Source organism: Nomascus leucogenys, chromosome 12 (assembly GCF_006542625.1).
Source record: "Nomascus leucogenys isolate Asia chromosome 12, Asia_NLE_v1, whole genome shotgun sequence".
NCBI classification, from domain to species: Eukaryota; Metazoa; Chordata; class Mammalia; order Primates; family Hylobatidae; genus Nomascus; species Nomascus leucogenys.
In genome coordinates this window covers 19,730,479-19,974,271 of record NC_044392.1, presented here as the reverse complement: position 1 = coordinate 19,974,271, position 243,793 = coordinate 19,730,479, and the positions used below count along the sequence as shown (strand labels likewise).

The 243,793-nt window shown below is 42.2% G+C and overlaps 2 protein-coding genes, 2 long non-coding RNA genes, 1 other non-coding gene and 1 pseudogene across 10 annotated transcripts; 3 read left to right on the top strand and 3 right to left on the bottom strand.

Annotated features, from left to right (window-relative positions):
* The first annotated feature begins 2,973 nt into the window (after window positions 1-2,973).
* EPS15 (epidermal growth factor receptor pathway substrate 15) lies at window positions 2,974-168,138 on the top strand. Its single transcript, XM_003258990.3, has 25 exons — window positions 2,974-3,124; window positions 44,950-44,991; window positions 53,230-53,319; window positions 54,445-54,492; window positions 58,239-58,334; window positions 62,104-62,169; window positions 63,619-63,744; window positions 64,339-64,398; window positions 77,312-77,401; window positions 78,346-78,491; window positions 80,397-80,553; window positions 84,982-85,067; window positions 104,141-104,213; window positions 116,627-116,788; window positions 117,998-118,195; window positions 120,217-120,420; window positions 123,073-123,186; window positions 124,067-124,157; window positions 125,947-125,982; window positions 127,725-127,858; window positions 132,469-132,535; window positions 156,541-156,617; window positions 158,553-158,715; window positions 161,231-161,415; window positions 165,712-168,138. The coding sequence occupies exons 1-25, from the start codon at window positions 3,092-3,094 to the stop codon at window positions 165,856-165,858; spliced, it is 2,691 nt and encodes an 896-aa protein (XP_003259038.2). The 5' UTR covers window positions 2,974-3,091; the 3' UTR covers window positions 165,859-168,138.
* Window positions 21,489-44,113, top strand: LOC115837596. The gene is made up of 3 exons (XR_004032592.1): window positions 21,489-21,508; window positions 32,148-32,151; window positions 44,029-44,113. It is a non-coding gene; the product is annotated as an uncharacterized LOC115837596 (long non-coding RNA).
* LOC115837718 lies at window positions 139,723-139,829 on the bottom strand. The gene has a single exon (XR_004032777.1). It is a non-coding gene; the product is annotated as a U6 spliceosomal RNA (small nuclear RNA).
* LOC105740558 lies at window positions 148,683-149,895 on the bottom strand (annotated as a pseudogene).
* A 9,335-nt stretch (window positions 168,139-177,473) lies between the features above and the next one.
* On the top strand, window positions 177,474-236,960 carry TTC39A (tetratricopeptide repeat domain 39A). Of its 6 annotated transcripts, none has more exons than XM_030823890.1 (18): window positions 177,474-177,602; window positions 201,400-201,504; window positions 210,720-210,851; window positions 211,467-211,543; window positions 212,366-212,433; window positions 214,349-214,413; window positions 218,214-218,313; window positions 219,147-219,212; window positions 221,039-221,147; window positions 221,672-221,739; window positions 221,830-221,889; window positions 222,509-222,670; window positions 228,077-228,168; window positions 229,724-229,844; window positions 233,609-233,720; window positions 234,115-234,229; window positions 235,265-235,381; window positions 235,940-236,960. In XM_030823890.1, exons 1-18 carry the CDS (start codon window positions 177,550-177,552, stop codon window positions 236,061-236,063), a joined length of 1,746 nt encoding a protein of 581 aa, XP_030679750.1. In that variant the 5' UTR covers window positions 177,474-177,549; the 3' UTR covers window positions 236,064-236,960. The 6 variants fall into 6 exon arrangements, with proteins under 6 accessions (XP_030679750.1, XP_030679752.1, XP_030679753.1 ...); XM_030823892.1 differs by lacking the exon at window positions 177,474-177,602 and adding an exon at window positions 192,333-192,454; XM_030823893.1 differs by lacking the exon at window positions 177,474-177,602 and adding an exon at window positions 192,688-192,851.
* LOC105740635 lies at window positions 191,610-193,236 on the bottom strand. The gene is made up of 3 exons (XR_001116710.1): window positions 193,081-193,236; window positions 192,677-192,760; window positions 191,610-192,019 (listed from the first exon to the last, which is right to left on the bottom strand). It is a non-coding gene; the product is annotated as an uncharacterized LOC105740635 (long non-coding RNA).
* Window positions 236,961-243,793: the final 6,833 nt, after the last annotated feature.

Below are 243,793 nucleotides of genomic sequence, written 5' to 3'. Positions count from 1 at the left end.
GGGGCAATTCCCATATAAAGATTTTAAGCAAGTCTTCCCTTGCTGGGGCATCTGATTCTTTTTATTTTTTGTTAACCAAGACCCAAGCCTGCTGTCAATGGCTCTTACTTATAGAAACTATTTATAAAATAAATTTATAAAATATTTGTTCCTTGATTTTCTTATGGGGATAAAGTGAAGATCCAAATAACAATTATATATGAGATTGTATTCAGTTCAATTCAACAAACTTTTATAATGTACTTACTGAACATTAGAAGTTGTGCTTCTAAACATTTGGCCGGGCGTGGTAGCTCACGCCTGTAATCCCAGCACTTTGGGAAGCCGAGGCAGGCAGATCACTTGAGGTCAGGAGTTCGAGACCAGCCTGGCCAAATGGTGAAACCCTGTCTCTACTAGAAAAAAAAACAATTAGCTGGTGTGGTGGCGGGTGCCTGTAATCCTAGCTACTCAGGAGGCTGAGGCACAAGAATTGCTTGAACCCAGGAGGCAGAGGTTGCAGTGAGCCGAGATTGCACCGTTGCACTCCAGCCTGGGTGACAAAGTGAGACCTTGTCCCAAAAAAATAAAAATAAAATAAAAACATTTATAAACTGTGAAAAGCAATACTGTATACATACAAGGTGTTATTTATTTATTAGAGATGGGGTCTCTCTATGTTGCCCAGGCTGAATTCATGCTCTGTGCAACTGCCTCAGTCTCCTGTGTAGCTGGGACTATAGGCATGTGCCACCATGCCTGGCTAAGGTGTGACTTTTGACTTAATATAAATCATAGAAAAGTTATAACAGTAATAATTCCTTACTTTTCCTGTATGAGAAACTGAAGCTCAGAGAGGTTAAATGGTTTGCCTGCGGTCACACTCTGATTCTTAATATTCTCTTTGTTACTCTGCACTGCCTTTCCTGGAAACTATACGGCAGGGTTTCCACCTTATTCATCTGAGAGGAATATCTTACATCTCATATAGTTTGGAGGAGTCCCCTTAAATAGCAAGTGAAATTATACTCCCCAAAGCGATTTGCTCCATGATTTTCAGATTTCATAATTTGTGTAGCTACAAGTTTAGGCTCTTTTGTATATGTTATCTCATTCATCCTCACAACAACCCTAAGGGCATACAACTAGTGAATGGGAGAGCCAGGACTGGAACCTGGATATTCCTAATGTCCGAGTCCTATTTATTTCACTATACTATGCTGCTTTGGCTATCAGTTGTATAACCCTGGGCAAATCACTTAGCCTCTGTGACCCTGCATTACCTCATTTGTAAAGTGAGTATGATGATTACTTCCTTTTAGAGTTGTGAAGCTCAAATGTGCTATAAAGTAGAAAACACCAGTAGAAACACTGGTTGTGGTTATGGCTGATAAATGTACCAAAGTGAAGTAATGTAAAACAGTATCTCTTATTCTCTCTTCAGTTAAAGAGATTAACAGCAAAAAAGAAGCCAACGAAGATGCTCTTGAATAAGTGGTTACTCACCATACCTATATGGCTTGCTCTTGTTAGCTGGCCTTTGCCAGAAGGAGTCTGAGTAGAATTAGGAGTTCCTGGGGAAATTTCTGGAATGGTTTGCTTGTGGCGGCAATAGTCTAAAAACTTAGGTGGGGCTAACTCCATCCTGGGTCTCATTCAGTTGTCCCTCCTACCATGGGGACTGCTATGATAATGGTAATGGTTGTAGGCCTGATAGAGTTGTGGTTTGTTGTCATGGGAAGCCACCGTGACTAAGAAATTCAGACCAATTCGGGCAAATACATTTATTGAGGCCTCTGTGGTAGGCTAAACTATGAGGGAGATAAAGCAGTGAGTCAGCCCCTTGTCCTCAAGGATTTTACAGTGCAGTGAGGTGGAGACAAGCCCTCAACTAATGCTTACAGATAAGGCAGAGTATAAAAATGGTCATATCAGAACAACTTAGAGGTGGGGTGTGGAGTTCCTAGAAGGCTTCTTGAAGTAGGTGGTATATACTCTGAGACTTTGAAGATGAATTTCAAGTAACTGGGTATTCCAACTGAAGGTTGGCAGCATCAGAAGGTGTAGGATGTGTTATGTTTAATATAGGCAGGAACGAAGGCCTTTACTGAGCATGCACTGTAATGCTAGGGTCCGACGATATAGAAATATATTGAAAACAGTTCTTGCCATTGAGGAGCTCTTAATCTAGAGGGATAGATAGGTGTAAACTGTCATTAGGGTGATGACTTCAGAAGGTAGAGAAGAAAGGTTATAAAGGAGAGTGTGTAACTCTGACATGAGGAGGAGAAAAAGATACTTTGCAAAGGAGGTAATACTTGAATTATGTACTGAGAAAGAAGGAGGAGTTTGCTAAGTGGACAATGGGAGAAGCTAGGAGTGCTACAGGTACCAGCGTTCCCTTGTTAAACAATCTAAGGGTGACAGGCACCAGGCAAATATATTTTTGCTTCCCCCTTCCAAATGGATTTTGGCTGTGGGAGGGAATGACTTAATGTCTTCTTTTCCAATATACTAGCAGATGGTTAAAGTTTTTACAGTCAGACTTGGATTCTAATTCAGCTATATAATTAGCTGTATGACCTTAGTAAGACATTTATTTGTGTTTCAGTTCCTTCATTCATACAATTCAAAAAATAAGAGTCTAGTACAGAGCCTGGCATATATAAAGTTCCATTATTATTTTCTATCATTATCTCATTTAGTCCTTGTAAGCAACTTGGCCTCTGGTTATAATTTTCCCCATTTTTCAGAAGCAGGAGCTCAGCGTAGGTAGGTGGCCTGTCTGAAGTTCACAGGCCAATCTGGAGTCGCCTCCGCAGCCCGTCCGCTTTAATTTTATGTCCGCGCCGGGTTTTCCCAGGCGGCCCCGGGGGCAGGCTCTGGTCCGGCGGCTGAGACTCCGGCGCCAGGGTTTGGGCGGCGCCGCGGCCTGCTCCGGCGGGCGGGGCCAGGCGGGGCGGGGCGGGCGTGAGGAGGGAAGTTGTGGAAGTTAGGGGAGCGCCCGCCCGCCCTCCCCGGCCTCGCCTGCGGCCGCTCCCTCCGCCTCCTCCCCGCCCTGAGCCCCAGTCAGCCCGTCCTTCCTTACCCTCCATTGCATGATGGAAACACCATGGCTGCGGCGGCCCAGCTCTCTCTGACACAGGTAACGCCACACGCCCGTCCGCTGGGCTTGGCCGGCCGGTGCCCCCTCCCCCACCGCCCTCAGCTTCGCCGACCCGGGCGGCTTCTTGGCTCGTGGGCCGGGCGGCCGGTGTGTGTGAGGGAAAGCGGGTGCGACTGCGGGAGGGCGCCCTCCGGAGCCGGAGCCCGAGCCCCGCTGCGGCCGCCGCAACCTCGCCCAGGGTCGTCGGGCGCCGCCTGCCCCGCCCCACGCCGCCCCGCGCGGCCACCGCCGCCCTCCGCACCGCTGCCGAGCGGACTGTGACCCGGCGGCGCTCTGCCGGTGCCGGGCCGGCTCGCGCGGGGCAGCTTTCACCCACCCAGGAAGTTTCCTCCCACAGGGCCGCACGCACCCCAGGTGAGCTCCTGTTGCGCTCGCGCGGGCCGGCCGCACCCCCGGGCCGCACGAGGCTCGCCCGCTAGGCCGGCTGCGCGCCGCCCTCAGTAGGAGTTACCTTCCAGAGCAGGACGCGCAGGCCCCCCAAGCCAGTCTTTCCTCTCCAGACCTGCCTTTCTCCCAGAGTCCGACGGAAGCCCTCCCTTCAGCCTCGCGTCCGAAGAAGTCTCATCCTTCTCAGCTACCCACTCAGCCGGCCCCTTCCTCCGTTCAGCCTCTCCCCCTCCTGATCGGGTTTCATTCTGGGTCGGACCCCCAGTGCAGCCTTTTCCCACCCACGTCTGCTTCCACTTCCACTTCCCCTCGGGGGGCTCACGTCTGATCGCTGTCCAGGTGGATCCCTTTAACGGGTGTGGTGGCTCTGCCAGTCTTAGTGCCAGGAACGGCCGCCCAGGGAGCACTTTTCCTGGAGGGAATCCTCAGGAAAACCTGTTCTCGAGCTTCCCTCTTGCCTGGTTGCTTCCTGTCAAAGTCCAGTCCTTGTGCTTCTCAGAAAACCTCTAAACATCACTCACACTGGGAATCTGGTCCCTCCTTCTCTGTAAATAAGCCAATTACAATGTAAACATGGTGTCCGGGATGATAAGGTGACAGACACCTGCCAGTTCCTTCCTGCTCCTCTGACCCAAACTCGCCCCCATGTCTCCTCCGACGGTTCTCTCCAGAGCTGGTGGCGCGTGCTTCCCGATTGGGGCCCACCCCGTCTTCCTTGCCTGCATTGTGGTATCTCCCTGCCATCTTGTACTCCTTGGCCTAGATTCGTCGGTGCTTCTAAGGCTTTAGCGCTGGGATAGGGCAAATATTTCGGCAGTGGAGTTTTCTGTGTTTAAAATAAAGAGGCTTTGGGGTGCTTTGCCTAGCACTGTAGGATAGAGAGAAAAAAAATATTTTTTCAGAAACCGGGAGTCACTAGCATGCTTCATGTAAAATAACTAACTCGTGTTTGCAGGAATTCTAAGTTTCATAAGGGAAGTCTATTTCCCAGTTTTTTTTTTGGTAGTGGTGGTGGTTGTCCTGTTATGACAAGCAGATAACAGGGGGGAAGAACCCTTTAACATGGAATGTGGTGGTTTAGTCTTGGTTATGTATGTTTGGAAGGGTCCTCCCAAAACTGAAATTTGAACAACGACAGCACTGACTTTTAGGTATTCACTGAGTCTAGTTAGTGACTTGGATTAAACAAGATCCCTGTTGGCAGGCTGTTTTCTGGCTCTGTTGGCCAATTCTGGCAGGAGTTTTCCCTTCTTGAAGATTTTGTGCTCTTGAAGACTTCAGTAAAATTGCTTCTCAGTTGTGTGCATACTTTATTCTCTCCCTGGGTAATACCATGTTTTTAGCTTCTATTTACTATCATTCATCTCTGGAGAATTGCTTCAGGCTCTGTCACTTTTATAGCCATTTAAAAATTTTACATATGTTCTTCTTCTTTTTTTTTTTTTTGAGACGGAGTCTCTCGCTCTTTCACCCAGGCTGGAGTGCAGTGGCGCGATCTCGGCTCACTGCAGGCTCCGCCCCCAGGGGTTCACGCCATTCTCCTGCCTCAGCCTCCCGCGTAGCTGGGACTACAGGCGCCCGCCACCTCGCCCGGCTAATTTTTTGTATTTTTAGTGGAGACGGGGTTTCACCGTGTTAGCCAGGATGGTCTCGATCTCCTGACCTCGTGATCCGTCCGCCTCGGCCTCCCAAAGTGCTGGGATTACAGGCGTGAGCCACCGCGCCCGGCCATGTTCTTGGGTTATATATTTAGGTATTAATGTGTACACAGTAAGTACGGAATCAGTAGTAGCTATTATCCTTCAGTGCCTCACATATAAGAGAATATACATTGGTGGTTAATTTTTATTGATAATTCAAATAAGTAAATTCAGAATATTCTGATTTTAAAACATGAAGAGGTAATAAGAGGGATTACGAAGGCACAGGAAAAAATAACATTTCCAATTGCTAGTATACCCTAATGTGCCTCCTTGTTACTTCAAAACTTTGCAGATTTGTGGTTTTTAAATTTAATTTTATTTTTTTGTAACTGCCTGAGCCCAATACACTAAGATAACAATGCAGCCTGGTTTCACATTCATTATTGACCCGTTTGTCATCCTCTGTTCCCCCCACCCTGCCCACCCTCCCAGCACACACATTTAGACATAGGCATACTCAAGTGAGAGCTCATTCAGGGCAGGAACATCTTTTAATCCATCTTTCTCCCATAGTACCTATCTGGAAGAAAGTAATTAATAACTGTTGGAGGAATGACTGAAAGCTCTAAAGGGTTCTGTAACAGTTATGGAGATTAAACATGCTGAAGTTAATTTCTGCTTCTGTTCATATGATGATGATTTTCATTCAGCAAATATTTTTATAGTACCTATTATGTACTAGACACTGTACCAGGATTATCTTGTTTATAATTTATTGCCTTTACCGATTAAGCAAAACTGAGTTTGGGGAAAAAATGTGAAAAATGTTTTAGCTTATGCCTTCCTTCCTTTTTCCAAGCTTGCCAACCAACCCTTCAACTCCCCAGCCACCAAAATAAATTATCTAAATTATTATATTCTAGCTTCTAGAGATGATAGAATGCTAGAGTACCAAAATGTTCCAGTTCTGCTTTGGCCACAGCTAACTGTATGGGTTTGGGTTAAATATCCAGGCCTCAGTTTTCTTAACTTTAAAAGAGACTCAACAAATATTTGCTGAGCATTCACTATGTGCTAGAATTTACTCTAGGTACTGAGGATATATATACTCATGAACAAAAATAGTTAACAATTCTTTGACCTTGGAGACAAAACCTGGAACTTATTTCTACTAGAGGAGTTTGAATTAGCTGATCTAAGGACCTTTCCAACTCTTAAGATCCTGTTTTATAGACAGTGTTCTATGATTTATAGACCTAGTGGACTTTCTCTGGGTTCTTTAGTGCTTTACAGCCTTAAATGTTTTCTAATTCAGTTGTCTTTACTAGATGTTCTGTTTACTTCTTGTCAATGAGAAGTAAAACCTGAGGGAGAAAGATCTTGATTTTTGCTTCTGTTGGTAGATTAGAAAAAAAGCATGTAATACTTAAAAAAAAAAAAGTTTCCAATAGTCAATTTTACTCCCTAATGCCCATATCCCTAATAATAATAATACTGTTAACTTCCCTTTGGGTATTACTATATGCCAGGAATTTTACTACACTTAGAATCTAATGATGTTTTACAAATTAGAGAAGCTAGTAAGTAAGCTAGTAAGTGGTGAATCTACGATTTGAACCAAGGTCTGTAGGACCTCAAAAGCTGTCTGTTTCACTGTACTTCTCTATATACTAGATGCTTGGCATATCCAACGCTCCCTTATATTTTTTATTTTTATTTTTTCGGCATATGCCATTGTCTTAAATAGTAAGCCTCTTGAGGCTATAAGCCATGGTTTTTGCCTCTGAATCTCTAGTGCCTTTGATAGTATCTTGATGATACAATTGTGTGTTCAAAGTTAGTGCTATTGATGATAAAGGTTTTATTTTACTGAGATAGGATTTGAATATTTAAAGTAGTTTTTTAGCAATTCAGCTTTATACTGGTTTTCTTGCTTTAGTTTAGCAAGAATTTTTTTGTTTTGTTTTGTTTTGAGACAGGATCACACTCTTGTCACCCAGGTTGGAGTACAGTGGCATGATCAGGCTCACTGCATCCTCAACCTTGTGGGCTCAAGGGATCCTCCCATTTCAGCCTCCTGAGTAGCTGGGACTACAAGCGTGCATCGCCATGCCCAGCTAATTTTTAAAATTTTTTTGTAGAGACAGGGACTCACTATGTTGTCAGATTCTTTTTTTTTTAAGTAATAAAAAAGCCCTTAAGTAGGGACTTAATTTTAAAAATCTTAATATATAAATGGTACAACAACAGTTCTAATGCTTTTTTTGTTAAATTACAAGAGTGATATAACTGTATTACAGAAAACTTGGAAATTAGAGGAAAACATCTCCCATAATTTCACAGTTTGTAGTGTTTATTTTCAGTCTCATTTTTTAAACAAGTACACAGTACAAGTGCTAATAAACATACCATCTTAGTAGTCTGGTTTAACAATTATGACAGTAAATACAGGTTAGTTTGAAAATGACAACATGTTCTCAGAAGCAGAAAAGTGATATTGTTCTCAACATGACAGATATTTGAGTTCCTACAATGGGAAAGGCACATTAATGATGTTTTTCTTTTTTGCCTGTAATTATGGTTCGAGATACTCAGGAAATCTCTTGGGAGAGATATCTAACCCTTCTCAAAGATGGCTTGAAATGTTCAGCACTTGGGAGAGGTTGTCATAGTTAAAATTAATTAGGAACAGGTTCATCCAATAGTGAGTCTCTCAGGAATAATCTAAGAGTGCATTCCTTTGTTTTCACTCTATTTGCAGACAGAATGCTAGTAACAGACTAACGTGTAATAGAAAAAGATTGAGTATCATTAGCAAAGAATCATAGTTCAGAATCTCTGCAATCTCTAATAGTGTGATTTTAAAGGTCCAATCTAAGGTATTTTACTTGTTCTTTAGGGAATTACGAAAAGCACTTTATACACTTGTTTGTGAGTTTGGGGCTTAATAAAATTGGGAGCAGAAAAGATAACTATTGGGTACTGGGCTTAATACCTATGACACAAGTCCACTGATGTAACAAACCTTCACATGTACCTTGAACCTAAAATAAAAGTTAAAAAAAAAAATCAGAACTCTTGGCCGGGCGCGGTGGCTCACGCTTGTAATCCCAGCACTTTGGGAGGCTGAGGCGGGCGGATCACGAGGTCAGGAGATCGACACCACGGTGAAACCCGGTCTCTACTAAAAATACAAAAAAATTAGCCAGGCGTGGTGGCGGGCGCCTGTAGTCCCAGCTACTTGGAGAGGCTGAGGCAGGAGAATGGCGTGAACCCGGGAGGCGGAGCTTGCAGTGAGCCGAGATTGCGCCACTGCACTCCAGCCTGGGCGACAGAGCGAGACTCCGTCTCAAAAAAAAAAAAAAAAAAAAAAAATCAGAACTCTGGAAACCAAAACCAAGTAAATGGCCTGAGAGACATCTGGTTAGTTGGAGAATTGGTAGAAATAATAAATGAAAAGTTAATCCAGGCAGAGTTCATTAGGCAAACTCATATGCTGGAGTTTCATTTTTAAAGCAGTTGAATCAACAAGGTATGCCTTCATTAAAAATTATATTTATTAGACGTTTTTAATAATCTGAGGAATCTTGTAAATTGAGTGCTGTATTACAGTAAAGTGAACATTTTTTGTTTAGACAAATGATCTAACCCAGTTAAGCATGCGTAGAAAAAAGACTGGAAGAAAAAAACACTAAAATTTTATAATAGCATGGTTGTAGTTTTTATCTACCTTGTTTTCAACAGTGAGGATGTATTCCTTCTGTAATCAACTGATTTAGCTTTTCTGTACGGCATTTTTGAAAATTTATTCATTTAATTGAATACACAATAACTACATGTAGAGTAAAGCTTTGTGTTCTAAGATTGCGTCTACACTTAGTTTTCATCCTAAACATTTAGAGAAATTGATCAGAGGAATGATAATAATTATATTAATTGATTTAGACAATTCAGTTAGAGGACTAATTTATAATTTTTTGTGCTGCTTTATAATTTACAAAGCATAACCTATGAACTAAGCTATTATCATCATCATTTCAAATTGGAGGATACTGAGGCTCAGAATTTGGGACTTAGGTTTTATAGTTAGTAAATTAAAAAGCCAGTATAAATTCATGTTTAAAAAAATTCATACAATGCTAGTGAAGTCTCCTTTCTGCTTTAGGGTCTCATTTGCTTTCCCAGAGGCAGCCATTCTTGCCAGTTTCTTGTGTGAATTTCCAGTAATAGTCTGTGTATATGCGAATAAATATATATGTATACTGTATATGTATATTCTTTTGTGTAAGCTGTTTATTGTTTTACAATTTGTTGTTATGTTATTTTTAGCTTAACTGATTTAGGATATTGCTCTATATCATCACATGTGGATCTCCCTTATTTTCAAAACCTCTGGGTATTGCTATATGTGAACTTACTGTTATTTATTTTACTAGCCACCGAATGCTGGACATTTATTTTGTTTTCAATCTTTTGTTACAATTATGCTGCAGTGAATACTCTTTTACATGTTTTTTTCTGCACATGTGTGAGCATATGGATTAATTTCTAGTAGGTGTAATTTTTGGGCCAGAGGATACTTTTAATCTGCATAGATACTGCTAATTTGGAGTAGGCATAGTGTCTCAGGCCTATAATTCCAGTGCTTTGGGAGGCTGAGGCGGAAGGATTGATCGAAGCCAAGAGTTCAAGGCCTGGGTAACATAGTGAGAGCCATCTGGGACAAAAAAAATTTTTTTTAATTAGCTGGGCATGGTGGTGTGCGCCTGTAATCCTAACAGGCTACAGGTGAGCTATGATTAGCAGGTTACAGGGAGCTATGATTGCACCACTGCACTCCAGCCTAGGTGACAGAGCTAAGACCCTATCTCCAAAAAAAAAAAAAAAAGATATTGCTCATTTACATTCAGAAACACTGTAGCAGCACACGTTTGAGAGTGTCATTTCCTCCTCAGCTTGATCAACATGTATATTATTGTCAGTCCAGTGATCAGAAAGATTTCAAACAATTGCATTGTTTTAGTTAGTTTTTTTTTTTTTTTGAGACGGAGTCTCGCTCTTTCACCCAGGCTGGAGTGCAGTGGCGCGATCTCGGCTCACTGCAGGCTCCGCCCCCCGGGGTTCACGCCATTCTCCTGCCTCAGCCTCCCGCGTAGCTGGGACTACAGGCGCCTGCCACCTCGCCCAGCTAATTTTTTGTATTTTTAGTAGAGACGGGGTTTCACCGTGTTAGCCAGGATGGTCTCAATCTCCTGACCTCGTGATCCGCCCGCCTCGGCCTCCCGAAGTATTGGGATTACAGGCGTGAGCCACCGCGCCCGGCCAGTTTGTTATTTCTTTATGGGTAAGGCTGAACTTATTTTTTTTTTCTTTGAAACCATTTGTATTTCTTTTGTTATAAACTGCTTTAGTCTTTTACCTGTTCTCTTGATGGGCTGTTTGTCTTCTTTCTCACTGATTTGTAAGAACTCTTCTTATATTTAGGAAGTTTGCCCTTCTTTGCAAAATTCTTTGCAAAATTTTTTTTCTCTGAAATTTTTTTTGTTTTTGGCATTTTTTGATTATGTAGAAATATTTGTTTTATATGTTTAATTTGTCAGTCTTTTCTCTTAGAGCTTCTGCAAAATCTAGATTTTTAAACTTCAGGAGCAGAGGCAGAATAATATAACTGCAAGAGCACACCTGTTCTGCCCCGAGTAGTTCTGTGATCTTGGGCAAATTACTTAACCTCTTAAATGCACTCATTTGCATATTAGAAGTAAACTACTGAGACTTCTTGGGTATTATTGAGACCTCTTAAGCATGTTGTGATTACAAAATGAACTGGTGACTTATTTTCTTTAGCTACTCCTGTAGTTTCCCAATTTGTTAAAAGCTGGCCTTGTACCCTGCCTCATATACTGTGCTTTCCTATGACATAAATGTGAACTTCTGAGTATTTTGTGCAAAAGTAAGATAGAAGTGAGGTAGAAGAAACTCACTTTTGTGATATAAATAATGCTTTCAAATGAATCAGAGGTGCAATTAAAAAATAAAAGTTGGGCTCTTTTTAAAACTTGTTTTTATGTGGTAAAAATATACAAAGAAAAGTAAGCCTCACTTCCTCCCCCCTTTAAACTGGGGATTATTATAATGGGAATATAATAGTACCAGGAGTTTTTCATCTGAAATAATCAAACTGCTTATTCCTTACTAAATCTGCAATAAGAATACAAATTTGACCAAGAATGCTAGGATAAGAACATATTTTTTGGAGGAAGACGTTTATATTACAGTACTTTATAGTTTTTTAGATCATGGTTTCTCAGCCTTGGCACTTTGAGATTTGGGGCTGGAGAATTTCTTGTTGTGGGAGGCTGTTCTGTGCATTGTAGGGTGTTTTGCAGCATCCTTATCCATTAGACGTAACACCTTCACCAGTTGCAACAATCAGAACTATCTCCAGACACTGACAAATATTTCCTAGAGGATTAAATTGCCTCTGATTGAGAGTCACTGATTTATTTATTTATTTTTATTTTAAAGTTTTAGTACTTTTGAGAGAGAGTCTCGCTCTGTCGTCTGGGCTAGAGTGCAGTGGTGTGATCTTGGCTCACTGCAGCCTCCACCCCTGGGTTCAAGCAATTCTCATGCCTCAGCCTCCCGAGTAGCTGGGATTACAGGCGTGCATCACCACGCCTGGCTAATTTTTTTTGTATTTTCAGTACAGATGGATTTCACCATGTTTTCCAGGCTGGTCTCTGTCTCCCGACCTCAAGTGATCCTCCCGCCTTGGCCTCCCAAAGTGTTGGGATTACAGCGTGAGCCACTGCGCCCGGCCAAATCACTGGTTTAGATATATACTTATTTATTTATTTATTTATTTATTATTGTTATTATTATTAGTTTTTTTTTTTGAGACAGAGTCTCGCTGTCACCCAGGCTGGAGTGCAGTGGCGTGATCTCGGCTCACTGCAGGCTCCACCCCCTGGGGTTCACGCCATTCTCCTGCCTCAGCCTCCCGCGTAGCTGGGACTACAGGCGCCCGCCACCTCGCCCGGCTAATTTTTTGTGTTTTTAGTAGAGACGGGGTTTCACTATGTTAGCCAGGATGGTCTCGATCTCCTGACCTCGTGATCCGCCCGCCGCGGCCTCCCAAAGTGCTGGGATTACAGGCGTGAGCCACGGCGCCCGGCCTATTTATTATTATTTTTTGAGGCGGAGGTCTGGCTCTGTCGCTCAGGCTGGAGTGCAGTGGCGTGATCTCGGCTCACTCTAACCTCTGCCTCCCGAGTTCAAATGATTCTCCTGCCTCAGCCTCCCAAGTAGCTGGGATTATAGGCGCCCGCCGCCACACCTGGCTAATTTTTGTATTTTTAGTAGAGATGGGATTTCACCATGTTGGCCAGGCTAGTCTCGAACTCCTGACCTCAGGTGATCCTCCCTCCTCAGCCGCCCAAATTGCTTGGGATTACAGGCATGAGCCATCGTGCCTGGCCTAGATACATACTTTTTGTGGTCCATTAGGACATATAAGATACACTTTGTAGGGGTGAGGACAGGGGAAAGAGTTTATCTTCATATTTTTATTCTTAAGCCTGCTATGAGCCATGACTGACTCCTTGTGCATAAATATTGAGCTTAAAAAACTTAAATGAGAAGGCAGCCTGAAATCGTGAACTTAATTTTATGTGTGATTTTTCTGCCTTTTTTAGTGTGATCACCTCCCTCCCCCGGCTCCACTGTAGTTTGGAAACTTAGTGTGGTCTTCTTTTAGTTGTGGAACAGTTCTATCTAGTGGGCTAAGTATCAATACAGAGATCCTGGAAGGAAAACATTCTTATGCCACTGTTGAGAAGGAAGAGGACTGATGCTTCTAGAACACCTAATAAATACTAAATATTTTTAGATGATCTACATGCATTATTTCACTTAATCTTCATAGCCTTTCTACAAGTAGGCATTAATCTTCTGTATTACTTGCTCACGGTTGGAGAGTTGAGACTTGAACCCAGGCACATCTGTTCTCCAAGTACATTTGCTATGCTGCTTCCTATAGTCATTGATGTTATTTCAGTCAAATTTTGGGATGAAAATGAACATTCATGTGATCTTACGTTCCTCTATTGTTATGTAAAAGAAATTATTCAGTGGTGTGTGTGTATGCGTGTGTTTGTGTGTATGGGGGGGAGGGAGGTCAGTAGTGGGATAATAACAGTAATACTTACTGAGCACACTTACGTGTCATGTGCTATTTTCAATAATTTTTACAACCTGATGAACCTTTCAGTATTCTTTACAACTTGGTAATCCTTATATCCCTGTTTTACAAAAACAAAACAAAACAAAACTGGGACACAGAGGTGAAGTAATTTGTTCAAGGTCAAACTGCTGCTAAGTGGTAGAGCCAGAATTGTAACCCAGTAGTCTAAGCAATTCAGGTATTAATTGAATGAGTCTGCATTTTTAAGGGCAAAATGGCTCTGACAGAGCTGACTAATTGTGGTACCATTCCTTGGTTATAGCTGAACATATGTTGTAGGCTACTACATCTTCCTATGTGAAAATCAACTTATCATTGCATACACCACATCTCTAGAAAATGATTGTTGCATGAAGTTATAGTGGAGAGTTTTTGTAGACATAGTAGAAGGTAGTTTTTCATTTTGCAACCTCCAGATTTATTGCTCATGAAAATCTAAGCTTGTCTAGGTTAGTGTACATCATACCAATATTTACTTTTAAGCCAACATTCTTTCAGACATGGTTATTTGGACTTGGAGTTTCTACAGTATTGTATTGCTTAAAGATAAAATGTGTCAGAGACTCCCTAAAAAACAAACTGTTTTATTGAATAAAACCTGGAACCATTAGCTGTAATGATTTCTGATCCTCAGATGAACATTTTTGAGAACTAGCATAAAATAATGAGAGAGATCTTGGGCTCTGAAGTCAGAATGTCTTAGGTCAATTGATAGATTTTAGTTATATGAGCTGTTAATTTTTTTTTTTTTTTTTTTTTGAGACGGAGTCTTGCTCTGTTGCCCAGGCTGGAGTGCAGTGGCGTGATCTTGGCCCACTGCAAGCTCCGCCTCCCGGGTTCACGCCATTCTCCTGCCTCAGCCTCTCCAGGTAGCTGGGACTACAGGCGCCCACCACCACGCCTGGCTAACTTTTTGTACTTTTAGTAGAGACGGGGTTTCACCGTGGTCTTGATCTCCTGACTTTGTGGTCCGCCCGCCTCGGCCTCCCAAAGTGCTGGGATTACAAGCATGAGCCACCGCGCCCGGCCTGAGCTGTTAATTTTTATGGAATGTTGCACTTAATTAGAATTTTGATGGATCATTTATACTAAGGATTATTGATAACTTCATTTCATCTTTTGTTCTGTAGGTACAACATAGATATAGCATTATGCATGTATTAAAAATATGAAATTATATGCATTAAAGGTGCTTCCAGTATTGATGGTTGATCCTCTGTTTCAGAAAACATTTACTAGATGCCTCCTGTGTGTCACTACTCTAGTAAGCCTTGGTCATACAGAATAAGACCATGACATTTGCTCTGAAGTAGCTTTTAGTTTTTTAGGGAGATAAACACTGACTTTCTTGTGTGACAAGTACTGTGATAAAGGATGATAGAAGTAAGGCAAGGGGGTGCCATGGGAGAATCCTGTGATTATGATGAAACTTTTGGTGGTAATGTAGTTTTAAATTATTTAATGGTTTTATAGGATCCAGCGTTGTTACTGTAGAGGATATTTAAACTGTACTTGAAAGGATAACATACATTTATAGGAACATTTGATTCAAGTTAAATTGTATTTTGGTGCATAGAGTCCATATTGTGGGATATAACATCAATTTTCTTATGAGATTCCTTGTTTTATCTTTTCTTTGTAATAAAGGAAGAATTTTTAACTTTGACCATAGGGCATAGGAAGGGGATTCAAGGATAGACTTCAAAAGATCTGTGATCTACTCCAAAACAGTAGGTAAAATATTTTGTGTATATATTTTAACAGAGTATCAAGATTCTCATCCCAGGGACACTGAGAGAAGTTTTAGGTAGTGGGAAGAACACTGGATATAGTACAAGACAAACCTGGATTGAATTGTAGCTCTGCCATTTGTGACATCTCTGAGTGATCATGGCAAATTACTTAAACTCTTTCATTTGCTTATGTATGACGTATACACATTGTTGAGATAAAGGAGACATTTGGTAAATAGAATTGCTTGTATTATTATTAATACTTAACCTGCAGAATTTATATGTATTTGTTTAAATGTTCTTTCTTTTTCTTTCTTTCTGTCTTTCTTTCTCTCTCTCCTTTTTTTTTTTTTTTTTTGTGACAGAGTCTTGCTCTGTTGCCAGGCTGGAGTGCAGTGGTGCGATCTCGGCTCACTGCAACCTCCACCTCTTGGGTTCAAGCGATTCCCCTGCCTCAGCCTCCTGAGTAGCTGGGACTACATGTGCGCGCCACCATGCCCAGCCAATTTTTGTATTTTGTATTTTTAGTAGAGACGGGTTTTGTATTTTTAGTAGAGAGGGGTTTCACCATGTTGGCCAGCATGGTCTCGACCTTCTGACCTCGTGATCCGCCTGCCTCGGCCTCCCAAAGTGCTGGAATTACAGGTGTGAGCCACTGCGTCGGGCCTAAATGTTTGTTCATTTCCAGTATTCTTCACTCACTAAAGAAAACTTGGAACATACATATCGAAAAATAGAAGATAGATCACCATCCACACCATTTTTAAATTTGTCTTTTACATTGTTTCTTTTTTTTTCAATCGTAGTTATTATCTCTCTTTCATACACATACATATATATATATATATATATATATGTATTTAACATTTTTTATTTTGTTCTCTTTTTTTTTTCTGAGACGGAGTCTTCCTCTGTCACCCAGACTGGAGTACAGTGACGTGATCTCGGCTCACTGCAACTTCCATCTCCCGGGTTCAAGCAGTTCTCTTGCCTCAGTATCCCAAGTAGCTGGGATTACAGGCACGTGTCACCACACACCTGCCCAATTTTTGTATTTTTAGTTGAGATGGGGTTTCACCATGTTGGCCAGGCTAGTCTCGAACTCCTGACCTCGTGATCTACCCGCCTCAGCCTCCCAAAGTGCTGGGATTACAGGTGTGAGCCACTGCACCTGGCCTATTCTGTTTTCTTTAAGTATTTTCCTATGTGGTCTTCATTAAAAAGATGCTTAGCATATTAATTGATTGTGTGCTTTATAGTTTAAGCCCTAATGTGTACAGATATTTTATATATGTCCACTATAATTTATGCTGTTGCAAATAACCTTTGCTCTACCATTTGATAAATTCTTTTCTGTAGAGTTACATGTGGTACTTATTATATTATTGAATTATTTTTCTATGTATACATTTGAGTTTTGAAATCAAACGAGTGAATTTTTAGTTTATATTTTAAGATCTTGAATGGTAAAGCAGACAGCATCAAGGGTTAACTTGAGCAGTAATCTGAAAAATGCTATTCTGAAGGGATTAAACTGAGCATATTTAATTTGGTTGCAAGGGCCATTTATAGTTTGTCAGAGTTCACTTAGCATAGGAAATTCGCATTAAAAGTTGTGAGCTTGAAGAAGATTGAAATATTTCAGTTTGTATATACAGTTTTTTTCACCCTTCTCTGAAGTCTGTATTGCTTTCATTCTTGGTTTGTTCTCTACATTCTTAGTTTGTTCTCTATATTCTGTTTTTTTTTTTTTTGTTTTTTTTCTGGCACACTTTTATGCGGCGCCTTGTAAGATCTGGGGGTGGATTCTGGACCATCTGGCACTTCAGAATAGCTCAAAACCTTAACTCTCTTGACTCTACTTTGAGCCATACTTGCTTGAAATGTCCTAGTTTGTCTCTCTGCTTGGCAGAGTTTTCTGCTTTATACCCTCAGAGCTTTTTATGACTAATTTCTTCCTTAGGACAGGAATTTTAAGAGTACCAGTATTCATAAATTAAAGTGGACAAGACTTATTTCACTGTAAAATTCACCAAAAAAACCCTCATAAACTTTGCAGTCTGTTTTTAAATGTATAATTGACATGAACACTTATGTCTGTTTGATAAGTATTTAAAATATTCAAAGATGGAATTTTTTTAGGTACTGCTTATAGCTTTTCTTTGATTATGAGGCCAATTAGAGAGGAAAGTGTAATTCTGCAAATTGTAAATTTACTGAGTTGATTTCTAGTCCTAGCTTTAAAATATTTCATATGTCCAAATTAATAATAAGTTAAAAAGATATACCTGCATTTAAAAATATGAGCTATCTACCAATTCCAAAAAGCTGTGGAGGTAGTTAACGTATAAAATATTTAAACATTGTTGGCTGGGCGTGGTGGCTTGCGCCTGTAATCCCAGCACTTTTGGAGGCTGAGGTGGGAGGATCACCTGAGGTCAGGAGTTCGAGACCAGCCTGGCCAAAGTGGTGAAACTCCGCCTCTGCTAAAAATACAAAAATCAGCTGGGTGTGGTGGCAGGCACCTGTAATTCTAGCTACTCGGGAGGCCAAGGCAGGAGAACTGCTTGAACTCGGGAGGTGGAGGTTGTAGTGAGCCGAGATTGTGCCATTGTACCCCAGCCTGGGTGACAGAGCAAGACTCCATTTCAAAACAAACCAACTAATAAATAAATAAATAAATAAATAAATAAATAAATAAATTGTAGCGAGCCAAGATTGCACCATTGCACTCCAGCCTGGATGACAGAGTGAGACTCCATCTCAAAAAAATAAAATAAAAATAAAATAAAATATTTAAACATTGTTTACTTTTATTAAGAGACTTTTTTTTAGCTTTCTGCTCCATTGTTCTTTTGTAAAATTTTTATTTTTTACTTTTTAAGCAGTTTAATTGAGATGTAATTCACATACCATACAACTTAACCCTATAAAGTGTACGATTCAGTGGTTTTTAGTCTCTTCACAGATACGTGCAAACATCAATTTTAGAACAGTTTTATCACCTCAGAAAGAAACTTGTACCCCTCAGCTATCACCCTCCCGTATTGCATGCTTCCCCCAGCCTAAGCAACTATTTCTACTTTCTGTCTCTATAGAGTTTCTTATTTTGGACTTTGTATGAATGGAATAATATAATACATATACTCTTATGACTGCCTTCTATCACTTTTTGTGGTTTATCTATGTTGCAGCAAGTATCACTAATTCATTCCTTTTTTTGGTTGAAAAATATTCCATCGTATGGTTATACCACATTTTGTTTGTCCATTTGTTCATTGGTGGATATTTGGGTGGTTTCCACCTTTCGGCTGTTATGAATAATGCTTTTATAAGCATTCATATTCAAGGTTTTATGTAAATACATGTTTTCACTTCTCCTGGGTACATATCTGGTCATGTGGAAATTCTGTGTTTAATCATTTGAAGAACTGCTGATTTTTTTTTTTTTTTGAGACACAGTCTCACTCTGTCACCCAGGCTGGAGCGCAGCGGTGCAATCATGGCTCACTGCAACCTCCGCCTCCTTGGTTAAGCAATTCTCCTGCCTCATCCTCCCAAGTAGCTGGGACTACAGGTATGTACCACCACACCCGGCTAATTTTTGTATTTTTAGTAGAGACGGGGTTTCACCATGTTGTCTGGGCTGGTCTCAAACTCTTGGCCTCAAGTGATCCACCCACTTCGGCCTCCCAAAGCACTGGGATTACAGGTGTGAGCCACCACGCCCGGCTGCTGACTGTTTTAGAGCAGCTGCACCATTTATATTTGTACCAGCAGTGTACGGGGATGAGGATTTCTCCACATCCTCTCCAGTAATTGTTATTAGCTGACTTTTTGATTTTGGCCTACTTTTTTTAGTATCTCATTGTGTTTTCGATTTTCATTTCTCTGATGATTAATGATGTCAAGCATCTTTTTATGTGCTTATTAGCCATTTGTATATCTTCTTTAGAGAAATGTCTATTTATATTCTTTGCCTGCTTTAAAATTGAGTTGTCTTTTTATTATTGAGTTGTAAGAATTCTTTATGTATTCTAGATAGAAGTCCTTATTAGATACATGGTTTGCATATATTTTCTCCCATTCCATGGATTATTTTCTTGATGGTGTTCTTTGAAGTACTTTGAAGTTAATTTAATTTAATTTTAATTTATTTTGTTTTCAGACAGGGTCTTGCTCTGTTGCCTAGGCTGGAGTGCAGTGGTACAATCACAGTTCATTGCAACCTCAACCTCCAGGGCTCAAGTGATCCTCCCACCTCAACCTCCCCAGTAGCTGGGACTACAAGTGCACGCCACCTTGCCCAGCTAATTGTTTTTATATTTTTTGTAGAGATGGGGTTTCACCATGTTGCCCAGGCTGGTCTTGAACTCCTGGGCAACATGCTCGCTTTGGCCTCCCAAAGTGCTGGGATTACAGGCTGACATAAGCCACCTTGCCTGGCCTGATGTTTATAATTTTGATAAAGTCTAATTTATATATATTTTTCTTTTGTTGCTTCTGCTTTTGGTGACATAGCCGAGACTTTTGGCAAATCTAAGGTCATGAAGATTTATCCCTCTGTTTTCTTTTAAGAGTTTTGTAGTTTTGTAGTTTAGCTATTATATCTAGGTCCTTGATCTATTTCAAGTTAATTTTTATATATGGTGTGAGGTAAAGGTCCAACTTCATTTTTTCGCTAGTAGATATCTTTTGCTTGTGACGTGGTATTCCATCACCACTTGTTGAAAAGACTGTTCTTTCCACATTGAATGATCTTGGCATTCTTGTCAATAATCAGTTAGCCATAGACATATGATTTAGTTCTGACTTAATTCTGTTCCATTGATCTATATGTCCTGTGCAGTACAACACTGTCTTGAGTATTGTTGTTTTGTAATACATTTTGAAATTGGGATGTGTTAGTCCTCTAACTTTGCTTTTTTATTTTTAATTTTTTGTTGTTGAGACAGAGTTTCACTTCTGTTGCCCAGGCTGGAGTGCTGTGGTGCAAACTCGGCTCATTGCAACCTCTGCCTCCTGGGTTCAAGTGATTCTCCTGCCTCAGCCTCCTGAGTAGCTGGGATTACAGGCGCATGCCACCACGCCCGGTTAATTTTTGTATTTTTAGTAGAGATGGGGTTTCACCATATTGGCTAGGCTGGTCTCAAACTCCTGACCTTAGGTAATCCACCCGCCTCAGCCTCCCAAAGTGCTGGGATTACAGGCGTGAGCCACCGCGCCCAGCCTACTTTGCTTTTTTCTTTCAAGATTGTTTTGGCTATTCCAGATTCCTTGCAATTCTATCTGAATTTCAGAATCAGCTTGCCAGTTTCTACAAAACAGTCAGTTGGAATTCTCATATAAATTGCATTGAATCTATAGATTAGTTTGGGGAGTATTATCTTAACAAGGTCTTCTGATTTATGAACGTGGGATGTTTTCCCATTTTAACTTCTTTAATTTTGTTCAGTGTCTTGTAGTTTTTAGAGTATAACAAGTCTTGTACTTTTGTTAAAGCTATAACAAATAAATTGACAATAAAACTATTTGATGCTATTGTGAATAGAATTCTTTTTTTTTTTTTTTTGAGACAGAGTCACTCTGTCACCCAGGCTGGAGTTCAGTGGCGTGGATCTTGGCTCACTGCAACCTCTGCCTGCCAGATTCAAGTGATTCTGCTGCGTCAGCCTCCCGAGTAGTTGGAATTACAGGCAAGCCCCCACCACGCCCAGCTAATTTTTGTATTTTTAGTAGAGATGCGGTTTCACCGTGTTGGCCAGGATGCTCTCGGACTCCTGACCTCAGGTGATCCACCCAACTTAGCCTCCCAAAGTGCTGTGATTACAGGCGTGAGCCACCGTGCCCGGCCTGTAATTGATTTCGTAATTTCATTTACAGATTCTTCGTTGGAAGTGTATAAAAACAAAATTTTTTTATACTGATCTTGTATCCTGTAACCATCTGAACATATTTATTACCTTTAGTAGTTTTTAGTGGATTCCTTAGGATTTTCTAGATATAAGTTCATGTCATCCGCAAATACAGATTTACTTCCTCTCCCAATCTAGATGCTATTTCTTATTCTTGTCTGATTTCCCTGGCTAGAACCTCCAGTATAATAATGATTAGAAGTGGCAAGAGTGGACATCCTTTTCTTGTACCTGAAGCATACGTATGTATAATCAGTACCTTGAAAGTGCCTAGTTGAGCCATGAAATAAAACTTAGTGTTATTTGAAAGGGTTTTTTTTTTTAAGTATTTATTTATTTTTATTTGCCACTAATGAGGAAGAAGGGGTTTCTAAATTTTGTTATTTATTTATTTGTTTGAGACAAGGTCTTTGTTGCTCAGGCTGGAGTGCAGTGGTGAGATCGTGGCTTACTGCAGCCTTGACCTCCTGGGCTGAAGTAATTCTGCCTCAGCCTCCAAAGTAACTGGGGCAACAGGCATACACTACCACATCTGGCTAATTTGTTTGCTTTTTGTAAAGATGGAGTCTCACTATGTTGCCCAGGGTGGTCTCAAACTCCTAACGTGCAAGTGATTCTCACATCCTTCGCCTCCCAGAGTGCTGGGAGTACAGGCATGAGCCACCTCACTTGGCCAGAGGGTTTTTTAAAATTCACATTTTAATTATGTTGCTTCAGAGGGGTTCTTGAGGGTGGTCCTTATACTATCAGCACCTGAAAACTTGTTTGAGATGTAGGTTATTGTTAGACTCTCCCCCGCAACTCTGGAAAGAACCAGGGGGTGGGAAGTTCACTTAGCTTTTTGCATGGTAAATGTAGTTTATCTTAAAATTAATAATGTGGCAAGGTGCAGCCGCTCTCGCCTGTAATCCCAGCATTTTGGGAGGCCGAGGAGGGTGGATCACCTGAGATCAGGAGTTTGAGAGCAGCCTGGCCAACGAGACGAAACCCCATCTCTACTAAAAATACAAAAATTAGCTGGGAGTGGTAGCAAACGCCTGTAATCCCAGCTACTCACTAGGCTGAGGCAGGAGAATCGCTTGAACCCGGGAGGCGAGGTTGCAGTGAGCTTAGATTGCACCAGTGCACTCCAGCCTGGGCAACAGAACAAGACTCGTTTCAAGAAAACCACAAGAAACCCCCCAAAAACTAATAATAGTACCAATGAGTAACACATACAGGGTTTTTTTTTTTTTTTTTTTTTTTTAAGACAGAGTTGGAGTTTCGCTCTTGTTACGCAGGCTGGCAATGGTGCCATCTCGGCTCACTGCAACCTCCACCTCCCGGGTTCAAGCAATTCTCCTTCCTCAGCCTCCTGGGTAGCTGGGATTACAGGGGCCTGCCACCATGCCTGGCTAATTTTTTGTATTTTTAGTGGAGACGGGTTTCGCCATGTTGGCCAGGCTGGTCTTCCACTCCTGACTTCAGGTGATCTGCCCGCCTCGGGCTCTCAAAGTGCTGGGATTACAGGCATAGCCACCACACCCAGCCAATACAGGGTTTTACATTTATGGAACCTGTAATTTTCACAAAGACTATTTATAGTACGTTTTTTCTTTCTTTTGTGTTTTTTAATATATGAGGAAACAACCCAGAGAGATTGTCAATTTTTTTTCTTTTTTTTTTTTTTTTGAGATTGAGTTTTACTCTTGTTGCCCAGGCTGGAGTACAGTGGCTCGATCTTGGCTCACTGCAGCCTCCACCTCCCGGGTTCAAGCGATTCTCCTCCCTCAGCCTCCCGAGTAGCTGGGATTACAGGTGTGCGCCACCATGCCCTGCTAATATTTGTGTTTTTAGTAGAGATACGGTTTCACCATGTTGGTCAGGCTGGTTCTGAAACTCCTGACCTCGTGATACTCCCACCTCAGCCTCCCAAAGTGCTGGGATTACAGGTGTGAGCCACTGCACCCGACCTACAGATTTTCTTTTAAAAATTAGCTGGGTGTGATGGTGCACACCTTTAGGTGCAGCTACTTGGGACGCTGAGGCAGGAGGATTGCTTGAGCTTGGGAGGTCGAGGCTGCAGTGAGCTGTGATTATGCCACTGCTCTCTAGAGTTGAGAAAGGCAAGACCCTTTCTCAAAAAACAAAACAAACAAAAACCACAATGAAATACCACTTCATACCCATTAGGGATGGCTATGATAAAAAAACCAGTAACTAGCAAATATTGATGAAGACTTGGAGAGATGTACTGCTGATGAGATTATAAAATAGTGCAGCCACTGTAGAAAACAGTATGGCAATTCCTCAAAATATTAAACATAGAATTACTGCATAATCACCGTATAATCCAGCAATTTCATGTCTGAGTATATATCCAAAAGAACTGAAAGCAGTGACTTGAACACATTTGTATACCAGTGTTTATAGCAGCATTATCCACAGTGGCCAAAAGGTACAAATAACCCAAGTATCCATTGACAGATGACTGGGTAAACAAAATATGGTATCTACATGCAACGGAGTATTTTTGACTGTTAAGAAGGGATGAAATTCTGATATATGCTACAACAAGGAAAAATCTTAAAGACATTATGCTAAATGAAATAAGCCAAATGCAGAAAGACAAATATTATATGATTGCATGTATATGTGGTACCTAGAATAGTCAAATTCATAGAGACAGAAAGTAGAGTAATTGGTAACGAGAGGTTGAAGGGGAGTTAAGTGTTTAACGTACAGATTTCCAGTTTGGGATGATGAAAAAGTTGTGGAAATGGATAGTGGAAATAGTTGCACAACAATGTGAATATACTTGGTGCCACTGAATTGTGTACTTGAAAATGTACAATTTTATGTTATGTGTATTTTGCCATAATAAAAAAGTAGAACAAAAATGAGAGAAGGACTTGAATAGAGATTTCTCTAAAGAAGATATGCAAAGTGCCAGTAAGCTCACAAGAAAATTTTCAACATCATTAGTCATTAGGGAAATGCAAATTATAATCACAATGAGAAGCCATTTCATACCCATTAGGGTGGCTTTTATCAAAGAAAAAGAAGGAATTTGGAGATACTGGAACCCTTGTGCATGGCTCGTGGGAATGTAAAATGAGCTGATGGAAAACAGCATGGCAGTTCCTGAAAAAAATTCAAAATAAATAGTTCAGCAATTCCACTCCCAGCTGTCTACTCAGAAGAATTGAAAGCAAGGATCCAAACACATACTTCTACAGTAGTGTTTATAGCAGCATTATTCACAAGAATTAAAAGGTAGAAATAACCCAAGTGTCCATCAAGAGCTGAATGAATTAAAAAAATGTGGTGCATGCATAAAATAAAAGGATTAAAATTATGATACATGCCACAACATGAAGAAACCTTGAAGACTTGAAATGAAATAAGCCAAACACAAAGGGACAAATATTATGTTTCTTTTTATATGTGTCTTAGTCTGTTTTTGCTGCTATAACAAAATACCAAAAACTGGGCAATTTAGAAAGAACAGAAATTTATTTCTTCCAGTTCTGGAGGCCAGGAAGTCTAGGATCAAGGTGCTAGCAGATTCAGTGTCTGATGTGGACTGCTTTCTCCTTCCAAGATGATGATGCTTGCTGCATCCTCATGTGGTAGAAGGGCGAAAAAGGGATGAATGCTGTGCCTCACATGGCAGAAGAGAAGGAAGGGCAAAAAAAGGCAAGTGTTGTGAGGACTCTTTGATAAGTACCTAATTTGCATTCACAAGGGAGGAGCCCTTATGACTTTATCACCCCTTAATGGCCCCACCTCTTAATACTATTGCATTGGAGATTAAGTCTCAACATGAATATTTTGGGGACACAAACATTCAAACCATCGCAATAAGGTATTCAAAACAGGCAAATTCATAAAGACAGAAATAGAAATGTGTTTACCAGGTGACCGGGGGAGAGAGGAGTGAGAAGCTTTTGTATAATGAGTACAAAGATGAAAAAAATCTGGAAATAAATACAGATGCTTTTCAACTTAACAATAGGGTCGCATCCTGATAAACCCGTAGTAAGTGGAAAATATCATATGTCAGAAATGTATTCAACATGCCTAACTTACCAAACATCATAGCTTAGTCTAGCCTACCCTAAACATGCTTAGAACACTTACATTAGCCTACAATTGGGCAAAATCATCTAACACAAAGCATGTTTTATAATAAAATTTTGAACATCTCATGTAATTTATTGAATACTGAAAGTGAAAAACAGTGGTTGTATGGGTACTTGAAGTATGGCTTCTACTGAGTGCTTACTGCTTTTGTACTGTTGTAAAGTTAAAAAATTGTTAAGTTGAACCATTGTAAATTGGGGGCCAACTGGTGATGGTTACACAACATTGATACCACTGAGCACCGTACCTAAGATCATATCATCAATGAAAATTTATGAACCATTTGAAATATATGGGTATGTGGGTGTTTCTTTAGGTCTCTTTGTTCCATTGTACCTTTTATGAGTTGGATAAGTGAATTTATCAATGGTCAGGCAGAATTTTTTGAGGATAAAAGCATAAAATACAAATATAGAGAAGTGACATTGTTATCTTATTGACCAGTTGGAAAAGGGGTTTAAGTTTTTTTTCCTAATTATAAATCTGTATGTCATTATTTGAATCTCTATCACCTTTATACTTCACAATACACACTAATTTTTTTTTTTTTTTTGAGGCAGGGTCTTGCTCTGTTGCCAGGCTGGAGTGCAGTGGCACGATCTCGCCTCACTGCAACCTCCGCCTCCTCTGTTCAAGCGATTCTCCTGTCTCAGCCTCCCAAGTAGCTGGGACTACAGGCGTGCACCACCATGCCCAGTGAATTTTTGTATTTTTAGTAGAGATGGTGTTTCACCATGTTGGCCAGGATGGTCTCCATCTGTTGACCTCATGATCCACCCGCCTTGACCTCCCAAAGTGCTGGAATTATAGGCGTGAGCCACGGTGCCTCACACTAAAATTTTAAGTGGCTGATTTAAGTGATATTTTTCGCTGCTGCCAGAGGACTGTTGCAAAGATACGTGTGATTTAACGAATATTTATATATCATGATACTTCTAAGATGCATGAATTGGGTGTGGGTCTATTCAAGCTGCCTTGCTTGGCTGATTGAGTATCTCTCACTCTTTGTTGTAGGCTCATAAATGAAATGTGCATCATATTCACCATATTGATGTATCATTTTGAGGGCATTAGGTCATATTGAGCTTTTTCTTTGCATTTGGCATGATTAACTTTTTTGCGACTTTGGACAAGTTATCTTTTTCTTTGTAAGTTTTTTTTTTTTTTTTTTTTTTTTGAGACGGAGTCTCGTCTCTCTCTGTCGCCCAGGCTGGAGTGCAGTGGTGCGATCTCGGCTCACTGCAAGCTCCGCCTCCTGGGTTCACGCCATTCTCCTGCCTCAGCCTCCCGAGTAGCTGGGACTACAGGTGTCCACCACCATGCCCGGCTAATTTTTTGTATCTTTAGTAGAGATGGGGTTTCACCATGTTAGCCAGGATGGTTTCAATCTCCTGACCTCGTGATCCGCCTGCTTCTGCCTCCCAAAGTGCTGGGATTACAGGCGTGAGCCACTGTGCCTGGCCTTTTTTTTGTATTTTTAGTAGAGACGGGGTTTCACTGTGTTAGGCAGGATGGTCTCGATCTCCCGACCTCGTGATCCGCCCGCCTTGGCCTCCCAAAGTGCTGGGATTATAGGCGTGAGCCACCGCGCCCGGCCCGTTCCTTGTAAGTTTATCTCATCTGAAAAAGGGATTTTCCCCTCAATTTTCCCGTTTTATTTTTCTGCTTCTTAAAATGGATGACAATGACAAAAGAAATTTGCTAGCTGACTGGTTAAAGAGTTGTGATGGCAGTCATCATTGCTCTGTATGTGTGTACTTGGTAGTACATAGAAATATTCATCAAATGATTACTTCAATTGAGTTGCATTTGTAGAACTACATGAAGTTGAATTTTAACTTAAATTTGAACTCCTAAGTGTCTTCTAAAAAATATTCTATATGTAACATTGAATAGCTTTTTTTCTGTATGCAGAATGCAGAAGATTTCTTGTTATTCAGTTACTCATTTCATTCTTTCATTTTTGTTCACTTATAAAATATTTATTCTATGTGTCAAGCACCATTCAGGGTACAGGGCACTGAAAAAAAATTCTAGAACTCAGAATCGAAGTGTCCACTGTCATGTGTCACATAGTAGACGTTAGATAGTAGTAATTGTTAAACTCTTGGAGAACATTATAGAATTTTAAAAGCTAAATGAGAAGTTGATATGTTATCACGTGACTGTTACTCAAGTTCTGACTTTAATGGAGTGAATTTTAAAAACAGTTTAAAAAAATAGAAAAAAGGAAATATAACAGAAAACTGCAGTATTTTAAAATATTTCTTTATACTGAAGAGATAGTGTTAGAAGTGAGGCCTAAATTATATGAAGCAGCAAGTCTTGTCTGATTCTGGGCATAATTGCCAAAAGCAATTCAGAAGAATCTTCAGATTTTGAATGTGAAGAAAGCTTTGACTTAATGTTTGATTATGATACTAGGGGAAAATGGTGAATAAATGTATGCAATTGTAGGTGAATAAAAAGTATTCTTTTAAATTATCTGTTCATTTTGGTAATGCTTTTGTTAAATGGAAGGTGGCACTTACAACTAAAGGTTTCTTAGAATTGGGGAAATATGGTATACTTCTCTGAGTGTTATCAAGTTCAAATGTCACAATTCATGTGAAAGAGCTTAGTACGAAAATGGGGAAAATAATAATAACATTGATTATAAAGGCAACAAACTTAATGATTAAGAGTGAAAGTCCTGGAATCAGACTTCTTGGATTTGAATCCTGTTACCAACACTTAACTAGGTGTGTAACTTTAAGTCAGTTACTCAGTTAATGTCTTACTTTCCTCATTTGTTAAATGGGTATAATAGTATGTGCCTCAGGTTAAATGGGCTTAATGTGTAAGTGCTGACTAGTACTTGGAGTATAGGAAATGCTTAATGAGATTCAATATATGTTATTTGTTATGAAGCTGTGAAACACTGTGTATATGATTTTAAAATGTGCTATTTAAATTCATACTTTACAGTTTAACTTGGCATTTTAAAAAGTAACATTTGATTACTGATTGAAAAAATTTTTTGGTCTCATTTGTGCAGAGCTTATTTTTTCTCCTTGCATAAGCTGCTCTTCATTTATTTGTGTAAATATTGGCATGTTTATTTACCTTTGACTAGTCCATGTCACCTTTTACTAATCAAAGCTGTTATTTCTGGGTTATTAATCATCCCACCCAATTGGGTGGCAGCAGTAAACCCTGAGGGCTTGTCATCTCTCCCACTTTGTAAGTTATTACTGTCATTATGGTTTAATTAAGGAGAGTTTTTTTTTTTTTTTTTTTGCCAAATTCTTTGCTATTTGGAAATAAGGAATGGACCAAGTAATAAATATGCTGAAAATGTATGCCTTCTTAGTTCACTTTAAGAAATTGATTTATTTAGGAAATGGTGTTTATTTTAAATTACACTTGATTTTTTTGAAAAATACATTTGTATGGGCATATTTCTTAAAATGTTAGGTCTATAGTATAAAAAGAATTAAAATACCAAAGATTTCTATTGATTTATATTCTTTGGTTATTCTTTTATATTTCTTGACTGGTATTCTATATGGTTCCCAAAACCAGTCAAGAACTGTAAAACTGTTACTCTACATACTTGCCAGCAAAAAAAAAAAAAAAAAGAAATATAAAGCTCACTTTGTCAGTTTTATCCATTCTCATATCAGAACCTTTTTGTTTGCATGTGATAGGAAACATCAATTCTAACAGTCTTAAGCAGAAAACATTAGTTTATATAAATGGTAGGTCCATTAGTAGACCTGGCTTCTGGTGTGTTAGGGTCACAGTGATGTCACTACTTAGTTTTTCCTTCTTTGTACCTTGGCTCCATTCTAAGGCAAATTGTTCTGTTGTAGAACTAAGATGATTATAAAGCTTCAGGCTTGCATGCTTTATAATTACAAGTCCAGTGGAAAACAGCACCTCCTTTCTAATAGGTCCCACTAAGGTTACATTTCTGCCCTGACATAGTTGCTGTGGAGAATGAGTTTAAAAGTAGGTTTGCCAGAAAGAATTGAGGTTACTGATTGAGTTGAATTGTGTCCCTTCAAAATTTGCCAGTACTGGAGAATGTGACTTTACTTGGATATAACATTGTTGCAGATATAATTAGCTAAGGTTATATGGAGTGGGGCACAGATCCAGTATGACTGGCATCCTTATAAAAAGGGAAATTTGAACGCAGACATACACACAGGGAGAATGGCATGGGAAGATTGGAGGTAGGCTGCCACAAGCCAAGGAACTACCAAGAGTAGGAGAGAGGCCTGGAACAGATCCTTCCCTAATGCCTTCTGGCTTCCAGATTGTGAGACAGTAAGTTTCTGTTCTGAGCCATCTAGTTTGTGGTACTTTGTTATGGCCCTTGGGAACTGTTACAGTGATCATGAATTTATAATAGTGGTCTACCTTGTTGAGTGACTTTCTTAGCTGCAGCATCAAAGAAAAGTTTTTAGATGGTTTCATTCAGGTTTGGGATTTTGCTATATTGGTGTCTAAGATGAATCGTAGAATCTAAAGTGAATAAGGTGGAAGGGAAAGTAAAATAGAGAGGGCCTGAGGGATCAAAGTCTATTGGGCCCATGGATAAGAGGTTTTATAGAGGTCAAAGGATTATAATCTGGAAGAAGAGGTTGTGGTTGGAGGACAAGGTGCTTGAAATAGTGATTAAGGAGGTGGAGCACTTTTGGTTGAAGATAGAAGGGCAAGGAAGGATTTTACTATGGGATAAGGAGCGTGACTGGGACATAATATATGTGTTCACTGTTTTTTTTTTTTTTTTTTTCGAGTTGGAGTCTTGCTCTGTTGCCCAGGCTGGAGTGCAGTGGCACGGTCTCGGCTCACTGCAAGCTCTGCTTTCCGGGTTCATGCCATTCTCCTGCCTCAGCCTCCCGAGTAGCTGGGACTACAGGCGCCCGCCACCACGCCTGGCTAATTTTTTTTGTATTTTTAGTAGAGACGGGGTTTCACCGTGTTAGCCAGGATGGTCTTGATCTCCTGACCTCATGATCCGCCTGCCTCGGCCTCCCAAAGTGCTGGGATTACAGGCGTGAGCCACTGTGCCCGGCCTTTTTTTTGTATTTTTAGTAGAGACGGGGTTTCACTGTGTTAGGCAGGATGGTCTCGAACTCCTGATCTTGTGATCCGCCCGCCTTGGCCTCCCAAAGTGCTGGAATTACAGGCGTGAGCCAACGCGCCCGGCCGTTGTTTTTGTTTTTTGAAACAAGAAGTTAAATAGTGTAACGTGGACAAGCTGCTGGTGAGCAAAGAGGAGTTTATTCACATTTCTAATACCTGAGATAGGCAGGTTGTTAAAACCTGACAGCTGCCATTTCAGGGGGCTACAAAGGAGGTGAGAGGATTTTTATAAATTCGTGTATTAGTCATTCATGCTTAAAGATCATTCTGCTTCCTCTGATGTCTTGTTTTTTGTTTTTTTTTTTTGGCCTACCTAGAGTGATATATATAGGGCTCACTAAGTCTTCTGATGAAAGACCCAAGCTATACTTTGTTTTCATTCTGTCTCTGTGTCACCTAGATTTTTGATCAAATTGAATTGTATTCAATTAAAAACTGGCCCATTACCAGTTTGAGTTGGTGATATGGTCTTTACATCCATTGTTTTTCAGTAGTATTTTCTGTACTATCTTTTTGAAATTCTTTTGTCTATTCTAAAGTCCCTTTCTTCTTTCATTTTTGAAAGAAATGAATCTCCAAAGCAAATATATTCTTTTATCTGGATTTTGAAAACTTTCTTTAGAATACTGTACTTACAGTATTCCTAGGTCTTTGCCTGCTAAGTCAATTTGTAATGTTTTGATATGGAACAAACATGAGATGTTAGCATGTTTGCAGAAGGTAGCATTGTAATTTTTACTAGAATTTAAGCTCTTGAGGGCAGGAGCCCTATCTGATTATTTTAACTCCAGACACCTTAACCTATTGTCTTGTACCTAGAAAGCATCTAGTTTATGTTTATTAAATTATTAAATGAGGGCCAGGCACGGTGGCTCATGCCTGTAATCTCAGCACTTTGGGAGGCCGAGGCAGGTGGATCACTTGAATCCAGGAGTTTGAGACCAGCCTAGGCAACATGGCGAAAACCCATCTCTACAAAAAATACAAAAATTAGCTGGGTGTGGTCCCATCTACTTAGGAGGCTGAGGGAAGAATCACTTGAGCCCCGGAGGTGGAGGCTGTGGTGAGTGGAGATTGTGCCACTGCACTCCAGCCTGGGCAACAGACTGGGCGACACTCTGTCTCAAAAAAAAAAAAAAAAAAATTAAATGAGTTGGGAATTACAGAGCTGAGGAATACTGTGCATTCTGTAAGGGAACTGCTCAAATGGCTGCTTGTGTTTCCTTGACTCCCCACCCTCTCCAGCTCTAAAGGTGAGGACTGCCCAGATGATTTGCCTTTCTCTGCCCCACCACGCCCTCCACCCTAGCTCTAGAGTTGTTCTCCTTTCTCAAATTTCTCTTATTACTGGCTTCTGTAATAAGCAAACAGCTTCTGGTTTCTATTTTCCTTGTCAGTTTGGATTACTGTTAATCACTATTGCTCCTTACTATTTTTCATTCTGTTTACTCTTAGTTTTCATCCTGTTTTCTTTTACATTGTAAAATATACAAGCCTTTTCTAGATATTGATAGCCTATCAGAAGCTTCTAAATATTCTGTCTTGCAAACTATAAACTTATGTGTATAAAAACATAGACTCTTCTTGGTGTATTCATTTAGTACTTTGGCCTTAGGAATTGCTATTCTATCCTTAAAGGCTGGTGGTGGTTGAGGTGGGAGTTGAAAGGCTGTGGTGGCTAGTCCCCATTCTGATTTCTCAGCCCTCTTGAAAATGGAGTAATATTCATGTCCTTCGCCCACTTTTTGATGGGGTTGTTTGTTTTTTTCTTGTAAATTTGTTTGAGTTCATTGTAGATTCTGGATATTAGCCCTTTGTCAGATGAGTAGGTTGCAAAAATTTTCTCCCATTCTGTAGGTTGCCTGTTCACTCTGATGGTAGTTTCTTTTGCTGTGCAGAAGCTCTTTAGTTTAATTAGATCCCATTTGTCAATTTTGGCTTTTGCTGCCATTGCTTTTGGTGTTTTAGACATGAAGTCCTTGCCCATGCCTATGTCCTGAATGGTAATGCCTAGGTTTTCTTCCAGGGTTTTTATGGTTTTAGGTCTAACATGTAAGTCTTTAATCCATCTTGAATTAATTTTTTGTATAAGGTGTAAGGAAGGGATCCAGTTTCAGCTTTCTACATATGGCTAGCCAGTTTCCCCCGCACCATTTATTAAATAGGGAATGCTTTCCCCATTGCTTGTTTTTGTCAGGTTTGTCAAAGATCAGATAGTTGTAGATATGTGGCGTTATTTCTTAGGGCTCTGTTCTGTTCCATTGATTTATATCTCTGTTTTGGTACCAGTACCATGCTGTTTTGGTTACTGTAGCCTTGTAGTATAGTTTGAAGTCAGGTAGCGTGATACCTCCAGCTTTGTTCTTTTGGGTTAGGATTGGCTTGGCAATGCGGGCTCTTTTTTGGTTCCATATGAACTTCAAAGTAGTTTTTTTCCAATTCTGTGAAGAAAGTCATTGGTAGCTTGATGGGGATGGCATTGAATCTATAAATTACCTTTGGCAGTATGGCCATTTTCACGATATTGATTCTTCCAACCCATGAGCATGGAATGTTCTTCCATTTGTTTGTATCCTCTTTTATTTCATTGAGCAGTGGTTTGTAGTTCTCCTTGAAGAGGTCCTTCATGTCCCTTGTAAGTTGGATTCCTAGATATTTTATTCTCTTTGAAGCAATTGTGAATGGTAGTTCACTCATTATTTGGCTCTGTTTGTCTGTTATTGGTATATAAGAATGCTTGTGAGTTTTGTACATTGATTTTGTATCCTGAGACTTTGCTGAAGTTGCTTATCAGCTTAAGGAGATTTTGGGCTGAGACAATGGGGTTTTCTAGATATACAATCATGTCATCTGCAAACAGGGACAATTTAACTTCCTCTTTTCCTAATTGAATACTCTTTATTTCCTTCTCCTGCCTAATTGCCCTGGCCAGAACTTCCAACACTGTGTTGAATAGGAGTGGTGAGAGAGGGCATCCCTGTCTTGTGCCAGTTTTCAAAGGGAATGCTTCCAGTTTTTGCCCATTCAGTATGATATAGGCTGTGGGTTTGTCATAAATAGCTCTTATTATTTTCAGATACGTCCCATCAATACCTAATTTATTGAGAGTTTTTAGCATGAAGCGCTGTTGAATTTTGTCAAAGGCGTTTTTTGCATCTATTGAGATAATCATGTGGTTTTTGTCTTTGGTTCTGTTTATATGCTGGATTACATTTATTGATTTGCATATGTTGAACCAGCCTTGCATCCCAGGGATGAAGCCCCCTTGATCATGGTGGATAAGCTTTTTGATGTGCTGCTGGGTTTGGTTTGCCAGTATTTTATTGAGGATTTTTGCATCAATGTTCATCAAGGATATTGGTCTAAAATTCTCTTTTTTGGTCGTGTCTCTGCCCGGCCTTGGTATCAGGATGATACTGGCCTCATAAAATGAGTTAGGGAGGATTCCCTCTTTTTCTGTTGATTGGAATAGTTTCAGAAGGAATGGTACCAGTTCCTCCTTGTACCTCTGGTAGAATTCGGCTGTGAATCCATCAGGTCCTGGACTCTTTTTGGTTGGTAAGCTATTGATTATTGCCTCAATTTCAGAGCCTGTTATTGGTCTATTCAGAGATTCAGCTTCTTCCTGGTTTAGTCTTGGTAGGGTGTATGTGTCGAGGAATTTATCGCAGCCAAAAAACACATGAAAAAATGCTCATCATCACTGGCCATCAGAGAAATGCAAATCAAAACCACAATGAGATACCATCTCACACCAGTTAGAATGGCCATCATTAAAAAGTCAGGAAACAACAGGTGCTGGAGAGGATGTGGAGAAATGGAACACTTTTACACTGTTGGTGGGACTGTAAACCAGTTCAACCATTGTGGAAGTCAGTGTGGTGATTCCTCAGGGATCTAGAACTAGAAATACCATTTGACCCAGCCATCCCATTACTGGGTATATACCCAAAGGACTAAATCATGCTGCTATAAAGACACATGCACATGCACACGTATGTTTATTGCGGCACTATTCACAATAGCAAAGACTTGGAACCAACCCAAATGTCCAACAACGATAGACTGGATTAAGAAAATGTGGCACATATACACCATGGAATACTATGCAGCCATAAAAAATGATGAGTTCATGTCCTTTGTAGGGACATGGATGAAACTGGAAAACATCATTCTCAGTAAACTATCGCAAGGACAAAAGGCCAAACACCGCATGTTCTCACTCGTGGGTGGGAATTGAACAATGGGAACACATGGACACAGGAAGGGGAACATCACATACTTGGGCCTGTTGTGGGGTGGGGGGAGGGGGGAGGGATAGCATTAGGAGATACACCTAATGCTAAATGATGAGTTAATGGGTGCAGCACACCAACATGGCACATGGATACATATGTAACAAAACTGCACATTGTGCACATGTACCCTAAAACTTAAAGTACAATAAAAAAAAAGAAAAAGAAAGAAAATGGAGTAATAGAAGATGGAATTCTAAGTAGTTGAATTTTTATGTGTTAATATGTCAGAAATAATTTCATGGCAAATTACAGAAAATTGTGTGCATTAAGATACTAATTTAAAAAAATTTTTAAAGAGCAAAACTAAAAAGAGTGGTTTATTTGAAGGAATAAAATCTATTCCATTGTCTTCCTTTTACTACCTGGCCCTGATTTGCCATCGCACAATGTTCTTACTTCCTGATTTGTCACCTTCTCTCTACTTCACATTGGTGTTCAATACTGCCTTTTCATGGGAAGTTGCAAAAAGTAGTACCGAGAGGCTCTATGCACCCTTCATCCAGTTTTCCCTAATTGTAACATCTTATATAACTATAGCAATAGCTAAAACAGGAAATTGACATTGGTATAACCCACAGACCTTATTTAAATTTTGCCGGTTTTTTAGATACTCATTAGTGTGTTTGCATATATAGTTCTATCCATATGCAGTTTTATTATGTGTGGATTCATGTAACTGTAAACGTAATCAAAATAAAGACTTGCTCTGTCACAAAGATTCTTTGTGTTACCCCTCTATAATCATATCCACTCCCCTCTCCATTTTATTAATTTATTTACTGACGACTCCCTTGTTTCTGACCTTGTGATTAACTGAGAAAAGATTGGCATTATGTTTTAGAGGTTGTCTTTTTATTTTACTTTCACTTCTTTTTTTTTTTTTTTTTTTTGTGATGGAGTCTCGCACTGTTGCCCAGGCTGGAGTGCAATGGCACGATCTTGGCTCACTGCAACCTCTGCCTCCCGGGTTCAAGTGATTCTCCTGCCTCAGCCTCCCGAGTAGCTGGGATTACAGGCACCCGCCACCACGCCAGCTAATTTTTTGTATTTTTAGTAGAGATGGGGTTTCACCATGTTGGTCAGGCTGGTCTCGAACTCCTGACCTTGTGATTTGCCCGCTTTGGCCTCCCAGAGTGCTGGGATTATAGGTGTGAGCCACCATGCCTGGCCTTCCACATTGTACTGTAACCATTTATAATAAGACTAAATCATTTAAAATTTTAGTTTATTTTGTGTGTTGGAGAATCTTGTACTCTCAAAGTCATGTACTCTAACATCTCCTCCCACATAACCCTCCCCTAAAAATGGCACCAGAAATTCCATATGAGACAATTCTTGACATTTAATTATTAACCTATAAATTTCCTTAGTAACTGGGATCTTTTTTATTACTACTTGATACACTTTGGTGTTGGTTTACTTATGTGTTAACATTTGCTAGATTATGCTGCACTAAGAAACAAGCCAAAATATGAGTAGCTTACAATAAGAAAGGTTTATTTGTTGTTCACATTATAGGTTTCCTAGGAATCAGCTATGGTTCTGCTCTGTGATTCTTTCGCATTTGAGGATCCAGGCTGGAGGAGCAGTCCCTGTTTGTGACATATTGTTCTCTTGGTAAAGAGAAAACAGTAAGACCTGTCAGAAACACACAATAACTGTTGAAGCTTCTACTTGGAACTGGAACTTTCTCCCAGATTCAATGGCCAAAACAAGTTATATGGCCAAACCCACCCTTGGAACACCCATGGAGAGACACCACAAGTCACATGGCAACAGGCAGGGATATTAATACTACTCTTAAAGAGAGAGGCTGTATACTCTGTGTATACAAGAGGGAAATAGATGACTGGGAATTATAATACCACCTAAACACCTTAAGATGCTGTACTAGTCACCTGAGGCCAGGAGTTTGAGACCAGCCTGCAAAACATGGTGAAACCCCGTCTCTACTAAAAATAAAATAGTCCGGCGTGGTGGTGTGCACCTGTAGTCCCAGCTACTCGGGAGGCTAAGGCTGGAGAATTGCTCGAACCTGGGAGGTGGAGATTGCAGTGAGCCGAGATCACGCCATTGCACTCCAACCTGGGTGACAGAGGGAGATGCCATCTCAAAAAAAAAAAAAAAAAAAAAAATATATATATACACACACACACACACACACACACGGTATACTAGGCTATACTTCTGTAAAAATTTTTTTCTTAGTAAAGTTTATTTACATTTCTATAGCTATACATGTAATTATAACAACACATTTTTTATTAACAAAATACATATTTTTTATTAACAAAAATAGCAGTTCCTTCTTTTGTTTTGTTTTGTTTTTTTTTTTACATTAGTTAGAATATTGGTTTAAACCAAAATCACAAATCTCAAGTAACAATCCAAATGGGGTAAGTGGTGTAGAGTGCTGTAGGAGCTTCATGATGGTGTCAGGGACTCAGGCTTTTTTTCTCGTGTTGTTGTGTTTTTCTCAACCATGTTTTCCATCTCAATCCAAGATAGCTTATCTAGATTCTGTCACTATATCTGTATTCTAGCCAGCTACAAGAAGGGTTAGGAGTCAGAAGACATTTCCTTTCTCTTTAGATGCACATCCTCGGAGTTGGACACATTTCTTTTATCATTCCATTGATGAATAACTGAAATTGCAAGAGAGGTTGGGAAATGTAGGTTTTAGCTAGGTGTCTGTATGTAAAGCTTAGGGGTACTATTACTAAAGAACGAAGAGGAGAGGCTGGGTGTAGTGGCTCATGCCTGTAATTCCAGCTACTTGGGAAGATTGCTTAAGCTCAGAGGTTTGAGGCAGCAGTGTGATTGTATCACTGCACTTCAGCCAGGACTGAGTGGGATCCTGTCTCAAAACCAACCAGATCAGCAAACAGGCTTTTCAAGGAGGTAAAATAAGCTACTAAAGATCATATACCTAAGAAGTAGTAGAATGGGCTTTGAATATACGCCTATCTGATACCAAAGTATGAGTTGTTGTTTTTTTTTTTTTTTTTTAACAAAACTTTATTGGCTTTCTAGCATCTCTTGTTTACAGGTACTTTGCATTTTTCAGACTAGTAAGAAATAGCAATGGACTCTTTCAAAAGAATTCTGATATTTATGAATATTTAACTTTGTGACAGCTGGTAAGAATTTATGATATAGGTAATGAATATATAATTGCTTTTAAATTGTAACAACAGAATTGTAAAAGGTCAGATTTTGATTTTGACAGTTGGAGTTAAAGTTTTCCTTTAGAAATTAATTTGATTGTTAAAAATTCACGTGCAGTTTTGTATACTGATCACATTTGGGGATTTTTATATTTTTTTCCAGATTGAAAATAGCCTTATTGTTTCATTCTTATTATATAATTAGGATGTGTTTCTTCTCAAAGAGTTTCCAGAGACTGCAGAGTAGTATGAAGAAGAATGTAAAAATCATTTATGATCTTGTTATCCAGAGATAATCATTGTTACCATTTAATAAGCTATGCCTTTCTGTTTTTTTCCTCTGTTCATTCATTACATGTGATTTTTTTTTCCCTGCCTAAAAAGTGGTCATGTTCATAGTCAGACAATAACAACAAAAGCCAGTTTTACTGAGACACACCAGAAACACTCTTTGGTCATCTTGCTTGATGAGTGACTTGGCACTTTGGATGGCTTTTTCCATTCTCACTTAGCTGTATCACATTAGTGTAGTTATCAGCACAGGGTGTACTTTAGAACACTTCGGTGAGCTAATCTCTTCTCCTGTGTGTTTAGGTAGTAACCAATGAACCTGTGATGTGAGGATTATTAAGGCACAGTTTGGAGACCAGGATTTCTTACTGTGTATGAGGTTTTTTTTTTTCCTGTATTCGAAAAATCCAATTAAAATTAACTTTTTATTATTGAGGGAACATATTTAATTTGCTGTCTTTAGCAAAGTATACTGTTGTCATAACTAAGTAGATGACTATATAATTTTTCATTCAAACTGGTACGTTTTTGAGAATGAAGGGGTAATACAAATATTTAAAATTCTATATATTTTTGGAATATTTACTTTTTTCAACCATTAAAATAGTTTTTATTGCATTAGTAGATCAATAAAATAGTTCCATTTAAAGTCTTTTTTCAAAAACAATTTCTAAAACATTTCGTTGTACATTATAACAAAGTTTTTACATGGACTTCATTTGAATATTTAAAAACAAACTTTTTGGTAATAACTATATTTTTATCAGTTTCTCGGTCATATCTGTCACTAATATTGTGTCACTGATACTTTTCTGAATCATATGATTTTCCATCTGGTTTTACTGGTTTCAATTTTTTCATAAAATTGCAGTATTTTGCAGAGTTACATTTTATACTTGTGGTTGTTAACTTCTACAGTTGATGCTTCACTATAACTAATAATGTTTTTAGTTGCTAATGTACTTTATATGTGCTGCTGTACCCAGTTAGCTCAGGAAACATTTTTCTAGATGGTAAATATTCTTAATTCTAATTTTTTTCTTATTGAAAATTATAGGCTGGGCGCAGTGGCTCATGCCTGTAATCCCAGCACTTTCGGAGGCCGAGGCAGGTGGATCACCTGAGGTCAGGAGTTCGAGACTAGCCTGGCCAACGTGATGAAGCCCCCATCTCTACTAAAAATACAAAAAAAAAAAAAAAAAAAAACATTAGCCAGGCGTGGTGGCGGGTGCCTGTAATCCCAGCTACTCGGGAGACTGAGGGAGGAGAATCACTTGAACCCGGGAGGCAGAGGTTGCAGTGAGTGGAGATGATGCCACTGTACTCCAGCCTGGGTAACAAGAGCAAAACACTGTCTCAAAAAAGAAAAAAAAGAAAAGAAAATTATAAATATATCAGTCCCAGTATTTTCACAGGCAATGTCCTTTTGCCTGTATTAAAGGTAATCTCTGTTTTTACTTTTCATTTTTTATAGAGACAGGATCTCGCTATATTGTCCAATCTAGTCACAAGGTACTCTCTTTGATACAAATAAGTTGTCCCTATTTATGATTATTTTACATGTTCCACCAGATTTAAGTGTTGCAAAATTGTAGGCCTACTCTAATTTTCTTTCTTTCTTTTTTTTTTTTTTTTTTTTTGAGATGCAGTCTCGCTCTTATAGCCCAGGCTGGAGTGCATGGCGTAGTCTCAGCTCACTGCAACCTCTGCCTACTGGCTTAAAGCAATTCTCGTGCCTCATCTTCCCTAGTAGCTGGGATTACAGGTGCCCGCCACCATGTCCAGGTATTTTTTTTGTATTTTTAGTAGAGACGAGGTGTTGCCATATTGGCCAGGCTGGTCTCGAACTCCTGACCTCAGGTGATCTACCCGCCTTGGCCTCCCAAAGTGTTGAGATTACAGGCGTGAGCCACTGTGCCCGGCCTGTAATTTTCTTTCATCTACTTAAAAATAGAAAGACTTGGCTTCACACGATGGCTCACACCTGTAATCCTAGCACTTTGAGAGGCTGACGCAGGTGGATCACCTGAGGTCAGGAGTTCAAGACCAGCCTGGCCAACATGGTGAAACCCCATCTCTACTAAAACTACAAAAAAATTAGCTGGGCGTGGGGCGCCTGTAATCCCAGCTACTTGGGAGGCTGAGGCATGAGAATCGTTTGAACCTGGGAGGCAGAGGTTGCAGTGGGCTGAGATAGCACCATTGTACTCCAGCCTGGGCAACAAGAGCGAACTCCATCTCAAAAAAAAAGACTCTCAATGGAACTTCTAAAATTCATTCCAAAATATAATGATAAAATTTCAAAATGAAATCTTGTGTATTATTTGAACTCTCATTTAATTTGTTTGGTTCTTCCTTGCTTTTGAAGGATATATTTCAGTGTCTTGGCAAACTTTGTTGATAATAATTGGTATTTGCTAAAAGCTTCAAAAGCTGAAGGTTTTCTGGAGCTTTATTCATTAAACTTGTTTTTGTTTGTTTGTTTGTTTGTTTTAAGGAGATGATGTCTAACTGTGTTGCCCAGGTTGGTCATGAATTCTTGGGCTTAAGTGATACTCCCATCCCAGCCTCCCAAATAGCTGGGACTACAAGTGTGCGCCACCATGCCCAGCTCACTAAACTTTAATTTTGATTAAAGATTTCCAACTGATTTTGAACAGTATGCAACCAATTTCTAGAGGACTTATTTTTAAAAAGACTCACTATTGAGACATTGATTGGATTTATCAAGTAGTTTTTTGAAAGTACTAGCCTCAGAAGTCCGATGACAGGTTGCAAGGAGAACACACATATTGCTCTGTTGCACTATTTTGTTGTATTCAGTGTCAGCCTTATCCTTAAAAATTTAACAGTGGAAATATGAAAACATTTGTAAATATTGACGTTTGAAGCTGACTCATTAATAGTGATGTCACTAGAGCTCCATGATAAATAGAAACTGCCTCAGTGGCTTTCTGCAAATTGTCTGCCCATCTATTTTCTGGAGAAATGAAAATTTAGAGCTTAGTTTTTATTGGATACAGTGATGTCTTGATAGCTCATTGCTCCTGAAAAGGCTTATGAAATAATAAAATGGTTACCAAACAACAAAATAAATAAACAGTTGCAGACTTATACAATACATTAAATGACAAAACTGTCTAAGAGTTTTCAGACTATTGACTTTTTGCACATACTTCATTTGCACCCAACCTGCAATTTCCCACTGACTTAGCCAGCTGGTGGCCTAGTGTGTCTTGTGGTCACTGTACATGCCACTGCACTGCCTGGCATACCAGATAACCAACAGGAGCACCAGTGTCGAATATTTCTCCTAATATTTTGCAAGACCATACAGAGTTAATTGCTCATGGTTGCTTAAGTCTGAGGATACTTTTCAGTAAGTCTATACACTCCCCTTGCAAAGAAGTTGTTCTGTTGAATCTGTAAAGAATCAGAACAAGAAAGATGGAATTATCACTAGTTCTCTTTCAGATTTCATCACTTGTTTATGTGGTGAAAGCACTTACACACTACTAGCTGATAACTTGGCCAGAACCTAGATATATACAGTAGAGATACAAAGTCCATTCTGGTTTTAGTGTATTTTGATACAATGATTGATAATAGTTTTTTTTAATTTAAAATTTTATTTAATTTTTTATTTAAAAAATTTTTAAAAATGGAGACAAGATCTCGCTATGTTGCCTAGATTGGTCTCAAACTCCTGGTTTCAAGCAGTCCTCCTGCCTCGGCCTCCCAAAGTGCTGAGATTACAGGTGCGAGCGACTACACCTGGCCCAATAATAGTTTCTTTTTAAAAATGGGAAATTGGAGGCACATGTTAAGCTGAATGGGATGCTGGGACAATGATGGTAAATCAAGATTTTCCTGGGCATACCAGGGCACATGGGAAGCAACACAGAGCTGGGAGTGGGACACGTAAGTCCTGACTCTGACTTTTTTGTTAAGAGACAGGGTCTCACTCTGTTACCCAGGCTAGAGTGCAGTGGCACAATCACAGGTCACTGTAGCTTTGACCTCTGTGGCTCAAGCAATCCTCCTGCCTCAGCCTCCTCAGTAGCTGGGACTATAGACGCGTGCCACCATGCCTGGCTAATTTTTGCATTTTTGGTGGAGATGGTGTTTCTCTACATTGCCCGGGCTGATCTCAAGCTCCTAGATTGAAGCAATCCTCCCCCAGTAGCTTCCCAAATCCCCTCCTGGGATTACAGGCATGAACCACCACATCCATCCAACTCTGCCTTTTTTTTAGATGGAGTCTTGCTCTTTTGCTAGGCTGGAGTGCAGTGGCGTGATCTCAGCTCACTGCAACCTCCACCTCCCAGGTTCAAGCAATTCCCCTGCCTCAGCCTTCCACATAGCTGGGATTATAGGCACGCACCACCATGTCCGGCTAATTTTTTGTATTTTAGTAGAGACGGGGTTTCACCATGTTGGCCAGGATGGTCTCGATCGCCTGACCTTGTGATCCGCCCGCCTTGGTCTCCCAAAGTGCTGGGATTACAGGCACACGCCACCGTGCCTGGCTGACTCTGCCTTTTAAAAGCCTGGACAGGTAACCTCTCTGAGACTGTATGTATTAGGGTTCTCTAGAAAAACTGAACCAGTAGGAGACACACACACACACACGTTGCAGTCTTGAGTTCGAATATATATATATATATATATATCTGTGTGTATGTCATACTTGTGATAAAGTTTAATTTATAAATTAGGCACAGTAAGATTAACAACAATAACTAATAGTGAAATAGTACAGTTATAACAATATGCTGTAATAAAAGTTATGTGAATGTGGTTTCTCTCTCTCTCAACATACCTTATTGTACTATGCTCATCCTTTTTGTGATCTGTCAGCCTGATAACTGAGTCGGCTACTCAGGGACTAATGGGCAGGTACCATATACAGAGTAGATGCCCTGGACACAGGGATTCACGTCCTGGGTGGGATGGCATGAGATTTCCTCATGCTACTTGGAATGGTGTACAATTTAAAAGCTATGAAATGTTTATTTCTGGAATTTTTCATTTAGTACTTTCTGACGGCAATTGACTGAGGGTAACTAAAACTGTGGAAAGTGAAACTGTGGACAAGGGGAAACTACTGTCTGTGTGTGTGTGTGTGTGTGTGTGTACACATTTTATATATTTTTAAAATTATGCTTTCCTTCCCCCTCACCCACTTAATAAGTCCTGTCAAATCTATGTTACAAACTGTTTTTCAAGCCATACCCTTCTCTTCTGCCATTGTCAATGTTCAGCTCCTCAACCAGACCATTAAAATTACTTCCTAAGGCTGGGTGTGGTGGCTCATGCTTGTAATCCCAGCAGTTTGGGAAGCCACAGCGGGTGGATCACTTGAGATCAGGAGTTCGAGACCAGCCTAGACAACATGGCGAAACCCCATCTCTACTAAAAATACAAAAATTAGCCAGGCGTGGTGGTGCACGCCTGTAATGCCAGCTACTTGGGAGGCTGAGGCAGGAGAATCACTTGAACCTGGGAGGCGGAGGTTGCAGTGAGCCTAGATCGTGCCATGCCACTGTACTCCAGCCTGGGTGACTTCATTTTTTTTTACTCTGCGATGGCAGATGAAACCCTTCAGAAGTTGTCTTCTACAAAACTTTATAATCTTATCTCCCTATCCCTCTTATCATTCAGAACTTCTTGCTGTTCTTTTTAGACATAACTGAGTTTTCTGTTGATCGCATGCCTTTGTGCATACTGCTATCTCTGTGTAGAATCACCCTCTCCCCACCTTCTCCATACCTCAAGTTCCTGCTCTGATGTCACTCCATGAAGCCTTCCTGGATTCCCATCCTGATCCCAGAACACTTTTACACATTCTTGTGGAGGCAAACCTGATCCTTCAAATTTTTTTTTCTTTTTTGAGACGGGGTCTCAGTCTGTCACCCAGACTCGAGTACAGTCGCGTAGTCACAGCTAACCGCAGCCTCAACTGCCTGGGCTGAGGCAATTGTCCCACCTCAGCCTCCCAAGTAGCTGGGACTACAGGCATGTGCCACCACACCTGGCCAATTTTTAAATTATTTGTAAAGACGAGGTCTCACTGTGATGCCCAGGCTGGTCTCAAACTCTTGGGTTCAAGCAATCCTCCTGCCTCAGCCTCCCAAAGTGCTGGGATTACTGGTGTGAGCCACTGCGCCCAGTCAATCCTTCAAACATTGAATTTCAGATGAGTTTGTTCATAAGCTGACCAAGGAACTCTTTGAACTGTAGTGTGAATTTAATGGAACTGCCTTTCTGCAAGCAGTTTATATCTGATGACATCACTATCTTTTTTTTTTTATTAATATTATACTTTAGGTTTTAGGGTACATGTGCACAATGTGCAGGTTTGTTACATATGTATACATGTGCCATGTTGATTTCCTGCACCCATTAATGACATCACTATCTTTCTGTACATCAGTTTGTATATTCATTTAATTGTTTTATTGAAGTGGTTTTTGAAATGTATTCGTAGGTACTTTGGGTACTTGGGTAGAGGATGAATTCTAGGGGATTTGGGCCTCTGACAACTGGCTTTATCGAAAGCATTTCATTCTTAATTTGTTACACATTGGGTTTCTGGGTAAAATATTAGATGAAGAGAAGTTTTGATGTCAAAAACAAAATTTAAGATTCTTGTTTCATTTCTTGTCTACCTGATTCTTAGTAACCCATGTGACTATCTTTATCTATTCTCTGTCTCACGCTCCCCAAGGAGAAACAAAACCTAACCCCTGAAATCAAGGATATTTTATCTTATTCATCTTTGTTTCTCAAATATCTGTTGAATGAATGCCAAATATGTTAATAGAAGTTAATGAATAGCATCTAATTTTTATTAATTTATTTCAGTTATCAAGTGGGAATCCTGTATATGAAAAATACTATAGACAGGTAAGATTTTTGTTTCATTGTTTGCCTGGATTGAACATCAAATGTACTGTCAACTCTTGATTGTATGCCTGTAGATTACCAGCTAGCTCGATAAATTTGGTGTGTCTTGTTTTCAATTTCTTGTTTATAGCCTCCTACTTTGAGTACTTAATGCATGTGACAATCCCAGAGAAATGAAGGAAGATAATTAAGTCCAAGTACTTAGTTGTCTTAAATATCTGTTGAAAATTTATACATTTGATAGATTTATTCAGATATAAATATTCCAAATTCTTAAGACAAGTACAAATAACTTCTGTGTTGTTTTTAAGACTTATTAAAGTATAATTTTCACAAAGTGAAAACCTGACTTTTATACAAATACATAATGAGCATGTATCACAGATTTTATTCAACTCATTAATTACTGGTTAATTAGTACAGATATACAGCCTCTGGTCAGATATAAAAATGGGAATATGGCCGGGTGCGGTGGCTCACACCTGTAATCCCAGCACTTTGGGAGGCTGAGGTGGGCAGATTACCTGAGGTCAGGAGTTCAATACCAGGCTGGCCAACATGGTGAAACCCTGTCTCTACTAAAATACAAGATTAACTGGGTTTGGTGGTGCATGCCGATAATCCCACCTACTTGGGAGGCTAAGGCAGGAGAATCACTTGAACCTGGAGGCGAGATTACAGTGAGCCGAGATCGTGCCATTGCACTCCAGCCTGTGCAAAAAGAGTGAAACTCCATCTGAAAAAAAAAAAAAAAGGGAATATGAGTTATAGAGATTTACATACTTCACCAGACAATATTCATTTGTGTTGGTATGGACAGGAGTCACTTGCATTGCTATCAGTTTCTATTAACCTCTACCTCTACGAGTATAAAGTAGTCTAGACAGAAGAAAGTCATCAAGGGTGCATACCATAGATCAGACGATAATTTCTTGAAGGTATAGACTATCTTATTTGCTCATTTTCAAGTGTCAGATTATTTTTTCTAACAGTCTCCCTACCTTATGATTATGATCACAGAAAAGGCTGGTTTCATTATATTTGGCCTGGCTATTTACATAGTTGCAGCAAATATTAATTAAACATTACAGGCCTCTTTGGTTTTGACTTGCAAATCAGGAGCTATAAATTATTTTGCAACTTTTAAGGTCAGAGAAAAATTTCTGCCTGAAAAATATCAAGAATCTCAGACTGTACTTTTTAATTCCCCTGTTATATTTGTTCTTCTATCTTAAGGCTGTGCTACAAACCTTATAAATTCTCTCCACCATATTTCACCTTCAGTACATATAAATATGAGTGAATTTATCTCATCTTGAGGTTTCCCAGATTTGGTAAGGTTCCTAGCCTGCTGGTAAGTGACCTTACTTTACTACCTGTGAGGCTGGGGTCTTGTAAACCAGGTAGCAGCCCAGTTTTCTTGGGAGATCTTTGTGATGTTGGTGCCACATAAAGTCAGTACTTGTTCTTTAATCTTTGTTTTGTTTGAATAAAAGAAGTCATTCTCAAATAATGGCCTTGTTTTACACAATTGGCTTATCCAGTTACATCCTGATAAGAAGAAAAACAAATTGCTATTGAACCCATGTAATAACTATATTGCTATAAAGAGTAAAAACATTCCATACAAGTATTTGTTTTTGAATTCTGAGGAGTCAGTGAGAATCAGCTACTATTGACGGGGAGAAACCAGAGCAGAAAAGCTGAAAATTCTAAAAATCAGAGCGCCTCTTCTCCTCCAAAGTAACACAGCTCCTCGCCAGCAATGGGACAAAGCTGGATGGAGAATGACTTTGACAAGTTGACAGAAGTAGGCTTCAGACGATCAGTAATAACAAACTTCTCCGAGCTAAAGGAGGATGTTCGAACCCATTGCAAAGAAGCTAAAAACCTGGAAAAAGGTTAGACGAATGGCTAATTAGAATAAACAGCGTAGAGAAGACCTTAAACGACCTGATGGAGCTGAAGACCATGGCACGAGAACTACGTGACGCATGCACAAGCTTCAGTAGCCAATTCGATCAAGTGAAAGAAAGGGTATCAGTGGTTGAAGCTCAAATGAATGAAATGAAGTGAGAAGAGAAGTTTAGAGAAAAAAGAGTAAAAAGAAACAAAAAAAGCCTCCAAGAAATACGGGACTATGTAAAAAGACCAAATCTACATCTGATTGGTGTACCTGAAAGTGATGGGGAGAATGGAACCAAGTTGGAAAACCCTCTTCAGGATATTATCCAGGAGAACTTACCCAACCTAGCAAGGCAGGCCAACATTCAAATTCAGGAAATACAGAGAATGCCACAAAGATACTCCTCGAGAAGAGCAATTCCAAGACACATAATTGTCAGATTCACCAAAGTTGAAATGAAGGAAAAAATGTTAAGAGCAGCCAGAGAGAAAGGTCGCATTACCCACAAAGGGAAGCCCATCAGACTAATAGCAGATCTCTTGGCAGAAACTCTACCAGCCAGAAGAGAGTGGGGGCCAATGTTCAACATTCTTAAAGAAAAGAATTTTCAACCCAGAATTTCATATCCAGCCAAACTAAGCTTCATAAGTGAAGAAGAAATAAAATCCTTTACAGACAAGCAAATGCTGAGAGATTTTGTCACCACCAGGCCTGCCTTACAAGAGCTCCTGAAGGAAGCACTAAACATGGAAAGAAACAACCAGTACCAGCCACTGGAAAAACATGCCAAATTGTAAAGACCATCGATGCTAGGAAGAAAGTGCATCAACTAACAAGCAAAATAACCAGCAAACATCATGATGACAGGATCAAATTCATATATAACAATATTAACCTTAAATGTAGAGGCTAAATGCTCCAATTAAAAGACACAGACTGGCAAATTGGGTAAAGAGTCAAGACCTATCAGTGTGCTGTATTCAGGAAACCCATCTCATGTGCAGAGACACACATAGGCTGAAAATAAACGGATGGAGGAAGATCTACCAAGCAAATGGAAAACAAAAAAAGGGCAAGGGTTGCAGTCCTAGTCTCTGATAAAACAGACTTTAAACGAACAAAGATCAAAAGAGACAAAGAAGGCCATTACATAATGGTAAAGGGATCAATTCAACAAGAAGAGCTAACTATCCTAAAAATATATGCACCCAATACAGGAGCACCCAGATTCATAAAGCAAGTCCTTAGAGACCTACAAAGAGACTTAGACTCCCACACAATAATAGTGGGAGACTTTAACACCCCACTGTTAACAAGGTTATCCGGGACTTGAACTCAGCTCTGCACCAAGCGGACCTAACAGACATCTACAGAACTCACCACCCCAAATCAACAGAATATACATTATTTTCAGCACCGCACCACACCTATTCATCAAAATTGACCACATAGTTAGAAGTAAAGCACTCCTCAGCAAATGTAAAAGAACAGAAATTATAACAAACTGTCTCTCAGACCACAGTGCAATCAAACCAGAACTCAGGATTAAGAAACTCACTCAAAACCGCTCAACTACATGGAAACTGAACAACCTGCTCCTGAATGAGTACTGGGTACATAACGAAATGAAGGCAGAAATAAAGATGTTCTTTGAAACCAACGAGAACAAAGACACAACATACCAGAATCTCTGGGACACATTCAAAGCAGTGTGTAGAGGGAAATTTATAGCACTAAATGCCCACAAGAGAAAGCAGAAAAGATCTAAAATTGACACCCTAACATCACAATTAAAAGAACTAGAGAAGCAAGAGCAAACACATTCAAAAACTAGCAGAAGGCAAGAAATAACTAAGATCAGAGCAGAACTGAAGGAAATAGACACACAAAAAACCCTTCAAAAAATCAGTGAATCCAGGAGCTGGTTTTTTGAAAAGATCAACAAAATTGATAGACCGCTAGCAAGACTAATAAAGAAGAAAAGAGAGAAGAATCAAATAGACACAATAGAAAATGATAAAGGGGATATCACCACCGATCCCACAGAAATACAAACTACCATCAGAGACTACTATAAACACCTCTACGCAAATAAACTAGAAAATCTAGAAGAAATGGATAAATTCCTGGACACATACACCCTCCCAAGACTAAACCAGGAAGAAGTTGAATCTCTGAATAGAGCAATAACAGGCTCTGAAATTGGGGCAATAATTAATAGCTTACCAACCAAAAAAAGTCCAGGACCAGATAGATTGACAGCCGAATTGTACCAGAGGTACAAGGAGGAGCTGGTACCATTCCTTCTGAAACTATTCCAGTCAATAGAAAAAGAGGGAATCCTCCGTAACTCATGAGGCCGGCATCATCCTGATACCAAAGCCTGGCAGAGACACAACAAAAAAAGAGAATTTTAGACCAATATCCCTGGTGAACATCGATGCAAAAATCCTCAATAAAGTACTGGCAAACCAAATCCAGCAGCACATCAAAAAGCTTATCCACCATGATCAAATGGGCTTCATCCCTGGGATGCCAGGCTGGTTCAACATATGCAGTCAATAAACGTAATCCAGCATATAAACAGAACCAACGAGAAATAACTAAGATCAGAGCAGAACTGAAGGAAATAGAGACACAAAAAACCCTTCAAAACATCAATGAATCCAGGAGCTGGTTTTTTGAAAAGATCAACAAAATTGATAGACCGCTAGCAAGACTAATAAAGAAGAAAAGAGAGAAGAATCAAATAGATGGAATAAAAAATGATAAAGAGGATATCACCACCGATCCCACAGAAATACAAAATACCGTCAGAGAATACTATAAACATCTCTACACAAATAAACTAGAAAATCCAGAAGAAATGGATAAATTCCTTGACACATACACCCTCCCAAAAGGGTGAAGGACCTCTTCAAGGAGAACTATAAGCCACTGCTCAGCGAAATAAAAGAGGACACAAACAAATAGAAGAACATTCCATACTCATGGATAGGAAGAATCAATATCATGAAAATGGCCATACTGCCCAAGGTAATTTAGATTCAGTGCCATCCCCATGAAGCTACCAATGACTTTCTTCACAGAATTGGAAAAAAACTACTTTAAAGTTCATATGGAACCAAAAAAGAGCCCACATTGCCAAGACAATCCTAAGCAAAAAGAACAAAGCTGGAGGCATCACACTACCTGACTTCAAACTATACTACAAGGCTACAGTAACTAAAACAGCATGGTACTGGTACCAAAACAGAGATATAGACCAATGGAACAGAACAGAACCCTCAGAAATAATACCACACATCTACAATCATCTGATCTTTGACAAACCTGACAAAAACAAGAAATGTGGAAAGGATTCCCTATGTAATAAATGGTGCTGGGAAAACGGGCTAGCCATATGTAGAAAGCTGAAACTGGATCCCTTCCTTACACTTTATACACAAATTAATTCAAGATGGATTAAAGACTTAAATGTTAGACCTAAAACCATAAAAACCCTAGACGAAAACCTAGGCAATACCATTCAGGCCATAAGCATGGGCAAGAACTTCATGACTAAAACACCAAAAGCAATGGCAACAAAAGTCAAAATTGACAAATGGGATCTAATTAAACTAAAGAGCTTCTGCACAGCAAAAGAAACTACCATCAGAGTGAACAGGCAACCTACAGAGTGGGAGAAAATTTTTACAATGTACCCATCTGACAAAGGGCTAATATCCAGAATCTACAAAGAACTTAAACAAATTTACAAGAAAAAATCAAAACAACCCCATCAAAAAGTAGGTGAAGGATATGAACAGACATTTCTCAAAAGAAGATATTTATGCAGCCAACAGACACATGAAAAAATGCTTATCATCACTGGTCATCAGAGAAATGCAAATCAAAACCACAGTGAGATACCATCTCACACCAGTTAGAATGGTGATCATTAAAAAGTCAGGAAACAGATGCTGGAGAGGATGTGGAGAAATAGGAACACTTTTACACTGTTGGTGGGAGTGTAAACTAGTTCAACCATTGTGGAATACAGTGTGGCAATTCCTCAAGGATCTAGAACTAGAAATAGCATTTGACCCAGCCATCCCATTACTGGGTATATACCCAAAGGATTATAAATCATGCTGCTATAAAGACACATGCACACGTATGTCTATTGTGGCACTATTCACAGTAGCAAAGACTTGGAACCAACCCAAATGCCCATCAATGATAGACTGGATTAAGAAAATGTGGCACATGTACAACGTGGAATACTGTGCAGCCATAAAAAAGGATGAGTTCATGTCCTTTGCAAGGATGTGGATGAAGCTGGAAACCATCGTTCTGAGCAAACTATCGCAAGGACAAAAAACCAAACATCACATGTTCTCACTCATAGGTGGGAATTGAACAATGAGAACACTTGGACACAGGGTGGGGAACATTACACACCGGGGCCTTTCGTGGGTTGGGGGAAGGGGGGAGGGATAGCATTAGGAGATGAATACCTAATGTAAATGACAAGTTAGTGGGTGCAGCACACCAACATGGCACATATATACATATGTAACAAACCTGCATGTTGTGCACATGGACCCTAGAACTTAGAATATAATAATAATTAAAAAAAGAAAACTATTTCATTTGGTTTACAAAAGCAGAGGCTACTAAGTTGAGGGTCTCAGAAAGGGCTTATGCACATAGCTATTAGAAAATAGAACATTAAAATAATGCCAACAGTATTCCAAGTAAATAACTATAATTAAATTTTCCTCAACAGTTCATTCAGTGCTGTGTAATTCTTGTTCAGCTGAATTTTGGATTAGAAGTCTGCTTTTATGAAGTACATCTTCTTTTAGACTGAAAAGAGTCCTGGAAATCCTGACTTCATCCACCAATATGGTCTGAAAGTAGTGTGATGTCAGCTGAGGAGTCTTTATCCAAAAATCCACTTTTTGAAATGTTAATAATTCAGACTATGTATGTCTTATAGATACAGACTATATCAAAAGTATAGTCATTTTCATGAGGCTCTAAGACTCTTTGTTGAAGATATATCAGCTTCTGGCCTATAGCTTCTGGCCTTGCCTATGGCAGAGCCTTTAGGCAAGCATCAGAATACCTCAGAAACTGCCTGTAGATGACAAAGACTAAATGTTTATATTATTAGGGTAACCAAAAGAATGGAAGATAGTAAAATTCTTAATTGGGATACAATACATAATGATTTCATAAGAGTTTGATCAATGTTTCCCCTGAATGCTTCCATATTTAGTAGGTTATGTTGGGTATGGATATTTGTTTTCTATGCTGATCAGGAAGTAGGCAAAGAAAAGGAGTTCTGGAGAATTCTACAGGCAGGTTTCCCAATCCTTATACTTCCTCTTATTCCAAATTTGAAGGATTAGGCCATGTTTTTCTTTTTTGCTGAGCGCGTGATTTTTCCCGTGTTGTACCACTTTAAAGAAAGGTTTTCCCTTTTGCTTCTTTGCTAGGATTGGGCTGTCTAGAATGCTTTGTACAGTATATGTTTACAGTAAACTTAACCTTTTAACTAAACTGGAAAAACAGATATCTCACAAATATACTAGTATCCTGTTACCTTTCCCATGACTTTTTAAAATGTACTTTTCATTTTTACAAATGGAACTTTAGGAAATCTTTACAAAAATGAGTCTTTTTTTCCTATTTTTTTTTTTTTGTTGTTGTTGTTGTTTGTTTGTTTTTTCTGTTCTTGTGACCTCATTCTGTCTTAAAGGAAAGTCCCTGGTCAGTTAAAATCATATGTTCCCTAATGAGTTTTAGGAACTTAAAGCTTTAAAAAGGTTTCTTCAAGTTTATTATGGAATCACTGCTGGTTTTAGAGCTGCTATTGCTTTGATTTGTTTTAAAGTGCTGCAGTTCCTAAGAGTAGGTATAAAAGCGAAAGTTGATGATTGAAAGAAGTTTGAAGACGCACATAACATGTGCAACTATTCCCATTTGTCAAAAGACCTCTGTAGGAAATGCTGCCCCTTTCTTCCTAGTGCCATTTAATTGGAATTTAAATGACAGCTATAGAAGATATGTGTTGATGTTACAACCCCACGAATTTGCTTTGACATCCTCTGAGCTTCACTTTCCTCATTTGTATGGTAGGGCATGATAAAAAAAAAACACTTTGTAAATTGCCAGTGCTGTCTAGATAGTACTACTCATATTCTTTGGCCCATGGTAGTCAAAGGATTCTCATTCCTTTCTTGCAAAAGCCAGGTCCCAAATCACAGGGATGGAAGGCAAGTAAATGGTGATAATTTTGCCTTTGTATTTTGTTGTCAACTTCTGGATTTGTATCTTTTCAGGTTGATACAGGCAATACTGGAAGGGTGTTGGCTTCTGATGCTGCTGCTTTCCTGAAAAAATCAGGGCTTCCAGACTTGATACTTGGAAAGGTAGTATTCGTTCATTATAACTAGATTATGAGTTTGTAAGGAATATGTACTATAGATGAACTGGATGCAAATTTAGAAAGATGCCATCAAGAAATTTAGAAGTTAGAACCGAGTCATAGAAGCCATTTTAATAGTAGGATGAAGGGAATTTGTAGCGTAGTGATTTACCCTCTTGAAAAGTAAGGTGTTTTTCAGATTTTTAGAAACAAACTACTTTTTAATAGGATAAAATGAGGAAGTAGTAAGTACATTTGGTGGGGAGAAACAGTGAAGACTGGGAATCTTCCCACACACTCAAAGACTTGGCTCTATCCCTACTTCCTCTGTTATAACTGTCTCTGTTTAACGTGTGGTGAATAGACTGGGGGATGAGAGGCTTTCTAAAAAGAGCACAAAGAGGTGGAAAGCCCCTCCCCTGTCTACTCCTTATACGTGATATTGATATATATTCAAAATCCTGAAAAATAATCACTATTAATAATTTAATTATTCACAAATAAACATTAATCATCTCAACTTGCACATAGAAAAGAATAAGGATCCAAAATCAAGAATAGTATGTACGTTCTAGTAGAAAGAGCATTGGTCTCAGAGTTAGAACTTGGATTAGTGAAAAAGGCATGTGACTGGAAGTTAGAACTTAGGCTTCACTTCTTTCCCTGGTGCCTTGAATGTTCTTGAGCTAAGTCACTTACCCTCATTGGGCCTTAGTATCTTTGTGAAGCGTTGCACTAAATCAGGGGTGCCCAATCTTTTGGCTTCCCTGGGCCACATTGAAAGAAGAAGAATTATCTTGGGCCACACATATAAAATACATTAACACTAATGATAGCTGATGAGCAAAAAAAAAAAAAAAAAATCGTGAAAGAACCCTCATAATTTCTTAAAGTTTATGGATTTGTGTTGGGCCACGTTCAAAGCCGTCCTGGGCTGCATGTGGCCTGTGGGCTGCAAGTTGGACAAGCTTGCACTAAATGATCTTTAAGGGTTCTTTCCGCTCTTAATTCTGTGATTCTTAGATCTGATTATCAGAGAGCATGAGGCTGTAGATAGCAGAGATTTAATTTATCATTCAGATGACTTTTGTTTAAAATATACATTGATATTTTTCCCCCTAAATTTCAGATTTGGGATTTAGCCGACACAGATGGCAAAGGTATCCTGAACAAACAAGTAAGTTTCAGATATTCATATGAATTTTTTTTTGAGTGATTCAAAATAAAAAATAGCCAACAGGATTTTTTTTGTACTTTGAAGCCAAGAATTGGTTTTTACCAACATTAGAGTTTTGCCTAGGGCAAGTGTATAACAATGAAAGTATTTTCAATCACTAGATGTTAATGTAAGTCTTTTTTTTTTTTTTTTTGTTTGAGACGGAGTCTTGCTCTTTCGCCCAGGCCAGAGTGCAGTGGCGCCATCTTGGCTCACTGCAAGCTCCGCCTCCTGGGTTCATGCCATTCTCCTGCCTCAGCCTCCCGAGTAGCTGGGACTACAGGTGCCCGCCACCGCGCCTGGCTAATTTTTTGTATTTTTAGTAGAGACAGGGTTTCACCGTGTTAGCCAGGATGGTCTCAATCTCCTGACCTTGTGATCTGCCCACCTTGGCCTCCCAAAGTGCTGGGATTACAGGCGTGAGCCACCGCGCCCGGCTGTAAGTCTTAACAGTTAGTGTGAGTTTGGTGACATTGTTGCCCTGGAGTTTATTTTTTTGTCTTTCAGACAGACTTTGCTCTTTAATTTTCCTACTTACATAGGGTTGTAAGTAAAAGTGAATGTTATTAAGTAAGTGTTAAGATATAGTATTGTCTAGTAGATTTGAAGATTTGAAAGGAAACTCTTGGTTAATCACATGTGAGATGTGAGTATTCTGGTCTATATCTTACTCCTGATATATAAACCAAAAAATGGTTTACAAACCAGAAGTAAATTCTTGAACAGAATACATAAAAGTGGTTATGGCCAAGGGTGTTGAACACCATCAGTGTACTCTGAAGTTCTGATTGTTGGGGATGGATTTCAGAGTTGTATAAGGATTGAATTCCAAGTTTGCTGAGTGCCACTACTCAAAGTTAGGCTTCCTTCCCACCCCCGGCATAGCTGAAGCAGGATCAAAGCCAGATATTGGAGAAAATTGATGAGAGGGTCAGAATATCCAGTCTTTTAATTAAGATTTCAGGGCTAGATTGTAGTCCCTGTTCAAGTCTCTGGGTAGAAGGGCTACTTTGGTGTATTGGAGGCATAGGAAAACGAAATTCATATGGGCCCACCTAGGTGCCAGGTACTCAGTCAGCAAATATTTGTTGAGTACCTATGATGAGCTAGGCTTTAGGAATACAGAGGTTAACATGATAGATGTGGTCACTGTCTTAAGGTTTTACGGTGTAATAAATTTTTTATTTATAATTCTTAGATTTTGGATATTGAGTTTGAGTTGCCTTATTACTTCCAGGTGGCTGGATTTATGAGTCTGCAGTTAAACTTTGAAGTTCCCATTGGAAGCATAGATTTTTTTTTTTTTTTTTTTTTGAGACAGAGCAAAGCTCTGTCTCCCAGGCTGGAGTATGGTGGCGTGATCTTGGCTCACTGCAACCTCTGCCTCTGGGATTCAAGCAATTCTCCCATCTCAGCCTCTGGAGTAGCTGGGATTACAGGCGTATGCCTCTGCACCTGGCTAGTTTTTTTGTATTTTTAGTAGAGATGGGGTTTCACTATATTGGCCAGGCTGGTCTTCAACTCCTGACCTCGAGTGATCCACTCACCTTGGCCTCCCAAAGTGTTGGGATTACAGGCGTGAGCCACCGTGCCTGGCCCAGATTTTTGAGTTAGCATATGAATGAAAGAAAAGAAACCAATACTTAATGAATTTCCATGTAACAAAAATGACACTAGGCACTTTCCTCCTGCAGCATGGTTTTTATTTTGTTGCTCATAATACATTGCAAGGTAGGTATTAGCCCCCCTTTTATGGAAGGGTTTTAACTTGCCCATGGCCTCACAACTATAAGTAGCAGAACTAGAATTTAATGCAGAATTATTTCACTTCATAGCCCATCCATACTGTGGTAATAGACTTGATTACCTAAGAGTAATTGAATCTCAAATAGAGTGAGAAAAGAAAGAGGGTCATGTTAGAATGCTTAGAATACTAGCAGTTAGGGAAGACATTGACTCCAACAGAAGAGACTTAAAAGGTCAGAAGAGAACTAGGAGGGTTTTGTGAAGCTGTTTGGTGGAGGAGAGCTTCCAGGAAGATACTTTCCCAGGCTGCAAAAAGAATAAGCAGTATGAGGCTTTTTTTTTTTTTTTTTTTAAGCCTATTCTGTTTGGTAGCTGGGAGATTATTTGTGACATAGGTGGTAGTTTTTCTAGCTAATCATGGGTGTTGAAGTCAGATTGCACAGAAGGTTGTGGAATGAATGAGAAGAAAATGGGATATCTTGAAATAGCATTTTTTCTTTTTTTTTTTTTTTGAGATGGAGTCTCGCTTTTTCACCCAGGCTGGAGTGTAGTGGCTCAATCTCGGCTCACTGCAAGCTCCGCCTCCCGAGTTCATGCCATTCTCCTGCCTCAGCTTCTCTGAGTAACTGGAACTACAGGTGCCCACCACCACGCCCGGCTAATTTTTTTGTATTTTTTAAGTAGAGACAGGGTTTCACCGTGGTCTCCATCTCCTGACCTCGTGATCCACCCGCCTCGGCCTCCCAAAGTGCTGGGATTACAAGCGTGAGCCACCGCACCTGGCCTGAAATAGCATTTTTTCAAGAAATGAGTGAAGGCAAGGGATTGTGTAAAGCAGACAATCCGCAAGGTGATGAGAATGGGTTATGAATTGGGTATGAAGGGTATGGGGAGAATACGGGATTTCAGAGAAGTAGTGAAGGGTTGATTACATCAGCGACTATACTAGGGTATTGACAGGTTGGACAAATTGTAACTGGAGTAAAGGCTTTTGTTATCATGGCTATGACACTAACTCAAAACAGCTGAAAACCAGTTGCTTCAGCTTCTTTGCATTTATTTATTAAGTTTTAGACTAAGACTTCAACTGCTAAAAATCCAAGGACTTTTGTGGGAGAGTTATAATTATTTTGAAGTTAAACTGTTACATAGTTTTTTTTGATGTTGCACAGTTATTTTCTGTAGTTTTTCTGGAATCGCAGTCATTAAGTCATTTGAATTACTGTTCCAGTTTCAACATTTATAATCTCACAATCCAGAGATGACTTTTCATAACATTTTAGGTATTATTTTCTTCTGGTATTTTTCTCTAATTCTTTTTTTCTCATTTAAATGATAAAATACATCTCTTAATATCATTAAATATTATTTGTTTTTTTTTTTGGTTTGTCTGTTTATTTGAGACAGAGTCTCGCTCTGTCACCCAGGCTGGAGCGCAGTGGCGCGATCTCGGCTCACTGCAACCTCTGCCTTCCATGTTCAAGTGATTCTCCTGCCTCAGCCTCCTGAGTAGGTGGGACTACAGGTGCATGCCACCACACCTGGCTAATTTTTGTGTTTTTAGTAGAGAGACGGGGTTTCTCCATGTTGGCCAGACTGGTCTCATACTCCTGACCTCAAGTGATCTGCCCGTGTCGGCCTCCCAAAGTGCTGAGCTTACAGGTGTGAGCCACTGTGCCTGGCCCTAAGTATTATTTTAAACATGAGTATTCTGTATGATTTCCACTATCTGTATGTATTTTCCCATTTATATTATTATTAGCGATTCATAAATATTAGGAACATCTTTGTACATAGGATTTTTCTGCAAGATGTTTTTGAAGCAAATATGCTACTTGTTGCTACATAAGACCTCTGTAGTAATTATGAATTGTTATATATTTTTAGATTGTAAGTATTTGTGCAGGTAGGTAAGTAGGTAGAGGGAGAATGCTCTTAACATTCATACTTTTCTTTCTTAGGAATTCTTTGTTGCTTTGCGTCTTGTGGCATGTGCCCAGAATGGATTGGAAGTTTCACTAAATAGTTTGAACCTGGCTGTTCCTCCACCAAGATTTGTAAGAAATGCTTTTAGATTTAAATTGTATTTAATTTTTTAAAAGTGACACCACGTTATTTGAAAATTAAAAGTAATATATTAAAAGGAATTCTCCGTTTGGCCCTTTCACTCACTACTTGGCTTTTCTCCCCTACTGGCTACTGCTGTTTTTAGTTAATTTCTTGTGTATCCTTCCAGAGTGATTATATATGTATATGTAAAAAACTACAGGCTGGGCGAGGTGGCTCACGCCTGTAATCCCAACACTTTGGGAGGCAGAAGTGGGAGGATCACTTGAGCCCAGGAGTTCAAGACTAGCTGGGAAACAAAGCGAGACCCCCATCTCTACAAAAAAATCTAAAATTTAGCCGAGTGTGTTGGTGTGCACGTCTGGTCTCAGCTACTTGGGAGGCTGAGATGGGAGGATCATTTGAGCCTGGGAGCTCAAGGCTGCAATGAGCCGTGATCACACCGTCGCTCTCCAGCTTGGTTGATGGTTTAAGACCCTGTCTTAAAAAAAAAAAAAAGAAATATAAATACTTATTTTCTTATTTTACTTTAATTGTAGCATGCTATATATTAACGGTCCCCAACCTTTCTGGCACCAGGGACCGGTTTCATGGAAGACAATTTTTCCATGGACCTGGGAGGGATGGATGGTTTCAGAATGAAACTGTTCCACATCATCAGGCATTAGATTCTTATAAGTAGCATGCAACCTAGATCCCTCACATGCGCAGTTCACAATAAGGTTTGTGCTCCTATGAGAATCTAATGCCGCCGCTGATCTGACAGGAGTTGGAGCTCAGGCCATAATGCTTGCCTGCCAGCTACTCACCTCCTGCTATACAGCTCAGTTCCTAACAGGCCATGGACGGGTACCAGTTTGTGGCCCAGGGATTGGGGACTCCTGCTATACACATAATTCTGTACCTTTTATAAGTAGCTTTTTAAGTTTTAGAGGTATTTATATATCATTACATAGAAGCTTCCACTTTGTTTTTTATAGCCGTGTAGTATTTCTTTGCTTTTGTTTATGATAATTAACTTTCTACTGATAGGCTTTTAGTTTATTTTGAATCTTTCATTATAAAAAAATGCTACAATAAATAATAACCTTGGACATATGTTATTTTGCATGTGCACAAATGTATTTATATGTGCTAATTTCCAAAAGTAGAAATGCTGTTCAAAAGTTTTTGCCTTTGTAATTTCTATGTATTTTGTCAACTTGCTTTCCATAGTGGTTGTACTAGTTCACCCTCCCTCCAGCAATTGTTTGAGTGCGTTTCTATACACTTTGGCTAGCATACTTTGGTTAAACTTTTAGATCTTTTGTCGGTTTGTTAGGTGACAGATAGTATGTAATTTTAAATTTATCCTTTTGGTTTTATGGAGTGAGGTTGAATAGCTTTTCTTGTGCTAATAAGAATAGCTTTCTTATAAGCTTTTCTTATGTTTACATTGCCTTTATGTGAATGTCTGTTTATAGCTTTTGCCCATTTTTCTTGGTTGTTGCCCTTTTACTTACTGAATTCTGGGGCCTCTTTAATTATTAGGACATTAACTCTTTGTCTATATGAGTTGCAAGTCTTTTTTTCCTATTTTGTCATTTGTCTTATTTTTTTTGAAGAGACAGGATCTTACCATGTTGCCCAGGCTAGCCTTGAATTCCTGGGCACAAGTGATACTTCTGCCTTAGCCTCCCAAATAGCTGGGACAATTGGCATGTACTACTGAGCCTGGCTTATTATTGTCTTTTGTGTAAATAAATTGTCAGGTTAAAAATTTTTATTTTTTATTTTTTACACTTAAGTTAGTATTGATCTAGGATGTGAGTATAGATTCTATTTTTTTTTTTTTTTTGAAAGAGAGTTTCACTCTTGTCAACCAGGCTGGACTGTAGTGGTGCAATCTCAGCTGTCTGCAACCTCCACCTCCTGGGTTCAAGCGATTCTCCTGCCTTAGCCTCCTGAGTAGCTGGGATTACAGGCACCCGCCACCACATCCAGCTAATTTTTTTTGGGGGGCGGGTAGAGAGGGTTTTTCACCATGTTGGTCAGGCTGGTCTCGAACTCCTCAGGTGATCTGCCCACCTTGGCCTCCCAAAGTTCTGGGATTACAGACATGAGCCACCACACCTAGCCTAGATTCAACTTTATATTTTTTCAAGATGGCTACCCTACAGAAAGTATAGTCAATAGAGTTTATTAAATAATCCATCCTTCAGTTTCTGTCTCTTCATTCCCTTTGAAATGCCACCTCAATTGTGTGCCAAATTCTCTTATGTATTTTGATTGCTTACTGGATATTTTTATTTTTACCTATTGATCTATTTATCCATACCATATGCTGATGTTACATTGTTTTTTGTTTGTTTGTTTTTGTTTTTTTTTTTTTTTGGAGACGGAATCTCGCTCTGTGGCCCAGGCTGGAGTGCAGTGGCGCAATCTCGGCTCACTGCAAGCTCCGCCTCCCAGGTTCACGCCATTCTCTTGCCTCAGCTTCTCCGAGTAGCTGGGACTACAGGCGCCCGCCACCACACCCGGCTAATTTTTTGTATTTTTAGTAGAGACGGGGTTTCATCATGGTCTCGATCTCCTGACCTCATGATCCGCCCGCCTTGGCCTCCCAAAGTGCTGGGATTACAAGCGTGAGCCACTGCGCCCGGCCCGATGTTACATTGTTTTAATTATCATATTTAGTGACATGTTTTTTAAATCTAGTATGCCTAGTTCTCCCCACCTCACTCCTTTTTTTCCCCAGATATTTTATGGCTCCTCTTGTTTTTTTTTTAAATTTTAAGAGATGGCTTCATTCTGTTGCCCAGGCTGGAATACAGTGCTGCGATCATAGCTCACTGTCACCTTGAACTGGGCTGAAGTGATCCTTCCCAGTAACTAGTTGCTTGTTTTTAAACTCAACATTTTAGAAGCTTTTGGTCTGCATACTAAGAATTTAATTTCTTAAGTTTAGAGAATTTCTGCACTTTTATGTTTAGGCATGTAGTCAGAAGGTCAATGTAGGGATTTGTTGCCTACCTGCATTACAGCCATGCATTGCTTAACAACAGGGATACATTCTGAGAAATGGATCATTAGGCAGTTTCATCATTGTGCAAACATCAGAGTGTACAAACCTAGATAGTATAGCCTACAGCATACCTGGGCTGCATGGTACATAGCCTGCTGCTCCTAGCCTAGAAACTTACACAGCACTGAATACCATACTGTACTGAATACTGTAGGCAATTGTAACATGATGGTATTTGTGTATTTAAACAGAAAAGGGGCTGGGCGTGGTGGCTCACACCTGTAATCTCAGCACTTTGGGAGGCTGAGGCAGGTGGATCACCTGAGGTCAGGAGTTCAAGACCAGCCTGGCCAACGTGGTGAAATCCCATCTCAACTAAAAATATAAAAATTAGTCGGGTGTGGTGGTGCATTCCTGTAATCCCAGCTACTTGGGGGCTGAGGCAAGAGAATCGCTTGAACCCGGGAGATGGAGGTTGCAGTGAGCCGAAATTGCGCCACTGCACTCCAGCCTGGGCAACAGAGCAAGACTCCATCTCAGAAACAAAATAAAAACCAGAAAAGGTACAGTAAAAATATGGTATTATAGTCACTTTGTTTTATTGTTACTTAGATGGTCTAGTAAATGTAAAATAGTGTCCTGTGTGCATTGAGATCCAGCATTTTGTATGAATATATTTAAATCCAAAAACCATTTTTTCTTCATTGCTTCTTGATGTGAGAATTTCAGCTCTTGTGCTTTACTTTCCTCTGTAGCATGATACCAGTAGTCCTTTGCTAATCAGTGGAACCTCTGCAGCTGAGCTCCCATGGGCTGTAAAAGTAAGTAAACTTTGTAACTATTCTCTCACCCCTTCATTGCTTCCTATCCACTGTCTCTCTACCTCTGAAATATATTGTTATCTTCATTAGACTTTCATATATGTTTAAGGAAAGGTAGGGGAGAAGCTATTACTGGTGTTTCTGAGGGATCTTTCGGCTCTGTCAGTTTTGTGACAGTATTGGTCTACTCGTATATCTGTTATAATGTAAAGAAAAATGGTGATGTCATAATCTTGTATTAACTAAAGTATTTGATTAAAAGATAGTTTACCCCACTGGTATTATTTCTTACTTGAAAATTCTGGTTAACTATGTATTTTCTAGATGACTCTAAAACAATTCTTTATGAAATCTTTTTAGAAATAGGTATTTTGCATTATAGTTTTTCAGAGCCAAATCATATCGTACTATAAAACTTATAATTTAAAAATGCTTAGACTGTAGCAGATCAAATGAGCTTTGATAAATGTGTACATTTTTTTGAAAACCATTTTTATTTGTATGTCTTTGTATGCTGTGGACTGGGCACTAAATTTTAAAAATGTGGGAATATGGCCTTGACTGGGCAAATAATGAACAATAGTTTTTCATGTTACACAAATAACTTTTAAAATTTTAGGAGATATCTTGTTATTGACAAGAAAAAGAAATATTGCTTTGGGAAAAATGGAGAAATCTTGATGTTTATTCCTGTAGTAATTATTTTATTTTTAAAAATTTATTTGTGGCTCATACCTGTAATCCCAGCCCTTTGGGAGGGTGAGGCGGGCAGATCATGAGGTCAGGAGTTTGAGACCAGCCTGGCCAACATAGTGAAACCCCGTCTCTACTAAAAGTACAAGAAAATTAGCTGGGCATGGTGGCAGGTGCCTGTAATCCCAGCTACTCGGGAGGCTGAGGCAGGAGAATCGCTTGAACCCGGGAGGTGGAGGCTACAGTGAGCCGAGATTGTGCCACTGCACTCCAGCCTGGGCGACAGTGCAAGACTCTGTCTCAAAAAAAAAAAAAAATTTATTTATTTGAACTGTACCTCATACCATCTTTAGAGAGTCATGGAATGTCACTAATTAGCTGTGTGTTCTTATAAAAGTTACTTTTTTGCTCTGGGTCTATTTAAGTGAGAGGGTTGGACTAGATGTTCTTCAAAGCCCTTCTACCTCTGAAATATTTTGATTCTAACCCAGTAGTTGGAAAATAAAGATGGTGTTCCAGCTGCAAAAAGAATGGGCAACACCAGACTCTTGGGTAAAGTCACTTTGAAATTATTTCCTATGTATTTTTTTCTTGCATATCTTTACAATGAATATTATATTTTGATGAAAGTGAAAAATGTTTTTTAAATGATAGTTTAAAAACATATGTAGTCTATTCTTTAAGGACTTGATTTTTATAACTGCAGTTAAATCATTTTCTCTATTGTTTAACTTGTGATTTTGTTTTTTATTGTAGCCTGAAGATAAGGCCAAATATGATGCAATATTTGATAGTTTAAGCCCAGTGAATGGATTTCTATCTGGTGATAAAGTGAAACCAGTGTTGCTCAACTCTAAGTTACCTGTGGATATCCTTGGAAGAGTAAGATATTATTTACTCCTAAATGTAATTTTTATGTATTTTAATTTTATATCTGTTATACCAGGAGCATGTATAACTCTTTGTTAAAAATATACAAATCTTATTTTAAAGTTGTATCATTATAGGATTTTTTTGTTTTCTGACTTAATGTATAAAATTATTGCCAACTTGTTTCTGCATTTGGTTATTCCCTGTAAAAATGAGTGGTTGAAATTAATTACATATGTAAGCCCCTTAAGTAGGTCCTTTTTTAGTTTGTGCTGTACACCCTTGACCTCCTGTTTGCTTGAGTTAATTTCTAGAGACCATCAGTATTTTATGTCTGCCACTTACTCTGTGGCTGTATCATGGTGTCTTGTTGTAAGGAATAGTTTTATCTCTGAAATCATAAAGTAGTAAAGGGATCTCGTTATGTTTCCTAGGCTGTCTCAAACTCCTGGGCTCAAGTGGTCCTCCTGCCTTGGCCTCCCAAAGTGCTGGGAGGCCATATGGGCATGAGCCACCATTCCTAGCTCATATACTTTCTTTCCTTGCCCTCAAGTAGAACATGAACTGAAAGCACATTAATCTTTTTTCAATTCTTCTCTTTTTAAGGTTTGGGAGTTGAGTGATATTGACCACGATGGAATGCTTGACAGAGATGAGTTTGCAGTTGTAAGTAATCTAATGCTCTTAACATCTTCATTATCTTAATGATTTTCTCATGTGCAAATATCTTGTTTTAGTTCATCCTTAGAGGAAAACTATATTCCCATCAGATTATTGGGTGGACTTTTTTTTTTTTTTTTTTTTTTTGAGACAGAGTCTTACTCTGTCACCCAGGCTGGAGTGCAGTGGCACGATCTTGGCTCACCACAACCTCTACCTCCCAGGTTCAAGTAATTCTCGTGCCTCAGCCTCCCAAGTATCTGGGATTACAGGCACATGCCACCACGCCCGGCTAATTTTGGTATCCTTTGAAGAGATGGGGTCTTGCCATACTGGCCAGGCTGGTCTCGAACTCCTGACCTCAAGTGATCTGCCCACCTCAGCCTCCCAAAGTGCTGGGATTACAGGCACGAACCACTGTGCCTGGCTGGTTGAACATTCCTATATAGAATTTATATTTATTTTCTAAACAAATGGATAACAGAAAATGTGTGTTTTGCCATCTTCATTTTATCTGGCTTTAAGGTACACAGGAACGTATACTTTGTATAATTACTGTAAAGATAGTATCTTTTGTATCACAACCTGACCAGGTATCTTAGTACCTGCTTCTAATATGGAATAATTTTGCTTCAAATGTATCCCCCAAATTCCACATTTCCTTTTATTTCATTAAAAGGCAACATGAATAACACTTGAGTTTCACTTCATTTATGAAGGCAGAAAAGTCTTGACATTTTATCTGAAGACATGTCATCTTAGTAATTGAATAGTTAATTCCAAATGTGGTTGTATTCACCTCTTCCTTAAAGGTTTGATAAAACTTTGCTGTGAATTCATCAGTGGTAAATTTCTAATTTCCCTTTTACTCTCAAATTTTCTCTTTTTATTTTGGTAAGGAATTATTAATTTCTTTTACTCTTTCATGGTTGTTCTCTTTACTCACTCCAAGTCTTGGGAATACTCCCACTTGTATTTTTACTTAATCTGATTTTGTCTAGTTTGTTGATCTGTTAGAAGAACCATCTTTTGAATTTACTTATCCTTTCTATTATGTTTTGACTTTTAATTTAATGATGTTTAACATTTACTTCCCTGTTATATTTTCTTATTCTTTTTATTTTAAATTTCTTGGAGATGAGTATTATGTTTCTTCACTTCTCTTTATCTTTAATGTTGAAATCATTTAAAGGATGTATTCACCCTTGAATACAGGTTTAGCGGGATTCCATAGATACTGGTACAAAGTTTTCTCCTTTATACAGCTTTTTAGATAATTTTTAGTTTTATTATCTGGTTAGGAATATGTTTCCTAATTTTAAAGTGGTTAAGTTTGGTTGGTTTTTGTTACTTTGATGTATACTTTCAACTTGATTGGATTATAACTAGAAAAATGTAGTCTATAAAATGTCTAATTAAAAAAATTAGTTAAGGCTTTCTTTGTTCCCAAGTTTATGACCTATTTTACATATATTCCATGGATATGGCAATATTTCTGTTTGGAGGATATTAGAGTTTTATAAATTCATTATATCAAATTTATTTTATTTTATTTTATTATTTTTATTTTTGAGACAGAGTCTTGCTCTGTCACCCAGGATGGAGTGCAGTGGCACAATCTTGGCTCACTGCAACCAGCGCCTCCCAGGTTCAAGCGATTCTCCCGCCTCAGCCTCCCAAGTAGCTGGGATTACAGAAGTGCACCACCACATCTGGCTAATTTTTGTATTTTTAGTAGAGACAGGATTTCACCATGTTGGCCAGGCTGGTCTTGAACTCCTGACCTCAGGTGATCCTCCCGCCTCAGCCTCCCAAAGTGCTGGGATTACAGGCGTGAGCCATCACACCCAGCCTCAAATGTACTGATTATTTAGTTTCTCTTTGTCCTTATTTTTCTTTTGTTTTTGGCCCTTCCTTAAATTTTCCTCGTTTTCCACAAGAGCCAAATGAAATAGGCAGAATACATATTACCACATTTAAAAAATGCAGAAAGAGAGACTTAAAGTGACTTGAATTCATGTTCACAGGTCCCTAATCTTTTTAATTTTAATTTGGATAATAGTTGGGAAATGGTAAAGGATACTCCCTCGCGGTGTGACAAAAGTTATCTCAGTCGCATTTCAGGGGTTGAGCCATTGTTTTGGGAATGGGGCCATATTGAAGAGATTTCAGTGATGATATACATTGAAACATCGTCAAACCCTAGACATAAACTTCTCATAAATGGTTTTTGTGGTAAGAATATTGGTGCAAAATCTTTGCAGTGGTACGATGTAATGAGGGATTTTTTTTCTCCTAAAGACAAAATTTTTTTTTTTTAGACGGAGTCTTACTCTGTCTCTCAGGCTGGAGTGCAGTGGTGGGATCTCGGCTCACTGCAGCCTCGGCCTCCTGGGTTCAAGTGATTCTTCCACCTCAGCCTCCTGAGGAGCTGGGATTACAGGCATGCACCACCACCCCCGGCTGATTTTTATATTTTTAGTAGAGACAGGGTTTCGCCATGTTTGCGAGACTGGTCTTGAGCTCCTGATAATAGGTGATCCACTCTCCTCGGCCTCCCAAAGTGCTGGGATTACAGGCATGAGCCACCTCTTCTGGCCCAAGGCAAAAATATAGTTAGAATAGATGGGGAATAGTAGTGTCATCATTTGATAAACAGTAGTGTATGCTAAGGTAAATGAATAAACACGGTTTATCTTATATGCCTGGAGCCTATTCCCAGGTAACTGGACTTTTTTTTTTTTTTTTAATAAAAACCTTTATTAAAAGAATACTTTTTGAATAATAAATACATTTGTAGGAAATTACTACCTTGAATTTTGTTTTGAATAGTAGACACCCCTTTATCTTCTCCTAGATTTACTTGTTAACCATTTTGTCACGTTTGCTTTCTCCCTGTATCCATGTTCTTCAGAATTTTTTCCTAGTTTTAAACTCTAGCTTGTGTGATTTTAATACTGCTTCTCCTGTTCCCTCTTTTTTTGAATTACCTGATATTTCTTATGTTTGTTGTGTATGTCTCTTGAAAATGGCAGATTTCTATATTTTAATGCTTTACCTAATTGGATAGTTTTTAAGATAATAGCACTTATATTGATTTGATTTTCCCTTCTTTACCTATTTATTTTACATTTTTATTTTCTCTGTTTCTTACTGTTGCTTATTATCAAGTTGTGATTCATTCCCTTACCCCGCCTCCCAGTTAATGTGGAAATTTTGTTATAATGTCTTGTTTCATTAATAGTTAATACAGGTTGAGCATCCCTAATCTGAAAATCCGAAATTTGAAATGCTTCAAAATCTGAAACTTTTGAGTACTGACATGACCCACAAAGTGGAAAATTCCACTCCTGGTCTCATGTGATAAGTTGCAGTCAAAATTTTTGCTTCATGCACAAAATTATTAAAAAGATTGTATAAAATTATCTTAGATTATGTATACAAAGCTTATATGAAACATAAATGAATTTCGTGTTTAGACTTGGGTCCCATCCCCAAAATATAATATTCCAAAATCTAAAAAAAAAAAGATAATATTCCAAAATCCGAAAAAATCCAAAACACTTCTGGTCCCAAGCATTTTGGTTAGGGGATTCTCACCCTGTGCCCCTTTTCCTGTACTTGTACTTATTTCTCCTATATTGAAAACAAGATTTTCAGCCCTTACTCTAGCAAAATTAGTCCTTTAGATTATTTTTACTTATTTTCTTCCCCCTCATGTTCTTTATTTTTATTTTTTTTGAGATGGAGTCTCGCTTTGTCCCCCAGGCTGGAGTGCAGTGGCGCCATCTCGGCTCACTGCAAGCTCCGCCTCCCAGGTTCATGCCATTCTCCTACCTCAGCCTCCTGAGTAGCTGGGACTACAGGCGCCTGCCACCAAGCCCGGCTAATTTTTTTTGTATTTTTAGTAGAGACAGGGTTTCACCATGTTTGCCAGGATGGTCTTGATCTCCTGACCTAGTGATCTGCCCGCCTCGGCCTCCGAAAGTGCTGGGATTACAGGCGTGAGCCACCGTGCCTGGCCTCTACTCATGTTCTAATTCCAGAAGACCTTAGAACATTTTTTGTGACTCAAATTCTAGATTTTGCTCAGTTAATTTAGTTCTTTTGGTTTTGGTATTTTTCTTCCAGTTTTGTTCAATATTAATAACTAGTATTCTTTTGGTTAGAATTTGTCTGATAAATCTTTTTTTATCCTTTTACTTTAATAAATAGAGCAACATAATCTGTACTCTTTTTAAAAATTATAATTACTGCACGATAGCTAGTGTAACTACAACTGCAAGTCATTGATTTGTTTTTATTTATTTACAAGCATCAATATTTTACAAAACTGAATTTTGAGAGCTGGTATCATTCTCTTGAAAATTGTAGTAATTTTAAAAATACTTTTGCAGTAGTGACATAGCTAAGATCTGAACATTTTAAATTATCCTCCTAAATAATAAAATATAATGTACTTATTTATATGATCAGTCCTTTTGGCCTAATGGCAGTTGATACTCTGCCAGGATTTTCGTTTGTTGAAGTATAATACAAGTTTAGGTCTTATTTTACTAGATAATCAAAACTGACTTGAACACAGGAATCTTTTTGTTCAAGACTTACCTTTAAAATTCTTGCCCATTTCCCCTTGGGTTAAATGCTTTTTGTTTGTTTGTTTTAAAGACCCCGTGTCTGCTTTGTGTTTATTTTTTTTGAATGGGAAGAAATGAAAATGAAGTTAAAGAGAGACTCTAAATTGGTGTGTTGAATTTCAGTATAGATTTTTTTAAGAGTAACTTATTTCAGTAATTAACCAAAACTTGATTGAACTTGAGTATTTATGTTTAGACTTACTTTTAAAATTCTTAACCTGTTTCTTTTATTTTATAGCATAAATGGGATTTTTGGTTGGTTTATCTTTTTAATTAGAATAAATGAAGTTAAAGATTCTAACCTGTGTAACTTCTGTTGCCATGTGAACCTTTGATGAATGGCCCTTGTTTCTTTTCAAATGTAAATGCTTGTTCATATTCTCAGAAACCCAGTAGTTTAATTAAAAATCCAGAATCTAGAATATCCTTTAGTTTTTTGGTTTTTTTTTTTAAAGTAAATTTGTAAAAGTTAGGCCTTGGCATGGCCGTGGGTATTCTGGCCACAACTAAAATGACTTCAGAGAGTTTTGTGTACGTGGAATGTATAATGTATATGTGTATGTACATACACAAAAATAGATGTAAAAAATCATATCTACCCCCTTGAATCTGGATTTTTAAAATATCTATGATTGTGTATCAGTATTCTGTTTACTCATTGTTGAATTATCTGACTAGATTGTAAGGATATTGGAAATATATTTCTGAGTTTAACTTCTGGCCCGTTTGGCTTTGTAGAAAGTCTCTGATGGAGCATTAAGGTGACATTTTGTAAAAGGAGCAAATTTTTCTTTTTCTTTTTTTTTTTTTTTTTGAGAGTCTGTCACCCAGGCTGGAGTATGGTGGCGTGATTTCGGCTCACTGCAACCTCCACCTCCCAGGTTCAATCTATTCTTGTGCCTCAGTCTCCTGAGTAACTGGGATTACAGGTGCCCGCCACTACGTCTGGCTAATTTTTGTATTTTTTGTAGAGGTGGGGTTTCGCCATGTTGGCCAGGCTGGTCTCAAACTCCTGACCTCAGGTAATCCACCTCCCTTGGCCTCCCAAAGTGCTGGGATTACAGACGTGAGCCACCGTGCCCAGTCAAAGGGCCAAATTTTTCTGTTATGATTTGAAAACTAGAAATCTATCTAAAATTATGCTACTGCCAGTGAATCAAGGGAAGTGACTGATAATTATGTTAAAGTTTATTCTCTTTATGGGGTAAATTCTGCAAGTGTATAGTCCTATTTTGTGAAATAGTTCTTTGTTTTATTAGGGCTGAAACTACTGCTTTTTATTTTAAAGAAAAGGCCCGTAAATCTAGGAATCTAGTATTTGGTGAATGAGCCTATGCTCATGTTTTTTTGTAGATTTAGAGTTTGACAAGATCCTGTAATTTAGCTTCTTGAAGCACAGCAGTTACTGGCTTACAACCCAGGCTAACCTGAGCCTTCTAGAGTCATGCTCTTTTTTTTTTTTTTTTTTTTTTTTCTAATGAACTTTAAATTTTGGAGTGATTTTAGATTTGTAGAAAAGTTGCAGAGAGCACAGTTTTCCATTCCCCTTCGCTGTTTTCTCTTATTAACATATTACATTAACCATGGTACATCTGTCAAAACTAAAAAAAAAACATTGGTGCATTATTAACTCCAGACTTTATTTGGGTTTCACCAGCTTTTCCTTTCTGTCACAGGATCCAATCTAGGGTATCACATTGCATTTAGTTGTCATGTTTTCAATCTCTCTGGTATATGAGTTTGTCAGTCTTGCCTTGCTTTTTATGACCTTGACATCTTTGAGGAATACTGGCTAGATATCCTGCAGAATGTCTCCCAACTTAGGTTTGTCTGATGCTATTCTCATGACTAGACTGGACAAATGAGTTTTTGCAAAGAATAACATGGAGGTGTAATGCTTTTGTCATCACATTATATTGGGGGTACATGATACCCATGTGACATCACTGTTGATGTTAACCTTCACTTAAGTGTTTGCCAGATTTCGCCACCGTAAAGTTACTTTTTCCCTTTTCCTACTCTATTCTCTGGAAGTGTAGACTCATGTCCTTTTTACTTTGCCGTTTGTCTGCGTATCTATCTATTGGTTTTTACATTCTTACTAAGCCTTAAATTTTTCTGTCAGGTAAGTTCTTAGACTGAAAGTGGCTTAAGCTTTTGTCAGTAATATTTGTTTGGGTCTTCATTATGTGAAGAGTTTTTGGCACTTAGAGATGTATAGAGGAGCTGTTTTTGTGTGTATTAGTGTGTATCACATTGTATCCTCCTACTATTAGGTTGTAAAACTGAGCGATCTTTTCACTTTTTTTTTTTTTTTTGAAACAAAGTCTCACTCTGTCACCCAGACTGGAGTGCAGTGGTGAGACCTTGACTCACTGCAACCCCCACCTGCTAGGTTCAAACAATTCTCCTGCCTCAGCCTCCAGAGTAGCTGGGATTATAGGCACCTGCCACCATGCCCAGCTAATTTTTGTATTTTTAGTAGAGACGGGGTTTCACCAAAGTTTTGGGCTTTGCCCAAGAATTAAAAGCCGTCCAGGTGATTCTCATGGTGACTAAAATTTGAGAAATACTGCCTAAAAGCATGGAAAATGAAAAAATATCAGAGAAAGTGGGCAGCTGTTAGTAACTGATTGCAACAGTAAAATTAAATCCCCTCTTTCCCTCCTGTCTCAGGAATTTGATACTTTTGTTATTCTTATTAATAAAATTGTTTATACTTTTACTTTGAAATAAAAAGACATTCTAAATGCTTCTTCCTTAAGTGTCTCTTTCTGTGTAAATGCACTTGCTAGTATGTTTCAGTTTCACAACTAGTTACTAGCCCGATTTTTTTGGTGTGTGTGAATATGGTGCATTTGGTTTAATTGCTTTTGTTTCAGTGGCATACTTTTAATAGGAATAAGTACAATATAATAAGAAAACAAAATCACAACCCAGCAGTATTAAAAGTATTCTGTTCACTTTTGCTCTTTTATTTGGCGGTATAATTTTTGGCTTTAGTTTTGCCAGGGAAACTATTTTCAAGGCAACATGAAATTACTAATATATATTTTTAACTTACATAAAAATGTGTCTATTGGCAGCAGATGGCTAACGTTGCTTTTTCGCTTCTAGTGTCCACTTTTCCAGGAAATGACTCCCATCTGCAGTAAGAGAAGTGCTGACTGTTAATGTGTACACTAGGCACTTCTCTTAGCTCAGTGCCATTCTGACAATTTCACAGTACATATATTGTGAATTTGCTTGGAAGTGTATGTTAGCCAGATTGTTTTCTTTCTGGAGTTTCAGGCTTTTGGAAATAGAAAGTTTGTTTGTTTCTAAAACTGAAATTGAATTCTTCCAGGTTGGCTAGTGAAAAGGGAGAGGAGAATTATTGGTTAAGTGTAGTTCCTGGACAAACCGCATCAGCATCATTTGGGAACTTGTTAAAAATGCAAATTCTCAGGCCCAACCTTGCTGGTTAGAAAATTCTGAGTGCAGGGGCCAGAAATCTGTGCTTTATCATGCTGTCCAAGTAATTCTGATGCCTGCTAAAATTTGGGTACCAATGGGTTAAGTTTAGTTTTATCAGTTGTAAAGGACAGCGTGGTATTGTAAGATTACATATGTGTTGCTAATAAAGCTGGTCAAATTTGGAAAAAACAAGAGCTTTGTAGCCAGAAGATCTTGGTTTGAACCCCACTGTATCACTTCTTAAAAATATTATATTGGGCAAGTTACTTAGCATCTTAGCTTCAGTGTCTTCATTTGTAAAATGAGATTAGTAATCCTGGAAATCAGTGATGAGTGTTGTTGCATTGAGTGCTCAATAAATACTGATTTGAGGGGCTGGGTGTGGTGTCTTACTTGATCCCAGAAGTTTGATACCAACCTGAGCAACATAGTAAGACCCCCATCTCTGCAAAACATAAAAAAATTAGCCAGGCATGGTGACGTACGCATGTAGTCACAGCTACTTGGGAAGCTGAGGTGAGAGACTCACTTGAGCCTGGGAGGTTGAGGCTGCAGCAAGCTGTGTTCTCGCCACTGCATTCCAGCCTGGGCAACAGAGTGAGCCTTTGTCAATAAATTAATAAATAAACAAATTAAATAAATATATAAATAGATGTGAAAGCCCCACAAAACTTAATATATGATTATATGCAAATTTTCTCTTGGGGAAAATTGTAATTTTCACTGGAAGAAAAAATTTAGCAAGAGACTGTGCGCAGTGGCTCACACCTGTAATCCCAGCATTTTGGGAGGCTGGGGTGGGTGGATCGCTTGAGCTCAGAAGTTGGAGACCAACCAGCCTGGGCAACATGGCTAATCCTCATCTCTTTAAAAAAAAAAAAAAAAAAATTAGCTGGATTTGGTGGCATTTACCTGTAGACCCAGCTACTTGGGAGGCTGAGGTGGGAGGAAGGCTTGAGCCCAGGTGACAGAGGTTGTAGTGAGCCAAGATTGCATCACTGTGCTGGGCAAAAAACAAACCAACCAAAAAAAAGAAAGAAAGAAAAATTTAAGAAACATGCAAGCTTTCTTTTCGTGGTTGCTGGACTCTTTCTAGAGGTTCCAGGTTAGTTTGAGTAATTTCATATGCTAAAAGATAGTTATGGAAAACTTTCATGCTCTGAAAGGCTTGAAGGTACCTTGAATGCTTTAAAATGAAGAGGATATATTCTGGGACAGTCTGTATGCAAATTTTTCCCATTTTGTGCAAGTGCTTTATATATTAAAAATACTTGTCATGGTTCAAGAATCGATATAAGAAGATATGCAGTGAAAAAAATCTCAGTTCCACCCCTGCTGTCAGTTGCTCCATTTATCCCTATTCTATGACTAATTTTCTTAATTTCTTATTTATCTTAGAATTTCTTTTTTTTTTCTTTTTCTTTTTTTTTTTTTTTTTTGAGATGGAGTCTCTCTCTGTTGCCCAGGCTGGAGTGCAGTGGCACAATCTCAGGTCACTGCAGTCTCCACCTCCCAAGGTCAAGCAATTCTCCTGCCGCAGCCTCCCAAGTGGCTGGGATTACAGGCATGTGCCACCATGCCTAGTAATTTTTTTGTATTTTTAGTAGAGATGGAGTTTTATCATGTTGGCCAGGCTGGTTTCGAACTCCTGACCTCAGGTGATCCACCCACCTCAGCCTCCCAAAGTGCTAGGATTACAGGCATGAGCCACCACACCCAGCCTATCTTAGAATTTCTTAATGCAAATATAAACAAATATAACTAATTATTTCCTCCTTACCACAAAAGATAACCCACTAAACTGACTGTTCAACACTATACTTTTTCATAGTTAACAGTTTTTCTTGGATATCTTTTCACTGTGAGAGCTCCATGATTCTTTTTTTCCTGGTTAGCATTATTCAAGGCTACCCACAACAAACTGCATCCAATTTAAGTATATAATTTGATGAGTTTTGGCAATTATATACCTGAAGGCACCACCACAGTTAAGACACACAATGTTCTTTATGAGTTTTTTAATGCTTTATAGTATTTCATTATATGGATATACCATTTTTTAAAATAATTTTTTTACCTTAACTTCCCAGTGTAGAGTATACCATAATTTTTTAAACCAGGTTTTGTAGATGGGCATTTGGGTGCTGATACAAACAGTGCTGCAATTAATAATCTTTTTCATACAGCATTTCATATGGATAGATTCCCAGGTGTGGGTTTGCAGAGCCGAAGGGGAAATACATTTGCAATTTGGTAGATGTTGCCAGTTTGCCCTTCATAGGGGTGATATCAATTTGAGTATGTTAGGGGAAGAAAAATAATTTTTCCTATACCCTTTTAAGTTCTTGGCTGAGAACCCTGTAACAAAAGAGAAAAACAGAAGTTTATTAACATGTATATTTCATATATACATGGAAGAAACTCAGGAAAAGAGTAACTGTCAAATAGGTGGCTTACAACTCAGGTTTGCTCTTGCTCCTGCTCTTGCCATGTGACATGTCTGCACCCCTTTGCCTTCTGCCATGATTGGATGCTCCCTGAAGCCTCATAAGAGGCAGATGCTGGAGCCATCTTGGTACACCCTGCAGAACTGTGAGCCAGTTAAGCCTGTTTTCTTTATAAATTACCCAGCCTTAGGTATTTATTTATAGCAATACAAAAACGGACTAAAATACAGCCCGCCAGTGTGGCCTTTCCATCCTAGGAGCTGCCCAGGAGTGCCCTGGCTCCTGCAGGGCAGCAGTTGGGAGCCTTATGTCCCACGTTGTGCCCAATCCTCCCACCACCACAGCTAGCTGAAGCCCCAAAATACCAGAACACATCCTCTCCAAACTCTGAGCTATTAGGAATACTTCCTTGGCCATCTCTTGAGTGATCCAGGGAGAAAGAGAAAAAGAGCAGCTTCTGACATCCAGCCACGGGCCAGGCACTCACAGCGAGGTCATGTAATTTTCCTACTGAATCTTCAATGGAGCCTCCCTTATGCCTTTTCTACACCCTGGAATCAAGACAAGCTGCCCTGCACTTGGAGTTTTTTGCATGTCTGACAACCATGGCTCCCTCCTGGACTTGTTCCTGTGGTCCCACCCAGAAGCCATTCAATGCACAGGAGGACCATTTCCCATACCCCATGATTGCACCCTCAACCAGTCAGCAGCAAGCACCCATTGCCTAGCCACCCCCACCCCTTCCCCAAACTGTCTGAAAAGCCCTAGCCCCCAAATTCTTGGGGAGATTGATTTGAGTAATAACTCTATCTTCTGTGTGGTGTGGCCAGTTTTGCATCAATTAAACTCTTTACTGCAAAAGAAAAGAGCTTAGCCTAATATAGCGTCTTTAACAAAGAACAATGAATTTTTTTAACTCTTATTTTAGGTTCAGGGGTACATGTACAGGTTTGTTATATAGGTAAATTGCATGTCACGGGGTTTGGTGTGCAGATTATTTTGTCATTCAATTAATAAATGATAGGTAGTTTTTTGAACCTCTTCCTCCCTCCACCCTCACATTGGCCCCATGTCTGTTGTTCCCTTCTTTGTGACCACATTTACTCCATGTTTAGCTCCCACTTAGAAGCAAGAACATATGGTATTTGTTTTTCTGTTCCTGTGTTAGTTTGCTTAGGATAATGGCCTCCAGCTGTATCCATTTTGCTGCAAAGGACATGATCTTGTTGTTTTTTATGGCTGTGTAGTATTCCATGGTGTATATGTACCACATTTTTTTAATCCAGTCTACCATCGATGGGCATTTAGGTTGATTCCATGTCTTTGCTATTGTGAATAGTGCTGTGATGAACATATGTGTGCATATGTCTTTATGATAAACAATTTATATTCCTTTGGGTATATACCCAGTAATAGGATTGCTGAGTCATTGGTAATTCTGCTTCGAGTTCTTTGAGAAATCACTGAACTTTTCTACAATGGCTGAACTACTTTGCATTCCCACGAGCAGCGTAAAGTTTGTTATATAATTCTTCTGGCGACACCTCTAGGCTGATAAGGGTCTGAAGTCATTTTGGGCAGGAACGGTTATCCTTCCCTGTAGAGAGGGCAAGAGGGACACCTTTGTAAATTTATATCCTGCTTTTAGGCATATAGAAGGAGGGCAGAGAGCTTTTTTTTTTTTTTTTTTTTTTTTTTTTTTGATGCTACTACTTCTCAGTTGCTTTCAGTTCCAAATAATCCTTATGCCAAAGTGGAATGTTTTGGGGTAGCATAGTCTGCTACCCCTCAGCTCCCACCAGCAGTGTAAGAGAATTTCCCCACAGTTTAGCTAGCAAAGTATATTATGAAACTTTGAGTTTTTGCCAGTTAGGTAGAAAATGGTATTTCAGTATAGTTTTAACTTATAGTTTTCATCTGAGATTGGGCATTTTTTTTATGTTAAAGAATGGACCATTTAAGGGATTTGCTTGTCTGTAAAATATCTCTTCAAACTCTTTTTCCATTTTTCTGTTAGACTTTTTTTTTCTGTTAATTTTTAGGAGCTCTTTATATATTAGGGAGAGTAATTCTTTCTTTGCAGACGTTGTCTTCTCAAATTGTTGTTTACCTTTGACATTGCAAGAACTTTAGTTGAAGGGTACATCTCTAAATTTTTACTAAGGATATCTTCCTAAAAATTTCTTAGTTTTTATTTCTTTCTTTTTCTCCATCCTTTTTTTCATCCCTCCCTCATTTTCCTCTTCTTTCCCTCCCAGCCCAATTTCTTAAAAAAGGATTTGAGAGCCCAAAGATGATTTATCATTGAACAGTAATCAGTTTAGTGGGTGAATGTTAAGTGCTTTTAATATATATGACCCTGGTTCATTTATTTTGAAGGCCATGTTTTTGGTATACTGTGCACTGGAGAAAGAACCTGTGCCAATGTCCTTGCCTCCAGCCTTGGTGCCACCATCTAAGAGAAAAACGGTCAGTATATCAGGCTCTGTGTGGTTGATCCCCTCTTCAGCATCAGCCAAGGAATCTTACCACTCCTTACCATCTGTAGGCATTTTACCTACCAAAGCACCATTAAGACAGGTATAGATTTATCAGTGTTAAAGGATTTTTTTTTTAACAAAGTGCATGGCATTTAACAGTTGACTATTTGACAAAGATAGAGCAATTAAAAGGATAAAAATGTTAGAGCACCATCTGGTTGAACCTGTATAATGTGATACTCCAGAGAAGACAGATATTCCTTCTACATTAGGCCTTGGGTCATATGGATGTTTTGTTGGCTTTATTTTGATCTCCCTGGAATTAAAGTTAGAAATGGAAGATGCTCCATGCTAACATGGCATGTTTGCCCTGGCATAATTAATAGTTGTTTTTATTTTTGTTTAATATCTAGTTAACTCTTGATTCTTTGGGATCAAATTATCGAATTCTGGGTTGTCCAAGGCTTTTTTTTTCTGCCCCCAGCCTGCCTCTTGTCAGATTGAGTAAAGGAAGATAATGACAGGATATGCAAATCAGCCAGTTTGGCTATGGTTAACACTGCTGGGTCAAACTATAAAAAATAAAGATTGAGAATTATCTGAGTATTTTGTTTATACAGACTTTCAGTTACCTATATTAATGTGGGCATTAATAAGTCAAGAGTTAACTATGTTTGAATTTACTCATTTCTTAAAAAAAAGTAAAAATGTGCACCTGTGGATAAGTCCTAACTGACCTGTATTTTCTTCTGTTATTTTCTCTTCACCACAGCATTTTGATTGAGATGTCGTGTGGAAGTGATACATTGTTGCTCTGAGTTAGTAGGGTAGAATTGTTCAGAATTTGTGATGGATATTGTAATGGATTGAAAGAGTGACACTTCAAAGTTTGTTTCATTTTGGCAGAAATACTGTTTTTTTCCCCCCCTGTAGTGGGTTGTATCCCCTGCAGAAAAAGCTAAATATGATGAAATCTTCCTGAAAACCGATAAAGATATGGACGGATTTGTGTCTGGATTGGAAGTCCGTGAAATATTCTTGAAAACAGGTTTACCTTCTACCTTACTAGCCCATATATGGTAAGACTTTATTTGAATTGATTTTTTAAAAATATGGTTTTGTATCAATTCCAGTTTCTGCATTTTGATTTTTAGTCATTTGTAAATAGGACAGTTTTTGTTTCAGAATTTTTTATAGAGAAAATCAGAATCTGAAGAATTCTTCTGGCTAATGGACAAAAGCTTGAGAATGGGTTACCTGATGCTTTATAAGATTGACAGCATCGGCTGGGCATGGTGGCTCACGCCTGTAATCCCAGCACTTTGGGAGGCCGAGGTGGGTGGATCACCTGAGGTCAGGAGTTTGAGATCAGCTTGGCCAACATGGTGAAAAGCTGTCTCTACTAAAAATACAAAAAATTAGCCAGACATGGTGGAGCGCGCCTGTAGTTCCAGCTACTCGGGAGGGTGAGGCAGGAGAATTGCTTGAACCTGGGAGGTGCAGGTTGCAGTGAGCTGAGATCACGCCATTGCACTCCAGCCTGGGCAACAAGAGTGAAACTCCATCTCAAAAAAAAAAAAAGAATGACAGTGTCAGTTAATTGTTATTAGAATGTTAAAAATCCAGCTTCTGTTTATATCAATTAAACTTAAATTTTTCAGAGAGAATCCAGATATCTGAAATTCAAACAATGTAAAAAACAGTATCTTCAAGGCATACCTGTATAATTTTATAGTGTATATGTATACTTTCATACCTTCACATAGGAATAACATACTTGGTCCTTGAAAAGGCAAACCCTAGTGTCTTTAATGAATTTCACAGAAAATGAGATAATGTATATGAAAATGCTTTATAGTGTGTCTGCTGTCAATCCACCTAACGATACCAGAGGTTATCTTCAGGTTTTCAAGAGGCAGAAACCTCACAAGTGGGACCACATAGTTGTAAAGAGAAACTTAGAAAAGAACGGAGGCAGACAGTAAGTGGATCTGCCTTAAAAGAAACAAGAACCCAAGACTGGGAAAGATTAAATATGCATAACTAGTAGTAGCTGCCACTATTGAGTGCCTAGGGTAGGCACTATACTCAATAAATGGCAGTTGTCACGGGCTTGATGTTATGCCTAAACTTTTTATATATCCTGTCTTTAATTCTCATAGTAATTTTGCAAGATGGGTGTTATCATCTCCACTTTATAGATGAGGAAACTAAGGTTTGGAGAGGTTAAAAAACTTAGCCAAGGTTACAAGAAGAAATAAGTAGAAAAGCTGGAATTTAAGATCTATGTGACACATAGTCTTTTTACTTATGTAGTCTTTTCGTCAGGCCCTACTGGCCTTCAGTGAATTAAACGGATCAGGATTTCAGAAAGCTGAACTTTTTTCTTTTTTGATCACAGAAAAAGAAAGTAGAGTAAAACCTTTGCAGTTTCTCTTCAAGTGATTGTGTAAAGCTTTCCAGATTGCTGCCTTTTCCTCACATGTGATTTCCATTTGCAGCTGTTCATTCTGCTTTGGCTTGGTCATCCTTGTATCCTCCTACTCCAAGAGTTGCAGGAGGCATAGCAATATCAAAATTGTGCTTGTTTTAGAATCCTTCTAATGCCACCAGTGAATCAAATTTGTTGAGACTTAGGTTTTATCTTTAATATCTTTTAATGTTAAAAATGTTGGGTGTAAGGAATGTTAGGATTCTTTGGCCCACCACAACTTTTACTGTATAGTGGTTCTGAAAATTGGTAAGAAAACACAAAGTGTAAACCCAGATTAGAGGCTCCTGCTCAGCACCAGGGTGAACATTCTCTTTTTACCATCTTAGCTGATCTACCTCTTTGAACAGTTGAGTGAGTTTTTAATAACCTGCAAGTTGGTGTGACTGTCTTTTAAATTCACCTCATTATTTTTAAAAAGCTGCATAGTGGTACTTTTTCTCTGGACTTTTTGCAGTTGTGGCACTTATATACCATTTGTTTATTTGTGCAGGTCATTATGTGACACAAAGGACTGTGGGAAGCTTTCAAAGGATCAGTTTGCCTTGGCTTTTCACTTAATCAGTCAGAAGTTAATCAAGGGCATTGATCCTCCTCACGTTCTTACTCCTGAAATGATTCCACCATCAGACAGGGCCAGTTTACAAAAGGTAAGAAAGCTTAAAAGGAAACCTGAATGCATTAATTTCAAAGGAACAATACTATGTCAAATTACAGATTCAATTTGGATGAAATAGAAGAGAAAATGTATCTGGCTAAGAGCAGAACAGTATACTGTTTGTGGTTTAGTTTGTGCCTAGAAATATGCTGGAGTGCCTTGTGTAACATCCTTGTCCAGTAGCTTGTTTACCCCATTCATTAAACATGACAACTATATTTCCAGACTTAAAATTGGAAAAATGTGGGCTTATTTTTCCTTTCCTGGATTTGTGAATTAAGTTTTATGAATAGATTATAAAAGGAAAGCTATAAAAATTAAATTATTGTGTTTCACTTGATGATTCACTCTTACATAAAATGATACAGAGTTGAAAACAGAATCTTGCATATGATGGTTGCTTGGTGTCAATTTTACATCAAAAAAGCCTCCAAGGAAAACATTATGTTGAGGATATATCTGTGCAGTTTTTGCCATAGGTGACCTTTTGTTCCTGAGTATACCACTGAACTTCATATTTGAACAGCTAAAAGTGGGTTGTACCTAGTTTTGGTTTCTGGACAGCAGTGAGAATTTTCAAAACTTCATTGTTTTAGTCATGCCTTGATATTTCTCTCCTCATGTAGAAACCCTTCCTAGTATGGTGCATTTACAATATCTTGGCCTTTAATAGACCTTTGAAAGGACTTGCATACCATAGTGGCTATTTGCCTTTAAAAATAAATACTTTGTATTTTTAAATCTCTTATGGCCTATAAAGTAACCATGGCTGTGGCGATTTTTCAGGGTTGTTACATAGTAATACGAGTTGTCAAATGTGTGGTATGAGGAGAGCTCTTTAAAATATCATAGAATATTTTGGGTTTTGCATAAATTTTGTCACATGGTTCTTAAAAATCCCATTTTAAAAAGCTTAATAAAAATAAAATTGGGACCGAGCACAGTGGCTCACACCTGTAATCCCAGTATTTTGTGAGTCCGAGGTGGGAGGATCACTTGAGGCCAGGAGTTCTGGACGACATAGCAAGACCCTGTCTCTACAAAACAAAAACAAACAAATTAGCCAAGTGCGTTGGCGTGTACCTGTAGTTCTAGCTACTCGGGAGGCTGAGGCAGGAGGATCACTTGAACCCAGGAGTTTGAGGTTGCAGTAAGTACCAGCTGCTGCACTCCAGCCTCGGCAACAGAGCAAGACCATGTCTCTTAAAAAAAAAAAAAAAGAAATAAAACTGGATTTTTTTAGTAAGCCAAATTGAATTTGTAGCTACCAGGTATGGAGAGTTACTTATAGAAGTTTTTGTCCTTATTTGTAGTAAAATAAATATTTTATTATCTGCTTTGTGAGTTATTGGGGGGGCATTTTGTGAATTTTTTGATTCCTTATGATGTATGACATGAGTCCCTTAAGTTGTGGAAAAGGCTGAAATTGATGCCACCCAGAAGGATAAAGTTTACTGAATATGCATTTTTGCTCTTTGCTATATTACTGTACCTCAGTTATGGAATACTGTGTTGTTTCATGCGTTCTTTCACCTATGCAGACTGTTTTTTTTTTCTGCCTTCTTCATTTTATAACCTATTCAGTTGCCTACCAACACAAATTATAGATATGACAGAAATTTCTGAAGCAAATTAAAAGTTTGAAGTCTATGTTAGTAGATGCTTGAAGTTGCATGAGGTATAGTAGAGTTTTAAATTTAGTAGATTTGTCTGAAGTTCATTCACTAGATCATAGATACGTTTGTCTGTTTATGTCAGATACCAGTATTATTCATTGAAACGGGAATTTATCACTGCTCTCTTATCTATTAACCCAAAATTTTAACTTTAAAAATGAAAACTTGCATTGTTTTATCTTTCGAATAACCTCTTTTCTCTTTAATCTGTTTTTTTTTAGTACTGCATTTTTTGTAGCTTTGACTAATCCTTTTTTGAATGTTGCTTTCCTTTCTGTGTTTTTTCTAGTTTGGACTATTTTTTCCGTTCTGCAGCACTCTGCTTTTCGCCTTTCTTGTACTGTCAGTTTCTTAACTCTACTCTCTCTCAAGGTTAGAGCTTTACTTTATGCCTTTTTTAGCTTTGTGGTTTTTGGTTTACAAGATACATTTTGAAATGAGAGGTTTTTTATTCAGCAAAAAAGAGAAAATTCCTAAACAGCATGCTTTTGTCACATGTCACTTGGTCCTTGTGTGCATTTTAGTCTGCCTTCCCTAGGCTCTCTGATCCACTTAACATCACCAAAGTGGAATTTTTGTGTAATGCACAAGATAGGGTGAGAGAAAACATTTTGAAAGAAGGGGACATGCTACATATTTTTCTCATAATGCCCTTCAAATGCTACATAAAATATTAACTATTTTCATTATCTGGGATGTCACTTTCTAACTTGTTTGAGGTTAAACTAATTTGTCTCACTTTGTCTTCTTATTTGATGATATTTTTACAGGCAAGACTATAAAATGTGTCACCTTTTTTTGAGTTAGAGTGACAGAGGAGATGTGGTAGTCACAAGTTCTTTGGTACATTTGCACCTCTGATAGCAAATTTCTCATAGCATTTAAGTGAAGTAATTTACTCTTGCTGATAAAAGTGAGACCAAGTGCTAATGTTTCATTTTGTTTAGCTGTCTGGCCAGGCCTAGCTCATAGGTCAAGTTTAGACAGAGTTAAAATACTAGTGAATAATTGTCACATTCAGAAATCCACTTTAAAATATCTAATTTAATTTAACATCAATAAGTTTCTGTATATCAGTGGAACACAGAAAATAGGAGGTATATTTCATACAAAGCTGTAATTAATATAAAATTGAGATTAGTATTAAACCTCGTAGATGAGTTTTGGTACTGATAGTCAAAACAGCTCAGTACTAAAAGTGCAGTGTGGCATAAAGAAATATAGAAGGAATTACTTGCCACATTTTATTGATGTACCTGTTTTATCAAATTTACTTTTAGAGTAATAATTTCATTTACCTAAATGATCTTGATATGCAAGTGCCACGGGGGGCATTGTGTGAAATAGCACTTAAATCAGAAGACTCTTGATTAAACTACGTATTGGCTGGGTTCAACTTTGAGCAAGTCATTTAATCTGTTTCCTCAGTTCTAAGATGGGGTTAATAACAATATCTTCCCTGCCTACTACCCACTTTTCAGATTAGTTTTGAGAATTAACTAGTGGAATTTAAAGTGCTTAGTGAATTATAAATGAGTATATAAATGTGAGGAGATGGGATATTGTGCGCTTTTGGGTTTCTTCTGTTGTGCAAGTTGTTGACGTAAATTAACTGTACAACAACATAAGTATTAACACTAAGTCTTATGTTCTGTTATATAAAGTCAGCAGTATATCTTAGTTTTTACATGTTCAGACCTCAGTTTTAACATTTCCAGATGGTAATTATCCTGTTATTTGTTAATCTGGTTGTAGCATTGGGTGTAGATGAAATGTTTGAGGAAGCATTTGTCTTTTTGCTCTGACTTCAGCCAGCTATCTGGGGCATCAGTGATAGTTTACAGAGGACATTGAGCCAAGGTAGAAACAACTCAATGGGAGGCCACATCTTTTAAGAGCATATTCTATTGAAGAGTTAATTATAACAATAGCTTACATTTATAAAATATCACAGTTTGTAGACTGATGTCACATCACATTATTTCATTTAACTTGTAAAGTGGGCAAGGCAGAGATTATTTCCCTATTTTACAGGTGATGATAATGCAGTTAGTAAAATAGCAGGACCCAGAATAAACCCAGCTAGATTTTCTGAATACAAGGACCATTCAGAGACCAATTTTATAACCTTCATTGTTGAAAGAAAACTGTATGTACAGGATGTCATATATGAAGACAGTTTCATATGTGATGGTATTAATATTTATTATGGAACGTGCCTGAGCAGTTGGTTTTACTTTAAATAAAATAGACACAGTATGTAACAAAAGTAAAAATTCCTTGAATTAAATAAAAACCACTACTATAGTTTTGAGTCAACAAAAATTTATGTGTTTAGTCTCAGCCAGTTTATACAAATACAAATAAATCATCATCAATTTCTCTAAGAAATTTACACTTCAGTGGAGGAATTAGTTTATGAATCTGGCATCTCTTTTACTGCAAGGTTCTGAACAGGCTAGGATCAAGTGACAAAGACATTCGGATCGGAGGTGGGGATGGGGTACATAGTATGGAAAAACAGTTTTCAGAGAATTTAAGGGAAATGTAAATGTCTTACTATATAATTAAGTATAAAATTATATATAATTGTACTAGATATGATTTTCTTAATTAAAAGTGTCAGTAATACAGTAAAATATGCAATACCTTTTATATCTGGGTAGAGCTTTAATATTTTTAGTGTTTTGTCATATATTACATAATTTTATAGTAATGTATAATTGTGAACTTTTTGTTTTTAGAACATCATAGGATCAAGTCCTGTTGCAGATTTCTCTGCTATTAAGGAACTAGATACTCTTAACAATGAAATAGTTGACCTACAGAGGTATGTAAAGCAAAATTACAGCCTACTCATAACACACACACACACACACACACACAGAGTACATGTATATATGTATACAACCTCCTCCCTACACACACCTTTCTGTTTCTAATGTGTATTTTGATAAATGCTACCCAATATTTGGTTAAGTACCACAGTTCTGTTTAAACGGAGTCAGTGTACTTCATCATATATGAGGCAACCTTTAATTGCAGGATACACTATTTACTTATGTACCACTGAAAAGTCACTGCCAAATAAACAGTGACATGCCATTAACTATAAGATACTGTTTGATTTCATTTAGAGAAAAATGCGAAAAAACGTATATCCTAGAAAGAGTGAAAAATAGTTTTTCTCCAACCTTAGATATTTGAATAACATATTAGAAAAACATTATCATTTAATAGATGGAATGTTAAATTCAGACACCATGCCAAGAGCTTTCATAATTGTTATTTGACCCTCACACAAACCTTGTGATTTGAGATAGGTGGTGGTGTTTCTGTTTTACAGGTAAGAAACTTAAGATGCTTAGATATTTTGCCCAAAATGATACAAGCTTGTCAGCTGCAGAGCTGATACCTGATCCCAGGACTACTTTATTCTAAGTTGAATCTTCTTTCTTATACATAGGTACTATGTAGAACAGACTCAAATACAATTAGATTTGAATCTAAGTGTAGCAGATATTATTGTTACTTCCTTAATTTCCGTGTTCCCTGGAAACTTTATAGTAATACTGATTGTAAAAATGACTATAAAATTACTTTTTAAAAGTGAGATAATTTTTCTGTCTACAGGGCACTGTATCTAAATATTCACACCAGTCTTTTTCTTTTTTTAACCCTCACAACACTTTGAAGCAGATAATGGGTGATATACTTTATTTTACTGACAGTATTGAGACATAAGGAGATTAAATGAGTTAACTGCCTTATATGGCAAGAATTTGGCAATGATCTTAACCTTATCTGTGAGACTATGTTGAGATTTCTGTAGAAAAACCGGTTGTTAGAATTTTTCAGTTGTAAGAAAGAACTAAACCCAAACTAAGAGTGAAATTTATTGACTTGTGAAATTGAAACCTTTCCGAGGTAGGGCTGGCTTAAAGCATTCCTTGATATTGAGGCTCAGATGATATAATCAGGTCCCTTGCTCTCCATTTCTTGTTTCCATTTCCACTGGGTTGATTCCATTCTCAGATAGACTTTCTCTTTATTTTGGCAAGAGGGTTATAGTACATCTAGCTACATGTAGTTATAATTTCAAATTTGGTGAAGAGCGCCTCTCTTCTGGCATTTCCTGGAAAAGACCTGAAATTCAGTCTGATTGGATTGGCTTATTGGCCCTTTCCTATGACATAAAACTTTTTTTTTTTTTTTTGAGACGGAGTCTCGCTGTGTCACCCAGGCTGGAGTGCAGTGGCACGATCTCGGCTCACTGCAAGCTCCGCCTCCCGGGTTCACACCATTCTCCTGCCTCAGCCTCTCTGAGTAGCTGGGACTACAGGTGCCCGCCACCACGCCCGGCTAATTTTTTGTATTTTTAGTAGAGACGGGGTTTCGCCGTGGTCTCGATCTCCTGACCTCGTGATCCGCCCGCCTCGGCCTCCCAAAGTGCTGGGATTACAAGTGTGAGCCACCGCGCCCGGCTGACATAAAACTTCTAATATTGAAATCCGACCAGGGCTAAAAACCCTTCATGGTGATTGTATAGTTTGATTTTGTCCTTACTCATGGAAAAAAAAAATCAAATCCAAAGTCACACATCACGTTAAGAGACAGTATTGGTATCAAAACCAGGTTGTATAAGTTCAGCATTCTTTCTGTTGTACAATTCTGCCACTCATTAGGATTTTTAAATTTTTGACTTTGTTTCAAAATAGAAGTAGTAAACAATTACTGAATCTATAATGGTGTTTAGACTTTTCATTTTCATATGGTCCATAAACATTTTTGCTTTCCTTATATATGTAATATACATGTTATAGTAGGTAGATTTGAAAATATTTATCATCTGGGCCTCTTAAGCCTATGAAAATGGATACATACACCAGTGTTCTAGGACTTGCTTGATTTGACTTCAAGTGTACTTGTTTAATGTATAAAATATTTCTATAATGAATTTTAATGGGAATTAGAGCATCAAAGGTAAAATGCTCTTACTGTTGAAAACATTATTTGTTACATTTTGGTCAACTAATCTTTCAATAACTTTTAGTAACTATAATGTTAAGTTGTACCAGTGGCAGTCTTATATAGTAAATGACAGCTGACAGCATGAAAATAACATACTTAATATTTCGTGACTGTCTTATTATGAAAATCAGAATTTCAAAACCTTGTTAGTTTTTAGGGTATAGTCACATTTTATAAATGTGTGGTATATTTATACATGATTTGACATTTGTGAAAATATTTTCCCTAGACTTTTATTTTAGGTGAGATCTACAGTGTAGGCAAACTTACATAATCTGTCAACTTCATTAGTGTCATAGTCAGACTCATCCCCATGCTAAAATTATAGTTGTTAAAATACGCTTTTGTAAGTAGTTGTATTAGGTCATTATCACCAAGTCTTCAAGGTATTACATTATGAAAACCTTGGTTTTTATTCTTGTGAATAACCGTTTTTTCGATGCAAAGTTAAAATTCTTCAGCCTTTAATTTTTTTATTAATATATAAGGATGTGATGAGTATGACTACAAAACAGGAAAAAATAATTTAAACAGATTTTGTTTGTGGCTTTTACTGAATTGTTACCTGACAAAATCTTAGCCAGTTCTTCATTTTGGTTTTGAGGTGAAGATACTTAGTTTTAGTCCAGGGGCTGGGCGCGGTAGCTGATGCCTGTAATCCCAGTACTTTGTGGGGCCGAGGCAGGTGGATCACTTGAGGTCAGGAGTTCCAGACCAGCCTGCCCAACATGGTGAAACCTTGTCTCTACTAAAAATACAAAAATTAGACAGGCGTGGTGGCACACATCTGTAATTCCAGCTACTCAGGAGGCTGAGACAGGAAAATCGCTTGAACCCAGGAGACAGAGGTTGCAGTGAGCCATTGCACTCCAGCCTGGGCAACAGAGTGAGACTCTTGTCTCAAAAAAAAAAAAAAAATTTTTTTTTTTTTTAGTCCAGGGATCAAACCTCTAAGTAAACATCATGTATGATGTGAAATTGTAAGTACTGTATAATGAATGTAGTACTTTATAATACTTTTTTCTTAATGATAGTTATAATACATATTCATTGTAAAATTCAGGAAATAGATAAATGCATAATGAAAAAAGGAATATATTTCTTAGAATCATATTTTGTTTTGAGCATTGCAAACCAATGGAAATATTGAAAGCTATATATAAACTTGAGTTAGTTGGGTAAAGAATGTTCTCTGTTATTGGTCAGAAAATGAGATTTCATTGTCTTTGTTTTCATCTTTAGTTCACCAAATTGTGGTAGAAAATATAAGACATTGGGAGCTTGAGGCACGAGATACCATTTGTTATATTTTAAAATTTTTTTCTGTGATTTGCTGTTAATTAAATGATTTAATTATGCCAATTAGATTAAATTAGTATGATATTTTTAACTTAAGGAAAAGCAATACAGGTGGTTGTAATATAACACTCATCAAACACCTGAATATCTTACTTGAGCTCAAGACCTGTATTTTTCGTTACCTACTAGTGTTTTCATCTGAATGTCTAGTAGGATATGAATTCCCTAATTGTCCCCTCACCTCTGTTTTGTATCTCCCTTCTCAGTGACATCACCATTCACCTAGTCACTCAAGCTAGAAACCTGAGATTTTTCTTCTTCTCATCTTTAGTCTTCTACCTTTGAAATGTCTGTTGAATTCATTCCTGCCTTCCCATCTCTTTTGTCTAATCAACTTCTCACTCTTCAAATCTCGTCTTAGACATCATTTCCTCTGGGAGAGGAAGCCTTCCTTGACTTCACCTCCCAACCTCCATACTCTCTTCAAGTCTTATTTAAGAGCCTATTTTATGTAGTCTTTATGTTTACAGCTGTTGTAACACTTATCATTCTTTGTTATAATTCTGTGTTTTTTTAATCTCCCACTAGATTATGTGCTTCTTAAACATAGGGGCTGCTTGTATCCCTAGTGTTTAGCTCATAATAGATGACAAAATAATTTTTTCAATATTGTTGAAATCTGTCTTCTCTGTTCTATGTTTCTTTCTTAGTTTTAGCCTTTATCTTCTATCTGTATCATGGCTGTAACCTCCTCATTGGCTCCCTGCTTTGAGTCTTTTCCTCCTTTGGACCATCCTACTTCCAACTGATATATAAAATACAACTCAGATCCCTCAGTGACTTCCCATCTCCAACTGAATCCAGTTCACTTCTTTGAACATGGTGTAAAGGCTCTTCCTTCATGGTGTTCTCTTGGCATCCTGACCATTCTTCTGTCTTAGCCACCTCTCACAGTATGCTGCCCTATGGTACTGTAAAGCTATTTGAGAACAGATACAGTGTGTTTCCTCTTTGTACTCTGAGTGCTCAGTACAGTACTCGAATCTGCTATTTCAGCTTTATCCCCTTTCTCCAGTCGTATGATAGATGGGTTTATTACCTCTTACTTCAACATACCACCACTTTTATTCTTCTATGCCTCTGATCCTACTGTTCCCCTTTGCCTGGAGCATACCTTTTGCCTTATAAAGTTTTGTTCATGTTCAAGACCCATCTTAAATATTGTCTCTTCTGTCAAGCCTTCCATGAAATCTTCAGATTACTAGTTATTCTTTCCTCTTCTTCCAGAGGCTTTATTCCTTTATTGTAGTATTTCTACTGTTTAACTATGGTAATTTATATTGCTTTCTTGGTAAATTTTTAATTCCTAAGGGCAAGAGCTATGTCTTGTTCATTTTGATAGGCCTATCACACACATTACTTGACACCAAGGAATAGGCTAGTTGGTTGAATGAATGACACAAAGTATGTTATAAATATTAGAATATTTCCAAGACTTACTTCCTGCAAAGTTTATGGCAGAATAGAAGCCATGTGTTAAACATTGAACTAAGGCAAAGACCTTCTGAATAATAGCTTATTTTGAAGACTATAGGAAAGGATTTTAGGCCGGACACAGTGGCTCACACCTGTAATCCCAGCACTTTGGGAGGCTGCGGCGTGTGGATCACCTGAGGTCAGGAGTTTGAGACCAGCCTGGCCAACATGGTGAAACCCCATCTGTACTAAAAATAAAAAAATTAGCCGGGTGTGGTGGCGCATGCCTATAATCCCAGCTACTCAGGAGGCTGAGACACGAGAATCTCTTGAACCCAGGTGGCAGAGGTTGCAGTGAGCCGAGATCATGCCACTGCACTCCAGCTTAGGCAACAGAGTGAGACTCAGTCTCAAAAAAATAAAAAAGAAAAAAGAAAAAGAAAAGGATTTTATATATAGGTTTTTAAATCCTCACAGGAACGTTAAGGTTAGTGGGCTGAATTTTGTTTTTTTTTTAGTATTCTGCAGACTTAGTTTTTTTTTTTTTCACACTTTTAAAAATTGTGATAAAATACACATAACATAGTAATTTATCATCTTAACCATTTTTAAACATACAATTCAGTGGTATGAAATATATTCACATGGCCAGGCTCAGTGGCTCATGCCTGTAATCCCATCACTTTGGGAGGCTGAGATGGGCACATCACCTGAGGTCAGGAGTTCGAGACCAGCCTGCCCAACATGACGAAACCCCATCTCTACTAAAAATACAAAAATTAGCTGGGCGTGGTGGCAGGCGCCTGGAATCCCAGTTACTCAGGAGGCTGAGGCAGGAGAATCGCTTGAACCTGGGTGGTGGAGGTTACGGTGAGCCGAGATTACGCCACTGCACTCCAGCCTGGGCGACAAGTGCAAGACTCCGTCTCAAAAAAATAAAAAGAAATATATTCACAGTGTTGTGCAACCATCATCACCATTCATTTCCAAGACTCTTTTCATCTTACAAAACTGAAACCCCATACCCATTAAACAATAACTCCCCATACTCCACTCCCTCCCATTTTCTCCGCCCTTCCCCATAGCAGCCACTATTCTACTTTCTATCTCTATGATTTTGACTACTGTAACTATCTCATATAAGCAGAATCATGAGATATTTGTCCTTTTATGACTATCTTATTTCACTTAGCATAATATCCTCAGGGTTCATCTGTGTTGTGGCATATGTCAGAATTTCCTTCCTTTTACAGGCTGAATAATAATTCCATTGTACTTACATACCACATTTTGTTTACCTGTTCATCTATTGATGGACATTTGGGTTGCTCCCACATTTTAGCTATTATGAATAACGCTGCTGTGAACTTGAACGTACAAATACCATTTCAAGACCCTGCTGTGAGTTCTTTGGAGTATATTTGCAAAAGTGGAATTGCTGAATCATATGGTAATTGCAGACCTGTTTTTGTGTCAAGGATTTCCTTTGAAAATCTGATGAAGACTGTTATACCCTGCCCACAGAAAAAAAGAACATGTATATCTGTGATACTATTTTGTATTTATTTCAGGAGTTGCCAGACACTTAAAAACTATCTGTGGACCCATTCTTGAGAGCTGTTGCTGTGAAAGTAAAATGCCTCAGTTAGAGAAGTTCTTGGCAGTGGAAAAGATGAAACATACTAAGAGAGTGCTTCAGTCACTTGGATAATGTGGTAGTGGTAAATTATGCTGAGGCAGGAGTTAATATTTTGTCATCTACTAGCTTCCATTTCCTTCCTGTCTCTGTCCTTTTAGCAAGAACATCAGGAAGTTAAAGCCACATCCTGTCAGGCCTGTTTGTTATCCTGGTCTTGGGCCAGTAAACAGGATAGATAATTAGAATAATAGTTATCAGGCATTGTACTATGCATTCTTTATATAAGTTCACTTGTTGAGCTCTTGTAACATCCCTGAAGGGCAATAACTTTATTTCAGTTTTTCAGATGAAGAAATGAACAAGTCTTCATTTCCAAGAAGCTTTCTCTGATTATCTCCCTCAGCTCAGAGAGCATTCAGTTTCCTTCTCTCCCAGTAGATTCTCGACTCTGTGTGATGACACAGGCCAACTCTTTCTTCTAATGAGGCAATATAGTGTAGTATTTCAGAGCTTGGACTTTTTAACCAGATTTCCAGATTGCCTGACATGACCTGGATATACTTAACTATCTGTATCTCAGTTTCTGTATCTGCAAAATGGAAATATGAATAACCATGTACAATGCTTAATGCAATGCTTGGAACATAATAAGTTCTCAATACATGTTAGTATTTATCATCATCATCCCCAACACCAAGTTCGGCACTTAGAGTACAGGATTTACTCAATAGCTGTTCACTAAATGTTGGTTGGAGTAGCTGAATGAACTTTCTTTCTCTAGTTGAAGAGTGAATGGAAGTATGTAGCCAGGTAGCCAGATTCTGTGTTCCTAAATATATAGACCTCTACTTCAGTCATATTCAAGAACCGATTTTTTAAAATTTCTAAATCCTAGCATGTGATTCGAATTTTTTAAAATTTTATGTTTTTGTTTTAGTTCAGTTCAAATATCATTAGAAACCATTATGTCTGGAGAGTTCATTGCTTATATTATCGAATCTGGAGCTCTTTTGCTTATGATCCAACTTGATGTGTTTGTAGCCCTCTAAAGATCTGTGACACTGACACTAAAAGGTCTCTTTTGTGACTCTGCCTTAAGAATGGTATTACTGGTTAAATAATTGAAGCTCTAAGTTGTGGTGTGCATTTCTTTGATAGTAAGGAGGCAGCCTCATTCATTTTCACATAAAGTGTATAGATCATCATTAAAACCTCTGTTTTGGGAGACTCTTCTTACTTGAAAACCTCCTTGCTAAAGTCTGAACCTGTGCTGTCCAGTATAGTAGCCACGAGCTGTGTGGTGATTGAGCACTTGAAATATGGCTAGTCCAATTTAAGATGTGTTGTTAGTATAAAATATACTGGATTTCAAAGATTTAGAATGAAAAAAAAGAATGTAAAATATCTTAATATTTTTCATCTTTATTACGTTTTGAAATATTACATTAAAATAAATTTCACTCATTTCTTTTTACTTTTTAATGTGTGCCTGTTAGATCATTTAAAAATTACATAGGCTGGGCATGATGGCTCACTCTGTAATCCCAGCACTTCGGGAGGCCAAGGCAAAAGGATTGCTGAGGCCAGGAGTTGAGATCACCCTGGGCAACAAAGCAAGTCTCTATTAAATACATACATACATACATAATCTATGTGGCTTCTGTTGTACCTGTTCTGAGTTAGAATTATTATACATTTCATTTGCTTGTACTGTTTTGTGGCTCTGGTAGCTTACTAAGGGGCACTTACCTCTTTTAATACAGAATAATTATTGAGATGTATTATAGTCTGTCTTTGGAAAGCAAAAACATCTACCAAGAAATTTCAACTCCTGGAGGATTTAAGAGTCACAGTCTCTGCCGACATACTGGAGGCCTGATTGCCATCACTCCAGGTGCTTTATTACAGCTTTCAAAAAGCCAGTAAATGTATTTTTATACTAGTAAACAATGTAATGGTAATAATAATAATAGCTGAAATTTATTTAGCACTTACTACATGCCAGGCATTGCTCTGGAGTCTTTCTAGATGTAGCATAAATTAATCCTGCCCATCAACTTTATTATCCCTATTTTGTAATTCAGAAAGTTAAGGTTTTGTTTTATATTTCTTTTCTGTTAGTTTCTTTTAATCTCATTTTGTCCCGCTAGATAAGTAGAATAAATTATTATGGATTTGCAAAATAAATTTATATTTTCTGGCTGGGCGCGGTAGCTCAAGCCTATAATCCCAGCACTTTGGGAGGCCGAGGTGGGAGGATCACCTGAGGGTCAGGAGTTTGAAACCAGCCTGGCCAATAAGGTGAAACCCCATCTCTACTAAAAATACAAAAATTAGCTGGACGTGGTGGTGCACACCTGTAATCCCAGCTTCTCTGAAGGCTGAGACAGGAGAATTGCTTGAACCTGGGAGGCAGAGGTTGTAGTGAGCCAAGATTGCCCCACTGCATTCTCGCCTGGGTGACAGAGTGAGACTCTGTCTCCAAAAAAAAAAGAAAGGAAAAGAAAAGAAATTATTTTTCCTTTGAAAAATGAACCATCTAATTTTGGGGCCTGCCACTAAGGGGGTGTGCTTTGTCATATAAGCCACACCCCAAAGTTTGTGTTTTTTTCTGATTCTAGTTAGGCTCTCTTTTCAGTTACTTACACCCATAAATATATTCTCTTATTTTTTAAAATAAAACCCGCCGGGCGCGGTGGCTCACGCTTGTAATCCCAGCACTTTGGGAGGCCAAGGCGGGCGGATCACGAGGTCAAGAGATCGAGACCACAGTGAAACCCCGTCTCTACTAAAAATACAAAAAATTAGCCGGGCGTGGTGGCAGGCGCCTGTAGTCCCACCTACTCAGAGAGGCTGAGGCAGGAGAATGGCGTGAACCTGGGAGGCGGAGCGTGCAGTGAGCCGAGATTGCGCCACTGCACTCCAGCCTGGGCGACAGAGCGAGACTCCGTCTCAAAAAAATAGATAAAAAAATAAAAATAAAAAAATAAAAATAAAAATAAAACCCATTAAAAACAGCCAGTCTCTCAGAACTAAGTAAGAACATTAGTTATTCCCATAGTACCATCATACTTTCACAGAATTTATCTTAAATTTTTATAATTAATGGCTATTAGTTTTCCCCAGCAAACTATCAAACTATAGAGGCCCAACTACAATCTCGTTTGGAATATAGTAGACATTTAATAAATATTCCTTGAAAGAATGAAATAATATCACATAAAGATTATATAATTAAGGCAAGTTTTATTTATGTGTGTGTGTGTGTGTGTGTGTGTGTGTGTGTGTATGTATGTATGTATGTAAGTATGTATTTTTGAGATAGGGTCAGGCTCTGTTGCCCAGGCTGGAGAGCAGTGGCGTGATCATGGGTCACTTTAGCCTTGACCTCCCAGGCTTAAGCAATCCTCCCACCTTAGCCTCCTGAGTAGCTGGGACTACAGGCATGTGCCATCATGCCCAGCTAATTAAAAAAAAAATTTTTTTATAGAGATGTGGGTGTCACTATGTTGCTCAGCATGGTCTCAAACTCTTGGCTTAAGTGGTCCTCCCACTTCAGCCTCCCAAAGTGTTCGGATTACAGTTGTGAACCACTGTGCCTGGCAAAAGCAACTTTTAGAGTAATTTAAAACTTATGATAAGAGTAAATGTCTTTGTCCTCAAACTTTAACCTAAGCTTTTATGAACTACGAACTCTTGTTTGTTTTCTTTTTGTTTGGTTTTTTTTTGTTTTTTTTTTTGTTTTGTTTTGTTTTTGAGACGAAGTCTTGCTCTGTCACCCAGGCAGGAGTGCAGTGACACGTTCTTGGCTCACTGCAACCTCCACCTTTCAGGTTCAAGTGATTCTCCTGCCTCAGTCTCTCAGGTAGCTGGGATTACAGGCATGCACCACCACACCCAGCTAATTTTTGTATTTTTAGTAGAGATGGGGTTTCACCAAGTTGGCCAGGCTTGTCTCGAACTCCTGACCTCCAGTGATCTGCCCACTTCGGCCTCCCAAAGTGCTGGGATTAAAAACATGAGCCACCGCACCCGGCCATGAACTGTGAATTCTTAGAATGAAAGGTCATGTAACTTTCAAATTGTTTAAATTAAAAACGAAGACTTTCTCATCAGCTTTCTATAGTTATTACTGTAATCTAGCTCAAGACTTCTGACAGTTCCTAAGATAAGCAGAGTCAGGGTGTTGTATTGCCTTTCTAGCAATTGTCATCAGCTTTCTGAGCAGTAAGAGCCTCTGCTTCCTCTCTTCCCCCACCAGCCAGACAGGAAAGAAGAGCTGTGTTGCTAAATAATGCCATTCGGCGTTCAAAGAAGCATGCCTCAGAAACATCTAAGGGACTCACCGTTTCCTGTGTATTAAAAGTCTGTCTTGGCTGGGCACGATGGCTCACGCCTGTAATCCCAGCACTTTGGGAGGCTGAGGTGGGTGGATCACCTGAGGTCAGGAGTTCAAGACCAGCCTGCCCAATAAGGTGAAACCCGATCTCTACTAAAAATACAAAAATTAGCCAGGCATGGTGGCGGATGCCTGTAATCCCAGCTACTCGGAAGGCTGAGGCAGGAGAATCACTTGAACCCGGGAGGCAGAGGTTGCAGTGAGCCGAGATCACGCCACTGCACTCCAACCTGGGCTTCAAAGTGAGACTTCGTCTCAAAAAAAAAGAAAAAAAAAAAAACAAACCAACAACAACAGTAAAAGCCTGTCTTTACCTAGTACAGAAGTTCTTTATAATCTTTTTCTGATTTACCATTTCAGCTTTATTTAACCACACATGAACCTTCCATTCTAGGTAAGTTAGTCTGTCTAGAATTTTCTCATCTCTCTACTTTCTTTTTCGTTAATTTTTTATTGTCATAAAACATACATAACATAAAATTTACTACTTTAAATTTTTAACTACTTAAAGTGTACAATTCAGTGTCATTAATTGTACACTTAAAGTGGTTAAAATTTTAAAGTGGTAATTTTTTTTTTTGAGACAGAGTTTCGCTCTTTTGTTGTCATTTTTAAATGTACTTAATGTCATTAAATACATTCACAGTAATTGTGTAGTTATCACCACTATGAATCTCCAGAACTTTATCATCGCAAACTGAACAATCTAATTGGAATTGATATCAACTTACTTTAGTCCCATACAAAACTGCTCCTGGCCAGGCGTGGTGGCTCACGCCTGTAATCCCAGGAATATGGAAGTCAAGATGGGAGGATTGCTTGAGGTCAGGGCAACATAGTGAGACCTTGTCTCTACAGAAAATAAAATTAGTTGGCTGTGGTGGTGCATACCTGTAGTCCTAGCTACTCTAGAGGCTGAGGCGGGAGGACTGCCTGAGGCCAGGAGTTCGAGGCCGCAGTGAGCTATGATCACACCAGTGCACTCTGGCCTGGGAAACAGAGAGAATCTGTCTTTAAAGACACAGATAAAATTCTGGTCCTGTACAGCTCCATTCTCTCCTCTGCCCTTACCCCCACTTTTTTTTTTTTTTTTTTTGAGATGGAGTCTTGCTCTGTCATCTAAGCTGGAGTGCAGCAGTGCAATCTCGGCTCACTGCAACCTCTGCCTCCTGGGTTCAAGTGATTCTCCTGCCTCAGCCTCCCAAGTAGCTGAGATTACAGGCGCATGCCACCACACCCAGCTAATTTTTGTATTTTTAGTAGAGACGGGGTTTCACTATGTTGGCCAGGCTGGTCTCGAACTCCTGACCTCAGGTGATCCATCTGCCTCAGCCTCCCAAAGTGCTGGGATTACAGTAGTGGGCCACCGCACCTGGCCCATTCTCACCCTGTTATGTTATTGATGTCACAAACTGTATCAAAACTCCCCCTGTTAATGTTATTGATGTCACAAACTCTATCTTTATACATTGTGTATCTACTAACAGATTCATAAATTCTTTTTTATGCGTTTGTCTCTTAAATTCTATAGAAAGTATAAAGTGGAGCTGTAAACAAAAATTACAGTAATACTGGTTTTTATATTTGCCCATGTATTTACCTTTACTGGAGATCTTTTTATCTTCGTATGGCTTTCAGTTACTATCTAGCATCCTTTCATTTTAACCTGAAGGACTCCCTTTAGCATTTATTGTAGGGTAGATCTAGAAGTAATGAACTCCCTCAGCCTTTGTCTGTCTGGGAATATTTTAATTTCTCCCTCATTTTTTTGAAGCACAGTTTTGTCAGGTATAGAATTCTCAGTTGACAGGTTTTTTTCTTCCAGCATTTTAAATATATCATTTCATTGCCTTCTGACCTTTAAGTTTCTGCTGAGAAATCCATTGATAATCTTATTAAGGATTGATTATATGTCACAAATTGACAAGTTGCTTTCCTTCTTGCTTGCTATTTTAAAGATTCTTTCAGCAGTTTGATTATAATGTGTCTCAGTGTGAGTCTCTTTGTGTTTATCCTACTTGGAGTTCATTCAGCTTTTTAGATCTGTAGATGCAGATATTTTATCAAATTTGAGTTTTCTTCTTAGTCTGCTTCTTACTGCTGTTTTGCCAACATCTTCTGTGCTTTCTTATATAAGCTCTATCTCTAGTAAAAATACCATTTTCTTACCTGACATTTTCTCTTTCCTTCAAGGCTTAGCTGAAGTCTCTCACCTCCTTCACACAGTATTCTCAGACCGGAGTAATTTATATTGTAAACATGACATTATTATCTGCACAGCTCACTTTGCAATTAATCATCCTGCCTTCAGTGATACCAAGGAGGCCCTTTCTGACCTCCTTCAGGGAGAGTCAAGTTCCCATTCTCTGTGTTCCAATAGCACCTTACCTGTCCCACAGTGCTTACCTGTTGTAGCACCTAGTACACTGCATTGTAATTATCTCTTTATATTCTTATCCCCAACCCCTCACACCAGGTGTGTGTTCACATACACTGAATTAAGAGCTTCTTAATGGCAGGTGCCTATCTCACTGGTTTTATGTACCCGCTAAGTATAGCATAGTGACAAGTATGTAATAGGATTCAATGTGTTATTGAGTAAGTAGATAAGTTGCATAGTGGTATATTAGGTTTTATTGTGTATTTTCTCTATCACTCTTCATAGCAATCCCATATATGGTTTGTAAAGTAGATATTCATTTTATACCTGCAGAAACTAGAGCTTATAAAGAGTTTGTTGGTGTTTAACTTTTTATTTAGCATCTACTGTGTAAACTGGGTGTGCGGGCATAAATTATGTAATCCTGTATGCAGTTGTGAGATACAGATTTTATTATCCCTCTTTGAAGAGAAGAAAGCAGAGGCTTAAAAAAGATGAAATGACCTACCTAACTGGAGCTGGTTTAGGCAAAAAGAAGAATTTGATGACCCCCATATAATTGGAAGAGTCAAGGTATATGTGGGCTGGAAGGAGGGTTAGAAAGAGAACAAATAGGATGTGTATATATATGTATGTGTATATATGTATGTATATATATGTATGTGTATATATGTGTGTATATGTGTGTATATATATATATGTAGAGAGAGAGGGAGACAGAGATTTATTTTAAGAAATTTTTAAGGTTGTGGGAGCTGGCAAGTCTGACATCTATAGGACAGGCTGGCAGGCTGGAGACCCAGTGAAGGGTTTATGTTGCATCTCAAGTTTAAAGGCAATCTGAGATAGAATTCCTTATTCCTTGGGGGACCTCATCTTTTCTTAATGCCTTCAAGTGATTGGATGTGGTCTACCTACATTATTGAGGGCAGTCTGCTTTACTCAAGCCTACCGATTTAAATGTTAATCTCACCTAAAAAACACCTTCACAGTAACACCTAGAGTCGTGTTTGTCCAAATATCTGGGTACTGTGGCCTAGCCAAATTAGCCCATAAAATTAAGTATGACAGGAGGTGGCAGGAGCCAGGGCTTGCTACCTAGAATGCTAGCTTTTTATCAGTTCCGAATAAAGGCATCCTAGATAAAGATTCTGACTGCTTTGGCATTGGTCACAGGCTCATTCTTGAATTAATCTCTGTGATTGTGTGGTGGGGTACTTTGACTGGCTAAGCTTCGACCAGGAGCCAATTTCTGGCCAGTCATTGCCCAGAGAGATGGCATCTTCTGTTTGAACTATATGAGTAGAAAGAAATTAGAAGAGGCGGAAAGTGGAGCAGTCTCCTAAAAGTATTGCTGAACCCTAGAAGGAGAGAGGGTCGGTCAGAACAAATAGCTTACATCACCACTACAGTGATGTAAGGTGACTTGTGATAGAATTTGTATTTAGTATTTAGTAACCTATTTTTCTCCAAATCTTATGGTTTCAAAACCATATAATGAGTTTCTGAAAGCAGAGAGTAGATAGGTTATTTTGAATGATATTCAGATAAGATTTTGGGGGCAGAAATTTTAGTGTTTATTTATCCTATAACTATATTAGATCAGTGTTTTCTAACCTTTTTTACAACCCATAATTCCTTTTAACAAATTTAAAAACTACTTCACTATTGTTTAAAATTCTAAGTAATGTTAATATTTAAGCTCAATATTAATTACTTGACATCTTACATATTTTGCCTTGCAAATCCTAAGATGATAGAGATATTAGCATCCACATATGAAAAATAAGACTAGGGCTCTGAAAGGTTAAGTGACCTGATCAGAGTGAGAAAAACTATTTCTCAGAAGAGCTAGATTTTTCTCTGTTTGCTTGTGAGAGAGATTGGCAGTTAAGCTACTTAGTGATACCATTTTTATGGTTAAATGTACTCCAGGAGAATTTTTATAAATAAGTTTCAGGATTGAAAAATACAGCTTTGTGAGTTTTCACAACTTTGTAGTTTCTAATAGTTTCTAGTTTTTAATGTTTTCTGGTTATGAAATAGTGGATGCTGATGTTTAGGAAAAAAGACATAAAACTGTGTATCTGGGAAGGACTTTGAAGATGATTTTATCTTGTCTTTGATAATATTGGAATTGCATCAAAAACTAAGACAGATGGCTTACACCGTTCTCCCTGTACATAGAGTCTAGGAAAATGGAAGTGGATTGCATAGACTCAAGGTCCCTCAGCCTAACAGTCCTTGTGAATAACTTGACCATTTCATATTAGATTTATGTATTTATCAACCTTAGGCTTCTGAAAGCCTAGCTTGGGATTTGCTTTTCTTGATGGTTCAAATTCACCGCTCCATGGAATCAGAACTGTGAGCCTTTGGAATACCAGGGAGCTTTATTCTTGGCTTGTTCTTTATAGCTTTGGTACTTGTGGATTCCTCAGGATGCGTAAGCATCTTAAGAATGAAAAGAACCAGAAATATAGTCTAAAATAGAGGATGAGTAGGATCATTTCATTTCCCTTTTCTGGAAATTACTAAGGTGAAGGTAATAGCTTTTCCTGTCATGACATCCAAGATGAGTGGTGGTTCGGGCAAAATGCTCACACACCTTTTTTTATTTTATTTTATTTTATTTTGAGACAGAGTCTGACTCTGTGGCCCAGGTTGGAGTGCAGTGGCCCAGTAGCTGCTCACTGCAGCCTCTGCCTTCTGAGTTCAAGTGATCCTCCTGCCTCAGCCTCCTCAGTAGCTGGGAGTACAGGTTTGCAAGACCACACCCAGCTAATTTTTGTATTTTTAGTAGAGACAGGGTTTTACCACAGTGGCCAGGCTGGTCTTGAACTCCTGACCTCAAGTGATCCACCCACCTCAGCCTCCCAAAGTGCTGGAATTACAGGTGTGAGCTACCACACCCGGCCTCACGCACCTATTTTTGAAATAATGTCTTATATCTATCTTATCTACCTATATTGGTGGGCTCCTTGAGAAGTTGCATATAAATATTACTTCTTATTGTGGCACAGATCCTTAAAGATAATTGTTTTTAAATTACTAGTGTTAAAAATAATGCTTGTATTGATTATGTGTCCATCAACCGTAGAAAAATATACACGTTGTTCAAAAGTAGGGAGAATGTAAGAAATATGGGCAAGTATCCTAAGTGCACCTAAAGATATGTTTAGATATTTTTATTTGCCTGAAATGAGAAGAATAGTTATAAAGGTTAAGAATCATTGCAAGACAACAGAATAACCTTTGAACATCTCTGAAACTGTAAACTAGGTCAAAAAAATTACTTGATTTTCAGTCCGATTTACAGGACAGGTTTTCAGTCATAATTTTTTTAATAGAAAGTGATATAATTGAACATTTAATTCTTTTTAAGTTTTCTGTTTAGCAATGTATGTTATACTTTGGTTGTGCTAATAAAAGGAATATTGTAAGACCAGAATTTTATTAGATAAACATGAATCAAAAGTTAAATTTAATTGATCTTCGTACTAAGAGGAATTAATGCCTAAAGATCTCCATATTTTTTTCTTTAGTTGGGAATGGTCTTCAGGATATGTTTAGAGATAACACCATCCTTTACTCCCCTTCCCCTTCCTCCCCCATAGACCCCAAATTATGAAGAGAAATTTGTACTCCTCAAGCTTCCTCCATTTTACCCAAACATAGACTGTGTTTGCTGTTTAGAGCTGAGTCCTTTGTAATCTGTTTTGGATTTTCACCAAGTGAGCTTCCTTCCTTTGCTCTCCCATCCTTCTGTCTTGGCTGCTTTGAGTCAGCTCACTGCCTTCTTGTAGCCCTGTTTTCCTGCATGCACACTTGATCTGAGCAGACACTGTCAGTGACAGCAGTTAGCAGCAGAGCAGAATGAATTCAGTACAAACGTGTGCACTGCTGATCTGTGACACTGTAATGTTTTCTATTTTTGTTATTATCTACTTTCAGAAACCGGGAGCTGAGTTGATACTGACCTTGTGTGGAATGCCTCTGAGGATTTGGGATGGGGGGAGGGTGCTAGATTTCATGTGACTTATCTCTAACATGCTGCAACAAGACTGAAAACATTCATCTGCTCACATAAGGAGGAAAGAAAATTTCCAAGATTGAGCTTGCAGAATTTGTTGGGTATTTTCAGAAAATTTTCCCCCTGTGTTTTTGTATTTCTTGAATTTGCTTAATTTATATAAGGGTTGGAGGTGGGGGATGGCCTTTGCATAATAAATAGATTGAGGTATGGAAGGATCGGGCTGCAACATGATTCGCATGGTAAGGGACTGTTTAAAATCACGACATCGCGACCCACATTGCGACCCATCTGACAAACAGTTAGTGAGCTCCTTGGCCATCTCAAATGTTTACAAGTAACAGTGCACAAATAGCTTTATTTGTATACTTTCTTCCATACACATCTTAAGAACATTGTGCCTACATATCCAAAACAGTTGATTTTTGTCTACATTTAAAATCTCACCTCAAGAAGGTGAGAAATATAAATGAAGCATGCAGTTGTCCCTTAAGTATCTGCTTTGGTATAATTTTCTCACTTTCCTTTATGCTGGAGCTAAGTGGAGCCTGAGCTTACATTTTGGGTTATGTCTGAGATGGAAACTGAAATGTAGTCTTGAAGCTCGAAGGAGAAACTTGGCTATACTAATCTGGAGGACTTGTTAAATGCTGTCTTCCCTTCTCCATGTTGCCGCCTTTTACCTTTCCCCTCAACCCCAGAAATGTACTGCTGCAGAATTCTTTGAGCTTTTTCTCTCATTTTGTAGAAAAGAAAGTGAAGGGAGGTGTGTGTGTTTGTATGTGCGTGTGCACGCATGATTTCAGTACAACTACAAATGGGCAGTTAAATTGTTACATCAAAAGTAACAGCTTTATTTTGCAATTCTGAATGTAAGGTTGCTTGGGATTTGTTCATAGCCACTCAGGCCTGATTAAAGCATATAAGAATTTAGGTAACGATGTTTCAAAGTAAAAGCGGAGCCCAGCATGTTTGATTTGAAGAGTAGAAGAGATAAATGCTGCTGTGGTTCTTTTTTTACTTTATATATACTGTTTGATCAATTGGATTTGATATATGGTCCTAAAATAGCTTTTTTTGAGATGTAATTTTTGATAGAGCAAATTGCCTGTGTATTAATAATCTTTACCATTTTCTCTGTTGTTTCATTCTAAAATTGATGCACACCAGTGATTTAAGGGGAAATTAACACTTCAGTAAATGTCTTTTTCCTTAGTATTGTTGACTGTTTCTATTAGCCATTTTCATTTAATTTGACAGTGGTACCTAAGGGTTAACCTTACAGAGCTGATGCAACCCCTCCTTTTCTTTACCAGCAATTTTCATTGGACACTATTTCCATAGCAACAGTGACATCAGTGAAACCTGAGTGTTTCATTGATTATTTTTCTCCTCTTCTTTTTTTAATCTATCCTCTTTTCACCACATTTTAGTGAGAAAGCAGTTTTTTTTTTTTTTACAAACGGAGCTTATATTGATTTTTATTCCATAAATAATTAAAAGAGGGTAGAAAAATCTGCCCTTCATTTAAAAATTGAATGTTTCACTATGTATTTAAAAAGCGATTCAGGATTAGGAGGATGGATAACCATACCAGCTGTAGCTGATGTTCTAAAATATTCTTGCATTGTTTGCTGGTCTTCTAGGGAAAAGAATAATGTGGAACAGGACCTTAAGGAGAAGGAAGATACTATTAAACAGAGGACAAGTGAGGTTCAGGTAAGTGACCATAAAATTTAGTGTTCCACTTCTGATTTAGGACTATTCATTTTAAATTTATATGGTTATTTACTATTTGCTGGATGTAGTATTAGGTCAAGGGAATGCCTAATGTTTATATTATATAATGTTTATCTTTTCCAAGATGATTATTCTTGCTTGGAATTCTGGCCTGCAAAGATTATACTGCAATGAGAAAGCAGTGTTTTTCAGCATAGATTTCTAGTTTCGAAAGTATTTTTTAAATGGTACTTACCTGCATATTATATCATTAAAGGTGTAAGTTTGCATGACTTACAATGTTAATATTTTTGCACCAGTAAAATTAGAGTGAGACCATCATCTCACCATCATCATCATCATCATCATCATCATCATCATCAAAAACCAAAATGCTTTTTCATGCATGTGAGGTTTTTGTTAGCTAGGAGACCTGGTATGTTAAAGGACTGTTTCTCATAATACTGGTAGGGTGGGAGATGATACAGAACAATTTAAAGTAGCATTTTATGAGTAGCTTAGTAACCAGCATATCTTAAACTTTGGCATAAAGAGCTTTAATTCATTTTCATTAGGTGTTGTGTTAAATAGTTTCATTTTACAAAGAGAAAGGATGACAAAAACCTCAGCTTTTGTTTGGGAAATGATAAAAATAAGGGGGTAGCAGTGTTTCTAACGTTAGAAATAGAGAAAACTGGGCAGTGCCTCACTTAGAGCAGTAAGCAATGCATGTGGCCATGTTATTGGGGTACTGTTTCCTGAGTGCTGCACTGGCACATAGAGGAGATTGGATATAGAAGCACTGGGAGCAGTTGCTAGTAAGAACTCTTGGATGGGCATTTCTTGATGTGTTGCTTGTATGTTGGATTTTCCTGCTTTTCCTAATAGTTTTAAGTAGGGAAAAACTCTAAATTGTGTTAGGCCCATTGTTTTGTTTTGATGCAGGACATTCATTAGAGATTGTCTGTCTGGTGGACTGTGCTAGAGTCGGGAGAATGATTTACTGAAGAATTGAGGAAGAAGCCAGAGAGACTTCTTGTTGGAAGTTGATTCTCTGATTGGGTGACTACATTTGTTATATTTACTTGAATTTTCCTAAAGGCAGTGCAAGTTAAGAGATCATCATCAATATAATTCTCTTTCTGGCAGTGAGGTTAGGTGGGTGTAAGAGGGTAAGTTATCTGAATTATATTATTTTGTGTAGTTTTTGAGCTTCTTAGGAAATGCAGAAGAGCCACACATTTTAAGCAGTGATTACTAAAAATAGTTTAAAATGGAAGATAAAATAATCTACACAAGTTTTCATAATTTGAAGAAATAGATGTAGCTACTGGTACAATTTTGGACAGCTTCTAAATTTAGCCAGTTACTGCTTTAAAGTACATAGGTTCTTGTGATAGACAGTATTTTGTTGAGTATATCTACCTGTTGGTTTTTCCCTACTGCATTTTTTTAGGATGTGAATTTAAATACCCAGTTTAGAAGAGTGCTGAAATTTACATTGTTTCCTTCAGTTTAAATAGGCTATCCCTGAATATTTGATGTCTTATAATTATAGAAGTTTTGTTGTCCATCAGAATTTCTCTGTGATTTGCTTGCCCTTCTTACTTAGTGGCAATGGTAAGGTGTATGTCTAACCTTAAGCTTTGCAAAATCCAAAATGTGTGATTGGCACAGGAAGTCGAAATGGTTGAGTTTTTCCGCATAGAGTGCTCTAAGTATAAGTAAGCCATCTTGGGCCATGGCAAGTAAAGACCAAGTAGTAATCATTGAAAACAAATTCATTGAAAAAAATAGTGGATTAAAGATTTGGGTTAGTAGATTCATTATTTATTCATTATACACTACAGTTATCTATGTTATGCATGGTAATGAGGCACTAGACTAAGAATGATGTGGATAATTGACATCTACCAGTAATTAAAACTCTTCATATTAGTGATCATTTTCAATTTTCTGAAGCAAAACTTACCATAGGTGGTAATAAGTATATTTCATTACCTATTTTGAGATAACTCTGATTTACCCATTGGTACTGAGGTGTAGACTGGAAATAATATGGATAATTAAAGTCTGTAAATAACTCCAACTCTCAATACTTACTTTCTAATTTCCCTGGCAAAAGGCAACTCACTGGAGCTATTAATAAATGGCAGAATCAAAGAGAGTGTATTTCACTGCTTCTTTCTGATCCTACTTTCTAATGGCGGTGCTAATGAGAAATGCCAAAATGAAGACATCGAGGAGGAGAAGTAAGGGAATTTTGACCTATCAGTACCTGCCACACTTGGCTTTTTGAGTGTTCTTGCTTTTCTCCATATTAATAAAGTCACAGTGATAATATGAGCTCATATCTTAAACACAGAAATCAAACTTTTAAAGCCAAAAGCTTTCATTTTTTTTTTGTTTTGTGTTTATGTAGTCTCTCTAATCCAGTTAGAGTAGAAAGTCTGCTATGTAATTAATTTCTGAATTTTTGTTTCCTGTCTGTATTTCTGTTAATTACTGCCTTGAAAACTTTCAGTTTAGGATTTTTTCTTGAAGATGACTTCACATTTTATTTCATGAAGTGATCACTGTTAGCTTGTATGAGATATATACCAGTTTATCAAGTTCTATGGACAAATTAGGCCCAAAGTGATCCAATTCCAAGGGGGAAACGTTGTGAAAAGCCAAAACTCAAATGTCTAAGGTTTGGATGTGTATTTTTTGTTTTGTTTTTCATAAGGGGAGAAGGTAGACTCATATTCTTCCTACCTTAAAGAATTGCCTATGTATGATCTTATTAAAATTTTTTTTCTTCTGAGTGTCAACAAATATTTTAGAAATTCACTCTCATATGCCTCGTTTTTTCAGTTTTGAGTAGAACTTTATAGCAACAATTTGATGTCAAACAAACTTGAACTCAGTTCCTAGCTCTGCCACTTCCTAGGTTTGTGATCTTAAGTAATTTAACCATTCTATACTTTAGTTTCCTCTTCTGTAACATGGGATAATAAAAATAACAAACACTTAAGAGCTGATGTAAGAATAAAATGAGATAATGCAGTAAAGTGCCTCACAGAGTGATTGGCACCTGGTAAGTGTTCAGTAAATGTTCTTACTAGCTGTGTTATTCCGCACCCTACAATCATCTCTTTATTATCTTCTCTTCATCTTTAAGCTCTTTCTTCTCTAATACCCATCTTCACATAGGCCTCTTGGACATAGGACTCTTCAATTTGAAAATACCCCTTTCTTGGCTATTGCTGCCACTTTAACTACCAACTTATTTTTCTCTACTTTTATTGCTTTGTGTGGCCGTTTTCCCCCCACCTTCCTATCTTTGTAGCAACCCTATACAGTCTGCTGCTTGCCCATACCACACTGTGCATTTTCTCCCCAGGGCCAAGAATAATCTTAAGGCCAAATCTGTTGGTCCTTCTTGTATTAGGTACTGCTTTCTTGGGTTGTATTCTCCTGGATATCTTCCTACCTCTCTGAACCTTTGCTTCTGTTGACTTTGCCAGGGACAGATGGACAGACAGATTCTCTGTGTTTATGTGTGTCCTTTCTTTCCTTCTCCATAACCCCTGTCATCCATATGCTGATAACACCCAAATGTTTATCAAGCTCTCAACTCTCCTGAGTGCCAGTCCCACATCTCCAGTTAACCATTTTGATGTTTATCATTTGAAAATCCATGTGTCTAAAATGAATCTTATTGAAAAAACTTGGCTTCTGGTTTGAACTTTCCTATTTTTCTTTCTCACTGCTGCCACCTGTATTGCCTAATATCTAAAATCTTAAAGTCATATCAGAAGTGCTCACTCCATTTGCTCTTGGCTTTCCTCCTAAACCAATTTAGTATCATGACTCTCAGATGTGGGAATCTTTACTGTTGCCCACTGCCACCATTAATGACGGGAGGCTGTCACACCTCAGAGGTTATTGGAGACAGAGAAGAAGATGAAATACAAACCCTCCTCTTTTTTTGACTGTCTGACTCTGTACTCTGTGTCATATATATTCTCCTTCTTATTCCCATTTTTATACTTTTTGTTGTTACATCTGGAATGTTCTCTACTTCCCTGCTTATGTGAATTCCACCCATGCCTTAAAGCCCAGCTCATATCCCACCGCTTGTCTTAGACTTTCCCTTCTCTATCTCTTGGTCCACACCAGTCTTTCCTGTGCTGGAACTCCCAGAGGAATATATGTCCACTTATATATGGCATGAACCATATGTTACCTGGTAGTGTTAGCTTGGTGTGATGTGTATAGCTTCCAATATCTTCCTTCCTATATGTTGTGAGCTCCTTGGGCTTAGAAATTGTGCCTTGGATCATATTTTTCATTATATTTGGCAATATATTGTTAGATGGAGGTAAATTTAAGGAAGCTGTTCACAACAGAAGTGAATAAACTTTGGTTTTGTGTATACAATTTAAAATAAGACAATATAACTGGAACCCATAGGTAGAAAAGATTGAGAGCATAGTAGTTATCATGAAAAGTCAGACTTCTTCATATTGTTCATATTACCCTCATGTAAAAGAAGCTCCCTATATGTATGTTTCATCATAAGTAAAGATTCAGTAATTCAGAGTACTTGTCCATGTTTTTTATTTTAATTCACTTAGTTTTTTTCTTAGATGAAGAGGGATGACTTATCTTAGATAGAAATAAAATTAGATACATGAGCTCAGCATTCTTTTTCTGGCCATAATGCTCTTTAGAACATACTGGGAAGCATATGATTGAGAAATAAAGGCAGTCTGTTAATGGGGTTTTCTAACACCCACCCTAGTTTATTAGGCTTCCTTTCTGTTCATTGACTTAAACATCTTGTTCTATAGTTGATACATTTTTAATGTTAAGAATAGTCCTAAAACGTCCATCAGATAAAATAGTGTATCTGATTATTTCTACTTGTATGTTAGTTTATAGAGGTTTTCTTTTAAAATAAATAACTATAATTATGTGTAATATATAAAATACTGATATCTATTAACATGACATGTTTGCATCTGTTTCATATAAAATACAGAGTTAAAAGGTTTAACTTTTCAAATAACTTTTAAAGTAACTTCATCAGTTGTACATCTGACTTCAGTTGCTAAAATGAAAGTTTTATTTTTTCATATGTCTAAAATTCTTAGGTATTTGTTTAAATTTTATTTCCACTACCCCATAGCACTTCATGGGGATAGAGGGATAGCAGATAATTTGCCATTTTCAGTAACTTCAGTGATTTCTAGAAAACAGGACATTTTCCTTGAAATTTCTTTTTAAGTAAAGCCAAGATTGCCAGCTCAAATATCCTTTAATTTCTAGATGAGTAACCTTGGATATGGCTTGCTTTGGTATTTTTCTAAAATAAACCTTGGCACTATATTGCTCTAGTTTTGTTCACTTCATCCTTGCCATGCTCCAACTGCTGCTATCTTCCTTTCTTTTGCTCTTGATGGCACTAGTAGGCAAGTAGACCATGATCAGGGGAATAGAGCAGAACTAGGAAAGCATCTGCAAATGTCTTCTGTCATTCACTGGAGGGAATGGCATTTGATAGTGCTGAGTCTGTGCACAGACCCAGGAAAGGATGTTCCCAAGGGCCACATTTGGGAAAGAGAAAATGACTCAAGTTCAGCAGAAGACACTGTTAGGAGAACCTTCCACTGCTCTAGTTAAGGGCATGGCGGGGGAGGAGAGAGCAGGAAGAGAGAGAGAGAGAGAGGTACATCTGTTGCCTTAATTTAGTCTCAGGATAAGCAATCTGTACCAAAATAAAGTTGCTAAGTATATCTAGATGCTGATATTGATACTGAAATTGCATTGCGATGGTGGTAGCCTTACAAATAATTTTCCAGTGAAACTTGTTATTAGCATGTATATTTGCGTAAGTTCATTTTGATTTTGTGCAGTTTAATAATTTTAATTCTGTATACTGGAAAGGAAGACCTTTTTGTATGTAGTTTAGTATTGGAATTTTTTTTTTTTTTTTTTTTTGAGACGGAGTTTCGCTCTTGTTGCCCAGGCTGGAGTGCAATGGCACGATCTCGACTCACTGCAACCTCTGCCTCCCAAGTTTAAGCGATTCTCCTGCCTCAGCCTCCCAAGTAGCTGGGATTACAGGCATCTGCCACCACGCCTGGCTAATTTTTTATTTTTAGTAGAGACGGGGTTTTTCCATGTTGGCCAGGCTGGTCTCGAACTTCTGACCTCAGGTGACATTCCCGCCTCAGACTCCCAAAGTGCTGAGATTACAGGCGTGAGCCATCGCGCCTGGCCCGGAATTTTTATAGACCTTTTTTCGTATTTAGAAATAGACATAGGGAGACATTAATTATAAAGAATTTTAATATGGACATCTATCCAGCTTGAAGTTTCTCACTAATGTTAGGTATTTCCTCAGTAACCTTTCCTTTAGGTCCTATAGTTTTGTATTACTATGTGGATTTTTACTGAAGCTAAGAAATGAAAAAAGGCAGTGAGGCTGGGAAATTTGAATCAATGTGTTTGCTCTTTGGGAGAGAAAGGGCAGGAAGAAGTAAATATTATATTGGTTTGTTTATTTGCCTTCCTCTTACATAAGCCTGTCTTTTGAGGTTGTGTTTAAGTGGCTCACTAAAAATATTATTTTTGAAAAATAGTTCAGTTTATTAAAGGAAACCAGCATTGATTCTATTATTGGTAGTTCTTACATAAAAATTTAGTCACATCAGAATATTTTTATATTGGTATTTTTATATTTTATATTGATAGCAATGTGATACTTAAAAAAACAGCAAACTTGACATTTTCGGATTATAAAAGTAACATGGGTTCATGGTAAATTTGTAAAATGAAGAAAAGTATGAAAAAGATGTAAAAAGCCTTTCTAGAGAGAACTATTGTTAACATTTTGCTGTATTTTCTACAAATATATATAAATTTCTTTATATTAATTCGTGATTATACTGTATATGCCTCTGTATTCAGCTTTTAAAACTTAGTATCATGTCCTAGACATTTTCTCATATTATGTGACCCTTTTAAGGTAAATTGTATTTTTTGTCCCTGGATTTACAATAAAAGGCATCAAAATTACATCTGGCTTTAAAAGATATTATTAGAGACATGAAATAGATAAAGAAGATTTTTCTTTGGGGTATGAGGGAGGGTGGTGAATATGACTAGAGTATTTACTAATGGGGATAGATAACATATATTTTTCCTATTCCCACTCTTGAACATTTTTAGTTAAAAGGGAAAGAGAAAAAACTTTTTTCCCTCTAGGATTTAAAACATGCTTTTGGGACCAACATATTGTTATATAAACCTATATAATAATTTTATGAACAAAGTAAGGAATTCATAATAGATTATATTTTCTTTTTTTTTTTTTTTTTTTTTGAGATGGAGTTTCACTCTTGTTGCCCAGGCTGGAGTGCAGTGGCGCCATCTTGGCTCACTGCTGCAACTTCTGCCTCCCGGGTTCAAATGATTCTCTTGCCTCAGTCTCCCTAGTAGCGGGAATTACAGGCAGCCACTAGCACGCCCAGCTGATTTTTTGTATTTTTAGTAGAGATGGGGTTTTACTATGTTGGCCAGGCTGGTCTCGAACTCCTGACCTCAGGTCATCCACCCATCTCAGCCTCCGAAAGTGCTGGGATTACAGGCATGAGCCACTTTGCCGGCTCAATAGATTGTATTTTCAAACTAACAAAATTACTTTAGATCTGCAGGTAACATTCTTTTAAAATATTTTATAGCTGAACTAGACCAAGCACTGTGGCTTATGTTTGTAATCCCAGCATTTTGGGAGGCCGAGGCGGGCAGATCATTTGAGCCTAGGAGTTTGAGACCACCCTGGGCAACATGGTAAAACGCCATCTCTACGAAAAAATGAAAAAATTAGCCAGGTGTGGTGGCACATGCCTGTAGCCTCAGCTACTTGGGAGGCTGAGGTGGGAAGATTGCTTGAGCCCAGGAGGTTGAAGCTACAGTGAGCCGTGATTATACCACTGCATTCTAGCCTGGGTGACAGAGCAAGATCCTGTCTTAAAAAAATAAAGGTATATGCCACAGTGACATGTTAAAGCAGTAATGATTATTTCCAAATAATGAAAGTTTTAAATGTCAGATCAGCCTTGGTCTATAGATTATAAAAATACTGAATCGGTTTAGAAATGTAGGTATTATTTTAAAAAGTTTAAAAAGCATTTGTCATAGGTCAGTTTGGGGTATTAATAAATAGCTATAGTTTAAATGCATAGTGAAGTGTTTCACATTATGTAAAAAGAATGTAAGTCTTTTCTTTCTGTCAGTCTCATGCATGTTTCCCATTAGTTTCTCCCACATACTAAAATCCTATGATAGTTACAGTCATTGCTTAATTAAGCCCCTGGAATGTGCTAGGCATTGTACAAGATTTTGGATAATCAAAGAAAGATGAAGCATGGACACTGTCCTTTAGAAGTTTGTAATTTAGAGGTTAGCTATGATTACAGTGTATTAAGTGTGACAGTAGAGGTTAGGAACAAACAGTAGAGTTTGAGCATAGGTGAAGGAAGCCCAAGATGAGTCGGAGGAGATTAAATTTGGCTGGATTCTGAAGAATCAATATTGGGTTTCCAGGTACCTATGGTGTGGAAGGACATTGAAGACAGAGGTTATGGCTTGTGGAAAGGCATAGGGTCATTGAAATATGTTGTCTATTGGAGAAAGAATAGGGTCTTCTGAGGCTGGGTCACAGGTGAATATGAGAGGAAAAGAAGGTAGAACCCAGAACTGAAGGTTTTAATGTGTCTTGCAGCAAGTTTTACTTAATCCTGTAGATAAGAGGGAACAACACATATTTTAAAAATAACAGTGACTAGAGAAATCTCCTTTGCAGTGAGTTATTTTTTAAGCAAGTTGGACATTTGGAATAGGAAGAAACAAAGGGAGAAAACCCAGTTGTATGTCAAAGAAGGAACGATGAAAACTAAAATAATTTGGTAAACAGCTTAAAGAGAGATTTTAAGGTAGAACCTATAGGACATGTATGAATGGAGAAAATCAAAGATGAATCTGAAGTTACTAGACTGGGTGATACAGAAATTGAAGTCATTTTTCTCCTTTGGCATGGGTTTATTCAGAGCCAATGCCATGTGCATATCTAAAGTCATATCTCTATATGGTATGGATTAGTTAACAGTGTAGGCAAGGTTAAAAATTTAGACATGAAAAAAATTAGGCATGCTGGTAAATTAATGATAAAGTACTAAAGGAGTTCACCAGTTTGAAACTGATCACACAGACTCACGGAATGTTAGCACTGGAAAGTCTTTCATGATCATCTATTGTGTTGGCATTTTTAAAGGAATTTTAAAAATAAATTATAGTAAATTATAAACATTTTTGTCAAAGGAATCAGAAAGAGAACATCTAATTCTTTTTATTATTATTATACTTGAAGTTCTGGGATGCATGTGTGGAACGTACAGGTTTGTTACATAGGTATACATGTGCCATGGTGGTTGGCTACACCCATCAACCCATCATCTAGGTTTTAAGCCCTGCATATATTAGGTATTTGTCCTAATGCTCTGCCTCCCCTTGTCCCCCACCTCCTGACAGGCCCCGGTGTGTGATGTTCCCCTCCCTTTGTCCATGCGTTCTCATTGTTCAGCTACCACTTATGAGTGAGAACATGCAGTGTTTGGTTTTCTGTTCCTGTGGTAGTTTGCTGAGAATGATGGTTTCCAGCTTCATCCATGTCCTTGAAAAGGACATAAGCTCATTCTTTTTTATGGCTGCATAGTATTCCATGGGATGTATGTGCCACATTTTCTTTATCTAGTCTATCATTGATGGGCATTTGGGTTGGTTCCAAGTCTTTGCTATTGTGAATAGTGCTGCAATAAACATATGTGTGCATGTGTCTTTATGGTAGAATGATTTATAATCCTTTGGGTATATACCCAGTAATGGGATTGCTGGGTCAAATGGTATTTCTGGTTCTAGATCCTTGAGGAATCGCCACATTGTCTTCCACAACGGTTGAACTAATTTGCACTCGCACTAACAGTGTAAAAGCATTCCTATTTCTCCACATCCTCTCCAGCATCTGTTGTTTCCTGACGAGTTAATGAGAGAACATCTGATTCTTAAGAAACCTAGGCAAATCAAAAATCTATATAATACAATAAAGAAAAATTCAATTTAGAAGAGGCATAAGCATATTTAACTAAGATTTAAAATGTACTTATTTCCTCATTTAAAATTTCTTCTCCTTCAATATTATAATTTCAGGTCTCTTAAAATAAGGACTGAATTAAAATACAGAAATTGTTTTTCTTCCAGAAATCAAGTGTCCCTGCATCTTAAATTTTCTGTACAGTTCCATTTATCAGTCCTTTGTGCAAGAGTTAGCAATTCGTGGCACAAGGGTCACTTTTTGCCTTTCTTTGCAGAGTTGATGATACTCATCAAACATCGTCCGAATTCCTCAAGTATCATTGAGGAATTCAAAGGCTACTGCCTTTGAGTTTCCCTTCTTGTCTGCCTGCTCTGCCTGGGCTTTAAAGGAATTTTTTAAAGAAAGCAACATGATATTTTTAGACTAACCAGTTGGTTAAGAAAATATAAGATAAAAAGCAATTACTGAAAGCATTGTTCAGTGTTCTATTTAATCACAGAAACATCTGCATATATTTGAAAAATAGTGATACACATGTGAGACATTTAGTCTGCAGATAGTATATCATATGGTGATTAAGAGCTCAGGCTATGGAGTCAGAACCCACTTTGAATCCATAGCTTACTATTTTTAACTTTGGACACGTTACCTACATATCAGTGCTTCAGTTTTCTCATCTGTAAAATATGAAATGATATCAGTACGTAACTCGTAGATCTGTCATATAGACTATAAATAAGTTAGTCTATTTGAAGAGCCTAGAACAGAACCTAGCACATTTTAAGTAACATTGAAAGTGTTGGCTATTATCATGATGGTGCTATCTTGTGTAACCTATGCAGTAATTCAGAGACCTTTTACTTGTAAGTTTCTCGTCTGTTCTTTTTTTTTTTTTTGAGACGGAGTCTCGCTCTGTCACCCAGGCTGGAGTGCAATGGCATGATCTCGGCTCATTGCAAGCTCTGCCTCCTGGGTTCACGCCATTCTCCTGCCTCACCCTCCCAAGTAGCTGGGACTACAGGCGTCCGTCACTGCGCCTGGCTAATTTTTTGTATTTTCAGTAGAGACAGGGTTTCACCGTGGTCTCAATTTCCTGACCTCATGATCCACCCACCTTGGCCTCCCAAAGTGCTGGGATTACAGGCGTGAGCCACTGCGCCCAGCCTCTCTTCTGTTCTTAGATTCTTATTCTGGTGAATGACTGTTGGGACCTTTGAATAGATATTATTTTTAGAAATTTGTGTTCAGTTTTACCTCACCCACTTTGAAATCTTTGCCCACCTCCTGCTGACACATACTTTGGAGTTATTAATCCCTGAGCCACTGCGCCTGGCTTTTTAAAAATTTCTGTAGTTCTTGTTATTAAGCATGAGGTCTGATATGTACATGGATGAATAAATAACATCTTCAAAATGGTTCATCTTTTTTGTTTTAATAAATCTTTTCCTACACTGAGATCTGCATTTCTTCTACACATTTTAAAGTTAGCCTTTTACATTCAGGTCCATAATTTATCTAGAATTAATTTTTCCTTTTTTTTTTTTTTTTTTTTTTGGGGAGACAGTGTCTCATTGTGTTGCCCAGTCCGGGCATGCTGTGGCATGATCACAGCTCACTGCAGCCTTGACCTCCTGGGCTCAAGAGATCCTTCCATCTCAGCCTCCCGAGTAACTGGGACCACAGGCACATACTACCACGTCCAGCTAATTTTTTTTTTTTTTTTTTTTTTTGAGATGGAGTTTCGCTCTTGTTGCCCAGGCTGGAGTGCAATGCACGATCTTGGCTCACTGCAACCTCCACCTCCCGGGTTCAAGCGATTCTCCTGCCTCAGCCTCCCGAGTAGCTGGGATTACAGGCATGCGCCACCATGCCTGGCTAATTTTTTTTTTTTTTTTTTTTTTTTGCATTTCTATTAGAGACAGGGTTTCTCCATGTGGGGTTTTTTTTGACCAGAGAATCTGAGAGGGGAAAAGATTGAGCTTAAAACAGATTTGTGGGGAAATTCCAGGAGTTCTATTTTCAACATGTTAGCAAAGCCCATCACATGTCCAAGGACAGATTTGAGTTAGCAAATTGAATATCTAAATATTGGATTCTAGGAAAGATGTCCTCAAGTAAAGATTGTATTTAAAGCTGTTAAGTACCCTAGTCTCATCAACACAATATACTCAGTAAGACTTTATTCTTTCTTAAGGTAGATTTAAAATTACTAACTTAACCCTCCCCTGCCCGCAAAGAAAATAAATATATTAATTTTCTTGGATTTTAGGATCTTCAAGATGAAGTTCAAAGGGAGAATACTAATCTGCAAAAACTACAGGCCCAGAAACAGCAGGTACAGGAACTCCTTGATGAACTGGATGAGCAGAAAGCCCAGCTGGAGGAGCAACTCAAGGAAGTCAGAAGGAAATGTGCTGAGGAGGCCCAACTGGTAATGTCTGGCTGTTTCCTGCTGCCTGCACCTAATACATTAGTTGCTTTTCCTGGCTTAAGATGAAAACATTCTCTACTTTTTGTTATTGATGGTGGTGGTTGGCAATCTAGTCAGCATTTGGGTTCATGGAGGCGATGGAGCAAGGTTCATCCAGAAATTACAGGCCTTCTTTAGAGGAAATAGAAGGGCAGTTAATGAACTGTTTTTCCAAATTTTTGTTGGAAATATGGTGCCTATACCTTCAACTCTCCTATCCCTCCCCCAGTTACCCTTCTCTACGAAAACCATACATCAAAAAACATCATAATTGGCCGGGCACAGTGGCTCACACGTGTAATCCCAGCACTTTGGGAGTCTGGGGCGGGGGAATTGCTGGAGCCCAGGAGTTGGAAACCAGCCTGGGAAACATGGAGAAATCCCATCTCTACAAAAAATATGAAAGCCGGCTGGGCGCAGTGGCTCACGCCTGTAACCCCAGCACTTTGGGAGGCCAAGGCAGGCGGATCACGAGGTCAGGAGATCGAGACCACAGTGAAACCCCATCTCTACTAAAAATACAAAAACTTAGCCAGGGCGGTGGTGGGTGCCTGTAGTCCCAGCTACTCGGCAGGCTGAGCCAGAAGAATGGTGTGAACCCGGGAGGTGGAGCTTTCAGTGAGCCGAAATCACGCCACTGCACTCCAGCCTGGGCGACAGAGCGAGACTCCGTCTCAAAAAAAAAAAAAAAATTTGAAAGCCAGGCATGGTGGCCTACATCTGTAATCCCACCTACTCGAGAGGCTGAGGTGAGAGGATCACCTGAGCCTTGGAAAGTTGAGCCTGAAGTCTGAAGTGAGCTGTGATCATGCCGCTGCACTCCAGCCTGGGTGACAGAGTGAGACTGTCTCAAAGAAATAAAACATCAACAACAACAACAACAAAAACTCCATAATAGGGCCAGGTATGGCTGGGCATGCTCCTATAGTCCCAGCTACTCAGGAGGATCACTTGAGCCCAGGAGTTTGAATCCAGCCTGGGCAACATAGCAAGACTCTCTCTCTCAAAAATTAAATTAAATTAATTATTTGCTATTGCTGTCAAAAAAAAAAAAAAAAAAAACACCACCAAAATAGTAAACTAAACAAATAAATGTATTGCATTTTGGAACATTTTAATGACATCTCTTCTTTTAATCCCCATTTCTTCTCGTTCACTTTCACATTATAGATCTCTTCTCTGAAAGCTGAATTAACTAGTCAGGAATCACAGATCTCCACTTATGAAGAAGAATTGGCAAAAGCTAGAGAAGAGCTGAGCCGTCTACAGCAAGAAACAGCAGAATTGGAGGAGAGTGTAGAGTCAGGGAAGGCTCAGTTGGAACCTCTTCAGCAGCATCTACAAGATTCACAACAGGAAATTAGTTCAGTAAGTCTTTGTAAAGCAAGAAATATATTCAAATGGATCCTCTGTGTCCTTTAGTCGGTTATACTTTCCAACCTCTGTTCCTTCAACCTCTTGCCTAGTTCACTGTTCATTTTTCAGTCATTTTATACAATAGGTTTTTTTTGTCACCTGTTATATATTGAAACTATCATACATCTTGTATATCTATCTGATGATTATCATTGGAGCAGTGATTAAGAGCGTGGGCTTTGTGGCTAGATGGTCTAGGTTTAAGTACTGGTCTGCCACTTACTATCTAAATCACCTTAGTATCAGATTCTTCATCTTCAAAATTGGAGGATTAATAAATACCCTACCCCTTAGGGCCACTGTGAGGATTAATGAGGCAAAACCTGTAAGACATTTTAGCATGGTGCTTGGTACATAAATGCTCAATAAGTGTTGCTTATTTTATAAAGAATAACCTAGGTTCTTCTGTTTTGTGATTCTAATTTTGAATTCACATTTGCTAATTTGGAAACTTTTTTCTTAAGGAAATTGTTCCTTCTGTAGATAAATATGCAGTGTTATAGTTGGTCTTATGTATAGATCCTTTGCTTTATTTCCAGGTTTCCCTACATGAAGATTAATGTTTTAATGAATGATAAGATAGTTAGGGCTCGGCATGGTGGTGGCCCATACCTGTAATCCCAGCACTTTGGGGGGCTGAGGCAGTGGATCACTTGAGGCCGGGAGTTCGAGACCAGCCCTGCCAACATGGCCAAACTCTGTTTCTACTAAAAGATACAAAAATTAGCTGGGCATGGTGGTACCTGCCTATAATCCCAGCTACTTGGGAGGCTGAGGCATGAGAATCACTTGAGCCTGGGAGGCAGAGGTTGCAGTGAGCTCAGATCACACCACTGCACTCCACCCTAGGCAACAGAGTGAGAATCTGTCTCAAAAAATAAAAACTAAAAAAAAAAAGGATAGAAACACAGAGATCATGGAGTTGATTTCTTTCATTCTGAATTATAACAAACTAAAGCCAAGGAAGTTCAAGTAACTTTCTCATGGTTACATATCCTTGAAAAGAGCTACATCTGAAAATCCAGTTCTTCTAAAACCCAGGCCAGTGTGCTCAGTTATTACGTATAACGAAGTCCTTCACTTTTGCGCTTCCTTACCCCGTTATCTGGCAGCTGAGTACCTACCTACTCATTCATCATGCAAGATATACCTTAAATTCTTATTTCTTTATGGTATTTTCTGCACTCTGCTTTTGTTGGACTTCATGTTATAGCAATAATAAGATTTTTCCCTGCATATTTGCTTATGTGTCTATCTCCCCTAGCAGACTCATGGTTTTGGTCCAGGAACTTACACATTTTTAAAAATCCCTATCATTTAGCACAGTTCTTGTCCCAGTGTAGGTACTCAATAAACAGGTAACCTGAAAGAGTTGTTGTAGTGAGAATGCTACCAGATGAATGGGTATTCCTTAAAGTATTTTCTTTTTTTGAATCTCTTTAAAAAAAAAATCCATGCATACTAAAATTTCAAGAGAGAAATACGTATTGTCAGAAATTACCAAATCTTTCCTCTAAGTCATGTGGCATTCCCAGAGGATTCTTCTTAAAGGAAGCAGATGTATCCTAGACCAAGTCTACAGGTATAGCCATTTTTATTTTATTCATTTTTTTGAGACAGGGTCTCATTCTGTCACTTGAGTGCAATGGTGTGATCATGGCTCACTGCAGCCTTGACCTCTGGGCTCAAGTGATCCTCCCATCTCAGCCTCCTGAGTAGCTGAGACTACAGGTGCACTCCAGTGTGCCCAGCTAATTTTTATATTTCTTGTAGAAATAAGGTTTCACCATGTTGCTCAGGCTGGTCTTGAACTCCTGGGCTGAAGCAGGCCTCCTGCCTCAGTTTCACAAAGTGTTGAAATTATAGGCATGAGCTACCACACCTAGCCCATCAGGAAGTGGAGGAGGGCATTTTTATGTTACATGTCTTTCTAGTAATAAATTCTGTTCTATATTTCTTCTTTGTGTTGGCAGATGCAAATGAAATTGATGGAAATGAAAGATTTGGAAAATCATAATAATCAGTTAAATTGGTGCAGTAGCCCACACAGCATTCTTGTAAATGGAGCTACAGATTATTGCAGCCTCAGCACCAGCAGCAGTGAAACAGCCAACCTTAATGAACACGCTGAAGGCCAGAGCAACCTAGAGTCTGAGCCCATACACCAGGAATCTCCAGTGAGTCTAATACTTTCATAACCTTCGTAATCAACCTCCTTGTGCAGATACAAGTTTCATTGACATTATATCTAATATAAATACATGGCCTTGCCTCATCTGAGGATAATTGAGATTTCCTTTTTAGAAGCAGAGAGTGAGTCCTAATCCAAACAATTGTACGTTTTAACTAGTATAAAAAGATAACTTTAGCTAATTTTTTTTTTTTTTTTTGGAGTTGGAGTTTTGCTCTTGTTGCCCAGGCTGGAGTGCAGTGGCGCGATCTTGGCTTACTGCAACCTCAGCCTCCCGGGTTCAAGCAATTCTCCTACCTCAGCCTCCTGAGTAGCTGGGATCACATTCGCGCACCACCACACTCAGCTCATTTTTTGTATTTTTAGTAGAGATGGGGTTTCATCATGTTGGCCAGGCTGGTTTCGAACTCCTGACCTCAAGCGACCCACCTGCCTCGGCCTCCCAAAGTGCAGGGATTACAGGCGTGAGCCACCATGCCCAGCCAGCTAATTTATTTTTTATAGAGCCTGTTTTTAAAAGGTGGTTCTGTAGAGTAAAACTTTTTTTTTAAGTACCCTCACCCAAAGCTAAAATAATTTTTATTACATATTGTGAAGGGCATTCATTTACCAATTATTTGGCGAGTACCAACTATGTGCAAGAGTGCTGTATTACATAATATAAGAGCTACAGGGACAAGAGACCTCAATCTTTCCTTCAGGCAGCCTACAGTGTAGTAGTGTAACACTGTGTTAAAGGGCTGTGCTAAAGGAAGTGCAGAATTTTCAGTTAGGACAGTTTGGAGGGGGTTCATAAAGATTTTGTTGGGGAAAGCTTTGCAAGTGAGTTTAGACAAGTGAGAAGGGGTTAAGCATGGAAGAGGAGGATACATTCCTGCCAGAGAAAACAGTATTAGTATAGGTACAAGGTGGAAGAATACATGCAGCACAGAATCTTGAGAAGTTCTGAAGGATATCTTGTGATGGTGGAGAGGGTATTGGTAAGAGATGAAGCGCTTCTAGTAGGCATCTGCATTACCTCTGGTGATTATCAAAGTATAAATGTGTATTCCTTTCCCCAAAAAGGGAACTAGTTTCTGGGATAGAGCCAGATATGTATATTTTAAAAACACATTCTATGGGTGATTGTCATGTGCACCTAAAATGACCAATTTTAGGTCAGAAAGTGCCAGAAGGTGAGAAATTTAGATTGATCTTAAAGCATTGGGGGATTTATCCTACTGCAGTGAACAGCCATTGAAGAATTTTAAGCAAGAAGTGACGTGATTAACTTTTAGAAATGTGGAAAACGGATTAGAGAGTGAGACTGTACCCATAGAAGGGATAATGAGAAGAATAGAAGTTTGAGAGGTATTAAAAGTGAAAAGTTAACAGACTCGATTTTATTTACACAGTGCAGTCATGTATGCGTTATACAATATTCTTTCAAGTGCAAAAGGCAGATTACTAGGTTATCCTTCAAATAGATAAGGGTGGTATAAAATAGATATTGCCCTGTTACTTTTTTTTTTTTTTTTTTTGAGACGGAGTCTCACTCGGTTGCCCAGGCTGGAGTGCAGTGGCGCAATCTCAGCTCACTGCAACCTCTGCCTCCCGGGTTCAAGCTATTCTCCTGCCTCAGCCTCCTGAGTAGCTGGGACTACAGGCGCGTGCCACCACGCCTGGCTAATTTTTTGCATTTTTAGTAGAGACATGTTAGCCAAGATAGTCTGGATCTCCTGACCTTGTGATCTGCCTGCCTCGGCCTCCCAAAATGCTGGGATTACAGGTGTGAGCCACTGCATCCAGCCTGCCCCTACTACTTAAGTCTTTCATCCACTCGTCTAAATGAAGAAGACAATGGGAAACCATTGAAGGACTTTTAACCAGAAGGGTCACGATCACATCCACATTTTAGAGCTATTAGTTTGGCTACAATAAGGAGAAGAGATTGGAAATGCATGTATTGGAGGCAGGAAAGAAGTTGGAAGGAAGACTGCTATAGTAATTGGAACCAAAGATGATAATACTATAAGTGATTGATAGTGACAGTGAGGATGGAGAAGAAGGCAAGGATTTGAAAAAGAGGTAAGAGGTAGACTGAGTAAGACTTGGAGTCTTATTCTAACTGAGGATTAAAGATGACCTGAAGGTTTCTGACATGAGTGACTTTGATGCTTGATGACACCATTTCCCTAAAAAAGATTATAGAAGGAGAAATTATTTGATGAATACATTCTGCTTGTCTTTTTTAATTTTTAAATAATTTGTGGTTATCTTTTTTTTTTTTTTTTTTTTTTTTTTTTTTTTGAGACGGAGTCTGCTCTGTCACCCAGGCTGGAGTGCAGTGGCCCGATCTCGGCTCACTGCAAGCTCCGCCTCCTGGGTTCACACCATTCTCCTGCCTCAGCCTCTCCGAGTAGCTGGGACTACAGGCGCCCGCCACCATGCCTGGCTGATTTTTTTGTATTTTTAGTAGAGACGGGGTTTCACTGTGGTCTCTATCTCCTGACCTCGTGATCCGCCCGCCTCAGCCTCCCAAAGTGCTGGGATTACAAGCGTGAGCCACCATGCCCGGCAATTTTTGGTTATCTTTAGTCAATTTTCTCTGCCATGTCAAAAAGCATATTGTTAATCTACTTTCATTAATATTTTGTAGGCAAGAAGTAGTCCTGAACTACTGCCTTCTGGTGTGACTGATGAAAATGAGGTGACTACAGCTGTTACTGAAAAAGTTTGTTCTGAACTCGACAATAATAGACATTCGAAAGAGGTAAAAAAAATGATTTTATATTTACATTGGAGACTCGTAAGGGTGGAAGGACAGGAGGAGGTGAATTACCAGACATTACTTAATGGGTACAATATACATTATTCAGATGATAGATACATCAAAAGCCCCGACTTCACCTTTAGGCAATATAGCCATGTAACAAAATTCCACTTGTACCCCTTGAATTTATACATATAAAATAAATAAATAATAAATAAATGTTCTTAATAGCTGGATGTGGTGGCAAGTGCCTGTAGTCCCAGCTACTCAGGAGGCTGAAGTAGGTGGATTGCTTGAGCCTGAGTTGGAGGCACTAGGCGACATAGAGAGACCTTATCTCTAAAAATTAAATGATGTTTTTTAAAAATGTCCTTATCACTGTTTTCCTTAGATGAATTATACACTATTTTAGGTGAAGGAAAGAGAAAAATGTGTTAAATATGCTTTATGACTAGAGAAATATTTGTTACATTAGCATCAGTTGATTTTCCTTTTGTTTTCGAGACTAAGTCTCACTCTGTTGCCCAGGCTTGAGTGCAGTGGCGCGATCTTGGCTCACTGCAACCTCCACCTCCCAGGTTCAAGCGATTCTCCTGCCTCAGCCTCCTGAGTAGCTACACACGCCCAGCTAATTTTTGTGTTTTTGGTAGAGATGGAGTTTCACCATGTTGGCCAGGATGGTCTCTATCTCTTGACCTTGTGATCCGCCCACGTCAGCCTCCCAAAGTGCTGGCATTACAGGTGTGAGCCACCGTGCCTGGCCCATCAGTTGATTTTTCAGAGCATGTGTATGACCTGAATGTGTGTTATTTTATTTTAAAATGTTACCTTTTAAAACTTTGGTTTCTAAAAAATAATTTTAATTTAAAATTATTTTTAGGAAGATCCATTTAATGTAGACTCAAGCTCACTGACAGGTCCAGTTGCAGATACAAACTTGGATTTTTTCCAGTCTGATCCTTTCGTTGGCAGTAAGTACTCTTTTTTTTTATATTATAGATTTACCCCCCAAAAAAGACTTTATAATATATAAACTAAGGATTAAGGCTTCAGTTTCAATAGCCTACTAACTCAGTCTGTCGCCCAGGCTGGAGTACAGTGGCATGATCTCGGCTCACTGCAACTTCCGCCTCCTGGGTTCAAGTGATTCTCCTGTCTCAGCCTCTTGAGTAGCTGAGACTACAGGCGCCCACCACCACATCCAGCTAATTTTATGTATGTATGTATGTATGTATGTATTTATGTATGTGATTAATTTATTTGGAAACGGAGTCCCGCTCTGTCGCCAGGCTGGAGTGCAGTGGCACAATCTCGGCTCACTGCAACCTCTGCCTTCCAGATTCAAGCTATTCTCCTGCCTCAGCTTCCTGAGTAGTTGGGATTACAGGTGCCTGCCACCATACCCCGCTAACTTTTGTGTTTTTAGTAGAGGTGGGGTTCACCATGTTGGCCAGGATGGTCTCCATCTCTTGACCTTGTGATCCACCCACGTTGGCCTCCCAAAGTGCTGGGATTACAGGCGTGAGCCACTGCGTCCGGCCTAATTTTTGTATTTTTGGTAGAGACTGGGTTTCACCATTTTGACCAGGCTGGTCTTGAACTCCTGATGTCAGGTGATCCGCCTGCCTCGGCCTCCTAAAGTGCTGGGATTACAGGCATGAGCCACTGTGTCTGGCCTGCTTTGTATTTTCCTACTGATTAATGTTGAACATCTTTCTAGATGCTTATTAGCCATTTGTATATCTTCTTTGGAAAAGTGTTTATTCAATTTTGGTGAAGTCCAATTATCTATTTTTTCTTCTGTCACTTGTGCTTTTGGTGTCATCTAAGAAACTATTACCTAAGTCGCAAAGATTTAATGCTCTCTTTGTCTAAGAGTTTTATAGTTTTGCTGTTACAGTTAGATCTTTGATCCATTTTGAGTTTATTTTTGTATATGATGTGAGATAGGGGTCGAGCTTCATTCTTTTGCATGTGGATATCCAGTTGTCCTAACACCATTTGTTGAAAAGACTGTCCTTTCTCCATTTTGTGTTCTTGATACTCTTGTCAAAAATCAGATGACCATAAATGTAAGGATTTATTTCTGGACTCTTCAATCCTGTAAGAATTTTTTTTTTTTTTTTTTGCTTCAGTAAAGCTCAGTATCTTTATTTCTTAACTGGTGATGATAATACCCTCCCAGTACTCTTGTGAAGAGTAGAGATTTTGTTAGTAAAATTTTTGCTGTAATGTCTTTCCCTCCATCCGTAACCTCAACTTGTGATCAAGGTAAGTATAGTTGGCTGTACATTTCATAAGGTCAATGACATTCCTTATTTTATCTACTGTGAAGTGAAGTTATCGAAATAAACTTTGCAGGCTGGGCGCGGTGGCTCACGCTTGTAATCCCAGCACTTTGGGAGGCTGAGGCGGGCGGATCACGAGGTCAGGAGATCGAGACCACGGTGAAACCCCGTCTCTACTAAAAATACAAAAAAATTAGCCGGGCGTGGTGGCGGGCGCCTGTAGTCCCAGCTACTCGGAGAGGCTGAGGCAGGAGAATGGCGTGAACCCAGGAGGTGGAGCTTGCAGTGAGCCGAGATTGCATCACTGCACTCCAGCCTGGGCGACAAAGCGAGACTCCGTCTCAAAAAAAAAAAAAAAAAAAAAAAAAGAAATAAACTTTGCTTTGCTTTTGTTTTAAAGTTACTCTTTAAGTAATGGTGTCACCACAGTAAATATTGTTATTTGGATTTGTTTGTGTTTATTTTATCGCAGGTGATCCTTTCAAGGATGATCCTTTTGGAAAAATCGGTCAGTATCTTACTGAGTTTCATCTTAGCTTTCATTCATTTCTGCTTAATAATAAGCTTATGTTATTTAGGTCTGAAACTGAAGCCCCAGTAAGATGCTCTTTGTGCCTGGCATTTTCAGAAAGAGAGTAGTAAATTCTTTTGATTTTGCTTAATGAATTGTTGCTTTACTTTTACTTCTTTTTTTTTTTTTTTTTTTGGTGTTTTTTGAGACAGGGTCTTATTCTGTCACCCAGGCTGGAATGCAGTGGTGTGATTATGGCTCACTGCAGCCTTGACTTCCTGGGCTCAAGCAGTCCTCCTGCCTCAGCCTCCTGAGTACCTAGGGTCTACAAGCTCATGCCAGCACACTTAACTGATTTTTTTAACTTTTTGTAGAGACAGGGTCTCACTGTGTTGCCCAGGTTGGTCTCGAACTCTTGGGCTCAAGCAGTCCTCCTGCCTCAGCCTCCCCAAGTGCTGCAATTACAGACAGGTGTGAGCCACTGTGCCCAGTAGCTTTATTACTTTTTTAAAAACGACATTAGTGTTTAGAACTTGGTGCTTTTAATATTTATTCTGATTCTTCCTTACTAACTAAAGGTTTGGTGAGCATAATGATCTATACTACTTCAGGGTTTAGAATGTAATTTTGTTTTCCTAAGATTATAGCCCACATGTGTGATTAGAGGAAGAGGATCTTGAAGAATTACTAAAATATCAGGCTTTTTGAGATACTCTTTTTCTGGGAATTTTCATTAGAATAATGCAAATCTTGTTTACCATTTAGTTTTGCATCCCAAACCTGTTCTAAACTATTGGCTGTTAGCTTTGAGCTCACAGAGAAAAATACATTTAGAAGTTTTTATTGTGTTTTCTTTAGTTATGATAGCGTAGAATAAGGGGACTTAAAATTGGATCCGTTGAAATTATATGTTAATTTTAAAAATAAGTTTATTAGGTGGAAGGTTCTATATCTTTTATCAAAATTGCAAAGGAGTCTGTGAAATAAAAAGTACTCAGCTTAGATTCTACAGGATTTCAAACTGTCTTTTTGGGGATTTTTTTTGAGACAGTCTTGCTCTGTTGCCCAGGCTAGAGTACAAGTAGTGCAATCTTGACTCACTGCAACCTCCGCCTCCCGTGCTCAAGCTATTATTCTCATGCCTCAGCCTCCCGAATAGCAGGCATTACAGGCGCACACCACCACGCCTGGCTAATTTTTGTATTTTTAGTAGAGACAGGGTTTCACCACGTTAGCCAGGCTGGTCTTAAACTCCTGAGCTCAAGTGATCTGTCCACCTCAACCTCCCAAAGTGCTGGAATTACAGGTGTGAGCCACTGCACCTGGCCCAAACTGTCTTTTTGTTTGTTTGTTTTTGAGACAGGGTCTCACTGTCACCCAGGCTGGAGTGCAGTGGCAGATCTTTGCTCACTGCAGCCTCTGCCTCCCAGGTTCAAGTGATTCTCCCACCTCAGCCTCCCGAGTAGCTGGGACTGTAGGTGCGCACCACCACGCCTGGCTAATTTTTGTATTTTTTAGTAGAGAGGAGGTTTTGACATGTTGGGCAGGCTGGTCTTGAACTCCTGACCTCAAGTGATCTGCCTGTCTCAGCCTCCCAAAGTGGTGGGATTACAGGTGTGAGCCACTGCACCTGGCCCCAAACTGTCTTTTAATTAAGGCACTGATCATACCTTCAAGTGATGGGAAATTTAGTGCAATAATTTTTTTTTGTCTCTTATATTCGTGCCTTATTTTTTTAGATCCATTTGGTGGTGATCCTTTCAAAGGTTCAGATCCATTTGCATCAGACTGTTTCTTCAGGCAATCTACTGATCCTTTTGCCACTTCAAGCACTGACCCTTTCAGTCCAGCCAACAATAGCAGTATTACATCGGTAAGTGAGAGAATTAAGAACTGTTAAGTTAAATGGATAATAAGTGTCCTAAGCAAGTTTCTTGAAATACATAGTGATAAAAGAACCCTCATTTAGATTACTTCTAATGGACCATATAAGAATATCAGTCCCATCCCAATTCATTTAGTTTTTGGTTCAGACTGGTATTTAATAGTTTGATTACCCACTGGAACTAACTGGAATGACTTAACGGAGTCCAAAAGTGATGTTCATCTTTCAAGAGACTACATCTTATCCTATTGAGGATACTAAAAATTACTGGAAATTTGTAAGCCAATCTTACATAAAACTTTTCTGAAATGTTTGGTATATTACTGAAATAATGAAAATTAAAAGAATTTTAGAAAAATAAAATCATTTATGTTATTTCATAGACACCTCTGGAATGTTAATTCTGCAAAGTACAAATTCTCACTAAATGTCAAGCTCTCTTGAGAACGTGCATATCTACAGCAATCACTGTTTAATAACCACATGCCTGATCCAGGTACTGGTGTGTGCTTTACATTCATTGTTTCTAATCATCACATAATTTTGCAAAGTAGGTGTTGATATCCCTATTTTAAAAATAAGGACACTGAGACTTAGAAAAATTAACATGTTTAAGATCCTATAGCTAGTTGCTGTTTTATCTGGAGGCTTTAAAAAAATCTTCATGGCCGGGTGCGGTGGCTCATGCCTGTAATCCCAGCACTTTGGGAGGCTGAGGTGGGCGGATCACGAGGTCAGGAGATCGAGACCATCCTGGCTAACATGGTGAAAACTCGTCTCTACTAAAAATACAAAAAATTAGCCGGGCACGGTGGTGGGTGCTTATAGTCCCAGCTACTCAGGAGGCTGAGGCGGGAGAATGGCGTGAACCCGGGAGGCGGAGCTTGCAGTGAGCTGAGATCGTACCACTGCACTCCAGCCTGGGTGACAGAGTGAGACTCTGTCTCAAAAAAAAAAAAAAAAAAAAAAACTTCATCTTGTGGATATTTAGAAATACTCAAAAGAGAGTAATGTAATGAAATATTTTAACAAGCTTCCATGCATCCATTACTCAATTTCAATAATTAGGAATGGTTTTGCAGGTGTTTGGTTTTGCTTTTTAATTTGTATTTTGAGACTTCTTTTTTGAGACGGCAGTTTCATGTCTGTAGGTAAACTGAACCTATAAAGGACCAGTTAATTGAGAGGCATTTGAAGCAAAAAATTTGTCTTCTAGTACTCTTAGATTAAGAATATTTCTTTTAAAATGTAATTGATTATTTTAAAGATAATAGGTTTTATATTATTGAAAGTTGCTTCTTTTTTGTGTTCAGTAAAAAGCTGCTTGGCTAAGAACTGGTGTTTTCCATTGAATGAAAACTGGACAGATACCTTCGTAACTGAATATTTTTCATTTCCCCGGGCTACTGGATACTCTGTTTTCCTATAGCACTTAGTTTGCAGTGTGGACCCATTTGCCAAATTCTTCTAAAATTGCTGCTACCGGAATTCTTCTCCTCTCACCTTCTTATTCTAGCCTCTCATTCTCCTATCATCTAAAGAGCAAGAAAGCTAAATTAGCTCTTCTAATTTAAAAATGAATACATTCCTTTTGTCCTGTCCCCCATGAGATTTTTCTACCATTTGTTTTACTGACTTGTTATTCCCAGTTTTCTAAAGGAATATTATCCTTGCTTACAGCTTGTAATTTCACCATTCAAAACAAAAAACCAAATTGGCAATATAATAATAGCTGCAGTTTATCTAATTTCCTCTATGTGCCAGGGATGCTGCCAAGCTCTTTATACGCATTGTCTCATTTAATTTTCACAGTAATCCTATGAGGTTTACATAGGTTAAGTTGAGGCCAGGTGTGGTAGCTCCCACCTCTAATTCCAGCACTTCAGGAGGCCAAGGCAGGAGGATCACTTGAGGCAAGTAGTTCACAACCAGCCTGGGCAACAAAGCGAGACACTGTCTCTACAAAAAAAATTAAAATATTAGTCAGGTGTAATAGCATGTACCTGTAATCCCAGCTACTCAAGAGACTGAGGTGGGAGGATTGTGTGAGCTCAGGAAGTCAAGGCAGCAGTGAGCCATGATTGCACCACAGCACTCCAGCTTGGGTGACAGAGTGAGATCTTGTCGCAATTAAAAAAAAAAAAAAAAAAGATAGATTAAGTTGGTAGTAAGTTAGTAAGTGGTAGAACTAGACTCAAACCAAAATCTTAAGACTTTCACCAATACAATCTAGAAATTTTTAAAAAATTGGCCCTGCTAAACTCCCCAATTATCAAACTGACATAGAGTTTTGTGGCCCCTTATTCCTTCATGGGCTGCACAATCTATCCTGTTCCCCTTGCTATCCTGACGGCCTTTTAGGGTGGTTGCACAGTATATGATGAAGGACTAGAAACTAAACCTGACACACATGTAGGCATGCCCTTTCCCTTTCTCTTTGTGATGGCAAATCAAATCTGCAAGCTGTTGTTTAAAACACAGCTTGTTAGTTTTTCCTTCTGTCAAAGAGAAGTAATAATACAGGTTGAGCACCCCAAATCCGAAATGCGCCAGTGAGCATTTCCTGAGTATTGTGTCAGCACTCAAAAGGTTTCAGACTTTGGAGCATTTCATGTTTTCGGATTATGGATGTTCACTTGGTAAGTATAACACAGATATTTCAAAATCTGAAAAAACCCAACATCCAAAATACTTTTTGTCCCAAGCATTTCAGATAAGGATGCTCAACCTGTACTTGGTGACTTGTTATGTCAGTGACCTTCTCTTACACTGGTGTTATGACTATCATATTAGGAAACATGGAAAGTTATCTCGCTATATAGACCAGTTTAAGTTTTTCTTTAATTGCTGTTTATTCTGCAGATATCTAAGTTAGTGTGCTAGTTGTATAATAGTATAATTGGCATCAGTTAATACTATCATTACTTTTTATCATTCATAGTTTTCATTTCTAAAAACTTCATTAGTATTAATTCTTTCCGCTAGTAGTTTTAATGGATTCTCTTTTATAAAGAGAGAAGGTTAGTCCCAGTTAACATTACCTTTCTCTACAATTAATTTTTTTAACTTGGAGATTTATACATTAGCTCTGGCAGTATTATTTGACATTTATTTGTAATATCCAACTTCTTCATAATTGGAAATAGAGTCTGTAATACAAATGACATTGATAATCATGCATCAGAGTTGCATATAAATGTTCAGAAACTCTTTTCACACTCTTTTCACCTGTTTGCCAAGTCTTTCATCTAGCTCCTTAAAAAGAGCCTGGTGCCAGAAAGAGGAAATTCAGTTATCTTCCTAGATATACAATTTGTTTGACTATGATTAAAAACTAAAGTATGAAGTAGGAAGACAGTTAAAAAGCAGAATCTCTGGCGTCTGGTAACATCCTGACCTTTAGCAAGATCAGTTGCTCTTGATCCCAGACTTTTACATAGCTTATTGTTGAAAGCAGCAGGATCTTCTTAGCAAAAAGCTATCTTTGTTTGTGTGCGTGTGCGCGTGTGTGTGTGTATGTGTGTGTATGTGTGTACATGTGTTTTCTCTCTGAGGGTCAGAATGCAGAATTATTTTTAGATAACAATTAGAAAATAGAAATGTAACATTTTATGATATTAAGTACTAGGATATTTGAGAATTAAAATAGTGTGTGCGTTCTAAATGTAAAATGATATTCTGGAATCGAAAAAGGACATTAATGGAAAAACTGGTGAAATCTAATAAAATCTATGGTTTATAGTTTTGTACCAGTGTTCTTAGTTTTAATAGATGTACTATAATTATGTGAGATATTAACATTAGGGGAAACTGGGTGAAGAGTGTATGGGAACTCTGTACTATCTTTACAACTCTTATGTAAATGTAAATTATTCCGAGATAAAAGGTTAGTAGTGATGGCTGTCACCTAAAATCCCAGTGCTTTCGGAGGCCAAGGTGGGAGGATTTCTTGAGGCCAGGAGTTTGAGGGAAACATAGCATGACCCTGTCTATACAAATAATAACAAAAATTACCCAGGTGTGATGGCATATACCTGTAGTCCCAGCTATTCAGGAGGCTAAGGCAGGAGAGAGGCAGGAGGATCACTTGAGCCCAGGAGTTTGAGGTTACAGTGAGCTGTGATCACACCACTGCATTCCAGCTGGGGTGACAGAGCAAGAATCTGTCTCTAAAAAATAAGTAAAAAGTTAAAACAGCGTACATCTCTACAACTAGCAAGATTATGAAGAAAAAAATAAACGAATATCACCAAAGTCAGGATTGTGATTATAGAGGGGCACATGAAGACTTCTGAGGTATTGGCAGTTTCCTGGGAAATGACTACACAAGTGTTCACTTGATACTTGCTTGTTAAACCATAGATCTGTTTCATGTACTTTTCTGAATGGATGTTATATGTCACAGTTCAGATTAGAAAATAATATGTATTATTTCCAGTTAGTAAGATTGCAGATCACTATGGGGAAACATTTGTTCCTAATGTCTATATTCCTTAATTAATTAAGAATTTGCAAAGAATATATTCTTTGGAGTGGTGATGAGATTTCAGCTATGAAGTGTTGCCTCTCTCATTCATGGTTTTGTATGCTTTGTTTAGGTAGAAACGTTGAAGCACAATGATCCTTTTGCTCCTGGTGGAACAGTTGTTGCAGCAAGCGATTCAGGTAAATAAATAATTTATCAACTTCATTGAACATTAAACATAACACTTTTTTTAAGATTCTTTTTTTCTTTGTCTCTAAATATATTTGTCCTGTTATTTATAGCTTTAAAATTATTGCATAATTATATCCAATTGTAATTTACCAATAATAAGCATTTGTATATCACTTTCTACTTGTCTTTCATTCTTTCATTTATTGTTCGTGTTGAATATTATACTAGAATATGAACTCTACCCAGTATCAGTAAACCAATAAAAATGTTTTGCTTTATAAAATGCTGTGTTGCTTGGCAGCTTCAAAGTCATCATTGACTGTTACGGATCTTGGTCTAAATTAAAAGATTAGTGGCTTCCAATAGAAAATGAAAATTGCTTTACAAATACAAATGGGTTCTGTTAATAATACAGAGAAAAGCTAAATGTTATTTTAACATGCAATCTTCATACTTCATTGATGGTATCTAATTTTTTATTTATTCTTTTAATAACTTTTTAAATAGTAATCTCATTTTAAACATAAACTGAGGACCAGAATATTAAGCAGTGTTCATCAAGATCATACAGTTTAATAGATTTGAACCAGGTAAAGCCAAGATTCAGTATTAGGTCTGACAAAATCAGAAAGCTTTTTCAACAAAGTAACTCTGCTTCTTTTCTACTCTTCATTTAAAACAAAACAGATAAACAGACCAGCTATCATTTGGGATGGGAGAGCAGAAAATCTGAGGAAAGTAAACTCAAATGTGTAAATACTCTAATATTATGCTGAAAATAGATGGCTTTATTTTTCTAGGTGAATATAGAGTGAGTTGTTCAGTGTACAAATGTATTAATTGTGACTAATTAAGGATTATGAACATAGAAAAAGAATAGTAGAAATGCCTTTACAGGAGCCTGGGCACGGTGGCTCACGCCTGTAATCCCAGCATTTTGGGAGACCAAGGCAGGTAGATCACTTGAGGTCGAGACCAGCCTGGCCAACATGGTGAAACCCCGTCTCCACTAAAAATACAAAAATTAGCCAGGTATGGTGGTGGGTGCCTATAATCCCAGCTACTTAGGAGGCTGAGGCAGGAGAATTGCTTGAACCCAGAAGGCGGAGGTTGCAGTGAGCCGAGATTGTGCCATTGCACGCCAGCCTGGGCAACAGAGTGAGACTCTGTCTCCAAAAAAAAGGCTGGCTGCAAAATACAGGTTGGGTTTCTTACAATGAACAAATTGTAACAAGATGAGATGTAGCAGAGTGCATTGTTTTCGGGTTGGAAATTAACTCCCAACATGAGTAGCGAGAGTGAGGAATACAAAAAGGAGATAGGTAGAAAATAAGATTTAATATAGGCTGGATATTGATTTAAACAGAAACTTAGAATGAGAGCAAACGAGACTTCTAAAAGGCTTATTGTATTAACAGTGGTTAAATTACATATTTTTTAAGTACATGCACTGTTTTTATACCCTCATTATTAAGCTGATTATATTGCGAGGGGTACTATAGAATTAAAAAGGATAACCTAAGAGAATAAAATGAAAGGTTAATACGTTTATGATTGCCCACACCAAGGAAATGGTAAGTGCCATAAGAGTTAATTAAACCAGCAGAGATTAAAGGAAGGGGAGATCACATTAAGGATAAATCATTAATGATATCAAAGTGGAATGTGGCTTTTGTGGTATGCCTTGAAAGCATGGGCTAGTATTTTAGCAGGTAAATATGGAAAGAGATTATGTGGAGCAGAAAGAACAATGTGAACAAGGAATGGAGGCAGAACATATAGGGCATATTCAAGGAAAAACTAACACATTTTTGCAAGAGCTATTTCTCTTTTTTTGCAAGATAGAGGAATAGTCAAGGCTGAAGTGGTAGGTTACAGTGTTACATTAAAGATTTCTAATACCTCTGTTGATCTTCTGCTTAAATTCCAGTTCCTAATTCATTTCCTGTAAAGTGGTAGAATAAATGACGATAACAGCCTAGGAGGGGGCTAAGATTTATCATTAATTATAATAATAATGGCTACTATTTATTGAACACTTGCAGAGTTCCAGCAGTCAACATGCTAATCATTTTTCTCTACTTGGTCCCATTTAATTCTCACAACAACTACATTAGATTATTTGTATTATGTTTATTGTACAGACAAGGAAAATCCAGGCGTGGAGAGATGAAACAATTTTCAGAAGGTTAAAGTAGTAGTATTAGATGTATCCAATTCAAATGAGGCCTCTGGTTTTCCACCTGCCTCTTTGGTCATTCTTTCTTAATCTCCTTTGTTGATATTTCCTCTTTTTCCTCAACCTCTTAATATTGTGTTGTCCCAAGTCTTAGTCCTTGGACCTCTTTTCTTTTTTATCTGTACTCCCTTGGGGGAACTCATCTGTGGCTTCAAATACTATCGATACACTGATCTATATCTCTAGTCACATCTCTTTACTGAACCCCAGGCTCATTTTTCCAGCTATTTATTTGGCATCTCCACTTGAATGTCTGATAGATATATCTAATGCATAAGTCTGACACAAAGCAGCTATTTTTCCTTCCTAAACCTGCTTTTCTTGGCACCTTCCACATCTTCATGGTTCATCTTTAATGGTGTCCAGGCCTAAAATCTTAGAATCATCCTTGGTTCTTCTTTTGCTCTTCCTCTGTCTCTAATCTGTCAGGAAATCTTATTGACTCTACCTTCAAATTATATCCAGTAAAAGCCTTACAGTGGCCTGCACTTTTTTAACAATATCTCATCATTATTCCCATTACTCACTCTGCTCCAGCCACACTGGTCTTCTTGCTGCTGCTCAAACAACAGACCCATGTTCTTTGGCCCTTTGCACTAGCCGTTCCCTCTTCCTAGGATGATCCTTCTCCATATGTTCACATGATAATCTCTATTACCTCTGACAAATCTTAATTCAGATATCACTTTCTCAGTGAAGCTTATTCTGGCCACTCTAACATTTACAAGTACCACTACCCAGCTCAGTGCTCCCACATTACTATTCTCTACTTTTCTTCTTTCATTATAACTTACTACTTTCCATCTTATTATATAAATTACTTTTATCTGTTTCCTTTTCATCCTGTTAGAAATTAAGCTCCAGAAGGAATTGAGATCTTGGTTTTCACTGATATAACCCAAGAACCTGAAAATACGCCTGGGCGTATGTTATTGAATGAAAAAATGAGCCAGCTGCTATTCTCAGAGAACATGTAATGGGAGTCTAGTGGGTAGATATTATTTATTTTGTTATGATAAGTAGTTTTTTTAATTGTGGTAAAATATACATAACATAAAGTTTGGTATTTTAACCTTTTTTAAATGTACAGTTCAGGAGCATTAAGTACATTCACGTTGTTGTGCAATCATCACCACCATCCATCTCAAGAACTTTTTTCATATTCCAGAACTGAAATTCTGTATCCATTAAATAATAACTCCCTATCCTCCCTCTCACCAATCCCTAACAACCATCATTACTACTCTGCATACTACATATAAGTGGAATCATAAAGTATTTGTATTTTGGTGATTGACTTATTTCATTTACCATAATGTCCTCAAGGTTCATCCACATTGTAGAATGTATCTGAATTTTTTACCTTTTTCAGGCTTAATCATATTCTATTGTGTGTATATACTGCATTTTGTTTATTTGTTCATTCATTAATGGACACTTAGTTGCCTTCACATTTTGTCTATGTGCATAATGCTACTGTGAATGTGAGGGTACAGATACCTGTTTGAGTCCCTGCTTTCAATTCTTTTGGGTATAATTCTAAAAGTAGAATTGCTGGATCATATGGTAATGCTGTTTTTAGTTTTTTGAGAAACGATCATACTATTCTCCGCAGCAGCCATACCATTTTATACACCAACCAACAGTTCACAGTAGTTCCAGTGTTTCCACGTCTTTGCCAACCCTTACTACTTTCTGTTTTATTATAGTAGGTATCCTAATGGGTGTGAAGTGGTATCTTATTGCTTTGATTTGTATTTCCCTAATGATTAGTATGTTGTGCATTTTTTTATATGCTTATTGGCCATTTATATGTCTTCTGTGGAGAAATATCTATTCAAGTCCTCTGCCCATTTCTAAATCAGGTTGTTTTTTGTTGAAATTTTTTTTTTTTTTTTTTTTTTTTTTTTGAGACAGAGTCTCCCTCTGTCGCCCAGCCTGGAGTGCAGTGGTGCAGTCTCGGCTCACTGCAAGCTCCGCCTCCCGGGTTTACACCGTTCTCCTGCCTTAGCCTCTCCGAGTAGCTGGGACTACAGGCGCCCGCCACCACGCCTGGCTAATTTTTTTTTTTTTTTGTATTTTTAGTAGAGACGGGGTTTCACCATGGTCTTGATCTCCTGACCTCGTGATCCGCCCACCTCGGCCTCCCAAAGTGCTGGGATTACAAGCTTGAGCCACCGTGCCCGGCCTTTGTTGAATTTTTTATATATCCTAGATATTAACCCCTTATCAGATAAATGATTTGCAAATATTTTCTCCCATCCTGTGGGTTACCTTTTCCTTCTGTTAATACTGTCTATTGGTGAACAAAAGTTTTTAATTTTGATGTAGCTCATTTTATCTATTGTGTTGTTGTTGCCTTTGCTTTTAGTGTTATAACCAAGAAAGCATTGCTAAATCCAATATCAGGAAGCATTTCCCCTATGAGTTTTATAGTTTTAGCTCTTACATTTAGGTATTTAATCCATTTTGAGTTAATTTTTGTATATGGTGTGAGGTAAGAGTCTAACTTCATTCATTTGCATATGGATATTCAGTTTTCCCATTATCTTTTCTTGTAAAGACCGTCCTTTTTCCATTGTTTGTTCTTGGCACGTTTGTTGAAAATCATTTGACCATATATGTGAGGGTTTATTTCTGGACTCTGTATTCTGTTCCATTGATCTATATGGTTTGTATTTATGCAGTTCCTCACTGTTTTAATGACTATAGCTTTGAAATAAGATTTGAAATCAGAAAGTTTGACTACCAACTTTGTTGTTCCTTTTTAAGACTGCTTTGGGCCGGGCACAGTGGCTCATGCATGTAATCCCAGCACTTTGGGAGGTCAAGGTGGGTGGATCGCCTGAACTCAGGAGTTCAAGACCAGCCTGGGCAACATAGTGAGACTCTGTCTCTACAAAAAAATGCAAAAATTAGCCAGGCATAGTAGCATGCACCTGTACTACTTAGGAAGTAGTACAGCTACTTAGGAAGCTGAGGTGAGAGGATCACTTGAGCTGAGGAGGCAGAGGTTGCAGTGAGCCAAGATCATGCCACTGCACTGTAGCCTGGGTGACAGAACCAGACCCTGTCTCAAAAAAAAAAAAGAAAGAAAAAGACTGCTTTGGCTATTCGGGTTCCTTGAGATTCCATGTGAATTTTAGGATGAATTTTTCTATTTCTGCCAAAAGAAAAAGTCATTGGGATTTTTGATAGGGATTGCATTGAATCTGTAGATCACTTTGGGTAATATTACCAACTTAACAATATTAAGTCTTCTAATCTGTGAACATGGGATGTCTTTCCATTTGTTTGTGTCTTTAATTTCTTTCAGAATGTATTGTAATTGTCAGTATACGAGTCCTCCTTGGTTAATTCCTAAGTATTTCATTCTTTTTGATGCTGTTGAAAATGGAATTGTTTTCTTAATTTCCTTTCCAGATTGTTCACTGTTGGTATATAGAAATATGACTGATTTTCATATGTTGATTTTTGTATCCTGCTACTGTGCCATATTCAACTATTAGTTCTAATAGTTTTTTGGTGGAATCTTTAGGGTTTTCTACATATAAGATCATGTTATTTGCAAACAGATTTTATTTCTTTGTTTTGAATCTGGATGCCTTTTATTTCTTTTTCTTGCTGAAGTGCTTTGGCTAGGACTTCCACTACTATATTGCAGGGGTCCCCAAACCCCAGGCCATGGACCAGTACCAGTCTGTGGCCTGTTAGGAACCAGGCTGCACAGCAGGAGGTGAGTGATGGGCAAGTGAGCAGTACCTAATGCCTGAGCTCCGCCTCCTGTCAGATCAGCAGCAGCATTAGATTCTCATAGGAGCTTGAACCTTATTGTGAAGTGCACATGTGAGGGATCTAGGTTGTGTGCTCCTTATGAGAATCTAACGCCTGATGATCTGAGGTGGAACAGTTTCATCCTGAAATCATTCCCCTCATCCCACACCCAAGTCCTAAAACAATTGTCTTCCACAAAACCGGTCCCTGGTGCCAAAAACGTTGGGAACTGCTGCTGTATTGAATAGAAGTGGTAGAAATGGTAACAGCAGGCATCCTTGTCTTGTTCCTTATTATAAAGAAATGGTTTCAGCCTGTCAAGATTGAGTGTGATATTTGCTGTTGGCTTTTCATATATGGCCTTTATTAAGTTGAGGTAGTTTCCTTCTATTCTTAGCTTGTTGAGTGTTTTTATCATGAAAGGGTTTTGAATTCTGTCAAATACTTTTGTTGCATCCATTGAAATGATTAGTGTTGTATTTTTCCCCTCGTTCTGTTAATGTGGTGTATTACACTGAATGATTTTTGTATGTTGAACCATTCTTATATTCCAGGAGTAAATCCCACTTGGACATGGTGTATAATCCTTTTAATGTGCTATTGAATTCTGTTGAGGATTTTTACAAAAATATTCATAAAGGATATTGATCTATAGTTTTCTTTTCTCATCTGTATGCCTTCATCTGGCTTTGATATCAGAGTAATACTGGCTTCACAGAATGAGTATGGAATTGTTCGTGCCTCTTCAATATTTTGGAAGAGTTTGAGGGAGATTGGTTTTGATTATACTTTAAATGTTTAGTAGAATTCACCCACGAAGTCATGTAATCGTGAACTTTTCTTTGTTGGGAGGTGTTTTGTTTTGTTAATTTTAAAAATAATGGTGGCCGGGCACAGTGGCTCAGGCCTGTAATCCCAGCAGTTTGGGAGGCTGAGGCGGGTGGATCACTTGAGGTCAGGAGTTCAAAACCAGCCTGGCCAACATGGTGAAACCCCGTCTCTACTAAAAATACAAAAATGAGCCGGGTGTGGTGGTGGGCGCCTGTCATCCCAGCTACTCAGGAGACTGAGGTAGGAGAATCTCTTGAGCCCGGGTTGTGGAGGTTGCAGTGAGCCAAGATTACACCACTGCACTCCAGCCTGGGCCACAAAGCGAGACTCCATCTCAAAAAAAAAAAAATTAAAAATATGGAATGCCACAAGAATTTGCATGCTATCCTTGCACAGGGGCCATGCTAACCTTCCCTGTATCTTTCTAGTTTTAGTATATGTGCTGCTAAAGTGAGCACTGTTGGAAGGTTTTTGATTACAGATTTGATCTCCTTATTAGTTATGAGTCAATTCAGATTTTCTGTGTTTTTGTGATTCAGTCTCCATAACTTGTGTTTCTCAGAATTTGTTCTTCTCATTTATACTATTCAGTTTGTTGATATATAATCGTACATAGCACTGTGTTAACAATCCTTTTTATTTCTGTGAAATTACTAGTAATGTCCCCTCTTTCATTTCTGATTTTAGTTATTGAGTCTCGTTTTCTTAGTCCATCTAGGAATGTCTATTTTGTTGATCTTTTGAAAGAACAAACTCTTGGTTCTGTTGATTTTCTCTATTTTTCTACTCTCTGTGTTGTCTCTGCTCCAATTTTTATTATTCATTTCTTTCTGCTAGCTTTGAGTTTAGCTTGCTTTTCTTTTTTTAGATCCTTTACAGTGTAAAGTTAGGTTGTTTATTTGAGCTCTTCTTTTTTAAGTATTTATAGTTAGAAGTTTATCTCAGCACAGCTTTTGCTGCTACATCCCGTTAGTTTTGGTAATGCTGTGTTTTCATTTTCATTTGTTTCAAGATATTTTCTAATTTTCTTTGTGATTTTTCTTTGACCAATTTGTTGAGTGTGATATTTAATTTCCACCTATTTGTAGGTCGTCTAGTTTTGCTTCTGCTATTAATTTTTAGTTTTATTCTGTTTTAATTGGAAGAGATACATTTATTTATTATTTTTATTTTGAGATACAGTCTCGTTCTGTCACCCAGGCTGGGGTGCAATAGCACGATCTCGGCTCACTGCAACCTCTGCCTCCCGGGTTCAAGCAATTCTCCTGCCTCAGCCTCACAAGTAGCTGGGACTACAGGCGCCCACCACCACGCCCATGTCATTTTTGTATTTTTAGTAGAGACGGGGTTTCACCATGTTGGCCAGGCTGGTCTCGAACTCCTGATCTCAAGGGACCTGCCCACCTCGGCCTCCCAAAGTGTTGGGATTACAGGCATGAGCCACCGCACCTGGCCGGAAGAGAGATTTTTATGATTTCAAATTTTTAAAATTCTTTAAGAGTTGTTCTATGGCCTAAAATATGTTCTATCTTGGAGAACATTAGATATGTACTTGAGAAAATGTGTATTCTGCTATTGTTGGGTGGAGTATTCTACATATATCTGTTAGGTCCAGTTGATCTAAAGTATTGTTCAGGTCCTCTCTCTCCTTATTGATCTTCTGTTTTATTCACATTGAAAGTGAGATATTGAAGTCTCCAGCTGTTACTGTAGAGCTGTCTGTTTCTCCCTTCAGTTCTGTCAGTGTTTAATGTATATATTTAAGAAGCATGTTTGGTGCATGTATGTTTATAAATGTTACATCATGTTGGTAAATTGACCCTTTCTTTATTGTATAATGTCCATCTTTGTCTCTTGTAACAGTTGTAGACTTAAAGTGTATTTTTTCTGATATTAAGATATCTCTGCTCTCTTGATATTCTATTTGCATGAAATATCTTTTTTCATCTTTTCCCTTTCAAACTGTATGTGTCCTTAGATCTAAAGTGAATCTCTCTTATACAGCATGTAGTTGTATTTTACATTTTTTTTCTGCCAGTTTGTGTCTTTTCATTAGAGAGTTTAATCCATTCACATTTAAAGTAATTACTGATAGGGAAGGACTTATTATTGTCATTTCGCTATTTGTTTCTGTATGTCCTATAGTTTTTTGTCCCTTATTTCCTCTGTTACTGTCTTCATTTATGTTTAGTTGATTTTTTTGTAGTGACATTTTTTATTCCCTCCTCATTTCCTTTTACTCTTTTCTGTGTTTCATGGAGATTACACAAAACATCCTACAGTTACAACAGTCTATTTTAAACTGATAAGACTTAATTTCAATTGGATTCAAAACCACTCCTTTACAGCTCCACCCCCCACTTTATGTGGTTGAAAGTCACAATTTACTTCTAAAGTTGAGTTGTGAGCCAATATTATAGTAATACTATTTTTTATATTTGTCCATATGTTGATATTTACCTTTATCAGAGAGAACTTTCTATTTTCATTTGGTGTCTAACATCCTTTCATTTCAACCTGAATGACTCCCTTTAGCATTTCTTTTTTTTCCTTTTTTTTTTGAGGCAGAGTTTTGCTCTTGTTGCCCAGGCTGGAGTGCAGTGACGCAATCTCAACTCACTGCAACGTCTGTCTCCTGGGTTCAGGCGATTCTCCTGCCTCAGCCTCGCTGGTAGCTGGGATTACAGGCGTCTACCAGCATGCCCGACTAATTTTTTTTTTTTTTTTTTCTGGAAACAGTCTCACTCCAGGCTGGAATGCAGTGGCAAGATCTTGGCTCACTGCATCCTCCCCCTACCGCTTCAGGTTGTTCTTCTGCCTCAGCCTTCCAAGTAGCTGGGACTACAGGCACGCACCACCATGCCCCACTAATTTTTGTATCTTTAGCAGAGATGGAGTCTCACCATGTTTGCCAGGCTGGTCTCGAACTCCTGACCTCAAGTGATCCGTCCACCTTGGCCTCCCAAAGTGCTGGGATTACAGGCATGAGCCACCACGCCCAGCCATGCCTCACTAATTTTTGTATTTTTAGTAGAGATGGGGTTTCACCATGTTGGCCAGGCTGGTCTCAAACTCCTGACCTTACGTGATCCACCCACCTTGGCCTCCGAAAGTGCTGGGATTATAGGCATGAGTCACGCTCCCAGCCCCTTTAGCATTTCTTATAGGGTAGGTCTAGTGGTAATGAACCATTTAGTTTTTGTTTATCTGGGAATATCTTAATTTCTCTCTTGTTTGTGAAGGACAGTTTACTAGATACAGAATTCTCAGTTGACAGGGTTTTCTTCTGAGCCCTTCAATATATTCCCCTACTCCCTTCAAGGTTTCTGCTGAGAAATTCACTGATAATTTTATTGAGGATCCTGGCCAGGCACTGTGGCTCATACCTGTAATCCCAACACTGTGGGAGACCGAGGCGGCAGGATCACTTGAGGTCAGGAGTTCGAGACTAGCCTGGCCAACATGATGAAACTCCATCTCTACTAAAAATACAAAAATTATCCGGGCGTGGTGGCTTGCACCTGTAGTCCTAGCTACTCCAGAGGCTGAGGCGGGAGTAAGCCAATCACTTGAACCCGGGAGGCAGAGGTTGCAGTAAGCCGAGATGGCGCCATTGCACTCCATCCAGAGTGACAGAACGAGACTCCATCCAAAAAAAAAAAAAAAATTATTGAGGATCCCTTGTGCATGATGAGTCAGTTTTCTCTCACTGCTTTCACAGTGCTCTCTTTGTTTCTGTCTTTCAGCAGTTTGATTATAATGTAACTCTGTATAGGACTCTTTGAGTGTATCCTACGTGGAGTTTATTGACCTTTTTATCTATCCGTGTCTTCCCTCAAAGTTGGGGAGTTTTGGCCATTATTTCTTCAAATAAGCTCTCTGCCTCTTTCTTTCCGGTATAAAGATTAGTGTGGGGGTGTCTCCATTGTTCCTTTCTTTTCCCCTCAAACTTAGAGCTGGAAGAAACCTTAGACATCCTGTGGGCCAGAATTTCATATTACCTTCCACAAAATTAGCTTCCAGAGAGGTCTTCAGGAAGTTGGCAAATTTTAGTTACGTATTTTTAAAGTGTCTTTGAACTTTTAAGAACTACATCTCATTAAGTATATGTATTCTTATATATTATTATCCAAATTTTAACAAATTGGAGTGCACTGGTGCTTTAAAGTGCCGTCAGCTACTCTAAGAATGTAACATTCTTGTTTTAAAATGTGTATCTTATAACTCCTTCCTTGGATGAATTAGATTTTTTTAGATGGAGAAACCAAAATCAAGTACAGCCATACACCTTGGAGACATTATGGTTTTGTTTTGTTTTAGGAACCCAGGCTGGTCTCGAACTCCTGGGCTCAAGCAGTCCTCCCACCTCAGTCTCCTAAAGTGCTAGGATTACAGGCGTGAGCTGCTGCACCTGGCCCAGCATGGGTTCTTTTCCATACCACCACAATAAAGCAAATATTGCAATAAAAGAAGTCACATATAAAAGTTATGTTTTCACTATACTCTGGTCTATTAAGCGTGCAGTAACATGTCTAAAAAATGCACGTCTTAATTAGAAAATGCTTCATTGCTAAAAAAAAAAAAAAAAGTGCTAATGATCGGGCACGGTGGCTCACGCCTGTAATCCCAGCACTTTGGGAGGCTGGAGTGGGTGGATCACCTGAGGTCAGGAGTTCGAGACTAGCCTGCACAACATGGTGAAACCACGTCTGTACTAAAAATACAAAAAATTAGCCAGGCGTGGTGGCGGGTGCCTGTAATCCCAGCTACTTGAGAGGCTGAGGCAGGAGAATCACTTGAACCGGGGAGGCTGAGGTTCAAGCCTCAGTGGCAGTGAACTGAGATGGTGCCATTACACTCCAGCCTGGGCAACAAGAGCAAAACTCCATCTCAAAAAAAAAAAAAAAAAATGGTAATGATTATTTGAGCCTTCAACAAATTGTAATCTTCTTGGTGGTGGAGGATCTTGCCTCGATAGTGGTGGCTGCCGACTGATCAAGGTGTTAGCTGCTGAAGGTTGGGGTGCCTGTGGCAATTTCTTAAAGTAATACTGAAGTTTGCCACATCAATTGACTCTTTCTTTCCTGTACAATTTCTTTTAGCATGTGATACTGTTCGATAGCCTTTTACCCACACAAGGTACTCTTTGAAAATTAGTATCAGTCCTTTCAGATCCTGCCACTGCTTCATGAACTAAATTTATGTAATATTCTAAATCCATTGTTCTCATTTCAGCAATGTTCACAGCATCTTCACCAGGAGTACATTCTATCTCAAGAAATCACTTTCTTTGCTTATCTGTAGAAGCAACTCCTCTTTGGTTCCAGTTTTACCATGAGATTGCAGCAATTCAGTCGCATCTTCAGGCTCTACTTATAATTGAAGTTCCCTTGCTAATTTGTACCACATCTGCAGTTACTTCCTCCACTGAAGTCTTGAATCCATCAGTAATCCATGACGGTTGGATGTAACTTCTTTCAAAGTCCTCTTACTATTGCTATTTTCACCTCCTTCCATGAGTCACACTGTTTTTGTTTTGTTTTGTTTGAGACAGAGTTTCACTCTTTGTTGCCCAGGCTGGAGTGCAATGGAGCTATCTCGGCTCATTGCAACTTCCGCCTCTCGGGTTCAAATGATTTTCCTGCCTCAGCCTCCCAAGTAGCTGGGATTACAGGCACCCGCCACCACGCTCAGCTAATTTTTTGTATTTTTAGTAGAGACAGGGTTTCACTATGTTGGCCAGGCTGGTCTTGAACTGCTGACCTCAGGCGATCCACCCCGCCTCAGCCTCCCAGAGTGCTGGGATTACAAGCGTGAGCCACCACACCAGGCCTGAGTCACACTGTTCTTAATAGCATCTAGAATGGTGAATCCTTTCCAGGAGGTTTTCAGTGTACTTTGCCCAAATCCATCAGAGGAATGGCTGTCTATGCAGCTATAGCCTTATAAAGTGTATTTCTTAAATAATAAAACTAGAAAGTCAAAATTACTCCTTGATTTGCAAGAATTACTGCCTGGCTGCAAGAATGGATGTTGTGTTAGCAGGCATGAAAACAACATTCATCTCCTTATACATCTTCCTCAGAGCTCTGGGTGACTTAGGTGCATTGTCAGTGAGCAGATTTTTGGGTTTTTTTGTTTGTTTGTTTCTTTTGAAACAGTCTTCCTCTGTTGCCCAGACTGGAGCACAGTGGTGCAATCTCAGCTCACCACAACCTCTGCCTCCCAGGTTCCAGCAATTCTCCTACCTCAGCCTCCCAAGTAGCTGGGACTACAGGCACATGCCACCACACACAGCTAATTTTTGTATTTTTAGTAGAGACAGGGTTTCACCATGTTGGCCAGGCTGGTCTCAAACTCCTGACCTCAAGTGATCTGCCCACCTTGGCCTCCAAAAGTGCTGGGATTACAGACTTGAGCCACCGTGCCCAGCCTAGCAGGAGTATTTTGAAAGAAATCTCTTATCTGAGCAGTGGGTCCCAACAATGGGCTTAAAATATTCAGTAAAACATGCCGTAAACAGCTATGCTGTCATCCAGGCTTTGTTATTTTATTTCTACTGTCAATTTATCTTAATTCATAAGGGCCTTAGGATTTTCAGAATGGTCAATGAGCATTGGCTTCAACTTAAAAGTCGCCACAGCTGCATTAGCCCCATAGGAGACTCAACCTGTCCTTTGATGCTTCGAAGCCAGACACTGACTTCTCTTTAGCTATGACAGTTGTAGATGGCATTTTCTTCCAGGAGAAGACTGTTTTGTCTACATTGAAAATCTGTTGTTTAGTGTAGCCACCTTTATAGATCAATTATCTAAGCTAGACTTCTGGATAACTTGCTGCAACTTCTGTATTAGTACTTGCTAAGTTTGTTTTCCTTCTTTTTAAAATCCTTTTGTTTGTGAAATGAAGAATGGACTTTTTTTCAGTTCCTATGGTTAAGTTGGCAAACCTGTTCTCGCCCTGTTTATGTATTTATGTTGATTTGTTTGTTTTGTTTTGTTTTTAGTTACAACAACATAAATCTTTTCCTACATTGTCTTCTTAAATGTAATTCCACTTGACGTGAAAACTTTTAATTATGAGAATATGGAGAAGGAGAATTAGTTATTATTATATAGGTCATTCAGGTCAGTGGTTCCTAAATATCTTTTAAACTTTATATGGGGAAAAAGAGATAATGTATGTAGGTTTTTAATGTATTTATTTAAGTAGTTTACTTGTTCATAAAATCCCAACTTCGGGAAACTACTGAGATTCCAAGAGGTGATGTTACATACTCAAGTCACAAACACAAGACATTTACCCACCTTACTGGTACCCTTATGACCTTATTATTTTCTTCCACTAGGTAGAATTCCACCAGGCAAAAAGATTGATCCTACAGAACAGGGGAATTGTTAAACTTTCAAAATAAATAAAAACATACCAGTAAATTTTTGTTCTTAAATGTTATATGATATATAACTCTACTCCAACCTCTAAAATATACTTGTTATGATAGGGATAGAAGTATATTAGATATTTTATGGCTGGGTGAGGTGGCTTACACCTGTAATTCCAGCACTTTGGGAGGCTGAGGCAGACAGGAGTTTGAGACTAGCCTGGCCAATATGGTGAAACCCCATCTCTACTAAAAATTCAAAAATTAGCTGGGCATGGTGGCATGCACCTGTAATTCCAGCTACTTGGGAGGCCGAGGCAGGAGAATCTCTTGAACCTGGGAGATGGAGGTTGCAGTGAGCCGAGATCGTGCCACTGCACTCCAGCCTGGGTGACAAAGTGAGACTCCATCTCAATAAAGGTATGTTAAATATTTTACCTCACATTGGGATCTTGTTAGCATTTGCTTCTGGTGAATAGACACATTGCAGACTGTGAAAGAAAACTAAGGAAAGCAAATTTAGAATACTTTACTGTTTTTTGTGTTGTTTTGTTTTGGAGACAGAGTTTTGCTCTTGTCGCCTGGGCTGGAGTGCGATGGCGCAATCTCAGCTCACTGCAACCTCCGCCTCCCGGGTTCAAGCGATTCTCCTGCCTCACCCTTCCGAGTAGCCGAGATTACAGGCACCCGCCACCACGCCTGGCTAATTTTTGTATTTTTAGTAAAGACTTTGGCCAGGCTGGTCTCGAACTCCTGACCTCAGGTGATCCACCCGCCTTAGCCTCCCAAAGTGCTGGGATTACAGGCGTGAGCAACCGTACCCGGCAGGATACTTACTTTCTACATGTACTTAATAAAAATTATTTTTCCATTTTATTGTGAGATTAGTTTAAGTGCCAGAAATTTTTTTGTGTGGAATATTTTACTAACTCCTGACAGAAAATGCAGAACTTCCCAACTGTTAATTAAATCTTATAACATCCTGAGGATATAGAAGGGAGCTCATGATCTCCCTAGAGCATCTTTGACTCCAGCAGGAGTAAAATACCCAGTAGGTTTTCCTTTTTACAGGCAATGACTCAGGCTAAACGTATATATGTTCATGTATTTACTTAGCCTCCGCTTTCATATTTCTTCTCTTAATTTTCATCATTTCCAAAAACCACAAGCTGTGACTGTCCTTCAAGTTCACTTAATTTTTTTTTTTTTTTTTTTTTTTGGAGACGGAGTCTTGCTCTGTTCACCCAGGCTGGAGTGCAGTGGTGCAATCTTGGCTGACTGTGACCTCCATCTCCTGGGTTCAAGTGATTCTCCTGCCTCAGCCTCCTGAGTAGCTGAGATTACAGGCGTGCACCACCACGCCTGGCTAATTTTTGTATTTTTAGTAGAGACACGGTTTCACACTATTGGCCAGGCTGGTCTCGAACTCCTGACCTCAAGCCATTTAATTGTGTCTTTCACGGTAAATAATATATGGAACTGGATCCCAAATCCTGAGAATGCCAGAACTACAAGTCCAAAACATGATGCACTATTCTCAGCAGAGTTCAGAAGGGTCAGAACTCAAGGTGTTATGAGGCCGAGAACATAAATTCGTGCATTCCATTTAGCAGCCCCCATGAGACCAGAAATAGACCCCATGAGTCTGAAGATGGGGATAATTCAACTCCTGGTTTTATAGATAAAAGAATGAGGAGTACCAAAAATGTTATGTTGAAATCTCTTCATTTTTCTCATACAGTCTGAAGCCTGAGCTATCTTATCCTCAACTCATAGCAGCTAATGCTGCAGTTTAGGTTTGAGATCAGTCCCTCTATCCATTCAACAGCGACCCGAGGCATAGAGCTCTAATCAGGACACTTTTTAAAAAGAACCTTCTAGTGACATACTGATTTTAGTTTATAAGATTTTAATTTACAAATTTAAAAAGCTACATCTTTAACTTTTTCTCCTTTTTCTTTTCTTTCTTCACATCACTCTTTTCCTTATCTATATCTTACTCTTTGTCATCTTTTCTCTCCTTTTTGCTCCCTTCTGTTTCCTGCCCTTCTTTCTTCTCTACATCTTGATTGGCAATCTTGTTGTTGATGAAGTTGTGCAGGGCAACTATGGAATGCGTCAGGGAGGCAAAGTACCCCGCCGCCATTTGGTTGTTGGTCTTCAGGTACAAGGCCTTGACAGACTGCTGCAGGCTGATGTGTGGCAGCAAATTGAAGACTTCCTGCAGCTGATGATCTGGTGGTTGATTGGCAGCTTGCCTGTGGCTGTTTTTTCCAGGTAGCTCCTGATATCCAGAAGCTTGGAGTTCAGTCTCCTCAAACCATGGACCTCTTTGTGATCAGCTGGGAAAGACTGTCCACTGTAGCATCTTTGATGTCTTGTAACAAGTGTTCAGCTCCAGCTGCCTCAGCTTCCTCTGTTCCAGTTTCATTAGCCGCATGCTCAAATGTTTTTGAGGTTGAAGTGCCATCATCATGGACTTCTCTCACTGAAATATATGCTTCTGTGGGCAGCCTCAGATCCTTTAGTTTCAGTCAGTAATACCAGTACTGAGTTAGGTTAGTGTCTTGTCTTGAGTTCATTGATGGCAATGTTATTCTTGTGTAGTTGAGGGCCTGTGTGGTACCACCCAACTATTCTTTGGCATTAATTTTCTTGAACATTCCATACATATTTTCCAAATAATCATGGTCTAAAAACCAGACAGAATGATTTTTGTCATCTTCATCAAAAGGGACTCCAGAACTGTTGGATACATCAAGTACTTTTGTCTGCCATGACCCCAAAAGCACACCAACAATGCACTTCTGGTTTCCAACCTTGCTGATTCGGTTGAAATGATCCACCACACTGAGCAGCACCGGAAGGTGGACCACTGCCTTCCTCACTGCCAGCTCTGACATCTTGACACACACCGCCCACTAGGCCTAGCTCCCTGCAACCCACAAACTCCAGCAGTAGCAGCAACTTCTGTGAAGACTACTTAATTTTTTAATGAAAAAAATGTGTGTTCATGGGCAGGTATGAATTTATGTATAGTCATGCACTGCTTATTGATGGGAAAATGTGAGAAATGTGTGGTTAGGGGAACATCAGAAAGTATACTGACACAACCTAGATGGTGTAGCTTACTACACACCTAGGCTATTTGTCATATAGCCTGTTGCTCCTAGGCTACAAACTTGTACACCCTTGAATACTATACTGAATACTGTAGGCAGTTGTAACACAATAGTAAGTGTTTATTTATCTGAACATATCTAAACATAGAGTAAAAATTCAGTATAGAAAATAGAAATGGTACACCTGTATAGGACACTTAACCATGAACGGAGCTTGTGGGGCTGGAAGTTGCTCTGGGTGAGTCAGTGAGTCAAGTAATCAGTGAACGTAAAGGCCTAAGACATCACTGTACACTGTTGTAAACTTTATAGACACTGTACACTTACACTACACTAAATTTATAAAAAACATTTTTCTTCGATAATAAATTAACCTTATCTTACTGTAACTTTCAACTTTGTAAAACTTTAAAAATTTTTTGAACTTTTGACTCTTGTAATAAACCCTTAGTTTAAAACACTATACAGCTGTACAAAAATATTTTCTTTCTGTATATCTAAACTTTACCTACTTTTAAATTTTTTTTTTCTTTGTTTTTTTACCTTTTAAACTTTTTTCTTAAAAGTAAGATGCAAAAGAGAAAAAAGAAGGAAAAAAAAATTAATACACAAACACACATGAGCCTAGGCCTTCACGGGGTCAGGACCATCAATATCACCGTCTTCCACCTCCACATCTTGTCTCACTAGAAAGTCTTTGGGGGCAATCAAACACGTGAAGCTGTCATCTCTTGTGATAACAATGCCTTCTTCTGGTATATCTCCTGAAGGACCTGCCTGAGGCTGTTTTGCAATTAACTTATTTTTTGTATAAGTAGAAGGCATACACTCTAAAATAACGATTGGCCGGGCACAGTGGCTCACACCTGTAATCCCAGCACTTTGAGAGGCCACGGTGGGTGGATCACCTGAGGTCAGGAGTTTGAGACCAGCCTGGTCAACATGGTGAAACTCAATTTCTACTAAAAAATACAAAAAAATTTAGCTGGGTGTGCTGGCACATACCTGTGATGCCAGCTACTTGGAGGCTGAGGCACAGGATCGCTTGAACCCGGGAGGCGGAGGTTGCAGTGAGATGAGATCGCACCACTGCACTCCAGCCTGGGCAACAGACCAAGATTCCATCTCAAAAAAAAAAAACAAAATAGGGCCGGGCGCAGTGGCTCACGCTTGTAATCCCAGCACTTTGGGAGGCCGAGGTGGGCGGATCACGAGGTCAGGAGATCGAGACCATCCTGGCGAACATGGTGAAACCCCGTCTCTACTAAAAATACAAAAAATTAGCCGGGCGTGGTGGCGGGCGCCTGTAGTCCCAGCTACTCGGAGAGGCTGAGGCAGGAGAATGGCGTGAACCCGGGAGGCGGAGCTTGCAGTGAGCCGAGATCGCGCCGCTGCACTCCAGCCTGGGTGACAGAGCGAGATCCGTCTCAAAAAACAAACAAACAAAAAAACAAAATAGGGCGGGCACGGTGGCTCATGCCTGTAATCCCAGCACTTTGGGAGGCTGAGGTGGGTGGATCACCTGAGGTCAGGAGTTCAAGACCAGCCTGGCCAACATGGCGAAACCCTGTCTCTACTAAAAGTGCAAACATTAGCCAGGCATGGTGGCAAGTGCCTATAATCTTAGCTACTCAGGAGGCTGAGGCAGGAGAATCGCTTGAACCCAGGAGGCGGAGGTTTCAGTGAGCCGAGGTTATGCTGCTGCACTCCAGCCTGGGCTACAGAGTGAGACTCTGTCTTTAAAAAAAAAAAAACAGCCTAACAAACAAAATAATAAAATAACGATTAAAAATTATAGTATAGTAAATATGCAAACTAGTAACATAGTTGTTTATTATCATTATCAAATATGGGTTGAGCATCCAAGGTCTGAAAAATCTAAAATTTGAAAATCTAAACCTTTTTGAGCACTGATATGATGCTCCAAGGAAATGCTTATTGGAGCATTTTGGGTTTCAGGATTTTTGGATTTGGGGTACTCAACTTATAAGCATATACAGTGCAAATATTCCAGAATCTGCAAAAATCTGAAATCCAAAACACTCCTTCTCCCAAGCATTTCAGATAAGGGATACTCAACCTGCATTGTGTACTCCACATAATTGTGTGTGCTATACTTTGATATGACTGGCAACACAGTAGGTTTGTTTACACCAACATCACCACAGACACATGAGTAATGCATTGGACTACGGGTATTATGATGGCTATGAAGTCATTAGGTGATAGGAATTTTTTAGCCCAATTATAATCTTATTGGGCCACCATCATATATGTAGCCCGTTGTTGACCAAACATTGTTATGCGGCACATGTCAAGATTTCTGGTAGATAGCTGTTTTTCAGGGAATTATTTGTGAGCCTTAAGATTGGTTTCCCTTATTCCTTGTTATTCAGCTGGTTGTGCTAAGAAATATTATGGTATTTGTTTGGAGGATTCTTAATAGACAGTTTCTGTCCCTTTTTTCTTTGCATATTTTCTTTTTATTTTTTTTTTTGAGACGGAGTCTCGCTCTGTCGCCCAGGCTGGAGTGCGGTGGTGCGATCTCGGCTCACTGCAAGCTCCGCCTCCCGAGTTCACGCCATTCTCCTGCCTCAGCCTCACGAGTAGCTGGGACTACAGGCGCCCGCCACCACGCCCGGCTAATTTTTTGTATTTTTTAGTAGAGACGGGGTTTCACCATGTTAGCCAGGATGGCCTCGATCTCCTGACCTCGTGATCCACCTGCCTCGGCCTCCCAAAGTGCTGGGATTACAGGCTTGAGCCACCGTGCCCAGCAACATATTTTCAACAAATATGAGCATCTCCTATTTTCCAGACCTTGTGCTAGGCCTTGAGGATATAGCTGTGAACAAAACAAAGTTCCTGTCTTCATAGAGTTTGTATAAGAAAGATAGGCGATGAACAAATATATGTCAAATACTGATGAGTACTCTGATTAAATCAGGGTAAGGGATAAAAAGTGATATACCTAAAATGTAGCTTTATCATGTACACCTTCACAAAAAACCATATCAGCATAGCATGATCTCAAATATGTAAGAAAAAAATACCAGGAATAAAGGCTGTTAAAGAAGTATGCTGAAATATTCATAAGGGTTATTTCTGATAGTGAGATTTTAAATTATACTTTTATATATTTTCCCAAAGCATTCATTACCTTTATTCTTTGGAAAAAGGCGGTACTAATGAGGTCATGTGTGCACCTAAAGTCCAGTTCTGCTGGCTCATAGCCCCTGTGTGCACCAAGAGGAAGAAAGTCACCTGCATGGTTTCTCTAAAAGTGTTTCTGGAACTCCCCCCAGCAGGTATCTCACGCGTGATCTGAACGATTTCAACTCATTGAGTCCTTCTGCTTTCTGAACAGGCCTCTGCCTCATGTCAACCATGATCAGTATCTGAGAAAGTTATTTGTCATTCATCTAAGATTTGTCTTTCTGCAGTGTTTAGTGCTAAATAGGTCCTTTATGAGGAAAGTGTAGAAAAACTCTTTAGTAAGGTACTATATATTCTTCATATAGAAGTGTCCTTTTTTTAATTAATTTTGTTCACAATATATGCTTCACAATATTCCAGTCAAATTTGACCTAACTGAGGCTATTGCACACATGTTGTGACTTATAAAGGCTGTGGGACAGGACAGAGAAAAGGCATGAAGCAAATTTTCAGTCCCACAAGTGAAATGAACCCAACTCTTTTTCCCTTGTCAGCAGTCAGGGAGAGCATCTTCACCCCACTCAGGCTGTGCTGCAGCTACCTCAGCATCAGAAATAACAGGAGCCGGGCACGTGGCCTATAATCCCAGCACTTTGGGAGGCTTAGGCTGGCAGATCATTTGAGGTCAGAAGTTTGAGACCAGTCTGGCCAACATGGTGAAACCCCGTCTCTACTAAAAATACAAAGAAAGAATTAGCCAGGTGTGGTGGCACACACCTGTATTCCCAGATACTTGGGAGGCTGAGACACGAGAATCACTTAAATCTGGGAGGCAGAGGTTGCAGTGAGCCAAGATCATGCCACTGCACTCCAGCCTGGGTGACACAGGTGAGACTCTATCTCCAAAAAAAAAAAAAAAAACGAAAAAGAAAAATAACAGGAAAAGGAGAGAAAGAAGGGAAACCCTGAAACAGTACCTATGAAGAGGCTGGGCCCCAGGCTGAGGATTCAGCAGATATGTATCAATGAAAAGGCCATCTTTTATAGCTAGAATTATAGGATTTCCTATAACCCTGAACTTCCCAACATCCTCTTCAAGATCAGAGTTGCCGTTATATCCCTAAAGGCCTGATTTCTTTATGCTTCCACCCACTCCTTTTTCCCACTTGGGCTACCCTTTGCTTACGGCTGTCTTGGTGACGAAATGTTTGGTGACAAAGCAAACAAAAATAGTGTATCTTCTTTGCTCCTCTTTTTATGTCCAAGATATACTCATTTTTAGAGATATGGGCACACTTTACACATTCAAATGGGCAGGTAGGCACACTTTTGTTCTAAGAATAGTTTGAGGAGAACTTTTCTTTTTTTTTTTTTTTTTTTTGAGACAGAGTCTCACTCTGTCACCCAGGCTGGAGTGCAGTGGCGCAATCTCAGCTTACTGCAGCCTCCACCTTCCAGGTTCAAGTGATTCTCCTGCCTCAGCCTCCCGAGTAGCTGAGATTACAGGCGTGTGCTACCACGCCCGTCTAATTTTTGTATTTTTAGTAGAGATGGGGTTTCACCGTGTTGGCCAGGCTGGTCTCAAACTCCTGACCTCAGGTGATCTGCCCACCTCAGCCTCCCAAAGTGCTGGGATTATAGGCGTGAGCCACTGTGCCTGGCCTGAGGAGAACTTTTCTATGCTTCTTTGTCTTGCCTTCTCTTTTGCAGTTCTTTCTTTGCCTTCCTTTCCAACTGTTTGCTTTGTTTCTTTCCATCTTCCTATATCAGGCAGCAATTCCTATAAACATTCTTTGACGTTATTGGTAGCCCTTACACCTGAACGAGTGAAGCCTAGCTCAGAGTAGATCATTCATTCCAGCTGAAAATGTTAGTCTGCTTGGTAAGTGCAATGTGATGGAAGAAACAACTTCTCTGGCCTGTGAAACATTGATTAAATATACTTTGTTTGTTTGTTTGTTTGTTTGTTTTTGTTTGTTGGAGACAGACACACTCTGTCACCCAGGCTGGAGTGCAGTGTCATGATCTCGGCTCACTGCAACCTCCGCCTCCTGGGTTCAAGCGATTCTGCTGCCTCAGCCTCCCAAGCAGCTGGTATTACAGGCACGCACCACCACGCCCAGCTAATTTTTTGTATTTTTAGTAGAGACAGGGTTTCACTGTGTTGGCCAGGCTGGTCTCGAAATCCTGGCCTCAAGTGATCTGCCCACCTATGTTTCCCAAAGTGCTGGGATTATAGGCATGAGCCACTGCACCTGGCCTGTTAAATATACTTTTGTAGTTACTGTTCCTTCTGCCTGGTAGCCTGGTTTCTCTTCCCTCTGTTTATCTATTTGGTAAACTCCATTTCTTACTCAAAAGATTTTATTTAAAAGCTAAATGTAATGGCTTCTTTGCCCCTTTTCCAGATTCACCCAGGCAGTTAGTGACTCCCACTACAGGTTTTTCATACCTCTCTCATAACCCATATAAGACTGTTTTATTATTATTTGTTTACATATCTATTACTAGACTGAACTTTTTCAAGGGTAGGAATTTGTATAATTTTATTTTCTCAGACTTGGTATATGGTCAACAAATGTTGACTGTCCATTCTTCTTTGGATAGGACTTATTCCCTGTTTTCAAGGACCTTACCATCTAATAAGGGTGATCAATTACAGGTAACCATGGTACAAACTAGAATGCCATTAGTGCTGCAGAGAAGGAAAAAATTACTTCTTGCTGTGGGAAGTAGTGACACCTAAGTTACTCCAGGGTTTGTTGATAAGGTAGCATTTGAAATGGGCCCTGAAGGATGAGTGTGAAATGTGGCATTAATGGTATTATATTAGCTTTTTGTACTTCTTGATGCCTTTATTAGCAGTGATTTAAGTTCATAGGAGCTATATTATTTGACCTGTGTTCCAAAGCCTTACCTATAAATCATCTAGTTGTTACTTTACCTATACTTTACCTATAAATCATTACTTTATTTGCTATTACTTTACCTATAAATCATTCATCAGTTGATTTATACAAAGGAATACATCTTGTGGGGTTATCAGTATACAGTCTGTCTTTGTGGGTGTCAGTCATAAATTCAGGAATTAATATTTGAGATTGTATGTTTTCAACTGTCTGAATGTGATTAACCAAAAAAAACCATGAAATTTGATGCCTTGGCTGGGTTTGGTGGCTCATGCCTATAATTCCAGCACTCTGGGAGGCTGAGGCAGGAGGATCACTTGAACCCAGGAGTTTGGGATCAGCCTGGACAACATGGCAAAACCCCATATCTACAAAAAGTACAAAAATTAGTCAGGCATGGTGGTGCATACCCATAGTCCCAGCTACTCAGGAGGCTGAGGTAGGTGGGAGGATCACTTGAGCCTGGGAGATTGAGGCTGCAGTGAGCCATGATCGTACCACTGCTCTTGAGGCTGGGTGACAGAGTGAGACTCTATCTCAAAAAAAAAAAAAAAAAGATGTCTTACTGTTCTGTTTCATTTATTTTCTTTATTCATTTTAGCCACAGACCCCTTTGCTTCTGTTTTTGGGAATGAATCATTTGGAGATGGATTTGCTGACTTCAGCACATTGTCAAAGGTAATCTACAGTAATTAATGGGAAGGGAAAACATACTATGTTTCCACCAAAAGAGCAATCCTCCTTTCAATTACATAGTCCTCTCACAAAGCTGCAACTTGATTTCAGTAAATCACAGCAAATGTTGATTTCAGATAGAAATGAAAGATAACATATAGTTAAAGTAGACATATTTCTTTATATAACTAGACCGTATTGATGGTAGAGGTAATTATAATTTTCTATTGGCATGTTTGTTCAGCAACTTCATGTTTAGTCTTCTGTCTTTTTAAACATGTTTCTCCCAATTGAACCACATTTTCCCCCTGTTGACTGTCTGGGTCAATAGGTGTAAAATCTGGGTTTTTATTTCGTCCTCTCTGTATCGGTTACTTGATTTTATGTTCTGAGGTTGTTAGGGCCAGTATTAAGGTAGTTAATACACAAAGTCCAGTACTAAATGTCCACTACTTACTTTCCACTGTGGCTGTGGTATTGATTTGGGCTAAGAGAAAAGGAGGATTAGATTGTTGGTTCCTTGGTTCTCAACTGAGGGTTATTTTGCCACCAGAGGAACATTTGGCAATGTCTAGAGACCTTTTTGGTTTTCACAACTGAGTAGGAGATGCTACTCATATCTAGTGGATAGAGATGAGGGATGCTGTTTAATACAGTCCACTCTCTAGCCCCCCACAATATACAATTATGTCCCACCTGAAATGTCACTGTTGAGCATTGCCTAAATAAATGTAAAATTGTGAAGTCTGATTCATTATAGAAAAGTTAATCTTTTGTTACATATTTGAAAGGCAGGGTCTTCAGACACACATTAAGATTTATCATTCCAGCCAGGCGCGGTGGCTTATGCCTGTTATCCCAGCACTTTGAGAGGCCAAGGCAGGTGGATTGTCTGAGCTCAGGAGTTCAGGACCAGCCTGGGCAACATGGTGAAATCTCGTCTCGACCAAAAAATACAAAAAATTGGCGAGGCATGGTGGCATGCGCCTGTAGTCCCAGCTGCTCGGGAGGCTGAGGCGGGAGGATCACATGAGCCCAAAAGGCAGAGGTTGCAGTGAGCCTAGATTGCGCCACTGTACTCCAACCTTAGAGTGAGACCTCATCTCAAAAAAAAAAAAAAAAAAAAAAAAAAAATTATCCTTTTGTGGGATCAGTTTGCTTCAAAAAATTGACTTTAAGGCTGGGTGCAGTAACTCAAGCCTGTAATCCCAGCATCTTGGGAGGCTGAGATGGGAGGGTTGCTTGAGTCCAGGAGTTCGAGACCAGCCTGGGCAACATAACAAAACTCCATCTCTACAAAATAAAAATTAAAAAAATAACTAGGCGTGGTGGTACACACCTGTAGTCCTAGCTATTCGAGAGGCTGAGGCAGGAGGATCCCTAGAGCCCAGGGGTTCAAGACTGCAGTGAGCTGTGATTGTGCCACTGCACTCCAGCTTGGGAGACTCCTGCCTCTTAAATTTAAAAAAAACATTGACTTTCAAGTTGTCTTTATAGTTTGTCAAGATACCATTTTCCTTGCATTGGTATTAAGTCTTATATTTAAGTTCATTAGGAAGTATGGAATCCATTTTTTTCCTTTGATTACCATTTAGATCAGATATTCATTTGCGGAAAGACATACAGTCCCTTTAAAATGGGCCTCAGGTGGTTTTACATTGAATATTTCCTGAAGCTTGACAAACCTTTAGTGTAGACTGAGCTGTTTTTGGTTTGATCTGTTAATCTTAATAAGTAATGATGTTAGAATCACTCCTCATATAGAATAACTTTTTTTTCAAAAATTTCTCCCATTGGACTCTGAATGCAAAGGTTAAAATTTCAGTGTTCTCAGAATTAAATAAAACTGTATAATACTTAAATCATTATTCTGAATGCCACATGACTACCACAGTTTGCTTGGTATAGCCATGTATAACCATTTCTTTTTAAACAAAGGTCAACAATGAAGATCCTTTTAGTTCAGCCACATCGAGCTCTGTCAGCAATGTAGTGATTACAAAAAATGTATTTGAGGAAACATCGGTCAAAAGTGAAGATGAACCCCCAGCACTGCCACCAAAGATCGGAACTCCAACAAGACCCTGCCCTCCACCACCTGGTATGAGAGTTGGTACTTTTCTTCAGTCAACTACATGGCTTTTCTCTTTCTGAAAAGTATTGTGCGGAACTTACTTATATAAATGGCTTTAAGTGAAACAAGTCAAACATGTCAGAAGTCTGCTGCTGTCATTCATTCTGACCTAACTGCCAAATTACAGACATGCACCTAAGAGGTCAGCATGTATAAATTTCATGAGCTGTCTTTCTGCTAAGACCTTTTTTCTTTTTTTTTTTTTTTAGCTTAATCATTTCAGAGAGGCAATAAATGGAAAAGGGAAAGTGTCAAGAAAATCTGTTTGCCTTTTGGAAACTCATTGATTATCCATTTGAATAGCAGTTTCCTGTACTTTGGTGTTTTAATTATAATTTATTTAAGAGAAGATTGTTTCAAAGTCCTTTTTCTGTAAAGTATAAAGTCTTCCTTAAATCCTTTAATGTGAGAATATATGGCCTCTTTAGTATCCAGAATTCAGCAATACAGTGATTTGAAACAAAGTATTAGTTTTCTTGAAGGAAAATGGTATTTTAGCTAACTTAAAATATTCCTTTTTTTTTTTTTTCTTTTTTTTTTTTTGAGATGGTATCTCGCTCTGTCGCCCAGGCTGGAGTGCAGTGGCACGATCTCAGCTCACTGTAACCTCAGCCTCCCGGATTCAAGGGATTCTCCTGCCTTAGCCTCCCGAGTAGCTGGGATTACAGGCATGATCCACCATGCCTGGCTAATTTTTGTATTTTTAGTACAGATGGGGTTTCACCACGTTGGCCATGCTGGTCTCTATCTCCTGACCTCAAGTGATCCGTCCACCTCGGCATCCCAAAGTGCTGGGATTACAGGTGTGAGCCAATGCACCTGGCCAAGACTCTTTGCTAATAGTGATTTTTTTCTTATTTTTGTTTGTTTGTATGTATGATTAGTATGTGTGTGTATGTATATGTTTAGCACTATACAAAGGAAGGTTTGTTTTGTTTTTAGGTCATAATAAGTGGCTAAAAGGATAATTCCTTGAGTAGTTATAGTGCTGTTGGGGTATTATGTGAGAAGACACAGTACATATTTTTTTTAAATCATACCTCATTCCTTGGGAAATTTTCAGTCTCAGTGGTTACAGATTAATATTGCCTTTTCATCATAACCTTTCTATGGTCTTGAGCAGATAGTTTTTTTTTCTTTGACTGAAAGAATTGCATGTACAATTGTAAATACCCGATAATCTGTTGAAAAATCAGGTAAATGAGTTAAGTGATTCCTTCTAAGGAAAAGTAGCTTATGTCATATATATCTAGAAGTGAGGTTGTCAGAATATATTTAAAAATAAATAATGGTTAATTTGCACATTTAAGTTTTTACAACTTGCATGATGCTACTAGTGAGGTTGTTTTTTTAAATCTTAAGTAAAATAATATGCTAGTGCTTTTGCTAAATCTAAGAATCTTCAGCCAAGTGATTGTATATCATTGTAAAAAGATTAAGGAAAAGACTGGTTTGTTGGAAAGAGCACTGAACTGGAAGTCTAAAAATCTGGGTTCTGTTTCTGGGTGTTCCCTGATTAACTGTGATCTTAAGTGTATAATTTCATATATCTGACCCTTGGCTGTTAAATGTTGGCAGTAATTCTAATTTTGCCTACTTTCACAGGATTATTGGAAGGATCCATTGAGATATGAGCATCTTTTCTAAGCAGCTACAGTGACGGAATCTGTTGTTATGATTGCTATTACCAGCTTATGCATTTTAGGAAAAAAAATATATTTGGAGATATTTTGACCCCTATTTTTATTATCTTTTCTTCAAGAAGCACTAAGTTTAAGTAAGACTTAGAGAATTTGTTTGAAAATGATAATGAATTAGTGAGTGACTAATAGGACAGAATACTATTGTTTGGTCAGAGATTATTTGATCAGCAGCCACAAAGATTTAGGCCCTGGGCTTCAAAACATTTTTTCTTCATTTTGAAATACAGTAAATAACAAAAAATTGGCAGCATTTTACTATGGTAATTTAAAAATTTTATGTTCCTAGGTATTGTATGTAGAACTAGAGAAAAATCAGAAGAATTTTCCCATTTTTCAGAGGTCATTTGCTCTTATTGCCACTAGTGGATAACTGTTACCAGGCTGAGGGCTATAACAGCAGAGGCAGGCCATTTCTGTCTTTATTCTTTATTATTCTCCTTCTGTTTAATCCATTCATCTCTCCTTTTGGGAACATGCTGCTTGGGTGTGGCTAGGGGATGGTAGGATTCAATCTTTGGACACAAATATGATTCCTGGCCCATCCTTGCTTTGCTATTTGTTTCATTAGCTGCACATAGCTGGAATCTATTTGAGAGATCGTGTGTGAAGAATTTGAGGACAAATTGTTGGTGTAGTCATTTAAGACAATATTAAGAATGTGTTTTAGGTACTCAGTCACCCTCTACCCACAGTACTTTAATGCTATCTGTGTACATGTTCTTTTGTGCTTGTTTTTGCTGTATTTACTGGTTGAATTAATTGTAATGATTTTGATCCAGGGAAAAGATCCATCAACAAATTGGATTCTCCTGATCCCTTTAAACTGAATGATCCATTTCAGCCTTTCCCAGGCAACGATAGCCCCAAAGAAAAAGATCCTGAAATTTTTTGTGATCCATTCACTTCTGCTACTACCACTACCAATAAAGAGGCTGATCCAAGCAATTTTGCCAACTTCAGTGCTGTAAGTACTGTGAATGAGCTGTTTGGGGGGAAAAATCTTTAAAGAGTTTTCAGAGATTATTTTGGAGTCTGCCAAGTTTGCATCATTTTAACTAAATTTACCAAGATACTAAAAATGCTCTTTCATTCTTCCCCCAAGCAAAACCTCTGTTTGATCCTGTTTTGACAGTTCTACAGTTGTTCCATTGCACAAATGATTTTAGTAGTCCCAGTTCTTGTCATATACACAAGTTGTTTTGTAAATCTTTCTCTTAGTCTTGGTAATGTAAGTAAAATCCTAACAGTTATTATTTTGTGGATGGTTATGGGTGATGGTGATTTAATGAACAATTACAGAGTTATTCCTGTCTGCCCACTAGATGAATAATGCCAGTAATATGCTTGTGTATTTGCAGCTGTGTATGTGTGTTTGTGTATAAAGTTTTAATGATTTCTGGAGACCAGTCAGCAAATATTATATGAGAGGATAGGGCCAGAGATTCTTTGAATAGAAAGTAAAACTATTAAAGTTATATAGTAGCTTTTTAAAAATGTAAATGCCAGTTTTATGAAATAAATAAATGGTTGTCAGGATTTAAACAATCTTTATTTGAAGGGCTCTAATTCACTAACTTCTCATGTTTACTCTGCATTCCGTCAGAGATGTCTGAAATGGGAAGATCATTAGAAACAATGGAAGGGTGCCATGATAACAGCATAAGCATGGCCTATAAAATCACAGAAATGGGGCAACCAACCATGGAGGTATCAGTCTAGAGAGACATAAAGCAATGTCATATATTCCATCATTATTCAGTAAAAACAAGTTATTTTTTAATAAAATTCTTAGACTGGATAACAGATTTTCAGTTTTGCAGCTTTTTCAGGCAAAATAACCTTCGTTATCACTGCCTGTTCTATAAAACAGGAATTTTCTTCTATTTATCACCTTATGCCCTCGAGATGATTTTGGAAATAGATCTAGTGGCCAGGTAACTCTGCCTAATATTTCCCTCCTTAGTGTGGCATTGGGCCATTCAACCAGTTGCTTTATCCCTGCAGCTGTTTCTAGTTAGAAAGGAGGTAGTCAAGAATCTGCATGCAGGCCGGGCATGGTGGCTCACACCTGTAATCCCAGCATTTTAAGAGGCCAAAATGCTTTAAGCACCTGTAGTCCCAGCTACTCGGGGGGCTGAAGTGGTGGAGGTTGCAGTGAGCCATGATCATGCCACTATACTCCAGCCTGGGTGACAGAGCCAGACCCTGTCTCCAAAAAAAAAAAAAGAATCTGCATGCAACTAAGATGACTGAGTTCCCAGCTTTTGAATCTGTACTCTAAGTTCTGGTGGCTTCTCTTGAATATGAAGGAGCAAAATAGGAATCAATATTTTGAATATTGTAAAAATGGAGTGTCAGAATTATACTTTTTTTTTTCTTTTCTGAGATGAGTTTTGCTCTTATTGCCCAGGCTGGAGGCACGATCTTGGCTCACCACAACCTTCACCTCCCAGGTTCAAGTGATTCTCCTGCCTCAGCCTCTCGAGTAGCTGGGATTACAGGCATGCACCACCACACCTGGCTAATTTTGTATTTTTAGTAGAGACGGGGTTTCTTCATGTTGGTCAGGCTGGTCTTGTACTCCTGAGCTCAGGCGATCCACTGGCCTCAGCCTCTCAAAGTGTTGGGATTACAGGTGTGAGCCATCGTGCCTAGCCTGACTTAACTTTCCTTTTTTTGTTGTTTTTTAAGACAGAGTCTTGCTCTGTCGCCAGGCTGGAGTGCAGTGGCATAACCTCAGCTCACTGCAACCTCCACCTCCCAGGTTCAAGCAATTCTCCTGCCTCAGCCTCCCAAGTAGCTGGGACTACAGGCACGCGCCACCACGCCTAGCCAATTTTTGTGTTTTTAGTAGAGATGGGGTTTCACTTGGCCGGGATGGTCTCGATCTCTTGACCTTGCAGTGCACCTGCCTTGGCCTCCCAAAGTGCTGGGATTACAGGGGTGAGCCACCACATCCAGCCCAACTTAACTTTCATTAGATGGAATTTGATTTGTTTCAAGCAGAGAATCAAAAATTGGCCTTTTTAGGAGGTTATAATTCTCTTAGTGTAAAATAACCCTCTGGTAGTTTGTGGCATTTAATATCTTCAGTATGGTTTTAGCAAGTCAAACTCTGGTTGGGGCCAGACGGGGTGGCTCACACCTGTAGTCCCAGCACTTTGGAAGGCTGAGGCGGGCGGATCACTTGAGGTCAGGAGTGTGAGACCAGCCTGGCCAACATGGTGAAACCCTGTCTCTACTAAAAATACAAAAATTAGCCAGGCGTGGTGGCACATGCCTGTAATCCCAGCTAGGGAGGCTGAGGTGGGAGGATCACTTAAGCCCCAGAGGCAGAGGTTGCAGGAGCTGAGATAGTGCCACTGTCCTCAAGCTGAGTTACAGAGCGAGATTCTGCCTCAAAAAAAAAAAAAAAAAAAAAAAAAAAAAATCTCGTCGGAAGGAGTCTTGAACAACAGCTGAGGCATTTTGCTCTAAAATCTCAATATAGTATAATAAAAAACAGCTTATTTTTTCATTGTGAAAGATGTGGTTAAGTATTACACATTTCAAAGTTTTGCTTAATTCCCTAGGGAAAAAAACTACCATTTCAAAAGCCTGACAATGTATTTTATTTCATCCTTTCATGAAGGATTTTCTATGTGACAGGACTTGAAACCAATTAGAATTTTTAATTTAGTATTTGCTAAGGTTGCTGTTTGGTGTAGATAATTATTTCCCCAATGTAATAATTATGAGTGTTAAGATTTTATTTAGACTGGTGTAACAGTTCCCAAAGCCTGGAGAAATCTTCATAATGCTTTTTGTTTTATTTTTATTTTTTTGGCTCACTCCTTCAATCTGGCTGGAGAGCGGTGGTATGATCACAGCTCACTGCAGCCTCAACTTCCCAGGCTCAGGTGATCCTCCCAGGTAGCTGGGACTACAGATGTGCACCACCACACCTGGCTAATTTTTTTTGTAAAAACAGGGTTTTGCCATGTTGCCAAGATGAACTTCTTGAACTTACGAGCTCAAGCAATTGGCCCACTCCCACAGTACTAGGATTACAGATGTCAGCCACCATGCCTGGCTCAAAATGCTTTTATAAAATATGATTAGGTTCTTGGGAGGCCGAGATGGGTGGATCACCTGAGGTCAGGAGTTCGAGATCAGCCTAACCAACATGAAGAAACCCTATCTCTACTAAAAATACAAAATTAGCCGGGCATGGTGGCGCATGCCTGTAATCCCAGCTACTTGGGAGGCTGAGGCAGGAGAATCGCTTGAACCTGGGAGGCAGAGGTTGTGGTGAGCCAAGATTGCGCCATAGCACACAGCCTGGGCAACAAGAGCAAAACTCCGTCTCAAAAAAAAAAAAAAAAAAAAAGATTAGGTTTACATCACATCTTGCTTAGTATACCCAATACTTTAATATGATGTATAGCAAAGTCAGCTTTTTTTTTTTTCTTCTTAGTTTTTCTGTACATTAAGGGTTAGGAAACTGCCGGTGGGATTAAGTTAAAAATGATTTATCGTGTAAGGGTCTCAGTAAAGTTGAAGTGGTAAATGTTTTACATTACATTAGATCAAAAAGGCTAGCCCTCTCCTGTTTTTAAATCTTCTAATCTATTAGCATTTCTACTTTTTTTAGTGAGATATATATATATATATATCACATTTAAAATATATATATCACATTTAAAATATATATATATCACATTAAAAATATATATATATTTGTTGGTTTTTTTTAGATGGAATCTCACATTGTCACCCAGGCTGGAGTGCAGGGGTGCAGTTTTGGCTCACTGCAACCTCTGCCTCCTGGGTTCAAGTGATTCTTGTGCCTCAGCCTCCCAAGTAGCTGGGATTACAGGCACCACCACCATGCCCAGCTAATTTTTGTATTTTTAGTTGAGAGCGAGTTTTGCCATGTTGACCAAGCTGGTCTCGAACTCCTGAGCTCAGGTGATCCACCTGCCTCGGCCTCCAAAGTGCTGGGATTACAGGCATGAGCCACCATATCTAGCCTAGTGACATTTTTAACATTTAGTTTTATAGACTTTCTATCTATAGATTGAATTAATTTTTTAAATTAAACTATAGCTTAATAACTGGTTAATATTAAACATGTTTTCAGGGAAAAAAAAAGAATTAACAAGTAACCAGACTATTTCCAGAGTCCTTCAGGTGTCCTTTTGTAAAAACTATTTTTCCTTCTTTTTATTTGCTTTACTCATTTGTTTATTCATTTGTTCATCGATCTTTTAAATGGCAGTATCCCTCTGAAGAAGATATGATCGAATGGGCCAAGAGGGAAAGTGAGAGAGAGGAAGAGCAGAGGCTTGCCCGACTAAATCAACAAGAACAAGAAGACTTAGAACTGGCTATTGCACTCAGCAAATCTGAGATATCAGAAGCATGAAGAATTCTCTTGTTCTTTGGCAACAATATAGTACTCTTCTTCCTGAATACTGAAACTATTTACAATGTGTATCAAAACTACCTGTGAGCATGGGAATACAAAAGATTTGAGATTCCTGTAAATGTGACAAAATTTTAGGATTTTTTTTCTTCATTATAGATTTGTCTTTTTTTTTTCTTATAAAAGCCGTAACCCAGTCAGACAAATTCACCTTCACTTAGGCCCCTGTTCTGGTATACATTTACTGTGAGCTTTTGCCTGCCTCTGCTATTTTACTTGTAAAGCTAGAGCACCCAAGCTTCTGCCTTCTGGAATATAGAGAAATAGTTTCACCCTGCACTACCCTGTTGTGTAGTTATTCTGATGATAGCCAGTGAGGTTCTTAAAGTTTGCAGTATTCTCCCCTGATCGGAATGGTTGAGTGAGGATAAGGGAAAGAATATCTTATTTCTTTTATGATTGGTGCAAATTGGCTAAAGTGCATTTTTTAATTTCCTCTACTTAATTTGTTTTTTAGAGACAAGGAAAAATATTTTGCACAGATTTACTCCACTATGGAAAAGGGACGCTTTAGGTTGAACCATTATAGCCTCAGATTCGATCTTTTCCTAACTAAAAATATTAAAGCCTCATGTGTGAAATAAATTTTTAAAAAGATTTATCTGGATTTAGAGAATTTTAGATCAACAGATACCTCTCAGTGTGTTTGCTAATTAATAAAAATCAGTTTCTTACAAATAAAGTTTGTAAGAAAATGTTCATTTTAAGTGCTAGATAGTGGAGAAAATTTATCATCTAAAATATACCCATCAGTATAAGGCAAGCAAAAATCTTAACATGGCAGCCATTCTGCCTTTGCCGTGGCCCTGTCCTGTTTAGTTCTTAGTGGGTTAATTTTTGTACTTTTGCAGAAGAAACTTCAGCAAGCTAGAACTGGAAGGTACTTTAATTTTTCATATGTATTTGTTCTTTTTTTTTAATGAAGGCTCATTTACTTGAAATGGAAAAACTTTCACTGAATACAAATAGAAAAAGTGATGTGTTTTATATCATATTGCTTTTTGTCCATCTTTGTGGTTTAGTTTATTTACTCCATGTTTTTCACCTGTAAAATTGTCAAGCTAGCAAAAAAACTCTTGTTTTTTTAATTGGGAGAGAAGAGACCTGCCAGTTTATCAAACCTCTTCATGTTAAAAGACCATCTCCTGTAAAACTGACCTAGTGGACAAGCTGAATTTGAAATAGACTGTGAAGTAAGCTGTAACTTGTCATTTTAATTTTGTTTAACACGGTTACTGACTTAGATGATGTATTGAATACCAAGATAAAGAAAAATGCACCTAAAATCTAATTAGAATTCTCTGGGTCACCAAGTCAAGGTGGTATTGATCTGTGTTAATCTGAGTAACTTATTGCCTAGCCTATAAATAAATTCCAAAATATCCAATTCATTTCTTCTTGAAATGGTGCTTGTTTTCTTTTCTTTCCGTTACACAATTAGACTACTACAGTTTAAAACAAACTTTAAACCACTATCTTGCACTGCTAACTTTTTTCTACCTTTGTAAATAGAAACATTTCTGCATAAAAGTCATACATATGAAGCAAGGGCTGAATCATAATCACAAGGCTTAATTTTGATAAACGAATCGAGTGACCTAAGGATTTTCTGCAAATTTGACTGGGAGTTGTGATAGGTGGTATTTTTGTTTGTTTTCTTCCTCTTACTCCTTAGGATAAAGGTAAGTTGACTTCAACAACTTTCTTTTGCACTGGGAAAATGAGCAAATGTTTGAAATGCTTCAAAAAATTTTTTAATTAAAAAAACTCAAATATTAAATATCTATAACTTATAAACACCAACTTTCAATGTAATAAATGTATCGTAATCTTATATATGTTTAACTGGATTACATAGATTTTTATCTTTTGTTAAAATGTGTATACCCCGTGGACCAACATAATATTAAAGTATGTATATATTATATAAATATATATGTATATGTGCTCGCTTGTGTAGGATGAATGTCTTAGAGTCATTTGTGGTATTTTATGTTGTTGACTCTGGCTCCAGGGCCTGTGCTTGAAAAGGACAGATAAGTATTGCCCAGAGCTAAGTGGCACTACTTACAAAGTTTTAAATGTCTTCTACATACTGATTCATGTTTATTTGAGCTCTCTTTATAGAATTTTCTCGTAAAGTTTCAAACCTCTAAGCTGTAGCCTGTAATTATGAGAACGGTAAACTTTAAGTAATAATAAAGAATCCTATCCATATATCCAATTTGCAATGGAGTTTTGCATGGTTCTCTGATTATGTCCATGCTGTGTCCAAGGAGGAGTAGGTACATAAAATCAGCACAGATTAATATATGTAAAGGGTTTGGGACAGCACCTGGTATAGAATAAATAATAAATGTAAACTATTATTTTTGGTTATCATGTCATGCTTTTATGAAAGAAATGAAACGTATATGCATAAAGACAGTGCCTAAAACATATGTGGCTTTATATATATATATATATTGAATAAGAATTTGTAGGCAGGACGCAGTGGCTCGTGCCTGTAATCCCAGCACTTTGGGAGGCCGTGGTGGGCAGATCACCTGAGGTCAGGAGTTCGAGAACAACCTGGCGAACATGGTGAAACCCCGTCTCTACTAAAAATACGAAAAAATTAGCAGGCATAGTGGCTCGCTCCTGTAGTCCCAGCTACTTGGGAGGCTGAAACAGGAGAATTGCTTGAACCTGGGAGGCAGAGGTTGCAGTGAGCTGAGATCACACCACTGGACTCCAGCCTGGGTGACAGAGTGAGACTCTGTCTCAAAAAGGAAAAAGAATTTGTCACTGGGCACAGTGGCTCATGCCTGTAATCCCAGCACTTTGGGAGGCTGAGGTGGGAGGATCCCTTGAGCCCAGGAGTTTGAGACCAGCCTGGGGCAACATGGTGAGACCCCGTCTCTACAAAAAAAATACAAAAATTAGCCAGGTGTGGTGGTGCGTGTCTGTAGTCCCAGCTACTGGGGGCTGAAGTGGGAGGATCGATTGAGCCCAGTGAGACTGCAAGAAGCTGGGATTGCGCTGCTGTACTACAACCTAGGCAACAGAGCAAGACCCTGTCTCAAAAAAAAAAAAAAAATTGTGCTTGTAATCCCAGCACTTTGGGAGTTCAAGGTGGGTGGATCTCCTGAGATCAGGAGTTCAAGACCAGCCTGGCCAACATGGTGAAACCCCTGTCTAATAAAAAATACCAAAATTAGCCGGGCGTGGTGGCGGGTGCCTGTATTCCCAGCTACTTGGGAGGCTGAGGCAGGAGAATTGCTTGAGCTTGGGAGGCAGAGGTTGCAGTGAGCCGAGACTGTGCCACTGCACCCCAGCCTGGGCAACAGAGCAAGACTCTGTATATAAAAAAAAAAAATTGTGACATGGACTTTTGGAAGGCACTGTGTTCTAATAAACTCATACAGTACTGGGACTGAATCTCTTTCTGCCATTTTTGAGGATGTAAAGATGATTTTTAGAAAGTTATTTCACCTCCCTGAACCTCATTTTCCTCATCTAATGTACGTCATAGTACTTAACTCACAGGATTGTTCTAAAGGATTTAGCTTTAATAGCTTTTTATTATTTATTTTAAATAAGCAAATTCAACCACAGTATTACTAATAGTGGAAAGAGCTGTTGGTTGTTGAATGTACATTATATATGAAGCACTGTACTAGGCATTTTATGTGTGTTTTCTTGTTTCTTGTTTAATCTTCATAATACCTCTAAGTAGTAGATATTGTTGTTATCCCGTTTTAGAAATGGAGAAACTGAGGCTCAAAAACGTTAAAATAATGTGCTTCAAATCATCCAGCTGATGAGAAGATGAGCCAGGAACTGAACCCTGGTCTGTCTAATCCTAAGCATGATACTCTTTTCAGTTTACCATGTTTTGTTTTATTTTGTGTGAAAAAAAAATTTACTTACAGGAAATGGTAGGAACAGGACATCATTAATAATAATAAATAACATTTATTAAGCTCCAGGCATGATCCTAAATGCTTTACTATTATTTAATCCTCACAATAGTAACCATGAAAGGTATAGGTACTATTATCTTCTCCATTTTACAGAAGAGGAACCCAAACTAGGCCACAGTTATGCAGCTAGTAAGTGGTAGAGCTGGAATTTGAACCTAGGAGATGGGCTCCAGAGTTTTAACCACTACTCTGTATTCCTGTTAATGATGAGTAGTCAGAGGAGCAGTGTCACAAATGAAATAATCCATGTAATCGCTGTTCTTGAGGATTAATGGAATAAACCTACATTATACATGGCATCTTATAAAACATTTTCCCATTCATTCTTGTATTTAACTTGTATGAAGGTTTAGAACAGTTTCTGACTCATGAAAACACTTATGATTATTAGTGTTATCATAAGTGGTAAGTATATGGGGGGAGTAGCCAGCCTTGCTTTTAATTTTTCTTTTTTTGTAGAAATAGAGTCATATTCTGTTGCCCGGGCTAGAGTGCAGTGGCACAGTCATAGCTCACTGTAACTGTGAACTCCTGGGCTCAAGGGATCCTCCCGCCTCAGCCACCCAAGTAGCTAGGACTATAAGTGCATGCCACTGGACCTAGTTATTTATTTATTTAGTAGAAATAGAGGTCTCGCTGTGTTGCCCAGGCTGGTCTTGAACTCAAGTGATCCTCCCTCCTCAACCACCCAAAGTGCTGGGATTATAGGCTCAGCCCAACCTTGTTTTAAATACAAGATTTAAAACCAAAAGGCTAGAAAAAATGAAAAGTAATTTATCACTACTGACAAGGCTCTGGCAAGAGTACATAAAAAGGGAGGCAAAGTAAGTTTTGAAGAGTTTGAAGTAGCTCAGTGTGACTAGAGTGTAGGTTTGTGGGCAAAAGACTGAGGTGTTTGTGTTTATAAGAAAGATTTCATTGGTGGTGATTTGGGGAATTGCCTTAGAAGAAAATCAGGTAAGGCAGGGAGAGCAGGTGGAGGATTGTTGCAGTCATGCAGGTGAGATGGTAAGAACTAAAAATGTGGTTGTGGCTGGGGACTGAGAGAAGGGGACCAATTTGAGAAAGATTTAGGAGAATTAACAGGCCTTGAGGTCTGATTAAATGTAGGTGGTAAGGGGAAAGGAGTACACAAAATTTAGCAAGCAACAGGATCACCTGGAGGGCGTGTCAAACTACAGATTGCTGTACTCTAGCCCCAGAATTTCTGATTCAGTAGGTTGTAGAGTTGGACCCCCAAATTTACATTTCTAACAGGTTCCCAGGTGATGGTGATGGTGATGTTGACTCAGGGGCCTCACTTTGAGAACCACTAGAGTAGAGTAGGTAAGTCTCTTTTGTTTGCAAGTTTTATTAAATCCATTCATTTACTCTGCAGTGCTGTTGCAGAGTACCTTGTCATTCTATACTTGACCTGTGGATTCTGCTTCTTGGTAACATCTAATCTTTCTTATGGATAGACACTTTTTGAAAATAATAATTGCAGGCTGGGCATGGTGGCTCATGCCTGTAATCCCAGGACTTTGAGAGGCAGAGGTGGGCAGATCACTTGAGGTCAGGAGTTTGAGACCAGCCTGGCCAACATGGTGAAACCCCGGCTCTACTAAAAATACAAAAATCAGCTGGGCATGGTGGTGCATGCCTGTAGTCCCAGCTACACTCAGGAGGCTGAGGCAGGAGAATCACTTGAACCCTGGAGATGGAGGCTGCAGTGAGCCAAGACCACGCCACTGCACTCCAAACCTGGGTGACAGTGAGACACTCTCTCCAAAAATAAAAATAATAATTGCAAGTTGGCACTTATATAGCACTTAGTGCCCAGTACTATTTAAAGTACTTTATACTGATTAATTTAACCTCCATAACATGCTTTTAAGTTAGGTACTGTTATTCCCAGTTTACAGATGAGAAGGCTGAGAAGTACAAAGAGGTTAAATAATTTGTCCAAGATCACTGAGCTAAAAAGCACCAGAGCTAGGATTCAAACCCAGGCCCAGGCAGTCGGCTGAGCATGGTGGCTCATGCCTGTAATTCTAGCACTTTGGAATGCCAAGGCGGGTGGATCGCCTGAGGTCAGGAGTTCCAGACCAGCCTGGCCAACGTGGCGAAACTCTGTCTCTACTAAAAATACAAAAAAAAAAAAAATTAACTGGGCGTGGTGGCGAGTGCCTGTAATCCCAGCTCTTGGGAGGCTGAGGCAGGAGAATCGCTTGAACCAGGTGTAGGGGGTGGGTGGGGTGGAGGTTGCAGTGAGCCAAGATCACGCCACTTCACTCCAGCCTGGGCAAAAGCGAAACTCCATCTCAAAAACCCCAAAACACCCAGGCAGTCTGACTCGAAAATCCGTGTTCAATTACTCTGTTCTGCTGGAAAAAAAAAAAAAAAATACATTAAGATACTTTTTTTCTTCTATGCATGGATCTGTGATGTACCTTTTACTTCCAAAAAGGTCTCTATTGTCTTAGTTTTGAAAATGCACAGTGAGAAAGTCATTATTCTATTGACCTTTGCTAAGATCTGTTGTGTGCTGGGCCAGGGACAGAGAAGACTCATATGAGGGCCTTGCCATTAGTGGTATAGTAGGAAAGATAGGCCTCTACTTACATAATTTCACAGCATTGCGTACTGAGGATACTGTAGGAGTGCTGGGATGCCCAGAGCAGGGAGAGAATAGTTCTAGCTGAGAGGACTGGGGAAGTCTTCCCAGAGGAGGTGTCCCCAGAAGATAGTATTCTGTTCCTTACTAGCATTACTAAAAATATACATGGTGACTGTTGGAATTTTTTGTTAAAAGCACAGCTCTCACAAGTCTGCATCATTTGATGTTAGGGCTGTGTTCACTGGAAAAGGCCAGCAGTCTCCTAGGAGGCCTCATTTAAGTAGCATTCATTACTTGGGTGAATTAAGCCTGGTCCAAGGTCTGACCTTCAAGTTTAGAAACCTGATTTTCATCAATAAAACAGAGACAGATCTCTATTAAGAAATTTCACAGGGACTGATAGAAAGACCAGAATGTCACTTTCCAGTAAAAAAAAAAAGTTGTCACAGGGCTTGGAGTGCCCACAATTGGTTGAACATGACTCCTCCCTTGCTGGTGGTTGGATACCTCCTCCCTCTGAGGTGCTGCTTGATCTTTGCAGCCAGGGATGCCTGGGCCCCTCTCATGGACACATTTTTCAGATTAATATCTTTAATCAGGTTAAAGTCTGGTTTGGCTGGTCAGGTAACTATAATGCCTCTTTGGGGTGACTTTGCGTATCTTTGCTTTGATCCATTATATGCAAATTTTTCAGTATGTTAATAAGCATCATTTTAAAAATCATTAAATAGAATTCGTTATTGAATATGTACTGGGTCACAAGATAAAATGTTTGAAAGCCATTTATTTTTTAAAATCTCTCCAAAGGAATGTAAGTCCTAATGTTATGTATCCAGGTGAATGATATAAAAGATTATCTCATGGGAGGGGGGGAATCTACAGAAAGACCCCACCCATTTTTCCTTCGCCACTGCACTAAGTGTATAGAATGTGTGCAGCTGCCCGAGACCTAAGGGCTTAGTTACAGCCTCTCCTGTTTCCTCTGGAGTCAGAACTTGAAAGGATTGAGTTAGTTTGTGGGAAGGAAAAGAAATGGGAAAAAGCTGACATTTTCTGGGGACCTTCTCTGAGCCTGGCACTAAGGTTCTTAATATATGTATAATTTATTCCTCATGACACTTAAATAGAAAACATGAGATACAGAGAGATGGAAGCGATTTGGCCAAGAAACCCCACCCTAGGAAAGGTTCACAGCTGGACAAGCCAGTTTCCAGCCCAGGTGCCTCAGCTGTGAGACTTATTCTTCTACCACACTGGACTGCCTTTTGCTCTTTGTGGCTACTTAACGCTCTAAGGACTGCCCTTAAGAGCAGGTGTGCAAGACTCAGCAACCTAGGCCCTCATCGAGCACAGTGGAGACCCCACACCCCTCCAAGGCTCTATAAGACACACAGGAGAGACTGAACTGAACTACTTGCTCAGCCTATGGGCCTTTTAATGATGATTGGACTTGTCAGGACTGAGACAACCCTGATTTGTTCTCCTCCAGATTGTGGGCCTCTACATGAGTTAAAGATCCTTCTAGGCACTGTGACATATAGAGACCTGGTAGAGGCTGTACTTACTTGAATCAAAACCCTGGACCTAGAACGCGTAGAAGCAGGTTAGGAGCCCTCCACACTTGCTCCCTTGTAGCATGCTGCCTTAACCACACACAAGCAAAAGAAAACCCTGATGCATCTCAGCTTCCTGAGCAGGTTCCTGGCCTTGTAGAGGGAATCCAGACCTTGGAGTTTTATAAACATGGGCCTAAATTCTGGTCTTACCATTTCCTAGCTGTGTGTTTTTGGGTAAATCTGTTAACCTCTGTGGTCCTCAGAGATAACAGTTCCCTTACAGGGTTGTTGCCAGGATTAAAAATGATAGATACAGGTTGGGTGTGGTGGCTCATGCCTGTAATCCCAGAATTTTGGGAGGCCCAGGCAGGAGGATTGCTTGATTCCAGGAGTTCCAGACCAGTCTCGACAGCATATCAACACTCTGTCTCTACCAAAAAAAATAAAAAATAAAAAATTAGCCAGGCATGGTGGCATGCACCTGAAGTCCTAGCTACTCAGGAGACTGAGGTGGGAGGATCACTTGAAGCCAGGAGTTCGAGGCTGCAGTGAGCTGTGATCACACCACTGCACTCCAGACTGAGCAACAGAGTGAGACACTCTGAAAAAAAAGATGATGGATACAAAGTCATGGTTTCTGTTACATGGCAGATATTCACTAAAAGCTGCCATGCCCATGTTTAAAAAGAAGAGGTAACAATACATTTTCGGAAAATGTGAATCTGAATAAAGGGGATAAACTTCAGTTATCTTGAAAGTTCATTTATATAGAACACTTCATTGCCCTCTGATTCTGGATAAAACTATCACTATAGGAGGTGCAGGTAAAACACACTGTGTGTCCAGCACTGTTCTGTTTTGCTTGCATTAACTTAATCCTTACAACAACCCTTGTAATAGGTGCTGTTATCCTCATTTTACTGATAAGAAAACGACACAAAGAGGTTGAGTAACTTGCCTGGTTGTGCAGATACCTAGTGGTGGGGCCAAGATGCTAACCTAAGCAGTGTGGCTCCAGTGGAAGGGAGGATGGGAAGAATAAAACCTATTCTACCTTGGGTTTATTACATGATTCAAAATAAGCTTGAAAAAGTGGCTCGTAAATGCTTTGTGCATCTAATAGCTTGCGTGGCAGAAAAACTAGGGCTGGGGTTAAGATGCACATTCTCAAGTCGGGCTGTGTGTGTTGAGTCCTAGCTCTGCCACTTAACTAGTTTGAGCAAATTAATTCCTACCTGCCTCACTTTTTCAACTATAAAATTGGGATTGTAAAAGAGCATACATGTTAGGATTATTTTGAGGATTAAATGAGTTGGCACATGTGAAAAGTTTAAAATAGTGCCCAAGTAACATAATTCTAAACAGATGAGGAAGAATAAGAAGCCTTGAAGTTTAAGAACCCCGGGATTGAATCCCAGCTCCTGATTTGATCTTAGGAACATTTCTAAACTTCTGACCCAAATATTCTTAAAACAGTTGTCTAGATTAGAGGTAGATATGTAAAGGCTCTCCGTGTAGTGCCTGCCACTGGGTAGAAGCTTGATAGATATTAGCTCCTTCTTTATTTACTCACCATTGAGTACCTACTATGTATAGCAATAGTGCTGGGCTCTGTAGAAGACACATGAGATACTATCTGTACCTTCAGAGAGAAATCTGAAATACCATTGTAAATAACGTATACAAGGATTTTAAAATATGTAATGCTAAATGCTGTGAGAGAGACAGATTAAAATATATCCTCTGCAAATGGAGAGACCGCTCCGACGGGGAGATCCTGGATGGCTTCCTGGAGGAAGTGGTGCTGGCTGTGGGCTGACAGGCTCGGTGAGATTAATCCTCTTAGTAAACTGGGCTCTGGGCCCATAGAAGGTCAGGATTCTGAGGTCTTGTGGCTCTTCTTGCCTGTGAACCCAGGAGAAAGTTGGCTATCTAAGTGCCCAGTGCTGGCCAAGCTGGACAAGGCTCTGGACTAAGGGGTTTGGGTCCCTGGGCATACTGTAACTGGATTTTCCAGATTTAGAAGCTCTAGCTTTGTGATCAGATGAGCAGTATTCCCAGGCCCTTGTTGATCTGCAAAGACCATGATATGAGTGAAAGAGTGAAAGGTCATATATTCTCTGCTGCCTACCAGGGAAGAGTGAGAGAAATTGCCCAGATGGTCCTTAGAGCCTCTGCCCTCTGGGCAGCTTTGCCCAGGGCCTCCCACTCTGTGCTAAGCCCACCCATGGTCCATAGGCAGGGTGGGAGGAAAGCACCAGATTGGGCAGAGAAGCCTGTGTAAGACCTGACTTCACAACTTGGTTTCAGGAAAGGTCGTTCACCCCTCAGAACCTGTTTCATCAACTGTAAAATGGGGATGAGTACGTAACAAGATGTAGATAAATAAGAATTGGTGTAAACTGCCTGGCTCAGGGCTTGACACATGAGAGAACACCTGACATGTGAGAACCAGTCACCACTTACTGGACACAAAATTTGTATTGCACAAGTACCTAGGATACAGACCCAGCCCAAAAGGAAACAAAAATGGGCCTTAGCCACCCTGCCCCTGCCCTGTGTTCAACCCCCACCTTCTCTGATGAGCTAAGTCTCCAGGGGTCCCTGAATCCATTCTTCACACTGGAGCTGGAGCAGGCCTTCTCAAATGCGTCCTCGCGGTGCTCCCCTGCTCCTTGTCTTTAGTTGGGCCTCCCATAAAAGCCCCTGGACTGCACGCCAGGGGATCCCCTTGCTCCAGAGCTGATTCTGCTTGGTGGTGGTAATTTAAAATAAAAACAAAAATGTACGCGGCCTAAGATGAAATATGGGGCTTCAAAGAAAGTTTACACTGGAGATGGGGCTGTGGCTCATTCTCCTCTGTCCCCCGACCTGCCACGGGGGACTGGACTCAGAAGTCGGTGAAGTGGGTCACTCCAGGGCCTGGCCTGGCCTGACCTGCAGCCTCCACCCTCAGGCCCAGACAGCTGCTCTCCACTTCCCTGCCTATCAGACCCCTGCTGCTGGTGCTCTGTGCCCAGCATTTGACTCAGTTCCGAGCTTCTGACCCCATTCAGGCGAGGCCCTAGCAAAGCTGGCTCTGTATGTAGGGAGGAGGGAACAGGGTTGGTGGTGCTGCTATGTCCCGCAGGGACCCTGGTAAGGCCATAGTGTGGCCCGTCAGTTTGGAGGCTAGGCTCTGGACCGAGTGGGAGACCGGCCGCTGGCCCCCTTGTGACCTTGGACAAAGCCTGGAGCTCCGTTTCTCCCGGTGCCCAATGAGAGGTTTCGGAGTGTTCGGGGTCCTTTCTGGTCCTGGGTGGGAGTGGGCTTGCCCAGGGACCTCAGGCCCGCTCCAGGAACACCTAAGCCCTTCTACTTTCGGGCAGGGAGGCGCAGGTCCAGGGCGGGGAGGAGCCACGTGTCCCGCCCTCCCCGCCCCGTCCAGGTGCTGCCACTCTAGCCGCCACGGCCGCCGCCGCCGCCGCCGCGAGGGGCCGCCCGCGGCCCCTTCCGAGCCCGGCCCGCGCCCATGTCCTTTCTGACCACATGGAAGGAGGCGGCCTCGCGGAAAAGCAACTGCAGGTACCAGGCAGGGGTGGGGACTCGGCGGAAGGCGCGGACGGGACCAAGGGGCCCCCGGAGGACCCAGCCGACGTCGGGGAAACAGCTGAGGGGCACAGCTGGGGAAAGGGTGTGTGGCTGCTGGGCGTGGGGGTCGGCCGAAGGCCCGGGAGGGGCAGCGCCGCGCGCCCCCTGCTCTCTGTCCTCGCCCCCAGCAGGGCGGGAACTGGGGAGGGTAGACGCGGTCCCACCTGAGCGCCGCTCAGTGTCGCAAGACGCGGGCCACCTGCGAAGGCAGCTCGGTGAGCAGGAACTCAGGCGGGGCTGGCGGTCAGGTTTGGGCAGCGGCGTCTGCGCTCAACCCTCCATCCTCTCACCTGGTTCTCCTCAGGTCTGCATGAGCCAAGTATGGGCACGCTGTGTGCCAGGACAGATGACGCCAGGGCGCTGTGTCCCTGAGGGGTTGTCCACATCCGAGGAGCAGGTGGGGGAAGTCCTGGGTTCCAGTTCCAGGCCCAGTCCAGGGTGAATTATGTGCACCCCAGCTCCTCCAAGGCGAGCCCTCCAGGGTGTGTCAGCCACCTCCCTAGCTGACCCTACCTCCGGGATAAGTTAGTGCGCCCCAGTTGTGTTCCTGTGAGAGGGGACGACAGCCCTGACCTCTCTTCTGAGGTTCAGCCCTCCCCTTCATATTTACATCTTTAAAGTTCACCCTGCTGTGCCAGAGAGCGTGCAGTCCAACTGTCCCCCCAGCACCTCCATCTGACTGTCCTATGAACACCTCAAACTCGGCAAGCCCCAAACTTGTTCCTCCTCTGGTGTCCCCGGGTCAGTGAATGGTCATCCACCCAGTTGCCCAAGCCCGAAACCTGGAAGTCATCCCTGACACCTCCCTACCTTACTCCCACCCCCGTCTACAAGTCCTCTTGATTTTACCTCCCAATGTCTCTCAAAGCTGTTTATTCTCATTGGACTATTGCATCAGGCCCCCTTCCCCAGCTCCTCCTGTCTCTCCCTTTCCACACATCCTTTCTAAAGCACAAACCAGACCAAGCCATTTTCTACTTTAAAACCCTTCCATGGGCCAGGCGTGGTGGCTCATGCCTGTAATCCCAGCGGGAGGATCGCTTGAGCCCAGGAGTTTGAGAGCAGCCTGGGCCACACAGCAAGACCCTATCTCTATATAAATAAGGGAAAAAAACATTAAAGAAAATAAAACCCTTCCATGGCTCTCCACCACCCTTTGGTGACTCTCATTCAGCCTTTCAGCACACATTGTTGAGCACTTGTGTGCTGGGCCAGCACTGTACTAGGCACTGCAGGTATGGTGTTACTTCAGACATACAGGTCCTGCTCTTGGCGACCAGGTTCTAGTAAGAGAGACATAAACAAGTACACAAACAAGTAAACATCAGAAATAGATGCTGGGCAAGGTGTACAATAAGGCAATGTTATGCCCAGTAAAATTGGCAGTGCTGAAGCATTGCAGGCAGGATAGCTCACATCAAAGCCTGAGCTGTGTCTGAGAAGAAAGGAGGGAGAGTGATGGAAGATCACTGAGACCCAGGAAGCAGGCTGGCCAGAACAAACAGGACCAGGAATTTAGGTTTCAGTGTGTGGTGGGAAGCCACTGGAGGGCTTTAGCAGGGCATTTACTTATTTAAAGCTGACCATGCCGTCCTACGGAGAAAGGATTTTTGTGGACAGACCATTTCAATGCTGGATCACTGTCACCTCCTCTTTTTCTGTTTCTCCACTACTTATGGAAAGGGGACAGGGCTCATTTGTCCCCATGTTCCCAGAGCACAGCACATAATGGGGCTCAGAGTGCATTTCAGTTTTGATCAGGACATGGGATGATTTCTGCGGAGACGAGATCCTTTCGCCACATGGCTTTCTTGCCTTCCAGGACCTGCCCTGCCTGGGAGAATCCAGTTGTGCATCGTCCTGTGGGTACCAGGGAGCCTTCGGGGTCTCCCGTGTGTGTATGTTACGCACCTCTCAGTGTGCAGGGAGAGCAGAGGGGAGGCTGGCATGGTGGTCCAGGAGAGAGATGCTTGGGTATGGGTTAGGAGAATGGAGGGAATGGGAGATAGACGCTAAGAAGGAAGAAATGAGAAGCAGTGAATGGGCAGGCTGAGGAGAAGGTGTAGGGGTGGCCTCTGGTCAAGCAGAGGCCTCTGCATCCCCCAGTGGGCCTGTGTGAGGAAGTGCATTGTGAGCCTGCACACATGTGCCTTTGTACTTCAGCTGGAACTTGCTGGGCACAAATACCCAGAGAATTCTTTACTCTCAGTTGCCCACACAAGGTCTCACACCCGAGGCTCAAACCTGGGTCTCCATTCTCCCAGCTCAGGACCTGTGACCTCTCCACCCTCACCCCTCGCCCACCACACCACCCTGTGTCCCACAGCATAGCCAAGGGCAAAGAGCTTGGCATGGGGGATGGGGATGTGGAGGGGTGCTCAACCCCTGCTCTGCCACTTAGTTACTGGGTCTTTGACATTGATTCATTGTTTGATCTGTGTGAGCCTCAGTTTCCTCAGCTGTAAAATAACAGCTACTCTCTGAGCTGTGGGAAGATCTATTGAAGTCATTTGTAAAGGACCTAACAGTCACTGGGGCATATTCGGTGTTCACTTCCTTCTCGGTACTGGTATGAGGTAATCTTCCTTCCAGGGTATTTGCATTGAGCAGAGGGGATTCTGAAAGGCTTGAGAGTCAATGGCGGGATTCCAGGCACCAGGATTGGGTAGCTGGGAAAAGGAAAGGGGACTGTTCCTGACACCCATGCATCTTACAATGGGGACCGCCCCCTGCTCAGCCTACAAATCAGGCCCTTCTTAGCCATACCATAGTCCCCACTCGCGGTAGGGGACAGCACCAAAAATAAAAGGGGATGTGTAGACCGGCAGATTGCTTTGGAGAGAGTAATTGAGTGGCAGATCTGCTGTGGGAGGGAGGGGCCTCCTCAAGAATGGAGAGGCCCAGCCAAGGAGGCTGGAGGCCTGTTAGGACTGCTGTAGTCAGAATTCCTGCTCTTGGTTTGAGCCTGAGCTGGAGGAGCTCTCAGATGCTTCTAGGTTGGGAGTTTCTAATTTGGTGGCAGGAATCCTTGGGTGGCTTTGAGGTCTCTTCCTTGGGAATCAATTTGGACTTGAGGCCAGTGCTGAGTTTTGACCTCTGTGATTCTCAGATCCTGCAAGTTGAAGCATTTGTGATTCCCAGACTTGTGATTTAAAATTTCTTTCTTCTGTGTGTGTGTGTGTGTGTGTGTGTGTGTGTGTGTGTGTGTGTTGAAGCTGTTAATCCCAGGACTCTATTCTGCCCCCTGTTGCTGAAGGTGACTGTAAGGGGTAGGAGAGGGCTCTAGCATGAGAGGCACATTGTGGTCCCTCAGATCCTCAATCCCTGGTGACAAGAACTTGAAAGACATTCAAGCAACCTTTGTCCCCCTATCAGTTATGGAGGGGTTCAAACTTGGAACATTTAGGTCCCTTTGGGGGTCATTGAGAAATAGATTTGGGTTGCAACTTCAGTTCTGCGAGCACGCCACATTTCCTGTAACATCTTCAAATCTGTGACCTGAGGTTGAGTTGCTTTGTCTTTTCCTGAAAATTTCTGCCTCTCAACACAGTTTCTGTCTGTGGCCAGCTCCATTCTCTCCTAACGCTCACCTGCTTCTCCACTCAGTGCAAGACATGGCTGTCAGCAGCTTCCAAGCTCAAGTCCTGGGAGGGTAAATCAAAGCAGTGAGAAGTACTCTGGGGCCACATAAGCTGGTTTTGTTTTTTTGGTGTGTGTGTGGGCCGGGGGTGGGGGGGGCGGTTTATTTTTTGTGAGACAGAGTTTCACTCTTGTCGCCCAGGCTGGGATGCAGTGGTGCGATCTCGGCTCACTGCAACCTCCACCTTCCAGGTTCTCCTGCCTCAGCCTCCCGAGTAGCTGGGATTACAGTCATGTGCCACCACGCCCGGCTAATTTTGTATTTTTAGTAGAGACGGGGTTTCACCATGTTGGCCAGGCTGGTCTCAAACTCCTGACCTCAAGTGATCCACCCGCCTCTGCCTCCCAAAGTGTTGTAATTACAGGCATGAGCCACCGCACCCAGCCTTAGGCTGGTTTTGAAGCCTGACTCTGAGACTTTCTAGCAGTATGACTTTGGACAGGCTGTTTAGCTTCTCGTGCCTCAGTTTCCTCATCTGTAAAATGGGGGTAACATTAGGACTCACCTCCCAGGATTGTTGTGAGGATCGGATGAGTTAGTTTATGTAAAGCACTGCCTGGCACGCTGCTATACCAGCACGAGTGATGATTATAAGAGGAAGGGCTTCACCAGCTTTAGTCTGAAAAAGCTCAGGAGACTAATCTAACTGGCGCTTCCTTCAACCAATCACTGTTCCCTGAGAAGTGGGGTCAAGTAAGAAGAGGTTCCTCACAGCCAGGGGCGGTGGCCTGTAATCCCAGCACTTCGGGAGGCCGAGGCGGGCAGATCACGAGGTCAGGAAATCGAGACCATCCTGGCTAACACGGTGAAACCCCGTCTCTATTAAAAATACAAAAAATTAGCCGGGCGAGGTGGCGGGCGCCTGTAGTCCCAGCTACGCGGAGAGGCTGAGGCAGGAGAATGGCGTGAACCCCAGGGGGCGGAGCCTGCAGTGAGCCGAGATCGCGCCACTGCACTCCAGCCTGGGTGACAGAGCAAGACTCCTTCTCAAAAAAAAAAAAAAAAAAAAAAAAAAAAAAAAAAAAAAAGAAGAGGCTCCTCACTCAGCCAATGGGCTGGAGAGGAGGGGAGGAGAAAGGGGGCGTGATGCGGCAGGAGGGCAGCATTTAGCAAATGTGACCACTGAGCAGGCCTTAAAGCTGTAGTTTCATGACATACCCAAATTACGATATATTTGGAGCACCCTGCCCATTCCTCTGAGTCCCCCTGCTGTTTTTCATGCTCTGAGATCTGAAAACTGAAAGGTCCCTCATGGCCCCTCTGGGGGCCTGTGCCACCCACCACTCTCCTGTGTTGTGGCCTTGCTGAACACAGCCCTTCTCTCCCTGACTGCCACCACCACCCTGGCCTGGTGGGGGAATGGTCGCTGAGGCACTTTGCTAGATCACCTTTCTTAATTCATTCCCATTCAGGTTGCTATAATGAAATAGCATAAACTGGGTAGCTTATAAACAACAGAAATGTTTTCTCACAGTTCGGGAGGATGGGAAGTCCAAGATCAAGGCAGATTCAGTATCTGATGAGGGCCTGCTTTCTGGCTTACAGATGGTGACTTCTTGCTGTGTCTTCACATGGAGGAAGGGGCAAGGAGTCTCTCTTGAACTTCTTTTATAAGGGCACCAATCCCATTCTGCACCCATGGCCTAATCACCTCCCAAAGGGCCCACCTCCTAATACCATCACCTTAGACATAAGGATTTCCACATATGAATGTTGGGGGATGCAAACTGTCACTCTATAGCAATCACCCCATGCCACGGGTGGGAGAGACCCTTCCCTTAATTCCCCAGCAGCTCGACTGAGGCCAGGCTATAACTTATCTATTTATTTATTAATTTATTTTGGTAGAGATGGGGTTTCACCATGTTGCCCAGTCTGGTCTTGAACTCCTGGCCTGAAGTGATCCTCCCATCTCAGCATCCCAAAGTGCTGGGATTATAGGCATGAGCCACCATGCCTGGCCAGGCTATAACTTTTAAAAACACCTTAGGAAGAAGGGAGCGAGGAACAGATGATTTTATGATGTTATGGCCCTCTCCCCTCAGCCATCCTGGAAGGAGACTTCCTATAGAACATCCACTTCTGGGAGGGCCCAATGTGTCTTCCAACATCTTCTTTCCCAGGAGAAAAGAGGAATTTTTCTCTTAGCCCAAGATTCCCAAGGCTTCCTTTCTTATGCTAAGATCGGCTATAAAATAATAGATCAGTCTTTCCCAGGTGATCAGAAGTGCAGAAATCTACCACTTTCAAGTAAAATCCTTCCCCTGCCCTATAAATGGCTGGTCCTTTGCCCCATGACCCCCTGCCAAAAGGACAATTACATTAGGACTAGGTGGGACATCAGAGACCCCATCCACGTGGAACTGGGCTAAGACACTCCATTCCTTTTGGCTCCTTTTCTTCCCATGGGAGTGAAATTTGTTTTGCCTCCTGCAGCCTCAGGTGTTACTCCTTAGCTTCCCTCTTACAGGGTCTGCTCTGACCAGCCCCCAGACTCTGCAAGAAGAAGCACTGCAGCTGCTCAATTCATTTCAAACTAAGAAACATCCTTCCTCAGATACATACAGTAGCTAAATCTCAGGTTGAAAGAAACTGCTAAGTAAATGAGTATGTGGGCAATTGCTTTACATCTGGGTGATTGAAAGGTGTACCAAAGGGCTGACCCTGAGCACAGGACAGGCCACTTAAAGGAGGATAAATCAGGCCAGGTGCGGTGGCTCACACCTGTAATCCCAGCAGTTTGGGAGGCCAAGGTGGGTGGATCACTTGAGGTCAGGAGTTCAAGACCAGCCTGGACAACATGGCGAAACCTTGTCGCTACTAAAAATACAAAAATTAGCTGCGCTTGGTGGTGCGTGCCTGTAATCCCAGTTACTTGGGAGGCTGAGGCGGGAGAATCACTTGAAACTGGGAGGTGGAGGTTGCAGTGAGCCAAGATCGTACCATTACACTCAGCTTGGACAACAGAGTAAGACTCTGTTTCCAAAAAAAAAAAAAAAAAAGAAGATAAATCTCCACTCGACAGCGCTGCACTCGGGTGGTCACCCTTCTCCCCTTCTCTCCTCCTTTGCTTGCCACTGCTCCCTCCAAGCCCCAGCTCCTCTCCCCTGGACACCTTCTGAACTTGCCTGCTGCCTCTAGAATGTTCTCTTTCCCTTTCTCTGTGATCTGTAATGCAAGAGACCTGCCTTTGACTGTTCCCCAACAGCCAGCATGTGACATGCAGCATCATCTGTAATCCACACGACTCTGACCAGGGAAGCCTTGCTTTCTCCACTTTAATAGAGGAGGAAACTTAGGCGCAAGGAGGTGAAGAGTGTTGCCCTGGATTATAGTGAAGAAGCCAAAATTCAGAGTCAAATGTCCTATTCCCAGCACTATATTGTACTGCCTCCCCCAGAAATGGCTTCAGTACCTCTTCATGCTTCCTAAAATGCATAGATGTCAGGGTTTTCTTTTTAATATTAGGTGGATAATTTTGTGTTCTGCTTTTTTCATATTTTTCCATATTCAAGCAAATTGGTTTAGGCAGCAAGTCTTTTTATTGAGCCAGGCACTGTTTTAGGCAAATTAGAGAACAAAACAGTAACGCAAAAACAAATTCCTGAAGCTGGGCACAGCCACATGTCCCTAGAGTCTCAGCTACTCAGGAGGATCACTTGAGCCCAGGAGTTAAAGACCAGCCTGGGCGATATAGTGAGACCCCACTCAAAACAAACAAAAACCCTACCTGTGGAACTTAGTTTAATGGGGAGAGGGAGAATAAATGAATAAGCAAAATAAAAAGATGTCACATGACAACAAGCACTGTGGAAAAATAATGCAGGGCAGAAGAACTGGGAGGATGGGGGCAGGGGTTCAATTTTAAATAGAATGGGGCTGGGCACGGTGGCTCATGCCTGTAATTTCAGCACTTTGGGAGGCTGAGGCGGGCAGATCATCTGAGGTCAGGAGTTCAAGACCAGCCTGGCCAACATGGTGAAATCCAGTCTTTACTAAAAATACAAAAATTAGCCGGGTGTGGTGGCGGGCACCTGTAGTCTCAGCTACTTGGGAGGCTGAGGCAGGAGAATCACTTGAACCCGGGAGGCGGAAGTTGCAGTGAGCCGAGACTGTACCACTCATTCCAGCCTGGGCGACAGAGTGAGACTCCATCTCAAAAACAAACAAAAAATATTACACAGAATGGTCAGGGAAGGCCTCATGGAGAAGGTGATATTTGAGCTGAGACCTGAAGAAGGTGAAGTAGTGAATCGTGTGAGAAGAGGATTCCAGGCAGAGGGAATAGCAAGTCCGAAGGGCCTGAGGTGGGAATGTGCCTGGCATATTTGGAGGTGAGCAAGGAGGCCGGTGTGGCTGAAATAAGAGAGGGAATAAAGGGAAATGATGTCGGGAGATGATGGGAGCATGCAGGCTGTGCAGGGCCTCATGAGTCATAGACAGACTAGTTTTTGCACTGAGGAACATGGGGAGCCTTTGCAGGGCTTTGAACAGAGTTGTGATGTGACCTGGCCTAAGTCTCAGATGGGCCTGGTGCTGTGTGGATAATAGACAGTAGCAGACTACGGTTGTGTGCCACCATGCCCAACTCAGTTTTTATTTTTTGTAGAGACGGGGGTTTCACTATTTGCCGAGGCTGGTCTCCAACTTCTGGCCTCAAGCAATCCTCCTGCCTTGGCCTCTCAAAGTGCTGGGATTACAGGCAGATGGAGCCAATTTCTATTCCCACCAGCAGCGTGTCAGGTAGCTCATCTGCCCTGAAGATATGTAGCTCATTTAATCCTTGCGACAACCTAATGAGGTTGGTGCCATCATCATCCCCATTTCAGAAATGAAGGTGCTGGCCCAGGGTGTCAGGTGCAAGCCCTGGCTTTCAAACCTGCTCTCTGAACTATTCTCTAATCGGATGAATTGCTTAGGACTGCCCAGCTAGGACATAGTGGGGCCAGGAGTCCATCCAGATCTTCCTGGCTCTGCATCCCAAGTTCTGACCCCTGAAAGCGTGCCATCAATGCTGGAAGCCCCTCATTAGAGCTCTGACCCCTTTTTTCAGTTAGAGCTGTTCTTGGTCCCTTGTGCTAACCCAGGCTCCTTCCTTAGATCTACCCTCAGCAGCTCCTACAGACCAGACTTGGGTAGAAGAGCCCAGATCCTAGAATAGAGACCCTCAGAGCAGGGAGGGCCCTTGAGTTCTTGGCCCAAATTTCTCTCCCCTTTATATCTGTTGGGAAGAGGAAACTGCCCCACAGTGGGGCAGTGACTTGCCAAAGGTCACAGAGCTAGTGGGGGGCAGAGTCCATGCCTGCCCAAGGAGCAGGAATAGATCCTTCCTTAGGGGCCCTTGCCAGAGAATATTTAAGATCTGTCACTGTCACAGCCCTCCAAAGGCCCTTTGTTGATGGGCCGGTTCACTTGTGAATTATTAACGAGCCCAAGCCTGTAACCTGCTAGGGTGGGGCTCACTCGCTTTAAGAAGACCTGCTTTATAGTCACCAGTTCAGCGAGAGAGGAAGGGTTCTAGAGTCTGAAGAGGGGGATCTGGGCTGGCAGAGACTGCAGGTGTTGGGGAGGGGGCGCTTCATGCCAGGGAAAGGTCTGGGGGAAGGGGCTGGGAGGGGTGCTGAGAAGGGGGAAGGAGTCACCCAAATAATGCTCAGTAATCCGCACAGCATCCCTGAGAGTTTGGGATTATTATCCCAGGTTTACAGATGGGAAAACTGAGGTTCTTAAGCTCTTTCTACAACAATGGCATCATGTATCACTGCTTGCATCCCCCATTTCTATGACCTCTCCCACTTAAAACACCCCTCCTTTCTTCTCTTCTTCCCCCTTTCCCTAGAAAATAAGGAATCAAGACCTGGGTTCAAGCTACAGCTAGATGTTGGTCCAAGCCTCTATTTTCTCATCTGTAGGATGGGAGGTAATGCTATTACAAACTTTCTAGGGCATTCTGAGGGCTCACTTAATAGGTATTTATTAAGGGCCTTTTTTTTTTTTTTTTTTTTTTTTGAGACAAGAGTTTCTCTCTGTCGCCTAGGCTGGAGTGCAATGGTGTGATCTTGGCTCATTGCAAGCTCCACCTCCCAGGTTCAAGCGATTCTCCTGCCTCAGCCTCCTGAGTAGCTGGGATTACAGGTGTCCACCATCACCCCCAGCTATTTTTTTTTTTTTTTTGTATTTTTAGTAGAGGTGGGGTTTCACCATGTTGGCCAGGCTATTCTTGAACTCTTGACCTCAAGTGATCTGCCCGCCTCAGCCTCCCAAAGTGCTGGGATTACAGGCATGAGCCACAGCGCCCAGCCATATTAAGGGCCTTCTTAAATTGACAATGGCACAGGTGAAAGCAGTCTGTGAAGGTTCTCAGGGCCATTGAGAGGTGTGGTGATGCTGGTGATTTGTTCTTGCACGTTGGGGAGGAAACGAGGGAGGAAAGCAGGCCTGGCATCTCCGAGGTGTAACGCACCAGGAAACAGGTCTCCTGACAGGAGGAAGGCACCCAGGACACAGGATCCTCTCCCATCGCCAGGGCTCAGCTGTCACCTCAAGGTGGGGACACACAGGTGATCCAAGTAAGGTCACCTGAGTTGGGGAGGCAGAAATGATAATGGTGACTCACAGACTCCCCTGCACTGGAGCTGGGCCAGAGCTCCTGGGGGCCGGGAACGGCCTGGGTGGGGCCCTCCTGAGGGGTGGGCCACTCTGATGTGCTGACTCACCAGGTGACTGGCTCCAGCATCACTGTCACTGTGATGGTGTGGGGAGAGTTCCAGCTCTAAAGGCAGCTCTTCTGCTTCCCTTACTGAGCTCATTTTTCATCTGTGAAATGGGGAGGAAAGTAGTGTCTAGTGGTCCACCACAGCCATCACCAGGGCATTTATATAGCACTCTGCTATTTTCTTTCTTTTTTTTTTTGAGACAGGGTCTCGCTCTGTTACCCAGGCTGGAGTGCGGTGGCACCATCATGGCACACTGCAGCCTCAACCTCCTGGGCTCAATTGATCCTCCTGCCTCAGACTCTGGAGTAGCTGGGACTACGTACCCCATGCCAGGCTTTTTTTTTTTTTCGATGGAGTTTCGCTCTTGTTGCCCAGGCTGGAGTGCAATAGTGCGATCTTTGTTCACCACAACCTCCGCCTCCCGGGTTCAAGCGATTCTTCTGCCTTAGCCTCCCACGTAGCTGGGATTACAGGCATGCACCACCACGCCTGGCTAATTTTGTATTTTTAGTGGAGACAGGGTTTCTCTATGTTGGTCAGGCTGGTCTTGAACCCCTGACCTCAGGTGATCTGCCCACCTCAGCCTCCCAAAGTGCTGGGATTACAGGCATGAGCCACCACACCTGGCCTGGGCTTTTTTTGTTTTGTTTGTTGTTTTTGTTTTTTTTTTGTTTGTTTGTAGAGACAGGGTCTCCCCATGTTGCCCAGGCCGGTCTCAAACTCCTGGGCTCATGCAATCCGCCCGCTTTGGCCTCCTAAAGTGCTGGGATTACAGGTGTGAGCCACCATGCTCAGGTTATATATGAATTCTTAATACTCAGAGCAACCTTGGAAGTCGGCAATATTATTTCCATTTTACTGATGAGGAAACTGAGGCTCAGAGAGGTGGTAAAGTGAAAAATAAGATAATCCATGTTATACACTGAACATCATGTGTAGCATGTAAAAAGCCTGTGATGTGGGTTAGCCATTGTTATAATAATAACCTCAGAGGGAAATTGTAAAGTGCTAGGCCCCACATTAGTGTGACTAGTCAGGTACCTGATGTCAGGCCCTGAGACACAGAGATGAATTGGACCAGGCCCTAGCCTCCAGAAGCAGACAGTCACATACAAACCTCATTCTCTGCTCCCCACCACCCCAAACACACATACCACACACAGACAGTGACAGCCCAGGGTGATTAAGGTAGATCAGAGTGGGTTAGGGCAGTGGGTGCAAAGGGAGCCCCTGACCCATCTATGGAGGGAGGGCTTCCTGGAAGAGGTGACATCTGAACTGAAACCTGCAGGGTTAGGAGGAGTTTTGGCATATGGCAAAATGTCAACAAATGTTGGTCAAATACAGTAAAGGTTTACCCTGGAGCTAATACAGCTTATAGCGTCAGGATTCCTCATTTACCTGGCCCCTTCCAAGGCTCTGGGAGAACCCTGGCAATTTTATACAGGCTGACTATCCCTAACCCAAAATGCTCTGGACCAGAAATGTTTCAATTTTTGGATTTTTATGGATTTTGGAATATTTGCATATGCATAATGAATTATCTTGGGGATGGGATCCAAGCCTAAACATGAAATTCATTTGTGTTTCATATACACCTTACACACATAGCCTAATGGTCATTTTTTTTTTTTTTTTTTTGGCGGGGGTGACGGAGTTTTGCTCTTGTTAGCCCAGGCTGGAGTGCAATGATATGATCTCTGCTCACTGCAACCTTCACCTTCCAGGTTCAAGTGATTCTCCTGCCTCAGCCTCCCGAGTAGCTGAGATTACAGGCATGTGCCACCATGCCTGTCTAATTTTGTATTTTTAGTAGAGATGGGGTTTCTCCATGTTGGTCAGGCTGGTCTCGAACTCCTGACCTCAGGTGATCTGCCTGTCTCAGCCTCCCAAAGTGCTGGGATTACAGGCGTGAGCCACCATGCCCGGCCGCCTAAAGGTAATTTTATACAATATTGTAAATAATTTTGTGCATGAAACAAAGTTTGTGTGCACTGAACCATCAGAAAGCAGAAGTGTCACTCTCTCGGCCACCCATGTGGACAATCTGTGATTATTTGGCATTGCCATCATTTTTGACTCTGAATTTATGTGCTCCCAATAAGCATTTTTTTTACCCTTATTCACACATAAGTACTTAACAATAAAAATATAACATGCCATTAATGCAGTGAAAAAGTGTTCAGGGTAACTCAGCAGCACATGAGCATCAGTAGAATGCCTGTGTCTGCTGTAACAACAGCACAGCAAACATGGTAGGCCTGCAGTCTCCAACTACAGTGCTCAAAAAGCTTCAAGTTTCAGGCCGGGCGTGGTGGCTCACGCCTGTAATCCCACTGTGGGAGGCCAAGGTAGGCGGATCACTTGAGGTCCAGAGTTTGAGACCAGCCTGGCCAACATGGCAAAACCCTGTCTCTACTAAAAATACAAAAATCAGCTGGGCATGGTGGCACATCCCTGTAATCTCAGCTACTCAGGAGGCTGTGGGATGGGAATCACTTGAACCCGGAAGATGGAGATTGTGGTGAGCCAAGATCATGAGATCGTGCCACTGCACTCCAGCCTGGGTAACAGAGTGAGACTTTGTCTCAAAAAAAAAAAGAGAAAATTTAGAAAGCTTCAAATTTTGGAGCATTCTGGATTTCGGATTTTCAAATTAGGAATGCTCAACCTGTATTGGTAAATTTGTATTCTTTTTTTTGAACAGCGGCCTCCCCATTGTAAGCTTCTGGATCCACCCCTGGTTACGTGAATGACTAACAAGTGACAAGGGAGGAAGGTGTGTTCCACACAGAGGGAACAGCATGTTTAAATGCCTAGAGATTTGAAAGTGCATGGCATGTGATAGGGGCCCCAGCCTCATCATCCTCTTTACACATACTGCTTGTGGTCTCACCAGCCTCACCCTTTCCCACCTCCATGCCTTCATCCATGCTGCTCCCCAATCTGGTACACCCTCTCCACGACTTCAGTTTGTTTAAATAATATAAACTTCAAGGCTCAGTTCTGTCACCACCTCTTCTAGGAAGCTCCCCAGGCTCTCCCCTTGTCTGGATTCTTTATAGTTGCTGGTGGATGTCATCATAGCTTGCTTCTAGCGGTCAATTATCTTTTTCATGCCTGTATATGAGACTCCCAGAGATGGGATGATTCTTGCAAGTGAGCATCTGGCCCCTGCTCACAAATGGGCAGGATGGGACTTCACTGCCTTTCCAGGCAGCCTGCTTAGATTTTAAGCAGCTACCACCAAGCCCAAACTGCCTGGCTCCCCAGGGATCTGGTGCAAGTCCTGTTCCCACCGTGGTTGCTTCTGCAGGCTGTCTCCTTCTGTCTCCTCTTCTGACGTCCTGGAGGTCATAGTTGCTCCAGGGGAGCTACAGTCCTTCCTGACTTCTGTCCCTTCCTTTGTGAAGGGACAGCTCTAATGGCAGCCACATGCTCTGATGAGTCATGGTTAAGAGCAGCATCTGGGGCCAGGAGGTGGTGGCTGGTTAACTCTTCATGGGCCAGTGGCTCTCTCTGCCAGAAGATCAGGTCAGGTGGAGACACCCGCCTCAGGGCTCGGTGCACAGTGGACATTTGGGGAGTGTTGTGGGTGACCCCCACACAGGCACTGGGAATGCAGGGGAGAGGGGGCCAACGGGGAAAGGGGCCAGAGTGTTGGCTTTGGATTCAGGAGGGATGGATTCCAGTCCTAGCTTGCCACTTATTAGGTGAGTGACCATGCGTGAATCAAATGAACCCCATCCCTCAGTTTCCCCATCTGTAAAATAGCAATTATGGGGATCATTTGAGAAGGCAGTGTAAACTGCCAGCTAGCAGCGAGTGCTAAACCGCGTTTTTCCCGCCTTCTGGTCTCGTGCAGTCACTCAGTGGGCGAGATGGTGGGATTAAAATCCAGGCCTGAGTCTGGGGGCTGTCTTTGTCTGCACGAATGCCCCCATTAATGCGGGAGGATGGTGACGGCTCAGGTGGGGGCCGCTGCGGGGCGGAAGCTGTGGGGAGGAGAAGTGACAGTAAAGTGGACCTCAGGTCCCGGAGAAGAACTTCTAACGCCAGATAGGTGGGGACGTATGAGGAGGGCGCGAGCTCCCAGCCCGGGCGGTGCCTGAGCAGAGGGCGTCGGGCTCTCACCTGTCGGAGCGGGGGTGGGGGCCGCCCAGATCCCCCGGCGGTGCGGGAGCGCGGGTCGCCGCGGGCGGCCATGGCCTTACCGTGCGGGTGGGGAGACCGAGGCTCGGCCCGGCCCCGCCGCCTTCCCCGCCCCCGGCGCGCCCCTCCCCGGCCGCAGCGTCCGCGACCGCACAGCGCCCGGCTCCGGGTTCCGGCGGCAGCACCTGGGCCGCGATTGGCGTCCGGCTGGGGCAGCGCCGCCCGCGCCCCTCGGCGATGACCTCGGCCGGCGGCGCCCCAGGAGCCCTGCCCGCGGGGTAAGTGCGCGGCTGGGAGGCCCGGGGGCGCGGGCGGCGCGGGTTGGGGCCTGGGCAGGTGGTGGGCGCCGCGCCAGGCCTCCCCCGCGCACCGGCCTGGGGCCGCACTGCGGCTTCCAGCCCCCACCCCGCCCGATCCCTGGGAGCCGCCGCCGCCGTCAGGAGTGGGGGCGGGGGGCTGCGAGGAGATGGAGGCGCGGGGACCCCGGGTCGGTCACTCACCTTCTGGGTCCCAACTTTCTCACGGAGCTGTAGTCACAGACACGTTCAGAGCAGCCTTCCCCACCTGCCTCGTGGCGTTCACTCCTGTGGGGTGGGCCCTGTTACTCTCATCCCCGTTACAGATGAGGAAACTGAGGCACAGCACTTAAGTGACTTGTCATCGGTCACCCAGGAGGTAAGAGTTGGGGGTGGGATTTGAACTCAGTTCTGTCTGTTGTCAGATCCCCCCACCCCATCATCTTTAGGGACATTAGGGGAACTTAAACGGCTAAGGTTTGGGCCAGCCGGGCCCACTGGGTGCAGCAGGAACCTGGGTAGTAAAAAGTGGGTGTTGTCACCTTCAACGTGGCTCTCCTGCCCAACCCTACCCACATCCCACTGAGAAACCCCTATGGGACCCCTACCTAGATCACCCCCCATAGCAGTGACAGCTGCTACTGCCAGGAGACCTTCAGCAACTCTCTGCTTTTCCTGGGCCCCAGTGGGCAGGGCACGGGGCAGCTGCTAGGAGCCCTGACTGCTGGGAAGTTGCTGGGCAGAGAGCCGGCCCAGGTGAGCTGGGAGGAGGGCTCACCCTGCCTGGAGCCTCACCACCACTGACAATATTTGCTAAGGGCCCGAGGCTTGACACATGAACAGGGAGGTGACGGGGCTGGTGCCAGCTGGCAGCTGGAAGCCTCCACTGGGCTTGCGTGTGTGTGGCTCTATCAGGGCTTGGAAGCTGGGTTGCTGGGGGACACCCTGGCCTGGGAGAGGGTTGCCTGGTGAGTTTAAGCTTGATCATTTTTGTTGTGTGACTTTGGCCAAGTCCTTTACCCTTCCTAGACTTCTGGTCCCTCCTGTGGAAAACACGGAGAAATGGGGCTGGCTGCTCCTTTCCTGTTCTGGGCCCAAGTCTTTGTAAAGCTGGAGGTTGGGTAGGTTCCTTCTGCGCAGCCCTGACTGAGTACCACCACCCTGCTGGGTCCAGAAAAGTGGTTTCCAGGAGAGAAGGCGGGCATGGAGCAAGGTATCTATCAAAGAAGTCTAGACTCCCTGGCTGAAAACCACATTCATCCCACTTCCTTATATGCTTACATCCCTGCCTAAGTGCCCTCTACAACCCCGGGCTCCTCTGGCCCTGCTGCAGGCCTCAGGACAGCAAGCTTGCTCTTCTCACGCTGGTGGGTCTTCCTCATGAGAAACTGTACCTGCCTCTCTGCATGCCTGCCCACTCTTCTTTGAAGCCACCTGTCCATCTGTCCCCACCCCTGGTTAGGGTCATCCTGGTGGGGTCTGAGCAGAGGAGGGCCACACGCAGCGGGACCAATCTCACCTTCACTACAGAGACACTCACTCAACAGACACTCAGCGAGGCCTGCTCTGGGCCCAGATGGTCATTGGTGAACAAATCAAGCCTTAAATCTACCTCTTTAAAAATTATGAAATATTGGCCGGGCGCGGTGGCTCACGCTTGTAATCCCAGCACTTTGGGAGGCCGAGGCGGGCGGATCACGAGGTCAGGAGATCGAGACCACGGTGAAACCCCATGTCTACTAAAAATAGAAAAAAAAATTAGCCGGGCGTGGTGGCGGGCGCCTGTAGTCCCAGCTACTCGGAGAGGCTGGGGCAGGAGAATGGCGGGAACCCAGGAGGCGGAGCTTGCAGTGAGCCGAGATTGCGCCACTGTACTCCAGCCTGGGCGACAGAGCGAGACTCTGTCTCAAAAAAAAAAAAAAAAAAATTATGAAATATTTTAAGCCTTCAGAAAAATATAGCAAATAGTAAAATGAACTCACAAACCCTTGCCACCCAACTTTGTCAGATATTTACATTGTGCCCCATTTATTCTATATTCTTTTTAAGAAATAAACCATAGTAGAGACCCTTGAAAGTCTTGTGGAAACCTCTTCCCTCCTTCCCTCTCCAAATTAATTGCCATCCTGAATTTAGGTTTTATCGTTTCCCTGTTTTTATTCTTTTGTTCAGTGTGTGTAAGTCTTAAAAATATGTAGTTTGTTCTTACTTCAAAGTTTTCTGTGAATGGAGTCTTATAGCATGTGTTATGCTGCAGCTTGCATTTTCACACTCAACTTCAGGTCTCAGATTTAGCCTTGATCCTGCAGCTCTTGTCCTGCTTGCCCTGATGTGTGATATACCACCCTATGTAGACACCTCCATTTGTTTATTTATCCTTCTTGATGGATGTCGAAGTGTTCCCAGTGTCTTGTTATTCAGACAGTGAATATTCTTGTACGATGGTCCTTTGCACATGTGTTTCACGAGGGTGCCCCCTAATAGTGGAATTGCTGGGTTGTGGGATATGTGCACTCGATCTAAAATAAAAATAAAATAAAATAAAAAATAGAGACAGGATCTCACTTTGTTGCCCAGGCTGGTCTCAAACTACTGGGTTCAAGCAGTCCTGCCTTGGCCTCCCGAAGTGCTGGGATTACAGGCGTGAGCCACCGCGTCTGGGCCACTCAATCTTTTAAAGTTATTTAGTTTCATTATAAAGTCAGTGCTACTTGATCAAGAAATGATGATACGGCTGCATGCAGTGGCTCATGCCTATAATCCCAGCACTTTGGGAGGCCCACGCAGGCTGATGACTTGAGATCAGGAGTTTGAGATCAGCCTGGCCAACATGGTGAAACCCTATCTCTACTAAAAATACAAAAATTAGCTGGGCATGGTGGCACACACCTGTAATCCCAGCTACCCGGGAGGCTGAGGCAGGAGAATCTCTTGAACCCGGGAGGCAGGGGTTGCAGTGAACCCAGATAGTGCCATTGCACTCCAGCGTGGGCGACAGAGCGAGCTTCTCTCAAAAAAAAAAAAAAAAAAAATCGCAATACATAATTTTAGAAAAAATAATAATTACTCACATTTTCTGAGTACTCTTGTGCTTTCCATAGTCTTAGTCGTTCTTCACAAAAACCGTGGGAGGTAAGTACTGTCATTCCCATCTCCTTCATGAGGAAACGGAGGCTCATAGAGGGTATGGAACATTCCCAAGGTTATCCAGCAAGGAATAGCTGCAGCTTGAGTCTAGGGTTGTCTGCTTTCAGAACTCTTGCAGGCCACACTGCATTAGGTCATGCTACATCACTCCGTGATACATTTATGTGCAGCTAAGGGGGACTCTTTGGAAGGACAGTCACAGTCATTTTTGCAATTTAGAAAGATCACTTCAGAAGCAACAGATCCCCACGGACAGATTATTTTACTCGTTGAGCCAAAGTTCCCCTCAGTGGTGGAGCAGGGATTAAAATCCAGCTCTGACTGCAGTTGGCTTCCTGAGCGACCGCTCTGCTGCCTCATCCACCCCACACCCACCTCATTCTGACTGGGATGGAGGTAGGAGGATTTTCTGTTCTCAGTGGGAACTGAGGGTCTCCCAGCTCTACCCAGATCTGCCCATGAGGCACAGAAGTAGCAGTCCAAGCCAACTATAGTAGAGAAGTGAGAGGGCAGGGGAGAGTGGGGGTAGCTCTGGGCTACCTGACACCCCCTCCCACCCTCTAGCTCCCTTCTCATTTGGGCCTCAAGTGTGGGTGGGCTCTGAATAAGACAGCCGCCACCACTGTGCCAGAGCTCCTGGCATTGGCCACCAGCTCTGCTCCATCCAGCCCAGCACCTCTTCTCCACGTCCCTTTCCTCGGTCCCCAACACACAGTGGAGAGACCACCATCACCACAGGAATAGATGTCACCTGGGCCAGGCAAGGTGTCCCGGGAAAAGAAAGGTCTCGGAGACACAAGGGCAGCCTGTGGAGAAATGGAGTCCTCAGTCTCAGCCAGGTGAGGGGAAAGGTTTGGCGCTGTTGCTTCCACAGAATGCATTTTTGTCTTCTCCCAGGCTCCTGAATGGAGCCTGACTGCGTTCCTGTCTTCACTGCCTGTCCCTGCTTATCTATCAAAGACAGACAAGGGTGCCTGCTGGCAGGACTGAGTAAAATAATGCAGTCATCAATTTAGATAACTTGAAGTGGTAATCTTTGTGGTGATGGGTGGTTGTTAATGCTATTATTAAGTCAAATGGGGCGGAGGTCTCCAGCCTTCCTGAGCTCTCTAGCCACCGCAGCCTCACCCCTCCATTTAGCTGGCCTTCCAGAGCCTCTGTCTTCCAAGCCCTTCCAGAACGCTTGTACCTCCTAACTGTGGTGTCATGCCTCCAGCCCTGTGTGTGTGCTGTTTCCCCTTCTTAGACTTCTTTCTCCATCTTGTTCTCAGTTTGATGGCATTTTCCTTGATGCCATCCTACTTCCATGATGCCATCCTCCTTCCACTCAGCCTCCTCAGTGCCCCAGCCTGAGTTAGAGGTGTCTTCTGGACCCCTTTGGCCCCCAGTGATTCCCATGATCACAGCCCTGAGCACTGTAGCGGTCGCTGCCCTGTCTGCATCTGTCTTCCGTAGGCGGTGAGCTCCTGAAGAGGCAGGCCTAGGTCTGTGTCCCCAGAGCCCAGTCCCAGGCATAGCCTACAGCACGAGATTTGTGGGTGCTTGTGGGAGGGAAGGAGGGAGGAAATCAGCCCTGGGTTCAGCTCACTCCCAGTCTCGGGGAGGTCACCGCAGACAGCCTCATCCCCATTAAGAGGTACCGGGGCTGCCAAGGGAAGGACTGTGCCCCTTTGCATTGACTGTCCATCCGGCCTGGATCTTTCTCTCCAGGTAGACCAAGTAGACAGGACCTCTTCCTTGGTGGGGGATGGAGATGGTGACGGGTGGGTGTGTGTGCAGAAATGGGAGGCAGGCTCTTGGCTCAGAAATTGTTTAGAGGTTGGCATAAACCACAACAATGGGCTTGACTCCCTGGGGCTGAGCTGATGGGCACTGGCTCAGGCAGAAACTTGGGTTAGAATGCATGCTTGGATGTGTGACCTTAGCCAAGTTACCCGTCCTCTGTGCCTCAGTTTCCCCATCTCCAATAGGTGTGGAGGGGTAATAATCCCATTTCACAGGGCATTTTGAGAGCAGTTAGAATGCCAGTTAAACACCCAGGCAGTAGATGCTCACTGCCGCTTCACTGATTGATCCAACAGAGATGAATGGCTTGAACACCAGTCACTAGGCTATGCCCTGGGCACAGAGACAGACACCATCCCAGCCTCTGAAGAGAGGGGCAGGGGCTGCATCAGGTGGGGTCTTTTAGGCCATGGAAAGGAACTTGGCCTTTACCCTAAGAGCAATGGGAAGCCAGGGAAAGATTTTAAGTCCAGAAGTGACATTTGTGGTTTTTTTTGTTTGAGATGGAATTTTGCTCTTGTTGCCCAGGCTGGAGTGCAATGGTGCAATCTCTGCTCACCACAACCTCCGCCTCCCACGTTCAAGGGATTCTCCTGCCTCAGCCTCCGTGGTAGCTGGGATTACAGGCATGTGCCACCACGCCCGGCTAATATTGTATTTTTAGTAGAGATGGGGTTTCTCCATGTTGGTCAGGCTGGTCTCGAACTCCCGAACTCAGGTGATCCGCCCGCTTCGGCCTCCAAAAGTGCTGGGATTACAGGCATGAGCCACCACGCCCAGCCAGATGTGGGTTTTCAAGATGTATCTTTGGCAATTATGGGAGAGACAGGTTAGAGGAAATAATGCTTCCAACATTCTGTCTCAAAGAAACTACCTAGAGGCGGGGATGAGTTACAACAAACATCCTTTAAAGTACATTCCTGGCCAGGGGCAGTGGCTCACGCCTGTGATCCCAGCACTTTGGGAGGCTGAGGCGGGTGGATCACCTGAGGTCAAACACCTGAGGAGTTTGATACCAGCCTAGCCAACATGGTGAAACCTCATCTCTACTGAAAATACAAAAAATTAGTCGGGCATGGTGGCGGGAGCCTGTCATCCCAGCTGCTTGGGAGGCTGAGGCAGGAGAATAGCTTGAACCTGGGAGGAGGAGGTTGCTGTGAGCTGAGATCGCACTACTGCTCTCCAGCCCGGGCAACAGAGCAACACCCTGTCCTAAATAAATAAATAAATAAATAAATAAAAATAATAATTAAGTACATTCCTGAGCTCCCACAGAAGTAACAGAAACCCCCTCCAGCCAAGAGTGAAGAGAGAACTGAAGTCAGGCTGGCAAACAAGATGAAGCCACAGCAACCTTAGGCTATTTACACATTTCAGAAATCTATAGCCAGGAGTTTCAACGGCCACTCAACAGATGGGAAAGAAGGTCTTAGGCCTACACAGTTACAGTTTGAGGAGCTGGAACTTAGCATCCCCCGACTCAACACTTAAATCTGGGACCCTCCAAGGGCTACAGCCTCAGTGAATAGGAAGATTGGCTAGAAAAAAGGTCCGCCCCCACCAGCAAAGCGAGACAGCATTTCTGGTGGGAAAAAAAGACTCCCTAAAAAATTATAAATACTGGTCTGCCATCACACAAACTTTGGGTTTGATGGCACACCACTACCTTTGTGGTCCTGGAAACCATAAACTTAAAAAAGTAACTTAAATGGTCTCAGGGTGGTAGTTCCCCCGGGAACCCGGCCAAAGTAAATGAAAAATCCTTCCTGGAGCAATGTATCCTGTCCCACAGTCCCTTTGGATCTGTCAAACATGAATTTCTAATATAATTGCAAAACACACAAGGAAATAAGCCACTGTGAGCAGCAGGCACCAGAAACAAGAAAGAGCAGAATTAGTTTCCTTGAAAGTCTAAAATGCTAGAATTATGAGATATAGAATAGAAATAATTAGGTTTAAAATGTATAAAGGAATTGAAGATGGACTTGAGGCAGGGAACGTAATACTACCCCAAATAACTAAGATTTGAAAAAGAACCAAGTGGAATTTCACAAAATGAAAAATATAGTCATTGAAATGAAAAATTCAGTAGATAGGATAAGTAGCAGGTCAGACACACCTAATGAGAGAGCTGGTGAAATGAAAGAAATTACTCAGGGTCTAACAGAGAGCCCAAGAGATGGTATAGAAGTTAGTTAAGAGACATGAAATATGGAATAAAAAGGTCTAACAGAGAAGAGAGAAGAAGGTGGAAAGAGTGGAATGGAGAGTGTTCCAACAGACCTGGGTAAAGATGGTGCTGGCCTGGACCAGAAGGTATTGGGCATAGAAGGGGTTGATTGAGAGATGTTAGGAAGTAGGCTGTGGCTTACACGTATAATCCCAGCACTTTGGAAGGATGAGGTGGGAGGATCACTTGAGCTCAGGAGTTCGAGACCAGCCTGGGCAACATATGAGACCCTATCTCTGTAAAAATTCTTAAAAAAAAAAAAGGAAGTAGAATTGATGGGGTTTAGTGTTTAGTGGAGTTTAGTGATGGAGGGGATGACAGAGGCCAGAGAAGGGATATGGCAAAGATGATTATCAGATTTTTGACTTGAGGAATCGGGTAGAGGAGTGTTGCTCTTTAAAAAATGGAGGACAGGCATAGTGTCTCACGCCTGTAATCCCAATACTTTGAGAGGCTGAGGCAAGAGGATCACTTGAGCCCAGGAGTTCATTGAGACCAGCCTGGGCAACATGGCAAGACCCCATATGTACCAAAAAAAAGAAAGGCAAAGACTGGGGGAGAACAGATTGGGAGAATGAACAAGAGTTCAGTTTTGAAAAAGACGTTTCAATTTGCCTGGGAAGATCTGCTGATGCATCTCAGAGCAGGAGACTTTACAGCTGGGCCTTAAGGTATATGTAGGAGTTTACCTGGTGGAGAGGGAATTTCTTTTAACTAACTTTTGGGAAATAGGATTTCCCTTCAGGGAGAGCATCAAGCCCCTTTCTGGAACATTCTTTCACTCAAAGGAGGCCCCTTGAGAAGAGGCATTATGAAAACATCAAATGGACAGGGCTTCTGGGATCTCTTAGTTTCATCTCTCATTTTTATATGGGAAAGCTGAGACCCAGAAAAGTCAGGAGTTTGCTTTCCTAGCCTTAGACTCTTCATTCATTCATTCATTCATTTACCTAACAGATATTGATTAAAAGCCTACTTTGTACCGGATACTAGTTGCTAGGGATACAGCAGTTAAAGATTCTTGCTTCTTGGAGCTTATAGTTTAGTGGAGCAATGTATCCTGTCCCACAGTCCCTTTGGATCTGTCAAACATGAATTTCTAATATAATTGCAAAACACACAAGGAAATAAGACAATAAACACAAAAATAAGTAAAATATGTCAGAGGGTGGTAAAAGCTATAGAGAAACATAGGGACTGGAAAGGGCTCAGGTATTCTGGAGGAGCCATTGGCAGAGTGAATTTGAAAGGCCCTGGGCCTCTTGCATGGGGCCGCTGACCCTCGAAGCCCATTGTGACAACGTCTGGGATTCTAGAGTCCAGGCCTGGGGGAGGGGGAGGCCTTGGAGAAGGAGGAGGGAAAAAGAGGCTGTGGGATTTATTGGGTGGGCTGCACCCCCCCGGGGGGCAGCAGAGCCCAATGGGTCAGAAGGGCCACAAAGACTCCCTTTACCCGTGTGGAGGGTAAGATAATTAATTCCTGAGGCCCGTTTGCACCTTGCCCTTGGCCCCTCCCCCCGCCTCCATCAGATCTCAGATGACATACCCTTCTGCTCCCCCTCCCACCCTTGGGAACACAAAGAGGTGGGTCCAAATTGTCCCTGCGTCTCAGTACAGAGTGGCAGCCTGGAAGAGCTCGTGACAGGCACCCAAGGCTGGCCAGGGAGGCTGAGTAGACCCAGGGAGGCTGTGAGGCTCTGTTCCAGCCAGGAGAGGCTGGAGGGCTGGAGGGCCCCTGTGTCATGCCCCACATCTCTTCCCCCAGGACTCCTGAGAGCAGCCTCCACGAGGCCCTGGACCAGTGCATGACCGCCCTGGACCTCTTCCTCACCAACCAGTTCTCAGAAGCACTCAGCTACCTCAAGCCCAGGTGAGGCTGAAGCCCCGGTTGGGTAGGGGGTGTGCGTGACGGTCAGGGAGAACCAGAGGTCTTGTATGAGAGGAACCCTGTGTAACTAAATGCCTTCGGTTTTTGGGTCACCAGGACCTCTGAGAAGTCCCATAAAAATGGCTCAGGCTCCATTTCATGGCCTGCGTGCAGCCAGGCCCTCTCCAAGGTCACTGTGACTTACTTCTCCTTAGGCTCTTGAGGGTTCTTCACATTTCGTTACTTGTTCCTGCAGAATCCACTTGGAGTTTCTTCCTCACCAGCTCTCACACGACTCCTTTGTTTATTTTTCCCCAAAGCACTAAAGACTTAGGTTGCCTGCTTTCCTGGGTGTTTTAGGGCAATCAAGAGGGCTGCTTGCTTGACCATTTCCTTGAGTGCTCACTGCCATGTTTCTGTAAATACAAATCAATAATGTGCATATACTCCTTTTTCTTTACTTAACACTTTTTCTCAGTTTTAAAAATTGAGATATAATTCAGATACCATAAAACTCACCCTTTCTTATGACTTTAAAACATTTATTGGGCTGGGTGTGGTGGCTCACACCTGTAATCCCAGCACTTTGGGAGGCCAAGGCGGGCAGATCACTTGAGGTCAGGAGTTCAAGACCAGCCTGGCCAACATGGTGAAACCCCATCTCTACCAAAAATATAAAAAATTAGCTGGGTGTGGTGGTGTGTGCCTGTAATCCCAGCACTTTGGGAGGCCAAGGTGGGCAGATCACTTGAGGTCAGGAGTTCAAGACCAGCCTGGCCAACGTGGTGAAACCCCATCTCTACCAAAAATATAAAAAGTTAGCTGGGTGTGGTGGTTTGTGCCTGTAATCCCAGCTACTCAGGAGGCTAAGGAAGGGGAATCACTTGAACCCTGGAGGTGGAGGTTGGAGGTTGCAGTGAGCCGAGATCGTGCCACTGCACTCCAGCTTGGGTGACACAGCAAGACTCCGTCTCAAAAAAAAAAAAAAAAACGGAAAACATCTATTGATAGACGAGAATTTAGCTTTCTTACACCCCTGCCCCACCTTCCTTCCCTCATCTTTCTCTTGTCATTATATCACAATATTGGGATAAATCAATAATCAGTGTTTAACTAGGCATGGTGGCTCATGACTATAATCCCAGCACTTTGGGAGGTCGAGGCAGGTAGATCGCTTGAGCCCAGGAGTTTGAGACCAGCCTGGACATGGTGAAACCCCATATCTACAAAAAAAATACAAAAAATTAGCTGGGTATGGTGGTGTGTGCCTATAGTCTCAGCTATAGTGTATAGTAGCTATAGTCTCAGCTACTCGGGAGGCTCAAGTGGGAGGATTATATGAGCCCAGGAGGTTAAGATGCAGTGAGCTGTGACCTTGTGCACCACTGCACTCCAGCCTGGGCAACAGAGCAAAACCCTGTCTCAAAAAAAAAAAAAAAAAAAAAAAAAGGCTGGGCGCGGTGGCTCTCGCTTGTAATCCCAGCACTTTGGGAGGCCGAGGCGGGCGGATCACGAGGTCAGGAGATCGAGACCATCCTGGCGAACATGGTGAAACCCCGTCTCTACTAAAAATACACAAAATTAGCCGGGCGTGGTGGCGGGCGCCTGTAGTCCCAGCTACTCGGAGAGGCTGAAGCAAGAGAACAGCGTGAACCCGGGAGGCGGAGCTTGCAGTGAGCCGAGATCACACCACTGCACTCCAGCCTGGGCGACAGAGCAAGACTCCGTCTCAAAAAAAAAAAAAAAAAAAAAAAAGAAAAGAAAAGAAAGAAATAATCACTGTTTACCTTACTATACCTTTGTGATTAATGCTTATTGCAAAGACAATCATGTGTGAGACTGTTTCCTTCTAGAGTTAACAATTTTCTTGCTTTTCCCATTGGCCTAATTTGCTAAACATTTATCTGTAAGTCTTTATAACCACTCCATCAGATCATCCTATCGTGAGTTTTTCCCAAAATGCTGAAACCTATCAAGTAAGCACTCAGTACCCCCCTCATTTTCCTGGAAACCTATCCTTGGGAGGATAGGCATGTCTTCTGGCTCCTCCCGGCTGTTTCCTGGAGCTCCTTTGCTTTTCTCCTGTTTCTTTGATTCCAGGTCTTGTCTCTTGTGTCCCCCTCGTTTGCCAGGGAATGTCCTACAGAAATTCCCTAAGAAAGGCCGGGCACAGTGGCTCATGCCTGTAATCTCAGCACTTTGGGAGGCTGAGGTGGGTGGATCATTTGAGGTCAGGAGTTCAAGACCAGCCTGGCCAACATGGTGAAACCTCGTCGCTACTAAAAATACAAAAATTAGCCGGGCATGGTGGCGAGTGCCTGTAATGCCAGCTACTCGGGAGGCTGAGGTGGGAGGATCGCTTGAACCCAGGAGGTGGAGGTTGCAGTGAGCAGAGATTGCTCCATTGCACTCCAGCCTAGGTGACAGAGTGAGACTCTGTCTGGAAAAAAAAGAAAAAAAAGAAATTTTCTAAGAAAGACTTGCATAAATATATTTTTTTCCCTAAGAATTTTGAATACCTTGCTTCAGTGTTCTAGCATTTACTGTAGCTGTGAGAATCGAAATTCTTCTTACTTACTCCTTCTCCAGAAAGGTTTAGGATTGGCTCTTGTATTTCTGAAAATCTGGAATTTTACCATGATGTGTGGCAATGAAGTCTTTTTTATTCTGGATTGTTATGCGGGCTCTCAGTTCTGGGAAATGCTCTTGTACGATGGTTCCATCTTGTTTCCCTTTCCTGGGCTTTCTTTAACTCACCGTTTGGACCTCCTAGGTCAGTCCTCTTCTGAGCCTTTTCCCTCTCCCTCTCCTTTTTCCCATTGCTTTATCTTTTTATCTCGTCTGAGTTTTGGAAGATTTCCTCACCCTTCTCATTAATTCCTTCTGTTGACTTCTTTATCTCTGTAATCATATGATTAATTTCCTGGTATTCTTTATTCTCTGAATGTTCTTTTTTCCCTGTAACATCTTCTTCTTGGTTTATGGTGCACTAACTTCTTTATATCTATATTTGGAATATGAGGCCCTTAGGACAGTGCCTGGCATATATTAAGTATCTAATAAAGTATTTATTGTTATTATTGTCACAGAATATTATTTCTCTTTAAAATGGTTCGTTCTTTTCCTGCATAACTAGGCTTTCTCCGTGTTCCTGGAGTCTGTTTAATGGGGGAATCCTCTTCTCATGGGGTGCTTTCTTCAAAAACCCAACCATCCCCGGCTATCTGTCTAGTCTTGTTTAAGAATGAGTTCATGCAAAGGCCAGCTGGGAGGTCTGTGCCAAGCTGCCTTGTAGTTAGTGGGGTTGGCTTTGGATGACCTGGCAGAGAGCTGGCCCCCAGATGTCAGCACCTGGGATGGCTTGGCTTCTCCAGAGAGGAATCCTCCATTTCTCAGCCTGGACAAAGAGCCCTGGCGGCCTGAATTGGGAGACTAGGGGCTGGGGTCTAATCATCTCTGCCACCTATTACCCCTAGTCCCCCTCTTTTCAGCTCCAGCTTGTCCCCTGCACCCAAGCCCCAAGGAAAAGTGAATGCTGAGGCCGGGGGACTGGTTTCCACAAGTCCCCAGGCCTGACCTGTTCAATTTCTGTAGACATGATGGACCCATCTTTCTCCCATCTAGGGTCAGTGGCCCAGCTTCTGGGGTGGGGTGGGTGTTCCAGGGCATGTGACAGTCTCCATCCCTCACTCCCACCCTCTGAGGGGCCCTGGCTTGAGGGGGTCAGGCTGGGTGGGTCAGGGCCTGCAGCAAGAGCGTGGCCATGGCCTGAGGCAGGCCCAGCCGCAGCCTGCTCTGTCTTGGAATGTCCGGGTTTCCCTCTCAGTTTTCTTGGAAGGCTCCCCAGCTCCTGCTTCTCCCCTAGTCATTTCCTGTCGCTCACTCGAGCCTAGACCCCAGACCATAGCCACCCTCCTGCACTGGAAACCAGCTGCCCAGGACACAGCTGCTCAGCCTGTCCCACACCCCAAGCACAGACGCCTCAGGCGCCTTTCTCCTCACCCACCGAAGCCCCAACAAGGCCGTGCCTCAGCCTGCTCTAAACTGCCTGCAGACTTGGGGCCAACAGAAGGGAGTCGAAACACAGGAGAAAATACTAAAACCAAAGGCCGTGGCTGCGCCTGGGTCCTCAAGCTGTCCCTGCCACAGGGTCCCTGAAAGGGCTTTTCCCTCTGTGGCCCCCTCACCTCAGGAGGGCATTCTAACAGGAGTCCTGTAGCACTCAGGATCCCCAAAGGAAACCCTTGTCCTAACAGAGACACCCCAGGAAACCAGTCTTCCCATGGAGCCACCTGTCACCTCACGTGGGAAGCAGCGCAGCTTCTGTTTCTTAGCCCCTGCCTTATTCCAGAAAAGGATCCTTTCTTTCTTTCTTTTTTTTTTTTTTTGTTTGTCTGTTTGTTTTTGAGACGGAGTGTCACTCTGTTGCTCAGGCTGGAGTGCAGTGGTGCGATCTCGGCTCACTGCAACCTCCACCTCCTGGGTTCAAGCAATTCTTCTGCCTTAGCCTCCCAAATAGCTGGGATTGCAGGTGCGTGCCACCACGCCCAGCTAATTTTTTATATTTTTAGTAGAGATGGCGTTTCATGATTTTGGCCAGGCTGGCCTCGAACTCCTGACCTCTGGTGATCCGCCCACCTTGGCTTCCCACAGTGTTGGCATTACAGGCGTGAGGTACCACACCAGGCCCTTTCTTTCTTTTTGAGTTTAACAGTTTTCCTCCAAATAGTAATGTCAGTAGCACACTCCCCCCATACCACCTGTGACAACCCAAAATGTCTCCAGAAATTGCCACATGTCCTCACTTTGGGAGTGGGAATACCCTGGCACTTCCATTGAGAGCCATGGGTCTAGAGAAAATAATTCTTGCTAGAAAACAGCCTCCCTTCCTCACTGATGGCCACCGAAGCTTCAGAAGATGTTGGGCCCAGTGTCATTCGCTGTTCTTCACTGAACACACATTGTCTCATTTAATTGTCCTGGTCCCATGCAGTGGGGGATGGTGCTTCTCTTTCTCTCCGCGTGGGGCATCTGGGCTTTCCTAGCTCCCTTCCCCGCCTCGCCTCTTTTTTCCATAAGTCACGCCTTTGAGTAGCGTTGTCTGTGCTTCTAGCGTATTTCACTTAGCACTGAGTCTGACCTGATGCACTGTCTCTGCGACATGGAGGCTACTGCTTTGGGCTTTCTTGAATTATATGATCGTGGTTAATAAACGGCAGACTGGGATTCGGATCCAGGTCCTCCAGCTGCACAAACCACACACCGACTGCTGTGTGTGTGGTTTGCCGTCCCCCTTGGGTTGGCGGCATTTACCTTGGGCGGGGCCTCACATCTGCCTCCCCCAAACCGCGAGGAGTGAAGGAGGTGGAAAGGGTGCACCGGGGGCACGTGTGGCGGTGCAGCAAGTTCAGGGTGTGCCCTTGAGTGTTCTGTAGTTTCTCTGAGGGAAGAGGCAAGGTCACCTGCCAAGAGCAAGGGGCCAGGTGGTGTTGCAGGGATAACCAGGAGAGGGGAAGAGGTGTTTCTGGGCAGGATGCTGGGCCTGGCCGAGGCTGAGGCCCCAGCCCAGCCTGTGTCTGTCTGTGTAGGGGCAGCTTTCTCCAGCATTGCTCAGTGGCCGTGTGGAGAAGGTGGGTGGTTGCATGGCTCCTGAGCTGGGCTCGTAGCTGGGTTTAGCAAAAGGTTGGCAGGCTTGGCATTGAGTATGTTGACGAGAGAGAGAGACTGGTATGAGGACACTAGGCTAAGCAGTCAGGAAGAGGGGACAGGCTGGAGGAGGGAGGATGGGCAGCGGGAGTGATGAGCCAGTACAGGCAGGTCAGGAGGCTTATAGCTGGGAAGGTGGCGGTATCCTTTAAGACTCCAGAAGCAGAGCCATTCTGTGTGATGAAGACAAGGTGACTCAAAGGATGGAGGTGGTTGGGCACCTGTCACTGGTTCATTCAGCAACAGCCTTTGAGCACCCTTCTGGGCCCGGCAGTGTGCTAGGTGCTGGGGCTCCATTACTGAGCAAGATGTGGGCTATTCTCAGGGTCCAGTAGGGAAATGGTGAAACAAGCAATAAGGGGTGCCGAGAACTACCCAGGGACCCCACTTCCTATGGGAAAGGGACTAGTCAGGAGGGCTGCCTCATTCCCTGGGGCTCATTGCCAAATAGAAATTCAGGGTCATTTGTTCAAATATTATTAAAATTTAAAGACAGTGACAGCAGAGAATTAAACCAAACACGGGCCCTTTTTAGGTACAGGCCCTGTACAACGGCATAGACCACACACCCATGAAGCTGCCCTGGAAGGCTTACGGGAAAAAGTGACATTTACACTGAGATGAACTGGATGAGAAGTAGTCAGCCAGATGGAGGGGGCGTTTCTAGGCAGAGGGAACAGCCTGTGCAAAGGCTGGGCAGTGAATGAGGGTCTGGAGTATCTGAGAGATGGAGACACTCACCCTGGCTGGAGTGGGAGGAGCTGAGGCCGGTCCCAGAAGGAAGAGGGCAGGGTGATGGACGGCGGACTGGGGATGGGGAGTCCATAGAAGCAACTTGGGCTGGAGAGGAAGACAATGAAGTGGGGTCTGAAAGGACCAGAAAGTGGAGTAGTGGGAGCTTCAGTGAGCACGAAGGGGCAGAGACTTGGAGAGGCCGAGGGGCTGCCTCTGCCTTCCAGTGCCCTCCCTATCCTGACAGCTGGTCTGGGCCCAAGAAGGTGGGACCCCAGTAGACATGTCCCAGAGTGAGGGGACAGCTCAGGAATGAGGGGACTGGTGACCTGGATGATATATATGCAAATAAGAACTTGGGTACAAGCTAAACTTGGAGTGCCTGAGGTTTGAGGGTTGTTATACCTCTGTACCCCATTTCCCAGTTCAGACTAGAGTTGGGGGCTTCCAGGAGGTAGGCTGGGGAGGGGCTAGTATTCTTAGCCACAGGTGCCTGTTGGGGCCTTGGACCTCAGACTAGAAATTCCACTTTGTCTGCCAGCTGCCCGGGTGGGGCTGTCCTTTCTGGGCCCAGCACCAGACAAGGTTCCACAGGTGGGGCTGAGCAGGTGGTGCTGAGTCCCAGGCCGCAGACCTGCAGTGGGAGAGGAAGAGAGAGACAAGGGCTTGAGAGATGGAGAGGCCTGGGGGCTGGGGGTGTTATCTGGGGGATAGGTCTTTGTGCTGCCAGGGAAGCCCCCTCCTCAAGGAGGAGGTTTTTATGCAGGGAAGTGACGCCGGACACAGAGGGACTCATATTTACCGAGCTTTGGTGCAGTGGCCCCTGGCCTGGGTATTCTATTTAAGCCATGCAAAAACCCGTGGGGGAGAAGAGTTAAAGTTTTCCTTCTGCAGGGAAAAACTTAAGGCTCAGAGAGGCTATGAGACATGAGACATGCCAGGTCACACAGCTGGTAGCTGGCAAAGCTGAGACTCCAACCTGTGTCTGAGGGACTCTGAAACCTGGTTCTGACCCCCCACTCTGGGCAGCCTGCTCCTCTCTACAAGCCACTGCCTGCAGATTAAGCAGTCCTGGCAAAGGCCTGGGAGCATCCAGAGAGTGCCCCCGGCTGGCGAGTGGTGGAGCAGCCTTGGTTTCCTTCCTTTGACCCTCAAGGATCACAGGAGTGTCACCCAGAAGTAACTTAATTTACGAGTGTTTTATGAACAGGAAAAGCAGGAAAAGGGGTAAAGTCACATGATTTCACAACCAAACAGCCTGTAAACCTTAGTCATCTCTCTTTCCTCTGAAGTTCCCAGCATAAACCTGGCACTGAGGAGCTTCATAAATAATTCACAAGGAGACCTGGGGAAGGGGGTAAAGGCACTCCCAGTCAGTCCCACAGGCTCGCAGGGACCCGGGCAGGCGGCATTATCGTCCCCCTTTTGCAGAAGCAGAAATCTAGGCCCGGACGTGTTAAGTGACTCCCTCCACATACAGAGAGGACCTGGCGTTGTTCCCGTCCCTCCTTGCCTGTTGCCCTCTCCATGTGATGGACTAAATGCCACCCCCTGCCCCCAACACAACCTTCAGCTGAGGAGCCTGGGGCAATGAAGGAGCAGGGAGCCTGGAGGCTCCTGAGGCCACCTTGGCTCAGCCCTGACATCGGTGCTGAGGACAGAGATGAGTCACACACAAGCTCTGTCCTCGAGGTGCCCACAGTCTGGGGAGAGCTGAGCCTATGCTGATGTCAGTTCAGCGTGGCCCGTGCCTCAGTTACAGATGGAGTCCCTCAGGAGGAGGCCTGGATTCCCAGTGGCCTGGGAGGCATTTGAGGGCCTTGACAGATATGTCAGGAGATGTAGAGGAAGGGCATTTCTTTCTTTTTTAAAAAAATTATTATTACTTTTTAGAGACAGGGTCTCACTATGTTTTTCAGGCTGGTCTCAAACTCCTGGGCTCAAACAATCCTCCCGCCTTGCCCTCCCAGAGTGCTGGGATTACAGGCATGTGCCACCACACCTGGCCGAGGAAGGGCATTGCCATCTGAGGGAGCAGCCTGGGCAAAGGCCCGGAGGAGGGAAATGTGGGATTTTCTCATGGAAGGTCTGTGTGGTTCATTGTGGCTGGGGGTGCAATCTTGAATGTGACCAGATGGGGGTGGGTGAGGAGCAGAAGCATCAAGCGGGCTGGAGAAGTGGGTAGGGCTGGCGTCTCATGGAGCTTTAGCCCCGGCAGGATCTCCTAGGATATGGGAGCCATGGGAAGGTGTAACCATTGGGCACCATGATCAGATGAGGGGAGGGAGTGGGAAGAGGCAGCAGGTGACTAGTGAGGAGGTCCAGGGAAGTGGGGTTGAGGGCGGCCCAGGAGTGGGGTTTGGGCTAAACAGGATCTCACAGACAGGACTTGGGCTCAGCCTGCAGGAGGTGGGGGCAGAAGGCAAGAGGGTGGCACTGGGTGCAGGGAAGGGCAGCCTCTGGCTGACATACACCAATCCCTTTCTCAGTGCTCATGGCAGCTATGCTGCTGCCACCCTTACCGAGCTGATGAGGAACTGAGGCTCAAATCTGGTAGATCACTTAGGGCCACCCAGCAGGAAGAAGGCAAGCTGGAAACAGAATCCGAGGTCTTTTGAGTGCAGTGAGCAGATTAGACCTGACCAAGGCCCTCCCCGTGCCTGGACCTCCAGTCCCCTCGCCTCACTGCAGAATGGAGGAGGGTGGAGATGAGCTGCCCAGGGCCAGCTGCCTCTGGGGCTCTATACAGTGGTGCTCTCAATGTCCCTTCTCTTTTGCAGAACCAAGGAAAGCATGTACCACTCACTGACTTATGCCACCATCCTGGAGATGCAGGCCATGATGACCTTCGACCCTCAGGACATCCTGCTCGCCGGCAACATGATGAAGGAGGCACAGATGCTGTGTCAGAGGTTGGGGGCATTGGGAGCAGGGATCAGAGGTTGGGAGGCCCATCCTTCTGTCACCCTGGCCCATTCCAGGGCCTAACATGCCACTATTTGCACTGCTGCTTTTGGCTAAGAGGTTGTCTCTGCATGTGCTAAGAGCCTTCCCTGTTGGCCCTGCCTCAGGAGCTACGTTGTCTGAGCCAGTCACTGGGCAGCTTTTAGGGACCAGGGTGACAGAGTAGAGGAGAAGGCACCAAGACCTGGGTGGGCAGAAGGGTAGGCCAGGCTGGGCACGAAGAGACATTAAGGAGAGGAACCGAAATGTGGGACAGGTTGGGAGCTGCCAGGAGCAGCATCACCTGGCCAGGAAGCGGGTTGGCCAGGAGCTGCTGTATAGCCCCAGCCCCAGGACTGATCAGGTGATAACTGTCCCCATTTTACCAGTGAAGACACTGAGCCTCAGAGAAGTTAAGTGACTTTTTTGCCAGAATATCAAACCTCTTCTGCCTGACCCCTAAGCCTGTGTTCTTTCTGTTAGCTCTGTCTCTCTAGGAATGTTCTACAGTGTAGCAGAGAGGGGCAGAGACAAGTGTGGCCTCTCTCTAATCCTCACCTGAGGCCCCTCTTTTTCCTCTTCAGGCACCGGAGGAAGTCTTCTGTAACAGATTCCTTCAGCAGCCTGGTGAACCGCCCCACGCTGGGCCAATTCACGGAAGGTGTGGCATCCAGGACATCTTCTCAACCATGCTAAGCCCAGGCGGCCAGCTCCAGGCCCAGGAAGGGGCAGTTTTCCTCCCTGTCATCACCTAGGGGGCCAGGCCCTGGTGTCCATGCCAGGACACACATGGGTCGGACCTGGGGCCTTTTGAGGCATGGCTCTCTAGTGAGGGTGTGGGGGGCAGGTGAGACCCACTTATGTGATAGCACTACTGGCTGAGAACCTGCAAGTCAAGAAAAGGGAAAGCTGTCACAAGGCCAGGGCTCTGCTCCTCAGGCCAACGGGTGTTTAGAGTTGTATGTGCAGTTAAGTTTACTGATTTAATTATCCTAGTGATCGCATGGGCCCCAGAGGGGAATGCAGTTTCAGCAGCTGAGTCACTGAGACAACATGAGAAAAGGTGGTCTGGGCTGTCATGGTCCATCCAGGTCTTTCTGCCATGACCACATGCAGCTGTCCTGGAGGCAGCAGTGGCTGACCACAAGCAGTGAGGGGCTCTGCAGCGTAGGGGAAAGTGGCCTTACCCTCCTCAAGAGCCCTGGAAGGTTCTAGCGCCCCACAATGCATCTGATGTTGCTGAGTACACAGCACCTACAGTGGTGCTTGGAGAACAAGACTAGGCAACTTTCTAGGGGAGGGTGTGAGCTAGCTTCTAAGGACAGTGATGAATGCCCTGAAGCACTGGGTGACGAGGTAGGGGACAGGAGAGGTGCTGACATAGGTTCCCTTTGCTTTTGGGGAAGTGGGGGTGTGGGGATTTGTCCCAGGCCTCCTGACTAGAGTCCCAGGAGGCCACGGGGCTTTGGTTTTCTCCCCACAGAGGAAATCCACGCTGAGGTCTGCTATGCAGAGTGCCTGCTGCAGCGAGCAGCCCTGACCTTCCTGCAGGTAGGGACCCCCACTTGTACAAGGAGGCTGGGATTTCAGAAGATCAATTTCCACATCCAACCACGAGCCATCCCCTAGAGCAGCCATGATCCATCCCCCATAGCAACCACGACCCATCCCCTGTAGCAATCGTGACCCATCCTTCACACTCCTGCCCCTGGCAGGGCTCAAAGGGAAGTGATGGGCATCATCTCCTCACATCCCGAGCACACGCGCTCCCACCATTACCGGGATGCTGTTTCCACTGTGTGACTGCTGCATTTCCTGTTAAGGGTCATGTGGGGGTGATAGGCATTGTCTCAAAGCCTGCTTTCCATTTGATTCGTTCAACAAGCATTGTAGCACCTATGATGTACCAGACTTTTTGCACACGGTACAGGTATGTAGTTTTTACATACCTTACACACATTACAGTTTGTTTTGCTAACATTTATAGTTGTTATTTAATCTTCACCACAGAGGCCTGTGAAGGGGAGACTTAGAGGAGAGGGGTCACTTTCCCAAGGTCACATGATTAGCAAATGATGAGCACGGATTTGAACCTAGGTCTGATGAAGTTGGAGCCCAGGTCTCCTCACCACACAGTGGGAATGATGAGAACGATCACTGCATGCTTTTGCCTGAAAGCCTGGGTTATAATGAGAACATATCATCATCCTTATATATGTGTATTTAGCAGGAGAGGGCATTTTTGTGTTGGGGTGCTGGTTAATTTCATAGCTTTTTTTCTATCTTTTTGACTTGGGGAGATTAGAATTGGATTAATCCTAATCCTTGCTTTAGGATTCACTGTAATGATTGCACCATAAATGACATTTTGTTTTGTTTATTACATTTTTACAAATATAGAACACCCACCAACACCACACCCAACTGGAGAACAGCACACTGGCAATAACTCTCCTCACCCTGGGGCTCCTCCTCACCCTGTCCATGCACCCAACAGGGGAATCACTACCTAGAGTATTATGTTTATTGTCCTCTACCCTTTTTTTTGTTGTTGAGACGGAGTCTCGCTCTGTTGCCCAGGCTGGAGTGCAGTGGTGTGATCTTGGCTCACTGCAACCTCCGCCTCCTGGGTTCAAGCAATTCTCCTGCCTCAGCCTCCAGCTAATTTTTGTATTTTTGTATTTTTAGTAGAGATGGGGTTTCACCACGTTGGCCAGGCTGGTCTCGAGCTCCTGACCTCAAGTTATGCGCCCACCTTGGCCCTACCCTATTTTTTTTTAAATAGCTTCCTCAGCTTTGTACTCATGTCTGAACAGCATATTGTGATGTTTCCATTGGTTTTGAGCTTCCTAAGTGGTATGGGTCTTGCTTTCTTCACCCAGCCTTATGTGACTATGTCGCTTGCTTTCTTCACCCGGACTTATGTGTTATTCCCTTGCATGAACACACCACAGTTTGTTTATCTGTCCTTCTGCTGGTGGCTATTTGGGCTGTTTCTGTTTCTTGGCTATCATGAACTTCCACAACCCTTGTCCATCCGTTTCCGTTGTGTGTACACAGTGAATAGAGTTGCTGGCGGGCTGTAGGCAACAAGAGCTTTACATTTATAAATGTGATAAATACCTGCTTGTTGTAAAAACCACAAACAATCCAAAAACAAGCATCCCCCCTCCTTTCTTGCAGTCCCTCCACCTAGAGGGAGATACTGTTAACCATTGGGCGTGGCCCCTCCAGGCCTCTCTCCAAGCACAGAGTATGTGTACCTGGGAGGCTGGTCCAACCCTGGGCATTTTAGAGGTTTTGTTGGGCCAAAGTGCAGGGGGGCCTGGTTTGGCTGACCTCCGACCTCATCCCCCCAGGGTTCCTCACGGGGAGGGGAGCAGTCAGGCCCAGAGCCTTGCATGATCCCTCTCATGCCTACAGCTGCCCACCTGGGCCAGGCCATCAGCATCTTTTCCTCCTGCAGGACGAGAACATGGTGAGCTTCATCAAAGGTGGCATCAAAGTTCGAAACAGCTACCAGACCTACAAGTGAGTGGGGCTGGCCATGTGCTTGTGGGGAGACCCTGGGCCACAGCATCTGCTATGCTGTCCCCCTCAGGCGGCTTTGTGGGAGGAAAAGAGTACTAACCGAGGCCAGAACCTAGTAGACTGCTGTTGCAGGCTGATTTCCATGCGCTCAGGACCTCGGTCTGCTGGAATCATATTCCCCTGGCTTTCTGGCTGTGTCTCTTCCCTTTGGTCCCTTGAGTGCCTACTCCGTGCCTGACCCCTGCTGGGGAAAATAAGACACAGATTATGCACAGGGTGTTCTGTTGGGGGCAGGGAGACAGCCACAGTGTTCACAGCCATTTTGGGAACAGCAGCAGAACTCCTACACATCTGTTAAGGCCCAGTCCAAATGCCACTTTCCCCATGAAGCCTTCTTTAACCCCTCTAGTATACAGGAAAGGTATACATACACACACATGCACACACACACACACACACACACACACACACATACACACACGTGCATGCACACGCTCTCTGCAGGCCAAAATCATTTCCTCATTTCCATGCTATCTCTGGATCCTTGACATTCAAACTGGCCCAGGCACAGGCCATGTTTATGAATGAAGATTCAGTTTGGAGCATTTTTACCCAACATGGATCCGTAATCCCTTATCTATGGTTCCCACAGCAACAAAAGCTCTGAAAATCCAGTCCCCCACTCACCAAGTTTTGCATTAAAACTTGTTTCCGTTAAAAGTTGATTTGAGGCCAGGCACAGTGGCTCAAGCCTGTAATCTCAGTACTTTGGGAGGCCAAGGCAGGCGGATCACCTGAGGTCAGGAGTTCGAGACCATCCTGACCAACCTGGTGAAACCCTGTTTCTATTAAAAATACAAAAATTAGCAGGGTGTGGTGGCAGGCGCCTGTAATCCCAGCTACTTGGGAGTCTGAGGCAGGAGAATCACTTGAACCTGGGAGGCGGAGGTTGCAGTGAGCTGAAATCGTGCCACTGCACTCCAGCCTGGGTGACAGAGCGAGATGTCGTCTCAAAAAAAAAAAGTGGGGGCAGCAAGAGGTTTATAGAGAGTAGATAAGGTTTGAAATATGAAGAAGGTTATGGAGAAATCACTATGGAAACAGCACAAGAGTGACTGGCAGTACGGAGAAGCCCAGCTGAAGCTGGTGATGATAAATTTATGGTGACATCTTACTACACCTGCTCAGTAGTCCACATGCACCACAGAGAAGGCACATAATTTACTTCATGCTTTTTCCATCAGGCAGGAGAGAGAGAGGAATATCATGGCAAAGGGGGCTAAGGATAGACATGAAGCTGTAGACCAAAAGATAGGGGAGTAAAGTTTTACTTTTACAGGAGGAAAAGGATTAATGGCGATGGCCGGGCATGGTGGCTCACACCTGTAATCCCAGCACTTTGGGAGGCTGAGGTGGGCGGATCACAAGGTCAGGAGATGGAGACCATCCTGGCGAACATGGTGAAACCCCGTCTCTAGGCCGGGCGCGGTGGCTTACACTTGTAATCCCAGCACTTTGGGAGGCCGAGGCAGGCGGATCATGAGGTCAGGAGATCGAGACCACGGTGAAACCCCGTCTCTACTAAAAATACAAAAAAAAAAAATTAGCCGGGCGTGGTGGCGGGCGCCTGTAGTCCCAGCTACTCGGAGAGGCTGAGGCAGGAGAATGGCGTGAACCCGGGAGGCGGAGCTTGCAGTGAGCCGAGACTGCGCCACTGCACTCCAGCCTGGGTGACAGAGTGAGACTCCGTCTCAAAAAAAAAAAAAAAAAAAAAAGAAACCCCGTCTTTACTAAAAATTAGAAAAAAAATTAGCCGGGCGTGGTGGCGGGCGCCTGTTGTCCCAGCTACTTGGGAGGCTGAGGCAGGAGAATGGCGTGAACCCGGGAGGCGGAGCTTGCAGTGAGCCGAGATCGCGCCGCTGCACTCCAGCCTGGGCGACAGAGTGAGACTCCGTCTCAAAAGAAAAAAAAAAGAATTCATGGTGATGGATATTGGGGATAGTTGCATAATAATGTAAATGTAGTTAATAACACTGAATTGTACACTTAACATTGGTTAAGATGTTAAATTTCATGATATGTATATTTATCACAGTAAAAAAAAAATGAAAAGAGGAAAAATAAAAATGTCTTTTTTTTTTTTGAGACGGAGTTTTGCTCTGTTGTCCAGGCTGGAGTGCAGTGGCATAGTCTTGGCTCATTGCAACCTCCGCCTCCCGGGTTCAAGCAATTCTTCTGCCTCAGCCTCCTGAGTGGCTGGGACTACAGACGTGCGCCACCCCGCCTGGCTAATTTTTTGTATTTTTAGTAGAGATGGGGTTTCACCACACTGGCCAGGCTGGTCTCGAACTCCTGACCTCAGGTTATCCTCCTGCCTCAGCCTCCCAAAGTGCTGGGATTACAGGTGTGAGCCACCACGCCTGGCCTATTTATCATCTTTATCTCCCCATTTAATGTGGCTGCTTCCCTGCAGGGATTTTGTGAGCTTGTTACAAGGTATTGCTAGGGTATAATGTACCATATAGCATGTGAACATCACGTTACCTTGGGGGCCTATGCTAGAATTTTTCTAGAAAAACCAGACAAGTGCTCTGGCCCCTTCAGCCTCCCTACCAGCTGCCAGAATGATGTCACCAAAGCACACACCTTGTCAGGCCACCCCTTGCCAACTCCCAAGGCTCCTCTTGCTCTTAAAAGAAGTCCTGCATTATTGTCAAGTCCTTCCTGGGAGCTCACCCCTGCCCTTCCTGCCACATCTCCTGCTGCACTCTGCCTTAGGTCCTTGGGCCTTCCCCCAGTTCTTCAAATATGCCAAGGTGGATCCTACCTCAAGGCCTTTGGACGTGCTGTTCTCTCTGTCGGAAACACTTTCTGCACCGGGCTTTCTGTACCAGATTTCAGCTCAAATGTCACCTCCTCAGGGAAGCCTTTCCTATCCCCAGACTAGGTCAGGCCCAAGGATTCTTCTCCTTGGAGCCTGTCATCACTCTCATAGTGACTTAATTGGGAGGAGGGGGCGGGGGAGTCTGTCCCTTAAAGTGAGAATGCTGTGGGGGCAATGGCTTGGTGGTTTTGGTCCCTGCTGTCTTCCAGTGCCTGGCACAGAGAAGCCTCAAGCTTGCTAATTGAAAGCCTTCAAAATGCCGTTAGCCCAGGAAGGAGGCAGACACATCATTAAAGCCTCTGTCCTGCCCCAGGTGGCTGGGCTAGGGGCTCTGTGCAGTTGGTAACCAGGAGAAATAGAGTTGAATTCCAACCAAGAGACTCCAGGAAGACTTCCTGAAGGAGGTGGTGTTTGGGTTAGCCCAGTGGTTTTCAGCTAGGGTGACTTCCCCCTATGAGACATTTGGGGGTATCTGGAGACATTCTGGTTGTCCAGCTGGGGAGAGGATGCTACTGGCACCTGGTGCTCAGGGGCCATGGGTGCTGCTAAACATCCTACGATGCACAGAACAGCTCCCCTGCCGCTGCCGCCAACAAAGAATTATCCAGCCCAAAATGTCAGTAGTGTGGAGGCTGAGAAAACCTCTTTTAGACAGGATGTGGAGTGCAAACAAATCTCCAGAAGCTGCCCATGACAGAGTGTGCCAGGGCCCATATGGCTGAAATTCAGGGGGTGAGGAGTGTGTTATCATGGTGGGAGATGGGGTTCGAAATTCCTCAAATATCAGCTCTCAGGATTACCAGAACTGTATGCATCCACCACCAGGGAGTTTACCTGAGGCCCAGCTGGAAGGGGTCCCAGCCCCTACCCCCCACCCCCAGCAGTGGCTGAAACAGCACTTGGCATCTCTCTGCAGGGAGCTGGACAGCCTTGTCCAGTCCTCACGATACTGCAAGGGCGAGAACCACCCGCACTTTGAAGGAGGAGTGAAGCTCGGTGTGGGGGCCTTCAACCTGGTGAGTGCTCCTTCCCCATTTCCACAGCGCCTGGCTCGCGCTCAGTCTCCCCTTCTGTCCTTGACTCATGTGTGGTCACTGCCAAGTGCCCCTGCACCTGGCTGTGTGCTGGGCACCGGGATCCAAAGGTGACCAGACGTGTGGCCAGCCTTCAGGGGCTCACAGCTGGGGTGGGGGTGGAGTGGGTGCTGGAGCCAGCTCCAGAGTCCATCGGTGCATTTCTTCCCAAGTCAGGCCAGTAGCTTGAAATCCACTATGGTGGAGCCTTCACAGCACCCGACCTTGGCACACATAATACATCAGGGCTTTCTCTGCCCTGGAGAGCTGCTGGTTAAACATTTACCAGTGGCAGGAAAGGAGACAGTCCTGAAACCAGCTGATGACTTAGAGGGGACAGAGAACTAAGTCTTCCTCCTGCATGGAGTGGGGGAAGATTTCCTACGGGAGGGGGTGAGCGTCTTTGCTGGCTCCTGAAGGATCCCTAGGAGTTTCCCAGCTGGGGAGGGGCTTCCAGGCAGAGGGAGCAGGAAGGCTGGGAAAACTGTGCCTGATCAAGGGAGGAGGAGCTTCCCAGGGAAGATTCAGCCTCGGGAATCTAGGTGGCCAGGGGTTTCCTGGCTAGGTTTCCTGGCGCCTGCCCATGGACCCCTGAAATCTTAGCTGCCATCTGCTGCCTGAGCTTTGGAAAACATTGGCTAGAGGCTTTCCAAAGTTAGAGGGGTGGCCCTCTCCCCTCCAGGTAAAGCCTGTTAAAGAGCAAGACTTGGGACAGTGGGGGTGGCCCCTGCCCACTCTGGGTACCTTCACATGCTTGATTGCCTCCTTTCTTGCAGACACTGTCCATGCTTCCTACTAGGATCCTGAGGCTGCTGGAGTTTGTGGGGTTTTCAGGAAACAAGGTAACCACCTGCCTCCTAGCACCCCTGACCTGCTCAGCCCCAGAACTGAGGCTGGGCTGGACAGGGTGGGGCTGACAGGCCGCAGGGCCTAGGTGCCCGTCCTGGCTCAGCCCCTCTCATTGTATGGCCCTGGACAATGCCCAGACCTCCCTGGGCCTCAGTCTTCTCTCCGGGCAAATGGGGCTAGTGATCCCTGCCTGGCCCTCCCAGGGTGCAGAGGCTCTGGGTGGGGGTGGGTGTGAAGATTCTGCCTCACTTTAAGACTTTGAGCAAGTCCTTCCCCCAAGGACCATTTTCTGGTGCTACCACTTCATCCAGCAGATGCCCGAGGGAAGCCCTACTGGGCATCAGACCTTGAGGAGGAACCAGAGAACTCAAGCACCCAGAGACTTTACTGAGGGCAAGAACCTGAGTACCAACCCCAGGTTGAAGGCAGCAGATCAGGGAGGGCTTCCTGGTGGAGGAGGCCTGGTGTGGGAGAAGGAGCACTGGCCTGGAAGTTAGGAGCTCTGGGTCAGTCCAGCCTCATCCCCTTTTCTCTGTGACTCTGAGCAAGTCCCTCCCTTCTCTGAGCCTCTTTTTAGTAAAATAAGGGCTTTGTTATGGACCAGGTAAGTGTTTCTCAAACGTGCACTGGCCCTTACTGATATTTGCCACACCCACAGACCTCTCTATTATAATTTATATATTACTTTTCTCAAAAGTGACTCATGACTTTTACTGAAATTGATTTAAAGGAAACATCTCTACACAAACCTCCATATTATTTGGCATGACAAGAACATAATCATAAAAATAAATACCACGAGGGCCCAGCCATCTTTTGGAAAGCCCAGCTAGACTGTGTAGTGGGCCCGGGCTCAGCCAGGCTGCCTCTTTCTGAGAAAGGGGGCGTAGGGTGAGAGAGTTCGAACCCCACGAGCAAAGGACTGGGGATTTCTCCTGGGCACCACCAAAGGATAGAAAGATAACTGAGAAGGGAAAACCCTTACCGTGACTCAGTGTTTCCTGGCGTCTGCCCATGGACCCCTGAAATCTTAGCTGCCATCTGCTGCCTGAGCTTTGGAAAACATTGACTAGAGGCTGTGAAGGTCTCTTTCAGTTTTGTTTCCTTAAGAAAGCACATGGGTCATGAGTAGGATTTCAGGATGAAGAAGGGAGGGCCCAGAGGTGAGGCAGTGTGGCCTGGCCAGGCGGGTTGCGGGACCTACTGTGCCAGCCTGGGCTTCCTCTTTATCTCGAAGGCAGGGGAGCCACGGAGGGTTTGAGGCAGGAGTGAGGCAGGTCAGATTTGTGTTTTAGAAAGAACAAGAATGCTCTGGAGGACAGACAGAGGAGCAGAGACTGCAGGCAGGGAAACAAGGTGGGGGATCTGCCCCCAGCCCCTCCCCAGTCAGGCTCTGGAGGCTTCTCCCCCAGGAAGCCTTCCCAGGCCCCACCTGTGCCCTGAGCCCACGGCTGGGATCATCCAGCTCCGTGTCTCTCCTGCTCCCAACCAGACCTCGGTTGCTCAGGCCCTCAATACCCATCGCAGGGCAGCCAAGCCGGTGACTACACGGAGGGTGGGGAAGGGGCTGTGGAGAAGGTGGGGGACACCTGAGACCCGCCAAGGCTTTGTCCTGGCCTTGGCAGCTGTGTCCCCTTCCCCTAGGAATGTGCTGGGGCACTAAGGGCAGCCCCTTGCTCAGGGCCACACAGCTGACCCAGCCTCCAGGGTTCCAGTGCTCTTCCGCCCCTGTGCCGGCAGCACTGCCCACACAGCTGTCCAGCCGCCTCCCCAGCCCCTGCCCTCTCTGGGAGCCTCACCCACCCTCCCGTCCCCTCAGGACTACGGGCTGCTGCAGCTGGAGGAGGGCGCGTCAGGGCACAGCTTCCGCGCTGTGCTGTGTGTCATGCTTCTGCTGTGCTACCACACCTTCCTCACCTTCGTGCTCGGTAGGTGCCCCTGTACAGGGGGACCTGGGGCCCTGGGGCCCTGGGGTTTGGTCGTCTCCAGTGGGGAAGGAGAATGAGGGGCTACAGACCCTGCTCATGCCCCTGTGGCTAGAGATAGGGGTACTGAAACCAGAAACAGAGCCACATCCACTGTCCCGGGGACTGGCCTACTGATGCCCACTGCCTCACAGTGTGACTGGGTTCCAGCCTCAGTTTTCTCATCTGTGAAATGGGGGTGGTAGTGCCCACCCTGTGCAGGGTGTGAAGACACTGTGTACAGCACCTTATGGTTCTGGGCACGGCCTTGGTGGACGCAGGCTCCTGGTTATCGAGCCCTGTGAAGTGCTGGAGCGATATCTGCACTGCCTTATTTAATCCTCATGTCACCCTAGGGACACGGAGAATTATCCCCATTTCACAGAGGGGGAGGGGGAGGCCCCGGGAAGTCCCTGCTGGGTTGCTGGCAGGATCACAGGAGCCAGGAGTGGTGACATGTTCTGTGTCTCCCCCACCACCTCCTCCAGGTACTGGGAATGTTAACATCGAGGAGGCCGAGAAGCTCTTGAAGCCCTACCTGAACCGGTACCCTAAGGTGAGCCCCATGCGCTGCCCGGTACCCCCAGCCCACAAACACCCACAGATACCCACGGACCCACACAGACTTACATGTGTGTCATTGCAGGGCGCCATCTTCCTGTTCTTTGCAGGGCGGATTGAAGTCATTAAAGGCAACATTGACGCAGTGAGTGATGGGGGTCCGGGCCGGGGCTGGGGATCCGTCGGGGTCTCCCAGGCCAGCAGGAAGTCAGGCACATGTGACACACTCAGGGACAGGACAGACTGGGAGGGGGCCCCCAAGAGAGAACCAACCAGAGAGCAGGAGCGGGAGAGGCCCTTCTGACAGAGCAGCCTGGGAAGACGAGGGAGGAGGAGGCATTTGTGGTGCCTGGGATTTTTACTGGGAGATACAGGACTGCAGCACTGCAGTGGAGGGAGGTTGAGGGAGGTGCTTGAGGGAGGCAGAGGCTAGGAAAGCCCATCTATTTAGGGCATGGCGATTAAGCTGGAGTCTGGTACCTCCCTTCCATTATAGCTCTGACCTGCTCTTTCATTTTGTTACTAAAAACCAGAGTCCCAGGCGGGGGCTGTATTTGGGCCCAAGGTCATGTAAGACTTAGGAGGTAAAACCAGGACTGGAGGCCAGATATCCTGGCTCCTGGGGCCCCACCTGAGCCTAGCACAGGGCTGGACCACCATGCCCTGGAGGAGGCCCCGTCTGCTGTGGTGTTGGGAGGTTTGGAGGATGCAGAGGGGTTGAGGCTAGGTGGGCACCCGTCAGGCTGACCAGAAGATGCCTGCAGGCCATCCGGCGTTTCGAGGAGTGCTGTGAGGCCCAGCAGCACTGGAAGCAGTTCCACCACATGTGCTACTGGGAGCTGATGTGGTGCTTCACCTACAAGGGCCAGTGGAAGATGTCCTACTTCTACGCCGACCTGCTCAGCAAAGAGAACTGCTGGTCCAAGGTGGGCTGATGCCACGTGTTAGGGGCATTGGGTGACCAGGGCTAACTGTGTGCCTCCAGACCACGGGCCAAATCCCTAACTGAACACAGATGCCTCAGCTGGAATCTAAACATAACCATAAATTCTAATAGGACTCAGGCTTGGAAGGAACTAAAGACCACAAGAGAAACTTCTGAACCACAATGTGTCACAAAGAGATTTCTAGTCAAAAGGACAGAAACAGGGCTCCCTCTGTCCAATAGAACTGTCTCTACGGTAGAAATGTTCTACTTATGCACTGCCCAAATATGGTAGTCACCAGCCAGCCACATGTACACAATGAGCACATGAAATGTGCCTAGTGCAACTGGGAAACTGATTGTTTTCAGTTTTATTTAATTTTAATTAACTAAATGTTAAATTTAAATAGCCAGTGGCTAGTGGCCACTGTATTAGACTATGCAGGTCCAAAACACAAAAGGCTCATATAACTGAACATTCTTGGCACATCCAACTTCAGGTAGGGCTAGATCCAGGAATTCAAATGATGTCATCTGGCTTGGCCTTTCCATCTGTGGCTGTGCTCTCTCCTATGACATCTTTGTTTCTGCTACATCTTTGTAGGAAGGATCTCTCCATGTGACAGGCAAGGTGGCCATGGGCTGCTTCTACTCACATCCTCCCCTTGGTTTCAACCAGAGTCCCACAGTTGAGCCTTACTGGTCTGACTTGTCACATGCCAGTGCCTGGAACAGAGGGGTGGGAAGATTCTTCATGGGCTGAGAGTAGGAGAGGGGTGGTTCCACAGAAGAAAATGATGCACCCAGAAATAGTGGAGGGATTAACAAGATGCCATATAGGCAAAACAAAGCCAAACAAATGCCCACCTACCAAAGATGAAATTTATCACAGTAAGTATTGAAATAAGTGTTAGCTTATACCATCATAGTAATGATAGTGCATAAATTGGAACCAAGAGTCTCAGAACCACCTAGCTCAGCAAACATCTAATCTGTTATTTGTAAATACACAGGACATGTGTCTTCATGGCTTCATCCCCTGCCCATAGCAGACATTGCTAATCAATCCTCTGCCATGAGCCTGGCTGTGACCTTAGATGCCTTCCCTGCAAAGCTCCAGGCAGCCGTTAGAACTGACCCGCATTGGCACCTGTTAGGAGACCTGTCATCTGCATCTGGTCCCTCCCCCTCCTCTGCATGGAGGTCTCTTTTCAGTAGCCCTGCCTGGGGACCAAGCTGAAGGGGAATTCTCTGGGTCTGGGGCAGGTGGGGCTGGGGAAGGGAGCAGGCTTCTACTGAGCTCTCAACGTGTGTCTGGTACCTGTCATGTCCTCCGCACCACACCCAGTGAGGAGAAGTTGCTATCTCCATTGGGCACATGAGGGCCACTGACGCTAAGCGAGGACTGTGACTTTCCCACCCACATGGCTGTTGGTGACAGACACCGGATTTGAGGACAGTCCTGCGTGACTCAGGGGCCTCTGCTTCTCTCTTGCTCCTGGAGTCCTAGTGAGGAGTCGGAGCTTGCCCTGAGCCCACCCTGCTGTTGAAGGTGCTTCCTCAGGCCTAGCTCCCACGGCCCCCACATCCCCTCCTCATTACCTCCTACTTCCAACAAGGACAAGGCCTCAAGGAACCTTTTTTCTTTTTTTAGAGACAGGGTCTTGCTATGTTGGTCAGGCTGGTCTTGAACTCCTGGGCCCAAGCAGTCTTCCCACCTCTGCCTCCTGAAGTGCTGGGATTCCGGGCCTTAGGGAACCTTTTTGAACTGAAAATGACTCTCGAAGCCTTCCTGTAGAGTGAGGTGGGCGGCTGGGGCTAACCACATGGGGAAGGAGAGACCTGGCAGGGGCACACAGCTGCTATATAGAGGAACAGAAGGTGGGCCAGGCCTCCCAGCTGTCAGGAAGTCTGGCTCAGTCCCCAGCCCGCTGTGTGGCTTTGAAGTGGCCAGTCCCTCTCTCTCTGCAACACTCTCCTCATGAGGACTTCCTGTGAAAAATGGGGGTTGTAACACTCTGAGTTCTGGGGCCCCACCCATTTCTAATCTCCAGAACTTGGCCACCACAGACTTCACCAACTTCTAGTCCTGAAGCCTGGGCCTCTGGCCATTGCCATAGGCACTACCCGCTCTGTGCAGGCAGCGCCCCTCTCTGCCAGGATCCTCTGAGGTCAGCTGCTGGGTCTGACCCACAGACCCTGGCTGAGCGACAGATGAACGGAGTACGCAGACACAGGCTTGCCTGTCAGCAGATAGGGGACCCCTGCCAGAGTCAGCAGTAGCCCCCATAAGCCTGCCACGCTTGCGTTTATTTAGTACAGATGTAATGACAAAGGCCTAAAGCAAACTCCATTTGTGGGTAATTGACATTGTCGCCCCCGCCCCCCACCCCGCCGCCGGAGAGAGCAGTCCTCCACACGATGATGAAAGGCCAGGTTCTGAGGCCTAAGTAAACTAATCTAGATCAATTCCCTTCTTGTTATCTACTCCGAGAGAATTCAGCTGCCTTCAGCCAAATCCTTTCCTGAAGCTTTTGCAAAACCTCCCAGCCTTCCAAGAAGGTTTGCTTCTTTCTATAATTTTTCCCACCACCCTGACCTATCTCCTGCCGTCAGCCCTGTAGATGCCTTTGTGTTTCCCCCAGTGCTGGCAGCCTGGAGGCTGAGATGGCCAGAAACAAGGTGGTGACAGTGGCGTGCTCAGGGCTTGGGAAACCCAAGGAGCTAAAGGCATCCCCAGGCAACCCAAGAGGACAGAAGGCTTCTGAGGAGAGACCTCTGAGGTGGGTCTTAGAGAGGAAGGACTTAGGGAGGCAGAGTGGAGGAAGTGAGAGGACACCCCAAGCCAAGAGGACAGCAGGACCAAAGGCTCAGAAGCCAGGGCGCTGCATAGGGGCTCTGTGCTGCAGAGTGAAGAGTTGGTGCAGCAGAAGGGCAGGGGGCCTGGATCAGGGGAGACAGCTGCTCTTTTGTCCCAGTATAGCCCCCGTACATCCCTGGAGAGCTGGGGCATCCACAACCCTGTCACAGCCTCCATCCTAACCCTGGTGGTGCGGTGAGGGTGAGCTGTCTGTGGGCAGGAGGGAAGACTCTTGGAGATGAGCCTGGTGGAGAAGGGATAATGGCATCCCAGGCCGAGGAGCAGCACAGGCAGAGGCCTGGGGAGAGTTGAAGGAGTGTAGGGGAGGAAATGGCAGAAGATGAGCCAGAAAAAGAAAGGTTAGGGCAGGTCATGGAGGACGTGAGTGGCTGTTTGGGCTTTATCCAGCAGTGGGGGAGCCTTGGCAGGCTTGTGGCTTAGGTGCTTTAGAAAGCCCACCAGCAGTTGCTGGGCCACCCCCACTGGCCAGGTCCTATTCTAGGCCAGGAAATACAAGAATGAGCAGGAAAAGACCCCCTCTCAAGGCTCACGTCCTAGTGGGGAGACGAGAAACACAGATGGGCAATATAACATGATGTCTGGTTCCAGTAAGTGCAATGAAGAACAAGCGAGGCCGGGTGCAGGGAGTGATGGGAGAGGCTCCTTTGTAAGGGGAGGTCGGGGGAGGCCTGTCTCAGGGGACACCAGAATGGAGCGCAGGAGCAGCGCGTGGCAGTCACAAGGCAGGCCGTTTGGGCAGAGGGAGCTGTGCAGGGCAGGGCAGGAGTGTGTTTGATGTGTCCTGGGAACAGCCCTGAGGCCGTCGTGTGGCTGGAGTGCTGCAGGTGTCAAGGAAACTGTAGGAGATGTCTCCTGAGTGTGATGAGATATAACCAGATTTCCAGAAGGAACTGACATGATCTGACTTAAAAAGGTCAGTGTGCGAAATGGCTTGCAGGGGACAGGAGTGGGAGCAGGGAGATAGGAGACAATATGTACCAGGACGGCAGAAAGACATCCCGGGTTGCCTGGAACAGGGAGACGTTGTGGAGATGGTGGCAGTCCGATAATGAGAGCCGTAGGGCAAGGCCAGCAGGATCCTAGAGTGAGACGGGCGGTAAAGTCACTGGGACTTGGTGCCTCCACGTCAGGGGAGGGGAAAGGGAGAGGACAAGGGCGACCCGGGAGGTTAAAGATGGGACCGGGGCCAGGCGCAGTGGCTCATGCCTGTAATCCTAGCACTTTGGGAGGCTGAGGCGGGCGGATAGCTTGAGGTCAGGAGTTTGAAACCAGCCTGGCCAACATGGTGAAACCCCGTCTCTACTAAAAGATACAAAAATTAGCCCGGCGTGGTGGTGCATGCCTGCAATCCCAGCTACTCAGGAGGCTGAGGCAACAAGAATCGCTTGAATCCGGGAGGCGGAGATCGCGCCATAGCACTCCAGCCTCAGCCTGGGCGACAGAGCGAGACCATATCAAAAAATAAAAAAAAAAAAGATGGGACCGGGAACAGGTTTCAGGGAGGGATATTCTTCCCGCCGTGGCCCACAAAGACCAGCTTTTCCTCATGTTGTAAAGGGCGGGCTGAGGCCCCGGCATGGGTGGGGCAGCCAGGTGGAGGCCGCTTTCCGCCTGCTCTAGGAAAAACTCCCGGATGTCCGGCGCCCTTTCCTTTCCACCCTTTCTTAGCCAGGAGGCAGGAGCTGTGGTTCGGGGCTTGGCCACTTGAGGGCAGCACAGAGCCAGGCTCCTGTCTCAGGACTTCTGAGGAAGGGGCGTGGCGTGCAGGGAGGACTGGGTGGGGTAGGGGGTCTCCCGCAGGGCCACGGTTTCCCTGTCAGGGCTGGCTGTGCATCTAGTGGGCAAGGTCCTGGGGTCGACTCCCGGCTCTGCCCCAGTAGCTCTGGGGTCCCAGGAAGCAGAGGTGGGGTACGGACTCCTTTCTGGCATTGGCTTTGGGATCAAGCGAGGTGCTGGATGTGATGTGCCTGGCACACACAGCAAGGCAGTTAGTTCTACCAGGGTGGCCCGAGCTGAGCCGACCCAGGCCCTGCTCACGTTTCTGGCTCAAGCCTCTTCTTTTTACAGCCCGTGCTTCATCCTCCTATTGGTAATCCACACACATCCTGCCACCTCCTGGCTTTGCTCAGCCTCTTCCCCTTGGCTGGAAGGCCCTGTCTGGGGCCTCAGGGAATTTCCCCATTGCCCTTCAGGGGCCCACTGTGAAGCTGTTGCTTCCCGGAAGCCCTGAGTGCGCCCCTGTCCTTGTGTCTCTGCTGCAGCCTCAGCCTGTCCTGCCCATTACTAGTTGCATGGGTTCTTCTTGCCACTGCTTCAAGTGGAGAAGAAGGTGGCTGCTTTGACATGGGTTGTCCTGGATTCGGGTCTTCAAGTTGCTTCAGCTTCTTACCTTCATTTCTCCCGTGGGGCTTGGAGACAACGCGAGCTCCTGTGCTGGGCCACGTGAGGTCCGTCTGCAGATTTCAGCCCGGCTGGGGCTGGAGGAGGGCTGCTCACACCTGGCTGTTGTTGCTCTGTCTCGCACAGGCCACCTACATTTACATGAAGGCCGCCTACCTCAGCATGTTTGGGAAGGAGGACTACAAGCCGTTCGGGGACAACGAAGTGGAATTATTTAGGTGGGTCCCACCATCGTGCTCCCACTGTGTAGGCCGCTCCCACCGTGTAGGCTGCTATGGACAGACCAGCCAGGCCGCCCTGAGCTGTGGGCACTGGGGAGGGAGGAACAGGGTGGCTCCCTGCCCCCACCCCAGGACTGCACCACCTGTGTGTCCTCCCCTTCCATCGCCACCCCATGCTGCTGCTGGTAGTTGGAGCCCTTTGAATTTCTTTAGAGGCTTTCTTTCACAGAAATGGTTTTGTCAATATCGTCTCCCTCCGAGTCTCTTTCATGTGGGCAGTAGGACAGATGTGGCCCCAAGGTCCAGGGAGGGAAGGTCTTTCACTCTGCCGAGTTAACCTGAGACACTCAGAGAAGCACAGTAGAGCTGAGAGTCGGAATCGAACAAACAGGAGTAAACCAGCCTCTGCTTGTTCTTAGCTGTGTCACCTTGGACAACTTCAGCATCTGTATAATGTGAATAAGAACCTCCACCTTGCAGCACTGTTTTGCAAATCAACTAGATAATAAATGTAAAGAGCCTGGCATAGAACTAGGAGCCTAGAAGCTGCCCACTAAGTGATGGCTGTTTTCATTCTGTACCACCGTGTTTGCTTCCTGTGAAAGTCTTTAGAGCAGAGCTCAGCCTTGGCAGATGGAGAATGGAGCTTAGAGCCTTCCTCCAGTCTTGGTAAGGTTGACCCCAATTTGCAGACCTGGAAGTGGGTATAACATGAGCCTCCTAGGCTACTGTTGTCACAATAATAGGGCATTTGTCACTTCCAGGGTGTCTGCCACTACAGCAGACTCCATGTCCCCCTCTCAGATGACTCTTCCAGAAAGCCTAGGAGGGCAGGTGTCATTATCTCCATTTTAGAGATGAGGAAATTAAGGCCAAGAGAGGTTCTACAGTGAATAAGCAAAGGAAGAGTTTGGGGGGACCTCACACCCACATCCAGCTGTTTCCTGAGCTGAAATGGCTCAGGCCGGAGGTCACAGCCACACCCAGTGACTGTGGCAGAAATAGGAGGAGGGTGGGATGGAGCTGGGTGGGTGAGGCCCCAGATGTGGAGGCGTGCCTGGCGGCATACCGCATTTTGCTCTGCCCTTGGAAACAGCTGAGAAGGCCAGAACTCGCGAGGCAAGAGTTAATTAAGGGTTTGAGCTGTTTGGTCTTGGGTAGGTCCCACCCTTTCTCTGAGTGTTGGTCTCTCCTATGAAATTGGGGTTAAACTTCTCTTGGGTCCTCCCCGGAAATGGGGCCTGGGAGTGGAGGTGATAACTAGGAGGCAGGGCCGGCCCAGGGGTGTTTGGCACACTCTCACCTCTGCCAGCTGGCGGGGAGGAACCCCTTGCCCAGCCATAGGAAGTGGCCAGGTCTTGGGGCACGGTCTCTAAAATCATAGCTGCAGGCTATTTCAGACCTAGAAGGCTCTTTAGAGTCCAACACTGTCATTGTACAGATGGGGAAACTGAGGCCCAGAGAGGGGCCAAGCATAGCTGGGTAGGCTGGGGACCCTCTGCCCTCTCCTGCTCTTTCTCATCCTCTCCCACCCTCCCCATCTCTTTTGCAGAGCTGTGCCAGGCCTGAAGCTCAAGATTGCTGGGAAATCTCTACCCACAGAGAAGTTTGCCATCCGGAAGTCCCGGCGCTACCTCTCCTCCAACCCTATCTCGTTGCCAGTGCCTGCTCTGGTGGGTAGGAGGTCTGGACTGGTGCTGCCCTCCGGGTATAGAATTGTAGGGATTCACTGAGAGCCACAGCCAGGGTAAAGTGGATGAGGAGAAAGAACTTCATGCCTCAGGGGCCTGGGGAGGGTTTCACAATTCACCTGGGAGTCTGCCCCTTAGAGATGGTCCACTGGGGCTGGGAGTGGAGAGACAGGCAGGCTGCAGATAAGAGACAGAGAGGGACACCCTCCTGGACAGATAGCCCCATGTCCCTGTGCCCAGGCAGAGGCATCACCCGGCTGCCTGTGATCCCAGCCTGTCTGCTCCAGTCTTGTCACAATGATTATAATTGTTTTCACAGTCCCCCTCACTCGGCCAACCTTTTCACGTTATATTCAACTCTGAACTCACATAATAGCCAACATTGTTATCGAGCACTTGCTATATTCAAGGCTGCCCATACCCATTGCCTACTGCCTCATTGGAGCCTCACATCAACCCTCTGAGTAGGTGCTGCTGGTGTCTCCATTTTACAGATGGGGGTAATAAGGCGTAATAGATCAGTAGAAGGATCAAATAACCTGCCCAGGTCACACAGCTGGTGAGTTGGAGTCAGAATTTGAACTCAGCAGTCTGGGCCCACAGCCCATATTCTGAGCCATGGTTTGTGATGCTAATTCTATGCACGATTTGAGTAGGTGTCAGATAAAGTTCCAGCTTGCTAAGTGTCCTTGTTATTCAAGTAGTGAGGGAGCCGGAAAAGTAGAAGGAAGCCTGCTTGAGAGACCTTTTTCTGGTCCTGGCTGTACTGTTCATTAACTGAGTAGCTTTAGGTCAGTTCCCTCTTCCCCTTATGTAAAATGGGTATAATAACAGATTCCTTTCCCATTTCACAGAGCAGTTATGAGCATCAACGAGGAAAATGTGTTAAACACTTTATAAATTGAAAAGGTCAATATTTATGTAGTTTGATTTAGCACTTACAACCTGAATATTTCTAAAGTTTTAAAATATTTTATGGTTTAAAATATACAATAGGCTGGGCATGGTGGCTCACATCCGTAATCCCAGCACTTTGGGAGGCGAGGCAGGCAGATCACCTGAGGTCAGGAGTTCGAGACTGGCCTGACCAACATGGAGAACCCCTGCCTCTACTAAAAATACAAAATTAGCCAGACGTAGTGGCGCATGCCTGTAATCCCAGCTACGCGGGAGGCTGAGGCAGGAGAATCTCTTGAACCCGAGAGGTGGAGGTTGCAGTAAGCCGAGATTGCGCCATTGCACTCCAGCCTGGGCAACAAGAGTGAAACTCCGTCTCAAAAAAAAAAAAAAAAAAAAATACAGTAAAGCTATTACTATCAAGCGGAGCAGAAGGATATTGCAGGAAGGGCAAGGGAAGCAACTACACCAAAAACGTAGGGGAGAATTTCCCAAACTGTAATCGCAAAATACTATTTATGCATTAAATGATTTCTGTGATTAAATACATTTGGGAAAGACTGGCCTAAACACAGTTTATATACTATAGACTTTCTTGGAGTCTTTATATATTAATCTAAGAAGAAGCTTAAAGATATGTTTTTTTGCTAACTTATTTGGCCACAGAATCATTTTTAACTTTAATTTTTATTTATCTGAGGGGAAGGGGAGAATCCTTTTTTTAAAAATGAAACGTTTGCTGGCCAGGTGTGGTGGTTCATGCCTGTAATCCTAGAACTTTGGGAGGCCAGGGTAGGTGGATCATTTGAGACCGGGAGTTCAAGACCAGCTTGGCCAACATGGTGAAACCCCATCTTTACAAAAAATTCAAAAATTAGTGGGGCGTGGTGTCATGCATCTGTAGTCCCAGTTTCTCGGGAGGCTGAGGTGGGAGGATCGCTTGAGCCCAGGAGGTCAAGGCTACAGTGAGCTGTGATAGTGCCACTACACTCCAGCCTGGGTGACAGAGTGAGACCCTGTCTCTAAAATAAAATAAAATGAAACATTTGCTAACTCGGCACCACAAAACAATTTGAGAAATACTGGTCCAAACTGAAATTCCCTTCCTAGAACATAAGAACCACAACAATAATGTCTTTCTAGAACTTTATGGCTACAAAGTGTTTTCACATCCATTACCTGGTTTGATAGTTTAGGAAATGCTTATTTAAGCAAACACAGTTACTATGAATGAAAGTTTAGTAGTAGTATTTTATTTATTTTTATTTTTTATTTTTAAATATTTATTTTAGAGGTGGGGTCTCACTCTGTCATGCAGGCTGGAGTGTAGTGGTGATATCAGCTCACTGCAGCCTCAAACACCTGGGCTCAAAGGATCCTCTCACTTCAGCCTCCTGACTACAGACGTGCACTGCCATGCTCAGCTACTATTTTTATTTTTTTGTAGAGATGATATCTCACTGTGTTGCCCAAGCTGGTGTTGAACTCCAGGGCTCAAGAGATCCTCTCACCTCAGCCTCCCAAAGTGCTGGAATTACAGGCATGAGCCACTGCATTCAGCCTAATTTAGTATTCTGAGCTTCCTGGCAGTCGAGGCAAAAACAAACAAAAGGAACCAATAGCCTGACAAAGACAAGGTGAAAAGAAAAAACAATTTTTTTTTTTGAGACAGAGTTTCACTCTGTCACCCAGGCTGGAATGCAGTGGGGTGATCATACCTCACTGCAGCCTAGATTTCTTGGGCTCCAGCGATCCTCCCACCTAAGCCTCCCAAGTAGCTGGGACCCCAGGCTTGCCCCACCATGCCTGGCTAATTTTTTTTTTTTTTTTTTTTTGGTGGAGATGGGGTTTCGCCATGTTGCCCAGGCTGGTCTTGAACTCCTGAGCTCGAGTGATTATGATCCACCTGCCTAAGCCTCCCAAAGTGCTGGGATTACAGGTGTGAGCCACCATACCTGGCCCCAAGATTCTTTTCTTTTTTGAGACGGAGTCTCTGTCACCCAGGCTGGAATGCAGTGGTGCCATCTCGGCTCACTGCAACTTCCGCCTCCTGGATTCTAGCAATTCTCCTGTCTCAGCCTCCCGAGTAGCTGGAATTACAGGTGTCTGCCATCACACCCAGCTGATTTTTGTATTTTTAGTAGAGATGGGGTTTCACCACGTTGGCCAGGCTGGTCTCGAACTCCTGACCTCAGGTGATCTGCTCACCTTGGCCTCCCAGAGTGCTGGGATTAGAGGCATGAGCCACTGCACCTGGCGCCCCACTCCCAGATTTTTTTTTAATTTTAAAAAAAAAAAGAATCTAAGAAAAAGAAAAAAAGGAATTAGATGTGTTTTAAGAGTCTCAATGATGGTAACTTCATTCTAAAGGAAATGGAATATGTGTCATTATTTAGCCTATTGCTTTGGGAGACTAGGAGTAGGAGAGAAGGTGACATAGCCTTAAATTCTGTTGTCTTGAAATGTGTGTATGGAGCATGGCCTGGTCCTCAAAGGACAGAAAGTGTTTGGCCCCAGAGAGGTTGGGAGAAAGGACATAATAGCACTCAGGGAGGGCATGAGCAGAAAAATAGCTGGAAAACTTGGGCAGCTATGAGCAGCACATTACGGACATTGGTCCATCTTACATCTTCACTGGGATAAGGTGAGATCTCAGTAAGAAATCAATGATAAGGCTCCTATAACCCCCTCAGGCCCACAGCTTCACAGGCTGACTGAGACCCGTCATGGATGATTAGAGCTAGAAGGGCCTTTAGTGAACCTCTGATCTGAACTGCCCATTTTGTAGATGGGAAAACTGAGGCCCCATTAAGGAAGAAACCTAGGACTGACTTGCCCCCTGCCTTCAGGAAATGATGTACATCTGGAACGGCTACGCTGTGATTGGGAAGCAGCCGAAACTCACGGATGGGATACTTGAGATTATCACTAAGGCTGAAGAGATGCTGGAGAAAGGCCCAGGTGACTTCCCTCAGGCTCTTGAGCCTGCCAGGCTAGGTCAGGTCTTTACAGCTGAAGCTTCCCTCTGCCAAAGATGTCTTTCCTCCTTTCCCTACCCTGGCAACTCTCCTTTATCTCTCTAGACTGAGCTCCTCCAAGCGGCTGTTCCTTGTCCCCCTGGTAGGGTCAAAGCCTCTGGGCTCCCACAGCTGTGGGGCTTCCTTCAGTGCTGACCTCACTGTATTGTCATTGTCTCAGTATTTGCCTTTCCTTCTTAGATGTGACCCCCGCTGAGGACAGGGACCATGTCTGATTTACCTGTGTCCCTTTGACCTAGCACAGAGTAGGGGGCTCCATAAGTAACTGCTGCAGAAATGAACAAGTCTGTCTTTTTCCCTCACATCCCTATTTTCAGAGAACGAGTACTCAGTGGATGACGAGTGCTTGGTGAAATTGTTGAAAGGCCTGTGTCTGAAATACCTGGGCCGTGTCCAGGAGGCCGAGGAGAATTTTAGGAGCATCTCTGCCAAGTAAGTGCCTCTGCAGCTGCTCCTTCTGGGTCTGAGTCTCCTGGGTAGAATATTCAGGGCTTCTCCATCCTCATGCCCACTGCAGTGGCTGACCCTAGCCAACCCCACTCACCACACAGGTACTAAACCAGCGTCCACTCTGTGCCAGGACTTGTGCCAGACCTGTACAGATAATTCAGACCTAGCCTCCCAGTGCCACCAAACTGCCTGACTACAAGAGTCCGTCCACATTGTTTTGAGTGAACAGTGTCTCCTGGAGTTTGTAATTCAGTGACTCTATCCTTGCCCTCGGTGAGGGCAATGTGACAGATGGCAAGCTGTAGGCAACCCAACCAAGGCTTGTCAGGGCCATGCTAAAGGAAAGCAGAGAGGACAGCAGGTGCCCCAAGGAGGGACCTAAACTCAATGGAAAGGCTTTCCAAGGCTGATGTTGAAAGTGGGAAGTTCATCAGGTAGAGAAAGCAAGGGAGGACAGGTTTGAAGTGGAGTAGGTACAGCATGCACCAGTGCATGGACACAGGAAAGACACCTGAGGCTGGGGTGACAGTGGTGGGGTCTTTACCTGCCTGAGTGAAGTCAGAGAGAGAAAAGATTGAAGATGAAATAAGGAGGGATAGAATGAGAAGGGCCTGGATGTTTTGTTCACAAGGCTAAATTGTATCCCAAAGACGACAGCCAGAAAGGGTACTGGGCAAGGAAGACGGGGTTTAAAAGGATATCTCCAGGGCAGCATGAAGGTCGGGTCAGAGAGGGTAGATCAGAGACAGAAGACTTTACAGTTTAATAAACCATTCAACCTGGAGAAAGGGAGGTCGGGACTTAGGTGGCGGTGGACAAAGGACATGACAGGAGCCATGGGTTGCCAGGGAGCTGGAGCCCAAGGTACAGGATGGGAAGGCTTTGCTATGGATTCCAGCCTTTCTAGGGCTGGGTAGTGGGAACCTCCCGAAACTGGAGTTCGGGTTAGGAAATCCTCACGTGCAGTTTGGGAAAGGCTCAGTAGGAGGAACCTGAGCCATGTCCTCTGTTCTGCAGTGAGAAGAAGATTAAATATGACCACTACTTGATCCCAAATGCCCTGCTGGAGCTGGCCCTGCTGCTTATGGAGCAAGGCAGAAACGAAGAGGCCATCAAACTCTTGGAATCTGCCAAGTAAGGCTTGGGTAACCGCAGTCTGTCCTTTGCTCCCTCTGAACTCAGCTCAGGAGCTGGCTGGGGACAGAGTTGCCCAGACAGCAGTGAGTGGAGTTGCTAGCAAGGCCAGTCTGGCAGTCTAGAGGGTGGACCTGTGTCCCTCGGAATCCAGCTCTCACCTGTCATAGGAAGACTTCTTTCTTCATGTATAAATGGGCAGTTAGACTCCCAGAGGCAGGAAGTAAGTTCCCAAGGTCACATCAGAAGCCAGCTGCACGGCTGTGTGAGGACCCATGCCTCCTGCCTTCCAGGGTAGGGGTCTATTCCCTAAAACCACCCCTTCAAGCTTAGGAACCCAGGAGGACCAGGAGTGGTTCCAGTGGGCATGATACCAGGGATGAGGGGCCACAAACCCTTCTGGTTAACTCTCCCATTGGGCAGGGCTCAACTCTCTCTGGACACATTAATTTCTCTACAATCCTTCCTTGGCTCGCGGGGCTCACACAGCTCAAACAGGAGGAAAAGCATCTTTGGGAGCAAGCAGCCTCATGTGTCTGATTCTCTGCTCAATTCCAGGCAAAACTACAAGAACTACTCCATGGAGTCAAGGACACACTTTCGAATCCAGGCAGCCACACTCCAAGCCAAGTCTTCCCTAGAGAACAGCAGCAGATCCATGGTCTCATCAGTGTCCTTGTAGCTTTGTGGAGCAGTTCCAGGCTGGAAGACAAACAGAGACAGCTGGACAGGGCTCCTGAAAACATTTCAAAATATCCCCTCCTCCTGCCCTGCGTTCGGGGTCCACCGGCGCTCCAGTTGGATGGCACAACATGGTGTATCCGTGTAGAAGCCGAGCTGGCATTTTCACCAGTGTGGCCAAGGGCCTTTGCCAAGGGCAGAGCAGGTGGAGCTCTCTGCCTGCCCTATCACACATACGGGTACTTGCTTTTCACTGTGATGTTTAAGAGAATGTATGAACAGTTTACATTTTCCTTAGAAATACATTGATGGGATCACAGTTGGCTTTAAAAACCAACAACAATGAACCACCTGTAAGTCTTTGTCTTCACCTATTATCATCTGGAGGTAAATCTCTTTATATGATGATGCCAAAGGGCAAATTGCTTTTCAAATTCAGCAAGTTCTCAGCTTGTGTGACAGAAGGCCCTTCAGAGGACCTGAGGAATGCCTGGGAGAGGCTAAGCCTCAGGCTTCAATGCTTCTGGGGTTGGGCACCAGGATGCACACAGACACCCACTACCTTACTACTCACACTTCATTTCACTCCTTTTGTAAATTTCCAATTTAAAAGTCAAGCACGTCTTTTTAGTGAGATAAAATCTGAGCTCTTCTGTAGAAAAATCAATCTCTACCAGTAGGAAATGCCAGGGCTTGATGGAAGAGCTGTGTGGCCCTTTCTAAGCCAAAGCCAGGAAGTTTGGGGGCAGGAGGAGGTTCTCAGAATCCAGTCTGTATCTTTGCTGTATGCCAAACTGAAACCACTGGGAATAATTTATGAAACATAAAAATCTTCTGTACTTCACTCCAAGGTACATTTGCTTACTGACAGCATTTTTCTTAGAACTGTTATTCTTGACCTGTTGTGTATGTGTTAGATTCTTCAGTTAAGAGAAAAGAGATATTTAAGTGATAAAATTTATGCCCTTAAGGGATCGTGCATCATGTATTTCAATAAAATATGTGTTGCATGAATCCTTAGGCCGGGCAGAAAGTCTTGATCAGAAGCCACACGGCCTATGTATGTTTTATTTAGACCACACAATGTTTTAAACTTTTTGAATAAGTTACCAGCATTCACAAATTGAGAGATTTTACAGGTGAATCTGGTTCCTGGCCTGTAATTAAAAAAAAAAACAAAAAAACTGGCAACATTGAGCCTCATTCCCATGAGGCAACAATCAGCTGGAGCTAAGTCGAGGCTACTTTAAACACTTCTATTACCTTTCTGGCCCCTAAAAGCATCTGAATTTGCAACCTCTAGGATTGTTAAAGTGAGAACTCAGGTTCAATGACCAACACCAGGTTTTACCCTTCACTTTCTGATGTCAGCACACTTCAACCTAACCATTTCTCCGTAGGGAAAATCATGCACACGGTAAAAATATTCATCTGTGAAAACCTTACTCCCCAAATGCATGAATGCAATTTCTACAAAAGAAGAACCAGTTAAACTTTCCAGTCTTCTAGGATTGCTGTATTTAACAAACATGAGTATCTGCCAGGGGTCTGGGTTAATATATAAAGATCCAGTTGGTCGGGCGCGATGGCTCCTGCCTGTAATCCCAGCACTTTGGGAGGTCAAGGCGGGTGGATCACAAGGTCAGGAGATCGAGACTATCCTGGCCGATATGGTGAAACCTCGTCTCTACTGAAAATTTAAAAAATTAGCTGGGCGTGGTGGCGCATGCCTGTAGTCCCAGCTACTCGGGAGGCTGAGGCAGGAGAATCGCTTGAACCCGGTAGGCGGAGGTTGCAGTGAGCCGAGATCGCGTCACTGTACTCCAGCCTGGCGACAGAGGGAGACTCCGTCTCAAAAAAAAAAAAAAAAAAAAAAGATCCAGTTGACCAGCCTCCCATGGGTGATATCGAATGAAGTAATGGGTTTTAGGCAAAATATATTATTAGCAAAAACAAAAAAACCCTCATCCAAGATTATCTTTTCCAATGGGTATTGTCAGAGTAGGAATGCTATGAAAAAAAAATCTCTCATATTGTTGTTGGAATGAAACAGCAGAATGTCCTCCATAGAGAGTAATCCCTTTGCAAGCTCTCTCTTCTCCAAAGCCTGGATGCTGGGAGACCAACCTGTTTCTAGGCTCCTGGACAGGACAGGGTGAGGGGGTAGAGACAGGCCGCAGGAGGACAGGCCTCCATGGCTTCCCCACATGTTGGAATGTTGCCTGCTGCTGGATCAAAGCAGCACTACTCACAGGACACCAAACACATACTTTGGAAAATTGCAGTTTACAAAAACAACTTTATCTCAACATTCATTTTGGGTGCTTTTTTTTTTTTTTTTTTTTTGAGACAGAGTCTCGCTATGTCACCAGGCTGGAGTGCAGTGGTGCGATCTCAGCTCACTGCCACCTCTGCCTCCCGGGTTCAAGCAATTCTCCTGCCTCAGCCTCCTGAGTAGCTGGGATTATAGGCATGCACCACCATGCCCAGCTAATTTTTGTATTTTTAGTAGAAATGGGGTTTCACCATGTTGGCCAGGATGGTCTCAATCTCCTGACCTCGTGATCCACCTGCCTCAGCCTTCCAAAGTGCTGGGATTACAGGCATGAGCCACCACGCCCGGCCACGGGTGCTTTCATTTTAAAATTTTGTCAAGATGATTTCCTCGTCAACATTTGCTGTTGATTTCCTCCTGGGCTTTGTTAATTAATCCTATGTCACTTTTAACTCTGCTGGCCTGGTAAGATAAATCAGTGGGTTTTGCCTCCTGTATCCCACTTGCAAATTCTGAGATAATCTATCATATATATATATACATATGTGAAGGACAATGAAAACACTGGGTTTCTAACATCACCATATCCTTCTTATGTAAGGGCGTTTTCACGAAAGTGAAAATTCTGTCATAGGCTCTCAATGTCTTATTTGAGTCATCTGTGGTCACTGCTTCTCTAATAGTGCAGCCCTTCCCAGCGCATCTGCCATGGAGAGGCCGCAGATCAGGTGGAAAGTTTGAGCCTGGAAATAAGGAGACCTGAATTCCAGTCCTGACTTTGCTACTGATTTTCAAAGTAACCTTGGGGAAGTCACAGATCCTCTAAAAATGAGCAATTTGGACAAGATTAAGGCTCTTTCCTGCCTTCTACATTTTATGGGTTTTCATCTGCAAAATGAGGCAACAGATACACTTCCCTACCTTTCTGCCAAAGCCTTGTGTCCCTAAGCAATTCAACCAGAAATAATAGACTTCCTTAGGGGCTCTACAGTAGCCAGAACACCCAGAGCGTAAGTAATCCTCATTTAGAGAAAGTCTAAATCCTGTGCCCCAAGATGCATTCAGTTGTTAGGGAAGTAGCAACCGTGGAACATGATCTGAACAGGTCCTTGGCAACAGAAAGTCTACCTCAGCCTCTCACTGATCACAGGCCCTCGGAATGGCAGAGTGGCTTCTAGCAGTGTGCTGGGCCCTCAGCTCTCCCATGGGTTGGCAGGTTGCCCTATTCCTTATCTCTTGAGCCAGAATGGGAGTGTTTCCAAGACAGTTATCATCATCATTCACAGCAGAAAGCCACAACCTGACATCAAAGCCAGGATCCTAAAAGGCCAACACCAACTTAAGATTTGGCTGAGGTCCAGGTGGGAGATTCCCAAGTGAAGAATGGCACCAAGAGGCTTTAAGAAAGCCCCAGTGCGCTGAGTACTAGAACCATTCAAGGGAATCAAATCCAGACCCTTTCCTCTGGAGTTACTCCCAAGTTCGTTTCTTCTAAGATGATGGGAGTCAGAACAGTCTTTTCCTCGTTTACTTCAAATTTAAAGTCTAACAGTGCCTTCTCAACATCCTTAGCATCCTCACACTAATTCAGTAATAAACGAGAGGTGTCTGGATTCTGCAATCCAAGCAGCAAATGGGAACTTCTCATGCCCACCCTCATATGCAGCCTTCCAAGGCTGGAAAGTGCCTTCTGCTCGGGTTAGCATGGCTCCTTTGAATTCCAGTGCAAAGTTCATTACTGATTAATAGGCTAGGTCCACAAACAAGAAACCTCATCTGGGGACTCGAAAACTCCATCTTTAAATGAGTAATCTATGACTGCTTCCACTGTATAAAGTCAACTGTTAAGTGACAAAATAATAGAGCCCTTTGGGAAGACATAGAATTAACTATTGAAGGTCTCTATGGACTGTTAAAAGTTGATGTTTGGCTGGGCGCAGTGGTTCACGCCTGTGATCCCAGCACTTTGGGAGGCCGAGGCTGGTGGATCACAAGGTCGGGAGATTGAGACCATCCTGGCCAACATGGTGAAATTCGGTCTCTACTAAAAATACAAAAATTAGCCAGGCGTGGTGGCGGGCACCTGTAGTCCCTGCTACTCACGAGGCTGAGGCAGGAGAATTGCTTGAACCCGGGAGGTGGAGCTTGCAGTGGGCTGAGATCACGCCTCTGCACTCCAGTCTGGGTGACAGAGCGAGCGAGACTCCCGTCTAAAAAAAAAAAAAAAAAAGTGGACGTTTAAGTTTAATCAGAGACATCACAGCTGATGTCTCACAAATGACTAGATAAGGTTTGTTTTTCTTCCTCCACATTAACAAACACTTCAGAACATCAGACACCATATGCTCTGGGGAAAAGAATAAAAGCTAGTATTTATTAAATACTCATTATGTGCCAGTTGCTATTCTAAGTACTTTACATCTATGTAATCCTCATAACATTTATATAATCCTATGAAGTGGGGCCATTGTCATTTTGCAGATGGCAAAACTGAGGCACAGGTAAATAAGTTGCCTAAGATCACACAACGATTATGCAGCAGAAAGATTTGAAGACAGGCTGCTGAATTCTAAAGCCCGTACTTTGCTACACTGTTGGTCAAGCTGTAAAATCCTGTGTAAAGTTAGACCCAGCTTATACTGACTCTTGGGCCACTGTGAAAATGGAAGAAGTACTAATAGCTCCACCGCTGGAGATGCTCGGCTGCAAACACATGGAGCACGTCTGTGTGGCATGGTTCCCTTTGGCACTTGGCATCGTGAAGTAGGGAGAGGGCCTAACTTGGAAAAAGCCAAAAGAAAAGCAATCCTTAAACAACAGTATTTGCTCAGAAAATCATCGAGGGATGGTGGAGGAAAAGGCATGATCCAGTCCCCACTCGGATAGGTAGAGTTCCACTCAACTACTCCAGAGATGGGAAGTGAAGCCTGCACTGAGGCTTGATGCATAGCAAGTCATGTGCTAGACGGGGCTTGGTATAAGACAATAAGAAAGAGGATCACTGGCAAACTGGGAAGCATATGATGCCAAAGGCACTAAAACCTGTTTTATAGTTTAAGCACTTATGAGTGCTTGGCTAAGCACATCACATTTGTGGGTCAAAGTGACCCACGGGCCACAGCTTTGTCCTCCTGGTACTGAGATGACTTCCTACAGTTCTCTGGAAAAGAGGTTGTGAGCAAATTCACAGTATGAGAAAGCCTGGTTTACTAAAAATATCCAGACTTTTTTTTTTTTTTTTTTTTGAGACTGAGTTTCACTCTTGTTGCCCAGGCTGGAGTGCAATGGTGTGATCTCAGCTCACCGCAACCTCTGCCTCCAGGGTTCAGGTGATTTTCCTGCCTCAGCCTCCCGAGTAGCTGGGATTATAGGCATGTGCCACCACCCCCGGCTACTTTTGTATTTTTAGCAGAGACAGGGTTTCTCCATGTTAGTCAGGCTGATCTCGAACTCCCGACCTCAGGCGATCTTCCCACCTTGGCCTCCCAAAGTGCTGGGATTACAGGCCTGAGCCACCACGCCTGGCCTAACCAACTTTTAAGTTCGATTAATTACATGGGGTAGTGGATAAAAGCACAATATATTCAACTTAATCAAACTACTTCACCCTATTTAGAGAATCAGTTTAGTCTAAGGCAAAATGGGGTTTAATGCCAACTGCTTCACAAGGGTTGTTGAGGACAAAGGGCAAGCATGTAAATAAATAGCCTGGCATGGCCCCGAGTATACAATATTCAGGTATATTTATTGGCTTACTTCTACTGTGCGAAGGCAATGGTAGATTTGACCTGATGGATGACTGAATCGGGGGCGCTAGTGCCACAGTTAAGCTTTCTTTATCTCTTGGCTTTTGCCCCTGTGTTAGATTCTTTTGATCTGGCTTCTCTGCATGGCAGGAGTACATGGCACTTTAGGTCTCATGTCCTTATGGCATATGGCCAGTGAAGCCAAGGGCTGCTTTTCCTAATTCCAGTATGAACAATACCAGATAAGGACAATTAGTCTGGCTTGGCTCAAATGTCCATCCCTTATGCAAGTGCTTCTCAAAGTGTGGTTCCCGATCAGCATTAGCATCCCCTGGGAACTTGTTAGACATACAAATTCTATCCACCTTGACCGATAAACTGTAGGTCTGAGGCCCTGAAATCTGAGGTGTTTTTTGTTTTTTTTTTTTTGAGACACAGTCTCCCTCTGTCATCCAGGCTGGAGTGCAGTGGTATGATCTCGGCTCACTGCAACCTCCGCCTCCCGGGTTCAAGCAATTCTCCTGTCTCAGCCTCCTGAGTATCTGAGATTACAGGCATGTGTCACCACGCCTGGCTAATTTAGTAGAGATGGGGTTCCACCACGTTGGTCAGGCTGGTCTTGATCTCCTGACCTCAGGTGATCCTGAGGTGACATGAGCCACCATGCCTGGCCACAGTCTGAGTTTTAAAAGACCTGTAGATGGCCGGGTGCAGTGGCTCATGCCTGCAATCCCAGCACTTTGGGTGGCCGAGGCGGCCGGATCATTTGAGGTCAGGAGTTCGAGACTAGCCTAGCCAACATGGTGAAACCTGTTTCTACTAAAAATACAAAAATTAGCCGAATGTGGTGGTGCATCCCTGTAATCCCAGCTACTTGGGAGGCTGAGGCATGAGAATTGCTTGAGCCTGAGAGGGTGTAGGTTGCAGTGAGCCAAGATCGCGCCACTGCACTCCAGCCTGGACAACAGAGGGAGACTGTGTCTCAAAAAAAAAAAAAAAGACCTGCCGATGAATCTGATGCACACTGAAGTTCGAGACCCACTGCCCTAGAATGGCAGTGAGGTACCACAATTGGCCTACCTTCAGACATATGCTCAGTGGGGGAATTACTAAAAGGGAAGACACTGTATTGGACAAACAAAAACACCATAAATCCACTATTATGTCCTTTCTTTCAAAAGTCGATATACAGGAAGAATGACTTACCCCATTCCCAAGAACAGGGGAGGATGACAACAGTGGGTGTACTGGTTAGAGACAAGGCTTATCAGAAAGCTGCATGTTCAGGCCAGGTGCAGTGGCTTTCACCTGTAATCCCAGCATTTTGGGAAGCTGAGACTGGGTGGATAGCTTGAGCCCAGTTTGAGACCAGCCTGGGCAACACGGCAAAACTCCATCTCTACCAAAACACACACACACACACACACACACACACACACACACACACACACACACACAATCAGCCAGGTGTGGTAGCATGCGCCTGTGGTTCCAGCTACTTGGCAGGCTGAGGTACGACTGCATGAGCCTAGGAAGTGGAGATTGCAGTGAGCCAAGATTGCACCACTGCACTCCAACCTGGGTGACACAGTGAGTCTTTGTCTCAAAAATGAGAGAGAGTTAAAGAAAGAGAAAGAAGAAAATAAAGAAGAGAAAGAAAAAGGAAGAAGGAAGAAGAAAGAAAAAGAAAGAAAGAAAGAAAGAAAGAAA

Coding starts and splice junctions, on each gene's coding strand:
- EPS15 (XM_003258990.3), top strand. CDS start 3,092: ATGGCTGCGGCGGCCCAGCTCTCTCTGACACAG. Junction 3,125..44,949: donor CCCAGCTCTCTCTGACACAG/GTAACGCCACAC, acceptor AATTTATTTCAG/TTATCAAGTGGGAATCCTGT. Junction 158,716..161,230: donor ACCCTGCCCTCCACCACCTG/GTATGAGAGTTG, acceptor ATTTTGATCCAG/GGAAAAGATCCATCAACAAA.
- TTC39A (XM_030823890.1), top strand. CDS start 177,550: ATGTCCTTTCTGACCACATGGAAGGAGGCGGCCTCGCGGAAAAGCAAC. Junction 219,213..221,038: donor TGGGGTTTTCAGGAAACAAG/GTAACCACCTGC, acceptor CCGTCCCCTCAG/GACTACGGGCTGCTGCAGCT. Junction 221,890..222,508: donor TTAAAGGCAACATTGACGCA/GTGAGTGATGGG, acceptor AGATGCCTGCAG/GCCATCCGGCGTTTCGAGGA.